The sequence below is a fragment of the Rousettus aegyptiacus genome, unplaced genomic scaffold (assembly GCF_014176215.1).
Source record: "Rousettus aegyptiacus isolate mRouAeg1 unplaced genomic scaffold, mRouAeg1.p scaffold_m13_p_3, whole genome shotgun sequence".
NCBI classification, from domain to species: Eukaryota; Metazoa; Chordata; class Mammalia; order Chiroptera; family Pteropodidae; genus Rousettus; species Rousettus aegyptiacus.
Genome location: NW_023416306.1, coordinates 152277972 through 152566329, shown reverse-complemented (window position 1 = coordinate 152566329; position 288358 = coordinate 152277972). Strand labels below are relative to the sequence as shown.

At 39.7% G+C, this 288358-nt stretch overlaps 10 protein-coding genes, 2 non-coding genes and 5 pseudogenes across 46 annotated transcripts in view; 6 read left to right on the top strand and 11 right to left on the bottom strand.

Moving 5' to 3' along the window:
* The window catches only part of ABCD4 (ATP binding cassette subfamily D member 4), a 14745-nt gene extending 13359 nt beyond the window's left edge, over positions 1-1386 (top strand). For all 3 annotated transcript variants that reach the window (XM_016138947.2, XM_016138938.2, XM_036217604.1), the window contains one exon: positions 122-1386. In XM_016138947.2, the coding sequence (XP_015994433.2) occupies positions 122-190 (69 nt within the window). In that variant the 3' untranslated portion in view covers positions 191-1386. The remainder of the gene's footprint in view (positions 1-121) is intronic.
* A 10243-nt stretch (positions 1387-11629) lies between these two features.
* On the bottom strand, positions 11630-29653 carry VSX2 (visual system homeobox 2). Its single transcript, XM_016139034.2, has 5 exons — positions 29244-29653; positions 27856-27940; positions 23839-23962; positions 13186-13366; positions 11630-12392 (listed from the first exon to the last, which is right to left on the bottom strand). The coding sequence occupies exons 1-5, from the start codon at positions 29611-29613 to the stop codon at positions 12067-12069; spliced, it is 1086 nt and encodes a 361-aa protein (XP_015994520.1). The 5' UTR covers positions 29614-29653; the 3' UTR covers positions 11630-12066.
* Positions 29654-49131: 19478 nt separating this feature from the next.
* On the bottom strand, positions 49132-49250 carry LOC118601256. Its single transcript, XR_004950276.1, has one exon. It is a non-coding gene; the product is annotated as a 5S ribosomal RNA (ribosomal RNA).
* A 7621-nt stretch (positions 49251-56871) lies between these two features.
* LIN52 (lin-52 DREAM MuvB core complex component) lies at positions 56872-130868 on the bottom strand. 7 transcript variants are annotated; one of them, XM_016138904.2, is made up of 6 exons: positions 130657-130863; positions 126467-126535; positions 125254-125291; positions 122563-122629; positions 120718-120801; positions 56872-58886 (listed from the first exon to the last, which is right to left on the bottom strand). In XM_016138904.2, the coding sequence occupies exons 1-6, from the start codon at positions 130685-130687 to the stop codon at positions 58831-58833; spliced, it is 345 nt and encodes a 114-aa protein (XP_015994390.2). In that variant the 5' UTR covers positions 130688-130863; the 3' UTR covers positions 56872-58830. The 7 variants fall into 7 exon arrangements, with proteins under 7 accessions (XP_015994390.2, XP_015994400.1, XP_036094888.1 ...); XM_016138914.2 differs by having other exon boundaries at positions 126467-126541; positions 130657-130859; XM_036238995.1 differs by lacking the exon at positions 56872-58886 and adding an exon at positions 78564-82325 and having other exon boundaries at positions 126467-126541.
* On the bottom strand, positions 63996-76248 carry LOC107507713 (annotated as a pseudogene).
* LOC118600931 lies at positions 76242-76360 on the top strand (annotated as a pseudogene).
* Positions 130869-131157: 289 nt separating the features above from the next.
* ALDH6A1 (aldehyde dehydrogenase 6 family member A1) lies at positions 131158-149115 on the top strand. The gene is made up of 12 exons (XM_016138871.2): positions 131158-131316; positions 137655-137714; positions 138754-138828; positions 138991-139152; positions 139377-139455; positions 139870-140172; positions 142025-142146; positions 143482-143671; positions 144385-144566; positions 146028-146207; positions 146455-146553; positions 148743-149115. Exons 1-12 carry the CDS (start codon positions 131269-131271, stop codon positions 148845-148847), a joined length of 1605 nt encoding a protein of 534 aa, XP_015994357.1. The 5' UTR covers positions 131158-131268; the 3' UTR covers positions 148848-149115.
* LOC118601040 lies at positions 144974-145095 on the top strand (annotated as a pseudogene).
* On the bottom strand, positions 145294-176659 carry BBOF1 (basal body orientation factor 1). Of its 3 annotated transcripts, XM_016138881.2 has the most exons (12): positions 176492-176659; positions 173307-173535; positions 168328-168393; positions 166301-166444; positions 159769-159849; positions 158905-158975; positions 158323-158467; positions 156761-157254; positions 154717-154818; positions 151440-151514; positions 151155-151269; positions 145294-146693 (listed from the first exon to the last, which is right to left on the bottom strand). In XM_016138881.2, the coding sequence occupies exons 1-12, from the start codon at positions 176548-176550 to the stop codon at positions 146682-146684; spliced, it is 1593 nt and encodes a 530-aa protein (XP_015994367.2). In that variant the 5' UTR covers positions 176551-176659; the 3' UTR covers positions 145294-146681. The 3 variants fall into 3 exon arrangements, with proteins under 3 accessions (XP_015994367.2, XP_036094452.1, XP_036094451.1); XM_036238559.1 differs by lacking the exon at positions 154717-154818; XM_036238558.1 differs by lacking the exon at positions 159769-159849.
* A 43-nt stretch (positions 176660-176702) lies between these two features.
* Positions 176703-214838, top strand: ENTPD5 (ectonucleoside triphosphate diphosphohydrolase 5 (inactive)). 20 transcript variants are annotated; one of them, XM_036238563.1, is made up of 17 exons: positions 176753-176804; positions 178719-178825; positions 187427-187488; positions 193357-193455; positions 197028-197304; positions 197949-198028; positions 199481-199624; positions 202239-202314; positions 202587-202622; positions 202964-203052; positions 203350-203429; positions 204033-204094; positions 205080-205181; positions 205907-206047; positions 207157-207213; positions 207907-208022; positions 211282-214838. In XM_036238563.1, the coding sequence occupies exons 5-17, from the start codon at positions 197088-197090 to the stop codon at positions 211366-211368; spliced, it is 1287 nt and encodes a 428-aa protein (XP_036094456.1). In that variant the 5' UTR covers positions 176753-176804; positions 178719-178825; positions 187427-187488; positions 193357-193455; positions 197028-197087; the 3' UTR covers positions 211369-214838. The 20 variants fall into 20 exon arrangements, with proteins under 20 accessions (XP_036094459.1, XP_036094456.1, XP_015994226.1 ...); XM_016138740.2 differs by having other exon boundaries at positions 197019-197304; XM_036238562.1 differs by having other exon boundaries at positions 196968-197304.
* Positions 196534-196652, bottom strand: LOC118600891 (annotated as a pseudogene).
* On the bottom strand, positions 200019-200137 carry LOC118600479 (annotated as a pseudogene).
* Positions 214839-214963: 125 nt separating the features above from the next.
* Positions 214964-226408, bottom strand: COQ6 (coenzyme Q6, monooxygenase). Its single transcript, XM_016134825.2, has 12 exons — positions 226224-226408; positions 222672-222806; positions 221585-221643; positions 221166-221289; positions 219117-219247; positions 218345-218452; positions 218194-218256; positions 217889-217996; positions 216051-216253; positions 215856-215971; positions 215527-215693; positions 214964-215091 (listed from the first exon to the last, which is right to left on the bottom strand). Exons 1-12 carry the CDS (start codon positions 226387-226389, stop codon positions 215062-215064), a joined length of 1410 nt encoding a protein of 469 aa, XP_015990311.2. The 5' UTR covers positions 226390-226408; the 3' UTR covers positions 214964-215061.
* Positions 220636-220822, bottom strand: LOC118601024. The gene has a single exon (XR_004950144.1). It is a non-coding gene; the product is annotated as a U2 spliceosomal RNA (small nuclear RNA).
* A 218-nt stretch (positions 226409-226626) lies between the features above and the next one.
* FAM161B (FAM161 centrosomal protein B) lies at positions 226627-239194 on the top strand. The gene is made up of 9 exons (XM_016134818.2): positions 226627-226750; positions 229587-229909; positions 230685-231235; positions 232764-233110; positions 233572-233699; positions 235519-235683; positions 235922-236021; positions 237424-237566; positions 238152-239194. Exons 1-9 carry the CDS (start codon positions 226700-226702, stop codon positions 238288-238290), a joined length of 1947 nt encoding a protein of 648 aa, XP_015990304.2. The 5' UTR covers positions 226627-226699; the 3' UTR covers positions 238291-239194.
* Positions 238089-271618, bottom strand: ZNF410 (zinc finger protein 410). 6 transcript variants are annotated; one of them, XM_016134819.2, is made up of 13 exons: positions 271205-271614; positions 262055-262136; positions 261028-261209; positions 259919-260054; positions 256935-257153; positions 255486-255677; positions 251607-251757; positions 250918-251099; positions 246744-246833; positions 244177-244302; positions 243305-243445; positions 241738-241865; positions 238089-240372 (listed from the first exon to the last, which is right to left on the bottom strand). In XM_016134819.2, the coding sequence occupies exons 3-13, from the start codon at positions 261058-261060 to the stop codon at positions 240334-240336; spliced, it is 1437 nt and encodes a 478-aa protein (XP_015990305.1). In that variant the 5' UTR covers positions 261061-261209; positions 262055-262136; positions 271205-271614; the 3' UTR covers positions 238089-240333. The 6 variants fall into 6 exon arrangements, 5 of the variants coding, with proteins under 5 accessions (XP_015990305.1, XP_015990309.1, XP_015990308.1 ...); XR_001595600.2 differs by lacking the exon at positions 238089-240372 and adding an exon at positions 242811-243020 and having other exon boundaries at positions 241764-241865; positions 271205-271618; XM_016134823.2 differs by lacking the exon at positions 241738-241865 and having other exon boundaries at positions 271205-271618.
* On the bottom strand, positions 270651-287136 carry PTGR2 (prostaglandin reductase 2). Its single transcript, XM_036239551.1, is given in 10 exon segments — positions 270651-270669; positions 271205-271276; positions 274346-274432; positions 275236-275302; positions 275305-275350; positions 276126-276321; positions 282022-282130; positions 282133-282217; positions 285890-286005; positions 287097-287136. Coding segments are annotated over 10 exon segments (837 nt in total).
* Positions 287137-288358: the final 1222 nt, after the last annotated feature.

Below are 288358 nucleotides of genomic sequence, written 5' to 3'. Positions count from 1 at the left end.
GGGTTGGGCCTGGCCAGGGCCAGAGGCCCCTCACAGTGGAGAGTAGGGGTGGCAGAGGGGTCGATGACTTCTCGCTGTGGCCAAGGCAGCCTAGTCTTTGTGTGTTGGCGGTCTCTTACAGTTTCACTCCTGGAGTCTAAAACTCTGTGAAGAAGGAAGATGGGAACTGACCAGAATCAAAATGGAATGAAGCCAAGGATGTGGCTGACACCAGGAGAGCTAGGCTTTGGGCAGGTCAGCAGTCCCCAGAGGAGACCAGGAGGACGGACAGGGCAACGAGTGAGCCCCACGTTTGCCTCACGGGTCCCGTGTGGAGCACTGGCAGCAGTGGGCTCTCCCAGGTGTGGCCTTCGTGGGGCACGCAGCCCTGCCAGGCCTTCTGCTACCTCAGCCAGAACTCCTTCATCTCGAAGCACTGATTCCTTACAAATTACCTCAGATCATGTTTTCTAATGAGAAACCTAAAAGTGTGGGATCTATAAGAAATGGAGGGTCAGAGTAGAGAGAATTGGACTGGAGTCAAGAGATCCAGAAATCTTTTAAATTGGTTAAATTTTGCAACAGTAGATTTTTAACTGAGTCAACTATTTACATTTTATACCTTTTTTAAAAGAAAAGATAAACATTAAAAAAAAATTGCAGCTTTCCCCCTTTCTCTTTCTTCTCCATTATAAGATCATCTTAGTCACTGAATTTCCAGACTCGTATTTGAGAGCCTGGAGGGCAAGCAGCAGCTCTTTCCACCACACTGGAATGTTCTGTCCCTGGTTTTTCACTTACTCCGTATCACCCCTTTTCCATTCGCCAGTTGTAGCCAAGCCACTAACCTCTAGAGCCCTTCTGTTTTTCTTGTCTTAACTCAAATGAAAATAAATCCCTTTCCTCCTCAGCTAAAATAAAGTTGAAATTTTTTTCAAAATTTATATATATTAGAGAACAACAACCAGTTGAACAGACAAACGCCAGGAATCATAAAAGCGTGAGATAGAACGTTCTTGAGCTCAAAGTCCTTATTCTAGAACAATATTCCCCAAAGTTCAATTGCCAGCATATCACCTTCGTGATTTTTGCCAGATCTCTGTATTTCTTGTACTGTTAACTACTTAATATTTTTTAAGTCGACTCACTTTTTCAATTTAATGTGTTTAAAAAAGAATATTTACATTGGATATAAATAGAAAGTAACTCTAAAAATGAAACAGTGTTATGAAATTGCAGCTCAATACTGTGGCCTGCAGAGACAGCCCGAGGCTCTCTCTGTACACAGGGAGGTTAAGGGATATTACAGGAATTGGATGTACTAACAACCAACTGAGATTTTTCTCCTTCATAAAATGAGAAAGTTGGAATGGGAACTACAAGGGAAATAAATTTCTCACTAAAAGACTGGAAGTTATTTAATGCTTTGTTGTTATCACAGAAAATGATCCCAGATGTGGGGCGGCAATCCTAGACTTGGGGAGATGCTACCCCGGGTAACAAATCTCACGCCACCTGGGTTGGCTGGCATGTAGGCCTCGGGCCTATTCTTACTCAGCTCCAACCTGTAGGGTTGCTAAAGCAGTGTGTTTAGGAGCTAAGCTGAGGGTGGATGCCTCACCAAGTGTGATGGCATGACAGTGTTACTAGGGAATCTAGAAAGCCACATGTATGGCCAGGACAGGATGCATGCTCAGAAAAGATCTGATAAGACCCTTGGCTTTCATTCACTTCTGCCTGGTCTCTGGGCTCAGTCCAAGCAGAAAGTAACGGCTAAGGCAGAGTTATAAACTCTAGCCAATTGTTGAAGGAGTGCCAAAGCACAGAGCCAGTCTGGGAGAGATGGAGTTGGCGGAGGGAGTTCGGTTGTTTGTTTTTAGCTCCTGTTATCCAAGAAAGTCTCTATCAAAATACTAACTCAGTAGAGACTTCAGGTGACCACACATGACAGGGATCATGGTCTTTGCACACACGGACCAATGTGGAACAGAATCAAGAGTCCAGAAGTAAACCATATGTATATGGAAAAATAATTTTCAACAAAAAAGCCAAAAACAGTGGAGAAAGGAAAGCCTCTTCAGTAAATGGTGCTGGGAAAAAGGGAAGGCCACCTGCAAAAGAATGAAATCAGACTGTTGTCTATAACCACACACCAAAATTAACTCAAAATGGATTAAGGACCTGAAAATAAGACCAGAATCAATATAATGCATAGAAGAAAAACATAGGAACTAAACTCAAGGACCTTGGACCTAAAGAGGATTTTATAAATTTGACCTCAAAGGCAAGGAAAGTAAAAGCAAAATGAACGTGTCTATCAAACTAAAAAGCTGCTGCTCAGCAAAAGAAATCATCAACAAAGTAAAGAGACAACCATCTGAATGGGAAAATATATTTGCAAGCAATGCCTCCGATAAGGGCCTAATATCCAAAATATACAAAGGTCTCATATGACTCAATAACAAAAAAAACTATCCAATCAAAAAATGAGCAGAGGACCTGAACAGACACTTTTCCCTAGAGGACATACAAATATATGAAAAGATGCTCAATATTGCTAGCTATTAGGGAAATGCAAATCAAAACCACAATGAGATACCATCTCACACCTGTTAGAATAACTATAATCAACAGAACAAGTAATAACAAGTGTTGGAGAGGATGCAGAGAAAAAGGAATCCTCACACGCTGCTGGTGGGACTGCAAATTGGTACAGCCACTATGGAAAACAGTATGGAGGTGCCTCAAAAAACTAAGGATTGATCTACCATATGATCCAGCAATCCCTCTACTGAGTATTTACCCCAAAATCTTGAAAGCCTGTATCTGAAAAGATATTTGCACACCGACGTTCATAGCAACACTATTCACAGTGGCCAGGACATGGAAGCAAGCGAAGTGTCGTATGATAGATGATCGACTAAAGAAGTTATGGTACATATACGCAATGGAATATTACTCAGTCATAAGAAGAGATGAAATACTGCCATTTGTAACAACATGTATGGACCTTGAGATAATCATGCTAAGTGAAATAAGCCAGACAAAAAAATTGAAAATCACATAATATCATTTATCTGTGGGATAGAAACCTAAAAGCAACAAATGAACAGGACAAACAAAGACACAAGGACATGGACAATGGACTAGTGGTTACCAGAGGGTAGGGGATAGGGAAGGAGGAAAGAGGTAGGGTAAAGGGGGTCAAATATATGGTAGGTGAAGGAAACTGGACTCTAGGTGGTAAACACAATAGAATATATAGATGTCATTATTATGTGCAGCTGAAAATTATATAATTGTATTAACCAATGTTACCCCAATAAACTTTAAAAATATATATATATAATTTGTATTTGGGTTAGATTCTGTTTTTGAAATAATCTACCTCACACACAAAAAAGTAATGGGACGTCATGTCTTCAACCTACTCTCAAATGGTTTACCTGTATTTAAAGACAATAATAAGGCAGTGTGGTAAACTGTTCATTTTGAAATTTTAAAATCACAATTAACAATTCAAAATTAACAGTTAAAAAAGAATAAGTACTAAAAAAAAATACGTCCTTCCCTACTGCCACCTGACTGACTGACATACCGGATATCCAGCCTGCATGCCCGTGGGAGAACTTGCATTCTTCCTGCCATAATTGCCACCAGCTGGAACAAAAGGCTGGAAGAAAATACACTTAATGTTTTCGTGGATTCTCTGCCTGACCCAACACATAATCACGTATCACTCGCTCCTCCGCTGTCGCTTGACGTTTCCGAATAAAGAGGATGGAAACGGAGAGGAAGGTGCCAGGAGTAGGAGGGAGTTGACGAGAACCACATGAAACGAATCTGAGCAGAGAAGCCCCATGTCGGGATTGCGGGGAGTATTCCGGCAGAGAACTGGGCAGGGCCGTGACCACTGGCTGTGAGGGAGGCTTGAGAGGTAATTACACTATTCACATTTTATAGTCTTTACAGTCAACGGAGAGCCTTGGAACATCTGGGAAATTGGTGGACTGGGCTGGTAAAAAAAAAAAAAAAATCTGATTAAGATCACCTAGAGATTCCAACAGTGCCAGGGACATTCAGGGAGGATCTGATTGCCGACTTCAGGGTCAGGGCTGCAGGCGCAACTTTCTCCCAGAGAGAAATGCTGGCAGGCGGCATTGTCGTTTGTTGAGCCCTCCCCCAACCCAGCCTGCAGGCACAGGCAGGAGCCAAGCCTCAGTCTCCATCGACCTGGCTAGCACGGGTCGCCCCACCCCTGGTGATTCCCTGAGACCATGCCCCACCCAACTTTCAGCCCACTTATGCCACTTCCAGTGGCTTTTCTATACAAATAGCCTGTCTTGGCTCGTGACTTAGACTTTCCTAAAATCTCTCAAAGGTTCATAAATACCAAACAAGCAGCATCCGGCCTTGGCATATGGGGAGCTATACCTCTTGTCAAGCAGCCTCAAGCCTTGCACTGGTGACAGCCAGCCTCAGTTCACAGCTTAGCCTCTCCCAGGCAACTCCAAGCCTAGAACATGTGGTAAACATCTGCAGACCACTTTTTGGTTCATACCAGGCAGCCCTGAGCCACGCACAGGCAGTGGCTGATCTTGGCTTGCACCAGAGCCCCTCCCAAGAGATCCCAGAACCAACACACCTGATGGCCAGTTTCAGACCAGAGTGCCACCCAAACACCTCCCCAAAAGAGATGCCCAAAGGGTGAACTTGGTAGGCACCACAGCCCTGCTGAAGCTAATCCTGAGCCCTTGGGTCAGCCCCTGCACAACAGCTCTTCTGCTATAGTCACAGCCATTTCTCATAGCCAATCAGCTTAAGGGGCAATTCTTCCCATTGATATGTAAATAACAATCACAGTTCAATTATGACAGGAGGGCATATACAACCCACACAAGGAACTGGGGTGACTAAGGAGAATGTACCATTGGGTACCACAGGACACCTACTACATAAGGCCACTCTATGAAAAACGGGAGACATAAGCAGATCTACCTAATACATAGAAACAAACACAGGGAGTCAGCTAAAATGAGGAGACAAAGAAACATGTTCCAAATAAAAGAACAAAACTACAGAAAAAGAACTAAAAATCAACACAACCGATATACCAGATACAGAGTTCAAAACACTGGTTATAAGGTTGTTCAATGAACTTAGGGAAAAAGCAGATGAACTCAGGGAGAACTCTAACAAAGAGATAGAAAACATAAAAAAGAACCAGTCAGAAATGAAGAATACAATAACTGAAATGAGAATGCATCAGAGAGAATCAACAGTCAATTAGATGAAGCAGAGGATTGAACCATTTAGAAGATAAGGTAGTGGAAAATACCCAATCAGAACAGCAAACAAGAAAAAGGAATCCAAAAAAAGAGAATAGCTTAAGGGGCTTCTGAGACAACATCAAGTGTACCAACATTTGCATCATAGGGGTACCAGAAATAGAAGAGAGAGAGCAAGGAATTGAAAACATATTTGAAGATGTAATAACAGGAAATTTCCCTAACCTGGTGAAGGAAATAGGCAAATAAGTCTAGGAAGTGCAGAGTCCAAACAAGATGAATCCAAAGAGGCCCATGACAAGACACAATAATTAAAATGTCAAAGCTTAAAACCAAAGAATATTAAAAGCACCAAGAGAAAAGCAGTTAGTTATCTACAAGAGAGTTCCCATAAGACTGTCAGCTGATTTCTCAAAAGAAACTTTGCAGGCCAGAAAGGCTTGGCACAAAATATTCACAGTGATGAAAAACAAGAGTCTACAGCCAAGATTACTCTAGTCAGCAAGGCTATCATATAGAATTGAAGGACATATAAAGAACTTCCCAGACAAGAAAAAGCTAAAGGAATTCATCACCACCAAACCAATATTATAAGAAATGTTAAAGGTACTTCTTTAAGAATAAGAAGGGGGAGAGTGGTAAACAATATGAATAATAAAATGCCAATAACTACATATCTAGCAAAAATTACTTTAAATGTAAATGGATTAAGTGCTCCAATCAAAAGATACAGGGTGGCTGAGTGGATAAGAAAACAAGACCCATATATATGCTGCCTACAGGAGACCCACTTCAAATCAAAAGATACAGAGACTGAAAGTAAAGGGATGGAAAAAGATATTTCATACAAATGCAAATGAAAAAAATCTGGGGTAGCGATACTTATAAAAGGCAAAATAGACTTTATAACAAGAAACAAAGAAGGACCCAGAAATTCTACTTCTAGGTATTTATCCAAAGAAACCCCAAATACTAATTTGAAAAGGCATATGCATCCGTGTGTTTTTGACAGCATTATTACAAGAGCCGTGATATAAAAGCAAACTAAGTATCAGTTAATGAATGGACAAGGAAGATGTGGTACATATATACAATGGAATATTACTCATCCATAAAAAAGAATAAAATCTTACTATTTGCAACAACATGGATGGACCTAGAGGGTATTATGCTAAGTGAAACAGGTGAGGCAGAGAACGACAAGTACCATGTAATTTCACTGATACGTGGAATCGAAAAAATGAATGAAAAAACAAAATAGAAACAAACTTATAAATACAGAGAACAAACTGACAGTTATGGGAGGGGGATTGGGAGATAAATGAAAAAGTATAAATTGCCAGTTATAAAATTAGTCATGGAGATATAAAGTACATCGTAGGGAATATAGTCAATAATATTACAATAACTATTTTTGGTGTCAGATGGGCACTAGACCTATCCAGGTAATCACTTTGTATGGTATATAAATGTCTAATCACTGTGTTGTACATCTGGAACCAATATATGTCAACTCTAATTGAAAAAAATTTTTTTAAAGATGTATTGGAAACACACACACAAAGATCACCTAGATGTTAATAAAATACAGTAAAAAAAAAAAAAAAAAAAAAAAAAAGCAAGTAATATGCATGACTGAACTAGGAAGCCAGAAGAAAAATCCCAAGTTTGAGAGCCAGAGCATCGATAGGGGTGCAGGGTCAGCAGGTGACTGCAGACGAGGAACTTTCATTTTCAGTGCCCAGGCAGGGATGGAAGACCAGGCCCAAGGTGAGGACTGCAAAGAACACTTAAGTAATGCAAGTATTCTCCCAGGAGAAAAAAAAAAGAGAGAGAGAAAAGCTGTCACAATAACTTACAAAACACAGAAGCAGACAACATACCATGAGTCAACAAATGCAACAAACGAGGTAGAATTACAAGGAGATATTGGCAAATCCACAATCAGAAGACCACCTCATCACTTCCTAACCCCTTCCTGCGACAGGCTCCCTGAAGTCCATACCGGGAGCAGAGCGATGGAGATAAATCAGAGGGAGTCCTTGGCTTAAGAGGTGAGGAGTCAGGGAGAGGAGGAAGCCAAGAGCCACTGAGATGAGTTAGCACTGGGAGGGGTTGAACTGAGTGAGAAATTGATGGAGCAGATCATTGCTGGACCCACTCAGAAAACACCAGAAGACAGAACCAGTTGAGGCCAGTGGCTCTTGACCCAGTCTCAGCTTCCCAGAGGTGGGTCTTGGGTGCTGGGTGATCTTGTGGAGTCTTGAACTGGGGCGCTCAATAAGCAGAAGGGGTAAGAGATGGAGAAAGGAGCAACCAAAAGTTTTAGCCCAAAGAAGTTATCCGTTGTTTTTCCTCTAGAAAACAAATTAGTTTACTTTTTAAAATAAACTTTATTTTTACAATAATTTTAGATTTACAGAACAATGGTGAAGATAGTACAGAGAGTTCTGATAAACCCTTCTGCCAGTTTCCCCTATGAATAACTTTTTACATTAGCATGGTACCTTGGAGGTGGGGTGCCACACCTCCACACCTTGAGGGGAGAGGGCACTACAGCTCTGGTAGGAGCAGGAAGAAGACTCCGAGGCTCCAGTGAGCTGGGGGTGCAGAAGTCAGGAGGCTGGATGGACCAGGTTTCAGAGTTCTCCTAGATCAAGATCCCCACCCCACCCCCTCAGGCCGCGGACCTGTACTAGTCCACACAGCCTGTTAGGAACCAGGCCACACAGCAGGAAGAGAGTGGCAGGTGAGCGAGCAAAGCTTCATCTGTATCTGCAGCGCTCCCAAGCACTAGCATCACCGCCTCAGCTCCACCTCAGATCATCAGGCATTAAATTCTCATAGGAGCACTGGTCCCCAGTGCCAAAAAGGTTGGGGACTGCTGCCCTAGATCATGGCCCCACTTTTCTTGCAGGCTGCAGGACTGGGCCTCAAGGGCTCCCCCACCCTCATCGCTGCTTCCACTTCCCAGACTTTTTCCTTCTCATCTATCCCTGCCAGGCCTGCTCAGCAGCTTCAAGCAGCCTCATAAATCAGTCCCTCCTGCCCTTTTATATGCTCTTAGTACACACAGCCATCTATCGGCAGCCTGTTGAGCCTGTGGAGCCTCAAATAAAATCTCCCTTCCAGGGCTGGGGTCTCAGGAAGAAGCCCCCAGTGGGATGTTGTCGGCACCAAACGAGATTTCTCTTTGTTCTGCCTCAACAGGTGCTGCCGTCCTTCCTTCCTTTCCTGCCCAGCTTCTTCCCTTTGCCGTACCCCAGTCTATTCCCTCCATGATTATCTGTAGGCCTGTTTGCATGCGCCTCTGCAGAGAGCCGTGTGCCTCTTCCCAGGGTAAATCCCCTAAGGTGAGTGTCCAGGAGGATTTCTGGCAGCCCTCACGCCTCTGAGTGTCCCAATTGTCTCCCAGATCTGAGGGTGGAGCAGCTGCCAAGGACCGCCCAACCCCCAGCTTAAGGAGACTGCCTTGGTGTAGCCACCCTTCCCTTGTGTTCATTGTCGTACCTTGCAACACTGTGAGACGGTTGAGCAGATGTTATCATTCTGATTTAGAACACAGGAGAGGCTCAGAAGTTAAACACCTTGGCCCAGGTCCCATGGTTATACTTTCATGGTCCCTTATCTCACACCTCCAATAACTTCGAACATTTGTAGTTTTATATTTTATCTATGTGATTACTTGAATTCTGTCTTTCCCTCCCAACAGGACAGCTTTGCTCACCACTCTGTTGCCAGTGCCTCGCCCACTAGCTGGTACACAGATGCTCCATAAACGTTTTTAAATTATTAAATGAATGAATGAGTTAGAGGAAGAAGATTCATTTATTCGTTCATTCCACAATTGATTGAGTGTCAGGCCATTCGATGGGTCATGGGGATAAAAAGATGGATAAGATATAATCCCCACCTTCGAAGAAAACAGTCTTATGGGGAAGATAGACTTGTAAATAAAAAATTACAACATAAAATGCCATGACGGAAATGTCCCACGTTCGATGAGAAAACGGGTACTAAGCTTTTTCTGGCGGAGGCGCCTTGAAGGATGAGTGGTACTGCTGTTTCCTGCAGTGTTGGGGGTGGGCTGAGTGAGGGAAGGGCATTCCTACCCCGGGGGGCGAAAGTGAGTCCTGCAGGGGCCTGATATGCTCTGGGAAGGCTTGGAGGAACCCCAGCGCAGGTGGGACTTGAAGCCAGGCTCCTGGATCTTTCCCTTCACCACATAGAAGTCACAGATTTCCCACGTGTGCCCCCCAGGCTCCGGGTCTGGGTGGATTTTACATGGTCCTAGTCCAGGGTCTGAAGACCGTCAACCACCTGTCATTCTCCTTCAATGACAGGCTGCCAGAAAAACCTTTTCTGTGAGGGAGTTCCACATCTGAGCCAATTTGAAACCATCTTATGAGATTTCTTGAGCCAACAGCTTATATATAACCTCTCTATTCTGCTCCCTGCACTCTCTCATCTATAATTCCATCCAACACATCATCAAGCCGGTGGGCCCCAGCTGTCTGCAGAAAATGTCATGCAGTCTTTCTATGCTGTTTCTCCTGTTGACCCCCTTCTCTTCGGCAGGGATTTGGCAGAGGTTTGTCTGACTTTCAGTTCCAGATACCGTCCCCTTTTCCATTTGTTGTGTCATGTAACATTGTGATTAAGGTATTCAAGTGCACGTGTGCACACAAGAGAGAATCGCTACTCTTGAGGGCCAAGTTGGGCTGTGGATGTCGCCTGAAGTGTGAAGGAAATAGAGATGTTTGGAAGGAGCATCAGAGGGAAAAGTCAGTGCAATCTATTGTATGGGGAGAAGTTGGGAGTCATAGGTAATACCTTAGGGGCTCAATGGCTGGGATATTTTAGCTGTGCTTGCAATAGGGGAGGGTCTTGTATCACAGTGATAAATATCATTGAAAAGGGACAAATGTCAGCTCAGTGGAGAAAGCCCTGCCACGATGCTTCTATAGTTGGAGTAATTTTAAAAGAAGAATCTAGTTATTTTGAGCTAAAAATGACTTCGTGGATTTGCTTTTGATGCAACTGATACACACATGTACACACCCTCCTCACCCAAGGAGGACTCCTGGATCATTCCCCTGCTGTTTTTACATCAATTTTATTCTTACTTGTATCTTTACAGAAAATGGCACAGAAATCACAGGTTTAGAATACCTAGAAGTTATTACAGTTCCATATTTCAAACACCTCGATATCAAGATTCTTTCTTCTCACTCTATGTACAGTATTTACACACAAGGGGCTACGGCCTAACACTTCAAAACAACAGGGGACAAAGACAAGAAGAACTGAGGGGAAGTTCCATGAACGGAATGAAGAAGAAATCAACTTCTGATGAGGAATTAAAATCTCAACTCACTGTCTCAGGCCTTCCTCTCTCGAGGTATTCTCTGCGAAGGTAGGATGGTAAAGAAATGTCATGAGGATGAGGAGGACGTGTTCATGGCCTGGGGGTCGAGGGGCAGTTCCAGAGAGGCCATTAGTATGGACAGGTCCTCTCAGCAGCAGACAGGAAGAAGCCCCTGGCTCCCTATGCCAACACGGTCACTGTCTCTGCCTCACTCTAGTGGACATGCGCCATGACATACACCTGGCATGAAGGTGTGTCTGCCTGTTGCTTCGTTGAGGTCTAAAACTGGGTCCCCCCTTACTCTCCTTGTAGCCACTTCTCAAATCCTTCTGTGACCAACCCCTGATGACTGCGTATAGCCCCAGGCCCATTCTAGGCTTGGCCTCCCAAGGACAGCTCAGATGAACTTGGGTCAAGGTCTGTGGCTTCCTAGGTGTTCTTTTAACAACTGGATTGGGTTGCACCAAGGCAGGGCACATGTGAACCAGTAATTTGCACGAAGCTCTAGATGAAGGGTGATTTGCACAACAAGTCAGGGTCACAGGCAGCATATCAGGGGTGTCAGGATGCTTCAGAATACAGCCGCAAGGGGCTGGGGTAGAGGGTCTGGCCTCCCCAACAGTGCAGAGAGCCATAGCATTTGTGAGAGGCACCCTCTGGCTGCAGGGCACAGGTCCTGGAGTCACTACAGGTATTGTACATTGTCACATGCAGGGCTGGCACCTGTGCTCGGAGGAATCATGGGGCAGCTTGGGGTATGGAAAGGGCAGGTTCCTGAGGGTGGCCTGGAGGGCATGAGATGAAGGGTGGCCAAGAGGCCCAGGCTGAGACTTCTCAAGTTTAATCTGGACTCTGGGCGCCACTGATGGGGTAGAGCAGAGGTCGTGCTTGGGCCTGCAGGGTGGTACATTCACACGGTGGAACAGGATAAGGGGAGCAGAGTGTGGCGAGGCCTGGGGCGCTCAGGACATCAGCCCTGGAGCATGGGTCCTCAATCCCTGACAGGGTGTTTGCAGCATGGGCTTTGGGCGTGCGGGGAGCAGAACGCACCGGGGGTCAGAGCTGGGAAGGAGGGCTCTTAGAGCAAGATATCGGTGTGAGGGCGGATTCAGACAGTGAGAGTTGCCAAGGGATTGGGTGAAAGCAGCTTGAGGGGGTGGATTGGGGCAGCAAGAAGGTTTCTGAGGCAGGGCCGTTGGGATGAGGAGGATGCCGAAGAGGTCAGGACTATGTAGGGGATGTCTCAGCACGGCCCAGAGCCTTGGCCAGAACTGAGTTGTGCCTGAAGTCACCTGGAGGTCATGGAGAGCCTGTGGGGCTAGGGGAGGGTGGCAAAGACCAGGCTGGGCTCTGCCTCAGAGGACACCTCCCAGCACCACAGGCCCCGAGCAGAGCAGAGTCCTGATGCTCCAGCGGCAGCGCACCCTTGATCTAAGCCATGTCTTCAAGCTGCGGCGGACTCAGCTTCTCCGCCGGCCTGTCTTCGTCCATGGCCTCCTCCTCCTCCGGCTCCTGGGCATTCCGGGCAAGGCTGTTGGGCCCAGACACAGTCCCCAGCACTTTGGTGCTGTGCTCCTGAGCTCTGGCTCGGAGCGCAGCGATGCTGTTTTCCCTCAGTTCTTCCTGGGACATGGCCGCTGGCGGGTCGGGGGCCCGCTCCTCCTGCTCCGTCTTGTCCAGCTTGGGCAGGGCCTGGCGCTCCACCTCCGGCTTCCTCCCCGACTCAGCTGCTGCCTCCAGCGATTTTTTGTGCATCCCTAAAAAGAATTGTTGGTATTCGGGTTTAGAAAAGCGCCTGGGAAAGCCATCTTGAACTGAAAACGGCAAAGATAGAGAGAGGCCAGAATTAAGGACAAGCAGAAAGCCTTACTTCACACACCGCAGTCACGCGAGTCCCGGGGCTGGGGCCAGGGCAGCAGGAGGTGGCCGGGGGGCTGCAGCCGAGCAACTGGCACCAGGCCTGCAGAGGGCTTCCCCAAGCCAAGCCCCTAAGCACCTTGCCCCCAGACAGCCTGTTCTGTCCCTTCCCCGAGCACGGCGTTTGCTCCCCATCCCTCCCTTCTGGGATCCCAGATCTTAGAACCCTAAGACAAGCTGGTATTGCTCTCAGACATAGGCCCAGATGGCAGGCAGGGGACGATGGCAGGTGGAGAGACTTAGAGGGAAGAAGGCCTTTGGGCAAAGCCAGATGGTGGCCAAAGGTACCCAGGGAGTCCCCTCGACCCCCGAGAGGGCAGTCTCATCACAAGCCCACCTCCTACAGGGAAGAGCAGGGTACAGATCCTGGAGCAATAGTCACGCCTTCTTCACAGGACAAAAGAAGCCCCTGTCAGGGGACTGCCCAGTGGGCACCCATAGGTGGAAGCAAGGGATAGATGCCAAGTCCCATGCCCAGCCTGCCCTCAGAGACCCCCAGGGGAGACCGGAGGGCCTCCCTCCAGATGGGCTGCTGTGGCCACGTCCCTTTGCTCCAGGGCTCTGTCTCCTCCTCCAGGGAGCCCACTCTCGTCGACGCAAGGGCAGGGCCGCAGGGAGGGTGCGGGCTCTTACCTAGCAGCCATGGGGCACAGGAGTCCATGATGCCATCCTTGGCCGACTTGAGGATGGACTCGGGCAGGGGGATGGAGTGCCGCACCATGGCCCCGTACAGCCCGTACTCCGCCATGACGCTGCTCCGGCCCCAGCACTTCTCCCGCTTTCTCCATTTGGCTCTGCGATTCTGGAACCAGACCTGCAAGTGTAGACAAACAGGTCAGGGGTGGGCTCTAAGAGGCAGTGGGGCCAAGCCCTTACCCCCAAGTCTATCTTTTTAGGTCCCCACCTCTTCTATGCCAGTGGCCCCATCTCCTTGTGACTGCTGATTTCTCCAGCCAGGTGCCCTCACCGACCCCACAGTACCCTGGGGGGTTCCCCCAGGCTCAGAGTTATCTAGAACAGAGGCCCAAGTCCAATGAAAATACAGTGGGTGAAAAGGGTCCTTCTTTTGCATTTCTTTTTTAAAATCAAAACAGTTCCAGGGCAATGGGATAGGGATGCCTCTGGGACAGGATCTTGCAGGTGGGTAGTTCCCAATGTGGTCCTCAGTTTGCAGCTGAGAAGCTGGACCCTGGTAGCTCTCTTGCGAGTGTGCACACTTCCACCATACAAACAGAACCTCTTTTCTGACTTGCAAAGGGACAAATTCCTTTCAAGGGCAGAACTAACGTGTTCAGGGTTCCCGCTCCACCAGAACTCCAGAGGCCAGAGCAGCCAGTCCCAGGAAGCCTTCCAGGTGAGTGTGGACTCAGGGAGCAAAGGACATTTCATCCAGGGATTCTGAGGCATGGCAACTGCCCCGCCCCAAAATGGAGTTGGGGATGCTCCCAGGACGCCTGAGTCAGCTCCTGTCTCTGCCCTGCCTGGGCTCGCCCTGCCATGCCACAGCGCCTGCCACTCACCGGCTCTCTACAGTTTTGGATCTAACTTTGAATGATATTTTGGGGAGTTGGGCAGCCATCTCTCAGTCAGGGAAGGAAGACAAAATTATCAGTGGCATGAGGAGCAAATGAGATAGGGGCCCAGGAAGGAGTGGTGGTGACACTCTAGGGAATGTTTCTCTGGCCCCCAAATTGACTGGTGCAGGGTCTGAGCTGGGGTGCCTTGGGGATGTCTGGAGCACTCCAGTGCTGTGTGGAGGAGCTCCCAGGGCCCTGCCATGCTTGGAGAAGGAGAGATTTCTTGGTCTCCCAAAGCAGCTTTCTGAGACTTCCAGCAGCTGACAGGAGCCGGAGCCAGAACCAGGGACAGCTGCACTACCTCTCAAGCAGGTGAGGCCGGCGAGAAACTGGTGGGCTCTGTAAGGACCGCAGGCCCTGCCGGCCCCCTCATGTCCCCTCATAGCCCCTCAAAGCCCTGCCCCCCAGGGTGGGAAGATGCCCAAGGCAACCTGGGAAGTGGGGGGAAGAAGGGGAAGGCAGAGGCGGGTTCCTGAAAATCTATTAGTTTCCTCTGCGATTTCCATTCCCTCTCCTCGGCTGGGTCCCCCGCCCTTCCCTCCAGGCCCCCTCCCCCCCCGCCCTAGGCAGCAGAGGTTTCAGCTTTTGATGAAAAATTGCTCCAGCTCTATTCAAGAGGCGGCAAAAGAAGAGTCACCCCCAGGGGCAGCCCTGGGCTGATTGAAAAATAAGTTAATTTCAGTTTGAATCGATGGGCCTCAGGCACTGAAATATCACGGGAAATTAAAGCGGCTGCTCTCCCGGGAGTCGTGGCATTGACCCGCACTAATTAATGCTGGGGAGGCAGCGTGAGCCGCGCCGAGAGCCGCTCCCCCTACCCGGGGGACCCCAAACACTTCTCATTTAACTAATTAGACGGGGAAAATTGGGTGTTAATTTGTTTAGGATTTTTTCCCTTCTTCTCCCCCCCCCCACCCCCCACCCCCCGCCAGCTCCCTTCCCAGCCCCCGCCCAGTGCGGGGGCGCAGGAAATGAATGCGGGACTCGCCGGCAGATGGCTGCCCCGGTCACTCTGCAATCTTCTCCGACTTGATTGCTTGATTAGGTCGTTAGCACATTAAAAAAAAAAATTGCTTGCCGTCTGGCGCTGGCGTGATGAGTGGGACGCGCGGCAGCGCCTGGGTAATTTATCTTTTTATACGGCAAAGAATTTGATTTCAATCTGCAGATATATGAGGCGCCTTTGACACCTGTTTAACATCGCGCCGCTGACAGCTTAACCCTTTGCTGCTGGGCCGCTGGGAGGCCAGGGCTGCGGCCGCAGGGGCTCCGAGTTGGCGCGCCCCCCGTGGTTCCCACCGCCGCCGCTAGGTGGCGGAGTGAGCGCCTCGGCAGCCCGCGGCAGCTTCGAGTCTGCGGCTGAGCACGGCCAGCCGCATCCGGCAGGGGGCGCCCCAAACGCCCCGCCTCACCTCCACCGTCCCCAAAGAACCCGGCGGTCACAGACACACTCTGCAGGACTGCGGAAAGACTGCGCCATCCATGCACAACTTTAAGTTGACCCAAATATGTGCAACCTTGTTTTGGCATTTCTTCATTTGTAAATAACCAGAACGTCTAAAAATGGAAGAAACGCGGCCTCAGAGGCCCGGTCTCTCCACCCCGACATTGACTAGGGTCATTAGAAAACGATCGCTGGTCACACTCTGGGTGGGAAACACCTGTGCTACCACCGGGTTTGGCACCCGCCATTCCTAATCGGGCCCTCCTGGGGGAGCTGTGAATCCAATATGCAAGGCCTCCCCCTGGTTCAGACTCAGACTGTCCTAAGTGACCCCAGCCAAGGAAAGGGTTTCTGTAATTTTGAATCCACTAAATGGCTGCGCTCCATCCTCTAATGTGAGCAATGTGAGCCCCGGGCCAACTCAGCCATGGTCCTGGCCTGGTTCTATGCTGTGCTTAGATCTCTCCCCCGGGCCACCTGCCCGTCCTGTAGGCTTTCCGTCTGACTACCTATCCTACCCAGGGCCTGCAGTTCGTCTGAGACCTCGGTCCTGTCTCATCTTCCCTCCCAATAGCATTTGATCGCCCTATCCAAGTACCCACTTGTCCCAAGCCGCTTTCTCTCACAGAGGAAAAATCTAAAAGGATTGATCCACATACAGGTGTGCGTGACTTCTGATTTCATCCATTTCTCAGAGAAGAAAGCAAAGAATGAACCCCTGGTGATAGAATTCTAGACTCTGAGTCTGACCATGGAGGGATGGGAAGGTTCTCTTTATGAATCTAAGTAAGCCATCTGCTTTCTGGTCAGGAGATGACCTTCCTGCTTGAACACAGTACATTATAAAACAATAAGGCCACAGCCCCTTAACTGGAGCGTGTGGGCCCAGACTCCAGAATGTTTTGGATTTTAGAAGGAAGAGGTGATGCATATGCCACATGTTACATAACACCCTGCAGCAGCAGCAGCAGCAGCAGCAGCAGCAGCAGCAGCAGCAGCACCATAATCAAAACCCATCTGTTTTGATTTTTGCAGCAAAACCTATACAATTCACACTAACAGGGATGGATATAGAGCATAAGGTCCAGTCTGGTTTATGTCACTAATGAGTTTCGATGGCAAACTTAAGACAGAACTGTCCATTTCCAGCATGGTTTGGATTTAGGGATTCTGGAGAAGGGACTGTGGAGTATAGGAAGGCGGGGATTCCATCCCCTGCTCCCAGAGTGGCTGCCTGGGAAGGCACATTACCCTGGCTTCTCCAGGATTCCATGAGCATTGGTGCTTGAGATGGGGGCGAGGCTCTCAAATGGAAACAGCATTATTACTGGGACACTAAAGAAGAGGATCCAGACTTGGGATTCAGGTCCTATCTGGGGCCTGTAAACAGAACCATTTTCCTGGGTCTCCTAATTTGGGCATGTGAATAACTGGTCTGTAGATCAGATTTTACCCATAGACACTCCCAGGGCAGTTGGTACCAGCTGGTCACTCAATCCAGGAGTCATTCGGACCCTCGGATATGGGCTCCTGGAATGCCTGGCTCTCTGAGAAGACCAGATGCTGCTCCAATTTATGGAAGAAACCTGGACAGCCAAAACAATTTCCTTTTAGGACAGTTGGCAGGGAAGCTGCAGTAATGGTGCCTTGGAGGGAAGTGGACAACGAATTAGAATTAACCCTACCCCGTCTTCATATTTGCCCTGCTCTTCCCTTTCTGGAAGCAACCAGCATGTGTTAACAGAACTTAAAAGTTTACAAGAAGCATCGAAGTCAGCCAGTCCTGAACTGGAATTCTCAGTTCCAACAAAAATTGCTGTGTGATCTTGGGCAAGTTACTTGCCTTCTCTCGGTCATAAAATAAGATTTGCTTTTCAGGGTTGTTTTGAAGAGTAATGAAATAAATGAAAGTACCTAAAAGCAGTGCTTGTCACACAGAAGGTGCTCAAGAAATGCTACTTCTTTTTTTCCATGGAGGCACATAAAATCAGTGGGCGTGCGCTCAAGGGGCAGGTTAATCAATGGTATTACCTGCCCCTCTGGGCTCTTCCACATGGCCCATTAGCAAGGCAGGACTGACAAATGACAAAACCAACTGATGGTAGGGGTGGGGACAGAACTAACCTACAGGCTGTGAGATTTTAGTAGCTTCTAGTTTCCCCTCGAGGCATTGGGAGGGCTAAACAGATGCCCCTGCAACTCTCCCCACATTTCTAGTGTACCGCAGGCCCTTGAGGCACGAATACAGGAGAGCACCGTGCATTGCCCGACACTCCCTGTACACTGTGATCAGGGTCTAGAAGGCCAAAGCTGGGGATCCCTGCTCTGCCTACATCTTCCTTTGTGACCTTGTTGTATTTCTTAATCTTTCTGAGCTTCCAGTCCCTCATCTGCCCTGTGACATCACTTCCTTGCAGGTTTCTTAGAAAAATTAAGCAAAATAGTGCATGGGAAATGCCTGGCACATAGTAAGAACTAAAAAACATTAGGCTGATGCTGGATGAATTCCGTGGGTAAATGTGCAATGAGATGAGGCTTTGCTGTCCAGCAAATGCTCAATGACACTTTTCACGTAAAGCCAGTTGCTTCCATCTGTCACCTTTGTGATTCCTTCTCAGCATTTGGGCCCTTTTTCCTACTTGGTCTCTTGGTTCTGGCAGGCCTCAAATATTCAATCAATCCCTCTCTCGCTCACTTCCCTGACTGCCCATTTTCTAGACGAGACTGCTCCTCTCACATGGGAGTCGGGTCCCGAACTCTTCAAGAAAACCTGCATCAAGGCCTCAGCAAGGACCAGAGCCCTGCCTTACACTGCAGGGCTCTGAGCTCCTGAGAAAGGACCCAAAAGTGACACCAAGAGTCACCAGGTTTAGAGCCCCAGGCAAAGGAGAGTTGAGATCTTTTAGCTCTGGAAAGAGCCTGGGTTTCCTAGTGCATTTCCCCTCAAAGGTGATGCCCTAGCAGCTCTGAGGAAGCTCAGCTAGGATGCCCCCTGGCTGTCGACATCTGGTGTGGCAGGTGCCTCCACAATCAGGCTGAGAGGGTCCTAACAGCTTGTGCCTCTAAAGACGGAATGGACCCGGGAAAGGGCTTCTTGCCAAATGGGTGCTCTTTTGCTACAAGGGCCCATGTACAACAGGCCAGGCAACTCTATCGACTCTTACTTTCATAGGTGGGGAACCAGCGTGAGCAGCTGTGGCTGTGGCCATGGCTTCCATTGTCAGCACACAGCTCCAGTCTGGCAAAGCTCCCATCCCTGCATGCCCACAGGACAACATGCTCAGGGCAACTTTCCTCAAAGATCTCCAGGAAAGCCTCTTTAGTCCTTCCAGGATTGCCCCCCTTAAGGAGATAGCTTACATAATAGGATGGTCTTTGTACATGCCGGTCACTTGGCTAACCTAGACCTTGTCCTCCATTCTTGCCCCATACCAGAAGGCTTGTCTGCCACGTGGCAATCTCCATCACTCTCAGCCAGCTTCTTTCCTCTCCTCTAGCTGGAAGCTGATTAATTTGGGCGCATTGCTGGTGTGATTTAATGACTTCGCACTCCACACCCACTCAGCATTTCTGACACCGTATTTCAGCACACCCCTTCCAGTCTCAGCTTCAGGCTCAGAGAAGCCTGGCCTTGCTTGCAGCCTCTGATGTCCACTAGGGGGCAGCTCTGCCCACGTTTCCTGGCAGGAGAGGCAGGTTCCTTCTCTGCGCACCTGATCCCACCTTGTCACCCAAAACTCCACTTCTTACACTCATACTAACCCGCTCAAAACAAAGAAACTCCTTCCCTGAGCCTGACCCAGTAGTTTTTATACTGGCTGCACACAATCACCTACAGAGTTTTAAAAACATACAGATGCCAGGCTCCATGTCAAACCAATTAAATCAGAATTGCGGGCCATGGGAGCCTAACACGGGTATTTTAAAAAGCTGCCATGTGATTCTAACAAATGTCCCAGGCTGAGGGACACTGCAATCCTTTTCCATCTGGATACGTGTCTTCTAACCTCTGGAAGATAAGCCCCTAAAACTTCATTCCCGACCTTTGGGCAGGGATCATTATATAAGAGACAGAATCAAACAGCAGTGCAGCGCTAGTCAGAGAATTCACACTCTGACCATCGACACGTACCAAGCTGTGAAGAGTGGGGGTCAGATGTGGCCTCCGTCGACTTTGCACGTTCATATCTCTGTCACGAAGGCAGTTTTAATAAGTACTACTTTTATCAGAAAAGAATACAGTAAAAAAAAAAATTCAAGTAAACATGTGTTTATATCCTGATCTTATAATTCTAGGAACAAGGACCTCACAGAGGAAATGAAATCAGTCCAGAAACCCATTTCCTCTTCCCCAGGGGCTGACAAATGACGGGGCTTCCAGAATGCCATGTCCCAGCATCTTTTTTTTTTTTTTTTGAGACACAAAGAGGACTGCGTATCTGTCTGATATGGAGACTTGGAATCTCTTCTTTTTCCAACAATACACGGCGTCCCTTCACCCCAACCCGGAGAGCTGTAAGCGAGGACGTGCTTGCCCTCCAAGCCCCAAGGCACAGGGGGCTGGCCCGCCATCACTGCCATTGGCGTTGATTATGCCAGTTGATGTACACAGGAGTTCACGCTTCCCTCGTGAGCGAGCGCGCACGTGATAGTAACTGAGTACTGGGTTCGAATCCAGTCTACCACTCACTTCGTCTCTCAGCCCCTCATTCTCTACATCTACAAAATGGGAATAAAAAGAGCATCTAACTAACTCATCTAGCTGTTGTGAGGACTCAATGAATCAAGGCATAGAAAGCACTTAAAATCAAAATCTGGGGCAAGGGTAAGTACTTAATAATGCTAGCAATGACAATACTTTTATTAAATTAGCATTTGGGGAAAATATTATTATTTTACAAATGAGTAATTTCAGGCTTCGAGTTTAGTTTACTGGATGGGAAACAAAGATTAGAAGTAGATGTGTTTGACTTTTCACTTCCATACTGGGTTCTCATTAGACATTAAACAGTAGACCTTAGACACATCCAGGGGTTTACTTGGGTTGGTCCAGCCAGGGCATGTGTCCCAGCTGTCCACCTGGGGCTGTCCAACTCCACCTGTCCTGCTCCCGCATTCTGCCAATGGCAGCCTAGGGGCCTGATGAGGAAGATGATCCAGAGAAGCCCCCTCCTTGGGAGGGATCCCCCCTCTTCTTTTTACAGATGAGGAAAATGAGGAATGGGAAGTGACCTGGCCTCTACTATACCTGGTGGGTCTCAGAGCCAGAACTAAGACTCGGGTCCTTGACACCCAGTCCAATAACCTTTCCATTCCACCTTGAGAATGTCTAACTTCCTGCCCTCCCCCCTCCAACAGAGACACAAAAGCCTCTGGCTGAAAGCTGGGGGAGGGGAGAGGACAGGCTGGGGTGGTAGAATTCTGTCTTTAGTTAGATGCATTGTTCCCGCCTAAATCTACACATTAAGAGGAAATGATCGGAGAGGTGGCGGTGTGTGTAGTGAAGGAAGTGTCCTGGAGGCTAAAGGGACTTGGGTCTGAATTCTGGCCTCTGTGCCTCAGGTCCCGTCTGTAAAATGACACTAGTATCAGTGCCTGGCTCATTGCATATCCGGAGGATTCCTTGGGAACAAAACTGGTCACCCCTGGAGCGGCTGCTGGTGGGCAGTGAGGAGGGAGACTGGCGTTTCGCCCTTTTGGACTCATGTCATGTACCTGAATTTACCCATTTGAGAAACAATTTTTTTGAGTAAGTTTTTTTCTTTTTTAAGAACACTACCTGGTGCTCAATAAATATTGGTTATTTTTATAAAGAAGGTTTGACACAGGCCCGCCTCTCAACCTCAGACCATCTCTTTTCCCCCAGCTTCAAGTCAAAGCCCAGGCTTCAAACTCAAGATGCAGTCCCAGGTCCCTGTGTCCCCCACATTTTAGCTGTGTGACCTTGGGAAGTCCTTATGCCTCAGATTCCTCAGTTTTAAAAAGAAATGAATGGTCTCTACTCTACCAGTTGTCACAAGGATTTAATGAGATCAGAGCTGAAACCGAGTGAGCACTGGGCATGTGCCAGGCTCGCAACACAAACTCCCCAACTGCTCGCAACACATTACACACGTGGCTCATCACATCTGCCGGCGCCACTGTCATCCCCATTCTACGGATGAGAAGCCCGAGTAGCTTGTCCACAGTCAGTCAGCTGGTAACCCGTGAAGCAAGGACGTGCACCCAGGCAGTCTGGTTCCAGGGTCAGTGCCCCTACCTACCACGCCTCCCTGCCTCTCCCGTGAGTGTCGTGTATTTAGAACACCTGGTACACAGAAACTGTGGTTACGGTTGACACATGCTAAGACCTTTCCTGAGCCACTTGGCAAAAAACATTTGGGGGCAGGACTATTTGACAGCTCGCAAACACCTATTGGGAGCAGCATTTAGCCAAAGAACCATGAGGTGCTCAAAGAGTTGGAGAGGTTCTCACCTCTGGTCCCGCATGCACGCATTCCTTAGCCAGTCCCAGGGTAATTAACTCACTCCTCACCCCGGCTCCATCTTGCTGGTCCTGGTGGCTTCAGACACCACCCCAAGGACACCCACTAGGGAACTTACAGAAGCCCAGCATCCACCCGCTGAGGCATTCGTAGCAATGCACTTACGAACACTCCCACCCACCCCCTCCACAGCCAGACAGGTTTTAGGACAACTCACTGCAAGAGACAAGCTGTTCCTTCCTTCTGGTCAAGGGGGACTTTGTCAGCCCTCCGCCCCACCCAGACACTTGTAATAGCCAATTTTGTCCTAATGAAGGTCAGGTGCAGGTGACCCCCTGTATCGGGCCTTGGCTTACTCACAAACAAAACATACACACACAGTCACAAGATTCAGAATCAACACCCAGCCTTACCCCTCTGGAACCCGACTGGGTGCGTGGGGCGATAGATCCAGGCCACCAAGGATAATACACCAAATGGATAATCTGCTTATGAATAATTGAGCTTATTGTTAGTGTCAATGTCCAAAGCCATTGACTGAAATTCCGAATAGATTTTCAAGGGAGAGAAAGTGTCTTCTGGAAAAGCAGCTCATGCACCCTCTCCCATTCTCTGGTTCTCCGGTGAGAAAGCACCTTAGTCAGCCACACACCTTATGTGGTTCTTTCTCTAGCCCCAACCCCTAAACCCCAACACACGTTGCACCTGGAGACACAAAGGACCTTGACCAGGAGGAGATGTGAGCAGAAAAGGTTTCAAGGAGTCAGAACACCCATTCAGTAGTAAACTTCTCTGGACTGCCCAGGTGCTGGGAACAGCTTTGACTTAAGGTTGCGATCCAGCTAAGGTGAACCCAGATCTTTGGGAAATGTTCCTCCCACCCAGTCACGTCTTCCTCCTCATGGAGGCCTGTTTTAGAACACATCAGATTTCATCTTCTCCCAGAAAAATGATTAAGCAACGGTACTCCCGCCCAGGTAGGGGGCCTCTGGACTCGAAAAGGTCCTGCTGCTAAGGAAAGGAGGCCTTGTGCCCAGCGCAAGTGAGGACATCCCGGTCCAGATCAGTGGCTGGTTATGACAAAACTCCTCAGGAGAGAAGGAGGGCTTCAGGAGCCACACCTGCAGGCACAGGTCACCAGCCACATCCTGGGCCAGAGCCAGGAGAAGTAAAGGAGCAAGAGCTCAGGGCAGTTGTGAGAGAAGGAAGGAGCCTCAGGCAGATGGCGGTGGTGGGGAGTAGGAAGGGAGGGGGCGTCCTCTTCTCCCTAAGGAGGGGAGTGGAGGGAAGGGAAACAGACTGAGGTCAGGGCTAGAAGCCTGGCTTGGAAGGTCCTGCTACCCTCCCACCCTCAGGCACCCAGGGAGGCCTGGGGCCACTGCTGGCCTTGAAGCAGATGTTTAGCTGGACCTAGGAGACATCTGCCACGATAGAGACCCTGCTCAGAACCCAGGACCCACCCAGAACTCCTTCTCCCACCACAGGCCCCCTCAGGGTCCGTCTGATGCGCTCCTTGGAAAGCCTACAGTCTAGAACAGCAAGCCAGGCCACATGTAAGTTTCTTGTCCCCTAACAGTGCCCACCTCACTGGTGGGTGTTCAGCAAATGCCTGTCAGTTTAAACAAGCTGTTCTTCATGAGAACACAATCACAGGCAAGCAGGTGCTCATAGGAGGGACTGGGGGTGTGGGGAGGTGAGAGATGGGTGTCTGGGAACCTGGGCTGCTGATGTCCCCAAGAGGCGGGAACATGGAAGAGAAAGGGACTCGAGGCTCTGTTACCTGTATCCTGTCTTCTGGCAGCTCCGTTTTCATGGCCAGCATCTCCCGGGCATAGACATCTGGGTAGTGCGCCTCGTTGAATGCCTTCTCCAGCTCCTCTAGCTGGTAGGAGGTAAAGATTGTCCTGAAGGGAGCAAAGCCAGACACTCAGAACCCTGGAAACAGAACGAGCCTGTCCCAGAGAGGATAGACTGGCCCTCCCCTACGCCTCCTGGACAGACCCCGTACCCAGGCTGTCTCAGCACAATCGGACACAAACTCCCTCGCATGCTCTCATACACACACATGCACGCACATGTGTGCATTTATGTTGACACACACACACACACACCCCCATAGTTTAACCTCCTGGACTCTTCTTCATTGAAGGCTGAGGGCTCACACTACCTTTCTGGTGGTGCTGGAGGATTATTTCAGCCCTCAGTGTCATTTCATACTGGGAGTCTTTCTAGAAGTGCTTTGGGGAAAGGAATTTTAGAAAACTGCAGAAAGCCCCTCATCCTCCTCCCAGGCACAGGTGAGGGGCGTACCAGGTAAGTAAATGCCTCAGCCCTGCTGGGCCCTGTTTCCTGGGCTCCTTTCTCAGACAGTAGAGTTAATCTTTTAAATTGCACTCAATGTTGAAGACTCACCAGAAGGTCAAATGCAACCTCAACTCCAGTGTTTATACAACTGAGAACTGAATTTCCTACCCCCTCCACCCACTCTAACACTCCTCCACCTTCCTCACCTGCCCAAATCCATCAGCTCCTCAGCTTCCTCAGAGATGCAGGGGTGAGGAAGATGAGGGGAAGGGCACCCTGTCCCCTCCTCCTGTGCTCAGAGGCAAGGGCCAGCGTGTGCACACGCACACACACGCGCGCGCACACACACACACACACACCCCACTCTCAGACTTTCAGCCACACACCCAGTGGGTGGGGCCACAGTCAGGGGAGGGAGAATTCTACTCAGGTCACCCTGAGAGAACCTACCCACACAACCCTCCCACCCCAACAGAACAGTTCACATTTACTTGTTTTGGGTCAAACTGCTTTAAGAATCTGATACAATCTATGTTCTCTCATCCCAAGAAAATGTGCAAATGAATGTGCTCCAATACATAAAATTTTGCCTCCAATATTAAAAAATTCATAAGCCCCCTTTCTTAAATAAGCAAACTACATGCCCACCTACAAACACAAATTCTTCACTTTTTAGACCTTAATTTCACTAAGTTTTAGGTGACCTTTTCCCTACATCCTATCAATAAGCCAACAGACAATAGAGCTCAGATTCTGCAAACTCAGACTTGTAAAAGTGGTGCCTTCCTTGCGTGAAGCTCTGAGATTTGGACCCTGGGACCAGCGCAAGGTTTTAGAATCCCTCACTGCTGCCCTCACGCTCACCCAACGCAAGGAACAAGCACGAAGTCAAGCCCCATAACCCCCCGTACATCCCTTGTGTTGGAGTTGTCATTAGTGTCTTGGGAGACGATGCAGGGGATGTGTGAGGAAGAAAGATTCTTTCTGCTCTTTATAGAAAATGACTTGTTTAATTCTAAATCGTTTCCCCTATTCTCTTGGAGGGGGGATGAAAATGCTTATGTAAACAAAGAATTTTGAAGATCTGCTGCTCTCTATTTCTCTCCTGCCGCTTACTGAAGGGCCCCTGCACGGATCATCAAAAATAAACAATCAAAATACGCAAGACCTTTTCAAAACTAGGGAAACTGAGGCACATAGGTGTTGTGGCCAAAGCCAAAGAGGAGAGCTGACAAAGGTAGGTCATTTCAGATCATTCAAGTGCCAGGCTCTGCTTTGGAGAGCTCCATTCAAAAGCGAAACAAAACAAAGCCCCAAATCCCCCAAACATCCCCTCATTTCTTCCAAGAGCCAATCCATGTGTGATGTTGACAGCTCTCCAGGGAACCTTCCTGCGCTCCCACAGTGTTACCCAGAAAAGCCTGCTCCTGACTTTCTGCAGAACCCCAGATCCTCCAGATTCCTATTGTATCCTGTCTGAGCTTTCTAGGTAAAGAGTAGAGCAAAATCTGAGTATCCCGAGGCTGCTGACCCGTCCGCTCTCCCCTCCCAACTCCTGCTAAGCCCAGTCTGTTTGGGGGAAATAAAGAGATGCCCGTCTCTCATTCATTTCCAGATTCCAGAATCTCTTACCTGAAATCCCCAAATGAGAGAAGCTCATGAAAACACATTTTTTTACTAATTAAAAATTGTGCCGGCAATTAGTTACCATTCTCCTCTCTCCAATAATCTGCTCTCTCTAGGCATCAGAAATAGCCAGAAACCCAGAGCAGGTGGCAAGTTGTTGTCCTGTCTCCCTGGGAACCTCTAAAGCTCCCAAAATTTCTCTGGCGGCCAGGCAATCAGGTGAGGACAGAGGGTCAAGAGCCTTAGGCTTGGACTTAGGACTATGGGTCAGTCAGCTCCAAGTGCCAGACAGGGAGATAGATGTTCCTGATGCAGAAACACTGTTGAGGCACTCAGGGTTTGGGGGATGCTTTTTCCAGCCCTCTCCCCTCCCCTAATTCCTGCACAGAAACAGTTCAGTGGGACTTCCACCTGCCTCCTCTCCAAGGTCTGGTCCCTGTCCGGGTGTAGGAAGCTACAGATTACCTGCCCTGGGACCAGACTGAGATGGGTGCACTTAATACGTATTTGTTGGATGAATGAATGTAAAAAAAAAATAACCCCAGATCAGGACTAAAGAAAAAAAAATATTCGGTTTCTAATAAAACAAAACAAACTAAACAAAGCCAAACGGCTGCCTGAAGGGATCACACCAAGGTCACTGAGAAACCAAGTCGAAGACCACTCTCATTCAAGGCCGACCCTGTGAGTTCAGGAAGAGCCCTTGTCAAAGGTGAGGGTTAATAGTGGGATTTCAAAGGGCTAAGAGGAAAACGGCACCAAAAGAGAAGGTGCAAGGAGGCTGAGAACAAACAGGGAGGTGTGGTGAGGTGGGTCGGGGTGGGGAGGTGGAGAGCTCCCCAGGGGGGGAAATTTCCAGAGAGCCAGCGGAACCCTGCGGGCGGCCCACCCATCCCCGGAGCGGAGAGGTTTGGGGAGACAGACCGTGGTGAGCGCAGGGACAGCTCCTAGAAGCAGCACTCGCAGAAAGTCAAACAGATTGTTGGTTCTCGCTTCTTTATTTCCTTAAAAACTCCTCGTAAATGCACTCAAGGAACTAACTGGTGGCGCTGGTGCGGGTGTCCAAGGGCATGTGGGTCTGGGGCGGGGGTGTATCTTTTCAGGATACACCTTTCCGCATCTATTGAATTTTAACTTTGTGTAAGCAATGTCTGTTTAAAGACGTGTGTTTTTAAAAACTCTCTCTTTAGTCTGTACCCCAGTGGAGCCCGCTCCGCTCCAGCTAGAGCTAGTGGGATCATCCAGTCCACACTCTACCCTCTCTCTCTCCATTTTACAGACAAGGAAACTGAGGCTCACGGAAGGAAAGAGACACTATCAGGATCATAAAAGAGCAGAAGCCTAACGAAAAATTTCCATCGATGCAGATATCACGTTCGAGTTTGGGGGAACAGTGCGAGCGCAAAGCTACCGGATTGGCAAAGTGGACAGGGGGCAGCCGGAGAGGAACGGCGGCCGGGGGCCAAGGGCAGAGGGCCTGGCTTGGGAGGCAGGTGGGAGCCGAGCTGCCGGCCGCCAAGTGTGAGTGGCTCTCGGACGCGCTGATGCCGGGGTTGCATCTGGGAGCCGTCAGCCCTTTTCTGGCTCCGACCTGGCCCTGATTGGGGCCTCTGCTTTTTCCCGAAGAAGGAAAAAGCCTAAAACGGTGCCGCTTCCCCGGCGGCCGCTTCTCATCCTCACCCGGAGCAGCCGGACTCCAGGGCCGGGCGCAGGACCCCAAACAACGCCCGCTCTCCCCGCCCTGGCGCGGTCGCGGACCTCACATCTGGAGGCAGCGAAAATAGGGTCCTAGGGACCCGACCTCCCAAACGGGTCGGGGAAGGTGAGTGAGCAGGAGCGGCGACAGAAAGCGCCGCGAGGGCCTTACCTGTGCCGCCGCTTCTTCCGTTTCTTGGTCTGATTTAAAGCCGACTTGGACATTTTTCGGTCGCTGGAGGAAATATCTTCGGAATCTGAAAAGCAGGCGGAGGCACATGCGGCAGAATGGGGGGAGCGCCGGGCTTCGCCGAGGAACATCAGGCGCCCCAAACCTTCCAAGGCCCCACCCGGGCCGCCTCCAGGAGCGGTGGGGGCCTGCTCTGTCTCCCCGAGAAGACCTCCACGAGGTCGACCCCATCCCTAAGCCCAGGCTTGCCCTACACACGCGGGCGCCCAAACCCGGGGGTCTTGAGCAGATTTCGTTGTAAGAGAGGCGAAGGCCCTGGCGCGCTTGGGGCAGGGACGGCGGGGGAGCGAGGCCGCCTCGGGGGCTGCAGCGGGGACCCCCAGTCGCGCTCCGGGCTCCGCGCCCTGCTCTGCACTTGCAGCTCCGGCTCCCCTGGCCCGAAAGTTGGCCCCAAGGGGCAGAACCGGGGGGCAGGTAGTTTGGCGCCGGTAAGGCCTGGGGGCTCCCTCGGCACAGCCCTTTTTACGGTGCCTGCAAAATGCGCCTCCGCTCGAGACTGGAGAGGCCGCGATTCAGCATTTTTCGTTGCCCCTCCAAATAAGAATAAATAATTAAAACGGAAACGAAAAATCGGGGGAATTGCCGAGCGCCCATGAGCGCCGGCGGGCGGAGCGGGCGGGGGCGCGAGGCCGGGCGAGCGGCCCGGGAGGGCGCGGCGGGGTCACCCGGGGCCCTCGAACGCGCGCGGCGCGCGGGTCGGATGCGCGGTGGCGCTGAGGTGCGATCAGATGGTGGCCGCTTCGGCCGCCGTGGTGGCCGGGTTGTCCAAGCTCTCGGGGTGAAAAACAAACCCCCTCTGACTAAACGCGAGGAGTTTGGAACGGGGAAAAGGAGGAGAGAAAAGACAACTTTGGGCACCAGGGCTGGGGGCGAGCCGGCACCCGCTTCCTGGGCCGCCGGCGCGCGGAACCGAATCGGGCTCCAGGAGCGCGGGGCCTCGGGGAGGCGGGGGCCGGGGCCGCGGTGGGGCAGCGGGGCTGCGGGGGCCCAGTCCGCCGCACAGGTCCCGACACCTCGAGGCGGGTTTCCAGTGGGTCCCCAACCGAGCGCCGTGGCAAAGCCGGGCCCGACGCGGGGACGAGAGGGCAGCGCCGCGGCCAGAAGCGCGGGGGATGCACGCCGGCGGGCGCGGGGGGCGGCGTCCCGGCCCTCGTCCCCAGCGCGCGCGACCCGGCCCAGGGCTGCGACCTCTCGGCCTGGCACGAACTTTCGCGCCCGGAGGAGGCCTTGCGGGGCAAGCGAGAGCCGGCGGCGTGGGGTCCCGGCTCTCGCCCCGAGCCGGGTAGCTACGCAGCCTCTCCCTCACCTACCCGAGCTAGCCGTCTGGCTGGTGTCCAGCGGCCCCGACGCTCTGCCCAGCGGCTGTAAGTGGACGCTCTGCGGGTCGGACAGCACTTCCAGGAAGGTGGGCTGCGCGTAGAAACCAGGGAGCCCCCCGGACCCCAGCAGCCCCATGCTGCCCACTCCTGCGGGACTGAGCACGGAGCGCGCCGCCAGCAAGTGCCCGGGGGCCAGGCCGTCGAGGGCAGCGCGAGGATGAGAGCTGGGGGGCTCCTTGTTCAAGCCCAGGATCTCCTGGATGCCGAACCCGGTGCACCTGGCCGGGGCGCCCCCCGAGGTACTCTTGGCCACTGTCTCGGATTTGGGCTTGCTCAGCGCTTCCCCCGCTTTCCCCGTCATCTCCCGGCTCTTTGGAGAGGCCGAGGCCGCAGGTCTTCTGCTCCCCCCACCCCCCCGCCGGGCTCCCCGCTTCGCGAAGTTGGTCCCAGGTGCCCCCTCCGGTGTCTAATGCTCTGGAGCCCCAAGGAGATTCCCCTTTTATCCAACCAGGCGGCAGCCCAAGTGGGGTCAGAGCTGAGCAGCCAATCACCGGGGCCAGAAGCGATTAGGAATTCCAAAAAGCTGGTAGCTCCCGCCGCAGGCAGCACCAGGGGCCAGGGCGCTGGGGGCCAGGCACCCGGTGGGCTCTGCAGGACGCCCATGGGCAGGGATCCCAGGGGCTGAGCTGAGACAAGTTCAGGGCTGTTCCAAGAGGCAGGGTGGCTTGGGATTCTGGCCAGAGCCTGGCTGGGACATGTTCCTGGGGTGGGGTGGGAGGATGGGCTGAGGACAGATGCTAGAGACTGGGAGTCCACCTTTCTCCTTCAACTGCTTTGCAGGTTGGCCGAGTCAAAGAACGGCCAAATATGGGGCTTTCTGTGCAAAAGGCAGAACAAGGGAGGAGCAAGTGCTCTGGGCAGCGTGTGTGGTGGCAACAGGGAGAAAAGAAGGGGACAGGGTGTGAAGAAAGCTCAAGGTTTGTTTCCCAGCACAGGATACAGCGCCTAGCTGGGAAGAGCTGCTACTCAAGAAATATTGGCCTAATGAATGAATGAATGAATGATAAAACCGTCAGGAATAGGTTCCCTAGTGGGAAAGAAGAGCTGTGGTGACTTCTTTTGGAAAACCATGGGCGTCCAAACATCTCCCTAGAGTGAGCATGAAGCGTGTCCAACGTACATGGAAGGATTTCATTTATTCTTCCATCCACTCATTCCACTAATATGTATTGAGCTCCTTACTAGGTCTTGGAGCTAGGGGTTCTGCAGTAAATCGGATAGACAAGGCAAGGGGACTGCTGTATCTCAGAGTTCACTGACCAAACAGAATAAAGATGGACTTGCTGATGCGGAGGAGAAGGGAGGTGGGAGGGTGTGAGAGGCAATTAGAAGGTAAGCTTCTATCCCCAGTTGTTGGGGATCTCTTGACTAACTCCGTGTTGGAAGCTGCAGAGCTGCAACCCACTGGGCCAGCTGAGTGGCAGTGAGAGGCAGCAAGAAACTGCTTTCGGCAGGGCGGAGCCCTCACCTGGAGAGAAGAGTAAGCCTGACTCCAAAGGTGGCCAGTGGAGCTCCTGGTTTCCTGCTTGAGGGCTCTGCAGGCCACATGGCCCCCTTGGGCTCAAGTGTCAGGTAAAGGTGATTCTACACAGACACACACACATACACACACATCTCAGTCCCTGAACTCCACCACCTCAGCTAACTCAGCTAACTTTTCTGTGACCTTCTTGAGGCTGGGGACTGTTTTATCTCCCTTGTTCCTCTCCTTTTCACTGTGCCAAGCATGCAGCAGGTTTTGAATAAATGTTTTTTCACTTCAAAGCATCCAATGAGGGGAGATAAAGACAGGGTAAGTTGCTTCAGGCAGAGCCTGGAAAACCAGGTGGGGAAGAGATTCCATTCAGGATTTCTTGGCCAGTCAGCTGCAAAACCCAATAGAGTGAAACCCCTAACTCTCCCTGGCGAACTGCCGAAGAGTCTAATACTCTTTGTGGTCACCATGCGGCCAGACTGAGAGGTAAGAGGAGACCCTACAGAACATGGAAACTGAGCTCTTGCTAACAAGGTTATGGTGAGGTGGGTCCCTACTCATTCTGGCCTGGTCCACGCAAGAGCTGGAATGAGGTAGGGGCATCTCAGTGCAGGAGGCATCTGGGGAAACTGTACAGTTCGCTCCAGGGGCTGCCTCTTTATGCTAGAATAATGCCATACCTACTGTGCACCTACATGGCCTTAGTCCCTTTACATGGCATAGTCACTGGTCCTTGCAAGAACCCTATTAGCACCTTGATCCCACATCTGAATGTTGGCATAGCTGTTCTTACTTACAAGGTGCAGACTCAGGGATGTGCAATCTCGAGACATCCTTTACCTTGTCATCTGTAGAACAGGGTTCCATGTGGCATCACTCACATATACGACAATGTGAATGGTGCCCCCTGGAGTTGTGCAAAGCAGTGGTTCTGCTTCCAGATAAGAATTTCTGTTCCTATTTTATGAATACAGAAACTTAGGTTCTCAGGTTAGGTAACTTGTCCCAAGCTACCGAGCTAGTAAGCAGCAGAGGTCATACTCAACTTCAAATGAGTCAGATGTCATTTGACTCCACCCCTCTCTCGGCCTCCCCTTCATGCCACCTACCCTGGAAGGATGAATAGGGATGTTATGTTAATGGCATCCGTCCTGTCCCTGACTTATCGCAGGACATCCACGATGAGCCAGATGAAGCCGATGGGCAAGGACGTGAGTGATGGAAAACAAGCGTGTGAGTGATGGAAGCTTGGCTCTTGCCAGGAGATAAGAATGAAAAATATCTTGACCAAATCTCATGTCTGAAGCTGCCAGTTCCTTCTCCCAGAAAGACAGTCACCATCCTGCCCTTGGAGGTTGGGGAGGGGATGATCCTGGGCCCTCTGAGAGGCCCCCTTGCCCAGGTGGAAGGAGGGGCCAGCATTAGCCCGCAGCCATTCCCACCCTTGGAAATGGACTCCTGACAGACTGCTGGCCTGGGGCTGTCTCTGAGATTTGGGGCGTCATTGTTACTGCTCCACAACTGCCCAAACTTAGTCCAGACCCAGACTCAGGACATTTGTGGACTCTGAGAGGGAGCCCTACAGGGAAAGGCTGGCCCTAGAGCTTGGGCTCAGGGTGGGGGGAGTAAAGTGTACCCTTTCAGAGGCTTTTAGCTTGGTCACACTCCATCCAAATCCTGGGTCACCACCTATCAGCTTTGTAAATTTGACTCAATCATTTGACTTTTCTCTTAGCTTTGATTGCTCTACCTATAATACATCTTGACACTGCACTTATGATACATTCCCTAACCCCACCTCCACCCCCCGAGTTAGCATAGGGGTCAAGGGCATGGACTCCAGAATTAAACTACCTGAGTTCAGACTCTTGCACTATCACTTGCTTAGTGACCTTGGGAAAGTAACCCAGCTTTTCTCTGCCTTCTGTGCCTCAATTTCCTCATCCATAAAATGGGGATAATGGCAGTACCCACCCCTTAAAATTATCATGAAGATTAGAAATGTACAATGATAAAAATAAGGAATAAGGCTATACCACAAGTATACAAAATAAGGTTGCTGTGAGCGTTGGTTATTATCACCATCATGCAGGAGGATTCCGTACCTGGGAATGGCGGTATGGTAGGGAACAAGACAGATCTAGTCCCAGCCTTCGTGGAGTTTGGGCCAGTGATTAAGGGAGATGATGTTTGTAAAGCACTTCGCATGGTGCCTGGCTTCGGGGACTCAATACATCATGGCTTTTACTACCTTTATGAATGGGTGCCAGACCCCTTATCATATTTAATCCACTCAATTTCTCTAATAGGTCAGGAGTTCTATCTCCCTTGTTACCAAAAAAAAAAAAAAAAAAAAAAGCCTCAGGGAGGGAGAGCAGGGCTGAGGGAAGATACCACCTCCCTCCTTTGCCTTGGTGCAGGTCATTTTTAGCACCGGCTGCAGCCAAGTCCCTCTCCCCTGCTAGCTGGCTCCCTGAGTCACTACCCAGCCATCATCGACAATTTTTGGAGGGAGTGGGGTGGAAAATGCAAGGAGGAGAAAGGATCTGTGTTTGAATCCATAATTGCATTCTGAATCTGTCGCCCATGGCTGTGTTTTGCTTTTTATTTTTATTTTTGAATGCTCCTGTATATTTGGGGCTTACCCCTTGAGAGTAAACCTTATTTTTTGTTGTCTTGGACAGTTCTCCTGAGAGTCCCTGAGGGAGTCCCAGAGGTCCTGCTCTCTCTTCCTCTCGTTATCAGACATGGGACCAGATAGTCTGTTCTGCCCCCTTAGAGCTGATGCCGGGAGAAAAAAAACAAGAGGGATTTTGAGTCGCAGTTAACTTACATGCAACGAACATTTATTAACTTGTGGACTTTTTGGCATTGTGTCAATAAACCCTCCCAACTACCCTGAAAGATGTGTGCCATTTTTCAAATGAGAAAGCAACATCAGAGAGGCCAGGTGACTTCTATAGGAACATGCGGCTGCTTACGGCCAAGCGGAGTTCAAATTCACTGACTTCTTGTTTTCTTGAAGATAGAATCAGAGCCTCAAGCAGAGGAAGGGACCTTGAGTATAGGGAGGCAAATGATGCCCCACAACACCTGAGCTACCCTCCTGCCCATGGAGAATGGGGAAGAGGAAAGGAAGGGGCAGGAGGGGTGTTGGGAAGGGCTGCTGAGGGCAGGGCTGCTGAACGCCCAGAAACCAGGGCTGCTAAGAACATCTGACCCCAAACACCTGGGTCTGTTTTCTCTGTGACAAAGTTGGAGAGGGAGGGAAATTTGAACAAGCACATATACTAACTGGCCAGCCACGTGGCACCAAAGCCTACGCCTGGGCTCGTTTGCCATAAGTGGCTAGTACAGCACCTGAGACGAGGTACGACATCACGGTGCAGTGGCTATGAGCACAGCTCCGGAGTCTGATGGCTGGGGTGAGACCCTGGCTCCAACACTTACCAGCTGTGCCGTCTCAGGCATTTACTCCACCTTTGGGATCCTCGATTTCCTTTTCTGTAAAATGGGGATGATTAAAGAATTCATATGATAGGGTTGTGAGGATTAAATGAGAGAATGTATGTAAAACACTTACCATGGTGTCTGGTACATGGTAAGCATTCACAAATGTTATATTTACTTTTATAATCTTTACAGCAACCCTGTGTAATGGTGCCGTACTGTTTGCTAACCCAGAACTCTATGTTATTCTGGGAACCCACCCCCTTGCCCATGTCCTAAGATAGCTTACAGCAATGGGCCCCTCAGTTTCCTTACATGTAACTCTCTCTTCTCAATGGTTCCCCATCAAACCTTGGGTTTAGGATGCCCCTCCGGAAAGGTCTCACCCCACCCAACACCTCCTCACGTTTCCTTTCAGTCATCCTGGGGAGAAGGTTACCTGCTCCCATACAGCCAGGAATATCCTCCAACTCTCCCCTATTTCTTCTTGCATAGTCCAAGGGTCGGAGAGTGGGGAGGTGTTCGAAGGAGGTGGGAGGTGAGAACCCCCTCCCAGCACTCCCTGGAGGGAGGAGGGACTGTGGTGGGCACAGCGGGGAAGAGGCCAACTGAGCACAGAAAGCCAGCCAGGGAAAGGTTTAGCCCCGCAATCCAATTCCACTTAATATCCCATAATAAAATGCTGTCAACATGAGTTTCCTGTTCAAGTGGATTTGTTAAGAAGGCCGGGGGAGGTCAGAGGTGTATTCAGGCCCTCCTGGGGTGGAGGGAGAGACCAGTGGGGCAGGGGTGGGGGAGGCCCGGGGTATGAGGGCCCTCTCCTCACCCTTTCCCTACTGCAGTCCAAACACACTCTCAGGAAGGGGTTTGTCACACTTGTCTGTCCCAGTCAACCTGTGATGGCTCACAGAGGGGCCCTCAACCCTGCTGGGTATGTGTATGTCTCTTTTGATAAGCTTCCAGGCACTGAGGCAGAGAGTGCGATTTTAATGCGGAGGGTTCAGACCAGTACCTGAAGGCGGGGAGGTGTTCCTAGGTAGGGGGAGAGCATATGTCAAGCCCCTGAAATCCCACCATGAAGGGGGAGCCACAAGGCCAACCCTGGGGCAACCTTAGCGACAGGGGGCTGCTTAAGAGAAGCCTAAAGACCCGGGTGGCCTTAGCTCTCTTGAATGACAGCTTGGGGTGACCCCACCTTGTTACTCAAAATGGCTGCTGTCTGTCCATCTTTATTTCCCCTGCCGACCTATTGCTAAGCTTTCATTCCTCTCAGGGGAAGAGGTCGGACTTCTGCAGGGTCCAGCTGCCATGAGGGGAAGCTAGACCAGAACTTACCATCGAGCAGTCATCATGGATCAGGCACAGAGCTGGGAGCTGTCCTGTTGTCATCCCATTGAATCTGGTGGAGCTAGGGCAGGGAGCAGCTACGAGGTCAAGGCCGGGGAGAGGGGGTATGGGAGGATGTAGGCTACCATTATCCCCATTTTCCCATGAAGTTAACAGGGTACCAGAGAGTTTAAAAAACTAAACCAAGACCTCACTGTAGTGCGAAATAGCACTAGGACAGGAATCCAGTTCTGCTTGAGCTGGGGACCCACACGGGGGGTGCAGGGAGATGCCTATGGGTTTAGTTAGTGCCTTGAGGAACCCAGCTCGGGCTTGAAGGGGGACTTTGGGAGTCTGCAGAAAGGTGTGAGGCACAAGTTGAAAAAATAAGGTGAGGCCATGGGTCCTCTCCTGGGGCCTGTGGGAGGGGGTGACAGCTAGGTGGGTGAGACCAGGGGAGGGGGCCTGGGGACTGAGGAGGGTAGGGCTGGGCTTCTAGCCCTTTTGTGAGCCCTTTTAATTCGTGTAAATGAGGGTTTTTAATTTGTTATTCTGGGTTTTATTTCTATTACCATCTCATTTGCCTCTAAACCCTATTTCGCCCCAGCCTGGACTGAATTCCATTTGATGCATTAGGACTAATTCTCCTCCCAATGGGTTAGATGTTTTCTCCTCACACAAAAGTCGCTTATTTTGGATAAAGAGACGATTAGATTTATCTTTAATATTTTAATGGCAGCTGGGATTAGCGGGCAAACAGCCCCGACTGAGGCTGTTCACCGTGGATTAGGTTCTGATAAACTCTCAGATGGGGAACCCCCCCCACCCCACTCCACTTTCTGTTTTCCACAAAGTGCTTTTTATTATTTTTGTTGAAAAAAAATTCCCTTGTCTTTGGAGCATCATAAATTCCATTTGCTGTTTTCTATTAAATCAAGTTGATTAAATTTGTTGTGACTCTTTGCACATAGATCTTTTTAATTTTAACGTCTCTAGCATAAAATCTTTAATGGTGCAATCCGAAATGTCTGCAATATACGGTACAGGTCTTGATACAACAGATGGAAATGAGGTTCTGCCAGGAGAGGAAGAGTGGGGAGTAGGCACGCACCTCTGGGAGAAGGCAGGGAACTGCTCTCCCTGGGGCCCAGAGAGGCCCAGGTTCCAATCCCACTCTGTCACCTCCTACCTTTGGGGCTTGGGTAGTAACCTTGACAGATACTTATGGAGAGCTGGCTATGTGGGTAGTAACCTTGGCCAATGTTTAACGGAATGCTTGCCATGCCACATGCCTGGCACTGTACATCCGATTTCAATCATTTTTACCAGGAGGCTCGGAGAGGCCCCTTGCTCAGTCGAGGTCACACAGCAAGTTGGTCGCTGTGGTTAAGTTCAGGTCGTCTTTGCTGGAGGCTTACCTCACCTCTCATAGCCTCCATTTCCTCATCAGTGAAATGGGGGTGATCAACGCTGCCCTGGCTTACAGGTGTTAGAAGACTAGATGAGGTCCACAAAGGGCTCTGGGAATGGAGCAGGGCTAGGTGGTCTTGGGGAAGTGGAGGGTGAGGCATTTGGGGACCAGAGGCTCTGCAGAGGTTCTGCAATCACTGGAAAGAGCTGATTTTTGAGACCCCGGGAAGCGTCCCTCCCTGCAGGGTGGGTGAGAGGCAGGGTCTGGGCTCCTCCTCCCACCAGCCCTCCAGCCTCCCGCCTTAGGCTTTTCTCCCTGTCCCTCCGCTCTAATCCCAACCTCATCAAGTCCCTGGAAGGGTTGATCCACAGGAGCAAATCTCTCATTCGGAGGGACAAAATCAGCTTAATTTGCAGCAATTTGAAGCAGGTCTTTGCCAGGATTTGAATATCAAATTATCCCACAGCCCAGGCTGGCCTGGGAGGCCTCCCCCTGCAGCAACATGGACAGATATGCTCTGGGCTCCACCGGGAAGATTGTTCTGGGAGTGACTGAGGCTTTGGCTGGACTGGGTGTGCGCAGAGTGGGAGTCAGAGGGAGGCCGGAGTGTGCTGGGGAAGGTGAGGGCCTGGGGGATGGGGAGGGGCTTGGAAACCTCCTGTCCATGAGACTTAACTAGGGTCTTGTCAACTATACAGATTCCCAGGCCCCTCCTCAAACATGGAGAATCAAGATTTTTGCGACTAGGAAAGTTTGAAAACTTCTGAAGCAGCTCAGTTAGCCAATCAGCAAATCTCACTCTGCACACACATGTACTTCCCCAGACTTTGAGGACATCGGCCTTCACTGGCATCCACCCCATTCATCCCCAGCCTCGGGCGCCTTGGGCCACGTTCCCTTTGCTGTCTGCTCGGCGATGGCCACAGCCGCCTGAGTCAGCTGCTGACCAGGGCTCTTGCACCTTCCTTCCTGGTGTCAACCACACAGCACACACTGGTTGGACTCAAGCCACGGGGGCCGGACCCCTTTCATGGGCATGTCAGTTCCCCTCGAAGCTGTGAGCCTCTTTGAGAAGGGTCGGGACACCAGGTCTGGCCCCGGGTAAGCCCTCCATCAACTTTTGGTGAAACATGCTGGTCCTGTCACAGCGAATGTCCTTGTGGGAGCGTCAGTGTGAAAGCAGGTACAGAATCGCTGAGATAGCCCCATGCGGGCCTGTCTGTCTACCCAACACCATCAACGCAGAGGAGCCCAGTCCCTGCTCCCAGAGAGCTTGCAGCTGGGGAGAAAACCACACACAGAGTGTGACAAGCGCTACGATGGGCACAGTATGCACACGTGCTGATTATGTGCTAGGCACAGTTCTAAGTGTTTTTCTTCTCTTCGCCCACTTCCTCCTCATAAAAACCTGACAAGGAAATCGAGGCACAGAGAGATCAGTAATGTGCCCCAGGCCACACAGTCATAAGTAGTAGATATGGGATTCATACCCATTCATACCTGGGCAGTCCGACTCCCAGTTTTCCTCCAAACCACTTCGCACTGTGTCTATCCAACCATCTTTACCCATAACTATTTCTCTATGTATGTCACTTCTCTGTAAGAGACTTGCCTTATGTTTCAAGGCATAATTACAGTGTTTCGGAAGCACAGAAAAGAGCACTAAACCCGCACTAGGGCAATCACGGAAGGCTTTTGGGAGGAGGCATCTTTATTTATTCAATATTGTCGAGCAACTTGTGTGCCTGGCACTGGTCGTGGAGTGATGGAAAAGCCATGGTCCCTGCCCTCGAGGAGCTCACAAACTGGGGGACAAACACCTGGAAATGGATGTGCTAAGGGCAAGGATGGAGAAAGCATAGGGCATATGGAGCACTGGGGAGACCCCAAAGCTGGGGGGATCAGGGCAGGCTTCCTGGAGGACATGCATGTGAGCTGAGACAGAAAACAGGAATGGGAATCTCAGAGACACATCCTCTCCACTAGATCCAGTCATCCAGCTGAAGGTAAGGGGGCCCTGAGCTCCTGCTGAGCACTCTTCTCCGCCAGTCTCTCCTCGGCGGAGTCTTCCTGGAACAACCAACCCCACTTCCTTCTCTTTCCATCTGTCCCAGACAGGCGGATCCCCTCCTTGTGTGGTCCGTGTCCCCAGCTCTTGCATGTTCCTGGGTAGCAGGGCCTGAGCATGAGGATCCTGAACCCCCAGGTCCTATGCCTCGGAGGGGCTGGGCTAGGCTGTTGCGGGGGCGGTGACTGCTTTGGGCAAGTCCAGTAGTTTGATCTGAGGGTACCCAGAATTTAGAGCAAGAAGGTTGCCCCAGAAACCACTCATGTCCACTTAGAAGGAAGGAGCAAGTTCCAGGGAAGTAAGAGGAGCTGCTTGGGTCTCCAACTCCTGGCTCTTAACGCCCTCATCTTCTCTGCAGGTTGGTTTGCCTGCCCCCCACCTCCACTGGACTCTCCCCTAACCCTTGTCTCTGCCTTGTCTGATGGTGGCCAGGGTAGTCTTTCCTGAATAACGATGGTATTGGCTCAGATTAAGGGCAACTAGCTGGCTCTTGGCTTTTCCTTTTTATATAATAACTAATCTCCTTCTAATCAGCCATTATTAAATTATATTCCATTTTTAATTCATTCACAGATCACCGTTGGGACAGCTGGATGGATAATTGGAGAGAGATAATTTATGTAAATGAGGAATAGCAGAAGGTAGGGAGAGGGAGGCTAAGGGCCAAAGGGGGCCCCTCCTGTGCCCAGGCTGGGGAGCGGGCAGTGACCTGGACCTGATTAGAAATGGGTGGCTGGGGATGCTAAGGGGATTGGGGCCTGTCACGGGACCTCAGGGTTTCTGACTGGTTGTCCCTCAGCATTGCTTTGAATGCTTCTGGCAAATGGGGAGCCCACTACTTTTGGGGGACAAAAATGTACTTCTCAGACATCAGCCCTTTTTGTTAGAAGTGGATCTTGAGAGGCAGTAGAATGCCCCGGAGAATTCCAGAGTCAGCGCTGTGTTTGATTCCGGCTCCGCCACTCCGCAGCTGTCTCTTAGCCTTAATTTCGAATCTGCAAAATGGGATGTTGCTGGTATCTACCTCGCGAGGGGTTGGGGAGGCTTCAGAACCTGGTGCAGCGGAAGAAGCCACTACCTAGCGTACTCAGCAGCTCCTGTCACTAGCTGAGGACTCTGTATGTCACCCCAATCTGCCCCATCTAACTCCTGTCTCCAGGCCATGGGGCTGTGTTCTTGGTAACAGAGAATAAATCCACTCCTCTTGCATAGCTAACATGTCTGTCCCACTGATGACAATCACATCAGTAACTGACACCTTGGAGCGTTCCCTCTGTGCCAGGCTGAACGATTGCTATATGGCATTTCATTGTATCATCGGAACAAGGTGCGAAGTGGGCACTATTGTCTCCATTTGACAAATGAAAACACTGTGGATCCGAGCTCTCTCCTGATGATTCCTGCAACAAAAACTGCTACAGAAAGCCTGCTTAGAAAGGGACCGGAGGCTCATAAAACCTGGACAGGAGGCCATTTTGGGAAAGTGACTTGGGCACTGGCAAACAGGGACAGGGCTGGCAAGGGAGGTGGGTGAGGGAGTTGGCCCTCCAGCCCTCCTGGGAGTCCCTTTGAGACCCCGGGAGTGGGGCATGGGTGGACACAGGTGGCCGATAGGGGTGGGGAAGGGGTGAGGTCTGCATGTGACGGGCTGGCAGGGGTGGGTGAGGAGGGCCTTGTACCATTCCCAGAGGGAGGCAAGGGATTAGGGAGTGCTATGGAGGGTGGTCCCAGAGGGTCCATGCGGAGTAATGGGATTAGCTCTTGGGCAGTGAGTGAAAGTTATTTGTGTGTGGAGCCTCTGGCCTCCCACCAGAGGCTGCAGCTGTCACCCATCTCTAGGAGAGTCAGCAGCAGCTCCCCCACTCAGCAGGCTGGCACCCTCTAGCCCTCTGCAGGCTCTCCCGCTGTGATCATCTGTCAAGGGGCTGGCCTCCCAGCCTTAGCCTCCTGCCTAAGCTTGGTGGTCGGGGCCACCCACATACAGTATACCCTAGCATTTCCCTGTGCCTCGGTTTCCCCTTCCGAATAGAAGGCTACAGTGAGACCCTCTGAGGGAGAACCCCTGAGGCCTGGAGGCCCAGACCATGCCCCCCTCCCCCACTCCCCTGCATTTCTGGTCTGCACTAGCTGTGCGACACAGCTCACAGCTGTTAGTTTCTCTGTGTCCTAATTTGTACAATGGCACAGCACGGCAGGGTTTTCACAGGGGAGAGCTGGGCAAGGGGCTGCAACGTCGGCGCCTGGGTGGAGTTCAGGGTGCCAGGCTCCTCCTCTGATTCGAGGGCATATAGGGACCGGGGCTGGGGCCTAAACCTGGAGGGGACCTGTTTTGCAGGAACCTCTGAGGGCCGGCGTGCAGGAGGAGCCGCGGAGAGCCGCTCCCCGCGCCCTCTAGTGGTGCAGGCGCGGATCGCCCACCTGCGGGACGCGCGCGGCAGTCCGCGCCGTCTGCCAGGCAGCAAGGAGAGGGATGCCTGTGCTAGAAGGTTTCCCTCCTAACACATGCCTGACCCCATCCTCAGAGCGGCTTTTCCTTTAGGTTGTACGTCAGTCTGTTAGACTGAAAATACCTGCCAGGAGGGGAGCCCGTCGCGGGACGTCCTGAACCCACTGCGGACCCAGCTGGAGCCCAGGAGTATTTGCCCTGGGTGGGCAGCGAATGCCGACCAGCCAATGTTAAGGGGGGTTTGGAAGACCCCGAGGTGAGAGTCTGTGACCAGGCACGAGTCACTCCCTTTTCTAGCCTCAGTTTTCTCCTGGTAAACCGACAGGTGGGACTAGGTCAGTGGTTCCAACTTTTCAATAGGAACAATCCTTAAACATGTAAAACAATTCACAGATTTCCCAGGGAAGTACCTGCACTTCTCCCATTGGACTGAGGAACCTGTGTAATGATCCAAACTAGTAGGCGCTCAGCAATATTTTCACATGAAGTGATACTGTATTGATCTCCACATTATGTTTTTAAAAAATATTTTAAAATAAACATTATTTTAGAACAGTTTTAAATGTACAAAAAAAAATTGTGAAGATTGCACAGATTTCTCATATACCCCCTCCCTAAATTTCCCTATTATCAACATCTGATATTAGTATGGTATATTTGTTGCAATTAATGAATCAAGATTGATACGTTATTACTAACTAAAGTCTGTGCTTTATTCAGATTTCCTTAGTTTTTACTCAGTGTCCTATGTTCTGTTCCAGGATCCCACCCAGGATCTCACATGACATTTAGCCATGTCATGTCTGCTTAGGCTCCTCTTGCCTGTAATGATTTTACATAATTTGTAAACGGAAACAGTACGCATTCATGCAATGGAATACTGTGTCTCTGTTATCACACATTCTGACCTGGGACAACCTCCAAGACTGTAACATGAAAAGGAAGATTTCACAACAGTATGTTTTATTTCTACTTGTGAAAAATAAAAGATATGTATATAAAGTATTTTTTAATCTCTGGAAGGGCATCTGAAAAACTGGTTAATGGTTGGTTGCTGGAAAGGGAATCAGATGGCCGTAAAGTAGGGGTAAGTAAGAAGGAAGCCTACATTTTCCTCTATGCTCTTTCATGCTAGTTTAGTTCTAAAAACTGTGTGTAGGCATGCTCTATCTTAATACATAATTCATTCAACATAACAGTATGTACAAGCGTAATATATTCATTGAATCCCTCCGTGATTGGGCCCCTGCACTGATTGTGTAATAAAATCACCCACCAGTGCCAGCGCTGTGAGGGTGGCCCTGGAGCTGGGTGCTCCTCCAGCTCCGCGGGAACCACCGGCCTGGCTGGCCTGTAAGAGGCCTTCCTGCCCCGGGGGCTGGGGCTCCTCTGGCTGTTGTAGACCAGTGTGTGTCAGGGTGCTTTGGGGTGGGGTTGGGGGTGGTTCTAGGTAGGATGCAGGCACAGTAAGAAAGGAATGCAGGACCACAGGATGTGGGGGCCTTGTGGGAACTGGAACAGGATGGGCCCCAGGAAAATGGAAATCACGGCTTCTCTCCCCGTTGGACTGAGTACTGCTTCCTCCTCCTCCCCGCAGCCTGGCTGTCTGAGCTCCGGCATCCCAAGGCTGCCTCTCACCTCCCAGACTCATGTTTCCTCCATTCGAGCCCAGATGAAACTCTTCGTCTCAACTCCAAACTTTCCAGAGGGATAAACATGTCTGGGCTTAAAGCAGGTGCGTGCATCCATGTACATGTCGGTATGTAATAAGGAGAAACTACCTTCTGCAGGTATTTCCCAAGCCTTGCTCTGTACTTGGCACCAGTCTAAGTGCTTTGGGTACAAAAGAGAGAGAAGGCAGACCTGTCTCCCGGGAGGCAGACCACAGAATGGTGTGATTTCACAGTTTTAGGAAGGCCTCACTCCCCATCCCCCTTACCCTCTTCCGAATCCACCCCAGCAGCTTTGGGTTAAATTATAGATTCAATCCTTATAGAATTCAACTCCCCTAGGAGAGGTCAGAGCTTAGGCAAGTCTTCCAAAGTTCCCCAAATCCCTACCGGAAAAGTGTGTTTCTTGTCATAATGTTGAAAGTCCTCTCAGATCCCACCCTGCTCACTGAGCAGCAAGCACCATCTTCTGCTGTGGTTCTGATAGTGTAGTCAGAGAATATTCTGTATTTATTAAACTTTCCATGTCCTCTGCATGTCTCTGAGCCTTCACCCATCCTGTTCCCTCGGCCTGGAATGCATGAAAGCTTCCTTTTCCCTGAGAGGCCTCACCTGCCCAAGCCCCAAGTGGAGGCAGCATTCACCTGCACCTCCCTCCACATGCCCACCTTCCCAACCCCAGGCAAAGACCTGATCTCTCGTGGTGGACAGGAGTCAGAAGGTCCAGTGTCCGCATCCGACTCTGCCACTTCTGCCAGCTTGCAGTAGGTACTTAGCGAGTCCTAGCTCCCTTCTGTTCCCACACCTCCAGGGCATGCTTTAATGATTGGTAATGTTTGCCCGACCATCTCCCTTTTACACTGTGAGCTGTAGGCACAATATCTGTTTGCTAAACGACTGAGCGATTTAACTAGGGAGGGGTAAGATGTTTCCAAGCTTTCAGAGGTGAGGCTGAGAACCTCCGCCGCCCCAGGAGGCAGGGAGAGGATATCCTGTGCCAGGGTCAAGGTTAGGGCTATGAAAGAGGAATTTGGCAGGTTGATTGCAAGGGGTGGCTGGGGTGGGGAGAAGGGATAAAAACTAGCATGGGTGTGGTGGCATTTGACCGTCGGTGGGGGCATAGATCTACCTAGCTGGTCCCCAGCCTCATCCTGGCTTGTGCCAAGAGAGTGGGCACCCTGTTCAGCCTCCAGGACCATGATTTGGGGGCATGAACTCTTGTTTAGACTCTGCATCCCCAAGGGTGAGGAGCCCTCATTTGCCTTCTTCTTCCTGGTGGCTAGAGACATTTGGTTGCCTCATCTGGCACCTCCATATGGCACCAAGGACCCTTTGGATGGGTGGAGAGGGATACACAAGCCCTGCGCCCTCGAAGGTGCTGGAGATGGGAGGGGTCGAGAGGAGGTTGTAGCCAGGACTTTGTAGCACCCAGTACCTGTCATGTCCTAGACAGCCGCTCACGTTTTCCAGGGGTGCACTGCAGCCTGGAGGCTGCCGGGGACTCAGAGTTTGGGGACACATTTCATAGCTTAAGTGGTGCTTAGGTGAGGCACCCCCGAGTATCCATCCACTGTCACTACTAGTAAATCCACTGAACGCTTAAGACGTGGCAGGTGCTTCACAGGCATGATCTCATTTAATCTCCACAAAGACCCAATAAGGTCTCTTTAAAAAATTATTCTCATTTATTTCAGAGATGGAAACTGTGACTCAAAGAAGTGCAGTCACTTCCCGGGGTCACAGAACTCACAAATGGCAGGGCCAGGAAAGGAAGCCAGCTCTGCCTGTCCACACAGGCCTGACCTCCCAGGCGCGACCTGGCCTCTTCTCTGCCCATGGAGCTCCCACCTGGCTCCAGCTAGTGCCAGGAGCTGGTGTCCCCAACTCGAAGTCCTCCCCTTCTCCATGGCCTTCTCCTGCCTGGCCGCATGGTTCCCACCGCCCACTTCCCCACAGTTGTCCCACTTGCCTCCAAGCTCCGCACTTCCCTCCCGAGAGGTGAAGTCCACCCAGCTGCCCAGGAGGTTTACAGGGTCCTGTGTCGAAGGACAGAGGTGGGCGGAAGGCCTCAGGGCCCCTCGGCCAGGCTGGAAGCTGAGCACGGTGGGGAAGCGGGTGAGGTGCACAGCGCTGATCCTAACCGAGTTTGCCAGCCCAGCTTTTCTCATGGCTCCCACACAATGGTCTGCTTTGTGCCCACCTGCCGATAATGCTTAATTAGGCGAGGAGTTGATTAATTTGAGGTAATTGACAGCTAATTAGAGGCCCACAGGCTCATTAACTTGACATCTTGTCTTCGTGAATTGGCTGAGTAGGGTCAGGTGACGGAAGCCGTTGTTTCTTCCTCCCCAGCCCAGGAGGCTGAGATGATCACCTGGGCCGACCCAGCAGGTGGGGCAGTCCGAGGCCAAGAATAGAGAAAACCAAGGGAGCGAAGGAGGAGGGTCAGGGATGGAGGTGTGCGCCCTCACCCGAGGAAGGAGGGAGTGAGCAGGAATGGAGGGCTTCTGGCATGGAGGCAAAGGCTGAAGAGAGGTGGGGGCGATTAGCATGGAGGGGGAACGCTTGGTGTCCATGGAAGGGGGAGGGGCAAGGGGAGGGCGGTGTGTGGGGAAGCCTGTTGGTAAAGAGCAAAGGCTTTGGAGTCAGATAGACCTGGGGTTGAACCCCAGCTCCACTACTAACCAGCTAGGTGACCATGAATGAGTTAGTTCATCTTTAAGCCTCCGGCTTCTCATCTATAAAATGGAAATAATAGTCCCTACCTCATGAGACATTGAAGTAAAGGATTTAGATCAGTACCTGGGGGCCTGGCGAACGCTCAGGTAAATGTGAACCACTCTTGGCAGCAGGAAGGAGTGACAGGAGGGAAGGTCAGTGGGCAGGAGGAGTGGTGGGGAGACAAGAGGAGCCAGCGTTACTCCCCCAGGAAACGCGCAGCCCGATAGCACTGTTGACGGTGTAGGGAAAAGACGTCACTGTCACAACCACTTTAGGGGGCAATTAACAGATGTATTAAATGATACATTAAACATTATATATTAAAATAAAATATGCACATGGCCTTTGCTCAGCAATTCCCTCACTAGTAATCTGTTCTACGGATGTATTTGCATACATGCAAAGACTTAAATATGAGTATATTTGTTCATCATAACATAGTTTGTGGTAGCAAAGGCCTGGAAACAACCTAAACGTCCATCACATGGACTGGCCACATAGACTATGGCACATCCATTCAGTGGGAGACTCTGTAGCTGTCCAGTCTGTATCTACCAATGTGAACAAGATCCGAGCTAAATTAAATGGGAAAAAAAAGCAAGATGTAGGACAGGATGTAGCTCCCACAAGCGGGTATGTAGTGGCTTGAGGGCCAGGGGATGGAAAGATATATTTTTCACAATCTGCTCATTTTAAATATGGTTTGTATTTATTGTCTTTCTAAAAAGTATTTTAAAATTAAAAAGCAACAGAACTATATACGTGTGTGTGTGTGTGTGTGTGTGTGTGTGTGTGTATAGATACACACACATATATGTGAAATCTAACTTGAAATCTGAGTTCATAGGCGGAACAACTCTGGTTGAACTGCAGGCAGGGAGAGGAGCATGTTAGAGATGCCCGTAGCTCGTCTGGAATGCCAATTCTTTCAGGCAGGCGCACCCGAATGACCCATCGGTCAAAAAGCACATCTTTGGCTTTGAGATCAGGTGCCAGCTCCGGCTGAGGAAGAACTTAATGTCTTAGATGACTGGCATCCATTCGACAACTGTGTACTGACTGAGTGCCTATGAGGTGTTGGGTTCTGGAGAAACAGGGAAGCACAGGCCACGTCCTGGCCCTGGAACAGCCCAGTCTCAGGGCCGAGTTCACAGGGAGGTGGATAGAGAATGCTGCTGCCTCACAAGAGAGCCCAAGCAGGGTCTGGGGCCCCAGAAGTTTGGCTGAGAGCCCTTCCCCATAAGGTCTCACAGTGAGGGTCACACAGTTGCTGGTGGAGCATGGAAGGTAGCTACCAAGGAACATGTTGAACCTCCTCTATCCTTCCTTCTGACTCCACAGCTGGAAGCTAGGGTGAGTCTAGGAGCCTCTAATTCTGTTATTGCCCTAAATTGCTTCCATGGGGCTGTGATAGCTTTCGTCAGTCTCTCCTAAGTTCTTTTATTCTAATTGAGGTGTAACGGAAACGCAGGAAGTTGCACAACTATTTATCACACAGCTGGATGAACAGTTAGACCTGCACTCACACACATCTACTCCCGTGTAATCACCACTCAGGTCGCGATAGTTTCCTATACCCCGGGAGGCTCCTTGTGCCCCTCCCCAGTCAATACCCCAAGATAACCACTATTCTGACGTCCATCACCCTAGATTAGTGTCCCCTGTTCTAGATTTTCATACCAATGCAACCACTCAGGGGGCACTTCTGGGCCGACCTCAACTCTCTCTTCATTCTTTTTTGTGAGATTCATCCATGTTGTTGTGTGAAGCAGTACAGTAGTTTCTTCTTTATTTCTGACTGGCATTTCCTTGAATGGCTATACAAACACTGATATATCCCTTCTTCTGTGGATGGATATCTGAGTTTTTGCCAGTTTTTGACTCGCATGAATAAAGTTGCTATCGACATTCTTGCGCGTGTCTTTTGGTGGACGTCGGCACTCATTTCTCTCGGGTATATACTTAGAAGTGGAATGAACAAAGACTATGTATCCCGGAAGGTCACAAAGACTTGCGACTCCACCTTCCCAAAGGTAAAGCTTTGAGGTAGGGGAGGGGAGTCAGCTTTGAAAGTCCCCCTGGGGAACTGTGTGCCCCACAGTGGGCTGTGGAGAGGAGAGTAGCTCATACAAGAAGAGAGAGAGGCAGGGAGAGAGCCAAGAGAGGAACCACAACATGGCTCTCAAATCAAGGCCATGATGACAATGAACTTCAAAGTGTACCTACATGGATGAAGCCTGGGAGGACACGTGAATATAGGGTTTTTAGGGTGGAGTATATATAAGGAAGAAACAAGTACAGCTAAAAGTCTCGGTGGATTTTTATTATAATTCGTCTTATGGAAAATAAATTATTTTACATTTCTCCTTTCTCCTTCTGCCTTTATTTACATAACAACAGGGCTAAGGAAAGCGCTTTTAGTATAACCCAAATATCATATGTGTTTCAAATAGACTATAAAACTCAGTATTTGCACACGAGAACATTCCCAGTTCTGAAGAAGGCCCCCTCTAGTTCCTTCCCAGTCAGTCCCTCTAAAAGGTAACCACTATTTTGACTTCTATCATCATAGATTAGTTTGTGCTTGTTTTTGAACTTTACTTTCATGGTTTCTGACAGTTTATGTCAACATTTATCGAGCATTTATTACGTGTCAAGTACATTGCAAAATACGATCAAATGATACCTCGTCTGATCCTTCCAACAACCTGGTGAAGCTGGTATTTTCCCCCGTCCTGAAGAGAAAACCAAGTTCAACAAGGCTAAGAATCCTACCTGAGGCCACAAGGCTATGAAGTCGCAGAGCCTGGATTCAAAGGAGAGTGACCAACCATCCCATTAGCAGGACTGTCCTTTGTCCTGGGACCTTCCTAAGTCCTGAGCAAACTGGATGGTTAGTCACCCTAATTCAAACTTGATTGGACTGGAAAGCTGGGTTTTCAAATCATCAGGCTGACTTCCTTTCCTTAGACCTAAGATTTCATCAGACAGCGTGTTTCTCGTTAGCACAACCTCGCAGAGAATGTCGTGTCTCAAAAAAACTGCGATATCAGGATTCCACCTGGTTCTGTTTGGTTGGTTGGTTTTGTTTCATGTTAAAGAGATTTCATTGAAAGTAGATCTGAGCTGGGTGAGAACAAAATTTATTTATATTAACAGAAAATACTAGCTTATCAATCCATCAAACAAGGATTTTTTTTTCAGCTTTTGTGTACTGAAAAAGAATTTTATTTTATTTTTTTAAAATTTTTAACACCTACAGCACCTGGTCTTCCTAGGTGGTCTCCCATCCCAGTACTAACCAGGCCCAACCCTGCTTAGCTTCCGAGATCAGATGAGACTGGGCACATTCAGGGTGGTATGGCTGTAGACTCTGAAAAAGAATTTTAACACAGTCCCTGATTTCAAGAAGTTTACAATTTACTTGAGGAGTTAAGAGTAAAGCTTAGGGAATAAATTAGAGGGTAATAAACAGTAATAATAATTACCTCATCTGGGCCCTACATCCTAGGGGCCTTACATATTCTCATTTATTCTGTACCATACAGTTTTGAGATACGTCCTGCTGCTATGCCCGTTTTAGACAAGAAAACCGAGGCTTAGTGAGGTCAAGTGATTTACTCGAGGAAAAAATATCATTAAAAAAAGCATTTAGTTGTATGGACACTTAAGATTTGTGCACTTAATGTAAATGAGTTATACTTACGAGCAATGTTTATTGAACAGGAAACCACTGAAAATGGGAAAAAATTTTTATCTTTCCCCTGCTCTTGAATAGCCTTCAATAATTTGGGGCAAAGTTTTACAAATGTGTTTTGGCTTTTATCATGTTAGTAATTCTGGTCAAAATGGCATTTTTAGTCCCAGTGACAAATGCAAATACACACAGCCTATGGCTGTGAAGGCAGAGGCCAGCCAGGCGCTACCAGGCCAATCCGCCGGAGAAACCTGCTTGGCACCCGGGCCGCACACTGTTGGCCCCATAGCTCAGCTCCAGTCTTTCGGCTGCAGTCAGTCCTGCCAGAAATACACTGGGCATTTGTACCCCGGGTCCTCAAGGCCAGCTTCTCTGACTCCCCCAAAACACCTCAAACCTTATCCCCTCACTCAACCTCCTGATTCTGCCACCCATCTCTGCTTTCCAGGTTTGCAGGCCCCCACCAAGAGGCACCTTCATCATTCCTTCCTGACATGTCGACTTTCATTTTCCTAGGACGAATCTCATTTGACAATCTCCTGCCCATATTTCTAAGTGATCTGGGTCTCGCTGTGCTATTTCTCTGTCCTCTCTGGGGTTTGTAACACCAATCATCTGCAGGTTTCATTAGCATGCTGTTTACCCGTCTTTCAGATCATTAATGAAGATGCAAAGTGAGACACTAGTCTTCACACTGCAACCCCCCACCCACCCCCCGTGCCCGGCGCTGCTGGAATCATTATCCTTCCTGGTGTGACAGGGTCAGAACCAAACCAATTTGCATCAATCTTTGGTGATGTTGTAAAGTGTCGCTTGCCCTGCAATGCTCATGTTGTAACAACGGCTTCGGCTGTCTGTTCTGGAGTGTTCCTCTCTCCTTTGGAAGGCTGATCAGATCTGGCCGCCCCAGCTCATCTGGCTAAAGCACCACAGCTAAGGTAATGGTCAGGCAGGATTCAGGGCTGCGTGTGGCCGACATTTTCCCTTTGTTTTGCTATCCCGAGCTGGGCAGAAAGTAGCGCCTCTTTGGGAAACAGGGTGGACAAGAGCACATACCAGCGAAGTAGAAGAGGGAGTAGGGTGTGGTAGGCACTGAATTTTTCTTACTCCTCATGACATCTATTTCTGCTGAAGGGAAATGTGGAGCAAGCCTCCTCAGGACCCTCCAAGGCCTAGTCAGATGCCTGGGCTTGCATGTTCCAGGCACTGGGAGCTGGGGTGGACAAGTCATTTTCTTAGGGACAGAGTCCCTTCTTCTCCATGATTTTCATATGTTATCTGGCCTTGATGCTTTCACCTCATCTCATCTCGCACGGAAACTGACTTTATGTATACACTTGTCTCTCAATAAAGGTGAGAACCACCTCCTACGTCCGTCAGATCCCAACTTGCACGGCAGGCACTTCTCTCCCTTTCCTGGTGGTGCAGTGCCTCTGTCTGGCTCTCTGTGATGACAAAATGAGCATCACTCCAGACTCTGTCCTGACCCGTAATAACTCATCTCTTCTTCCTTCTCTCCAACTGGGAAGGGGAAGGTGAGCAGGAAGCAAGCAGTGAGGGAAACTCTCGCAGATACAACATCTGAAATAATGTCTGAGCTGGGGAAGTTCAGCCTTGAGTCTACCACAAAATTAGGTGAGGTTATTTTTCTCAGTGTAGGGACGGACAGAGGAAAAAGAGCTCTTTTGTAACGCTGATTGAACATCCATTGAGCAAACAGTTTTCTGTTCTAGAGCAAAGGCTCTGTAGAGTGGTAGCTCATGGGATTAGGTGTGGTTAGGGCACAAGTCATTTCATCCACATTACATGTGATGGGGACTAGGGCAGGGCTGGATGCTTAATAGGGGCTAAGTAAATCCTCACAGATATAGACAGACATTTTCATACACAAGAACAAATATCATTGTAATAAACAAATGTCATCAACTGTGTGTGTGTGTGTGTGTGTGCGTGCGCATGTTTCTAGGCTGGGCTGATAGGCAGGGCATCTTAAACTCTGTGCACCTGAACCAGGGTCCAGAGGCTTTTTTTCTCCCTATATTATAGAAGCAATACATGATTCTGTAGAATTTGGAAAAAGGAGAGGAAAACAAAAATTACCTATAATTCTCCAACCCGGCGGCAAGACAATTACCACCTTGGTCCATTTCCTTCTCATTTACTTCCTCCACACATTTAAAATCTTACATCTTGCTATTTTTACTTACCCTTATGACAAACTTTTTTTCTGTGCCATTGTAACTGCAAACATACTACGTGGCAGTAGAATAGTCCACTATGTGAATGTACCATAATTTACACGATAGTTATGTGTTCGAGGAACCTCTGCACCAGCCGGTTTTGGGTAAGTGGGACCGTGCGTGAAGCAAGGGGTGAGGGTGAGCGGTAAGAAGGTGGAAGCAACAGCAGCAGAGACGGATGGAAGGGAGCAGGAGGCCAAGGAAGAAGCCCTTGGGAGCTCTCTTTCCCAGGAGCCACCCTACTTCTAGTTCCGACCCCCGCGCATCCCTGCCGGCCCTGCCCAAGACTTCCGCAGCAGCCGCGGCCGGTGCTTCTCACTTCCCCTCAGCCTCAAGTCACTGACTTTTCCAATTTGACTCTTCTCAGCTGCTCCTTTGTGCGGAGCCGCTGGCTCCTGGGGCTTCGCTGCGTTTGGGAAGGCCCTGGGATGTGACCTTCAGCCCTGCTTGACCCCGAGGCCCCGGGCTGCAGAGTCAGATCAGGCTGCTGTCCATGGGCTCCCAGAGAGGGCAAAGCCAAGAGGACGCTGCTGGGGGGGCCCAGGCGCCGGGGACCCTGCCCTGGAAGGGGCGCATCTGGAAGATGAGGGGGTGGGAGTTGGGAGGGAGGGGAGGAGGGAAGGACAGAGCAAAACAGGGAAGAATATTCCTGTGCAATGAATGACTGGAATAGCTCGGATGCTCAGAAAATATTAGCACTACCGAGGCTAGCGAAGCACAACAACGTGAGGCTTCTGCCAGGCTCGGAATCAGCTCAGAAATCTGCCAGTGCCACAAAGAACGCCTTTCTCTCCCTTGCTTATTAGCAACAAATGGTCTTCAGTGCCATTGACAGTGGATTTTGCTGAGTGTCCATGTTGGCAAGGGCTGCCTCAGAGGGTGGAGGGACAGAGGTGGGGGGGGGGGGCGGTGTTCAGTAAACTGTCAGCTCTCCTGAAGGGTTAGAGAAATGAGTGCTCTGTTTAACCGACTATTCAAGGCAACCAGAAGTTATCATACATTCCCTGTAAGGATTATCAATTTTTAACAAGTGTGAGTATAATAAAAAATACTACATTGCATTCAATTTTAAAGATATATACATCAAGTAGTTATATAATGGGTAAGATATGTTATGTACTGTTCTAGACATTTGCAAGTACTAATTTAATCTCTACAGCTACCCTAGAAGATAGGTGCTATTATTGGACTCACTCCATAGATGAGTAAACTAAGGCACAGAGGGATTAAGCAACTTACCCAAAGTCGCATAGCTAGTAAATGGCAGAAACAAGATTTGGACCCAGGCAGCCTGACATCAGGGTCTATGTCCTTATCCATAAATCAGCTGCCTCTTTAAAGCAGAAGATGTCCCGAGGACACTGGGGCTCAGACAGAAGTGACTTGCATGAACCTATCCCTGCCTCTCTCTCAAAATCCAAGCTCTTACTATACCTTAGACTAGGAACAACGGCTATGGACACTAAGGATCATGCATGGTTCATTCATCTTTTCAACAAATTCTTATTAAGCACCTATTGTGTGCCAGGTACCGTTCTAAGTTCTGTTTATAATTAATAATAATAATAATGATAATGATAAGCTGTAGGAAACTGAATAAATTTGGATCAATTCTTTGACATCTCCCAAAAGCTATTTAAAAAGTTGTATCTTATCATTACCTCTCCGTGTCTCGGATACACCTCAGGAAGATGAAGAAACAACAAAGCAACTGATTACTTGAGTTATCTGGCTCCTAGGATTCTAGATAATTGAGTGTTTTCTGGAATTGAAGGTGACTTTCAGAAGCATCAAGTGTAGATTAAAACAGAAAGCAGAGGACAGGATAAAGAAGAAAACATGTGAGTCTAACTTGGCCTGAGCTTGAGTTTAATTGAGATTCCAGCTGCCACTCTCCCCTGCATTCCTTTGTCCCTGGCTATGACCAAGTTCATGGCTGTATCACCCCCCAGTAATCCCTGTAATGGGCTGCAATCCTGGGGGAGCTATTTCTATTTACTAATGGTCAACCTCTGAATCACATGGAGCGTGGCCAGTTGTGGCTTCTTGCTCTGGCCCACGTTTGTATTTTAACAAACAGGGATCTTCCAGAAGAGAGAACCAGGATAGTAGGCAGGTGCTGGGGAAAAGAGAGAGACACAAAGGTGCTGGGTGCTGGAAGTGAGGGCCCCTTCCAGGTCATGAGCTCCTTGAGAGTAGAATTTATGTGTGTGCCGTCCTTGAGACTGCAACTACAGTTACATAGGGCTTTGGTGTAGTTACCAAATGGTGCTAGTTACAGGTGCCCACGATGCCACCATTGTGGACAGGTAGAAGGGATGAAGAGACCAAAAGGGAACAACGGGCAGAAGGTAGGGAATGCATAGGGTGAGGCAAGTAGCAGAGAGTGGGATGCTTCCTGAGGGTCAGGAATTCTCAGCGCTGCAGACCCCAGCTCAGGAGCTGAGCCCAGAGCAATTCTCTAGAGCCAACAGCCTCTTTCCTCACTTCCCACAGCCACAGTGTCTGCTACTTAAAAGTTGGGGAAACTTCGCAGCAGCTGCTTGTTTAGAGACCCTGTCCCCTTGCTGTGCCCCACCCCTCCCAATCTATCCTCTGGTTAGAGTTGTATGAAGCGGAAGACAATTTGGGGCTTATTAGTGTCCCAGGGAGACATGTAACTTGTGTTGCCGGGACCCAAACAGCAAGAGTCTTAGCAGCAAACTCCAGCCGAGAAAAGACTGAGGAATTGTCTCACCTAATTACAGGGAATGGCCCTCTTTGTGTTTGTGATTCGGTACGGTTGTCTGATCGCTTTTGATCGCTTTTCTCCATTTGCTGGCTCAGGCCATGCTGGAATTGTGCTAATTAGAAGAGAAATGGACGGAGTGATCCTGTCAGCCCTGGTTACTGGTGGGGACAAAGCAGAATATTATTCTGAGGCAGTGTTTTGTAGGGCACTTCTTCCAGCTCTCATTAGGAGGAAGGGGCCCACAGGAGGGGAAGGTTCCGAAGGCCTGGCCTGGCTAATGGAGCATAGGGGTGTTCATGTGCTAATTAACAGGCTCTGCCAGCACTCGCGACAACCAGGAGCCTCACGGTTGCACCTGGTGCCACCTAAAACCCCCCAAACCCCCTGCTCATGAAGAAACAGTGCTGGGCAAAGGGTGGGAAGGCCAGTGGCCTCTTTAGGCATAGTCAGGGACACATCCCCAATGTGCCCCAAAACCTAAACAGACAGGAAAAGTCAGTTATGGTCAGAACTTAGGAACTCGCAGAGACCACTGTTTGCCCCCTCTCTGGGGGGGGGGGGGGGGGGGGGTGGGGGTTTTAAGGCCTGCTGGTAAAGTAAAGCCCATGTAAGGGTTAGGTAGGTCTCGCAGCTCTCAAAGGATGATGAAAACAGAAACTGGAGAACATAACCAAAGGCTTGGAGATGGCGTTTGTGCAGAAGTTGAGAGCTGGTAAGAAACCATGTTATCTGACTGCTGGGACCATCCACCATGACCCATCTGCCCATCTCCTCCTTTCCTGTTGACCTTCTTGTGATGCCTTAATCCTGGAGGAAACAGAAAGGACCAGAGCATCCCATCAGAAATGATCCAGGCTTTTACAAAGCTCCTGTGGAAGTCTGAACACCCTTAGGAAGCCACAGTGGCAGTGGAATGACTTTCACCAGCTTCGTTTTCCTTGTCTAGAAGACAGGAGAGCTACAATAAGCTATAACTGGAGAACCAATAACAAGGAGCAGTTAACAAGTGTCCATTAAAGAGTATGATACGTGGGTAACAAAAAAGTAAAGAAAAATTAATGATGGCACTGTGATATCAGTGCAATTGATACCCCGTGAACTTTTAGTGCTTAAACAATGGAAGGAAAGCCGAAAAATTAGCAGAGGCCTAAAACTGAGGGACTGAAGTGAGCAAGAAGTAATGAGACTGTTGGTGAGAGACGATCTTGAGGAAGAACTTGAAAATGTGCCTCCAAGCACCGGTGCTCTGCTTCTCAGGTCAGTGCAGCCGACGGATGCGTTACATGGATGGTATTCAGAATGGCAAATGGAAAGGGAAGACAAACCTGTGGGCGAATAATAATTATTTATGGGAAAAGTAGCCTCTAAAGATTTAGAACAGAATATCCACATACTGTCCCCTTTTAGTCAGGCAGCCAGCCAGCCACGCTTTGCTTTGCTAGATCACAGAAACCTACTGTCCGCTCGAGTGTTTTCTTGGAAATCAGGGATGAGCCCATGATGCTTAGCAATTTGCTTTCCTTAAAATGGAACTTTTTTCCTAAAAAGGCATTGACAGTTTTGTCAATGGGTGACAGTAGTAGTACCAACCTATACTTCCTCTTCTCTAGTTCTTGAACAGAGTCGAAAAGGAACTCGTAAGAGTTTTGGAAGGTGGCAGACCCATATTTCTTTTCAATCCATTATGTTTAACTGGAAGTCTGCAAGTAGATAGGTTTTGAGCCCCCAGTTTGAAGAAGACGCTAAAAAAGAACTAGCTGTATAAGAGATAGCCATAACCTTGAGGAGCTTATAATTTAATAGGGTGATAAGATCAAGACTCGGATCACTTCAGTATAAGGTGGAGTGTGGTAAGGAGGCTGTACGTAAAGGCTATAGGAATGTAGGGAGCAGGATTATTTCCAGCTCATCAGGGCTTTATAGAAAGGGTAAGTTTGATATGTGTAAAAGCGATGTGAGACTCTCTAGGAACTCAAAAGCATGCTCAAAGGCACTCAAATGAGGAACTGCGGGGTCGATTAGGTTGCATGTAGAGAGTTTAGATGCCAGCATAAGACACCCAGACTTGAGCAGTACACACGGAAAGGTATTAAAGTTTTTAAATGCGATATTAGGGAATTGAGTAGTGATGAGCTGGATGGCAGACAGGATGGCCTGAGAGCTGGGAGATCACGTAGTAGATGACCAGAACGCCCACACCACCCACACCACTGTGATACAGAGGGGAAGACAGTGGATTATTTGTTATTATTTGTCAAGTTGTCTTCCTGATGAGGTCTATGCTTTAAACATGCAACTTAGCACTTTGAGGAAAAAAACTCACTCTCCTGTAAAAGGGACATATTTATTATGATGACACAGAAACCATCACATACAAAGTACAATCCTCTAACACTCTGAAATACATACATGCACACGTTGTACATAAATTTATATTATCAATATAAAAACACATTATTAACATTTCTGAGACGACAAATATAAAACCAATAAATATTGCAATTCTAAAACATCTACTTACATTAAGTGCTGGTGAAGAAGATGACAGTAAATGCAAGAGGCCAAAACAGACCAAAATCCAACTACATTGCTTCAGGTTACAGACCTGAGCTGGTTTTGGGGAGGTATCCCAATAGCCTCCATATATTTCTCAATTTCCCCTTTTGAGTCATCAACTCTCAAAAACAGAGCAAAGGAAGAATTTGATATTATGGCACTATTTTTGTGCACACACACACACACTCTTCAACCATATTTAAGATAATGGAATGTCGATAATAAACTTATCCTTAAAATCAAAGCCTCTATAGCCTAACCTTCTATATAACATCCAAGTAGAACATTTTCCTCCTCAAATTCATTCTTTGTGTCTTATGTTCAATTTCTTCCCTCTTGTCAATAAGTAAAATTGCATGGGTGGTCAAATGGCACAGATGAGGGAAAAATCCAACATTACCTCTAGCATGGTCAACAAGGCACAAGTGTCAGAAAATGGTTAATGGACCAGTTCCTAAATGCAGGAGTGCTGCACCCTAGCACAGACGCTCAGGACCAAAAAACTGACCACAACTTTCCTTGTGTCCAAACACCATCTGCCTGCTGCTACATGGATGTTCTTTTCCTAAAGTTTAGGAAAGCCCGTGTGCCCTCCAAAACATCAGAGTCTGGGGACTAGCTTATAAGACAAAATATGGAAAACAAGTGTAATCAATACTACCCACAGGCTAGATTTTCAGGTTTTAACACAGAGACAGATAATTGGCAAAGAGCTCCATAAAAGTTATATTTATGTCAGGAAATTCTCTTTCCCTTTCATGTGTGTGTTTCTGTCATATGGGTGAAATACCTGATATGTGCTGTGAGAGGGGACAAGGGGGGCCAAACATTGCCACCATTCCATAGCACATTCTTTTAAGGTCAATCAGAGTTTCTAGTTTTTAATCAAACGGGAACTCACGCAATCAATCATCTTTTCCTATCTTTCAGGCCATACTAACATTCTCACTTAAATCTGTAACAGATTAGCTAGAATTTAAAAGTCCTTTCTGTCACCTTAAATTGGTCTCAAGGTCTAGAAACCAGTGCGACCTGGGCCATTCACTATAGAAGCTAATCCCAGGAGGGACTTGACACACAGGGACCGTCTTCCCTGGAGTCAGAACAGATGGTAGGGGCAGGGAGGTTGGAACGGAGGGCACGGGCGTATGAGACTATCATGAGACGTGTAGAATTTTAAAAGCAGGTAAACATTTCTAGGAGATTCTGGTTTCTCCAGCCAGGGATTCTTGGAACCTGGTATACATTGGAGAGTTCAGAGGTTAAGCTGCATGGTGCAGGGTCTGATCCAGAATCTAATTGGTCTCTGGTCTCCTCACATCATAAATACTTCCTAAGAGATCAAGTACAACTAAAAATAACCCATCCAATCACCATCACAATGAACTATGCCATTACTGAATCAAACCACCTTAAGATCCTGAGTCACTTCTGGAAATGAGAAAGCAGGTCTTTGACCTTTAAGAATGATATCCCCTCTGGGGTTACCAACATCCGCGGCAGAGACAGCCAAAGTCCGGAAGCTGATTGAATAATTGCACTGATCCTTGAGTAGAACAGATTCTTCTCTTGCTGCCAAATGTCCTTAGAGGCGCAGAGTGCCAGGAGCAGGGGAGAGGGCCAGTCCTGGAGGTGCACCCTCCAGCCTCTTGCCAGGAAGCGGTGAGGTGCACTGGGAGAGGAGCATGGTTCCAGCACCCAGGACATCCTGTTCATGGGCTGCTGCTGCTACTTCTTGGGCTTCTCTAGAATATTGAGAAATTTCCCCCGTGTCATCTCTCTGGCTGGAATCATAAAGCAAATGAAAGATCAATGAAGACCTAAGATCTGAAAAAGGCATCATAGGAAGATTTAATTTAAAGATAAAGTAATTAAATTGTATGGAGTTGTGACCGTAACAGATTCAATCACCACTAACCTCCAATAAAGGGGAAAAACAAAACTGTACAAAGCTGTTTTGAGGTTGGTAATTGTGACAAGGTGCACACAGGTGAACTAGGGAAGCCTTTATCATCCACTCTTAAGAAAATCACCAGGGGAACCCCCGCCCCCACCCTCTCTCTCTCAAGAACGCAACCTAATACTCGCATTCACTATTGCCGGGGGTTTGCTCTTGGAGGCTGAAAACCAAGCAAGATTATAGTTTTTTTCTGGGTTGCTGGTCTCTGGACATTATAATCTCAGGTAAAAAATTAGAGCTCATTTACCCCATCCCTCAGCAGCAGTATTCCCTGAATACTCAAATTTAACAGGGTTTATATTCCCTCAGTGCGGTTCATCTATAGATGGAGTAATAAAGTAAGGTTTATAGAGCTTTGGTTTTCTCTCTCTTGGCATTGTCAGTCCTTAGATAGTTAATATAACCAGGCAAGGTTTATGTGTCTTTCTCCGACGTTCAGCACCATCAATCTTTGAATGCTGTAGTTACAAGAGGGTTTACACAGCTACTTTCCTACACATGAGGCTCTGAAATGAAAGTAAAACATTTCTCAATTACAAAAAGCCTCTCATTTTAGCTTTGTCAAGCAAATCCTCAAAAATCATATGTAGCCTAATATACCCTTCATCCTCATCCCCACAAGATCATCTTTTCAGATCTCTCAAATGGATTTAACAGTGCTGAAAGTTTCCCATGGCTTGCCCTGGAGGCCAGAAGTCTTCTAGACCCATGCAATGGACCCACAGCAGGCTATGCCCCAAGAACATGTCTTCGTCTTGGCCAAAGAAGTGAGATGTCTCCTGCAGGGATGAAAAGGAATTTGGCCCTGGCCACCTTGCTGCCCTTCCTTAGTCCAGAGCAAATGGACTATAATTCTTATAGTTCCTGACTTATCTGTACAACAAAGAAATAAAACAATATGAATGCTGCAACCACAGGAAGGCTTTTGGTAACTGTACTCTAAATACATCCCTCATCTTTTACAAGTTCTGAGGTCTAACAAAGGGAAAGAAAACCTCATTAACTAGAAATGGAAGCCCCGGTGTTGGCTCTTGCCTCATGTGACCACAATCTCACCCTGGCCCAAATCAAACGGACGGTTCCTTGCCTGGTGGATTTATGCCAATCCCTATACATACAAAGTTCCTTTAAGACTTGCAATTACTTGTGTATATATTTGTCTTCCTCTGCTGTAGGGTAAAAATAGAGGGCAGAAACTGTGTTTTATGATTCCTTATATCACCAGCCCTAGCATAGTGCTAGACTTAGTACCTGCTAAAATACTGTTGGCTGTATGAATGATAATATACAAAAGAACTAGAACAAAGTATAATCACAACAAAGTTAGTTTCCTTCCTGTCCACAAACATTAAGATTTGTTAGTGGTCCTTGGTGCTCCATTCTCTATATTGTGGGGTTCTTTTTAAATTTACCTTGCTTATTTAGAAAGAAAAAGCATTTTCTTTGATGGAAATGATGCCAGATTAATGGAGAGACTGGGGTGGGGGCAAGGATTAACTGCCCTAGAGGAAATCCAAGCAAGAGTTTTCTTGTCTATGGGAGGCAGCATGACATCTTTCAGAGAATACAGGACTTGAACTCAGTCTAAGTTCCAGCTCTATCAGATAGCAGCTCAGTGATGCCATGAGCTGGGTAAGATCTTTGTGCCTCAGTTTCTTCATCTGCAAAATGCCACCTATCCTGCTGCCCTCTTGGATATTCAGCAATGAACACGCTTGGTATATTGGTACCATTAATGAAACACCTTTCAGAGAAGGGTAAGTAGCCTACTGCTTCTCTTGCACTGAGTAGTTCCTGAGTGAATAAACTGTGCTAAGGGAGGCCAGCAATTTAAAAACTCCCGTGCCTTGGAATCTTTTCCCTCAGCCTGATGCTGTAGATAATGAATGATACTTCTGGCCAGAGTGGGTCTCATCACTTATTTCTACTGGATGGGTTTTCTGCCTACTCTCTTTGCTTATGAAGGCCCATAAGCACAACATCAAATGATCCTGCGACGTGGCTAGAAGCAGGTGCTTCTGGAAACCAGATATGGGTAACACAAACCTCTGCTGGGCAGAACACAGCCTTGTTCCAAAAATCCTGGGCCAGGAGCACTCTACTGATCTTACTAATTATTTCTGCCTGTGGCCCTTCAGATTCCCTAATTCTTTATTGTTTTTCCCCAAATGGGAGAGTGATCAATATTTTAAGACTTAAATTTTAAAAGGAGCCAATCTATTCAAGGGATCAAAAGGATTTAAAAGGAAAAATAAGTGGCTATCCCAAAGTCTCTCAGTGGCAAGTTCTCCTTGAATTTAACCAATCCTTTTTAACAACCCCGTTTCCACTCAATCATTCCTCCCCCTTCAACCTAATCTAGGTACACAGAACTGCAGGAAACCACCATAAAAGTAGAAGTAATTCAAAAGACATCATCTTCTACATGGGAGGGGAGAAAGTTTTCCTACTCGCCAGTCCTATATAGGAGATATACGAATTTGTGACATAGCTGCTCCCTAAAAGAGGGTTGTGCCCCATAAATCACATCCTAAGCACCAACCCCTTTTTGTGCACAGGGAAATTGCTGTGGGTCAGGGGCTGTTCCAGAGCACGTGCCCTCCTATTCGCTTGTCATCAGAGATGTTAACATCTCTGATTAATTCACATACCCCTGATTTTATTCCTCATTTCTTATCCTTGCTCTCCTGCTCTGCTGCAGTGTGAAGATTCTTACCGACCTGCTACAGTAATCACCGCCCGCGAACCGCACCCCCCTAAACATAGTGAAATTGTTTAGTGATGCCAACCGCGCTTTTAATTTGCAAGACATCAGACACAGAGGTAATTTATACCAACATCTGTTCATTTTTGACTTCTGAAACAAACTCGCACATGATGCTACAAAATCCCATTAGGAGTAGGGAGACAGCCTTCTGCTGCTACTCTGCATTCCTCTTCACACACACACACACACACACACACACACACACGCACACACACACTACCTTTCTGTAGGGTTTTATATGTAAATGCATTTTACTAAAAACTCCCACCAAGGATTTCAAATCTCTTTGGGGAAAGATTATGGAGGAGAAGATATTTCCATTCCCCATTGCCTTGTTCCATCCCTTCTTCTTCCCAATAGTTACAGCCTGGTATAATTCTAGAAATAATGGCCAGGATGAGATTACATGCTCCTCAGTTTGGCACTTCCAGTTCTTTACTTTCCTCCTGGTTCTTTTTCCCACGATGTGCTAGAAAACAATCCTAGAGAAAAGATTGCTAGATAGAGTTCTACCTAGAGTCAATACAATTTCTTAACTATGTTCTAATTCCGGATTAATTTTCTAACACTACAGGTTCAACAGGAAGATAACACTGCTACCACATTCTAATAACTATGCCAACAGGGATCCACTGGTCAGTGGGCACCACAGCGAATGCTGTACAGAAGAGAAGCGTGACCTCCATGTCGCCATGACTTACAGTTTCTCCTATGCAGTGCAAGACCATAACTTGAGAAAGCTATGACAGAGACTGTCACCCAGGGTGAACATGTGAACTGCTGCAGAGTGTGGGAGAGGGGACCACCTGTACACATTTAAAGACAGCAAACAGATAAAAGACAATCAACTTCCAGGTTTATGCTGTTTCTATTACCCCCTTAGTAGTCTCCCTAGGGCTGTCACTTTCATGGCAGCTATAAATACCTGGGTATGCTTAGAGAGGTCAGGGCTGAAGGGAGGACTCCATCTTGCTTGCTGTGAAGCTGGTGTGTGGTTTAATATAATCTCTTCTTTAGACTCTCCAATTCCTCCATCCTACATTTAGCCTTGCCTCTGGCTCCCTTTCCACAATGACTATCCCCAAACTGCCTTCTCTGCAGTAAATTTTCTGGTGGCTGGTTGAAAAAGATTCAGTGGTACAGATTGATTTCTCACCAGTGAGGGTATGAGAGATTGCCAGAGGCACCCTGGTTAACAGAATCTCCATGAGACCAGCCCTCTCTGCCAGGGCTTTGCACCTTTTGCTCATGACATATGGGCTTCATTACAGAAAGAGTTTCTATATTATAACTTTGAGGCAATTGCCTGAAAACTTCTGGTTGGCTTTACTATAGGGAACAATGTAAAGGTTAAATAACTTTTAATGAAATAGGAGAAACTCATGTTTGGTTTTCAAATTTCAGTGCAAACTACTTTAAATATTTCTGTGCCTCAATATGATTAAAAACATTAGTGAGGTGGAATAGAGTTGCTTTCCGCTGGTTCTCTCACATCCAGAAGAGCAACAACAGGCTGCCTTTAGGAGACGCTCATATGAGTGGCCGGGAAACAAAGGAGACAACACAACTGTGAAAAGAGCCGACTTTTAGCATTAGACAGACTTGGATTTGAACCCCAGCTCCTACACTTAACTACCACTGTGGGCAAGACACCCAAGTCGTATTTCTAAGCTCCAGTTTCCTCATCTGTTCAAGATGGGATTAATACAAAGGTCATGCAGTCAATGTTAGCTACTGTACAACCATCTCTTTCATTTCAAACAAGAAGTTTATTTTAAAAACAAGATGCTCGATGGGAAAATTATCTAGGTTTCGTTTCTTTTACAGAAATTTATCCCTATCTAAAGACATATTGCCTTGTATGTAACGGCTATGTACAAAAAAGTTATAAAGTTGTCCTTGCTTTCACAATGATAAACGAAGAATGTTAAAAATTCTCCAGCTGAACAGGCATGCAAGGCATTTTTGTTGCTTTTGTTAAATGGTGAAATCAAAATAACTTACTGGAATATGCAAGGTAAGAGCTGAGTGAGCATGCCACTAATGGAGGAAGGGGTACTTCACAGAACCAGTATTTTCTCCCATCCCATATCCATTTGACGTCACTCAAAATATACCATCAGCTATTTAGTTAAAAAAAAAAAACAAGGCAATATGCTTGTGCACATATAATAGTTACTTTATGTACAATAAAGGAATGAGGAAGGGGAAAGATGAAAGAAGAGAGAAACCCACACAATAGTAATTGGGATGTGGTGGAACCAAATTGTGGTTTTCTAACTGAGAATGTCGTCTTGGTCTGTGAAGACTGTGACACCTCCTGTCTGTGCTGAAGCACACTGACTGTGTCTTCAAATTTTATTTCCAACTGTGCAGGTATGTCCATTTCATTGGTTCAACTGGCTGCCCATGAAAATGGAATCTTATCTGCCTCACTGATAAACCTGTTGTTCACAATAGGCCTTCGTTAGTTTATTAAGTGGCATATGCCCCTTAATCTCAAACCACAAACCACAGAACAATCCTGCTCCACCATCTTCAAATTAACATGACCACTGTTCTTAGTCTTAACTCCTTCCTTGGGTTTTATATTGGCCATGGTGAGCCATGGGGTCTCCTGAGCTGCTGCTTCACCGGAGGTGCCGGGTCCTCATTGAATGAGCACACGAGCGGCAGGACTTGCAAAAGGAAGCCAAACTACTTACTTTAAAAAAGAGCTCAAATGCAAAACACATGGAAACATGAATGATCTGCATCTGTGTAACATACATACTTTGGAGGATCAAACCTGCTGGAGTAAGGTTGGGTATTAGTTGGAGACAGCTACCTTCCTTACTTACATCGGCAGCTACTTCCAGCAAAAAGGAACATACAGAATCCTAGTTACTTTATCACCAGTCTGCTAAAAGGCTATTTATTTAATTAGCTTCATAGAAGATGTTTTATAGAAATGATGCCATTTGTTATAATTATGGTTTTGACTCTTTAAAAATTATTTTTTCCCTTGAAACCTTGAACGTATTCCAATAACCATGACTTGAGGGATCTCCTCGTCGTCGGTTGTGCAGTGCAGAAGAGAAGCATGAAGGGGGTGGGTGAAGAGTTTAGTCACAGAGTTACTACTATGTATTAGATATTAGGGAAGATTCAAATAAGTTAGAAGTGGACTTTGAGATGAGGGTAGTTCTTCACAGGTCTTTTGGTGGATTAGAGGCGAAAACAACGAAACCAATGTGATTTACAATGCTGACTTCTCTCTCACAGGAATGTGGAAAGTTTCTCTGTCGCTCTGGCACAGAGCCAGTGTACAGCAGAGCAGTTCCAGGGCTGTCTGCCAGACTGAGATTCTTCACCACGCTCCAGTTCAGACCTCTGCACAAAACGTACTACCAAGTGATCGATATTTCAAGTCAAGGATTAAGCACTTTTTAATGCCTCTAATATGAGAGCAGCTGGCGCTGGTGTCATTGTCAAGAGCAGTAGGTGCTGTGAACTGAGTATGAGGAGGGGTCCCTTGGAGCCTCGTTAGGCTTGGTGGCCCTCAGAAGGTGGTGTGATAATGTCTGCTAACCACTCTTAATCAACAAGTGAGAGTCTTTTGTAGAAATCTCGCTTTTCTCTTATATAAAAGCAGCATTCGAAGGTAAGCCAGAAAAGCCTTGAGGCTTTTGACTAAAGTTCTCTGGCATAAGCATTTCAAAAAGGAGCCTGAAATATATATCTGAGAAAAGAACAGTCCGGATGCTACATCTGTGACCAAACTATCACAGACTATCAAAATCTTCATCCTCGGAATTTTCGAAAAAGCCTTTTTGGGGCACACTTTCCAGATTCCCTTTCTATTGGGTGTCTTTTTTTAACAGGTCTTTTGCTTCCAAAAGAATGGGGTGGCTAAGAACAGTGTTCCCTCCAGTAAATTCAGAGAAGGATAATTTTGAAAAATTTTATTAAATTTATTGTGGTGACATTGGTTAATAAGAGAAAGATAATTTTACATCGAACTTTTTTTTCTTCAATTCACAGTAACGACTATTACCAAAGAATGTTTAATACAAGAAGTAATATAAAAAAGAAAAGCTAGGACTCACCGTACAGGTAAACAAATTTGGACAGTTCCAATATGGAAAATAATTTTAATGGCTTTTCACAACAGAAAAAAAAAAGGGCAGAAATATCCAGCTAACACATTTATTCTCAGAATATAAAACATCAAGCAGGAACATAAAATATGGGAAGTGTCAGCCATGATGCCTAAAGATTGAAAGCAGAAGTAGAAGAATCTTAATTGTCAGGCATTTGAAAAATGGTGTATTCGGGAGAAGCCTGTGTTTCTGCATCAGCTCTCCTTGCCCTGCCTCTTTTAAGAGCAAAACAAGAGTAGATTTCAAATACCCAGTCCCTCTTATCATCCTTCTGCATACTAAAAACCCAAAACGACAACCCCAAAGATTTGTGTTCAAGAAATGAGAGCTAACAACTTATTTGTATTTCGTTTCCTTTACACAGGACCTCACAGGCCTACTTGTAGTTTCACTTAGTTTCCCTTTCAAGGGTAAACTCAACTGAATGAAAGGCAATGAGATGAAAGCAATGGATTATTAGTACTCTTGGGGCAGGAACTTTTATTAAATACTCATAAATTTCTGTAGAACATTTATGCTTCAGGGCCTTTACAGAGTAGTAATACATCGTGGTGAGACACTTATTATGACCAAAGGCTAGTAGTTTCACACAGTCTTAATTTCCTCATTCATAAAGTGAGAACAAATAATAATCTATCAGGTAAGGTTAAGATAGAACAACTAGTCAAAAATATTTTGCCCAAAATTAAATAATTTATCCATAGGCTAGATACAACTCTCATAAAAATCAGACCAAGATCGCAGTATAGATCATTTCAAATGACTCGGATGTTAAGAAGTTTCCTGCTTAGAACACCCCCACTTCAGGGTGCTAGCAGTAGCTAAAGTCTATGGAGGAGGACAGCCAGTCTTTCTGACCCCCAGGGCAGGCGAAGAGTTATATCTTCTCACTGAGAAGCCAATAAAAACCTCTCTTGATTATAATTTAGATAAGAACCACTGGATTGAATAATAATGTCTGGAACTCCCCTGGCTGTTTCACCTTGAGACGTCCATCACTGGGTTAAACATGATGCTAATTGCATTTGGATTGATTAATTTCTCTCACTCCTGTCTATTCGAATAACGCTTAACAAAATAATCATAGCACCCAGAGCCAAATCTTTTCCGTCAAAGGAATGAAGCCATCAGAACAGGCAGAGATGAAAGAAATGAAGATGACCCGTAATTACTGCTACGGTGATATCATTACCATATTATACAAAATGAGCGTGGGGGGAGGGGGAGTAGAGGAAGGAGGGGCTGAGATTATTTATTTTTTTAATGGAACCCTACAATCTAAGAATACAGATTTGACATCAAGTGGAACATATAGAAATATAGAACTTTAAAAAAATACAAATCTTGCACATGAAATTGCAAAATCCAACAAACACTGAGGCCCAAGATACATCAAGTGTCTTAGGCTGTGAGCAGGTATTATTCACGCCGCTATTTTTTCATTGCAATAACACTTTGTGTATGACTTGCATAGAGATTTAAGATGCTATCCTCGTACTGCCAGGATTCCCATAGTTACTGAAGAATTTTTCTTTCAGTCAAGAAATATCATTTTATTTTAATATTGTTAAAGGTGGCCTTGTTTGTAAAATTAAAATCTGGGTTTTAACTGCAGCTAGTTCTAGTTCGAGACACCAAAGACAATGTCTATGAATCTTCACACATGGGTCATTGGACTACAGTATGGATTTAACTCACCATTCAGTAATATCTACGATCAATGCTTTAAAAGAAAGAACAAAACACTGTGTTTCTGCCAGGTAAAATCAAGAATCTAAACCATTTACTCCACGAATTCACTTTCTCTGCTTTCTTTCTGGTTAGGAGAGATAATGTAATACAGTGAAATAGGTTTTTTTTTAAATCTGGATTTGGAATTAGATATAGATTTGATGCAAATCTCAGCCCCCATTTCCAAGCTTTAAGACCCTGAGTAAATAATTTACTTTTCTGAGCATCAGTTTTCTCACCTGTAAAATGGGAATTATAAAATACACTTCGCGGTGTCTCATGGATTAAATAAAGTAACGCATGAAAATCCTGCCTGGCATATAGTCAGGAAAGTCAATAAATGACAGTGTTAATCATTTTTATCCTTCATGTCTCAGCTCAAGTGTCACTTTTTCAGAGTGGCCCTCTGTGACCACTTTATCTAAAGTGATTCCTCTTCAGTGACTCTCTGTCATATAAACCCATTTATTTCCTTCATAACACTCAACCAAATCTAAAATTACTGTGTCTATTTACCTTCATGTTCCATGAAGTTCTGTAGAACCTCCTGTTGTACCCCTAGCAAATAGAACAATAAGTTCCAGGTACATAGTAGGTGATCGACTATATACCTATTGGAATAATTTATTTCTATGTGAGGAAAGAGAAATGTTCCTTCCTTTTCAATTCTTATTGGAACACTGTGCATTAGACATCGTTGTTCTAGTAAAATTACATATGTATTTTACCCAGCATTTCCACTTCTAGGAAGTTTTCCCAAAGAGATACCAGCAAAAATATCAAACAGGGTATTCACATACCTATTCATTTCAGCACTATTTGTAATATGTGAAGACTGGAAAATAACTCAAATATCCATCAATAGAGAGGGAACTGGTATAACATTATGGAGTACTATTCAGCTATAAAGAGAATGAAGATGCTTATAATTGCTATGGAGAGATCTCCAAAAAGTACTAAGTTGCAGAAGATTATGTATGGTATATTACCTTATATGGAAAATGAGGACAAGGGGGAAATACACACGTATATTTACTCACATTTTTAAAAGAAACAATGGAAGGATAAAGTTTAGCATTAGTTTTTACTAACAAAGATGGTGACCTAGGGGAAGGAAAAGAGGGAGAAGGAATAGAGGTGGAGGGTAGACACTTTGAATGTACCTTACTTTATATGTTTTACTTTAGGACACTATATCAATATTTTATGTACTAAAACCCAAAATTCATTAAATAGAAAAAAGTAATCTCTAAAAATGGAAATAAACTGCAAATAACGCAAATCTATAAAATCTGGCATAACCACACAGTACAAAGTGTAAATAATTTTAAAAGACATATTCTGACTATATATCCCTACAAGTATTAATCTTAAGAATATAAAAGAAGCACAGAGAAACCCTGAACTGCATCCAGCAGTCTTGTAGTTACATGTAATTAGTTTTTTGATGCTAGTTTTATTGTGGGTTAAAGCAAATAAATAATGTTAGTTATTAGGAACCAAGACTTTCAGCATAAGAGAAAAGAGGTATTATAAAATCAAATACATTAAACAGAAATGCTTTAAGATTTTTAATTTGAAATGGGCATATTGGTAGGAACACAATTTCTTCCTTTCTTTGAAAAACAAACACACACACAAACAAACTTATTTACCACCCCTTTCCATGGAAAAGGCCTAGAAGCAATGACAGTCCAGTAATAATCACCACTATTAGTACTTAGATTTCTACAAAGAGGAACTAGGGTTCCTTAGAGAAATGGATGAGGTTTTGAGTCTGAAGGAGTAAATGAACCAAGGACCTCCTGACATGCTGAAAGCAAGGAAGTTACCAAAGATGACTAGGGTAATGTCAAATGACACAGCAGTCAACCTGAAGGGGCATCCGATAACTAAAGGTGGGGTAGTTTTGAGTGTCAAAAAAGAATAACGATTATAGTAGATTGAAACACATCATATATAAACTTCTCTAACATTTTTAAAGCCTTCAGTCACTTCAACTCATTTCATGTTCTGAAAATTGACAAATAAAGGGGGGGGGCAGAATCTAGCATTTTTCCTGCCTTTCCTCTTTGGACTCTGTATTTCAGGGAAACCAAACAGTTGCTGATTTATTTAAAAAATAAATATCATTACTGTTATGAAAAGGATAGACAGATGCCACCTAAACCCACTGATCTTCACTGAAATTGACAGAGGTCAGCCATTTGCTTCTTAATGTGAAGCAAGACCAAATACATAGGACTACTTAAAAGACATTTTTACCGAAAGGCTGAATTCTAACCCAATTTATTCTCTAACTCTATCACATTACAAGAATTTTTTGGGAAAGAGGAAAATATGGACTGTTACCACTGGGATAAAATCCTGCAAATCTAAAATGTGGAAATGCTACAGGACAAACACGTGAGCTTCTTCAATGATTAAAATGGCAAGGAGAAAATAATTTGGAAGAAGTAGGGAGTGTGGTTATAGAAAAGATAAAGAGACTGAAAATTCATATCAACCAAATGTAATGTGTAGACCTTGTCTGGATTCTGATCCATGCAAACGAATTGCGAAAAAACGCAATATTGAGCCAAATTGGACATGGACTGTTAGATGTTATTAACAAATTTTATTTTATTTTATTTTGTGTAATAACGTTTTTTATTTTTTAGGGCCTTCTTGGTTAGAGATACACTCAAATATTTATGAATGAAATGGTACTGATTTGTTTTAAAATACTCACGCCAATAATGCAATTACAACAAAAAGTATGATATAAGAAGATGGACATAAAACAAGAATGGCAGAAAACGGACAATTATTGAAGTTGGGGCTGGGTATGTGGTGTTCATTAGAGCACTCTCTCTAGTTTATGTTTGAAAAATCTCCATAATAAAAAGAAAATTCACCAAATGTTTCTCTGGAAATATAGCTATTTCTCATTATCACTACATATCATAATACAATGAAGAGTAGGCCAGGGAACAGAGATGTGGATAATTTCACAGAGGCTGTGGAAATAGATGGACAGAAAAAGCCTTAGAAAGGGGGTGACTTTTCATGTCACGAATGTTTATGTCCATCGTTAAATTCTTTGGATGAGAAAATTACACATGAACAATCAAAAGCAGATTATATATATATTTTAAGTCTACCAAATCTAACCCAAGTTAAACCTAATAATCAGGAGCTGCTGCCTTCCAGCCTCTCTCTCTTAATTATTTAAGAAACCGTACTGACAAATCATCTTTCAATTTATCCATAAAACAGCTTATAAGGGAAGCTCCCTTGCTCAACATTTTGCTTTTAGAAAATTTTCTGGGAGGTGGAGAGAATGAGTTCTTCGCTACTCATTTACTGAATCTCAAAAAGCTTTAGAGGTTGGTAGCAAAACTAACTTTAAGGTCCAGGATAATCCAATAGCTAACAAGGTACAAAAAGGAATAGCTTAATCTATACTTTCACTAGTCCAGCTAAATTTCAACTAGTTTGCCCCCACACTATCAACGACTGTGTATATAAATAATGACCTCAATAATCCTACTTCACTGTGGTCACTCTTTTACTTCATAGGTACTGATTTACCCAATTTAAAACAAATAACTTGTTCTAGCTGATAATTTGGTTTTTAATTGTTTGCACTGTGGTTTCACATATGGTTTATGTTTTCAACCTGACCAGACTAAAAATTAATCAATGGAAGAGACTTTTAATAAAAATTTCCTTTATGAACCTGTAAAAAATGTACAATATATAGTAGCTATCCAGCAAACCTTAATTTTAAGAATCATTTTTCTCTTAAATCATGCAATAGTACAAAGGTACAACAATTACTGTCTTTACTTGATTATGAATTTCTTTTAAAAGCACATTACCATCAGGGAAGAACTAGATTGTATGACGTGTCTACTTAGAAAGTCATGTGGTAGTGATTATTTTCCTTGTCATTAGAAATAACAGCTAATCTTCTGTTTTTTTTCTTCAGAATATCTAGTTTTGATGTTTCTGAAAATCTTATTTATAACATTCATAAATCAGTAATTTAAAATAATTGGAACACAAAAAAAATCCTCCAGAAAATTGTTATAATATTGTGTATAATATTCTGCTTCATTGAAATTCCAGAGCTTATCCTGTGCATAGTTAACATACAATAAACATGAACTGAATGAAAAAAACACTCTTTAATTGACAGTGCAAACCATAATTAAGGATCTTAAAAACAATTTATGGGTAATCGATATGGCTAAATATAATATAGAGGGGGAAATCTGGTTAATTAGATACTATATAAACATTTACTCTAATGCTTAATAATTTCCTATCTTTAAAAAATTTTTATTTGCATTCAAACCAATACAGAAGTAAAAGTGAAAGAAATATTTTATAGATGCCACACCACTGGCCTCAAAATCAGAAAGTTAGAGCTCTAATCTGGTTTCATCAGCTAGTCAACAAGTTTTTACTACGTGATGATTATATACACCTATTTCAGATGATGAGACACCAAAAGAGATCAAACAATCTTCCTTAGAAAATCCCTCTCCCCTCTTTTGGACACTAAAGTTTGTCATCAACAGCTTAATTTTGCTCTGTGTAGATACCTATAGAGAGCTTGGCAATTATGGAGTACTTTTCCCCACAAAATCTTAAAGAGAGGGCCAGGTGAGGAGATCACTAATACATCCTATTTCAATATACTGGAGGTCTTTCAGGTGGGTTAGTTAGAATTAAAAAAATTTAAAACCTGTATCAGTAGTTCTCAAAATGTGGTCCTGGATCAACCTCATCAGATCACTTTGGGAACATGTTAGACATATACATTCATAAGCCCCTATCCCAGATCCACTGAATCAGAAACTCAAGAGGTTTGGCCCAAGAATCCACGTTTTAACAAGACCTTTAGGTGATTCTAATGCATGCTAAAGTTTGCTATCCAGGCTCTTCGATTTTTGTTTCTAGTTCTCTGCAGTTCTAATTCACTGCTACAAGAGGAGGCAGGATTTTATTTTATTAAAATTATGATCATAAAGTATATTTCTTACTATAAAGCTAAATGTAGAGGAAAGACTTTTAGAAAATATTGAGTAACAAAGAGAGAAATTAAAACATTCAGCCAAAGGATTAGAATTTTTGCCATGCATTGTGTTTAATATTAGGTTACAATACAATCCTTAACCTTGAGAATCTTGGCAGAAGGCAGACTGGAAAACAAATAATAATCAAACAATGTCATCAAAACTATAAGTATACTACACATTATGTGGACAGAAATGGGGATAATTAATTCTGAAGGTCTGGGTTGGATCTATTAGAAAAGTTTTGGAAAAGGGGTGATATTTAAACTAAGCCTTTAGGAATGTACTAAACAGGAATACCCAGACAAGCTAAGGATGGCTCCTTTTTAAAGCTTTCCACTAGGCCACTAGTGTAAAATGCAAGTGAACATTATGAAACATATCTTTAAATAAGCCTTAAGTACCCACTTAATTCCCAGCATGGTTTGGGATTTCTTGTGGATACCAAAGTAGTACTATAAGACATAGCCCTGCTTTTAAGAAATTAAATCACGAATAATGAATTTGGCTTATACAAAATTTGGCAAAAGCTAAGCCAATTATAACTACTTGTCATCATATTTGGTTAAGCAAAAAGCTGTGATACAACAACAAAACCACAGTTAAGTCAAGTGACTTGCTCCTAAATTTAGTTTCTTCTCAAGAAAGTTTTTACAAGACATAAAAATATGGAGACATCTACTATGCTTTTATTTAAAAAGCTTTATTTAAACACTTTTATTTTTTTTTATTTGAAATAAATAAATGATGTCTAAAGTCCTGACTGGAGGATGTTATCTTAATGAGTCAAAAAAATCCTTGTGCTTGTAAGATCAACCTGACCTAATTCCATGAAAAAGCCAAATCTTGAATCAGTTTTTCCTCTATATTCATGTTAATTCCAAAAAACTAGTATTCCTGTAACCAAACACACCTTGACAAAAGTGCATTTTTTTGAAGGTAGAGAAACCATAAAAGCTTGTTCTCATAATTTGCTAAAAAGTTTATTTTAATAAAGACTACTTATTATGTTCCTAGTAATTTAGGTCTGATTTGATTAAGGGGTCCTATTTCTAATAAACAAACCCCCCAAATCCAGAGTTGAGTCTTAGAGCAGAAGACAACGTGAGTAACACACTTAAATATCCCCATCATTAATCATATTCCTTGAACTACTTCCTTAATGATTGCCCAAGTTCAGTCTGAGTTACTGGGTACACTCACTTCATTTGTACAATCAATGATGTGTCTTTGAGGTTAATGTCAATACAGAAATTAATTTCTGTATGCTGGAAGCTGTTCAGCATTCCAAGTGTATAGATTTTTTCTTTCAAAGTTTCACTCTAAGCAAAAACAAAACAAGAATATATGACTGAGATTAAAAATAACAGAACAGAGGATATGACCTACTATTGTCATTCAGCTTTTCATGCCCCAAGATAGCCAACCAACTGTAAATAGAGCCACAATAAGCCATTCTTCTCCATTCTTGCTCCTAATATGAAATATTAAACTTCAGAGTCTTTTGAAATAGAATCTGACACTGAGAGTGATGAAAGCAAAAATGGCTGTGTTTGTGCTTACCTGGTCAGTTTCTAAGTGACTCAGAAAGACAAAAGAGAGACTAATAATTGGTTGAGTTACCTATTAGTTAGCATAATGTATTAGACCATTGGATGGTATACGTTATACTCAAAATAAGTTAAAACTACATCCAGGGGATTCTAATGCAAATCTTATAATACAGAAACACATCCTCACATCAAAACAAAGCATAAAATAGTGATGACACCAAAACTTGTACACAAATGTTCATAGTAGCCTTTTCATATCAACTAAAGAGTGGAAATACCCAAATGTCCATCAACTGATGAAAAACGTGGTATAGCCATAAAATGAAATATTATTTGGCAATAAAAAGGAATGAAATCCATAAAGGCAGAAAGTAGGTTAGTGATTACTTAGGGCTGGCTACCCTAAGTGGAATCGGGGAAATGGGAGTGACAGCTAATGGGTAGGGGGTTTCTTCTTGGAGAGATGGAAATATTCCAAAATTAAATTGTCATTATGGCTGCACAGTTATACGAATATACTAACAACTCATTGATCTGAATACTTTAAACAGGTGAATTTTGTGGTATGTGAAAAATATCTCAATACAAGTGCTTTTATAAAAATGGGTGATGCATAGAACTGTGTAAAGATTACATGTGGAAACGTTGACAAGTCCCTTGGGCTCAGTGAAAGCTTTGATAAAGAGACTTCACACACGCAAGAAAGATCCAAGGCAAAAGAACCTGGTTTCTCCACTGAAACCACAGGTGTCCAGTTCTTCACCTCTATCCCTTTTAGCCCTTTCCTTTTAGCTTTGATCTTGCTAAAGAACTGTCTGAAAAAATCTGGGCACTGGTACATTATTTCCATATACTTCAAGAGAAAATATACTTCATAAATTCAATTTGTTTAAATTCAGATATCGTTAGAATTTGTATTTATGACGCACTTTTAGAAAGCAAAGATACTATATTTCGAATTAAAATAAGTACAGTACTTAGACACTATGAATAATTATTTGAAAATGCTCCTTTTGTTTAATGACTAAATGTTCATCTCGGGAAGTCAGAATGCAATTAGATTTCATATAAGTAGATTAGATTAATGCAAATGCGTTAAATGCAAAAACACTTAATATCTATATATTTAAACATATCAAAATCCATAAACTGAAAGATTAAGGTTGCTATGAAAGTACATGTAAATAATTAATTAGCTGTAATAACTGAATTAGCAATCCTAACTCAGATCATGAGCAATGTGGATAACCTCATTTACACAAAAGCATTTAATTGTAGACTTTCCACGTGCTCATTATTGTGCAATGCTCTGAAGATACTAAGAATAAAACTGAGTTTCTTTTTTTTAATTGGTTCATTCAATATATATTCATTAAATATAACTTCATATAGGGTTGGCAATGTTCACCTTTTGGCATTCACATTTTGAAGAGATTAAGAGATTCAGAAAATCACTACACAAGTTAACACAGTTATTCCTATGATATAATTCCTCAGATTCCATAAGAGCCTCCATAATCGAGCTATTTGCTGGCCCTTTAGTCCTGTGTGGTTGAGTAGAATCATTTTCTGATGTGAATACATTCTTACATTCTTAATATATTTGTGAGGCAAAGTTCTCAGTTATTCTAATAAGTACCATCTTTCCTGGTGCTAACTTGACATTATGCTTCTTAAACCTTACTCAGAACAAACTGTACCCTGCTCTACACATCAAACAAAAACCTGTTTAGTCTTAGATTCCACCAGACTGGCATCATGTAATGTTAACATGTTTATAACACATTGTTCAAAACTTAGAGCACAACCAGTGGAGAGTTTGTGCTGCTCAAAGGCTAAAACCACTATTACTAACATTTCTGAGTAGTATGTTGGGTACTATTCAAGGCATTTAACACGTGTTATTATTTAAAATCCTCAGTCTACAGCCATGCCACCCTGAACATGCCCAATCTCATCTGATCTTGGAAGCTAAGCAGGGTCAGGCCTGGTTAGTACTTGGATGGGAGACCACCTAGGAATATCAGGTGCTATAGGATTTAAAAATAAATAAAATAAAATAAAATAAAATAAAATAAAATAAAATAAAATCCTCACAACCCTATAAATTGGTACCATTTATCACTCCCATTTACAAATGAGGTGCACAGAGGTTATATAACTTGCTCAAGTTTACACAGCTAATAAGTGGTAGAGGCAGGATTAGAACCTAGGTGGCCTTAATTTAAGAGCCTGTCGTCTTAACCACTTTGCTATGGTTATCTCTCCATGGTCCCTGACCTCAAGGAGTTCAAAGACTAGAGATATAAACATCACTTATTCCATACTGACTATAACAGAGGAATGTACACAGGAGTGCAGAAAAAGGGTTAGGGAAATGAACACAGTTTTCCAGGGAGAGGAAACAGCATTCAGTAGTCCAGACATTCCGGGCATAAATTTCCCAAGAGATTTAAGTTTGTTTTAAGAATTAAAATGAAAGACATATGAGAATATTGGCTTAAATTCACTTTCCAATTTCTATGCCTATTGTAAATATAGTCTTTACTCACATAATGACTGTTTGCTACTTTACAAAATTTTGGTAGATAAAACCCTTAAGAATCTTAAATTCTTGTTACAATTGGGAAAATTAACTTTTTAAAACATGTCATATTGTAATTGTTTCTGGTGCATAAAATACAGTAGATTTTTGTTTTTATATAATGGTTTCATAAAAAGTGCTATTCAAACACTGGCATATTCTATTTAACACTATCATTCTCCAGTTAGAGAACATCACGTGGACCAAACTGGTATTGTGTGCTGTGTTTGAAGAAACCCCAAACATTTGCTTTGTGTAGTTATGCCAAGCAAGAGGGATGAAGGGATAACATCATCTATAATTCTTTAATCATTTTGAGCTTGCACTATGTCCAGGTGATTTAAAGTGTTCTTTTGCTTATACCATGACTTTAAGTGCAATTTGAATGTGGGATAATTTAAGCCCCCAAAGGACTGCAAAATTAATGGAGAAAAATACCACAGCAAGAAGAATGCACCTTTCAAAGAATGACTCTCACACTGCATCTCCACAACTACCACCCACTTTCAAATCTTCTCTTCTTCCTTTGGTAAACATAATAAAGCTTCATGACATTATATTTGTTATACAATTTGTATTATTTACTTCTGAATTCTTATTTATTACTTAAACTTGTTTTCATTGTTCTGTTGATATACTTTTCTACCTAGGAAATTTGTTCCGGTATCTTAGGTTGGGGTAGAATAAAAATATTTAATAAAAATATTTTTCATTTAATGGCAGAATTTTTCAGAAACACGTTAAAGATAACAGAAAGATATGTGTATTCAAGTACTGTTTCTATGACATGTGTCCCTTCAGGACATGTGTGGTACCTCCCCACAAAACTCCAAATCTTCCTGCTAAAATCTAAACTAAACCTCAATTCATTCTTTGAAAGCAACTTTCTTGATATATAACTTACATACAATAAATTGGACCTATTTTTAATCACAGTTTGATGAGTTTTCACAAATGTTTAAAATTGTATAACTGCCATCACAATCAAGATATAGAATATTTCTATCAACTGCCAAGTTGTTCCCTCGTGCCCTTTTGTAATCAATACCAATTATCACCGTAGTCCTAGGCAACCACTGATCTTTCTGTCGCTATACAATGAATTTGCCTTTTTCAGACTTTCATATGAATAAAATCATATGGTATGTAGTCTTAGTACATCATTGTTTATATCCATCCGTATTGCTGCATGTATCAGCAGTTTGTTTCTTTTTAATGCTGAGTAGTATTTTATTGTATGGATATACCAAAAATTGTTTATTCATTTACTGGTTGACAGACCTTTGGGATTTTTCCACCTGATGGTTATTATGAATAAAACTATCATGAATACTTTGTACAGTCTATGTGCAGACACGTCTTTTCACTTGTCTTGAGTGAAAAATAAATTAGGAGTGGAATTGCTAGGCTCTATGGTAAATCTACTTAACATTATAATAAATTGCCAAACTCCCAAAGTGGCTGGACCATTTTACATTCCCATCGGGAATGTATAAATTCCAACTGTTCCATATCCTCCCCAACACTTGTTAGTATCCGTCTTTAATTTTAGCCATTACAACAGAGAGAACTATAAGGTTAGGAATAAACAGAAAAAAAAATGGAGTAATTCAACATGGTGGCTAACTGTTTATTTTGTAGATTTTCTGTTCAAAGCAAAAAAAAAAAAAAAAAAAAAAAGAATCCTTAATTCTTATAGTTGAAAAGAATATTTGAGAATACTTAATCTAATCTCTCACCTAATTCCAAACAGTATCTGGTAACATTCCAGAGCTAGTGAAAGATGGGAAACCTGGTACTTTTCAAGAGTCCTTTAAATTTCTGGACATTTGGAAAGTTCTTCCTTCATACTGTAGCAAAAATAAAACAAAAACAAAACAAATCTCTAACTTCTTCCCATTGTTCCCAACTGTCTCCCAGAACAGGAGATTAGCCCATGGTTAGTCAATGTAGATCAAATGGAATGTAACGAGTCTAATCAAAAGTAAGGAAAAATATGAAATATTAGGGACAACTAAGTCAATAACAGAACAGCTGTCCCTGAATATTTTAAGAGCAATAAAACTAACCCATTATCATCTTCCTTGACACTAGGATTCTGTTCAGACACAAGGGGTTTATAGAAACTGCAAAATTTTTTTTGCACTTGTAGATATTCTGTATTTCCTCAGATGAAACACACGATAAGGAGAAATAGCATGTGATTCTAGAGCCAAACATGGACGATCCATTAAAAAGACAAGTGACAGCTCAACCCTCTCTCCAGAAACATTTGTCACCTGTGCCTTTATCCTTCAGGGATTTAAGCTGAGTGACATTTGCTATAGGTTGATAATTAGTTTTCCTTTCTTTCTTTTTTTTTTCTTAAAAAAAAAAAAAAGCATAGGGGGCCAATGTTGGCTCCTTCCCCATGAGAGACACTAGCCTGAGTGGTTTTGGGAATATACGCCTTGATCAGATTTGCACTATGACTCCTGAATGCATGAGCCATCCCAGCAACACCTGCTCTTCTGACAGGTCACTTGGGACTGGCAGAAAAAGGATCCATTAATTCTACTCTCCTGGTGTTAAATGTATAGTTCAATGTCATGTTAAAAAGTAAAATTCCATGGACCAAAACCTACCAGTTACCAGAAGTCAATATTTAGAAGTCCTCAATAATGAAAATTAACACAGAATCTAATCCCCCCCCCCCCACTGAATTGCATTCCAACTGAGTACTCAGAAAAGTATCACTTATATCAAGGGAAGAAAGATAGATGAGAAGGAGTGAAATTCCTTAATCAAATCATGTCACCAAGATATTGCTAAGGGCTTGAGTTTTGGGTTCTATTTCCTCATCATGGGGTGGAAATATAGCTGCTTCCCATCCAAAAAATGTGAATTACTTAAGTTTGGGAATGTAGATTTAATAACACAAAAACTGACAATATGTAAGCAATCACATTTTAATTCAATGTAATTAGCTTCCTTTTCATAAACATAGGAAGGCAGACATCTTTTATTTTTGGCCTAGTCGTATATATTTCCTGTTTTGGTTTCCATTTATTTTCCTATTAAAAATCATTTAGCTTTGTCTAAATGTTATAACATCAAGTCTCTGTCCTTCCTATCACCCATTTTTTAACCATTATTTTTTTTCTAAAGTTATACATGATTCAAAAATCAAATAAGGTTCATTATGAAAAACTACAGTTTATCTTTAACTCCTCAATGGTAACCATTTTCACTCTATTCAGCTGATTATTTTATATTACCTCTATATCTCTAAATGACTAAATGATATGCTTGTATGACTACATCTCAATTTTTCAACTTGAGGCATTATCTATCGACTTCCCCCAGTACAGAAAGGATCTCCTTTCTCCAACACTCCATCTTAATTCCTCACAATACATGTGCAAGCAGCCTATCTCCTCCCCTCTCGGCTATATATTGTAACTTTATTTAGACCATTATTCATTTTCTACATTAGGATTATATAAACACTATTTATAGCTAAGCTGTGTGATAAACTATGATTACCCTCCTTTCTTGCACATTTTTTATTTTTCCCAGGATTTTTTCCTGGGTCTGCCTGTTTACATCTTAAGATATTGAGATGTATCATGCATTTACCAATTCCATCTTCCTGAAGAAGTCTCCAATATGGTCTGGCTGTCCTCTCTGCCTGGTACACGACAATCACCCTGAGGAGCTTCTGTTTTCTGTATCCTATACCACCTTCTTTCTTGGCTTATTTCCTCATTAGAGTGGTGCATGACTTCCTATAGTTCCTTAGTTTATGCAAGATCAATTTTCTGAGATTTTTCATGTCTAAAAATGTCTTTATTTCATCTTTTCACTTGATTTGGCATTCTAGGTTGAAAAAAATTCAGAATTTTGAAGGCATTGCTCTAATAGTCTCCAATGTTAAAGATGTGATTCCTATCCTTCGTATAAAACCTCTTTTCTGTCTGTTTCCTTTGGAAGCTTCCAGGATCTTCTTTTTTCCCCAGAGTTCTGAAATTTCATAATGATATGCCATTTTTTATCTATTTTGCTGGCACCTGGTAAGACCTTTCAGTCTGGAAATCTATGTCCTTCAATTTTGGAAAGTTTTCTTGAAGTATTTTGTTAATGATTTCTTTACCTTTTTTGCTTTTTCTGGAACTCCCATTATTCAGAGTTTTGGCTTTCATAGACTGTTTCTCTTTTCTCTTTTGTTCATATTTTTTTGCTCTATATTTGGGGAGATTTCCTTAACTTCAACTCTGAAAGCTTTCACTGCGTTTTTTGTTCTATCATATTGTTAATTTCCATGAGCCTTCTCCTGTTCTGTGTGCAGTCTGTTTTCATATAGCATCCTGTTCTTAGTACATTTCTAATATCTTATCTCTCTGAGGATACGAATGAGAGTTTTGCATAGTCTGTTTTCTGAGTTGATTTTTTTCCATTTATCTTTCATGTTAGTGACCTTTCTTAAGCACTGATAATCGTTCAGTTTTCTTTTTATATATACAAACAGGGAACTAAAAACTGCTTGAAAAGTCTGAGTGTAGGAGTTGGGCTCTTGCGAATTGTAAGCTTCACTGCAGTATGACCAGGCCGGTTAGTTGTAGAACTTCCTTTATTCTGCAATGCCTTCATTCTTCTTGGGCTGGTCGGATTCCCCCAGAGAAGTCTCTTCCACACTCCTGACTGGAGGGTGAAGGCCTGGCTGTGCAGGGAGATGTGGTCTCAGCATGGTATGCATTATTTTACTATATTTTCAGTACTGCATCTCCATCATAGGCTGGTCCTGTACTCACCAGTTGAGGAATCACTTTGTTTTACCCTCTCTAGAGAAAAAAGTTCTATTCTTTTGTGGGGTATAATAGAGCAGGTGATCTAGGCATCTGGCTCCTTCTGAAACAAACTTCAATTAATCTTCCTTGATTAAACCATCTCCATGTACTTCCTGGTAGCCATCTTCAGCCTTTGGAGTATTGCCGAGGTGTGAACTGGCTTGGTTCTCGGCTTTCCTCACTTTAAGACTAATTTTCTTAGGTTTGTTAAGTTTATATGCTTTCTAGTGTCCAAAATTTTGCTGTTGTCCTCTTTCCTGCTCTCTCTTTGAAATGAAGACGTATATCTTTTTTAAAAACTTGTTTTAATAGGGTTTGGGAAAGCAAACATGCATTTAAACTATCATTAACCTGCAAGCACTCTCTCCCCATATTTGTTTTTCACTATAGATGCTTCTAGCTTTCTCCACAATTCTGTCTTGTCACCCTCCCCACTCACACCTTGGTTTTGTCTTTACATTCCTAATGTTAATTATACAGTTTCTAGATATCAAGACACAGTGGACAGCTTCTGAAAAAACAGCAATGGAAAAAATAATGGGTGAGTATCCATCTGTTCTCTGAGTGCCCAGGAGGCTGTTTCCATTTTTTATTCTGTAAATATACAAAGACACAACAGGCATTTGCACAATACTGTTTTATAAAACACAAAAGTAATATGGTCCCTGACAACAAGGGCCTTAAAATTTTTAATTTAGTTGAGAAGACAAGTATAAATAACATTTGGGTGCTAAAGGAAGTCAGGAAGAGGAGGACTCAATGTGGCTAAAAAATTGGGAAAGAATAATAACAGTTCAAGAAAAACAAAATGGTTAGAAGAGAGGACTAGTTGTAAAGCAAATCAGGAGAATTTAATGTGGTTAAGAGGTTAGAAAAGCCATCTTCTAATCACATTCATGCTTTGTCTTCCAATTACTATCAGAATTTTTTTTTTAATTTTGAAAATTTGTTAAACCTATTGATTAATATTTATCATACCCTTTTGTGAAAAGTGGCCAATTTTGAGGGACATTTACAGCTAAATAAATCACTGGCTCAGATGGCATTGACTAGGTAGTGAATGCTACACAGCCAATTGTAAATTTTACAGGTGTACCTGCTTTGAGAGCAATAAATGTTTATTAAAAAGTGAAACAAAACAAAAAATATTCATGATGCAAAACAAAATAGTTTAAATTGTGAGATTTAACATTACACAAAGCTTTTATTCACTGTGTCAGTTATTCATTTATTGCCTCTCAGCTCTTAAACTCACCCTTCTCTGCCCTGCTTTGTGGCACTAGAGCTGGACCTTGCAGGAGGCTACATTTCTCCTCTGTCAGCCTGCTCAGTGTTAAGTTTGCCAAGAGAGGGGGCACCGGTGGGACACTGCAAGGCTGAAGCAGGAAGAAGAAATGTCCTTCTTACAGTGTGTGGTTTTCCTGCACAGCGACATGCACGTTGGCATGCAGGGGTCTCGGCAACGTTCGCCTTGGGAAAGGCGGTGGCCCTGAGTTCAGTGGAAGGACTCTCTCTGGCTAAGATTCTTCCCTCCAGACACGTGGCTGCTCCTGCAATTCACCAGCAGAGTACTCTCTGGCACGGGGTAGCATGATCCTGTGACAGTCCCGTCCTCTCTTCAGAGGTCTGAATCTCAGCCTTGTGGGACTGCTTCTAAGTTTCTGGGTTCCTTTGTGATGTACTTTCCTTCAGCCCTGGGGGTAGCAGCTTTCTGTAATTGCTACCTTGGCACACTTTAGAGTCTTCTTTTACACTTTTAGAAGTTATCCAGCTTTCACTTAGTTAACAATTCTTTATTTAAAAATTTCCCTGATAATATTACTCTTGACTCGACTCTGGTAGATACAATCACACAAAAAGACCAAATAAATGTAAAGCCCATCCCCAAATCTTATTGTTGAAAATGAATTCTGGCAATTACTATTATAAATCTAGAGACATTCCCCCAAAATGTCAATTCTGATTAAGACCACCATAAATATAAGGTTATCCAAACCATGAGTACTAAATGATGAAGAACAAGAATAAAGAACAAACTATATCAAAGAAACTTCTGGATTTTGTTGTGATAAAATTACAAGATTAGTGGCTGACAAGAACCCAATAGATGAAAGAACTTGATTATAAGAAAGCATTTAATTCTGCTTCTCCTGGCATCTTCCTTGCAAAATTAATTAAAACTAGCCAGGATATATGAGTCTCATGAATTGAAAACTAGCCTCAAGACCACAAGTAGTGATTATAAACTGCCCTAAATCACATTGAGAAAAGTATCTGTTAGGACGTCCACGGAGTATTAGACTGGTTATAATCCAGATTTCAATTAGTGATTGGAAAAATAAAGAGTAAGTTAATGTTTAGTAGACATTAACTAGAAGGGTTTTGTGAAAACTAGTATTGCCTAAAGTATAAAAGATTTAGAAAAATGAGAAAGAAGTACAAAAGGTAAACAAACCCTCCTTAATATGAATAATTAATATAAAAAGTAATTTTCATCTAGTGATCTTAAAACCTCCATATGCATGTAGAACCACATAAAGTTGACAGGGAACAATCAAAGGTTTTTATTTGGGCTAACTAAAGACAGCAGCCACCTCAGGGGGCCTAATTCTTTTTAGTCTATGAACTAATTCCTTTCAGATTATAAATCCGTAGAGAGAAGAGTATTTGGGTCTATAAATAACCTTTTGCACAGCTACCTCATATAGCAGCTTAAGTTAATGCCAGAATTTCCTTTCCATGTAGATTTGTACATTGACAAATAAACAGAGGCAGAAACAAAACAGAAGAAGCAAAAGCAGCAGTAACATCAACGGCCAAACTGAACTTTTAAAGCTATCATGAGGCCTTAAAGAAGAGACCGCCTACATCCAGAAGTTGTCTGGCCTTGCCCATCCTCACCTGTACCTCCAGGCACCTGCGTGTATGAACAAAGCAGATGCCATAACAAGTAACCACAATGCCAGGTGAGGGAAGGAGGAATTGTTACAGAGCCCTGTCTTTGTCCAGTGACAGTGATCCTGTACCTGGTGGAGGACGGGGCCCCTTCCTGGACCCAGAGCGCGAATCATTACTGGTCCATCTAAACCAATGACGGCGTCTCATTTCTCTGGACAGGGACTTGGTATAGACACAGGAATGAGACCAACACTGTCCAACAGCATGTGAGGGGAAACCTGCTTCAGAGCTTCTGGGTTTTCTTCTCACTGATAAGACGCACAGGGGGAAAACAATTGCCTTTTCTATCTCAGGATATTGTTGTCAGCATATAATGTTAAAAGCTGCAGCAGCCATCTTGCAAACAGAATGGAAGCCAACTGAAACAGGAAACCTACGCACTGAAGGTGGCACAGCAGAAAGACAGGACTAATAGGGGTCTCTGATGATAATGTCGAGTCACTGACTTAACCGACCCTGAAACTGAAGTGCTTCTGGACTTCCTGTTATATGGAACATCCCTACCTTTTAAGCAACTTTAGATGGGTTTTCCATCATTTGCAGACGAAAGCATTCTAACTGATAGAGATTATATTGGTTGGCTGGAGCTGCCATAACAAAATACTACAAACTGAATGTCTTAAACATCAGAAATTTATTGCCTCACAGTTCTAGAGGCTGGAAGTCTGAGATCAAGGTGTTGGCAAGGTGTTTCCTTCTCAGGGTCATCTGTTTCAGGTCTTCCTCTTTGACTTTTAGATGGCTGTCTTCTCCCTGTATCTTTTCACACTGTCTTTCTTCTATGTATGTCTCTGTGTCTAGATATTCTCTTTTTCTAAGGACACCAGTTATATTGGATTAGACCTACCCTAATGACATCATTTTAACTCAATTATTACCTCTGTAAATACCCTATCTCCAAATAAGGTCACATCCTGAGGTACCAGGGGTTAGGACTCTACTGTAATTTTTTTAGAGAGACACAATTCAACTCATAATAGAGACCTTTTAAAAATATCTAATAAAAGCCATGGATACTCTCTGCAGAAAAATATACATGTATATGCACACACATACAATTTTGTTTATAATTTCGGAAGATTCATGGATTTTTAGGTTAAGAACCACAGCTACAAAATCTTCCTAAACAACACAAACACTTGAGCATTACCCCCATGCATAGAGAAGCTTACACCAGTAACTACCTCAGGAGTAACATGGATTGACTCCATGAAAGCAGCCCTAGGCCTGAGTCTACAGGAGTTGAGTAGGGCTGTTGAGGACAGGATATTTTGTGCTATTTGGCTCTGAGAAATAGCATTCAAAATCATCACGGGCCATTTGTGAACTGTGGCAATCAGGTTAAATAAGTGATTTCTGCTCTGTAGAGATAAATAACTTAAGGTAGCAGTAATGATAGGGACAGCAAACAGACTCTTTCCTTAACATTAAAAATTACTACGAAAAAAGTTAAATTATAAATAAAGCAAGTGTCCTAAGGACAAATCAACGAAAAATTTGATCAAGATACCTCTTAAGTTGAAATAAAGAATTAGGAATATTTGCAAAAACATGTGGCAAATGATACACAAAATCCTTTATTAATGAGACTAAGAAGTTGTACATTTTTTCTTCCTCAGAGCCACAAGTGTAGAATCCACACTAAGTGATAAAATTTAACTCTGCCTAAAGGAATAGGTAGACACTACCTGGAGAATGTGGGATTTGAAATGGCCTTCAAGGATAATGCAGAATTTTTCCAGATAAAACTGAAGAGACAGGCTAGGTCAATTTTAGGAAAGTCCTTTTGTGAAAGCCTGAGGAATGTGAATTTTATCATGAGGACTCAGGGAACCAAACAACTTTTATATGTAGAAATATGACATGATTAGCTTTGTTTTTAAATATCTGTGGTAGCAGCGGATAGACTTTTTCACCATTGAACACAGCAACTAACAATGCCACACAACTAACAGATGCTCAATTAATACTTGATTGACTGGCTGAAGCTTTAGGAAAGAGTCATCAGAAATGCAGATTGACATAAGCAAGGGCTAGTTCAAAAAGCTAATACTGGGTATTGACATAAAGATAAGAAAAGTATTTAAGGCTTGATGCTTTTTTTTGTTAGTTATTGCTCAAAAAGGGGTGACTTTTATGATCTATAACCAAATGAAGCCAATTCTTCTTTTTCTACATTAATATGACTTTATCTGGCTTAAAATAGGAGGACAAAGCAAATCAATAACCTTATCTAGAGGAAATAAAGCCATGTAAAATTGCATCTAAAACATCAATGTTTATTTCAGTCTGTAAGCCCTCCTCGTGCTCGGCTGTACAGTCTCCAATCATCCCTGAAATACAAGTGATTGGGCTCTTCTGGACCCACCAGTTCAGGGGAGGGAACATTTATCTACCGTCAATTCATGGGACACTAATCTCCTTCCCACTCCTCTGATTACAAGCAAGCAGGATGCTAGAGGAAAGGCCTCAACAGATGCTTTAAAAATAAATAAATAAACCCAGCCCCTTCTGCTCCAGGAACACAGAAAAGATTGGCATTAATACAAGAGAAAGTGATCTGTCCACACAAAAGCCCATCTGAAAGAGGAGCAAACCCCACAAGCTAGCCTGGCATTATTGCTAGGAAGACAGCACACTTGTTAAAAATGTATATTTTAATTTTCTGTATTGCAAAAGGCCCCAATTTGCCCAGGGATCTAGTTAAGCTGCCATTTTCTACTACGACAGAGTCTAATCTTTATTTAATGGATTTAGCATCTATCTTTACTAGAGTGGTCTCTAAGGAAAAGGGGAGGGGAGAATGAAGGGGCAGAGAAGAGATGATCAGATCCCCCCTCCCCCTTTCATCCATTCGGTGCTCATGTTTGTGTTCAAAATTCAATTACCTCCTTATTGATACTTCACAGAGATATTTAAGCTGCAAACATGAAGCCCTGATTTCCCAAGGGGCCATGCCCCTCTCTATTTCACTGCTCTGCTTCCCCCTGGGTGAATTCCTGAGGCGTCCATATTAATAGGTAATCAGTCACAATTCATTTATTAAACAGCTAGCAAGGTTTATCAGCCTGCCCTGATTAGCCCGAAGAAACCACTGAATTCCTAATTTATTTATGGAAATGTAAGTGTCTTTTTGAATTCCATTCAGGAGCTGCAGGAGTGTTGTGGTCTTAGCATACTGCAATCTAACAGGCAGCACAAGCAGCAAGAGAGCTTTCCAGGAAGAAGAGCTGCTTGCCATCAGAAGGCAAAGAGCCAGGGACATACACTGCAGAGATTCTTCTCCTGGCCATGGGATTTGGGTCCACATAATCCTTGGATTAGTACTTATTTGATTGCTTTCTGTTTACATAAAAGAGTTTGAAATGTTGTCACTAGGCAGCCATTACTATCCACTGTAACAAAAATCAATCTCAGGGATGCTGCTTTTGATTGGCAGAAAAGTGGCCCTTAATGGAGTAGAATTGAGGACCTCAGTGAGTTAAAAGACAATAATTCTTAGCAGAGTTAAAACCAACATCAGACTGGAATACAAACCAAAACTACTAAAATAATACTTTTCATGTATTTGTCTTAGAATAGTAACTAAACCAGGTTCTGTTTTAATCTTATACTGTTCTAGGCTGCAGTGACAAAAGAGCTTTGCATATAATTTCTACAATTTTAATCAATTAACAATTCACCCCAAATTGCCCATTACTAATTAAGAGGCCAATACAGATTAAATAAAGCTCTTAGGAGTAACATTAAAACCCATGCTAACTGCCCCAATAGATGCAATTAGAAAAGAAACTTTTAAGGGACATGAGCAGATCATTTAACCTAGACTCTTCTTTTTTCAGCCAGAATTAGGACTGGCTTCTTCTGTAAAATGATAAAATATAAAGAATATATAAAGACTACAGCCAATGTTTCAATGCCAACAAAGAATGCTGTTAATGTTTATCTTTGTGTGGGTTATCCATGGCCAATATTTTCAAATCCTAATCTGCCTCCCTCATATACTATGATTATGGCCAATTTCCCCATATAACCTAGTGTGTGCAGTAAAAGGCAAACCACATTCATGAGAAAAACATCAAATCTCAGGCGAGGGATATTCTACAATGTACCTGACCAGTACTCCTTAAAACTGTCAAGGTCATCAAAAAACAAAGGAAGTCTAAGAAACTGTCATACCCAAGAAGAGCCTAAAGGTAGAGATGACTATTAAATGTAATTTAATTTTGATATCCTGGCTGGGACCTGGAACAGAAAAAGGATATTAGGGTAAAACTAAGGAAATCTGAATAAAGTATGGGAAAAAGTGAAAAAAAAAAATGAAGTTCATTCATTTTAACAAATGTACCATAATAACAGGGAAAGCTGTGTGTTATATGGACATCCTCCACAATTTTCCTGTAAGTATCTAAAACTATTCTAAAATTTAAAATTTATTTAAAAAACAAAGTGACAATTAGAATCTGGGCAAATTAGAATATGGCCAAAACATGAATAAGTAATTTTTATATTTTTATAAGGGAAGCTTGAAGATATACTTTCAAAAAGAAATATTTCACTGAAAACAATAATTTTAGAATATTGAAAGAGAATATATTTATCAAAGAAAATTTCAGGTATATTTGTTTCTACCTAATAGAAACAGCAAAAATATCTTTAGTTCTTAGTATATTATCAGTTTTAAATGTATTTTCCAGAAAATGTCATCTCTATGCAAAATGTCAATGACTATCGTAATTACAATAAATGGAAAACCTCCTGAAGTTCATATGAACACATGCGTGGACACATGCACATGCACACACACACAAATATACAAAAATGAAAAAGGCAAACCAGTTGTAATATTAAAATAAAATATAATTGGGAGACGTGTCTACAAAGAAAATCAATACATCCTCAAACCTAATATTACCACTCTTTAGATCGGGTTAGTGTTATGTTCCCCTCCTTGAGTTTGAATAATCAATAAACGATTTGTATGTACTTAAGCTGAAGATGAAACAGAGGCTCAAGATTTCAAACACAGGAGCACCAACTCTACCTACTCCCAAATTAATAACTGCATGCATTAGGATTCTCTTAATAACTCCAAAGCAAAACATCATGAATTTTCTTATAAGCCCTAATGTCCTAATATGAACTATCCAATACATAAAAACAGTTTAGTGGTCCTGGCTTCTATAAAACCAGCTGGGACAAGTCAAAAAGAAAGCATTTCATGGCAGGCAAAATATCCTATAAGCAACTGCTGTGGAGTCAGACAACCTGAATTAGATTCACAGCTCTTCGGCTAGCCTAGACCTTTGTGAAGAAGAAAATGGGGTCAGTGGTCCAACTTTGTGCAGTTGTGAAGCTCTGGGGACTATGCACTTAAAGCACTTAGCACAGTACCTATTAGTAGGTGTACTCATTAATAATGGCTGTTAAAGATGTGCTTATCAATGTTTCTCAGGCACACGGTGCCTACAGGTAGAAAACAAAAAGTAAATTGAAGAGTATAGAAACAACTAGAGTCCATCAGTCAAGTCCATTAACATCAACACGCTACTCTTAAAGACAATGCACCCACTTGATGCACTTAACAACCTACACGGAAGGGGAAGGCAAAGCAGTTATTTGTCACCTATATTTAACAGATGAGAAAAAGAAAACTTGGGCAGGTTAAGTGATTTGCCTACAATCAATAGTTAATAATGAGAAAAGTCAGGATTTGAATGTAGTTCTTTTGACGTCAACTGACTGACTAGTTTGATCATTGGCTTCCCATTCTGCATGACGGGCATTTTTAAAGCTCTTTGGTTGAAAACTCTTGACTTCTCCGAAATATTGCTCTAATCCATGTCAAATTCCTTACAACTAAAACTACTTTATGCTACAAGATTTCTTAAACCCCAGTGTTTTCATCAAGCACTACTGTTTTAAGAAAATATCAATTTGAAGAAAGAGAAACTATTCAAATATTATTTCATTTGTATTAAAATAACCAATAAAAATAGACTGGTCAATCACTTTAATTTTTCTTTTAATTTTTGCTCAAGCACATCCTAACCTCATCAATAAATCTTGGTAACATCTTTGTCCAAAGCAATTAGCCATTATCTCAATCTTGCTTTATATATATTCCTAAATTCAAAGTAGAAAAGAAAAAAAAGACATAGCCAAAACCTTTCTGAATATTCTGTCCATTAATAGCCACTTAAAGCAATACCACATTAAACACACTTCCTCTTCAAGGCTATCGTTCTAGGGTTTTATGTGGAAAAATATGTCCTTTAGATTTGTGACTCTAAATGTACAGCAATACATGAAACAACAAATGGGCAAAAACATGAAAATGTTCTTTCTGGTCCACTTGTCCCAGTACATGGCCCTTTATCACTTCTACTGAAAAAAGTTACTAAGAATTACCCCTGTGTACCCACATTTTAACAAAAAACTTCAAAGGGAATACTGCCATCTACTGAATCACAGCCACTACCATTCTTTCTTTATTACAGTGATAACTCATTTAATGACTCTGGGTACAAAATTTTTAATACTAAAGATATTTACATTACAAGCAAACTTTTAAGGCACAAAAAATTATACACATTCACAACTACTCATGACAAAAATACCAGAAAACAATTCTTATTATTTTTATCCATTTTTAATAGGTTTGCTCTAAGCAATTTTTTGAAATCTGGGGGGTTCCTTCTCTTCCTCTGCAACATCCTCTTTCCAGACTGGCTGGAAAACTACTAATGCTTGATAACCTTCTTTCATGAGCTTTCCATATCAAACCAGAAAGGACACACTGACTATTTGACTTCAGAGTGAATTAGTCTCAATATCTATCTCAGCCACTATTTGCCTTTAAAAATATTTTATCTAGTTAAGTTCTTAAAGTATAACATACACACAGAAAAATGTATAGAACATAAGTATGCACATGAGGAATTTCACAAAACGAACACATCTGTGTAACAACCAACATATATCTATATAACCATTATCAGTACCCCAGAAGCCTCCCCCTTCATGCTCCCACCCAGGCACCACCATACCCTCCAATGCAACCACTATTTTTATTTATATCACTATAGATAAGCTTTGCTTGTTTTGAACTTTATATATATGATACTGTATCTTATGTACTACTCTTTTGTGTCTTGCTTCATTTACTTAGGTTATGTTTCTGAGACTCAGTCACATATTGTTGCACATAGCAATAGTTGTTCATTTTCATGGTTATATATTATTATATTGTATGAATACATCATAATTTATTTATTCATTCTACCATCATTGAACTTTTGGATTGTTTCTAATTTAGGTCTGTTATAAATAGTGCTGCTCTGGATATGTTTGCATGCATCTTTTGGTATACAAATTTTGCATTTCTGTTTCTAGGGCATATATCTAGCACTGAAATTATGGGGTCACAGGATATACTTATGATCAGCCTTAGTAGATGTTGCTTGTTTTCCAAAATGGTTTTACCAATAATCACTTGCCATTGAAATTTTCATATTTCTCAGCAAAAACAAAAACAAAAACAATCTTTTAACTGTAAATTGTTTCCAGTTAAAAGACTCTGAGATACTTGGAAGGACACAGGAAGTACTTAGAGGAAAAGAGGTCAGAGAGTTGTTGAGATCATAACATGAGAACCTTCCAGACCCTCGGTTCCACCTTGAGGACTACGACCTAGAGTCTAGGGGTTGCTAGACATCTATTTTGAGAACAAATGAGCCTGTACCCTAATAGCAATTTACCAGTAAGTTTCTTCTACCCAGATTCTCTCCTACACACTCTTTAAACTCTACGATACCTCAAACTTCCAGATAAAAATATTATTTTTGAGCACAAACTAAGTTGTTTCAGCTAGAACTCAGAGGCATTTTTATACCATAACTTCCTATTTGATTACATAGAATATGTTTCATAGTAAGGAGGTTTCTGAAAAACAAGATTACAGAATTGAATTGGAATTACTATGAGAACCTCTCCTCCAAGATTTCTCCTTTTTATAACGACAAAAACTCTTGTCAATAACAAGAGTATACCATGCCTCACTTCATTCACGTACTGATCAGGCCTAGTGTGAAGTCTTATCTCATCATGATAGTACAACTTAAAGGCAAAAAGGAGACAGCTGCCAGAATATTTTAATACCTATGAATTTAGAGAATTGCTCTATATCAGTCTAATCATTTTGTAGAGTTATAAAAATATCTGCTACAAAAGTGGTGCTATAAGTATGTGTCCTTACGTGTCTGGGGGTAATAAAATACCGCACAGCCTTGGGTCAAAGTCTGCCAAGCCAGAACTGATATATATCAGTGCTGCTGTGAATTTTAAAAACTGCTCTGGCTAATCATTTTTTAAAGTTCTCGTTTGTTTATTTAAATAGGAATTAGTTGTAATAGGAATCAACTGCTTCAGTGCTTCAACAATGAGCTGTGCCTAATGAAAATTCAGAAATCATCACTGCATGTCATAAGTTAACACTTAGCATGTACGAGACTAAAAGAAATTAATATATTTTAAAAATTAAGGGTGTTTGAGACTCTCATTAGTAGTAAATCCATTCAGCATAGAAAGCAGAAATAATAAACATCATTGTAAAGGTGCAGGTCAAATTCACCTTAGGTTTGCCGGTGGCTACTGTCTTATCTTTTTGTTGCCACTTATAGGCTTAACAAGGTAACACCCAGAGAGGCTGCTACATGGCCAGGTGGCCAAATTACCACATAAGGTTACTGTGCCTTCCTAACAACTTGATTACTGGTCCATATGTGGATGAATATACAATCGAACAATGCCTTTTACTGTACTAGCAAACTAGGCTGTCAGCACAGAAAATAGGTATGAGAAAAAAAGGATTTGTGTAAGTTAATCAAATAGTAATTACTACATGGACTCTTACCATGAGGAGGAAACTAATTTGCCAAAGATGATATGTTAGATTTCTTTCTTTCATTCTGGGTTAAATACCACCTTTTTAGACTCTACCCATCCACTCTCAGCCCCCTATGATCTCTCATTTCTGAACTCCTATGGTACTCAAGTGGCATTTAGTATACAGGCTCTCTTGCACTGTAATCTTTTTACACATTTGCCTTGTCATCCTAATCAGATTGTAAGTACCTTGAAAGGAGTTTATGTATTTTTGACAGCCAGGGTTTAGCACATTGCTTTTTGCAGTAGGCCATAAAAAATGTTTATTTATTATGATAAATATCTAAACCCTAAGATATAGATGTGAACCCTTGGTAGGGTCAGGTGTTAAAATAAGAACCAAGGATGATGAGGAGATTATTTTAAATCTACTTTGGGAAAGAATAAATGGAATAGAAGAGGTAGAAGGGACTCATTCATGAATTGAAGGAAGTAGAATAGAAAATCAGGAGACAGACAAAAAAGGCCTTGAATCGGAGCAGGTCTATAATGGATTTCAAATTTTGGGGGGCCCTAGGCCAGAGATGTTTGATGGTGGCTACTTTCTTATCTTTCTGTTGCCACATACGGGCTTAACAGGGTAAACCCTGGGAGGCTGCTACACCGCCAGGTGGCCAAATTATGATGTGAGGTTACTGTGCCTCCCTTACAACTTAATTACAGGTCCATATGTGCATGAATGTACAATCTTCTGATGGCTTAGGGAAACCCCTAACTTAGTGCTGTCCTAAGGGAATGTTTTATGTCTGTGCTGTCCAATAGAGTAGCTAGTAGCCACATGTAATTGTACTATTTGCTAGTACAATTAAGGAATTTTAATTTTAATTTAACTTTAAATAGCCACATGCATCTAGTGACTACTGTTTTGAACAGCACAGGTGTGGAGGACCTCCAATAGCCCACAAGAGTCCCTGAAATCTCTATACACAAATCTACTGAAGGCTTAGACAAAAAGCAAATCAGGTATAAACAATAATTATTATTAATAATAACCTCCAATTATTAAACATTGTGCAGCAATTCAAATGACCAACAAGGAGAGAAAAAACATCATATAAGAAACTTGAAACAAAACTAGTTGGCATTTCACAATTTATTAGTATGACCTCTCTTCAATAATATTTAGGCAAACCAGAACTTTGAAGGGTTGAGAAAATGCGTCTAAAGAGCCTCGAGTTTAAAAAGACATACAACGTTCCTATTTTTGATAGCAGTGAAAATTTCTACCACTCAATTTACATAGATTCTATTGAAGACAGATGCAACTAAAATTAGGTTTCTGTTTGCCTGAGAAGACAACTGATTTCTCCCATCACTGACCTGAAATGCTCCTGGAAAATTGCTTTGCTTCATTCATCACACTGCCACTCGTAGCAAGGCCCATAAAGTTCATGAGACACAAACTTGCTTTGTTAGCCAAGCTGTTACACAAGAAACCTAAGTCCTCATTTCCACGTGCTGACAAATCATTTCCCACGACCATTAATGCTTTCATAACTTGATTCCTGGAGCTTCTGAAGAAGAAAATTAGGGGAGAAAACACTCATTCAACTTTGGAGGAAGCCTCCAGTCAATGCCTTTGACATCCGTTAGAGGCTATTTGTTTTTCCTCACACCTATCTGGGACAGAACACTCCTTATTTAACTAAGCAAAAAATTTAAAACACACAGCAGGGTGCATGTCACTACACATATGTACAGCTGATGGTCTATGACAAAACTCATACCATCCCCTCCAAAGTTTCACCTTCAGTACTTTCTATTTTAAAACAGTCCTGGGATGAAAAGAAAATCACTTCACATCAAATCATAGGTTGAACCATGGAACACAGATCAGTGAGTGGAACCAATTGGTATAATAAGGATTCACTCAAAAGGTTTAAGTCAAACCATCTACTGTAAGTCTAGAATTAGGTACATCCAGGGGAATTCTGCATAGCAACTGGGAAATGAGGCAAATCTACATGTACTGCTGTGGAAAGACTCCAAGATACACTGAGGGGTGGAAAAACGAGTCACAAAACAGTACGTATATTATGATTTCATCTGTATGTGGTAACAGATATGAACTTGATTATACATAGAAAATGTCTACAAGTGTTCATAGAGTAAGCGCTGGTGGTGGGTACCTCTAATAAGTTCAGCAGGTGAGGTTTTTACTTTTCATGTTATAGCCTTCTATACTATTTAAAATTTTTTTAAAGCAAGAGCTTATAATACTTGTATTACATTTACAATGTTTCTTGAAAAACCTAGAGAGATCTCTGCACTGGTATCCGAAGAGACTAAGAAGATGTGGTGGTGGCTCTTCTTACAGTTGCAGTGTTGATAATTTAAAAGAAAAAGTCAAAGCCATTCCTTTTCTGATTAAAGCTACTATAATGTTTCCAAAACTGCTTCTCTTAATGAATATCTGTAGTGGGGAGGAGAGAGAAAAAGTCACACGACAGAAACTGAGAAAAATAAAAAGGCACACTTCAAACAGGGCCTTGGGAGGACAGGACAATCCACAAGTGCCGCCAGCTCTAAGGCTGTAAATATCCCAGGAGAGCCATCACATTTCAATTACCATCACTAACATTACTTATTATTTGGCCTGCTCCAGTCCCTAAGGCAGGCGGCTTGTGATGACAATACCCAGCCTCTTCTTGTAAAACAATTCATTAGGCAAAGCAGAACAGCTGGGGCAGCCACGTGCAGGTTCTTAAAGCAACGCCCCACTGAGACCTCTGGCCCAGATTTCCCTTTTGGTGAGGGACAGTCACCACCTCTCTGACAGCTGTAGAGTCCTCCAGGGACACTTCAGGATTAATCAGTACTTCCTGTGCTGGAGAGGGCCATTTGATTTCTAACATAAACTAATGGCACTCCTGCTTTCAGCAGGTTACACCAGACATCAGATAAGAGGCTTTAAGGGCATTTTTATCTTGTTCTAATGCTCCAGAGTTAATGAGGCAGCAAAAGATATTGTCATAGAGCTCCGGTGTAGCTATATTATCCAATAAACAGACTCTTTCCAAGACAGGTTTAATATGGATCGAGGAGGTAAAGAATGCTGGCTTAATATTGATCCTATTGAGGGGATGAGAATTCAGTCACCATAGAGTAGGGCAAAATCATGCATATTCTACAGTAGACAAAGTGCTATTTTGTAGGGGTTCATCTTTATATATCAGGAGTAAAATGCTGGTCTTTACCATTTTAAACACTATAAACTTGATAGATTTATTTGGCATTTTGAGCTAAGTTTTCAAAAAATGCTTCTATATGAATCTATTTCCATGTATTTTGCAGAAAAGTATCCTTAGGAGTTAGATTTCCAAAAACTAGCAGTATAGCCATTATAAAAATAGTTTATTAATTATATAATATATAGTTATATTAATATTATAATAAAGAACATTATAGTTTTTAAACTATTTTTTAACTAGCAAATTTTATTATGCTAAGCAGTAGAGTTCACACGAGATAATCAAATTATAAGAATGAAGTCCAATTCACAGATTAATATCCATACATGAACTTCTAAAACCACTAATCTGCGCTTTCTCAACGTAACTATCACCTCACATTCTTCTACTTCTACTGACCAATCAATGTTCTTGCACAGGGCTCTTGTTCCTGTGGCAGAAAATGTTGGTTACTTATCCCAATACCCATTTTTCCTTTTGTCCTTATCAACAGAACCCCAATTTTTAGCAAGCAAAATTACAGTCCAGAATAAAAGATTATTCTTTTGCAGCTAGGTTGGTCCTGATGTCTACTATGCAAATCCTAAAGGCTGCTTAAGGGAAAAGGAGTCAGCTTTGTGGGACTCCCTTTTTGCCCTTCTCCCTTCCCACCTTCTTCTGGCCCTTAACTCAGGCTTGATGGCTAGAGCTCTAGCAGTCATCTTGGAGAATGAGGGATCCGTTAGGATGGAAGCCATACACTAAGAGAGTAAAATAAAAAGAAGGAGGGCTTAGTCCTTGATGACAGTATGGAGCTGCCCTACCAGCCTGGGCCTGTCTATCTCCAGCCTTCCTTTTTATGGGGAAAAACAAAAATTCTATCTTGTGTAAGCCATAATTATTTTGAATTTTTTATATGTAGTTAAACTCATTCTAACTAATAGATCTGATATCAACAATCTTTTAGCCTAAAACCCTGATAATAGTTTAAAGTTATTCATTTCAAAGATGCCTTAACAATACTTTAGCAAACAGAACTGAGGTTTTATAATGCATAACCCACCTCTATACTAAACTGTATTCTCCTAGTTACAGGGGCTTAAAATCTTGAAATCGTTTGACTCTTGTATGTTTCTAATCTGTTACAATTTATATTTTCCTCCCAAAGTATCTCTCAACTGTCCCTTACTTTACATTTACACTGTCCTACCCAGTATAGGCAGTCACTACGTTCTTGGACTGCAACAGCTCCCTAGGTAGTCTCTCTAACCCATCACTTCGCCCTTCAATTCTCTCTGGGGACTGCTAGCAGACTTTTGAAAATGATTTCTCAGCCTGTCCTTCAGGCTCTGCATCATCTAGCTCCTCCCTTTTCCAATGCACACAAAAACTGCTTCCTAGTCTGAAGTGTCTTCCTCCCATATGCCAATATTAGCCATCGGGTCCTACTTCAAGTTTCAACCCTTTCAAGAGGTGTTCCCCCAGTTCTTTACCTCACTTTTTCCTCTTTAGGGATCTGTAGGACCCACACTCAAGAGGAATGCATGGTGTGAGAAAGGCCAGATCATGCAGAACTGGAAGTCCAAGTTAAAGGTTTTTTATTTTATCTTAAAAGCAATTGGAAGCCATTGATGGGTTTTAAGTAGGGAATGAGGTCATGTGCCAATCTGCATTTCAAAAATATTACTTTGATTGCAGAGTGGAGTAGTTATTAGAGAAAAGATCGATTCTGCAGCTAATTTGGTTAGAAGGAGAGAATACCAGAAACAGATTAAAGAAGCTTGATAAAGTAGGTTTGTTGCAGAGAGAGAATTTAAAACTCAATATTCTTGAGGAAAATGACAGTCATTTGAGTAAATATATATTTACCATGAGAAAAACCTGGTAAATAGTTTATTAAAAGAACTGGTGTACAGAATTTAGTACTAAATGTTTTCCTATTAATGTCTCGACATTTACAATGCCTGCCTGAACATTGATAGGATCCTGGTTTTTAAAAAAGCCTACATAAGATTTTTAGAATCAGTTGAGAAATTTTGAATGTAGATGAATATTAGCTATTTTGCAATTATTGCTAATTTTTCTTAGATGTAATAATAGCATTATTATTATGTAGGAAACCTTCCCTATATTATACCTAGGAGATGACCTCTGAAGTATTCAGGGATAAAGTGCCTGATGTCTGAAATTTACTTCCAAATAATTCAAGGAAGCAAAAAAAAGTGTGTGTGTGTGGAGAGAGAGAAAGAGCACTTGTGCCAGTGCAGGGATTGGGGAGTGGCAGGCTCACTGGGCGTTTAAAATGTTTTCATAACTAACTATTGAAAGAAAAGAAGACTTAACTCTTCTCAAATTAGTGGAGAGGCTTTTTTCCTGACTTATTTTTTATATTAATATTCATTTACTTGATAACTTGAAATAAAATTATTTTTAATCTACAGCTCCAAATAAGTCTGGGATCTTAAAAAGTCAAGTACCACATGAGGATTTTCACCCAAGAATTTTCCCTTCTTCAAGTAGTTAAGAGATCAATACTCCAGCCCTCCCTTTAGTTTCCAGCCTGGCTACTCTTAGATTCCATTCTCAGTCTGATTAAGGAGAGTGAGAAAAAGAAACTGCTTGTCTTTTTTCAATCTGTAGAGATGCTACTGAATCATTCTTCTACTGCACCTATGTTAATCCTTTAATAGGAAGTTATGAATTCCTGCTGTGGAGCCATTTCAGAGAATAGCAGGTACACAAATTTATGTTCAAATAATTTTTACTGTGTTGCTCTTTTCTTTGTTAATGCCACTATTCTCCAACACTGAGATCGTTGGCTAAGCAAACCCTTGTTTTTACTAAACTTGAGTTGACAGCAGCAAAAACAGAAGCAAACAACCACAAACTATTTTCCCTCCAACCAGGAGAAAAAATGCTTCCCCTGCAAAGCTAGAATACTATATTTTCCCTACTGATAAAACTATTTTCTGGGAGGAGACAGATAGTCTTAGTAACAGCAAGCCTTTCAACCTGAACAGTCAGACTTGCTAGATACCTCACTCATTTCTGACTAATTGAGTGGACAGAAAGGTAAAACTCCTTAACTTAGTCCAAATTGACTGTTCACAATCAGACTGCATAAAATAGATAAAAGACGAAAGAAAAAAAATGACGTTGACCACTTGCAAAATGGTATTAAAGAAAACAATTTTTAAGTTCATAAAACAAAATAGGGAATTAAAGCACCAAGTTAAGAGGATGACTTGGGATTTTATTTGGTTGATTTTTTAAGGTTACTGTGTATGTTTGTTAAATTGGACCCAGTAAGCCATACAGAAGTTTTCCCAAATTAGAATTAGGCAACTGTAACTTCACAAGCTACTTACCATGAAGAACACTGCTTGGCATGATGGGAAAGAAGAAAATGAGTGAAAAAGTGTTTTTCTAATTTAGTACTAAATGTTCTCCTATGAATGCCTTGACATTTGCAATGCCTGCCTGAACCTTGATAGGATGGATCTTGGTTTAAAAAAACATCTACGCAAGATTTTTAGAAACATTTTGAATGCAAAAGGATATTAGATATTTTGTAATTATTGTTAATTTTTCATAGATGTAAGAATAGCATTATGATTATGTAGGAAACTTTCCTTATTCTTACATGGTAAGTTCTGAAGTATTCAGGGGTATGGTGCCTGATGTCTGAAACATTAGGAGGACAAGGACTGCCTGACAAATGAAGAGGCCTGTGTAGCTTATTCCTCTCAAAGTAAGTAGTTTATCCCGTGTTAGGAAGAAATCCTATTATGGCAATATGAGAGATAAAGAATTAAAACCTCAGGTCATTTTAAATTTCATTTTAGCCATAATTTTCTCTAACTCTACTGTTCATCGCAGCTTCTGGAAAGGAGCCAAATAATTTTGTATCATATCATCTCCTTTAATCTTCCCTCTCCCATCTAATGGTAGAATGACGGCAAAAAAAATGCAAGCAGAAGAGAAGTTAAAAGTACGGAGAGATCAACTGGATAACTCTCCATATTATATGGACTTGTATGCCGACTAAAGATTGAGATTTATCGTGCATCTATCCTCTCTTTGTTATACTGTACTGCCACCTACTACGCTTTTAAACTACCTAGCAGAAGGTTCAGGGCAAGGAAGGACAGTTTTGGTTCTTCAGGGATCTGTTTATATATCAAATGTACTAGAAGAAAAGTATGTGTGTTTGCTTCTCCATCTATTTTAAAAGGGCATCTCTTAACTTCAGTTTCTTTCAATTATGAAAGATCCTGAAGGATCTTTAAAGACAGAAATATTAAGAATTTCTCTGTTTTAAAGACTTCCTTTCTAATGGCGCACCACTTCTAGCAGTCAGGCAAGAGCCATTAATAGTTGATGTAGTCATCACCAAAACGAGCTGGTCCCACTCTTGAGGAGGAAAGAATGATCTGAAAGAGAAATCCTGTTTCAATTCTAAGAAAATGGAAAGATGAAAAAAAAAAACAAAAACAACCAAATTTAATGATCAACAATGACAGAAAAGAAAGTCATTTTAAAGGCATTGTATAAAATGAAGTTAGAAAAGATTTTTCACATCTACCATTTCAATATAAGTTGCATTTTCACTTAGGAAATGAACATTGTCCATATTTTATTTTCAATAGTTATCCAAAACAAAGTCATTTGACCTTAAACGAACAAACAAGAGAAGCCAAGGTCCAGTATCAAATTCCTATTCCACCATTCCTACCTAATCTCCCAGCAAGCTAATGCAAATCAAAGCAAGCACTTCAGTGCTGCTAGTGGTGAAGCCTGTTCCTCTCCCAAGAGGGACCTGTAAAACAGGACAGTCACTGACAGCAGTACAATTACTGACACAGATACAGACTTTATGGACATGTTTATCTCTGCTGTAAATCCACACTCTCTCTCCACTCCGATTCACGAGTCATAAAGAAATTGCAGATAATGAAAAAGTTGGGGAAATTTACAGCATGTCGGAAACCTCAGACAGCCAGAAGAAATTAAAGAGCTGACTAGGGATAAATCACACAGGTACAATTAAAACTTCCCGCATATCTCCTTCATTTCCAAACTGAGGCACAATCCAATGGAGCTGATGAAAAGTTGAGGTCATGACTCCTCAAACTGCAATCATTTCTTAACTAACTGCATGTTAAAATTAGCCAATTCACAGGTCACGTGTAAATGCTGATTTCTTGCTGTTACTTTATTTCCTTTGCTCTCCACTAGAAGCACCCACAGAGCAATTCTGTCTGAAAACAGGCCAAACTGCAATAAGCAATAAATGGAAAGGTGATGTCCCCTCTCACACTGCCATCGCAGTAGGTGTAGGACATCTTTACCACCGCCACTGTGGATGGAGCATTAAAATGAGGAAGTGGAGCTACAACGGATGAATGAAATTGGAGGTTTCTTCTTCCCCAATAAATAACCATTCTGAAGGTTTCATTTGATCTCTTTTCAGCATTCCAAAGGATATTTTAAAGGACTGTTATGTTTGATTCTAGAATAAGAATTACTTCTGGTGATACCTGTTTTTCGATGGCAGTCTGAGTTAATGGTTCACACTCTTATGGACCATCTCCGCATGTGCTTAAAAGTGGTATGGCTTTAGCAATGCCACTGCTCTCAACTACTCCACTCTTGTTTTTTACATTCATTCAATCACAAAAGCTACAGGAGAGGAGAAAAAACAAAAAGGCAAACCAAAACAAAAATCCCAGCCTTTATCAGAATCTATAAGTGCTAATTAATGTGCAACTCTTGTTCCAAAATAGCAAATCAAAACAATACCAAAGATAAGAAATAACATCTATTAAACTATAAGGATTAAGAGATCACCACCATCGAAGACTAGAATGTGAGTTAATTGTTGGCCCCTTATTCAATATGCTTCTAAGTCCTCTGTGAAGTAAAAAAAGGAAGATTCTATCAACATGTTAAATTCTCCCATTTTCCCCAATTCTTCAGATGAAACTAGCAGGTTTAAAAAAACATAAATCCATACACTTATAAGATCTCTCTGGAAAGTAGAAATGCCAAAGACTTCATCACCTAATTTCTACATAACTGAACCAAGAGTGTCAACAAAGTTATATATTAGTCAACACGAATCTTTGTTGACCTCTATAAGATGAAACTGCAACCAAATTAGCTCTAATATAATTTTGAAATTCTGAGCTCTGTGGAGAAATGAAGATTAACAGGATTTTTTAGAGACGGAGGATGTAATTGACATGGTTTCGATTTTGTTCCTATTTGAGCCCTTGATGATTTGAGGTCCATTTTACACTTCAGAGAACCCAAATGTCATTTTACTTTTATATATTAAGATTTTATTCTCTATAGAATAAAAATAGTTCTAAGGAAATACTGAGAGTTTCAACCCAGACATTGCTACCTTAAAAAACTTAGGTCATTTCTAGCTCATGGATTTCAATTCTATTCCCCCATAAGTATAAGACATGATCCCTGATCTGCTTTTGCTTATAATGAAAAGTTCCTTAAGTTCATAACTGTCAGATCGGTGTCAGTATTAAACAAGAGCTTTTAAACAGAGGCAGAGTTTTACCTACAAGTTCCCAAGAGAAAAATTTATATTTTATCAAATGAATATTTGAGTGAAGCCAAGAAACATATCTACTGCTATTATTCTCAGAAGCAATGATACCCTCCCTCCTCCTTGGATTAAGAATCAGAAGACTTGGATTCTAGTCCCAGTTTTGCAAGTGTATGATGCTGGGTAAATCACCGAAGCTCTGAGAACCTCAGTTGCCTCATCTATTCGAATGGGAATAGTAGGACAGTAGTGAGAATTAAATGAGAAAATACATGTAAGAAACATAGCAGGCTTTAAAATGTTACTTGCCTTTCCCTCTTCATGAGACATGATTCCTGGTTTTGTCACTAATGAACTGTGTAGCTGTCCTTAGGCAAGTCTCCTAATATCTATAGGCCTCTGTTTCTGCTTCTATAACATGAGAGGGTTGGGACTCAATAATCTCTAAAGATTCCCCTCCAGCTCAAACACACTATGACGACCAATTCTGTCACTAATTGCTGGGTGACCGTGGGAAAGTCATTTTATTTATTTAGACCTCAGTTTCCTCACCTTTAACTACTGGAAGATAAACCAATAGAAAAGTAATCAAGGAGTATAACAGGAGATTCACAAAAAGGAGACAAACAAGTGGCCAGTAAACATAACTTTATTAGCAATCAAAGAAATAAAATATAAATATAAAATATTAAAACAAATTTTTGCCTATAAAATGGGCAAGTATTAAAAAGTTTAACATTATTTTGGGTTGGCTAAGATGTAGGGATACAAGTACTTCCATTTACTGTTCTCAGAAATATAATTTGGACAAGTTTTCTGAAGGTCACAACAGCAGTATGTATAAAAAACTTTTAATGTGCCATTCACTTTGATCTAGAACAAAGGATACAAGTGGCAGCATGATTTACTTTAGCGAAACACTGGAAACAACCTAAATGTCCACTTAGAGATCATTAAAAAGTGCACTATACATAATCATATAATAGTATTCTGCACAGTCATAACATTGATGATTTTCTTATGTTTTTTTTTCATGGAAATGGAAAGATGTTCAAAACACATTAAGTCAAAAAAAGTATATAACATGTATGTGCATATATTTTATTTTATATATACATATGTATATATAATATCCAGATACTTGTTCTTGGATCTGATGTTTTTAAGGATCTCTTTTTAAAAAACAAACCTCCAAGATGTCCACAGTGATACCAACAATTATACTAATCTCTCAGTGGACATGTTTTGGACACATGAAATAGGTACTTAAAGTGACTGCTCCCATGTTTTTACATTAGTCACATTGTATTCATTTCTACAAAGGGTCTATGAACTGAAAAAAGAGAAAAACTATGCTAGCTAGTACGCCACTAAAGATTGTGTATAGTGTTACAGTGATTTCCTAAACCTTCACAACAAAGATGCCCAAACAAGCTCTTTTCCCTCAGGTACCTTCACATTTCCTTCTTTGTGCTGGCTTTTCTTTTATGTTGGCTACAGCTTTGGACACAGATTCATTTTTGCAAGATGTAGCTCCAATTCTTATGAAGTTACTTTTTTTTTGATATTTAAGACTATTCTTCAAAAGAAACATTTTTTAAAAAAGAAACTTATCTAGTAGGCTTGTTCCTAAAAATAATCCACTGTACAAGGTTTAACTGTAAATCTATAAGCACAGCACTTATCTAAGTCACTAATAATCCAACTGAAATCAATGGTCCTAGTATAATTGCCTGTGGTTTCTCCATCCCATCCAACTTTTCTCTACTCCAACAATTCTCCAGTGCTTAGATCTGCTGTTTCCATTCTGTATTACCAAATCCACTCTACAGTTCTTACCACACTAGTCAAAATGGTTTTCACACACAAACACAAAAAGATCTGTCTTGTTTTTATAATTGATACAAGTTTTAATTACTAATGTGAGACTAAAATCTTCCTTATTCTTTCTTTTCTAATTCTAAAATAATTTTAAGAACCAATTGGGTTGTTAGCTCATTATGCAAGTTCTTTTATCATGTAGTATGCAAATTAGCCAACAGTTAAAGATGTTTTGGTTTTTCAAGCAAAGCGGTTTTCCAAGGATTTTCAAGTGACAAATGGTAACACATTTAAAAAGACATCACTCAGCAAGGTTGTCAGAAAACTTATACATCAAATCGGAAAATTAGTGACTTAAGGAAAATATACCTTCACTTTCTCCACTTCAATTTTTTCTATTATGTAACTAAAAATGATATTCTGATATTCTCATGGTGTACAAAAGTGGAAAAGAAAAGAATTTAGTCAGCTCGAGTCACACTGGTAGTTTAGTATGTGTTTCTAAGTTACTGCAGCTTTGACATTATCATAACTCAAATTAAAATAACAGGGGGGGCATTAACTAAAAAAGAAAATATTGCTAAAATGAACTATACTAAAATTTAAAACTTCTATTCATATTGGAGAAATCCAAATATGGAACAGATAATTGTATTAGGTTGAATTTCTTGAGTTAGTTCACTGTATTGTAGCTACATAGAATGTCCTTGTTCTTAAATAATGCTGATGTATTTATGAAGCATCATGGTTTCTGCAGCTAGCTCTCAAATAGATCAAGAATAAAATGATAAAATTAAAATTTTATATATACATATCTTATATATAGTAAATGTTATATTATCATTTGGTGAACTGGGGAAGAGTATATGTACATTTATCATTCTATTCTTGAAACTTTTTAACAAAAATTTGAAATTTGACAAAAATGTAGTTTGAGAGAAAAAACAAACCTTGGTTCATTAAAACATACCCATTAAGAAAATGAAAAGGCAAGCCACAAAGTGAGATATTTCCAATTTATGTAATTGACAAATGCTGCATAACCAGAATATATAAACAATATTGCCAATCAATTTAAAAAAGACTAATAATCCTATTTTTAAACAAGGGTGAGACATAAAATAAATAAGCTCTTCACAAAGAGGCCAAACAAATGGCTAATAAACATATGAAAAGGTGCTCGATTTCATTTATCATTAGGGAAATGCAAATTAAAACTATACAGAGATTCCACTCTACCTATTAGAATTTAAAAGACTTAGAATACACCTTTTGTAGGGACTTGAAGCAAATGAAATTGCTGATCGACCTGTAAATTGGCACAACACTGATTTATAAAACTGGAAGTATTTACTAAAGCTAAACGTACATTTACCCCTCCATGACCAAGCAATTCTATTCTTATATATCCAACAAAAATGCATATACCAAAAAAAGACATATACCAAGAATGTTCATAGTATATATTTTAACTAAAAGCTAGAAACAGTCCAAATGTCTGTCATTAGTAGAATAAAAAAATAAAATGTGTTATATTCTTACAATGGAATATACTATACAGCAATGAAAACAAATAAATGACTACTAAAGACAACGACATGGAAAATGTCATAATCAAAATGTTGAGCAAAAGAAGCCAGAAACAAGAATACATAATTTGTGATCCATTTACATAAATTTCAAAAACAAGCAAAATTCTTTTAGGATATTGTAAGTCACAATAGTGCTAGCCTTTGGGGAAAGGACAGGTAGTGTCTGGAAAGGCCATCAAGGAGGCTTTGTATATTGGAAAGGTTCTATTTCTTGATCTGTTCTGGCCCATGCTTACTATATGTGTGTTCATTTTATAAAAATTCATTGAACTGTACTTTATAATCTGTGTACTTTTCTTTATATATGTTATACTTCAATTTTTAAGGTTTATTAAAGAACAAAAAATGAAGGAATAATGCAATATTTTTATATCCTGAATCTGAAGTCTCATTTTAGCTTTTTTTCTTTGCATTTGGTATCCAAAATTTCAACGTGTCAGATTCGACTATCCTCTCAAAGAATTTCTTCACTATTATTCAATCAGTCAATTTTTAAATGCATCTTCCTACATGAGTCAATCACATGTAACAGTTCTTCCTTTAAAAAGATCATTCCTTTTTTTCTACTATATTTCTCAAATCTTTTTCAATTATATCAAAATTTAGTAGCTTTAACAAAGCTTTTAGTTTAGACTTAATGGTTACAGCTACTTCTACATATCAAAAGTCATTAGTTTTCTATATTTCCTACAGCAAAGTGCTTTGTTTGTTATCACCTATAAATTCCCATGCAACATCACTGCCCTCCCAGATCATATTTCCAACACAAACCAGTGGAAAGAACTAAAAAACAGCAAAAAGCAAAAAAACAAAAGGAACTTACATTACATTTAAAACAAAAAGCAGTCTTCATTTTGTTGAAATCTTCTGAGTATCAAAAACTAAACTAATAAATAACAAACAAAAAAATCAGAAGATGCCAATTTATTTCCCCAGGAGCAGAAAGTCATTCTTATACCCAAAGCATAGAAAGGAACTCAACTCCTATGCACACCTATTGCTATTATTTGGTTCTCCTCTTTGTCATAGGCAAACTATATTTCAAGCCAAAGGAAAAAATGTTATTAGGTTCATTTTACTTCTCAAACAAATAGCTTCAGTTTCATTTCAGTCAGGCACATATTCTAAATGGTTCTTTGCTCTTACTGAGCAATAAAGACTGAGTAAGTTCTCTAACTATGGGAAGAAAGGCTGAAAACATAAAACTTGACAAACTCTTGACCAACATTTGCTTACCAAAAGATGCCTCTTTTTCCAACTAAATCTTTTGCCCTTGACCCAACAGCTTATTACTCCTTTTGTTCCCAAATTTCTACTTCTGGAAGGACAAGCTACGGATGGAAAATGAAGTATCAACTTTCACCTTGCTATTCATCACTTACTTAAAATGATCAATTGTTATTAATGGATCTAGTTAGTTTTATTTAGAAATAATCCATAAAAGAATTTAACATTTTAACTGCACAGGAAATTAGGAGATAGCTCTCTCAAGTAACTAACTTTGTTTCTAGAATAGTATACAATTTTCTTTACTTTTAAAAGTTTTTTTCCTACTCAACAGAGTAGAATGTATTCATTGTTGAAAATTAGACAATTCAGAAATTTAAAAAACAATCACTTAGGATAGTCATTGAAACCTATTAGTGTATCTCCTTTCAGTTATTTGTCTATGCCCATGCTCTTAAAACAGAACAAAAAGAAAAAAAAAGGAACTGCTGATTTTGTATTCTGAATTTTTTCACTTGTAATTATCCTTGTATATAATGGACATTTTTGTTATTAAATGCTCTTTAATGCTTTAACATGATTTTTAATGGCTACATTATCTTCTACTGTATAAATATACTATAATTCACTTGGTTATTCCCCTAATGTCAAACTTTAAATTGTTTCACTATGTATATCTTTTTACCTATCATACATTTCATAGAATTATGCAGAATGCTACACTGAACCCAACCCCATCCAAATTAATTTATGCCCTGCCAGCTTTCCTCTATCCTTCCCCTCCTCTCCAAAACTCAGAAGAGACTAAAACACTGCAAGCATTTATGGTAAAATCCTCTTTGTGTGTAAAGCCATTTCAGAAGCAATGTTGGGTTTATGAAATAACCTGACTAATGGATAAAAGATATAAATGCTTATAAGCCTTAAAGGTAATTTGAGGCTTTGTGTATCCTAATTTGTTAACCACAAAAAAAAAAAAAAAAAAAAAAGAGAGAAATAATGGCATGCTTTATTTCCCATTAGCATAATACATTTTTAAAAACAAAATATTTAAGGCTAAATTGACAATTTCTAAGAATGCAGAATAATCTCGATACCTTCAAAGTGAGATTTCTAGATTTTATACTGCAGTACTACATAAATTTGATCCCATGCTAAGAACTATGGTGAGATGGCATAGCAGAAAACAAAGATAAGTTTCATTTGATATTTGAGAAGTGCAGGGTATAACACTCCTTTAAGGTGCTTTTGAATCATTACCTAGCTAAGTTTTTCAGGATAAAATAATTAAATTATGTTTTTCTTAAAATTCTAGCCTGTGTCAACAAATATGATCGAGAAACATGAAAAGAGTTCATTTTCACATAAGAAGAAACAAACATAAAAACAAGATAGTAATACTTTGTCTATCAAGTTGGTAATGACTTTAAAAAATGATAATACTTGGTGTTAGCAAGGATGTAGGAGTAGATAGTGCCTTTCTGGAAGTATATTTCACTCTCCATCAGAGATCCTACAAATCTCCAACTATATATAAAATGCAGTCTTCACTCCTAGAAAGAGTTTACCCTGATGCTGATATAATTAAAATATAGCTGCTAATTAACAGGTACATCAACATCAAATATTTTGGGCCAATTACTGTTACTTTAAATTTAAACTTCTGAAATTTTTTTCCAGCAATTAACAAAGATTTGGTCATCTATTACACACACAGGCCACAACTTCCTGAATAAGCTACAGGCAGCTAACTGAATGAAAAAATGCTATGAAAGAAAACTTTGCAAAAGTAATTTATTCAACTCAGAGGCTTAACAACCTGCTAAACAGTATAGGGACTCTATGAATCCATTGTGGATATCCTTCTTGACACATTCATGTCCCTGAGAAAAAAATACCCAAAACATCACCTGTAGCCTAGGTGATGTGACAAGAGCATTGTTTTCATTCTATTAATAACATCAACTTATACTAACGGCTTTTACTTACGTGAAAGAGTTAGGTGACTTTTTCTTTAAGCAGATCTCTCTCCTGGCTTCCTTGTCACGACCCAGGTTCAAAACATCATGCTAAACTCTTAATTTCAGTTTATTCCCTAAGATCTATCCAGACAGTTACCTAGTCTTGAAAATGTTATACCTGAAACACCTAATGTCAATACACTTCTTTCCGTTCTCACTGCCACCATTCATTCAAGCCCTCAATTCTTCTTGCTAGACTCCCACAATAGCTCCTAGCCTCCAGCCTCTACCATTCCATAACATCCTATGCACTAATACCTCCTAAAGATGTGTGACTTCCCCACTCAGAAATCTTTAGTGGTAGAATTTTTAATGACAGAAAAATGCTTATGATAGAATAAATGAAAAAGAAAAAGTATGTATAGGATGAAACTATATACACAGACTATAGTCTCAGTTATAATAAAAAGCATGACTGTGTATATGTATGGACACATGTAGAAATGTTACGCACACATTCATGCATTAAGGGAAAAGGGAGGGCCAGGAAACACATCAAATGTTAACAGTAGTAAGGCTAGGTTATTTTTTACTTGTATTTTTATAATAAACAGATTTGTGATAAAGTCTATTTTAGTAAAAGCATCTCAGAAGCCATCTATCATGAACATATAATGTTACAGTCATTAAAACATTTTAAAAAGACATTTTACATGTTCCCCATTACCTATGAGTCTAACTCCTCACCCTCTACAACTCAAGGCCCTTTTCAATCCAGCGCCTATCTCCCTCCTAAATCTTAGTCCTTATGATCCCTAATATAACCTGGGATCCTTAAGGACCAGGTTAGATCACTCGCACGATTTCTTGAGCATAGCAGTTCTTTCAAACTCTGCTTTGCGTTTTTTTCCACCTGGAATATGGTCCCTTCTCATTACCACCATACAAGATCCTATATATTCTTTAAGGCCTATTTTCAATGATCCACAAATAGCAAACGCTATACCACATCCCTTTTTCTTGTCCATAGCAGACAACACTAATTGGTTTCTCTGAATCCTGACTCCTTCTCAAAATCCTTTTCAAGTAAAGAGACCTAGGCAATCCTTATTCATCAATCCATTTTGACATACAAAATTAAATTTAGCTGCCATTCCTGTAGCAACCTAATGTAATTGCCCTCTTCTCCCCTATCCCCATAGTTCTTTGTACTCCTATGGAGCTTATCTCCTCTACCTTCTAAGAATCATTTACTTAATTGTCTTATCTCCCTTTCTTACTAGATTTTAATCTGCACAAGGGCAGTAATTATGTCTTATTCATCTTCATAGACCTTACAGAGCCTTGCAGGAAGTAGGAACTCAAAACAGTTGCTGAAATGACACTTCATCTTCTGCTATTATTTCATCACTCAAAATGGCTAAATATTTGGAAACTTTATTTTAAAACAATTAAATTCTTCTTGAGGGACTTAGTCCAAGTTTATTTCATCAATTTTAGCTAACATTCCGGCTTTAATTTAATAAGGCATTGTCTGATATCACACAATAACCAGTAGAGTCAAAGAACAGAACAAGATAAGCTTGAGATGAGAGAGCTGAACCCATTTCGAGGGTCTTACATCCAGGTAGAGAAGCTATGAAATTAAATTACCGCACTTTGAAAATGTTTATCTACTGCTCTCCTTAATCAAAAGCAAAATGTTATTTCTGACAATAAAGAAATTAAAGGAGTCAGAGCAACAAAAATATTCATTGCCTAATAAAGGAATTGTTTGAAAGTAAGATAGAGAGATGAAAAGGAAAACAAAAAGCTAAAAATAAAGCAGGCAAGTAGCCTGGTAAGGTCACAAGAATTTTTTACCTAAATCAGAAACCCAGTTCAAAAGACTTAAGGAGAAAAATCTAGTAGTACAGTAAGACTCATGCTGCCATCTAGAGGTTAAAGACTAGATGACTTTTCTCTTCAATCAGTCAACTGCAGTTAATTTAACTTATAACTACTATAGAGGTAGAACTGAACAGACCTTATAAAGTAAGCCAGACAGATAACTCTGATGTCAAGCCACAATGATGAATATTCAAGGTATAAGACTTATTCTCTCCTTGCCCTCGTTCATAGATTAAAATAAAAATTTAACAGAGCTAACTGTTCTTTAGAATTTTATCTAGATGAGAAACCATTTCTAAATATAAATGGATATTTTTTCAAAAATCACATGCTTAGAGGGAAGAGAAGTCTATTATATCACAGGTTAGCTTGAAGCATAGGTTTTTCTTTGTTATCACTACCAAAGAATGTCGTTTCTGGTGCAGGCAACCTCGTCAATGTATATTACTGGGATGAAATATCAAGTTTAAATGAAGAAGTCACAATCTGTTTACAATAAAATGTTTCTTTTAAAAAGTATGGTAAGTAATTAAATTTAGCCAAGTAACAGTCCTACTGAAACTGCTAAATAAACATACAGGATTAGACTATAAATTAGCAGAAGCAATTGCTTATATCAAAATAAGCCAAATTTTGTAAAGATTTTATAGATGGTAATATACTCAGTGTGACCTTATTTACTTAATAACTTCTTAGCTAATCCTTTCTTTATAGTACTAAAGTAAATTCAAACCAGTCCAAGTAAATGAATAAAAATTAAATTGAGATTTCTATTTTATAGTATATGGTGAATGTAATGAAGAACAAATATGTCAAATTCAACATCTCATGATAAGAGTACCCAACAAACTAAGGATAAAAGATAACTTCGTCAACATGACAAAGGGCATCTAAAAAAAAAATCCACAGCTAACACCACACTTAATACTTTCCCCTTAAGGTCAGGAAGAAGACAAGGATGTCAACTCTTGCCATTTCTATTCAACACTGTACAGGACTTATTAGCCAGGGCATTTGGCAAGAAAATAAAATATCCAGATTGGAAATGAAGAAGTAAGACTATCTCTATTTGCAGATGACATGATTCTGTGTACTGAAAATCTTCAGTAATCTACTGAAACACAATCAGAACTAATAAATGAGTTAAGTTGCAAGATGTAAAATGCATATACAAAAATTAACTGTATTTCTCTATGGTAGCAATGAGCAAACTGAAAATGAAATTAAGAAAATAATTTCATTTTAATAACATCAAAAAATAAAATACTTATGAATAAATTTTAACAAATGAAGTATAAAATTTAGACTTTGAACACTACAAAACATCATTGAAAGAAATTAAAGATATAAATAGAAAGACATACCACATTCATGAGTCAGCTTATTATTAAGATGGCAATACTCCCCAAACTGATCTAGAGCACCAATGCAATCTCTATCAAAATTCCAGCTGACTTCTTTGCAATAACTGACAAATCAAAATTCCTACAGAAGTTCAAGAAACCCAGAATAGCCAAAACAATCTTGAAAAAATACAAAGCTGGAAAACTCACACATTCCCATTTCAAAACTTAGCACAAAGTTATAGTAATCAAGATAGTGATGTACAAGCATAAGACAAAAAATAAAGATCAATATTATAGAATTGAAGAGTCCAGAAAAAACCTTCACATTTTTTGATTAATTGATATTTTATAAGAATCCAAACTATTCAATAAAAAAAGAATAGTCTTTTCAACATATGGTGTGGGAACAACCAGATATCCACATGCAAAAGAATAAATTTGGATCATTATCTCACACCATATACAAAATTAAGGTAAAAGGATCAAAGGCCAAAATGTAAGAGCTAAACTACCAAACTTTCAGAAGAAAGTATAGGACCTTGAATTAGGTAATGGTTTCTTAGGTATGATACCAAAATACAATCAACGAAAGAAATAACTGATAAATTCAACTTCATCAAGATTAAAAGCTTTTGTGCTTCAAAGGACACCAACAAGATAGTAAAAAAGACAACCCACAGATATGTGAAAACTTCTGAAAATCAAGTATCTAATAAGTGAACCGTTTCTAAAATATGTAAAGAACTCTTACAAATCTATAATTAAAAAAAAACCAAATAATCCAAATTAAAAGTGGGCAAAGGATCTAAATAGACAGTTCTCCAGGAAGACACACAACTGGCCAATAAGCACATGAAAACACTTCATATCCACTAGGATGGCTATGATAATTTTTTTAAATGAATAAGAACAAATATTGACAAGGATGTGGAGAAATAAGAACCCTCATACACTGACGGTAGGGATGTAAAGTTATATCAGTTTGTAAAGAGTCTAACAGTTCCTCAAAAGGTCAGATGTAGAGTTACCATATGACCCAGAAATTCCATTCCTACTTATAAACTCAAGAAAATGAAAACATATGACCACACAAAAACTCGTATATAAATGTTCATGACAACATTATTCATACTAGTCAAATAGTGGAAACAATCCAAGTGTCCATCAACTGGTGAATAAATATAATCTGGATAACTGGTGAATAAACATATCTATACAATGGAATATTATTTGGCCATAAAAAGAAATGAAGTACTGACAAATACTACAACATCAAACATTAAAAAACATTATGTTAAATGAAAGAAACCAGTCATAAAAGCCACATATGGTATGACTCCATTTATATGAAATGTCCAGACTAGGCAAATTCAGAGAGATAGAAAGCAGATTAGCTACTGTAGGAAAATACAATTAATTTTTATATATGCATCTTATATCCTACAACTTTACTCAATTCATTTATTAGGCCTACTCTTATGCTTATAGAGTTTGGGGGCCAGGGGGGAATGGGGAGTAACTGGTATATACTCTGGTATATGATAAAATGGTTCTAAAATTGATTGTGTAATGGTCACACAACTGAATGCTGTAAAAATCACTGAATTGCACATTATAAATAAGTGAATTGTAAGGTATATAAATTACATATCAAAAAAGTGGTTATTAAAAAAAAAGAAAAGAAAAAAGAACAATGCATCAGAGCTCCAAGCTTTAGGCCTAGTTTCAAATGGCATAATCTGCTGCTTTTTCAATTTTCACATCCTATTTTAAAACATTTTGAATAGCCATAAGTAAGTCATGCATGACTACTAAAGCCTTACGAGACAGTGGGATAATTTTTTTTAAAGGGTAAAAACTGTTGAGAATCAGTAGTACTTAATAAGATTCACGACAGTTCAACGGGTCTTGGTAAAGCAAGCTATCTGCTGTTGCAAATTATAAGACAAAATCAGAATTATGCCCACATCATAATACAGATAAAGTAGGGTTCAGGTAGAAGAAAACCAAACCCTTAACAACCAGTTCACACTATCTTTACTACATGTGATCATCCACTGTCATAAGCAGAAAAATTCCAGATATTACAAGACCTTCTCATCACTAAAACAAAAAACTGTCCAGAAAAAGAACAATTTCCAGAAGTTTCCATTTTTTCAGTTTTACATCAATGAATTTCATTAGAAAAATTCTGTCATTTCATTTGAAGGCATCTGCAGTTGATCATTCATTCAGTCAAAAAATACATATGGCACATTTACTATGTACCAGATACTTTATGGGCTACAAAGACAGCCCAAAAATATGATTCTTACTTATAGTTACAATCAATCCAAAAGATAAGACATGTACCAAAAATCTCCCAGAGTAGTAAAAGTGCCATACAAATGAAACAAATGAACTGCTCTAGAATAATTTGGGAGGCCAAAAAAGAGAGTTCACTTTCCTGATCAGGTATGAAAAGAAAAGGCTGATAAGAGTGGTAAATATTGTATAGAATAATGAAGGATGAATAAAAATTCTAATATTATAAATAGGTCAAAGAGAATTTTCTGAGAAAAAGAAATAGCATGAACAGAATTAAGATGAGAAAGTGTTCCAGGAAGAGTATTTCAAATGGGAACAGAACATGGTGTTTTGGAAGGGGAGAAGTAAGAAAGAAGGCTAGAGACTAGGCTAGGGTCAGAGTGCAGAGGATTTTGAATGCCATGCTAAGGAATCTGAATTTTATTATATGGGTACTAAAGTACTATTAATGACTTATGAGCAAAGGACAAACAGAAGAAATAGTACGTTAGAAAAATTAGTCTGCTAGTGGCAAACAAGATGGATTGGGATGAGGTAGTTAAGAGGCAGGGAGACCAGACAGAAGATGACTGCAACAGTTCTAGTACAATAGGAAGGATACTGAACCAGAATGAAGTAACAAATGAAATTCTTTATGTGGTAAGGCAGTTTACAATTTTTGTATTTCTATATATTTCATGAGAATTTCATATAAATTAACTGCCCAACTCAAGCCAAAAGGCCCCAATCATGAGAGGCTATAAATGCCTATACAAAAAAATTATTGCATTCCCAAATTGTACCCCAAAAGGGTTATCTGGGACATAATCATGTAACAAATCAAAGGGCAGGGTTCATCTTTCAAAAGACACAATCTAGTTACTATCAGCCCTAGAAGGTTCCCATTATTTCTATACTAACATTTAACAATGCTCTAGGGAAGTGACAAACAATCATGTTTTGAGGACAAATATTTTTTGCATTTTTTTTCTTTCCATCATCTTTATCAGTGCAGATATTTGCATGAAAACAGGATCATTGGTCCTCGGGGATTCATCAGTTCCTCTTGCTTATTTTTCATCCATGTCATCCTCTCAATTAATGCAGGAAAGAGGATTGAGACATTGAAACACCAGATTAGGGTGTCAAGTAAATGTCAACCCCTAGAGTACATGAATAATCTATAAGGACAAAAAAAGATCTTGTTTTTATGCAAATACACTGTGCACAATAAAACAAAGAAAGACTGTGTCCAAGAGGTCCAACACATATCAATGTAATTCTTTCTGATTCTAAATTTAAAACTATATTCTATGTTAGGTAATCCGTTATGATCAAGGAAAACGAGTATCAGTTGCAAAGCAATGCTACAGAAGTTTAAGGCTGAATTTTGAACTAGAAAATAATTTTTAAAAAGCTCAGCTGTGCTCATGTGACTTATCTGGCAGATTTTGGTTCAGTGCTTACTAACAGTGGCTGATTAGGTGACTTCGAATTCTCCCACTTCCAAAGCCATAAATTTTAGAAATACACTTAACAGTAATAATGGTTTTAACTGTGTGGATTAAACACTAAAACAAACCATACCAAATTTCTGATTCAATGGAAAACTATTAAAATAGACTTTATTGATGCTTAGGGAACTGACTGACTTTTCTAAAACCTGATAAAGAGATTTATCCAGTCATAACAGTTTTCAGGGTAATAATTATTAATAAAATAAAGACCATCGCAGAAAAAAATCTAGCTAATAAAAAGGAATGACAGAATTAGAATATTACCATTTTGCAACTTATAATAAAATAGTGGATCTCGCCTGCCAAAAAAATGAGGATAGTTTAAGGAGTCTCTGGGACAATATCAAGTGTACCAACATTTGCATCATATGGATACCAGAAGGAGAAGAGAGAGAACAAGGAATTGAAAACCTATTTCAAAAAATAATGTCTGAAAACTACCTAACCTGGTGAAGGAAATAGACACACAAGCCCAGGAAATGTAGCGAGTCCCAAACAAGATGAAACCAAAAAGGCTCACACCAAAACACAACATAATTAAAATGCCAAAGGTTAAAGACAAAGACAATCTTAATAGAAGCAAGAGAAAAGCAGTTAAGCAGAAAAGCTCCTGCAAGGGAGCTTCCATAAGACTGATTTCTCAACAGAAACTTTGTGGGCCAGAAGGATTGAGCAGAAAATATTCAAAGTGATGAAAAGCAAGAACCTACAACCAAGATTACTCTATCCAGAAAAGTATCATTTAGATTCAAAGGAGAGATAAAGAGCTTCCTAGGCAAGAAAAAGCTAAAGAAATTCATCACCACTGAAGCCATATTTTAAGAAATGTTAAAGGGACTTCTTTAGGAAGAAAAAGAAAAAATATATGTAAAAATTGTGAATTATAAAATGGCGATAACTACATATCTAGCAACAACTACTTTAAGTGTATATGGATTAAATGCTCCAATCAAAAGATACAACGGCTGAACGGATAAGAAATCAAGACCCTTACATATGCTGCCTACAATAGACTCACTTCAGATCTAAAGACACAGACTGAAAGTAAAGGGACAAAAAAGTATGTTTCATGAAAATGGAAACAAACAAACAAAAAGGCTGGGGTACCAATGTTAATACAAGACAAAATAGACTTTAAAACAAAGGCTATAACAAGAGACAAAGAAAGACCCAGAAATCCCACTTCTGGGTATTGAAGAAACCAAAAACACTACTTTGAAAGGACATGTGAACCCATATGTTCATTGCAGCATTATTTACAATAGCCAAGATATGGAGGCCACCTGGGTATCCATAAATTGATGAATGTATAAAGAGGATGTGGTACATGTATACAATGGAATATTATTCAGCCATAAAAAAGAATGAAATCTTGTCACCTGCAATGACATGGATGGACCCAGAGAGTATTGTAAGTCAGACAGAGAAAGATAAATGTCATATGTGGAATCTAGAGAACAGGGTAAATGAACAACAGAAATGAGCTCATAGAGAGAGAGTATTTTGATGATTGTCGGAATGGGAGATGGGAGTACGGGTGAAGAGAGGACGGGATTAAGAGGTGCAAATTGGTAGTTACAAAATAGTCATCGGGATATAGAGTATAGCATGGTGAGTACAGTCAGTAGCATTATAATAACTATGTATGGATGGTATCAGATGGGTACTGGATTTATCAGGGTGATCACTTCATAAGTTATATAAATGTCTAACCACTGTGTTGTACACCTGAAATTAATATAATATTTATGTCAACTATAATTGAAAAAGATTAAAATATAAAAATTAAAAAAAAATTATGAGGAGTTGGTATAAGTAAAACAGATTGGCCATGTTAACTACTGAAGCTGGGTCATGACATGAGTACAAGAGGTTATTATTTTATTCTCTCTACTTTGGTATACATTTAAAATTTTCCATAACGAAAAGTAAGAAAAAAAGACACTTTATTATCTTTCTCAGTAGGAAAACAGAAAAACTATTCAAAGAAAATATAGCAATTTCAACTATAACTAAATAGAGATAATACTGTTGATAAATACATTTGGTAATAGCCTCTTCTTGATATACTGAGCATAAAATTTCATTAAAAAAAAAAAACTGATAGAGATACAGCATTGATTATTATGATCATTACAGCATTTTTTATCCAGAGCTAGAAAATGAATCAATTTCTATACTACACAGCCTTGCATTCATGAATTTAATAATCACAGATTTATCTTTTCATTATAAACTCTGGAGGTCCATGACATACCGGGTAATTAGTAATTTTGCCAAGACATAAAGTTTAATCATAAGAAATAAACAACCCAGTATAATTATCAGAATTAGGTCATAATGAGTGAACCTAGCAGACCACCTAGCAACCACATCTCAAAGCGTTTTGTTGTTCTCTGCTCCTTGATTCATGAAGTGATTAAAAAATGTTTCCTTGGTCAAAGAAAGCCAGTACTAACGACAGTAATGGAAATAAAAGAAAAAAATAAAAAGGGCTAAAGTGATAACTATTAGTCAAAAATAAGAAGTTTCTAAATTAAATTTTAAAGTGAAACATTGAATTTGGAAGTAACTTAAATCAATGATGTGAACCAATCCACTACATGTTCTATAAAAAAAATAATTTATTAAACTGTTTTTAGGATTGTTCTAATCAATCCCATAATCAGTATAAAACTTAAGATTTTGAAGAAAATTATAAGCTATAGTAGCCTCTCGAAATCGTGGTTTTATGAAGGTCTCAGGAGATACCCAATGAGAACAAAGTTCTAAGCACTGTATTTATGTTATCTCTTTCAATTACGAAGTGATAATTTTCTACAATTCCTTTTCCAGTTTTATAATAAATATAGTATAGGAAGAGATTCAATGTATAAAGAAGTAATTTTAAACTAAGAATGAAGAACGCAGAGTAATAAGTGCAAACTTTTAAAACATTATTCACAGTAGCAGACTGTGTTCTTGGTCTGCTATCTACCCCTTCCTTTGAAGAACCAATTATTCCCTCTGATTTTGTGTGATCTGATTTAGACTAACCCTTCCAATCTGTATATGCACCCAGGACCTAGGCCTGATCCATCAGAGTGCTCCAGGCCACTTGACTAAAGGACTGGTTCCAGGATAGGTATGTCAGCCAAGATGGAACAGTCAAGAGTCCTCCCAGGCCTTTCTTTCTGAATGTTCAGAAAAGATGTTCATTCTTTGGGGATTATGAGATTTAAAGACATTTCTGGCTACCTTTCCCAGTTCTAGGAAAAAGCTATCTGCAGCAGCAAAGAATAAGACTAATTAATAACGTATGAGTGAAACAGAGCCTTGAGATACAAAACAAAAGCAGAAACAAAAGCAAAACCCAATGACATCATTAAGATTTGCACATCTGGATATCCTCAAAGCTACTTCTATTCTTGGAATTTTGATTTGTATGAACTAATAAAGTCCCTTTTTTGCTTAAACTAGTATGATTGAACATTCTATTGCTTAAAACTAAAAGGATTTTCAATATACTTTTACTGTGCAGAGAAAAATAACTTGTTACCTAGTAAACTTAATTATTCCAGCATACTCTTATCATAAAAGGCACACTTTAGATTACAGTGACTTACCTTCATAAAACCTAACAAAGATATCTTCTTAAGAATAGCTAGAACTCATCATAAAATACACAACATGCAATCCTAAATAAATGTGATCTGGGTACTCACACTCATCCAGCCCCAGCTGATAGGCCAGATTCTGTAGGCCTCGTACCTTCTCCATCAAGTTAGCTGTGGTGAGGCTCCCCAGTTCTGAAACAGAATCATTTATTTCAATACCACTTCTTTCCACTGTTCTCTAGTAACAACTTATTGGGTTGGAAACCCTTGTTATAAAAGTTTTCAAACTTAATTCCTATTGAATAAATAGAAAACAAATCCTTATCTCTTCTCATCAAATAAATCATTCTCCTTATCCACAGACACACATACAACACACACCCCCAATGAATTTTTTCCCACTACTGCAAAATGCCTCAGATGAGCTTACCTACTTAATGAGAAGAGAGTTAGCATAAATACAATGGCAAATTACATAAAGACCATTTTCGTAATACTTATTTGGCCTATCATATGAAATGAATACACCATTAAAGTATGAAACCTTGTGATTTGACATAGCATTAAGAAGAGTCTACAGACAGATCAGTCTTGCAAAATGGACAATATCTCCACTGTAACTTATTAAGTTCTCATTATTTCAATTAACAATAAAATAACAACAAAAAAAACACGCACTATTTCCCATTTCACTAAATTTCGAAAACAAAAATGAAATATTAATCCACATTTGTCCTTCAAATCAAATACCTATAAAAAAATTTAAGTTTACCAGATAAAAAGACAGTATACTTAAAACGAAAACTTACTTTCCCAGATTTTCATTTAAATAGCACCTAATTCCTTTTAGGTTTAAGACACAGGTCAATTTGTATGGATTATAATGCTAATGCTATGATTCCTTATTAAAATTTTAAAGTTTCCTTAGAAAATACATACTGATAATGTATTATATAAATGTCTGTTTGGAACATTAGAGCAATGAACCTGAAATGCCCTTGAGACTTCATGTTTCTATGGTTGGAAGAGGGGGTCTGCATTTAAGCATTTCATGCAGAACAATGAATTACTTCTGAAATCAAATAAAGGTGTTATTTTCTCCCACTTATCATGCCACGCTCATTATCAATATCTGGCATAAGTAGCAGACTTTCCTTTTTGATCTGTTCAGCTGCTTAAATAGCTCGAGTCCAAGAATCTTACCTTAATTTTAGTCTATTACTTTACAACCACCATGAATCTTATCGCCAGAAACATGATTAAAAAATAAATAAGTACATTAGAGCAAAATTGAGGAAAATTAATGTTTTTTAATTTAAATTTCCACTTGTGGTTGAGTTCCAAGTAATTTATCAAACAACAATATTTACCACTTATCGTTTTCTTTATGGGAGAAATTGATGGGATAGAATTAAATAAAAGACAGGTCTTAATCCACTTAGGGGTTGTCGATTAATAGTACTGATGACAATATATGGCAGTAAATCCTAAATAAGGCACTTGTTAATAGTGGTAAGAGACTAGACTAAAAATAAAAAATAAGAATTTAAAATTTTTAACTCTTTCTAACAAATCTTGGTTAAGTTAAACCTCTGAACCTTAGATATCATCATACCTAACTCACAAGACCTTTAAGAGAATAAGAAAATTTATGTGAGAGGTTTTTGTTAACTGTAAGCACTACACAAAATAAAAGTATTAAAGGAATTTAGCAGCAAAAGAAATCATTATGACCAGATCTTGAATTAGGAGGATTTCTACACATAGAAAAATAAAGAAAGGCATTTAGACATGAAGAACTATCAATAAAGATAGGTAAGTAGGCAGTTTGACTGAAGCTAAGAATACTTTCAAGGGAATAGAAAAACTGAAAGGGAGAGAAAAACTGGAAAGGTGATTTATGAAGGAGCATAAATGTCAGGTTAAAAGTAAGAGGTCACCAGCATTGCTTACCTTTCAACATGTCGATGTCATCACGTTCTATTTCGGCCATCCATTTGGGCGGAGAGCTAGTAATAGGCTGTCAAAAAACAACAATATATCCATTCAGATACATAAAAAATGTGAAAAGACCCTACTCTTTCTTTTTATAAGTAGCCTATCACATAGCATTCAGTTTGTTTGAATATACTGGCAAATTATAACTTCTAAAACACGAATTTCTCCATGTTCAGATATGGCCTACAAATAGTCATCCTACAAAATGACACTGCTCATCATTAAAGTTGGTCTCAAAGAAAGGATCTTAGAAGAATTTGGTGTGACTACTGTTACTGTTTCATGTATGACAAGTTAGTATAGCAATAAAGAAATTATTTGAAATTCAGATTTAGTGAATGCCTCCAATTGAACTGTTTGAATCAATAATCAGTTAAGTGACATTCTCTAGCAGAGAAGGTTCAAAGCATCAAAAATGAGAAAATCTTCAATTTGCAAGAGGTCTGTAAAAATCTTCCCATTTCTGAAAGTGAACTTACACACTTTAAAAGAGACCTTATTCTTGGAATGATTTTGGGCAACAGTTTTCAATCCTAGTTGCACAACAGAATCATCTATTTAACAACAACAACAAAATACAAATAACCTGCCACACCCCAGATGTATTTAGTTATCAAAGGTTGGGCGAGCATCCAGTGGAGAGCAAAAGACACTACATACATGTTTTTTAAAAGCTCCACAGCTGCACCCTGATGGTTGAGAAACATTACTTAAGCTTTCGGCTCTTTTCCTTTTTTTTTTTAAATCAATATTTATTTAGTACTATGCAATGAGTAAAACACTGTGTACTATGTCATTTAATTAAAAATCAACCTTATAAAGTGGTATTAATGTCCTTGTTTTACAAATGAAAAAAATCATGTACAGGAAGATTATAAATCACTTGCCTCAGGTCACACAGCTAGTGAAGCCAGGTTTCAAAAGCCATGTAGTCTGAGTTCAGAAACTACTACTCATACTGCCTACCCTAGAAGGCTCCTGGTCAAATTCACCATTTTTACACCTAGTAGGGAACAGACTATACCAGGGGATCTTAACCTGGGGTTCTGGGATGACCCTGAACCCCCAGAAACAAAACTCAACATGTATGTGCATACTTCTAGACAAAAAGGTATAGATTCTTAATCAGATTTTTAAAAAACACTATATTCTAATAATTTATTTAAAAACTACTTCCTTACATTTACAGCTCAAAATACTTAGTTGTTATCAAATATAATTAACTAAATTGAAGTCAGTATGAATGAGAATGTAAGAAAATTAAAAGAAGTACTTTCTACTTAATCTACTAGACAAAAGCTGATCTAATAATACCCACCATGTGTTGTTTATTATGCAAAGTGTTTTACATGCATTATGACATTTTCTACTAAGAAGCCTATGGGGTAGTTTCAGATGAGAAAACTAAGGCTCAAAACTGTTAGGAAACTTGCTCAGGTCACAGATAGCTAAGAAGTAGTTTCAGGATTCAAATCCAAGTGTGTCAGACTCTAAAGCCCTATGCAGCCTTGAACTCCTCATGCTTAGGCATTACTGAATGCTAAAGGGGCATAAGCCAGCTTACATACAACCTAGTTCTTGAAAAAAATGAAAGTCAGAATCCCTCTGTACAAATATTCTCATGGGACCTGAAAGCCACAGGCCCAAAGCAGCCTTAATATTTAACTCAGCACCTTTAACTCTAATAATGAATAGAGAATGCTATGCATGTAGTAAGGTGCTGTGAAAACTATATTACAAATCCCCAATGGTATAATTTAATAGAAAGAGCATGGGCTTTGCAATCAGACAGACCTGCATTCAAATCCTGGCAAGTCACTCACTGCAACTTGGGCGAGCAACTTCCAAGTGTCTCTATCAGTCAGTGCTTTTTAACACTGGGCTGAAATTTTTCTAAGTATGGTTTTAAGAATATGAATGCTAGTAATCATTCTGGTGGGTTCACAACTTGATTCTGCCACCTTCAGCCTATAACCTTGGGAAACCTACTTAACCTCTCTGTGTCTATCTCCTTACCTATAAAATAGGAATAATAATAATAGTGAAGACTAAATAATATATGTAAAGTACTTAGAACAGTGCTCAGGACACGGTAAACACTATGTAAGTCCTAGCTAATGTTATAATCGTCATATTCTCTTGGTTGTGGGAATATATAAGAGAATACATGTAAAGTATCTAGCACAGTGCCTGACACCTGGAAGAAGAAAAATTGTGGCTCTAATGGATGTCTTCCTTCAGTTTCTGATGAGCCACTGAGAAATTTCAAAAATCCTCTGAGGAGGTATAAACTAAGGTCATAATATATCATATAAACAAAAGAGAAAAGCTTCAAATTCATAGTTTGGATAAAAAGAATAATGGTATTACAATAAATATTTCAACTGCCTTGCCTTAAAAGCTTTAAAGCTAATAAAAGAAGCTAAGGGACAAAGGTCAAAATGCCAAAATAGAGCATATGAAGAAACAAAGACATTATCATCAATTAACACAATGATAATATATAAACAGGTTTCCAGGGCTGGAGTTATAAAATGATTTGAAGATTATGACATTATTCTTGAAAATGAAATAAGAGATAGTTGAGCTTTCACCAAGGAGCAAAATGTTGGATAAACTTCATTAGGTAAGTAAAATATTACCTACACTTTTGAAAGACGCTGCAAATTCAGCAACACCTGGTACTAAAAAGGAAAAAATACAACATTATTTATTCAATAAATAATTTGGTATCCCAGACATAGAGAATTCAAATAATAAGAAGAAAATAGCCTTGTCTTCAAGGAGCTTACAGTCTGGAAAAGGAAAGAGACTAAACCATTAACTATAATATTGTTTAAGTGCTCCAAGAAAGATACTAGGTGGTATGGGAGGACCCTACCCTCCTCCCTTACCCCCGCCCCCAAAAAAGACATCTAAATCAGACTGAGAGAACAGGAAAAGCTTCTCAAAGAAAATAATGCCTCAACTGAACTTTGAAGTATCAGGAATTAACTGGATGGAAGAGTGGCAAGATATAATATTTCTTACCAAAAGTTTAAATTTTCTTTTTAGGTATGCTAGTCTGTTAATATAATTGTTTATTTAAATGTCTAACAGGAAGAATCACATTTAAAAAAAAAACAGAAAAATTAAAACCAGATATTTAAAAATAAAATGTTCAATCTCACTAATAAGTAAATATAAACTAAAATTAATAAAGGTCAATCACATTCAATATCAGCTAGTATGTGAATAAATGGACACTCTCATATACAGTCGTCCTCTTCCATGTGCACAAAAGTATTTGTGCAAAGATATTCATTATTATATTGTTTGTAATATCAAAAGTGTGATATAACTTAGGTTTCCAAATAGGGTATAAATACATAAATTATAGTGTGTCTATACAATGAAATACTTTAAAAGAATGAAGTAAATCTACACCCACTAAAATGGAAAGATCCATTAATAAATTACTACTAGGCAGAATAAATTAAGCTGTAGACCATGTACACATGGCCCTAACATTATACCAAAAAACAAACAAACAAAACCCGAACCCCTCTATATACTTAAAAATACATCTTTATTTGCTTATCTGAATAAGCATAAAAAAGGTCAAAAAAATTTGAACCAAACTATTAATGGTTCTTTTATAAGATTGATTGAAGGAGGTGAAGAAATATGTTACATATCTCATATTGTCTGAACTTATTACAAATGTAGTTCTCAAAAATAATTATTTTTTAAGGCTCCCTATCATTTCTTGAGTCACATCATGCCCCCCTAAAATTAACACTGGATCACAGAATCCAGTGGTTCTCAGTGGCACTGGTTGTCCTGCATTGATTGTGATATAAAGAAACCAAAAACTTACATTGTTCTGGCCAAAGGTCTGGTGAGGCACGGTCAAGTTTTTCAAAACTTAACAAAGATGCTTCCAAATCTGTTCCTAGAACAAAATACCCAGATGAGCCAACAAGACACAAAATATGTTAATTTATATAACATTTCAATCTCAAAGAACATAAATCATTCTTTGGAACACTCATCTGGAAGTTTAGAGATCTAAATTCTATAATCACAAATAAATTCTAAAATTATACAAATGAATTATTCTCCTTCATCAAATCTAATTTTTTCTGATCTCTAAAATAGGAGCAATATTTTAGTGGGGTATTAAGAAAAATGAGTATCGACAAACCTAAACGCACCTTCACTCATACGTCAAGACTTTCCTCCAATTACAATTATTTAATTATTTCTGCTTTCAAGAAAAACAAACTCTCTATACTAGGGTTCTAAATTCCATCTTCTTTTGCTTTGTCAAAGACATTATGAAAAACATCTTTCTTGCACGATCAATTTTTACCTTCTCTATTGGCTCATACTCAACAGAGCGAGCAAACCTGCTCTAGAATTTCACTTCTCTGAAAAAACTCTTCCTTGACGCCTTTACCTCCTCACTCCTTCACTGCAAGTTCTTCAGTTGTCCATCCTGCTGTCTCCACTTCCTCACCTCACATTCTCTCCTTAACCCACAGCAATCAGGTTTGTGCTCCTATATACATGGAAACTGCTGTTTCAAGGTCATCTATGACCTATGTTGCTATAAATAGTGGTCACTTCTCTGTTCTCTTTTATGTGACTTTTTGCAGCATTCACATGCTGACCACCTTCCTTGAAACACTCACTTCCAGCTTCTATCAAACCACTATACTGGCTTTTCTCCTTCCTCACTGACTCTTTCCTTGGTCTCCTCTTCCACTCAGGCACAACCTAGGCTGTCCTCACTCCCTGCCTAGTCTTCTAAGGAGATCTCATCTAGTCCCATAGCCTTTACGATCGTTTATACATCAATGCCTCCGTATTTATATTTCCAGTACCAATCCTTCCCTAAACTTCTGAGTTATATATCTAAGTGGCTACTTGACATTTCTCTACATTCACGTGTAAAACATCCCTTAAGTCTAATGTGTTCAAAACCACACTCTCCCAGTCCTCTCCATCTTAAGAAATAGCACTACCATGAACCCTAGTTCTCAAAAACCCAGATATCATTCAGTGTTCAGTGCCTCACTTTCCTTATCCTTCCATAACCAACTATTAGTAAATCCACTAGTTCCTATCTCCAAACCACATCTTGAAACCAAATTAATTAACCAAGGAACCATCGCTTCTCTCCCGGACTAACTTCAGTAACCTCATAACAGGCATATCTTCTCCCAATCTTATCCCTCCCCCTCCCTACTACCTCCAAATCTATTCTTGACAAAGTAGCCAGAACTGATTTTTTTTTAAAAAAAAACGTCAATCAGTTCATGTCACTCTCCAGTTTACAGGCCCTCTTCCCAGCTAAATTCGTGAATGTATATCTACCATGCCCTAAAAAATCCTACATGATTCTGCCTAATTCTTTGACACTATTTCCTCTCAATTCTTGCTTGGGCACACAGTAATACTGGATATTAACAACAGTTAACATTTATTGCTGGCATACTGTATGCTCAGTATGCTAACTAGTTGCATAAATTAGTTCATTTAATGATATAAACAGTAATTAAAAATTTCTGTGTAAGCCACACCTTTTAAATATGGGGGAAAAAAAAGCTGCAAACTCACTCCCCAGAAGATGTACATATATAAAAATTTTTCAACATGTGCTTTTCTCTCAACTGAACTTTTCTCTGCAAATATTCTAAGAGAATTTCTAATGGCATTCTAACTGGTAAAGAACTCACTTCAATAAATTCCCTTAACTAAAGCTCCAAAAATGGTAACAAAGAAAAGCTGTGTGTAACACAAAATTTCAATTTTCAAATTCCAAGGAATGTTACCAATGGGAAGCTCAACTGTAACAAAAATAAACTTATTAGGGCTAGGATCCAATAACCAACAAGGGTGGCCTTATGATACCACAGTCTGGGGCATAACTCAGATTATGCTGTGAGTCTTACTCTCACAAATTCATTAGATGGCTTTACTTGATTTCTATATTCTCCTTTTCAAATAAGTCTCAGCAAATTTTGCATTAAAAAGATAAATGAGTGAATTACCTAAACTTTTTCAAATCATTATTATTTAAAGTAAATTTTAAAGACAGAGAAGGTGGAACATTAAAAATAGAAGTGAGAGAGCTAGGCAGTAGAATATTTTGGGATGAGATACTTATTTAGAAGCTGAATTTAAGTTCAAAGTGCTCGACTTGATTTTGTCAGATTGAAAAAAAAAGGTTACATGGAGAAGGGTAAAACTCTGTAAAAGATGAGACTGAAAACTTTTAAAAAGTGTTTTTAAGAGTACAAACAAAGTGACCATGGAGATGGCTATATCAAAAGAAAATATATGTTTACAATACTATTTCTGGCCAATGAAAGGACATTTATAGACAACAGGGATAAATCAAACAAAGAACATAGCTCTAAAATCTCCACGATTTATAAATCTAAAAATAACCTCATAATAAACTAAAATTTTTAATAGCAATTACTTTTGTCACCCGGCTGAATTTTTAAAATTCTGGTAAAATATACATAACATAAAATTTACGTTAACCATCTTTAAGTGTAAAGTTCAGTGGCATTTATGTACATTCACAATGTTGTGTAACCATCATTACCATTCACATTCAGAACTTTTTCACCTTCCCAGACTGAAACCCTACCCATTAAACAAGCTGACTTTTTAAATGCTCCTTTTTTTTTTTTTTTTTTTTTTTTTCTGGCAAGAGGTCATTTTAAAAAGAAAGCACCCAGCCAGGAGACTCTTTTGACTCTCAACATCCATAATTTCTTATATAACCTGTACCTGCATTCAAAAAACTTGACTCATTAAACTTGATACTTAAGATTAAGTAACATTATTTATGTATATATCTAATCATTCTTAGAATAAATGTTCAGTGAAAGCCTACTGTTTACCCTGAGATCCAACTATGAACAAGACAGACTTGGAGTTTATACTCTAGTGTGAAAGGGGCAAAGTTAATAGAATGTTTACAAAAGTACAGAGATAGTGAACAATTGGGAAGAGGAGCAAATCCAGATACTGTGATCTAGGAAAGCCTCTCTGGGAGGCGACATCTAAAACGAGACCTGAAACTGCAAGTGTTTACATGCTTGATTAATCTTTTCCCCTCCCAAAGCACCTAGTGTCATGCCTTTCATATGGTAGGTAGTCAGTATAGCTTTCTTGGCCTCGATTTCCTCATTCCTGAAATAAACTTCCAAGATTTCTTCCAAAGACAAAATATGTTGATTTGGGAGGGGAAACTACATATCAATGAAATGGACGTGGGGATGAGGACAGCTGAAGTAAAAATTAAGTTCAGAAATAACTGCAAGACCCTAACTCTCTGAAGCAGAATCCAGCGTAAAAGCATACGGATATACCAAAATCACTTAGTTGCTAGATGACTTGCATCTTAGACAATATATAAGCAGAAACCGTTCCGTCACTCAGCCTGAGGAAACAACACATATAGCTGGAGCACGAGAGGTTGAGTGTGTGCTAGACTACATTAAAGAGCTCAATCCTCATGTTCCTTGGGACTCTCATGGCGAGAGGACGAAAAAGTCCCCCGCTTCTCTTGCTGTCAGAGCAACGGTACCAATCTGAGACAGGAGAGAATCATGTTTCTCTTGCTCTTCAGTCGAAAGATTGAAGTCAGCCACCAATTGCAGCTAGGGTTTGAGAGAACAGTTCCAGATGATCAAAGATAAGTCTTCAATGGGGCGCCCCAGGAGAAAGCTACAGTAAGAGACTTCCTTTTTCCCATCAGTATCTCCTCTTTGGCCTCAGCTTAGCCCAAATGGGGCTAAGGGAGGGGCAGGGCCCGGGATGAGACCTTCGTGGGTGCCCTCCTCCCCACCCACTTGGTACACAGGAGAAACTGGGCACGTCCAGAGCCGCTGTGAAAAATCGGCGAGCTGAAGACACATCTGCATCTCAAGGAAGAGAAGTGGAAGGGAAAGGAGAGGAGCTAAAGAAAGAAGTGTAAGTTCGAGAGGCAGATGGAGAGTGGAGCGAAGGACGTTGCAGGTGAAAGATCTCTAAATCGGTTCTTACCGTCTGTGGGAGACGCCATCTTCCAACCCATGTCACGTGACGTCGTCAACCGTCGGCGGGAAAGCTAGGACCCATAAGCCACTCCTCCAAAGAGAAACCCTATCCCCAACTCGCAGCCTTCTCGTTTCCCCGCCTCATAGGCGATCCTTGCCTAGCCCCGCCTCCAATGCTAGCCACACACACCCCCCACCCTGGTGGAGATGGAGCAACGGCAAAATTCTCGGAGGGTTTTTATTTTCTTTCCCCAGTAAGGGGGTGTGGCTGCGGTCATCTTTGTGGCCAATCGGAGTTCCCAGTCAGGGGGCGTCTTCCCCGTGTGCTGAATATAGAGTACCCAAGTCAGGGGCGTCTTCCCTACCTCCGCCAACAGAATTTAGCGAGATGGGAGAGGGGCGAGAGCACTTTCACTTCTGACCAATCGCATATCCCCAAAGCTGTGAATGAGGGGGGTGGGGTAAGAAGTTCTGGCGCGTGATTGGTTAGTGGAAATGGTCCTCTCCACCAATGAGGAGGTGCAGCAGAACAGAGGGGCGAGGTCTGGCAGCCGTAGTGCCTTTGGGGAATCACGGGCTGTAGAGGCACCGGGAGGCGGAGACTAGGGGGTCGAGAACCATGGCGGCGGTAGTGTTGGCGGCGGCAGTGCGGGCTCGGATCCTGCAGGCGAGTGAAAGTGGCGCCGAGGGGTCGCGAAGCTAGAAATTGGGTCCCTTCCGTCCACTCTCTGAGCCAACCCCTTCTTGGCAGACCCTCCTGTTCCCACTCGACCTGTGCGGCCCTGTCTCAGCCCCCTCACTCCGTATACGTCGTCGCTGGGTGCGGTCCTGGACCATCACCCCTGGCCTCCTACCCCCGTCCCTTTACTCTTGAACCTCCCCTTATCCTGCTGTGGCCCACTCTCCTCCTCAAGCCCTACCCCATTACTGCTGTCACAACTCTCGCCCTCACCAATCCTGGTCCGCTCACATTCTTTCTTTTTCACCTTTGCACCTGCTACCCCTCTCACCAGAAACTCCCTCCTGGTCACGTTTTTTTTAGAGCTCTTTCCCCTGCCTCCAGCGTCCAGATTGTTCCTCTCCCCTACCCTTTTTCACTATCTATAATCCAAAGTAAAGGGAAGAGGAGGAAACACATGAGAAGCGAGGGTCAGTGAATGGATTTTGAATCTCTTAGGAGTGTACACTAGGTTTTCTCCCCAAAATACTTATTTGCTGAGCTATCTTCCTCAGCTATGGCTATTTGTATTTTCCACAGGCCATGGGGCTGTCCGCTTGCTTGCTGAGACTTTCAGTTAAACTTTCTCTTAGCAAAGTTACAGTATTCATATTGGCAGTAAATAAGGACACAAATTATGCTACCAATCTGTTCCAAGCACATACAAGGGGCTATCATCTCTAAAACAGGTGATAAAAAATAGGAGCCAAGAAGAAGTGCAAGGTCCAAGTTCCTATCCCAAAGTCAGCTCTTTGTGGACCAGCACATCCTCAACAGTGCCCATCAGGGGATTGGGTCTTCTCTGAACCCAGTCTAAGGAGAGGTGGTAGAGCTACAAGAGCTCATGCCTGAGGCCTGTGATGTCTAATTCTGTTCATAGCTTTTCTCCTGTTGTTCACAGCTTAGCGAGGACTTAGAATATGAGGCAAGATTTACTGCAGGCAACATTGCTCAACCTGCAAGAAATATTGCCCTTTTACTCATTATGTCCACCCTGGGAACTTCTTCCTCTATGTTGCTGAACTTTTAGATAATATTAGTATTTACCAGGTTTCAGTGAGTTCTACTGCAGAAACATATGCATTTTTAAGATTCTTAGCAAAGTCAGAAAGGTTCATGATTAAATACGCTGTTTACTGGGACAGTGTGGAGAGTGGATCGGAAGGGTTTGTTAGATTATCTGGCTTCACTCATATTTCTTGCTGTGATCCTACTTCAGTTTTTCTAGTATCTTTTTTCTTTAAAAAAGTTTCCAGCCTATACTTTCCATTAGTGACTTCACTTGGAAATCTTTTACTGAAATTGACTTTTTTCCTTTGCCTCCTCTCCCTCCCTTCAATCACAATGAGTCATTGAGAGCCTTAGGAAGGTATTTTTTCTTTTGCATCAAGGAAAAGACTCTGCTTCCCATGTACTTTATTTGGGAAACATACTTTCTGATTCTTTTGAAGAAACTGCTGAGTTGAACTGGGAAAGAACCGAAATGGTAATCCTTAGCCCACCAATAGGTACTGTAATATGAAACTTCAATAGAGGATAGTCTAGATTCTGACAGTCATGAATTTTAGTAGACTATCAAAACAGTGTGTTTTCAGTTATTTAAAGTACATCGTTAGCATATCTTCTCTGTTATGGTAGCTAATAAAAGTTAGAACTTCTGTTCCTCATATCATTGCTGCCGTTCAGAAAACCAGTCTTAGAGAGTCTCAGTGTCTTGTATCATCGATGTGCTAGAAAGAGCACAGGCTTCACAATCATACTTGGATTCTATCCCAGCTCCATCATTTTATGGTTTCAAGAATATTTGTAAAGATTGGAATTAATGAATATAATGAAGTAAGTTACCAAACACTATGGCTAAGGTCATTTAAGATCTCCCAACTCAGAACTGAATTCCATCTTGGCATCCATCTCTGTCAATGTTGGGCTCTCTCCCCGGGCTTTGGGAAAGGAGAAGTAAATAAAATACTCATTGAAAGCTCCCCTATTATAAAGCAATGATAAGTGCTAAACAATAGTAGTACACAGGGTACTGCAGGAACAAAGTAGACCTGTGCAGTGCAGGAAAAGTTTCTAAAAGGGCTTGGTCCTGGGCTTAAGTCTTGCAAGATTAGCAGGCCTTTAGCCAAGGGGAGAAGGGAGTTCCTGGTAAACAGCAAGTACAAAATAAGCATCTAGAGAGTCAGCATCTAGTGACCGAATGTGGGATAGTTTCTTCAGCAACAGTGCTTGGGAAATGAGGAAAAGATAGGAGATCTAACCTGTCAAAAACTGTGTGATAATATTTCATTATACCAGATGCAATGCCTTTTATGCCCTCTTGACAGCAGAGGCTGTGTGCAAGTGAAAAAATAAAACTAAGTGGCTAGAATGCTCAAGTTGGCTGATCCATGCTTTTTTTTTTTTTGCCTTGTAAGACAGTATATATGAAACAATATCAAATGATTGCTTGGTGAGTTCTCATTATTTCAGTCTACAAAATATTACTGAGTGCTTACTCTATTCCAGGAAGGGTGCTAGGGGCTGAGAACACAACCATCTAGTGATCTAAGGGGAGTGAGACTTAATAATTAAACAAGCTATTATTCCATAATATGATATGAGAAATAGAGGAATTCAGGTGTTTTTATGAACTCCACAATCAGGTACTTAGCACAGACCCTGAGATTGAGACTTAAGAACTTCCAAGTCTGCTACTTCTCTCATTCTGAGTTAACTTTGTTTCTCCTACTTCAGAGGAAACAGAAACAATCAAATACTCCTTTTTCTACTAGCAAACCTAGAAAACCTGTACCCAAAACGATGGCTAAGTAGGGAGAAAAGGAGTAGGACTGAGCCAAGCAAATGGGATGAAACAATTCCTGGCAAGAGGGAGCAGTATGTGCAGGGGCAAAGAGAACCAAAACATGTTCCGAATGGCTGGAGTATAGAGAGCAAGGAGGAAAATATTGACCTATGAAACTAGAGAAGTAAAGATACTATGTAGAGTCTTCTAAGCAACATCAGACTAGTCTTTATCCCAAGGGCAGTGGAAAGCCAGTTGAAGGATTTTAAACAAGAAAGTGATCTGACCATATTTGTGTTTTAGGAAGACCTCCTGGCTATGGTATGGAAACTAGATTCAGAAGGGTTAAGGTTGAAATCCAGATGAGAGACAATGACGGTATAGTGTGTGTGTGTGTGTGTGTGTGTGTGTGTGGTGATGGGAGGAGGAGAAGAGAAAAAGGGATGTAGTCAAAGACTTCTGAGGGAACAGATTGCCAGGACTTGTTTGATTCTCCTTAAAGAGAAAGGGAGGAGTTAGGGTAACATTCAGGTTTCTGGTTGCGCAACTAGGTGAATAGCAGTCCCATTCACTGAAAGGTGGGCTTTTGAAAGCAGCACAGGTTGGTGGGGAGAAGATGAGGAGTTTGGCTTTTTCAGTGTATACCTAAACATGTCCAAGTAGAGGTAAAGTGAAGACACTTAAAAAAGGAAGATTCTGGCTGAGGACACAGATTTGAGCATCATCAGGATCTAGGTAATTAAGCCACAGAATAGATGAAATTACCCAAGGAGAGTACGCAGAGTGAGAAGAAGGCCTAGGACCAACCCTCAAGGAACTAACTCGACGCCAGGTAGAGGAGAATGAACCAGCAAAGAAGGTAGAGAAGTGACTCGAGAAATAGAAGATTCCAGGGTATCACAGAAGACAAGTGAAAAGGGGGTTCGGGAAGGAGGACATGATTAATCATGTGTTATGTAAAACTTCCCAGGGCCAAGAGACCAAAGAAAGAGGCTGACAACTCCATATTTACATAAAGAGTTTATTAAGGGAATTTATATACAAGGCTTGTCTTGCCATGGATAACTTTCATGCCATGTGGCAGGCACTAAGGTGTAATATAGGACAGGGAAGGATGAATGGGGCTACTGGTGTTTGAGTTCCCCCAGAGAAGGGGAAAATGCCTTGCATGCTTGTCTGGACAGGGCTCCAAGAACTAGCATATCTGGGGCATGGGGGAGGGTTCAGACAGTCTCTGAAGGGATTTTTGGGAAGCATTCTCTGTTCTGGCCAGGATCTAGCTGGCAGGTCTGGCAGGTCTGGTAGGTCTCACAGGTCATGGAATAGTCTCTCCTCTATAACATGTCACCTCTGTTGAGAGGTCAGGTACTACAAGAAGTCCATGGGGTGTTGGAAGTCACTGGTGTTCAGTCTCGAAGGTTAGAGTAGATTGAAGAGTTAGTGGGAGATGAGGAAATAAAGATAATTAGTATAGAGAACCCTCGCTTTTGCATGGAGAGAGGTTCAAGGTACAGAAAAGAAAGGATAATTGATGGAAGTGTCAGAGGCAGCAGGAAAGGTTGACTTCAGAGCACAGGTGCAGAGATTAGCCTTAGATAGGAGGACAGACACCTCTTCAGTCAGTCCACGGATATTGATTATGTACCTCTGTCTCCCAGTCACTTTGTCCTCACAGTTTGCTAGCTCCTTTCTCCATTATAGGAGGGAAGAAGGAAAAAAGGTATAATTGCAGGTCAGTTTTGTAGGTGTGCTCATAGGAAGTTGAGGACATTCTCATCTGATGGTTTCTGTTTCCCCTGAAGTAGGAAAAATAAGGTCAGCTCCTAAGAGTAAGAGAGAAAGTAGCAAAGTAAGAAGTTTTAAAAGAATTGATAAGTTTTGAAATAGCAAGGAGTGAAAGCAAACAAGTATTTATAATAATAACAATAATATTTAATGAGCATCAACTATTTGCTAGCTGTTTTTCGTATCTGCAGTCTTGATCACAATAACTCTGTAAAGTAGGTAAACAAGATAGATAGAGTGCCTACCTTCAAGAAACTTAGTCTTTTGGGTAACAGACAAATACCCAGGCAATTACAAAAGGGACGAAGGGACAAAAAGGACAAAGAAACCTGATAGGGGAAGTATTGGCTGCTATGGGAGTACAAAAAAGGGAGTAATAATCTCGTCTGGGGCGGGAGCAGGGGCAGGGGGCAGTCAGGCAATATAGCTGCCCAGTGGACCTTTCTTTTGTTTAGTAGATATTTATTAAACACCTACTATGTACCATATTGGTATTGGGAGCATAGCTGTAAGTAAGACATGATGGGCTCCTGGAGGGTTTTGGTAGTTTAAAATAGCTTTTGTGGGGCATGGACGAAGAAGCAGACTAGGCGTTTGAAAGTTTTGTCTGCTGGTCCTTTGGACAGTGCCACAAGTGTAGGTCTTGCATTTTGTGCTGCTCTAAATTTTTGGTTAATATGGCCTCTCTTCAAACAAGATAATAGATTATTAGATTCCAGTCCCAAGTATTTCTGTTGGCTTGCTTTGATTAGAATATTTCTTAAATCAGCTTCCATAGTACATATACAAACTAATTTTTAGAGAGTTATTTTATTACAACTGATCCCCCTCCCAATTTTCCAATTATATCCTATTAAATATTACCTACACAACACAGTTTTTTCCTATAAGGTACATGAGGCATTTAAAAAATAGCTTATTGAAATAAAATGGGCATATACTGTATATAATTAAAATATACAATTTGGTAAGTTTTAATATTTGTATACACCTGTGAAATCATCACAATCAAGATATGAATAGATTCATACTTACTTTTCTCTACCTCCTCTATCATCTTTAGGCAAACACTGATCTCCTTTCTGATACTACAGATTAGTTTACATTTTTTAGTTTTATATAAATGGAATCATACAGTATGTACTCTTTTTGTCTTACTCAATATAATTATTATATTGTATCTATAAATAATACATTCTTTTTTGTTGCTGAGTAGTTTTCCAGTGTATGGATATACCACTAAGTTTCCCTATTTACCTATCCAGTGGTGGCCTTTTGGGTTTTTTCTAAATTTTGGGTTATTACAAAATATATCTGTGTTTGTATGGAAGTATTAAACTTAACATTTGATACTTGGTTATATACTACCTTATATTCAACACCTATTGTGTTAAATACCATGCTGAATGTTTTCATATTGTCAGATTTATGGTGATTACATTTTCCAGACCAAAGATTAGGAAAATACGGACTAATGACTAAAAAAATATTTTATATCAGGACTGCCCTGGAAATTGAGAACATGATGATTATGGTTTATAGTCTCATGTCTTTTCTCTTTAGACTATGATCCTTCAGGAAAACATCAAGTCCTTTTTCATATACCCACAGTAATATCAAGCATATACTCTAATGTTAAGCATATATTAGCCATTCACCAAGTTTTTAATAATTTTCTGCTTTTGTTTATCAAAATAATAATTCTCTTACCTCACAGGTTTCTTCCAAGGTAAACTCCATTTGGTATTCAGCATCTTCCTTCTCTTCGTCTTCAGTGGTGAGTTTGTTTGGCACTAACGATCAACTTTTAAGAAGAAATCTAGTGTAATTTTTGGGTATTCCCATTTATCTTCTTTATGTAATTGTGATCAGAGTGCACGTGAAACTTTGTATCTTGGTTTTCTTAATTTAATATCATGTCTATTGTATTGTAAGCATTTTCAGTATTACAAGATGGTCTTTATGTGTGGTTATGATTTTAACGGCTGCATAGTATTTCATCAGGTAGATATAACCTGAGTTAACTAATAATTTCCCATATAACATTTAGATTGCTTCAGTTTTTCAATATTATTAAACAAGCATTTATTTTTAGTTTTTTTCTTCTTTAAGATTATTTCTCTTCTGAAATAAGATTACTGTATCAAAAGATAGAAACATTTTTTGGCATCTGGAAATTTAGTTGACCCTGCCAGATAGTTTATTCTTGACAACTTTAGAGGTGTTTTTACAGGCCTTCTGTCTTGTCAGCCATTTGCAGTACCTAAAATCTAATAAATAAGGACTGGTGCTCAAAATCCTTTATGTATAGAAGCATGAACACACTGTAACACAGTAGCTCTTTATCTTTTTGTTCCATAGACCCCTTTGAAAATTTAATGAAAATAAGCTGCTTCTGAAAAAAATTTACATAGATAAAAACATTAAAAACTTTTTTTGACCATAAGGGTAAGACTTTATCATGGTAATGTGACAGAAAGTCAGTTGGGCTGACAAGTTACAGTAGCTAATATTTGTTAACACAAAGTCTGCAACATTTTTTAGTATAAGCTTTACAAGTGACATGTGTTTACTCATGAAGTTTCACTGTGTAATTAGCTGGCAATTTCCCATTTTCAAAGAGGTCATAGTATTTGAGAGGTTCTGCCACATATTAACAAACAGTATAAACAAGTATATTGTATATCTTTTATCTAATGGTAACATTTCTAGAGAGCAGTAGATTCAGTTATGGAATGGAATTCCTTCTTTGTGAAAGGAAAAGAAAATTAAGGCAATGAACTAATAAAAAGTCTTGTGTTATTTTTTCTCCCCAGCCAACTGTAAAGCTCTTCATTGATGGGAAATTTGTCGAATCCAAAAGTGACAAGTGGATTGACATCCACAACCCAGTAAGCAAAGCTGCTTAAACTGACTAGCCTAGAATTCTGGGCACATGGTGGGAAAGTGGGGACCTGGTTGACTATTGTGAAGCACACAGTGCTGTCTTCGTGACTAGCTGAAAACAGAGGTGGGGCAGGGGCAAAGAATGATGTGCTGCTTTTTCCCATCAGGCCACCAATGAGGTTATTGGTCGGGTCCCTCAGGCCACCAAAGCTGAAATGGATGCAGCTGTTGCTTCCTGCAAACGTGCTTTTCCCGCATGGGCAGACACTTCAGTATTAAGCCGTCAGCAGGTCCTGCTCCGCTATCAACAACTTATTAAAGAAAATTTGGTAAGAAATCTGAATGGTATCATTTTCCAAACTGTTGCTTAGGGATACTTGTTACGTTCACAGAGGCCCTTTCAGCTGCATTCCCTCACTCTACAATCCGGAGAGATATAGATCATGACTCTCTGCCTTCTACTGCTTCGCCCCGATTTTGTTCTTCTTTGGCTGCCTGAGAACTAAAAGGAGGCATACCCTTGCATTGGTTTCTATTTGTGTTTTCTTTCTAGAAAGAAATTGCCAGGTTAATCACGCTGGAACAAGGGAAGACCCTAGCTGATGCTGAAGGAGATGTGTTTCGAGGCCTTCGTAAGCTGGGAGTCCCTCATGCGGAGTTTTAGGGACTTTTGGGAAGGAGCAAAGGAAGATGGGAGGCAAAGATCTCAGAAAGAGGGATTGCTTCTTTTACGTAGATTTTGTTATCCCATGATATCTTTTTTAATGTTTGTGGAAGATGGCAATACTTCTCAGTGATCTATGAAATTGGTTTACTTTATTGTTTTACTCAAATAATCTCCCAGTAGGTATGCGCATTTCACTGTCCTTTTCCCATTTAGAGAATCTCATCTTGCATACCTCCTTCACATGGAAGGGCAAGTCAGTGTCTCTTTCCTCTGTCATTGGCCTGAGCTATTCCCCATCCTCAGGGCTGATTAGAGCATGACAAAGCTAAGTAGTGCACAATGTGGGCAGCTGGTGGCCTGACTACTTCTTCTCTTGCAGAGGTGGTTGAGCATGCATGTAGTGTGACATCCCTCATGCTGGGAGAGACCATGCCATCCATCACCAAAGACATGGACCTTTATTCCTACCGTCTGCCTCTGGGGGTGTGTGCAGGCATTGCTCCATTCAATTTTCCTGCTATGATCCCCCTTTGGATGTTTCCCATGGCCATGGTGTGTGGAAATACCTTCTTAATGAAACCGTCAGAGCGAGTCCCTGGAGCAACTATGCTTCTTGCTAAGTTGCTCCAGGACTCTGGTGCCCCTGTTGGAACACTGAACATCATCCACGGACAACATGAAGGTAACTGCCCTTCAGTACATGGCACTTAATCTGGCTTCCAAAAAATCAAGGTGTTGAGTGACAATGGAGTGTTTTAGAATGAAGAACCTAGGAAGGAAAGGGCTTACTAACGATAACCACCATATTGAAGGAAATGTTTGTTGACTGTTTTGCCATCTCTGTGTGCTATGATGAATAACTAGTGAGTAGCAGTCTTTGCCTTACAGAATATATGGGGACAAAGAAATATGGATTAGGGCAAGACACAGATAAGATTAAAAAGAAAGTTTTTACTTCAATATTGAGAGAATTTATGAGGATATTTACCTCAGGATTTATAGACTTCAGAAAGGGTGAAGGCCTTCTAATCTATATAACAATAGCTAGTACTTAAAAAGTCCTTGTGTTTCAGGCATTGTTCCTATGCTTTTCATGTTATCTTATTTAATCTTTACAACAGCCCTTTGATGTAGGTACTATTATTTTTCCTTTTTACAGATGAGAAAATTGAGGCATAATGAATCTAAGTACTTTGCCCAAAGTCACACTGCTAGGAATGATTGAAGCCAAGCTATGTGTACCTGGGAAGTGTGACTCTAGAGTTTACTTTTGTATACAGTCATGAGCCACATAATGATGTTTCAGTCAATAGCAGACCACATATATGACAGTGATCTCAAAAGATTATAATGGAGCTGAAAAATTCCTATTGCCTAGTTGCATCATAGCCATTGTAACGTTATAGTATAACACAATACTCATGCATTTGTAGTGATGCTGGTATAAACGAACCTACTGTACTGCCAGTTGTATAAAAGTATAGCACATAAAATTATGTACAGTATGTAATACTTGATAATCATAATAAATGACTAACTGGCTTATGTATTTACCATACTATACTTTGTATTGTTATTTTAGATTGTATTCTTCCTTCTTAACAAAGAAGTTTGCTGTAAAACAGTATACTATGTTATGCTAACAGCAGCCTCATGCATCTTGTGTTTACTGCACCTCTCGATTGCATCATTTTGCCTTGTGTTTAATATTGTGTTGTTTTGTACAGAAACATACTGTATAGGCTTGTAGCCTAGAAGCAATTGACTATACCAGGGATCCCCATCCCTCAGACCACGGACCAGTACTAACTGGTCCATGACCTGTTAGGAAGGAATCAGGCCACACAGCAGGAAGTGAGCAGTGGGCCAGTGAGAGAAGCTTCATCTGTATTTGCAGCCTCTCCCCAGCACTAGCATCACTGCCTCAGCTCCACCTCAGATCATCAGGCATTAGATTCTCGTAGGAGCACCTGTCCCCGCTGCCAAAAAGGTTGGGGACCACTAGGCTATAGCACATAGCATCAGCATGTGGTAGGCTATACCATCTAGGTTTGTGTAAGTGCACTCTATGATGTTTGCCCAACGACAAGATTGCCTATTGATAAATTTCTCAGAATGTGTCTCTGTTTTAAGTATCATATGACTGTACTATGCTATGTTATCTCTCACATGAGGATACAGTAGTATCCGAGAGTCCTGGTATATAAATATAGTTGAGGAAATATCATATTCTTAAAGGACAAAAGAAGTGCTGAGTATTGAAGGGCTGTTATTTTGGAGGAAAATAGGAATTGTAACCTTTGGAATTAGAAGTACAAATTGTGGAATACCAAATGGGAAAAATAACAAAAGAGGCTAAATAGAATTTGTAGTTTAAAGAATTAAAAGAACAAGGAAAGAGAGAACTTCTTCTAGGGTAAAAACACAAAAATATGAAAACTTCTTCATAGCAGTGGGAAAGGGGAAATTTGCCATGTTGAGAAGGCCATAGCCATTTGTTCCTTTGTGGTGATCATTTATTTTTCTTCTTAAAGCTGTTAACTTTATTTGCGATCATCCGGATATCAAAGCAATCAGCTTTGTGGGATCCAACCAGGCAGGAGAGTACATCTTTGAGAGGGGGTCAAGACATGGCAAGAGAGTTCAAGCCAATATGGTGACTTTTTATTTTCTTTTTTCTCCCTCAAACTCTGTTATATGTAGTTAAATTACCTAAAACAGCCTTCAGCAGAGAGGCAACTCATCCCACTCTAATGCCAGTGTTCCTTTATTCCCATTTCATCTGAAATATCTTTTCCTTTAACAATGAACCTTATGATGAGTTTGATTCTGTCACTTTAATTGCCTTTATCTTATACAATGAAACTTGTTATCAAAGGGCACATTTCTCCCTGAGAATGTCATTCAGATTCTTTGGGCTTTAGCAGTAACAAATTCTGGTTCTGGCCCTGCTTCCTTCATACCATGCTTTTCTAGCCCTTATCCTTCTTTCTTTTGAGGGGTATCCTAACTATTAATGTCGAAATATGATCTTCCCTAAGAGTCCAAAGCTATTTAAGGCACTGGAAACAGCCTAATATCCCTGTATGAGATGTATAGTTTACTTGATTGGATAGTTTTGCTCTTCTCTTACTTGCTCCTTGATACTAAATTCTTTTATTCTAAAATCCTATTGCTACTTTCTCATCCTTCAGCTCATGTTACATAAAGGATAACCACCTATGCACAAGTGGAGACTTTATGATATGTTCACTTATTTCTTGTCATGGCTGAATGTGTTTTGGCCAGTTTGACTTAAGTCCTTACCAGCTCATCATGAATTTATTGAGTGAATTCTGTGTCTAACAGTATACTGTGTGTAATGGGATAAAATTAAGTTAGCTGACATGGTACTTATTTATCCATGCACTCAACTATAGTTGTATCTGGAAATATGTATGGAAATGACCATATGTTATACATAGAATTTCATAAGGCTATGTATCTAGAAGCAAGTTAGTCTGGGGAAGCTCTTTCCAGAAATTGTTTATCAGGAGAGGTCTACCTCTTATTTTGCCTTTTCACTGGCCACTGGCATTATTACTGGCAGCTCTTTATTTATACTGCTCTTCATGTAACTGGAAACCCCAGCAGATAACAAATTCTTTCCTATATAACCTAGGAAAGAGAAGGGAGTTCTCCTTAGTTACTGGATGCAGTGTTTAGCTTGTCAGTTTGAGGTAATGTTATGATTGGGGCTCTTTGTTTTGATCTAAATAAATATATATCAGCTTATTAGCTGAGCAACTGAAAAAAAGTAACCTGGACACTGGCCCAACGTTACCAAGACTTTAGCAGTATCAGGATAATAAATTTATCCTCAAAGTAACAAAGGATAAATTCTCTAATCCTTTCCTTAAATTCTCATTTGAAATTTCAGATTCTTTCCCTGATTTCTCAGCCTAAGCGTATTTTGCCAAGGAAGATTCATGTACTTTCTGTATTTCCTCAGGGAGCCAAAAACCATGGGGTAGTCATGCCAGATGCCAATAAGGAAAATACCCTGAACCAGCTGGTTGGGGCAGCGTTTGGAGCTGCTGGTCAGCGCTGCATGGCTCTTTCAACAGCCATCCTTGTGGGGGAAGCTAAGAAGTGGTTGCCAGAGCTGGTGGAGCGTGCCAAAACCCTGAGAGTCAATGCAGGTAATTGGTTATCTGCTTCACTCCTTCAGACTTTGCATCTGTGGCATTAAGCTCTTGGTTTTAGTATTGGTGTTGGCCAATGGAAGCAATCATGTCTGCCCTTATTGAAGAAGGGCCTAGTTGGAACCCCCTTACGAGAGGCCTCAAGCATCCCCAGCCTCACCTTTCCTTCCCCTATAGCTTAACAATAGATTATCCCCTGTGGCTTGATCCAGAGCTTGGAACATCCCCTGACTTGCCCTGAAACTTATTGTTAATGCCTTTATGCTTACTGATCACAATCCTCTAGCATTCTTTCCAGACTACTCCTATCTTTGTCCCTGGGTTGCTAATACCACCAGAGGACCACATTGCTGGAGGAACAGCTCTGTGAAGCATAACTGACCCCCTAGAATCATCACGTAGCCACTGGATTAATGACCAGATTATCCTTTAAATACCCTAAGCCAGACTGAGAAGGCAAGGCAGTTTTCAAAGGTGTTAACCTGCTGCCTTCTCAGATCACTGGTGCTCCGACAGTAAATGCTTATTCTAAAAAGCCCAACTCCTATGTCGATCTATTGAGGTCTATTGGCTGAGCCCCAGACTCAGTCGCCCTCTATTTATATTACTGTTGCCTCTTTATACTATAGTTGTCATTTGGATTCATCTTTAGTTGAATCCGATCATAATTTATGTTAATGAGTCATAAACACTTCTGTGTTATTTTACAGGAGACCAGCCTGGAGCTGATTTTGGCCCTCTGATCACCCCCCAGGCTAAAGAGCGAGTCTGTAATCTAATTGATAGTGGAACAAAGGAGGGAGCCTCCATTCTTCTTGATGGTCGAAAAATTAAAGTCAAAGGCTATGAAAATGGCAACTTTGTTGGACCAACCATCATTTCAAATGTCAAGGTGAACAACTCTGGATTATTTTGTTCCCAAATATGAGAGCTGAAGGCCCTTTGGAGGCTATGGAATCTCATCCCTCCAATTTATAAATAAAAGAGCGTTTAATAACTGAGGACCTCATTTCTTGCCAGGATTACTCAGTTATTTTATCTAGAATCTGAATGAACCTCTCTCTCATCCCCAATCTCTTTCCACTCTACTAGCAGCCAGAAAACTTTCCATAAAGGGATAGATAGTAAATTTTTTTGGCTTTGCAGGGATATATCTTCTCTGTCACTACTACTCAACTCTTGACATCTTAGTGTGAAAGTAGCCATTAACATTGTGTGGCTATGTTCCAATAAAACTTTATGGACAGTGAAATTTTAATTTTACATTCCATGATTGATTTTTTTTCAGCCATTATGTAGAGCTTTGCATAGTGGCAGTATGACAGCCAATGAGGTTTATCTGAGGCACAATTATTGCTAATTGAAAAAATTATCCCTAACTTGTTGGCTATACAAAAATAAGCACATTTGGCCCACAGGCCATATTTTGCCAACCCCTCTCTTACATTATACTTGTTACTTATTTCTTTAATTTTTTTCTTCCCATTCCTCCTTGCTGCCTAGCTCATAGTTATTGCAGTGTCTCCATCAACATATCAGCCACCCAGTATTTATTAAGTATCTACTCTCTGTCCTAAATTTATCCGCATCTTCGCCAGAAAGTGATGAAAGAAAAAGAATTGATCTGTCAATTTTTATTATCAAAACTCTACAAGTTTCTCAACTAAAATTAATGACTAAATTGAAGTTGAGGCTTTCTTTGAAATACATATGTCCCCACCAATCCTACTATAATCCTGAATAATTGTTAAATGTAAATGTAGCAGAAATTGTGGAATCTCTTGCTACAAAACCATAGAGGAAAAATCCACCTATCAGCAGTAAGCACAGCTGACTAGCTGCAGTGGTGAAGGGTGTTTTGAATGTTTAATGTGACCTGATATCAAAATATAAAGTACAGACTCATTGGAAGGCAAAGGAGTGAATGAGAATGGATTGTTTATGTTACAGAAAACTTAGCACAGGGTTTCTTTAAACAAAAATTCTCCTGTGGTGTTTTTAATATATATCTGATTTATAATAAAATGAATTTTCATGTAACTTTTCAGTAACATAACAATTGTATAAACAAATTATATAAGTATAAAAGAGGAAGCTAGTGATGGTTCATGAGACCTAAAAATACAGTGCTTAAAGGAAAGGAATGTAGTTGTACTTAACAGGAATTTCAAGTTGTTTATATGATTGGTAACTTGGAAGATGGAATACCGCAAGAAAGCACTTTTTTAAAAATAGGTGGTTTAAAATGAAGAGAGATTACTAACATGAAAGCCATCCTTGTAAACAGTGGGTAATACAGTAACAAATAAGCATAAAATACCGACTTCTTTTCTGGATGCATCACTCCTGGCAGCCAAACATGACCTGTTACAAAGAAGAGATTTTTGGTCCAGTCCTTGTGGTTCTGGAGACAGACACTTTGGATGAAGCCATCAAGATTGTAAATGACAACCCATATGGAAATGGAACTGCCATCTTTACCACCAATGGAGCCACTGCTCGGAAATATTCCCACTTGGTGGATGTTGGACAGGTTTGTGAACAAAGTTTTAGAAGGTTCTTCTAGTCATTTTCTGTAAACTATCTAGGGGAGATGGTAAAGAGTGATCAGTCGCTGCCCCTCCGCTCTTCCACAGGAATAAAAGTTAATGGGTGGAGATGGGGTAGAAGGTGGGTATTTGAAATCAGTCTCTCTGGCGCAAAGCATTTGTGCTTCCAAATGGAGAGTTCTTTGTTTGTGTCCCTTTCTTAGCATTTGACGTGGGTTTGTTCTGCTTCAGGTGGGTGTGAATGTCTCTATCCCAGTGCCTTTACCAATGTTCTCATTCACCGGCTCTCGATCTTCCTTCAGAGGAGACACCAATTTCTATGGCAAACAGGTAACTATAAGTTTTAAAAAATGTTTTTTCCTCTAAGAAACTTTCTTGTACATATTCAGGAATAAGGATTCTGCAAGGAAGGGCCTGCAGCAGCTTCTGTGGGGTCATATGTTGTTGAGCAGTGCTTGTCAGTAAGTCCCCTAGAAAAGATTTAAAAGTTAACAAAATTTTGCCAAAGCTGCTTCTTGTTGAATAACTCAAGGCAACAAAGTTTTGGGGAAAGAGCATGAGAAAGCGCAAGCCTTTGTATAAGCCCTTTCCTCTGCCTCTTGCCTTTCATCTGACTAACTCTTAATCATCTGTCATGTCTCAGTGTCTTTCCTCCAGAAAATCACCTCTGACCACCACCAGCCCCTTCCTCAGTGCTGGGTTGAGTGTGCCCTCGGGCTCTCATTGCACATACTTCTGTAACAGTTATTCATTTACAAAATGTATTGAGCACCTTTGTACCAAACAGTATTCTAGGCACTATAAATACAGTACTGAACAAGAAAAATAAAGCATACGTGAAACCAAATTGTCAGGTTCAAACCCCAACTCAGCCAATTATTAACTGTGTGACCTTGGAGGATACACTCTCTGTGCCTTAGGCTTCTTCATCTATAAAATGAGAGTAACACCAGTACCTGTATTTCATAAAGTTATGAGGGTTAGTACTGTTACCATCCTTCAGCAGGAACACATGTTCTAAGGCAGGAATAGGCATGACATGTTCAAACAGCAAAAGTGGCTGGAACACAATCAGTGGATGAGTAAGAGTGGTAAGAGATGAGGCCAGAGAGATAGGCAGGGGTGAGGCATGTAGGACTCTTTAAGCCATGTTAAAAAGCCCTCTGTCATCATGCTATAATTATTTTTACTTATCTGCAGCCCCTGGCACAGAGCTTGTGACCAAATGTGTCAGACTAATGGGCTAGTGGAAGTTCTTTGTAGTCTCAGAAATACGGCCATTTTGGAACCTTTAGTAATAAATTACATTTTTTCTATATCAGTCTCTCTTATAGGTTAAAAAATTAACAACGAAATTGCATAACAGTGCAGCCAATTGGTTAACAAAAATTTTGGTTATCTGGAGGCTGATTGTACAGTTTGTGCATTAGTCACAGCTTTTGCAAAATTAACTAGTTTGATACTATTAAAAATTTCTTTTTAAGTTACTCTGGTAAGTAAGGCTTCTTGGAAAAAAACTGACTTCATACAGAGTTGAAGTCTTAAATCCTTAGGTAATTAAATTGCTATTTTGCATGGAAAGGAGACTTGAAAGTATTCTTACATAATAAAATGTAAACTTTAGTTGTATCTTGTACTGGAAGTATGTAATAATCTCTAACGTTGTTTTCAGTATATTAACATGGCCCAGATTTTGTCAAAAAAATCTAGAAGTCTTTTATCGAACTAGTATGTTTTTTCCTAATATCTTTCTAGCTTGCTAGTAATTAGGTAAATGTTAGATCTGTATGGTCTATTCTCTTCTGCTCAAGCCTATTGTTACAATATAAACTATGTATATATAAAGCCTCACATGTGATAGGTGATTTAGAAGTAAATGTGTATAACATCAGACATTTTACTTTAGATTTGTAAGCTATTGTGTATTTTACTACTTCAATATTAGCTGTTTATTCTGACAATTGTTAGAAATGGCCTAATATATATTTCATTCATTCATTCTTTTCTATTCTTCATGGGAAGGAAAGAAAAACATTACTGAACAGCAGTTATTATGCTAGGATATTTGTATGTCATTTCATTTTCCCCTCACACATTGCTAAGAGTTGGGCACTATATCACAGAGAATGCCCAAAGTTACACAGCAAGGAGTAGAGGCAAGATTTGAACCCTGTGTCAAGACCTCAGAGCACATGATATTCAGCCCTAGGAACAGAATATCTTGCAAGTTTAACAGATTACATTGTTCCGTTTTTCCATTTAGATGCTAATGCTCTTGGCTAGTTTCAGCATAATGACAGTTAAGGTTTGACAGTTTACTATGTGCCAGGTATTATGCTAAATGTTTTAGATAAACTTTGATGAACAATATGTTGGATTTTAGTTGCACCTGTTCCTCAAGTAGGAGTGTGAGTAGCACTTTGCAACACTCCCTTCAAAATTTGATTACAAGAGGAATCATGAAACCCCCAGAAATATATGCTAACTCCCTCTCACTCTCTTTCTTTTGTTCTCTTTAGGGCATCCAATTCTATACTCAGCTAAAGACCATCACTTCTCAGTGGAAAGAAGAAGATGCTACTCTTTCCTCACCTACTGTAGTCATGCCTACTATGGGCCATTAGAAACAAGTTTGTTCCAGCTCAGTCCATCCTGAGTAATCTCTATTTTGACTGACTTCATTTGCCAACTTTGCTCAGACCAGATCCCTGGGAATGGACTACCTTGTAACTAATACCTTTCTCAGGACAATTAGCCCCTGCAGAGTTGCTATAGGAAGATTCCTAGTGTAACTCTGAAACCAGATTTTCATTTATACTTCATACATCTGTTTTTGAGGTAACTGTTGTTAACTGTTAAATGTTTATCTGGAATGATTGCTTAGGATTGCTATTTTCTAAAAGTTCTCCCCTTTTCTGTAACTTGAAGGAAGGGAAGGTTATGTAAAGAGGATCTTTCATAATTGGAAAGAGGACCTCTTGGATGGGGAAACAGGACAGGAATAATTCACCCTTTGGTTGATCCTCAAACACAGCTCTACATAAATGCCTGTGGGAGAGACCCCTCTGCCAGGATTTCCTGAGCCTCTCATTTATCCACACAACACAAAATAGAGTCCATTCTACTTATCCCAGTGTGACAACTGCTTTTTTCTTTTTGCTGAATGCCACTTTGTCCTAGTGAATTATGAACACTAAATTCTACCATTGTCACTTTTCCTGCTTAAAATCATTCCTCAAAGATACCTCAGTATGCACTGGATAAATCAACTTTTTGTTGTGTGTGTCAAGTGTTAGATTTCAAGATTTGCTTCAGCAGTTTAATGCTTCAGTAATTAATTCAGGTGCCCATAGGTTGCTTTGGTTTTTTTTTTTTAGAAAACCATTTCAAAAGTTATTTTACACCCAGAAATCAAAGGCTGTTCCAGCCACAAAAGTGGGCAAGACTCTTGCCTTAAGCAAATTGAACCTGATAGTCCTTGACAAAATTTTTATGTTGTTCTTTCCTCTCGCCTACATTTCTCATTAGTGATACTTTTTAATAAAAGAACCCTTTATACAGAGTGATTGACTGGGCCCAAGAAATTTTAAAGCTTTGTATGACATAAAACAATAAAAAAGAAATATTTTGACAGATTCTTTTGCTACCATTAATTTAACTGTCTTTATGCTTCTTGTTTCTTTGATGTAGCTCAACTTTAAGTCAGAACAGAAATTGATGTGCTAAACAAAATAGCTTCTGTCTTTTTGCTCTGCATCCCAGTTGAATCTTATCTTTCTGATACGGTTTTCACCCACCTAACTCAGAGAGGGCTTCAGGCTCTGATAGAGTAGTCTCTCATCCTCAATGAGATGACATAGGTCATTATTTTTCCACCTCCCTATTAGTCATATGGGTAATGCTAACTTATGGGATTATTCCATGAATTAAATATAGTGAAAACTTTGAAAATGTACACTCTACAGATTTTAGGCTTATTATTACCATGAACTAGATAGAATGCCAAATACATTTAGTATTTGTAAATGTATTAGTAAAATACATTTATGACCCTACTGGGCCTTTTTTTTTTTTTTTTTTTTTTTAGATTTACCTTCCAAAAGAGATGAGGCAATAAAAATTTATAAAATGCCCCTTGTTTTATTGCTTATCACATCTGGCCAGCGGTAGTGATATTTAATTCAATCCAACAACTACAGGCTAGGTTGGATAAAAGGTCATATTGCCTAAGTTCCAAATGGAATTAAATATAATCACAGAGACTTCTAAATTTTTCTTACATTTAATGGAAATCACTTTTTTAAAAAAATACTAATTAATGAGAAGTGTTATCCTTATTGGAAACATTTCATTTGGCTAGCTTCTTGTTTCTGAGATAGAAAAAAAATCTATAGTTATGTTTATGTTAGTAGCAGCTAAAAAATTCAGTATTTTATTTTCTTTTTGCTCTGACATGACTTCATTTGAAATTTCTCTGATTTTATATTGTACTGATTATAAATAACAAACTTTTAATAAAAAGCTCTTAAAAAGAAAATCTGGCTTTCTTTTTTTAATGGTGCCATAATTCCTTGTAATCTTGTTGCCCCCAAGCTTTTATTGACTCAGACTTCCAACCTCTGTCCAAAGCCAAGAGTTACATGGTCATCATGTTTATTCTTACATAAAAGATAGTACATATTCTGGCTAGGCTGTATATTGCCAAAGGCAATTTGTAGGTTGTCCACACTAAAAGAGGCACAAATATGCATTAAGTTAAGTATATGCCTTCCTCAGTGTGGATATTGTGATTTCAACTAAAGATATTACTCATTTCACTGACCCCTGAGAACTCCTGGCTAGTAAAGCTAAAGAACTGTGACTTAGCAAGAAGCTGCATGGGGAAAGGTAACAGTTAAATGTATTGTTTGCTTAGATTACAGACTCCTTACCATGTCAGACTCTTGTGATCCTTTCTGAGTTTTGGATATTATCAGTTCACTAGGAGAGTCTGAGATTGGTACTTGCTGTGTGATAAAGGTTTGATCTTGAAGCTTACTTTCATCCCTGCAATAATGAAAAAATAACAGATCTGTCAATAACCAGACACACATGGAACCTGGTTCAGAACAACAGATTTCTCATGTTACTCTCACTCAGGTTTAGCACACATAAGATGTCCACAAGAACCACTATAATCAGGCACACATTCATGGCTTTGTCAAGAGAGACCTTACCCAAATTCCTTTGTTTCTCCATTGTCCAATACAACATAGTCTGGAACTGAAGGCCTAGAACTGTGGCCGTATTTCCTGTGGTGGGGAAAAGTTAACAGTGAGGCAGTGTCTTCTTGTGCCAGGTATTTCAGCTACGCTTTAAACGTGCTAAATAAATGAATGTTTCAGTTGAATGGGCTTCTCATTTTTAAAAATGAGCTTTTACACACACACAGACAGTATGTTAGGCAAGTTAATATAAACTTATATTCTCTTGAAGTTGAGACATGTTGAACTTAAGAAATGGAAATATTTATTGAGATGATCATGATGATGGTACATAACAGCTATTAGTGGTGACGGACAAGTTTGAACCAGAGCAGAGTACTGACCAAAACAGCCAGGAAAATTCCCTTGCCATGAAAAGAACCACAAAACACAAAAAGGTTAACTAATGGAGACAGACACAGTACAAAAATTTCTCCTTATATACTGGAAAGTCTGGTTTAAAGACAGGAAATAAACATATTACTAATTAAATGTTCTAATTTGAAAGCAAACTTAACAGTTATAAATAGTATAGTAGGTTGATTTGCCCGCAGATAAAAGACACACATCTCACTCCTAAAATTTGTCAACTAGGTACACATGAAAGCAGTATAAACTCATTCAAAATCTATTAAAAATGCACTTTAGCTACTACTAGCGCCAAAGTCGTTGCTGATGCACTGAAGAGTACAGTTTATTGGTTATACTCCTTTGACTTAGTTCCATCTCTCTCTCTCTCTCTCTCTCTCTCACACACACACACACACACACACACACACACAATATTGTACTATTGCAGTCACAATCATACACAATCATTTTGAACTCCTACCAACTTCCTTATTTTTTGCCTTGGTAGATCTCTTATCATTTAATTCCTCTCCAATCTGAGCTTTCTCATTTAATCCTGTCTTCATCTCAGCATTTCACCATTCTAGTCCTATCTTCTTTTCCTTCATCCAACCCTGGCATGAAATTCTGACAGGCTTAGACATGGTTCCATTGTGGCCAGGTTCAAGTTCGTTGTTTTGGCGTGAAAGATTTCACTCAAGTTCCTTTGTTCCTCCAGTGCTGAAAACAACACAGTATGGAACTTGAGGCCTGGAACTCTGGGGTACAGAAAAGTCAACTCAAAATGAGACATTAAATTCATTACTTACAACCTGGATCCTACCACCACTTCTTTGTAGGGCTACCAGAGACACAAAAGCCATTTCAAAGTCTTTAATCTTCCATTTAGCCTATACTTCTTTAAACTACTCTTTTGTTTGTACTCTTCTTTGTTTTCCTGTTCATTAATTGTGCTTATTCCTAAAGGTTCTAGCTTCGGCTCTCTACTCTTCTACCTTTACCCACTCTCCTGAACTCAACTACCAGTTTTCACTAAACATGCTCAAATCTTTCTCCCCAAACTATTATCTTTACTCAATCACTATTTACAATGCCTTAAGTGTTTTTCACCACAATATATTTGTCACCTCCAATTTGACGCTGAAAATACTTTCTATTTCTTCTACCTAGAATTTTTTTCCTCCCTTTTTGTTCCTATTTACCTTTTAGAGGTCAGCTCAAGCTTCTACTTCCTCAAAAATGTTCCTGACCTCCTCAATTAATACAGATTCTCCTAGTCTAGGCTCTTATACTACTCCTTTCATTCAATATCAGTTATACTTTTGTATTTATTTGTGTAATTTGAATGTTTTTCTTCCCCGTGTAGACCACAAACTCCCTAAGATTAGGTATGTCTTTATTAGCTCAACACTGTATCCTTAATAATAGCAGATATTCAGTATGTATATGTTAAATGAGTTGGTAGATGGATTAAACAAAATTTAAATGTTTCCCTCACACTGGCTTTCCAGATTTTTCATTTGCCTTTCCAAAAAACTTAAACATTTACACTTTGTTTTCTTTATGCCTTTTGTCCTTTATCACCACATCCTGTTTTTCCTTCCTGAGTGTCTTTCAGTTTCTCCCCTTTTTTTCTGACTGCTCCCACTCTTGCCACATATCCAGAGCAGTACTGTAGTTTCTGCTGGTCCCCACCTCTATTTTTGTCCTCCAATCCATCATACTTGTCACTATTAGATTCAGGGTAGCTCTGAGAACAATGACCTGTGACCCCTTCCAGTGAGAGTATGAGAGTGTGGCTTACTGCTCTTTGTAGTGCTTCAAGGCAGAAAAGAAAAGTGTTAACACTGCTTTAGAATCTACAATGGCATAAGTTCAGGCTTTTCTGCATGGTTTTTAAGCCTCAACATAATTTAATCTATAGATTAAGCCTTATTTCTAATTATTAATTACTCTTGCATTACCAAATTTCCTCAAGCTAGGAAGTTTTTCCTCAGTGTTACCTAAATACCCAATACCCATTCCTTCCTCTGGGTTTTTGATTAAGCTGCCTACTAAGCCCCTTGCCTGATGTGCCCCCCGCCACTCTCTCTTATCCCACTATCTTATAAGGCACTCCACAGAGTCATATGCTTTCAGCCTGACTGGAGTCTTCCCTGACTATTCTAGCCCACTGACATATTATTTGAACTCAGTTATATTTTACTGTGCCACTTTATTTTTTTTCCTTGTTATGTTTGGTTTTGCTTGGGCCACCAGATTCTAAGCTTTGAGATTAAGGGCAATCTCTCTCAATTCTTTTGAATCCCCACAGTACCTAACACAGTGCTAAGCACGTAATAAGCAATCAATAAGTGGGTGATTTATTTTACTACTTTATAGTTCATTACTAGGATTGTAGTTACTGACAAAACATAGTGGAGAGAATAAAAACGAATTAAAAAGAATTATTTGGCATATCTGTGATTTTTTGTTTTTTTAATTTCTAAGTCTTCTTCTCGGTATTAGAGATTCTCTGAATTAATAATTGGCTTTAAAAAAATCATTTACTTATCTTTGCAAACCAATAAAATCTTAACAATTATGATGCTTCTCTTCAGTTACCACTCATTCAGAGGAACGATGTTGTACCTTCTTAGCAAGCAGTACTTTAAACACCTAAGATTAATCTCTTTTCTCACCTCCCCCCCTTTAATTCTAATTCATCTTTCATTTTTGTGCTCATTCATTTATCTCCCATGCTTTACCTCTGAGAGATGCAGTATATAAGCAATATGACTCTTATATTTTCTGGTCTCTTCCTATCCTTTTAATTCTAAGTGAAAATTAATTCATTGTTCCTATACAGTTTCTAGGGTCGATAACAACTTGGTGGTCCACCACAGAAATAGGGAGTTACCTAGGAACAAAACCGTTCATTTTTGCAAAGAGCAATCGTAAGACTTTCTCCTTCTGCTCCCAGGTCAAATCTCCAATATCCACATTTCCTTGAATATCTGTCCTAACAAATTTCAAAAAAAAAAAAAGTGAAAGGAAAATTATGGTCAATGTAAGCATCTCTCCTTTTTTAAAAATATAAAATATGTAAACAGGAGAAGAAAAATTTCCAAACCATAACCGAATATTATGAGGTTTCCAAATGTAATGACTACAAAGCAAGCTGTCGATTACAACTTTATAAAGTTGAAAAGCATATCAGTACGCTAGCCAAATCAAAATGTTATAAATCATTAAAATGAAAATAAGAAAAACTATAACATGAAAAAAGTGTGCTCAAACATCAAGCAAATAAACAAAACAGAAAGTTGTAATATGACATAATATACCCAGATACAGATAAAAAGAAACAAGAAACGAAACAGTTGTTTAGTGATATTATTGATAAATTCCCTTTAACATTTCTTTTTGTATTAGATATTTTGCTATGAAGATAGAGTAACAAAGGTAAATTTAGAAAATAGCATGTAACTCATCTAGTCTATTTTCTTATTTCCTAATCAGGCTGCAGCTAAGCTTTCTAGGTAGGTCTTTACCTATACTATTTAACTTTCTCAGAAGATTCAGTCCACTTGCAATTTTAAAAAGTTGGCTGACATGTAGATAGAGTATTGATGTTGAAATTTTGGCATATAGGGCACTTGGGATAATTTTCTTTAAGTTTAGGCTTTGCCTTAGGATCACCACATCCTTCAACTGTCCTCCAATCTGCCTTTTAAACAGATGATGTAATATTTTAACCACCATTCCTGCCTTGCTGGTACAAGCAATAGGAAACTAAGGTTAAGGTGACAAATTGCTCAGTAGAAAAATGTCACACAGAAGGCAGAACAGAAAAATTCCAGTTTCTGCAATAACAATGTGGAGAATCATTTCATGTACCTTCCTCTGAAAACCTATATACCACTTAATATACAGTAGACAAAAAAAAAAAAAGTAAAAGAAACTGTATATTTGATAGGGACTCAAAACTTGCTTGACTTATTCAATAAATAAAAGGAATTTACAGTGAATCTCTAGGTAATAGAAGTGTCATTACAGATTTCTGACTAAGGCGAGAGGGTAAAAAAATTATACATAGTATGGGCATTTTTGAAGAAGAGTCTTGGCCACTAACCATGTCCAACCTTCCTAGCAGCTACATAATTTAAAAGAACCTACAAATTAGTCCATTAAAAAATAATTTAAAGCAGAAGACACATTTGAAATCACTTTTAATAAAATGTTAAGTATACAGTAGTACGGAATCTTTTTAAGTTTCTTGAGTTAAAAGAATTTAATTGCATGGGGATATAAAACATAATTTTAAGAATAATCTTTAAAATGTATCATAACTCAATCCATGATTTATAGGGGGAAGAGTGCTCTAACAGATAAAAGTGCTAACAGGAAGCGATTAATCATTTATAGAAGCGACAACTGTCTCAAGAATTTTGCTACCTTTATCATAGCGGCAGTAGCTCTCCAGAGTGCATTTTGGAAACCTGTGGGGATTGTGATGGGGAGTACTACTGGGAGAGTTCTGTACAACAAATAATTGGTATACTAATTTTTTAAATTACATGTTTAGTTAGATATTATTACCTATGAATTTTATCTCAGTAAAGGGAACTTAGAAAATATTTATGAAAGTATGTTTATCAAAAATGTTTAACCTCAATCCAATCAAAACTTTATAATCCGTTTACAGGATGTAAAATAAAGGAACATGTTAAAAGATACTACAATGACATTCTAAAGAACAAATAAGAATATCCATTAGGTCCCACAAACTATGCTAAGCATATGGGTTACAGAGATGAGTAAGTCAGTTCCTGTCCTCAAGTAACTTACTGAGCAATCTAGTCAATACCTAGATATTATCAAACTGAACTTTTCAGGGTTATTTCTCTAAAGGGCACAAAAATAGCAGAACAAAAGATAAAATATCAAAGCATGGTTAGTACCATTTTTCAGCCTCCATAAGATCCTGATCCACACTATTGGTGCTGTGCTCTCTGCCATCAAATGTTCGAATTTTGGGATATTCTGTTCTTCTTGCACATGCCTCCCGCATTTTAAAATTGAAAGCAGTTTGTGCTACTTGCTTATAATGCTTCCTGCTCAATAAGATCTGTTGCTTCACTTGGTGTAGAGCATCTAAAAAGAACTTTTCCACTTCTGTCCTCTCATCCAGTATATTCTTGGCAAGCTTCTTCACTCGATTCATCTCCCTGTCCTTCATTTGAAGAAGGTACTGTAGGTTGTAAATTTCAAACTGACCCTCTTGGTTATGTACCATTGCCTGTTGCTGTAGTTTTAAAACTTCCGTTTCAAACTCTCTGGTCATACAACTCAGGGCAGTCTCCAAGCTTACGACCTTCTTCTGAAGAATTTGGATTTGTGATCTTTGCTGGGTAAGTTGCATAATCTTTTCCTTAACCAACAAATCATTGATCTCCTAAAAATAGAAAGATGAGAGAGGTGATTTTTTTTTTCTTTAATTAATTTGAGAACTTAAAAGTTCCTCACCAATTTCCACTACTTCATGAGATTTGAGTTTGAAGCCTAGTGAGATGGTGATACTTTGCTATTCCGATAATAGAGAGTAAAAAACATTGTAGGGTCCTTGTCTGGACCTTGTCTGACGATCACTGATTTTGCTAATTAAGAAATGTCCCTTCCTCTAAAATTCTGAAAGTTTAAATATTTTATATTATAAAAAGGGTAGTTCTAAAATCAGTAAGACTATACAATAAAATATTCATTTAACAACTAAGTACTGAAAACTCCGGCAATCCACTATTTGTCTATTCCAATGTCCATTTTCCCTTTTCTCCTTAGTAATAAAACCCCAGCTTTACTCAGGATGTCAGCAAGACCAGTTGAAAGTTCCCAGTCTCCCTTGTCGTTCAGCATAGCCACCTAAGTTCTGGTCAACGAGATGGTAAGTGGAAATGTGTGTAGAACTTCTAGAAAGACCACTAAAGGGAAGAGTATACATTTTCCCTCTTGTCTTTCTTCCTTCCTGCTGTTTGAGTAATGGTTAGAGCTCCAGTAGCTGCCGTAGGCCATGAGGTGACTTGAAGGATGTAAACCACATGTTGTAGAGCAGAGTTAAGGAACTGGAGTTTCTGTTATCTTTGTGGCACTACCATTCCAGCTCTGAATTGCTTACCTCCAGACTTCCTTTAGGTGAGAGAATAAACTCTTATTTGGTGATGCCATTGTTGTCAGGGCTGTAACTCATAGCTGAACCTATTCCCAAGCGATTCAGGGACCAACTCCAAGCAAAGCAAAACAAATATTCTCAGGTAGTAGATGATAGGGGTTATATATATATTTTTCTGACATATTCTTTATAAAGCCAAGTCTAATGCTTCTTAGTTATTAAGTAATTAATCATTTCAAATAGGAAAGGTGCATCAACCAGACAGAAGAAAAATGGTCCCATCGTTGACTTTACCAACCCAATCCTTCAAAAAAAAAAAAAAAAGATAGAAAACAAAGTCTGAATGAGAGTGGGAACCTTTTGATGTAGAAGGAAAGTCTGAGTCTCTTGCAACTTCTCAGAGTTTTTTTGTAGAGCATCGGCTTCCTGCAGGTGGTATGCCAGAGCTTTCTGGAGATAAACATTCTCTTTAAAAACAGCTCTTCCAGCAGTGTTCAGTTGCCTGAAATAAACAGATATAAGATCTCAAAACAGAGGCCTAAGTTTTAGATATTACCAAACTAAACAATGATTGCTTTAACATTAATAATAAAGACAATACTGCAAGGTTGCTATTATTAACCCCATTATTAGATAAAGAAATTTAATTTTAAAAAAAGTTAAGAAATCTTCCTACACTCAGTTGATATATATGTTAAGAACCAGTCTAACTTCAAAGCCTAGGTTCTTAGCCTCACACCATGCTACTACAAAGTGGGTAAAGGGGTGAGGAGCGGGGACACAAAGTTCTCTTTCTAGAAACAGTGAGGGGAAGTAAGCCAGATAATTTCAAAAATGCGAACCTGGACAGAAGTGGTAAGACAAAAGGATAAGAACAAAAGAGACCTGTGAAGAGGTAAGAGAGGCTATGAGAAAGGGAAAAAGGCAGCAGTCTCTTACACGACGGCTTCATGGTGGGCTCTCTCTGCCAGCATTATTATCTTTTTTTCAGCCTCCTGTTCTAGTCGGTGCTAAAAAAGAAAATAGGCTGTTTTAATACAGTTATATTTCTAACAACAGAATTTACATATCAAAATGTTAAGTATCTATTTTATAATATCAAATAAAATGCTCCTATCCACATGACCTGATGTGAAATACTCCAAGTAGTAATGGAGGAGCCAGCAAAGAGGGCAACATGAACACAGGAATCTTAGGGTACCTCCCAATTTCCACATGAAAAAGCAACATGACAGAGAAATAGGAAAAACAATTCCACGTCAGTATGGAAAAGCAGAGCTGGGAAAAATTTCTGCTAAATATAATGAAGAGAGTCATAACTTATTCATTCAACAAATTTGTATCAAGTGCTTTTGTGTAGCCGATTTTTCAGATACTGGAGATTCTGTAGTGAATAAAACAGATAAGGTCCCTGTTCTCACAGAGACTATATTCAATAATAATTAACATGTACTTCATGCATATCACAGTGACCTCTTCGGTCCCAACTCCCCTATATAACAGGGTACATGCAGCTTTAGTTCTACCAGGGGAATACCACGCTGAGAGGGATGTGTCCTAAAGCCTTGGTAAGATGACAATCTCTCTTGAGGATTTCAAGAATCTCTTCACTGGACGTGGGGAAGAGACTAGACATTGAGATATCTAGAATAGATTTATTTCCCTGTTTTTTATTCTATTATGATTTAATAACAATTGTCTAAGATACCAAATGGAAGGTTGACATATCTCAGAAGGTATATAAATACAATTATGTTGTTCTAATAATCAAAAGATTTTTTAATTAACCCTAATATGTCATACCTTTTCTTCAAAAAACCTGTTTTCCAATCTTCTAAGAGTCTCCTGATATTTATGCTCTGTGTTCCTTAAATTCTCCTTCAGCTAAAATTAACAAATAAAAAAAAAATCCTAGTCAATAGGAAATGGGGTTGATTGGGGCATATTTCTAGAAAATTCTCAATAAACACTTTCTGTTACATATTACCTCTTAATCCTGAACACACAGAAAAACTGTCCCTACCTATGAGTACCCTATTTCCCTTAAGCTTCTATAGACTTACAAGATCAGTAATAAGTTCCTAAAAAGCCTTTCATGAATAACAGTTCTCAGAATATTCAGACAAGATATTCTCATAATCGTATTTTTGAAATATCCTCATTTTAAATGTGTGGAATCACGGAATCATATTTTAGAATTGGAAGGGACCTTACAAATCAGACAACATAATCTCTCACTTAATATAGAAATCCCTTCTATGAGAAAAACATCTAGAGATAGAAGTATCACTAATTCAAATCTCATTAATTCACTAAGCCATCCTTTAATAGTTCCCATTTTTAAAAATTCTTCTTAGTATTAATCTAAAAAGAAAAACCTTCTTTTGATTCCCCTGGATGGATCCTTCTGTCCTCTAAAACTACATATAATATAAAGGACAAAATTCTAGGCAGAGAAAGTTGAGCTAAATTAAAGTTATGATCCTGGCAAGAATCAAACAGCTCAAAACAGGCATACCCAATCTAATATTCATTCCATAAAAAAGGCTATGAGAAGATCAGAGTTCAGGTGCTACCTCACTCTTTTACCAGCTGTTTGACTCTAGGCAAGTCACTTAACTTCTCAAAGTCTCAGATCTCTAGGAATAAAAAGAGGATAATAAAAGCAGCTATCTCATAGGAGTGTGGCAAGGATTAAATAACAAATAATACATGTACTTAGAATAGTAACCATTTAGTATAATGCCTAATTGTTATTGTCATTATATCTAATATTGTCCCCTCTTATACTTAAGTTTTCCTTACTGTAATCTCTGTCCTAAGTGCATTAAATCTCTATTTTATATAATCTCTGTTAGATGTTCTTCTTCCACCTTGTCTTTTGTACGTAATTTTTTGTAAATGGCTTCTTACGTTGTCAAATACTTTTAAAGTAACATGAATATATAAGTTTATGGAAATGTCTACCATCCCAGTGTGCCATTGGACTCCCTCAAAAATCTATAAATTAATAAATGAATCTTTTGAAAGATAATTGGACAATACATATCAAAAACCTTTAAAAGTTTATATTATTTAACCCAAAATTCCACTTCTAAGTTACCTTAAAAACTAATTAAAGATATAGAAAAATATTTTTACTTAGATGTTCATCACAGTATGTGATAGTGAAAAATTAGGAAAAAGTCCAAATATCTGGCATCAAAGGACTGATTAATAAATCATGATAGATCTACCCAATGGAATTTCACACATCTACTCAAAAGATTTTATAGAAAAACATGTAATGGCATTGAAAAATGTTCACAATACAGAGTGAAAAAATCAGGCTAACAATTTATGCATCATGACCTCATTTTCGTAAAAATAACATATAAATATTTTTAACATACCAAAATATCAACAATGGTTATCTCTACATAGTGTCATTGAGGGTGCGTGTGTATGATTTTCTTCTTTTTGTATCAGTTAAATTTGCTGAAATGGGTATTATCACTTTGTCCAAAAAAGAAAGACTAAAATAATTTATTAAAAAGTAATAACTGAAACCTACCAATTTTTGCTTCTTCTGTTAATCAAATAGATAGAAATAATATTTTCTTTAAAATTTATGCGTTGACTACCTTTTGATACTCTAAATTTAATTAGTCTCTTTTAAATTTTATAATGTAGTCTATACATGTAGTATAATTGATTTCCTTCGGTTCTGTATATTCCCCAATTTTAAGTTCACGGGCCCCCACACTTGCCTTAATTATCTTGTAATTATCTTGGGATTCCTTAGAACTACATTATTTTCTCTCATAAACCAGTATCCTTTTTGCCTTTGAATTTTAAGTCTTCCTGGCCCAACAGCCCTCTTTGAAATGTTTGAAATCTATTTCTCCCCTAGGTGGCAACGTTGTTCTTTAAAAAAATTAAAAAATAAATAAAATCACACTGTGGCCCACTAGAATATGCGCAGCTAGTTCCTAATTCACTTTTGATTCAGAATGTATACCTACCCTTAGGGTGACTATTTTGAGAGTCCCCGAATATTTAAGAAACTTAACTTGATTCAATCTGCAGCATTTTAATATGAAACAAAATTTGATATTCCTTCTAAACCTTTTTCATCTTTATTGAAGTATAATTGACAAAATTATAAAGTACTTCAAATCTCCATCATGATTTGATATACATTTACATTGTCAAAGGGTTCCTCCCATTTAGTTAGAAAACTTGATATCTCTTCAATTACATTTTTAATGAAAAGACCCACTCAGAATTTAACAAATATTCATTGAGCATTACTGTGTATCTTATATGGTGATTAATACAAAGGACAATACTGTTTATACTTCAAATAATTTATAATCTAGTAGGAGAGATAAGACAAATGAAAAATAATATCGAGACAGAGTGGGCTAGGTAGTATAAAAGAGATACAAAATGCTATGGGAACACACATAAAAAAATTATTCCTTTTTCTCCTGCTAATAATCTTTTTGTGTATTTTCTTTTTTCCAGTTTATTGAGATATAATTGACATATAACATTGTGCAATTTTAAGGTGTACAATATGTTGACTTGATACACTTATATACTGCAAAATGATTACTACCATAGTATTGGCTAACACATCTATACTGTCACATAATTACCATTTTTTTGTGTGTGTGGTGAAAACATTTAAGATCTACTCTCTTAGCAACTTTTAAGTATATAATACAGTATTATTAGCTATAGTCACCAAGCTATACATTAGATTACCCAGAAGTTGTCAGTCTTATAACGAGAAGTTTATACCCTTAACCAATATCTCCCCATTTCCCCCTTCCCCCAGCCCAGGTAGCCACCATTCTAGTTTCTCTGAGTTTGGCTTTTTTTAGATTCCACATATAAGTGATATCAAACAGTATTTGTCATTCTCTGTCTAACTTATTTCACTTAGCACAATGCCCTCAAGTTTCATCCAAGTTGTCGCAAATGGCAGGAAGAAAATTAGTACTTTTAAAAAGGACTCTGAGGGAAGGTCTCATGGAAAGCATGCATTTGAGCGGAGCTTTTGAAGGACAGGTAAAATTTTAATGGACAGAGATCTATCAGAAGTATATTTCAGGTAGAAGAAACAGTATAAACAAAGTAACAAAGGTAGAAAGACTTCGGGGGTGAGTGCATGTCCAGTTTGGGTGGACTAAAGGGGATGTGCATGGGGAGGGGTAGTAAAAGGAGACAATAATGTTTCGAGGTAGATTAGGGTTTTGACACTCACACTAAGGTGTCTGGGAAATATTCTGCTGTCAATAGAGAAATACTAAAGAAGATACTTGCGGGAGGTGATCAGAACATCATTAGAACTGTGATATTTTAAGATCATTCCTATAGCAGTGCATATTTTGGACTGTGGTGGTGTGGTGGTTTTAAGATATGTGCAAACTTCTTTGATAATCCTCCTTTCAAATGATCGAACCTAATTCCCCACTCTTAGAATGTGGGCCAGACCTAGGAATTTACTTCTTTCTAACTAATAGGATAAGACAGAAGTCATGCTATGTGATTTCCAGCTAGGTCAAGAAAAGGATAGCTTCTGTCTGGCTTTCTCTTGAATTACTTGCTCTCAGTGAAGGCATTCTTCGAGTTGCACACTAAGGTAGCTTGTGAAGAGTCTCATGTGGAAGAGAAGTTGAGGCCTCCCAGTAATTACCAGCACAGATGTGACAGTCATGTGAGTTGGCACCTTGGACGCAGATCCTCAAGATTCAATCAAGCTCTCAGATAGCTGCAGCCCTGGCTGATATCTTGACTGCAACCGCACAAGAAACCCTGAGTCAGAACTGCTCAGCTAAACTGCTCCCGAATTCCTGATCCATAGAAATTGTGCTTTTAACAAATGTTTATTATTGTTTTAAACCATTGAAACAATAATTTGGGGGTGGTTTGCTCTACAATAATAAATAACTAATTCAGGTAAAGAAATAGAGGTATTGGACAGGATTTCAGGATGCTGCGATTCTGCTACCAGCTTTATAACTTACCACAAAAGTCACTTAACATCTTTGTGTCTGTTTTCCTCACCTGTAGAATGACTTAAACAGGCCCTAAAGTTCATTAAGACTCTATGAATTCTATGAAATGTTTTAGTTTTAGATGGTTCCTTATATCATTCATTTAGCAAGTTTTATAATTAGGTACTAGTCTAGAAATTAGTGAGCAGTGACAAGTATATACACAAGGAGATGATGTGGCTCTTATTCCCCTTAATTTACAAAGATTAAAAAACACAAACATAAAATAACTAGAGAAGACAGTTATGTAACTGCTATTTTAAGGACTTTAAAATGCTTGAAACTCATAGAAGAGATCCCCCAGAAAACACTGCAAAAGAGTTTGTATACTGGTGAGCTATGAAGACATAGCTCAGTACAATTTTAAAGCAACAGTTAAAACGACGGTTATAAAGCAACAAGTAATCAAGCTTATGAACAAAGTCAGCCTCATGGAAAGATTTTGGGATAATTACGCTGTGGTAACACACTCCTTTCAATCTAAGAAAATATGTTCCCATTCCCCAACTTGCCTAAAATGTACTGACTTGGTCCTTTAATTAAAGCTTCAAAGAGTCCTCTATTAAGATTTTTAAAGCTAGATAATCATAACAATAATCAAAAGATCAGTAATTGCTATGCTATTACTCGTACTAGGAATTAGTATGAGCTAATGAGCTAAGTACTTTACACATTACATTATTTAATCCACACAACATCTCTAAGAGGAGAGAGGTGATACAATAGCCACAGTTTACAAATGAGGAATCGGAGACTTGGAGAAATTAAGACTATCCACGGCTACACATCTTTCAGCTGCAGAGCCAGGAAATGAAGTCAATGATCTCAACTACTACATTATCTTATCTACCTTTTTCATTTCTCATATACCCTTTCAATTTAGCAGTTAGCTAAAAGGAACAGAAACAGGATAAACTTTGGTTTCCCATCGAAGCTTGTTCTCGCTAAGTAGCGCCCTTGGTAGCCAGAGGAGAACCTCAAACACACTGCATGCTTGAAGAACACACTGTGATTGAGAGTGAGAAGCACTAAAAGGGATAGAGAAAAAAACTTTAATATTACTAACCATAATAATCATAATTTTGAACAAAAGTAATAACAGCAGCAGAATAAGCAACATTTATCACACAGTGCTAAGCATATAACACAGATTATTTCATTTATTCTTCACAATGACCCTTTGAAGTTGGTACTATTACTATCATCTCCATATTACAGATAAAGAAATTTAGCAAGATATCCAAATAGTGAAGACAGTATTTATACTCTGGCACTCTGACTTCAGAACACCAACTTTTTACCCCTACAGTAAGATGCCATATAGTTATCTTTGGTGGCAATACTGCTTCTATTCTTACTACTTATATTAGTAGAGTATTCATGTATATTCAGTAGAGTGTTAGAGCAAGCTCCTATCAGGAATTTTGCTAGCAGCTTGTTAAAGCATTGGTAGCTTGAAATTGGCTGTAATGAAAGTATTGACTTCCAAGGAAATCAGCAAATGCTACAAATCAGGACTTTTTTTTTTTTTTGGAAAGAGCTATGCACCACTGTTAATATAATTCTCACTATGTGATATACATTATTTTAAACACTTTACATATATGAACTCACTTAATCCTTACAACAACAGTATGAGACAGTAACTCTTATTATCTGCCTTTTACAGATGAGGAACCCAAGGTATAGAAAGGTTAAGTAATTTGTCCAAAGTCACAAAACTGATTTCAGCTACCTGTGCCTGGCACACATCTGTGACATTCGTTGCATTATGATTAATGCAATAAAACTATCTTCTGAACTGAGGGAACGGAAAATAAGAGAAAGAACATAGTAAGGTCAGAGAAACTTTCCGAAAGTACTGCTTTCCTCACCCTACTCAACCCTACCCAGAGAGCCTTATAAAATTTTCTAAAATTATCATTCATCAGTATAAATATTATTCCTTATGGACTTTGCTGCTTTGTCCTTAATATTTTTAAAGAACTGTAGTTTCTTATTGAAGTCACTATGAAGGTTTAACTGCTGATAAGTGTGAGAGGGTGTGCTGGCTAAAATATGTTGAATTTTCAAAGAAATCAATGCTTAGAAAAAGAAAAGTCTAACCATCAAGACCTCTTGCATCCAGTCCTAAACTGATATATCCTGTCCTTTTATTCTCAAAAAATCTCTAAAATGTCAAAGGGAGTCTTTTACAATCTAATAGGAGTAAATGCCTATGAAGGCTTTTGCAGACATAGTAGTCAATTCTAATCGCCTTTTTTCAGAAAAGAAAGAAAGAAACTTACATCATCTAGTTCTTTCTCCACTTGGATTTTTCTCTTTTGGAATTGTTTTATTGTTTTCATCTCTGTTTGAATCATACTAATTTCTTTGGCTTTTTGATGGAATTGTCCCTCTAGCTCACTTATTTGCACAGTGTACTTTTGCTCCTGTATGCAAAAAACATAAACAAACAACAACAAAAAAAAACAAAGAAAAACAAAACAAAACAAAAAAAAACAGGTAAATGAGTTGGGAGAAAGAACAGAAGTCCCACAGAAACATGTTCCATCTGAAGCCTTAAGCCATTGGTCTATTTTCTTTAAAGAAATATCACTTTTCATTTTGCATTGTTTTAATTTTTGTTAAAAGATATCAAGTACCCTGAATAAGAAAAATTCTATTTTTCTGATATTTTATAGAAAATACAGCTATTTATTTAAAAAAGGCATGAGAAGAATAAACAAATTTTTACTCTAGAAAAAAGATAAATAACATCCCTGACCCTAAATTAAAATTAGTAAATTAAGAGACAAAGAGGACTAATATCTCTAATAAATAAATAAAAAGGAAGAAGATGGGGAAAAGAGGAAGGAAGGGGGAAGGAGGAGGAGGAGAAACAAGAGGGAGGAAGAATAAAGGGAAGAGGAGGAGAGAGAAAAGACAAAAATAAGGATGGAGGAGGAAAAAGAAAAAAGAATAACATCATAAGCACCATTAATACCAGTAAAAAAAAAATGAACAAGATCTATCTAAAGAAATGCAAATGACCTTCAAACATATGAAAAAATACTCAGCCTAGCTCATAAAAAGAGAAATGCAAATTGAAATACACTGAAATACCATGTGTCACCTAACAGGTTGACAAAAATCCATTTGACAATATACTCTGATATATTGTGAACACATGGATAGAAGTTAGATTTCTCAGAATGCACCATGTTTGACAGATTGGACTTTGGAACCACATAAATATTTTATAATTATATTTATAATTATAACGACATAATTACATAATTTTATATGTGCAATTTATTTTTCAAAAGCAACTCCTAAAAATTAAAAGCAAAATGTCTTGTTGAGTTGATGGCGTAACCTTCCAGAAAAGAATTATTTCAAATAATTTCTAAATCTTGTATTTTGACAGTAGATTCCAACTGGTATAATCTTAAGGGGAAAAATGCCACACAAAATCTTAAACTGTTTCTACTAGTCTATGTAGGTGGTAGTATTGGTATTAGTATTCTGTGACTGTTAATGTATTGGGGCTTAAAGCAACTACACAATTATATTGGTATTATTGGTATTATTTTTGATGAGAGAGAAAGGAGACAGATAAAGTTAAAACTCTGTATTCCTGCATCTGAATTGAAAATATTAGTATGGGCTCATAATATATTTCATGATATATTTTTAATCTTTAAAAAATATATATTGTTGGGAGGGGGGTTGGGAGGAATAGTGAAAAGGGTCAAAGGTCAAGAAGTATAAATGGATTGTTACAAAATAGACATGGAGATATAAAGTGAAGAGTAAGGAAAATAGTTAATAATTTTGTACTAAATATGTAAGGGTAAACGGGGGTACTAGATTTAATGAGGTGATCACTTTGTTGGTTTTATAGAACTCTAATCACTATGCTGTACAACTAAAACTAATACATTATTGTATGTCAACTATAATTGAAAAAAAAACCTCATTGAGTTGTGCAATGTAAATATGAGCAACTAATTGTCTTATTACATTTTGATAAAGCCTGAAAAAAACAAATAAATAAAAATAAACATATGTATTGTTTCATTTGGTCCTCTGAATTGCCCGAGAATGAATGTCAAACTCAGGATGGGTAAGCACTACTAATACAGGATGGTTTTCTAAGTTTTATACAATCACGTATTTTTATAGTATTTTTGAACTTCTGTACAAGTGTGTGAGCTTTAAGGTTGCTAAGATGCTCAGAGGACCTATTCATTTATTCTCATTGTCTTAAATATAACCTTGCCAGAAACCTGACCACCCAGTAAGTGAAGTATTAGTGTACTTAGATACTCACCAATTTTTCCTTTTCCTCTTGGGCTTTTTCCCTTGTTTCATTCAATTGTTGTTTCAGGTTTTCAATCTGTGTAAGATGAAAATACAGAGTAAGGAAGGTAGAAAATGAAAATGCAGAATCAGAAAGGTAAAGAAATTGCTCTGTGCCCTGTCTTTATTAAATAGCCTTGTTTTCACATAATATTAAAACCAGTAGGGTTGGAGAGGTTAAGTAAGGTGGAAAGACATATACCATACCCTCAAACTGCTATTGCCAATTTCCAAAACCTGGCCATCATCAGAATTACTGGAATAACTTTTTAATTGTGGTAAAGAATATAACATTAAATTTGACCATCTTAACCATTTTATTTATTTTTTTAGGCTGAGCAATCCTTGGTCGACCTCACAGATTGCAAGGACCTTGTCAGTTTACAATCCCTTACTTCCTATTTTTTAATCCTACAGCACTTGGTCTTCCTAGGTGGCCCTCCCATCCAGTACTAACCAGGCCCGACTCTGCTTAATTTCCAAGGTCAAACATCGGGCTTGTTCAGGGTGGCATCGCCGTGGACTCCATCTTAACCATTTTAAATGTACAGTTCAGTAGTACTGTTTATTCACATGGTTGTACAATAAATCTCTAAATTTTTCATCTTGCAAAACTGAAACTCAATACTCGTTAAACATTAATTCCTTCTGCAACATCTCCTCCCCCCAGCTTTTGGTAACCACCTTTTTAATTTGTTTGTGGATTTTGACTACTTTAGATACTTGATATAAATGGAATCATACAATATTTGTCCTTTCATGACTGGCTTATTTAGCTTAGCAGAATATTCTTAAAATTCAACCATGTTGTAGCATGTGACAGGATTTCCCTTCTTTTTTAAGGCTGCATAATTTTCTTCATCCATTCCATCATTGGACATTTAGGTTATTTCAGACTCTTGGCTGTGATTAATGTTTCAACAAACGTTGGTATGCAAATATCTCTCCAAGATCCTGCTTTAAATTTTTTTGAAAATATACCCAAAAGTGGGATTCCTGGATCATATGGTAATGCTATTTTAAATTTTTTGAGGAACTTCATAGTTTTCGATAAAGGCTGCACCATTTTACATTCCCACAAATATTCTAGTTTCTCTGGATCCTCCACAACACTTGTTATTTTCTGTTTTTCTGATAGTAGCCATGGTATAAAGTGGTATCTCATTGTAGTTTTTATTTGTATTTCTCTTATCTGGGTAACTTTTTAAAAGAAAAGTTTCAAGAAGAGTACAGAGTCCTCATACACTCTTCACTCAATTTTTCTATTTGATTTCCCTCTCTATGTATATATAGATAGATCTATCTAAACACATAATTATATAGATACATACAGACGATAAACTTTTTTACATCGTTTTTTCTGGACCATATGAGAATAACTTTAAGACATCATGATCCTTTATGCCCAAATAATTATGTCTTTCCTAAGAAAAAGGACATTCTTTTTTAGAAACACAGTATAATTATCAAAATCAAGAAATTTAAAATCGACATAATCTATACTCTATATTGAAATTTTACTACTCTTGTCTTAATAATGTCTGTCCTTAATTGCAACTTTTCTTCTTCTGGTCCAAACTATAATTCTTGGTTACGTATTACATTTAGTTGTCACGTAACCTAGTCTCCTTCGATCTGGAACAATTTCTCAGTCATTGTCATTTATGATATCAACCTTTTTGAAGAATACTGGCCAAAGTTAGGGCTGTCTGATGTTTCTTCATGAGTAGATTCAGGTTATGCATTTTTGGCAGGCATACACTGCCAAAGAGATGATGCATTCTTTCCAGTGATTCACATCATGAGGTGATTGATGTCAATTTTAATCAATTGGTTAAGATTATGTCTGCCAGTTTTCTCCACTTAAAAGTTACTATTTTTCCTTTTGTAATTATTAAGTAATTTGTGGGAAGATATTTTGAGACTACACCAATATCCTTCTGCTCATCAAACTATCATCCACTAGTTTTAGCATCCACTAATGATTCTTGACTGATGCCAAAAGGTGCCTGTTCTAACTCCATCACCGTTCCTTGAAAATTTAATAATTTATTGAATTCTATTGTAAGGAAAAGCTTTCCCTTCTCCTTCATTTATTAACATATGTATTTATTTATTAGTGTATGCACTCATGGGCTTAAATTTATTCAATGGGTTACAATCTATTAGTGTCATTATTTATTTTGATTATCTCAGATTTAGCCTGTGGGAGCTGCTTCCAGCTAGCCCCTGTGTTCCTTAATATTTTTTACTTACTTTCTCGCACATAAAGACATCCCAATCTTATCTTTTACTTTCCATGCCCTAGTCTTGGAATCAATCGTTTTTCCAAGGATGCTGGTTTGTTTTAATAGAGAACCCGGGTAGCTTTTTAAACTAAAAACTCCTTGACGTGGTTATAAAATCAGAGGATACAGAAGTGAAACACTGTGGTAAATGATATCTTAGACTAGTTTAAAGAAAATCTTAAAATTCTAAAAGAGAAATTAAGACAGTTTTAAATCATGCAGGACAGATGTGAAATATAATGATATTTATTTTGTGATTGAACAGAGCATTAAATACAAAAACTCACTCTTAAGAAAAATCTCCTACTTTTGTTCAAGATATAATAGTTTTAAAAACATTTCATTTCTATATTTCTATAATTAACATGAAATAAGATTATAAACAGTTTAAAGTTTAAGAAAACAGAAGAATGAGTAACAAAACTATAGGAGAGTTAATTAACCAGGATATATTGAATCCACTTTACTTTTTCTCACAAAGTAGTTTCTTTGGTTTTAATGGGCATCCATGACTGTGAAAAATTATGCATTTGCTACAGCCAGTTGTGGGCCTTGATATATTGAGGCATTTCTTAATGAAAATCAAGAAATACAAGTGATACTGATAAATGCAGACCAATATCAATTAGCTAATAGAGGCCACAAAACTTCTATGTAATGAATTATGAAAATTATTTGTATGGCTGGCCTAAAATTTACTTAAGAATAATACTTTATAGAAGACAACTTTGATAATGCCCACTCTTCAAAAAGTAATTCTGAAAACATGTTGCCTAGAAAATAAGGTAAAAAATGACAATAATGCACAAAATTATATTTTATTTAATAAAATCTACACAAATATTCCATTGTCTGATTTCCCTAAAATACTTTCAATATCATCTTGAACTTGATTTAATGAGTGCCTACTTTGTGCCAGGCTGACACTAGGTGCTGGAGACACAGCACTGAACAACAATTTTAAAAAGTCTCCAAAATTCTTTACTTCTGAGAGGCTTCATTCTAATCATAAAAAGACAATAAACAAATAACGTAACATGCACATAGCATGACAGAAAAGAATAAATATAACAAAGAAAGTAAAACAAAGTAATGGTCTTAATTTTAAAGAGGATAGTGAGGAAGGGTCTCACCGAAAAAGTGGCATTTGAAAAAATTAAGGAATGATTCATGCATTTGCACATCACCCTTATGTAGGAGCCATGCGTTGTATCACTCCAACATTAGTTCATATATGTACTGAAGCAAACGCATAAATAAACAAACAATGGGTGAAGGAATATATAGATGTTCAAGCAACAAATAATCAGGAAAATACAAATTAAAATACCAAGATATCAATTTACACCCATAAAATTAAGCAAAAATGATTAAGCATAATATTAAGTATTAACAAAAATTTGGCAAACAGGAACTTACTCTAATACATTGCTTGTGACAGTATGAATTGGTATAACCTCTTTGTAGATAAATTTAAACTCCTATGAAATTGAAACTAGGCATATCCCATAATGTAATTTAACTGTCTACTCTAGAGAAACACTCACAAAAGGGCACATGCAGACATACACAAGAATGTTCACTGAATGTAATAATGAAAAAAATGGAGTCTAAATGACCCACAGGGGGTATAGATAAAATTTGGTTTATTTATTTGATGGAATATTACAAAGCAGTTATGAATAAATGAAAAAAAAATAAAGCATACTCATTACAAATTTCTTAAATGAATTGAATCATGTAATTTTTGTGAATACACCACAAAAACATTATGTTGAGTAAAAAAACAAGTCATAAAAGGCATGTACAATATACTACTAATGTAAAATTGAAAACGAGACTATAGTGTGTATTGTTTGTGGATATATAATACAGAAATAGTAAAAGTACAAAAACACGCTTGGGACTGAAGTACCTCAGCATGGTGAAAATTTCCTTGAGTTTCCATGGGGTTCATAGAGGCAGATGGAAAAGAGAAGAATGTGGAGTTCCACCTAAATTCCACTTTCAAACCCACTAGCTTTGTGACTTTGGGCATGTTACCTGTCCTTTCTGAGAGTCAATTTCTTCATCCGTAAAATGAGAATGACAATATTGTCGCTACATGGGGTAATTAAAAAGACTAAGTGAGATAACGAAGGTAAAGTACCTAACATAGAGCCTGGCACAAAATATGGCCTCCACAGTGTTAGCTCCCATTCCTTTTTCTTCCAGATCTAAAATAATAGCTTTGCTTTCAAACACTTAAATAAGGTATGATAAGATAAATTCAAGGTTCAGCTTAAGTTCATATTCATGTGATCATGGATTATTAGTGACTTTACAGATTATTAAAACTAAATATTTATCAATATCAAGAAATATATAGATCATATACCATGCTCTTATCCTTAAAATAAAATGGATTATTATATTCACTTATGATCATCAATCTGTTTTAGACAAGAAAACATGGAACAAGAACCGAAAATGAGAAAGACTCAGCTATGACAGTAAAGCCATTCTGAAATAGCATCCTGCTTCAAGGAGAGTTAAAGTCAACTGAAATGTCTTAAGTATGTGGTAAGTTTCAAGGAATTAAAATCCTTGAAATATATAACCGCGCAAGTATAACACAGAGGTAGCTACTAAGACTCAGGAGGGTTTCTACCTACCTACCTACCATATTATCTTTTTCCTGATCCTGCTTCTTCAAATAGCTTAATACAGACATTGTGTCTTTTTCCATTTTATACTGCTGTTTCTTTAATTCCTCATTAGTTTTTGCGAGTCTCCGGGAAGTATCACGATACTCAATCCTAGAGAGTTCTGTGACTTCCATCCTGGCCTCCCAAAGGGAGGCATTGGCCTTGGCTCTTTCCACTACAGATTCATCAGTTTTTGTTATCTTCCTACATGGAAAGAGGATATTGACAGTAAAGAACTATTCTCTACTATAGTAGTATTACAACTATAATAATTTGTTTTGCTTGGCATTGCCTGGCACATATGAGCAAATATTATTGGATAAATTAGTTAATAAGAATACATATTTACTTGATAATGGATAACTATCATAGTAGGTGCCTCTTCCTGGAAGAGGGGAACTTTGGAGCATAACTCTAAAGAACTAGGAAAACAAAGAGAAAAAGCATGATAAGTCAAATTCATTTCATAAAGCCTTCACATCTTTTCATCTGCTTCTTCTTTCTCTAATATTTGAACTGTCTTCTATTTCTACTTACTCAGTCTTAGACCTTAGCTTTCTCCACTGCAAATCCATAACCTTAGTTCCTCTTCTGCATGACAATACATTCATAGTGTAACTGTAACACTAAGTCCATATTTCTGTAATCTTCTATCTATCTGAACCCCAGTTTTGTTTTTGTTCTAGATTGTTTTTTTTTTTTTGTTCACTGTGTTTTTTAGGGTTTTTTTTTTTTTTTTTTTTGGCTAGGCCTTAGACAAAACATCAAGTCACTAGGATAAGTATGTTAAATACTTTATATGCTGTGCCACAGTGCACCAGGTTTCAAGGATGGCTGACAAACCATAATCATTTATACAGAGGTGGAGAGGATATTTAAAAATAATAATGGCTTCAAAGATTAAGGTGATAAAAGGGGAGCTTTTTCAAAATAAAGATCTATTATATGAGCATTAAGAAAACACTATCCTATATGTGATAGGCATTGGATATATATTTAGATAACAACTAAGAAGACTTCACCTGTATTTGAATTCTAAATATTTTCACACATAAGTATGTATGAATTTTCTATACTGTCATCCTTTATTCCTACCCTTCAACTCCTGATTACTGATCCCTTTCCAGTCCTACTCTCATCTTTTGTTCTCTACAAATTAAGGCCAGCCCCATCTCAACCCCCAGCCTTTTCTAGCTGTTGACCTCCCTTTCCAGCATTCATTAGGTAGTAGTGATAGACTGCCTTGCTACAGTCACCCAATTGCTCCCTGAAGGTATCAAGTCTAAGCTGCTCAGAGTAGTTGATACATGAAATCTGATAGGATTTCTCAAAGGAGGACCACTAATACTGACTGTAGACACAAAGCAGGGTTTCTCAAACTACGCATCACAGAAAATCCCAGGAATAAGAGGTCTGTTGTCCTCAATGTTCTCCATTGTTGATGTGTGTACTGTAGATGCAGGGTCAAAAACGGAAAAGATATGCTAGTGAGTTCCAGGAATGTGATAAGTCCTTGCCACTTTTAAAAAGTGCTAAACAATGTAGTTATATTTTTAAAAATACAATGTAGAATACTTATATTAACACATGGAGGGAAAGTAAAAATAAGTATGTACATTGGGCTATAATTTTACAAAAATGAAAAAGAATGTCCCCAAATGATAATAGTGGTTATCTTTGCATGATGTTTTCTCCTTTGACTTTCCATATTTCCTAAACTTTTTTGTACTGAGCATGTATTACTCTCTTAAACAAGTTACCTCACAAACTTTACAAGTTTGGATGATTCACTTGTGGTTCCATGAATAGTGTTGTTGGATACCACGTATGACTCCAATGTGTCTAGGAACAATCAGGGTCATCCAATAGGTCTAGTGGCAATCCAGCAGCAACTCCAAGTCTGCAAAGGGTTAGTACTATAGCAATCAACATCCACTTCAGAGGTTCCAACCAGTTTGGAGAATCCTGAACAATTATCCAATGTGGTCAAATCCTTTAGGCTCCCTTTGAACCAAAAGGAATCCCTAAAAGGCCCAAGGAACTACTTCAATCATCCAGAGATCCTTTAGATTTTCAAGATCATCTCAACCACATAGCAGACTAGGGGCAAGAAAGAATGAACCCAGAGCACAGTTCTTGTGGAAAAAACATCCAAGCTGAAGCACACACAAGCAGACACCTTAATTTGTTATTGAACAAATATTAAGCACCTGCTATGTTCCAGGCTCTCTGATAGGTCCTGATGATATGGTGAATAATGCTTAGTGCCTACTCTACAGAAGCTTATAGTCTCGAGCAGGACTTCCCCATCCTGGCACTACTGACACTGAGCCAAATAATTTTTTCCTTGGGGTGAGGGTAGGGGGGTTGTCCTGTGCATTGCAGAGTGTTAAACAGCATCTTTAGTATCTACCCGCTAGATGCCAGCAACACACAACCCCAGATGTAATAACCAAAAGTCTCCAGATATTGCAAAATGTCCCTTGGGAGGCAAAACGGCCCTGGGTTAAGAACAACTAGTCTAGAGCAGTGCTGTCCAATAAAACTTTCTGTGATGTTCTTTACCTAGGCTGTCCAGTATAGTCTCCACTAACCATATGTGCTTATTAAGCATATGAAATATGGCTAGTACAGTTGAGGGTCTGAATTTTTAATTTAATTTAAATTTGATAGCCACATATAGAGGGTGCCTACCCTATTGGACAGCACTTGTCTCCAGGACCTCCAATATCCCAAGAAATGTTATCCTGACCTTCGCATCTAGTGTCGGAACTCTTCCTCCTCATTCTCAGTCCTTTTCTTCTCAAGTAGCACCTATTTCATTTGGTCCTGTGTTACTTTTATTCTTAGGGAACTTATCTGCTTCCATCGTTAATGCATTACACATAGGCAGGGGCTGTGTCTAAATTACTTCGGGGTCCCAACTCTTACACTCTATATTGGCTCAGGTGAAGCAATGCGCTTTGGTATACATTTGGGGAAATTTCCAAACACTAGGAACTGTCTTCGGGACCGGAAAGAGCGAGAGGAGGGTCTAGGATGGTCGAGGAGAGCTGTTGGGTGGGTGCCAGTTAGTCAACCCCAGGCCGGATGGCTCCTAGACCCGAATTCCCGGAGGGTAGGTCCTAGGAGAGGGGATCCCAGGGTGGCTTCTCCTTACTTCATCTTGTCTTTTTCTTTGCTCTTGCCTTTCCTTTTGTCCTTTCCCTTCGACGGCATATTGTCTTCTTCAAGGGCCCCACTTTACTCGTAGTCTCTCGGCTACGGCCTAGGCCCGGCTCCGTCGCTAAGGAAACCTGCACGCCGAGCTGATTACGTTCTACCCGAGACGTTGCCAGCGCGCGGAGAGCGCATGCGCTGTTACGTCGTCCCCCGACGCCGCCGCGTGGGGCACAGTCCGCGGGCGGAGCGCGGAGGGAGGGGCGGAGATCGCTCCTAGGGCGGCGGGTCGCCGCGCCGGGGCGGCGCGTGCGGTGAGTGTGCGAGCGGGGGAGGCGCCAGAGCCTGCCATGGGGGTCGAGCGGGGAGGCCGGAGAGAGCCAGCCTGGGGCAGCAGCAGCACGGTGACCTGCGAGCCAGGGGTCTCCGGCGGCGCGAGGTCGGGGAGCCCTCGCCTCATAAAGCTTGTTGCCCTACCAGTCGGCCCACCCGCATATTTTGCAGCGTTCCTCGCCGGCGCGTCCTCCCCTTCACGCCCCAGTTTGCGTGGCCGCGGCCGCCTGGCTGGATCCCCTGCTCCGCCTTAGCTTTTTCTGAACCTGCCCCAACTCCTTTGGTTTCCTTCTCGGTCTCCTGGCTTCTAACTCTTGCTAATTTTTAAGGGATGGCGCATGTATCGGACTTCCCTGGCTACACATTGTTTGGTGAGACAGTTGACTTTTAGGAGGGTGGTGGTTGGGACGAGGCTGGCAGCCTCCGCGGGGCAGCGCACGCGGGAGTCATGTCATCCAGGAGCAGAGCGAGCAGACAAATCCTGCCACCTAAGGTGGGAGAGGCTACTACGGGGGCTGGAGGAGCGTCTCGGGGTCAGGTCCTCCGCCTCAGTCTGTTCTGTGTAGCGGACACTGCCCATCCAGAACTCCTGGGGTCTCCCACTTGCTAATATGTGTCCGCAGCTCCTTTTTCTGTAAGTTGCATAGTTGAAGGCCTTTGCCTTTTGTTTTTGTTTTTGTTTTTGTTTTTTTCCTTTAACCAGAGCACACTTATGAAAAGAAGTACTCGGAAGTTTGTTCTTTTTGAGAGGAGGAGCTCTGTAATTATGCCTTCATTCAATGATAGTGAGTCATTAAAACGGGGAATTATGGGTGCCAACACTATAGTCAGGAAACTTGTTGAAGCTCAGCTGTGTGTCAATCTCCATTTCAAATTAAATTTAAAATTTCTTTTAAAAACTTCGTTGTGCATCATCCCTCTCCATTTCCTTGGAGAGGACTTAATTCCTACACTCCTTCCAGAGGTCTTTGACCTCCGATGCTCTTTCCCATCCCCTCTTTTTCACTTACGTAATTTGTTTCTGGACTCTATAATTAGAATATGTTGATTTGTTAATGAGCAGTGAAAATCTTTTTAGACATACCATCTGCTAGCATGATTGTGGCTCTATTTCTGGTGCATTTTCCCCTCTTTTGCATGTCACACTCCAGTGGGTCCATGGTGGAATCACATACTACAGAGGCGGTTCCTCTGATATGGAATCTGTAAAGTTACAATTAATTTTGTATGCCTAAGGTTCTAAAAATTCACCGTGTTGGTAACTTGCTGAAAAGAGGGTAGAGCATCTTCTATAAAGGGCTGTATTAGGAATACATTCTAAAAATTGGTAACTACATAATATGAAGATCAGTTCAAGACTTTTGTTGTTTGAACATAGACCTACAGACTCATTTATAAACATAAAATTTTGTAACAAGATTATTTCTTAATATGAGCATAGTACTTTATATTTGTACTTTGTAGTATGTACCCTATTATTATACATTTTTGTTAACTATGAGTTTGATTTTGTAGTTAGAAGTGTTGCGATATAAATATGGTTAAAAGAAATGCCCAGATTCATAGTGTAGTTAGTAGAGGTGGTTCTAGAATTTAGGCTTTTGAACCTTACCATTTCCTGCCAAAGAAATGGTTGTTATTCAGTCATCTGTTAGTAAGAAACATCTAATGGTACATATACTAGAATAGGAAGCTACTATTTAGCAATCCATCCGGTAGCATTTCCTTCCATAATTTCTGGTAGGTAATTTTACTATGAAGTTTCAGGATTATTTTGCTGAATAAATTTGCTTTGTTTCATTGTTTAGAATGCTAATGATTTTAAAACTTGGAATAAGTCACTTAGTGTTTTGTTGACCTGGCTTTATAATTTTTTTTTTTTTTTTTTGGTCCAGTTTGGATAGTTCCTGGTCAGCATAGAAATGTGGAGTGTCTTGGCTGAAACCTCATGCAGACGAAATCATTATGGCCCTGGTAGGTAGGGCAACTATCCGGATGTAAGGTAACATCTCTGCTGTCTTAAAGCTGTAAATGTACTTTATGTGCTTCTCGGCTTTTTGTCTGTTTGTTTCTGAATTGGATTTTCTGTCTTTGCCAAATGATGTTAACTTTTCTCTTATCTCATTAATTATAATAGCATCAAGTGTGGAATTGATCAAAAAGCCATGTAAGAACTTAGGGCTCTTTATCAAAATATATAGTATATCTTATTTTTTTTTTCCTAATTTTAAATTTTGGTTTAATCTGTAAAGTCTTCTGTGGTTTTATTCTGGTTTAGCTTGAAGACCAAATTTCTATTCATAAATCATCCTTGAAATTACTCGATAGCAGGTGCTACTCTATAGCTGGAAGAGACTGGTAAATAGCTTTTGATTTTGTCACACAGCCTTTGGAATCCTGAATAAATATATTGTCATGCAACTGTATCTGAAGGGACTAATCAATACTTCTGGATATCATGTGGAATTACTTTTATACTACTTTCTAAAAAAATTTTAATTAGTTTCATATATACAGTACATTGGTTAGACATCTATATAGTTCATAAAACGATCCCCATAATTGCTCACTCCCTCCCCTGACCCTCCACCTAGCCAATGTATTAATGCTAACTGCATTCTTGATGCTGTGCTCCTCATCCCTGTGACCATTCCTCAGCTACTAATTTGTACTTCTTTAACTCTTTACTCCATTCTCCCAGCCATCCAGCTCCCCGTCCTCTCTGTCCGTCACCAAATTTTCCACTCTATTTGTGAGTCTGTTTTGATTAGTTTGTTCTTTTTATTCCTTAGATTCCACATATAAGTGAAATCATATAGTGTTTGTCTTTCTCTGTTTGACTGAAATACCTTCTAGGTTCATCAAAGCAGTATCTTTTTCCATCCTCTTCCTTATCATATGTAGGGGCCTTGTTTTCTTTCCTTTCAGTCACTTTATCTTTTGGTTGGAGCACTTAATTCTTTTCCATTTAAGGTACTTATTAATAAGAATGTAGTTGTTACCATTCTTTATTCCTGTTTTTGATACATATTTTTTCTTCTTAAAGAAGGCCCTCCAATATTTTCTGTAATATGGACTTAGTGGTAATAAATTCCTTCAGCTTATTTTTGTCTGGAAAGCTCTTTATCTGTCCTTCAACTCTAAATGATAGCTTTACTGGATAAATTATTCTTGGGTGCAGATCCTGGGTCTTCATCCTGTCGAATATTTTTTGCCAAGCCCTTCTGTCTGCATAGTTTCCTTTGAGAAATAGCTGCCAGTCTTATGGGTGTTCCCTTATAAGTAACTATCTGTTTTTCTCTTGCTGCTTTTAATATTCTTTCTTTGTATTTAAGCTTTGGCATTTTAATTATGATATGTCTTGGTATGGACCTCTTTGGATCCCTGATTGTCGTAATTCTCTGAGCTTCCTGGGGTTTTATGTCCAGGTTAGGGAAGTTTCTTCAAGCAGCTGTTCAACATCTTGATTTTCTTCAGTTACGCCAATCGGATGGATATTTGAACCCTTAATAGTGTCCCATATGCTTATTAAGTTATTTTTATAGTCTTGGCATCTTATTTCTTGCCATTCTGATTGAGTGTCCTTGGCTTTCCCATCCTCTAGATAGGGCATTTGATCCTTTTCTTTATTCACTCTGTTTATTCCTTTGTTGATTCCATTTAATATCCCTCTCATCTCAGATAATGCGTTCTTCATTTCAGACTGGTTCCCTTTTATAATTTCTATTTTCATTTTTATGTCTTTTATCTCTTTGTTGAAGTTCTCGCTGAATTTATCTACACTTCCCAAAAGTTCATTGAGCACCTTTATAACCAGTGTCTTGAACTCTGTATCTGTTAAACTACTTGACTCCAGTATATCTGGATCTCTGTTTTGTTCTCTCATATGGTTTCTGTTTCTTTGTCTTCCTATTTTGGCTGCCTTTCCGTATCTGTTTCTATATACTAAGCAAAGCTCCTAAGTGTCCTAGTCTTATTAGTGTGGGTTTGTGAAGCAGGTGTCCAGTGGCACAGTCTTGAGAGGGGCTCAGCTACAGGCCAAATTTAGCTCAAGCCTGTACCCCTCCCGGGCCACTTGTTAAGATTCAGCCAGCAATCCACAGATGCTGTGCTTATAGTTGCCTCAAAAGACCACAGCAGAAACCCAGGCCAACTGCCTCCAGTGTGAGTCTAGGCACTGCTCAGCAAGGAGCACCTGACTCACTGAGGATAAACCTGGATGTGGCTTGGGTGGGGCTACGAGGTGGGGGAGGTGGAGTTTCAGGGAATCCTCTGGGATGAGCAACCTCTGTTATCCAGTCTGATGACGTCACGACTATGGCAGCTCTGTTCATGCACTGGGAGTGGGGAGGGCTCAGTAGGGAACAATGGATACTGCCGGCATTCTGTATAAAGCAAGTCTCCCCTCAGCCCTCACTCCGACAGTGTCTCCCTGTAAGTCCCTGGTGCCCCCTTTGCCATAGCCCAATCGGCACTGGTGCTCAGAACGAGCGAGCAGGTTCGTCACTGCGAAAATCTTCTTGAGAATACAGCTCCTTTAAGAGGCATCTGCTGCTGCCGCAGCTTCCGTCTCAGCTGCCCAAGAGTGGGTTGCCCCATGTCCTTGCCCCGTCTTACCTTCTGCCGTTGCAGGGTGCTTTCTTGGATTTCTCTCTAGTCGTATGCCTTATTCATCAAGATCCCAGGCAATTTTTCCTTGCTTGCTGCTCCTTGTTTCCATCACAACTTTGATTTGATAGGAATGTATATAGTGGCCTTATACAGTAGGTGTTCTGTGGGACCCAATGACACAGTCTTCCTGGTCATGCCAGAGGGATGAACAAAGCCTCTATATCATCTACGCCATTTTGGTTCTTCTCCTATATTACTTTTTGTTGCATACATGCAAATATAGAATTCTATTAAATAGGTGTTATCTTGTGATATTATAACTAGTTTGAATTCTTGCAGGAATGAGAAATCCTGGAGATCAAGGATTTATTCTCATCAATTTTTAAATCAGTTTTTTAAACATTTACTGTTTTATTTATATACAAAATATTTTACCTGTTAATTATTACCTATTGGCATTTTATTTGTAAAATATCCAATTTTTATTAGTCGTCATTCTGACTAAGCCATTACGCAGGACTAAAAGTTCTCTAAAAGCATTACATACCCCCATTTCAGGCCAGTTTATCTGCACTTTCATGGATCTGTCATATGTTCATTTAAGAAATGTTTAGTGAGTACTCACTGAATACCAGGCTCTCTTAGAGCTTGAGGGGAACAATGGGGGACAAGATAGGACCCCTGCTTTACAGTGACTTATCAGGTGTTAAAGGTTTGAGTTTGTATCTTTCATTGTAGACAATGAGAAATAGGTGAAAGTTTTGAAGAGTGATGTGATTTATGTATTCATTAATTCATTCATCAAACATTAATTAAACATGTTATGTGCCAAGTTTAAAGATGAATGAATCCCTGCCATGATGTGGGTTACAATCTAGTGGGAAAATGATGAAAACAGCATTTTAGGATGACAGTAGTGTATGGATTTGAGAATTGATATATTGCTGATGAGAAGACCAGTTCAGAGTTTTATAACAGTCCAAGTCGAAAATAATAAAGGTTGGAATCTAGATTCAGGGAACTAGGGGAAAAAAGAGAAAGATACGGGAAAGACATTGCAAAGGAAAACTCACCAGTCCTTCATAACAGATTGAAATATAGATGGCAGGAGAGGGGAGAATTACAGATGATGAAGATTTTGAGTTGTTGATTAGGAACAGCAAATTAGAGGGGAATCCATTCAGCCCTCTCTGTGTATGGGGCAGGGATGCCGAGGAAGGGGGTGGTTTAGAGATGCCAGTTCGAAGTGTCTCCTGTTTGAAGTGTTTTTAAAAGGCAAATTTAATGGAAGTGTTGTCAAGATTGCAAGCCTTGGGGTAGGTACTGCTCATTCTATCCTAGGATTCCAAATAAATATCTGGAGAAGGGCTTTTTTTAAACTTTTTAAAAATATTTTTTAATTTTTCAATTATAGTTGATATATAGTATTGTAGTAGCTTAAAGTATACAACATAGTGACTAGATATATAACTTACGAAGTGATCACCCAAATAAGTACAGTACTAATCAGTGTTAGTGACTATATTCCCTAAGTTGTGCTTTACATTCCTGTGACTGTTTTATAATTAGCAATTTGCACCTCTTAATCTCTTCCACTTTTTCATTCATCTCCCAATATCCCTCCCATTTGGTAACCATCATAATGTTCTCTGTAGCTATGAGTTTGTTTCTGGTTTGTTTGTTTGTTTTGTTTTTTTGGATTCCACATATAGGTGAAATCTTATGGTATTTGTCTTATTTCACTTAGCCTAATACCCTCTAGGTCCATCCATGTGTCGAGATTTCATTTTTTTTTTTATGCCTGAATAATATTCCATCCTGTATATGTACCACCCTCTTTTTTATTCATCTATTAATGGACACTTAGGTTGCTTCCATATCTTGGCTATTGTAAATAATGCTGCAATGAACATGGGATGCATGTCTTTTCGAATTAGTGTTTTAGATTTCTTTAGATAAGTGCTAATAAGTGGAATCGCTAGGTTCTTCTTTGTCTCTTGTTTTAAAGTCTATTTTGCTTGATATAAGTATTGCTGCCCCAGCTTTTTGTTCATTTTTATTTACATGAAATATCTTTTTCCATCTTTTTACTTTCAGTCAGTGTGTCTTTTGATCTAAATTGAGTCCCTTGTAGACAGCATATGTGTGGGTCTTGTTTTCTTATCCATTTAGCCATACTATGTCTTTTCACTGGAGCATTTAATCTACTTACATTTAAAGAAATTATTGATAGGTATATAGTTATTGCCATTTTATTATTCACATTTTGGACCTTTTAAATTTTTTTCTTTCTTTTTAAAGAAGTCCTTTTAACATTTCTTGTAAAATGGATTCTGTGGCGATGAATTTTTTTAGCTTTTTCTTGTCTGAGAAGCTCTTGATCTCTCCTTTGATTCTAAATGATAGGTTTGGCTGGGTAGAGTAATCTTGGTTGTAGGTCCTTGCTTTTCATCATTTTGAATATTTCCTGCCAATCCCTTCTGGCCTGCAAAGTTACTATTGAGAAATCAGTCTTAAGAGAGCTCCCTTGTAGGCAACTAACTGCTTTTCTCTTGCTTTTAAGATTCTCTTTTTGTCTTTAACCTTTGACATTTTATTATGATATATCTTGGTGTGGGCCTCTTTAGGTTCATCTTTTTTGGGACTCTGTACTTCCTGGACTAGTATGTCTATTTCCTTCACCAAGTTAGGAAACTTTTCCATCATTATTTCTTCAAACAGGTTTTCAATTCCTTGTTTTCTTTCTTCTCCTTCTCGTGCCCCTATGATGTGAATGTTGGTATGCTTGAAGTTGTCCCACAGGCCCCTTAAACTATCCTCATATTTTTGGATTCTTATTCTTTTTGCTGTTCTGTTTGGGTGTTTTCTGCTACCTTTCTTACAAATTGCTGATTCTATCCTCTACTTCATCTAATCTACTGTTGATTCCTTCTAATGAATTCTTCATTTCAGTTATTGTATTCTTCATTTCTGACTGTTTTTTTTTTTTGTTCTATGTCTATTTTATGTTTCTTGTCTCTTCGTTAAAGTTCTCACTGAGTTCATGTACTCTTCCCCTTATTTCATTGAGCATCCTTACAGGTGTTTTGAACTCTGCATCTGATATATTGTTTGTCTCCATTTTATCTAGCTTTTTTTTTTTTTTTAGTATTGTTCTTTTATTTGGGACTTGTTTCTTTGTCTCCTCATTTTGGCTAACTCCCTGTGTTAGGTAGAGCCACTACATCTCCCGGTCTTGATATAGTGGCCTTATAGAGTAGGTGTTCTGTGGGCCCCAAAAACACAGTCTTCCTGGTCACCTGAGCAAAGTGCTCCAGGTATATCCCTTGTGTGGGTTGTATATGCCCTCGTTTTGCAGTTGAGCCTTGATTGCTATTGGCACATCAGTGGGAAGGACTGACCCTCAGACTGATTGGCTATGAGAACTGGCCATGACTACAGTTATGCAAGGGCAGAACTCACAAAGCAGGATTCGCTTTTGTGGGGCTCTTATGCCTGCCGAGTCCACCTTTTGGGTGTGTCATTTGTGGAGGTGCGCTGGTGTGGTCCAAAGCTGGCTACCAGGTGTGTTGGTTCTGGGGCCTCTTGGGGAGAGCTTTGGTGCAGGCCAAAGTCAGCCACGGCTTTTGCCCTGCCTGGGGCCGCGTGGTGTGAGCTGCAGAGTGATCTGCAGATGGTTACAGCTCGTGCTAGGCTGGGCAGTGCTTGGGAGAAGCTAAACTGCAAACCGAAACTGGCTGCTATTACTGCCAGGCTGTAGGCCACTTAGCAAGAGGTATAGGGCAGGCTGAGGCCAGATGCTTCTTACTTAGGGTTTGTGAACCTTTCAAAGAGTTTTAGGAAAGTCTGCAGCATAAGCCAAAACAGGCATTTTGTATGGAGAAACTACTAGAAGTGGCTTGGATGGACCCACAAGTTGGGTAGCACAGGGTCTCAGGGAATCACCAGGGTGGGGGCAAACAATTTGACCAGGTTGATAGGGACTCAGACTTGGCTCCCGCCTGTGCCTATAGGTGGGTAGAGGGAGGGCTCAACAAAAGAACGGTGGCTTCTGCCAGCACTTCTTTCAGGAAGAACGCTGCCCCTGCAGCCCTCGCCCTGAAGCCAGACAATTCACTTCCTCCCGTATGTTCCTGGCATTTATCTAGCTGCTGTCCCAGCACTGGAGCGCAGAGGGAGTGAGTCCAGCTGCAACTAAGTCTGTGCGTGGGGCCACTTAAGAGAAACACCTGGGTCTCCAGCAGCCCTCCTCTCACTCAGGGTACAATCCATGCTGTTTTTCACATTCAGAAGTTATGGGGATTCTCTACCCAGCACTGGAACCCTAGGGAGCCTGCTCTGGGGCTGTGACCCCTCACTCCCTGGGGGATCTCTGCAGCCCAAGATATCCCTCCACATTTTTAACTGCCTCACATGAATGTGGGACCAGCCTGTTCTGCATCTCTGCCCCTTCTGCCTTTCTCAACATGGCTTCTGCTTTATATCCTTAGTTATTGGACTTCTGTTCAGCTGGTCTTTAGGAGGTTATCAGCAATGGTTGTTTTATAGTTTAGTTGTAATTTTGATGTGATTATGGAAGGACACAAGCAGTGTTTACTTACTTCACCATCTTGACCTGAAATCCTCTGGAGAAGTGTTTAAGTTGAAGTCAATAAAATGTTAGAAAACCCTTCTCGAAAATATTTATACTATAGTTAGAATTTATAAAACTTCATATTCTCTCTTGAATGTATAATTTTCAGATTTAAGTTACATAGGTAAGTTTAACTTCCTGTGAGAACAGAAGATACTATATACACTCATGCTTAAAGACATTTTCTGAGTGTCAGTACTACCCTTCAGAATTTAATTCAGGAAGTAGCACAGGAATGGATTGTTGTCATACTGTTAACTCTGTTGAAATAGCCCTGATTTTCCTTTATGACCTTATGTTTAAAGTGCTTGGTTCCTTCTGTTTTCATTTTTTTTTTTACTGGTACAAGATGTATAACCTAAAAATTGCCATTTTAGCCATTCTAAGTGTATAATTCAGTGGTATGAGTTACATTCGCGATGTCGTACAACCATCATTACTGTTTCCAAAACTTCTTTATCACCTCAGACAGAAACTCTGGACCTGTTAAGTAATAGCTCCCATTCTCCATTGCCTCAACCCCTGATGACCTCTAATCTACTTTCTGTGAATTAATTTGCCTATTTGATATTTTAATATAAGTGAAATCATATAATATTTGTCTTTCTGTGTCTGGCTTCTTTCCCTTAGCATAACATTTTCAGGGTTCACCCATGTTGTATGTATTAGAACTTCATTCCTTTTTATAGCTAAATAATATTCAATTGTATATATGTGTATATTATTTTGTCTATCTCTACATTTGTTGGTGCACACTTGGGTTGTTTCCATCTATGGCTGCCATGAACATTGGCATAGAAATATCTGTTTGAGTCATGTTTTTTTTTTTCTTTTAGTTTTTATAAAAGTTGCCAAACTGGCAACATATGCCAGGGAGCAAGATCTCAAATGATCCAAGTCCCTGTTTTCAATTCTTTGGGTATGTACCTAGGACTGGAATCAGCGTGGTCTCTTTTAACCACATCCTCATAAATGTAATAGTAAGTGGTTGCTCTTTGTCACACTTGGAACACACAACCAGTACTTGAGTTCTTCACAGCCCTTCACCATACATTACACAAAAAGGTACACTAGCTTTCAGAGGGAGTGTGATTTGCCTCCTTTTGCCGTTGCTGATTTTATAAACAAGTGATTTTATAAGAGTGGCCGCAGTTGTAGTTTAAATAAAAAAGTGTGGAAGAGGTGAAAAAGCCCAAGAGTATGACTACCAGTCAGGAAATGAGCTTGGTGATCTGATTTCCAAAGCCTGAACAGATTCAAAACAGATGTGAAAGAGATAACTGCATCAAAAATAGGCATACTGACAGAGGAAGGAGAGAACATTGCTCTTATATGCGTATCCATGTCCATTTTCCACAGGTTGAGAAGTGACATATTAGTTGAAGGAAACGAGGAAAGCCCAGAAAGGAAAGGAAAAATTGGTAAGTAACATATAAAGTAATGCCCCACTTTTCCATAGGTCAGATTTCTGCAAATTCTGCTTTCTTATTCTAAGCCGAGAGCTTATAACACATGGAAAGGGATCTATGAGCCGCTAAAAGAGCTGTCACAAAGTCCACAACCCTTATTCTACTGGAGAGGTCTTCATTTGCATAAATTGACAAATACAGGTCTCCGATCCACCTCCCACAAAAGATTTTTAAAAATTATATGATGGGAGCTTATCAAAGGTGTCAAGCACATAACACTGAATAATAATAGCATGATAGCAAGTGAGACCAACTCAAAAATTATGGTAATGGGACCATTTAGTGGCAGAAGGGCAAATAGTCCTATAAACCTATAGCCCCTGTAGGCGTCCCAGGTTTACAGAAAAATATAACTGATGATCATAATCATAACCTTAAACCATATATGTTACTTTATAAACATTTTTACCAAACATTGCAAAAATAAAAATGTTAAGGTATTTAGAGGGGAAGCATCTTAAAGACATATCTGAGGAAATGTACTTACATAGAACCCCTATTCCTTGTCTTATACATGAAGTATTATAATATTTCAGTCTTTCTCATATAACTTGTTTGAAGCAGTAGCTATTTTTCAGTTGGTAACAAGAAAGGGAGAACATGTTTTCACTTCTCTTCCCACAAACTCCAATATAAACAATGACAAATGACATTGATCCTTGTAATTACTCTTCTTCAGTACGTGCCTCCCACAGTGGATATGGGTTTAGAGGCAGAGATCATTTATCACCTTAGATTTTCATTGTATTTGCTTATTGGGGCACTATTAACCCCCTCCTGATTGATAATATTTTCTTAATCTAGAGAACTTTCACACTTAATGAAAGGCCTTGTGACTTATGAAGAACAAAAGGCAACAATAGTTACAGCTTTCCTTAGGCCTTGATTATACAGCCAAGTCAAGCCTGAAACGAAGAACGAAGTCATATACTGTCTGATGTCATTTTGGTATAATACCCAAATGGTTTCATTATACAGAAGGAGCCTTGTCTAATGATGTTTTGATTAAAATGTAATAAAGTGCAGAAATAAGTGATCTATTTATCAGAAAAAAATTTTATATTTTTTGATAACTACCAATGCATCAATTCTGATTCCTTTATTGGGAATTAAAGTATTTGATCTCAGGGTTGGAATGACCTTAAAAAATATCAGCCAGCATTCTGATCTGTGAATCTACTTTGGATATTGTGGTCAAGATGTAGGCTGAGCCCCTGGGGTAAAAATCCTTCTCCACCAACATGAAACAACTCATACTATTGGGAAATTCTTCTTGTTCCATCTCTACCATTGTAGTTTCCACGCTTACAGGTCTTTATTACAGCTTCTTGGCAATACTCTAATAAAAGTTGATTTTTAAGTAAATCTCTTTTATTTAGTTGATATTTGAAAATTTCTTTTTATAAATTTTTTCAGCATTTTTCAAATCTGTGCTAGTAGACAGTCTTGTCTCTTTCTACCAAATATCTCTTCAGTACCTAAGTATTAATGCTACCATTGTATGATTAGAAACTTTTTTCTGTATGTAGCATAAAGGAAGTTGCCATTCTGTTAATATCAATATTTCCACTTTATATCTTCCTTGATTTAGTATTTAATTTCACTTAGTTTTATTCAGTATTAACTGATGTCTATATTTTTAAATAGAATGAATCATTAATTCTTACTCTTTCATAATATATCTGACTTTTATTTGAAGTATTTAAATTCACTTTCACCCTTAGGGACAAAGAGGACATTGTGTGAGTTGTAGTTGTCCTGATTTTAATTCTTTCTTTAAGTAAAATATTTAGACTCTAAGAAAAAATGGAAAGCTTCAAGTGGTTAAAAGAGAAGTTTAAAGTTCATATTGTTTTCAATTTTTAAGGGTTAATATTTTTGGAAAAATAAAAAGTATATAAGCTATATTAATAGAAGTATATATAAACTGGAAAAAACAAAGCCGAATATAAAATATTATGCAAATACTGTATATAACTTGTAGTAGCCAGCCTCCAAGATGGCCCCCAATGAACCCCACCTCCTAATATTCATGTCCTTGTATAGTCCCCTCACACATTTCATCAGGGTTGGTCTGTATGACCAATGGAATATAGAGAAAATGATAGTGTATGAACAATGCCAAGTCATAAAAAACATGGCTGCTTCTGCCTTGCTCTCTCTTGGATTGCCCACTCTGGAGGAAGCCGGCCATCATGTAGTGAAGATATTCAAGGCCCAGTGGAGAGTCCACATGAGAAGTAGCTGAAGCTTCCTTCCAACATCCAGCCATCAGCTTGCCAACCACTGAGTGAGCCATCCTGGAGGTGGGTCCTCAGCCTCAGTCAAGCCTTCAGATGACTGCAACCCAAGCTTACATCCTGACAACAGTATCATGAGAGACCCCGAGCAAGAATTGTCCAATTAATCCACTCCCAAATTCATGAACTACAGAAATTGGAGATAATAAATGTTTATTGTTTTAAGAAACTAAGTTTTGGGGTTATTTGTTGTGCAGCAATAGATAACTAATGTACAGCATTCTAAAATATTTATTGGTTTAATAGAAAAGAATTTAGACAGTGTAAACAGTGTTTAATATTTAGATTGTTTTTGAAAGTTAATCACAATATTAACAATTTGAAAGTAGTTAAAGAAATTCAGTTTAGCTTAATAGATTCAGAAAAGCAAAATTATAATTTCTCCTAAAACAATGACTAGATTAGGTATTCATTAATTAACTCTCTTAAAAATATAACTATGAAAGTATTATTTTTCCCTTTTTATGCCACTTTGCAGTTTATCCCTACTGTCAGTTTCTGCTGCGTACCTACTTGGACTCTTCTAGGTGCTTGAGCTATGTCAGTAAACAAAAAAGATTTCTGTTCTCTAAGAACTTACATCAGAGGAACATAGAGGATAAGCAGAATAAACAAGTCATCTAGAAAGTTAGAATGTCATAAGTGGTATGGAAAGAAGAAAAAGTAGATCAGAGTAAAGGGGATTGAGAAAGCAGGCAGGGGTAGAGAGCCCATGAGGGAGGGAGGTTATAATATTGAAGATGGACCTCAATAAGAGAGGGGCATTTGAACAATGATTTGAAAGAGTTGCAGGAATTTATCAAGTGGATGTATGGAAAAGATTGTTCCAGACAAAGGCCCTAAGGCAGGAGCATGTGTGATATATAAGCACAGAGGTCAGTATGAGGAGAATAAGATGAAAACTATTAGTAGATGAGGGGTAAGGGAAGGGAGGCAGAGTAGGTGGGTCCATGAAGGCTATTGTTGGGACCTTGCTACTCTGAGGGAAATGGGAAGCCATTGCCGTATTTTGCAGAGGAGAGATACTCTAACACATTTTTAAAAGATGGCTTTAGTTGCTTGTTAAAAATAGACTAGAGGAATGAGGGTAAAAGCAGCAATTTGTTAGACAACATTAGAGTAAATCACGTAAGGTGATGGTGGCTGGGGCCAAGGTGGTGGTGATGGAAGTGGTCAGAAATGTTCAGATTCTGGAAATAAAGGTCGAACCAGCAGAAAACATCAAAAACTCTTGATCATGTATAGGAAGGAGATCAAACTACTCTAAGACTTGCACAGTCTTATGCCAGTCTAACTTAACAGCTTCATCTCTGACCATTCTCTGCTCTACACGCCCATATCCATCTCTCACTAGAGCCATACTGGATGACCTTTCCAGGGTGACCTAGTCTGGGCTCTGGAAATAGACAATCTGGGTTTGATTTCTGGCTCTTTTCACTTACTATTGTGTGGTCTTAAATTAGTTTCCTTAGCCTCTGTTTTCTCACTTATTGACTGGGGGAATTCATAATAGAACCTACCTCACAGAGTGGTATTATGAGATTAAATGATGTAAAATACTTAACATAGTGCTTGGCAAGTATTAAGATCTCAGTAAATATTAGCTGCCATTTATTACCTCAGATTGTGTTCCTGTGGCCACAGTCTTTCCTCTGCATTGAATGCTAAACTTCCTTTTCTATACCTTCCTCCACTATAGTCTTCTACTTTTTTTCTGCTTTGTTTCTCAAATCCATATGACAGACATTCCTAAAGAAATTTAAAAATGAAGTCAGACTCTCTAATTTCCCTACTATCTGCCAAACTCAGCATCTCGAATAAAAAGGTCTGTTTATTCACCTTTAATTCTCTGGTAACTAGTGCTTAGTAGGCATCAGTAAATATATAGAATTAGACAATTGAGCGGAGCCTACGAAGCCTCTCCACCCCAATCCTTCTTACATGTAACTGCTGGATTCATATTTGTAATATTCACTTGCTCAAAATCCTTCATGGCTTTCATTGCCTACGAAGTCTAAACTCCCTAGCCGAGTATTTGATGCTCTACCATCTGACCTCAATTTGCCCTTCCAACTTTATTTCCTACTGCAGTTAGGCAAACTGATCTGTTCACCACCCCCCAGGACCTCTTCATCCATTTTCTATATCCATATTGTTTCTTTTTTTAGAAAAGCACTCCTCTCCTGTCCTAATTCCTCTTCTCAGGACCTTCCTCAAATGCCACCTCTTCCACAAAACCTCCTCTGATCATCCCAGCTGGAAGTAATCTCTCCTTGCTTTGAAATCTCAGCATCATAACTGTGCTACTTGTCACATTTTAACTTTACGGAGGTAATTAGTCAACATGTATTTTCCTGTTTACCGCAGCCTCTTAAAGAGCAGGTCTATGATGATTCCTCTTTTAATGCTGTACTTGTAAGTAGCATTAGGCAACTGATAAGTTCTCTAATGGCTAAATGAATAAATTAATATATGAGTAAACAGGCTTTCTTGAATAGTATTCCTATCCATAGGCTGGTTTGGAGGGTAATGGAGATTTGAGGATGCGATACATAACCATAGTGAGACACTGGGAAGCAGGATACTCCCCGCCCCAATGCTCCTGCAGGTACCATTAGCCCAACTGTACCAAGTCCATTCAGGGCACACTCACTCACTGATGTCTGATATGTTCCAGGTCAGTATTTGGCTTGGGAAATACAAAAGATATCATGCACCCTCACCTTAGATACCCTTCAGATAGATATCAAGGTGATACAGGGCTCTGCACCTTGGTACTAGAAATGTAGCTCCCCCCTTATATCCCCAAATGAGGCACCGCTCACTATGCCGAAATCTGTTCCAGGTTTACCTTATTAGACTTACTTAGGTTTTGTTTTTCTTGGTTAACTTAAGCTTTGGGTGTTTTGACTAATCCGTTTCCATTGTTCAGCTTATTGTTTAAAATTTTAATTCTAGTTACATTTTAAACTTGCTTAGTGTTTCATTTTTAACTTTGTTAAAGCCAGCTTTGCTGTGGAGTTCTAAATAATTGGCAGTGGTTGCTTTTACATTTCACTGTTTTCAAAATTTTGGGTGGATCTTTCTAGTCACCTGGCCTATTCCATTATTTTCCACAGTTAGGAAATACTGTGTCATTTTATTCAAGTCAATCAGTATTGATATTTGCTTAGGGAAGAAATAGAAACTTAAATAACAGCCGTCACCATGGAATTGTACATATAAGAAAAACAAGTCTACTCATTCTGAAATCTGTTTCATTGCCTCCAGAACCATCCTTTCTCATGCCTGCCCTCTATTCTAGTGCACCTTTATATTCCAGCCATTCTAAACATTTTTTTGTTTGTTTTTTCCCAGTGACAGCACCTAGTATTCCTAAGTGATCTCCCAAGCAAGTACTAACCAGGCCCAACCCTGCTTAGCTTCCGAGATCAAAGTCCAGGGTGTCATGGCCATAGACTCATACGGAACTCTTTTAATATTTGAACTTCTCAAAATGTTCTTTATTTCAGTTCACCAGGTTAATTTCTACCTGCTTCAAGACCCAGCTTGGGCCTCTCATCCCTCTTGAGAAGCCTACCACTCACTCCCTTCCCACCGCCATCCTTCCCCTTCTAAGGTGAGTTATTTGCCCTGTTAGTCTATTTGTCACACCCTGTGCCTATTTCAGTTAGAGAACTTACTGCAGTACATTATAGCTGTTGGTTTACTTGTGTATTTCTTCTAGTAAGCTGAAGTCTCACCAAGAAATGGGCCTATACCTTATTCCTCTTTTGTATCTAGAAGTTAGCACAGTATCAGTTATATATTAGACACTCAGTAAATGCTTATTAACTAGACAGCTCAATGCCCAGCTTTCTAAATTCATTTCAAGGATGGAAGCTATCAAGAAGTACTATTAAATTCTATACTATTGGGCTAATGTTGTAAAAAAATGAATTAGTAGGAAATTAATAGTATTATGTAATTGTAAACATAATACTATTAAGTGATCTTGTAAAACATTAATTGGTAGGTAATTAATCTCCTGTGTACAAAAATACAGAATTCAGTTCTTGAGCAACTTTTGCCCTATAAATTATATAATCTATTAGTTGGCACTTAACTGTCATAAAAATAAATAAACCAATCATATGTACCCAGAGAAAAGTTGGAAGGGAGGAGTAAAGGATAAAGAAGGGAGTGATTTGGCAAAATGCCACATGATTGCAAATTAGTTCAAAAGTAAATGTGATTCATGAAGCTAGCTTGATTCAGAAGGGCTGGAATAAGAGCAAAGAGCAAAAGGCAAGCAGCAGTGAAAGCAAGGATTCGCAGGGAACCAGCAGATACGAGCAGGTGAGCACCCAGGTGGGTCCCGGGTCCTGTGGAATGATGGTGTCTCAGGCTGTGGGTGACATAGAAGAAGGGAATTCAGAATGCGAAGCTCTAGAGAGGCTGAGTAGGAGGATTAGTGTTTACTACAGAAACAAAGATACACTGAAAAATACCGTAGAAGGAAATGGGCATAGAGACAAAACGTTAGCACCAAAGTCTCGAAGAAAAGAAGATGGAGGTTTGTCGGGGGTGAATAGGAGATCGTAAGATATTGAGAAGACCAGTTCTGAAAGTAGTAGATTTAAATATATTGATCTATACTCTCCAGTCTATAGAAAATAAACCTGACTGTATATTATTTTGAGTAGCATATCAAACTTTTTATAATTGACACATTTGGAGAAACAGTCTTTCTTTGGAAGTTTGAAATCTTGATCTTCCTTCCAATCGGTAGGTAATTTATTCTCCTTTTAGAAAGAAGTCAGCTATTTCTTGTTAAATGAGTGAGATCCAGTCCCTGAGCTATTGGATCACTATTTATCCTTTCAGAGTATTTATTCAGTACCTACTATGTGGTAGCACTGTTCCAGCACCAGGGACACATCAGTGAACAAAATTGACAAAAAGTCCTGCCTATGTCCACAGTGTCGGGGGGGCGGGGGGCGGGGGGCAGTGGTCACAGAGCAGGGAGTATGGGGGAAAAATATAGTAAATGATATAGTGTATTAGAAGGTGAGAAGTGCTATGGAGAAATAATGGGGAAGGAAGGTAGAAGACATGTATGTGAACAGGTGGGTTGCAGTTTTAAATAGAGTGGACAAGGAAGAGTTCATTGAGAATACAGTGACATTTAAGCAATGACTAACAGTGAATGAGCAAACTGTGCAAGCCGGCATCATGTAAATAGGACACTATTCTATATATTCTAATTGTAAGCCCTTCTACCATTCTTAAAGTAGCTAACCTTAAGAAAAATAAGATTGGAAGTGGTGTTAGAGGTGGGAGGCAAGAGAGGGAGCATTTTATGTGTTCATCTTTTGATTTCCCTAAAATCTGATTTTACACTGAACACCTGGCATGACTCTGCAGTTTTCATTTGATGAAAACAAATACCTAGTATGCTTCTCTGCCCCGCCTTGAAATCTCTTTTGGCAGAGAAACAAATGTTTGCTTAATGGAAATAGAAGCTGGAGAGATTTTTCAGAAACCACAATAATAGAGAAAATATGAGCTGCTATGCCGTCAGTCACAGAGATGGAAGACTGGTGACTAGAGAGCTTTTAAATATACTCCCTGAGGGAGAATAGGGACCAACCAAGTGGTAAATATGGTTCCAGCTCTGGACAAGGCAAGGGTCTATTAACACTCAGAGAAACTTAAGGGTGGTTTTTGTCTTGTTTTCAATTATTTTGATTGATCTGCATGACCAGCTCATTTGCTGTAAAATAGGGATCAGCCAAAGGGAGTGATTTAAGAGATGAGTATGAATCTGGCCTGGCAGCTGCCCTGCTTCAGTGGTCAGTTTCCTAGGATAAAGTTTATTTTGTATGAGATTGTGATGGTTTTCCTTTCCTAGTCAATAGCTTTAATTCTTCAGGATAAAAGTTTGGCCTTGAATAGTGTTCAAACTGATAAGTCTAACTCTACCTTCGTAGTACCTCAGAACAACTCTAGTTTTTAAAATTGTTTTAAATTCCAAATCCAATTAACTTTAATTTGCTTTATTTTATGTTCTATGTTACCTATTGGGAGGTACACATTTTGATAAACTGTAGGAGACCAACAAACTTGAGAATGATTCTGAGTATTGTTAGAGATAAAAGGACTGGGAATTGAGGACTTTGGAATTAGATCTTGATTAACCAGAATCTATGAACTGTACAAGGTGAAGTCCAGAGATGAAAGCTGGATCAGAAAACCCAAAGCTGTTTTGAGCAAAGTACATAAGGAACAATTAAGGAAGCCTTACATGTTCGAGTATAGATATGGTATTCTTTATAATACTGGTGAGAATGAAAACTGATTTCTGATTAGCATCTCATCACTGACCTGCTTTATAATATTCAGCAAGTCATTGAACCTCTCAGTCTTAATATGCCCATCCACCTTAATTTCTTAGGGAGATAAGACCTAAAACCTGTGAAGGATGTTTTAAAAACTATAATGTTTCTATATGTGTTTTAAATTAAGTTAATTTATTTTCTTAAAATGTGATCGTATGTTCAAGCCATTGGTAATGTCGTTGGTCACAGGTGACAGTCCAGTGCCCTGATTTTTGAAGGCTGTAAACACCCTGGTGCTAGGGACTTTATCATTTCTTTGGAACTTTATAACTTTAATTCAGAAATTGAAGCTTCTTGTTTGTTGGTTTGTTTGTTTACACCCACAGCACCTGGTCTTCCTAGGTGATCTCCTATTCAAGTACTAGCCAGGCCTGATCCTACTTAGCTTCTGAGATCAGACAAGATCAGGCACATTCAGGGTGGCATGCCCATAGGCAAAGTTTATATCAAAAAGAAGAGAGAGAAATTGGAGGGAGAAGTGTTAGTATATAGCTAAAAACAAAATTGTTAAAATGGAAAGAAGAAAATTAAACTCAGTGGCAGAGAGAGTCTTTGAGTATGTGAGATCTACCCTACAATTAAAAGCAGAGCATGGGAAAATATATTTTAAATCCTAATTTCCTTTGGCCACCAGATGGCCTTCAGAAAAGCTGCCAAGAGCCTATGTCTGGCTCGTTGTGCTGGTTATTAGACAAAGAGCATCTTGGGGAAAGGGGTAGAATTTCTGTAATTGGTGTTTCTTATATTGCAGGTATAAACAAAAAGGCCAGTTGGTCTAACCTGTGTATCTTTGTCCTGTAAGCCACTGCAGATATTTGAGCAGCACTGTTTCTGCAACAAAAACCTAGACTCACCACATCTTGGCAAGAGAATGGCCACTTCGTGGGGGGCAGCCTTTTTCATGCTGGTGGCATCCTGTGTTTGTAGCACTGCCTTCCATAGAGACCATCAGACTTGGTTTGAGGGTATCTTCCTGTCTTCCATGTGCCCCATCAATGTCAGTGCCAGCGTCTTGTATGGAATCATGTTCGATGCAGGGAGCACTGGAACGCGAATTCATGTTTACACCTTTGTGCAGAAAATACCAGGTAAGTGCAACAGGTACCCTCACCAGATTCAGTAAATCCATACTCCAGCATCTCCTACCAGAAACAAATGTGCTGAGGGTGCGTGGTATGAATTACAGAATCTTATGGCTACTGAGTGTCTTTAAAAGACTATTTTATATGTTTTAATTTGGTGTAAAATTAAGAGAGATCTGGGCTACCTGTAGTTTTAAACCTATGTGTTCAAGAAGTATGGCTGTAATTTGTCTTTTCTTTTCTCTGAAGGTAGTTACTACTCCAGGGTCCAGAATACTGAGAATATTGGAAGTAGTCTTAAGAGAAGGATCACTACTATCCTTGGAGAGGGAATAAGGGGACCTTGAATATTAACTTTTTCTGAATTTCCAGTGTTCGTCTTCAGGTTACATATAGAGCCTAGGGAAAGGAGTAGGAACTAGATGTCCAACAGAGAAATGACAGAAGGACTCTCAAAGACTGCCTATCATCCTCTGTCCCCCTCCCCAATACTCCTGCAAGCTGTTCCTCACAGGCGGGATTATCTGAAATAACTCAAGGGAATAGCAGGTTAATCTAGTAGGTCATATGATACAGAGCCCAGTATCAGAAGCAGCCTAACTTTTAGTAATCAGACATTTCTCTTCTGTCTTGTTCCATGGATGAAATAGGACAGCTTCCAGTTCTGGAAGGGGAAATTTTTGATTCCGTAAAGCCAGGACTTTCTGCTTTTGTAGATCAACCTAAGCAGGTGAGATTTTTTTTTTTTAATTAGATATTTAGATTCTCAGTGCCTTGATAACAATACCACACTGCTGCTGTTAAATATCTCATACTGTTCACTTCTGATATTGAGGTCATATGTGATATCAGTTTTCTGTTCTCTGCTAATATCCTGCATAACAGTAATTGTAGACCCCAAGCTTACTAGGGCTTTGATAGAACGAAGCTAAAATAGATTGTGACCATGCAGGGATGACACCATCTTTTAAGAGATTGCTCTCTTTGTATTTATTGTTTGAGATTTTGAGTTGAAGCCATCACCTGCATTGATTAATGTAGATGCAGAAGATGAACATGATGCTCTGTAGGGTTTGAAATATAAACATAACGACTGAGGGAATGTAGAACCAGTAAACTCCATTTCAGAGTGCCCTGATATAGGACAGAACTATGTCTATACTCAAAATTAGGCAAGAACCCATGATGACAAAAATCTTTGGTAGTAGAGAATGAATGAAGAGTTTTTTAGTGACTGTATTTCACATTTGAGCACCTGCAACATGAAACACCCAATTTGTCAGTGGCCATACTGAAATAAAATAGAATAAGGCAGGATGTTGAACTTTGGTTGCCAATATAAAAGTGTTATTCAGTGTCACAAGCATAATCATTAACCAAAGGAGAACATGATGTTTAAAATGGTTCAACCTTAAAGAAACTGGGTGGATGTTTATTTTCTTACCTCACTGCTATGAAATGGAAAATGTGCTAGAAAATGGAGCTGTCAAAAGCAACTATATTATCAGAAACCGATTTGACATTTAGAGAGAAAGATTGGTGATTGTTACTAATTATGATAATTAAGAGGCAGCATGTTGTCGAAATAGATGCTTTCTCAGGAAACAGTGGGTTTAGAATAATGGTTTTTAATTTATCATAAATTGAGCATCCACTGTGTACCATGCATGTAGGTACTGGTGATGCAAAAATAAACCTGACATTCTGTCCTGTGTGTAGCATAATAGCAGCTACAGCTAGCATTAGTATGGCAACATACAGTCTGCCTTATTTAATACACACAACAGTTTTGTGGTGGTATGAGGCATATTTCCCAATTCATAGCTGAGGAATCCAAGCCCCAGGAAGCCCCAATGTTAGGCCACAGGGCTAGCAAGCAAGTCTTCTAACTCCAAATTCTGCATTTCCTTTACTCAACTTTCTGGCCTGAAGCTAATTTATGTGAAACACAAAATGTCCGTTAAAATGACCACACTATGAAAGAATCATTTTTATTATAATTACCAAAACGAAGTGGATTCTCCTTCAAAGAAGCCCACTTCTCTAGGTTTCTACTTCTATGGAGCAGAGAGGTAGGCTTCTGCTACCTCACTCCTGTTGCTCTCCCAGAGCATGATGAGGGACTGCACGAGTGCCACTATATGGACTGTTAACTGGATGAGTGGCTCGTCTCTTATTGAAGGGTGCCGAGACTGTTCAAGGACTCTTAGAGGTGGCCAAGGACTCAATCCCACGAAGTCACTGGAAAAGGACCCCAGTGGTGTTGAAGGCAACAGCGGGACTCCGCTTACTGCCAGAACAGAAAGCCCAGGCTCTGCTCTTTGAGGTAATTTTTGAAGTCTTCTGCATCTTGAATAATTCTTTCCCCCTACATAAATATTTTCTTTATGGGTTGAAAGCCCTTTAGAATGTTACTGTTACCTTTAGTATTATATCATTGCTAAAGCACTGTGGTGACTCTGGGTTTTTTTGTAGCTATTTACATTTTAAATGTTACTCTTGAATTTATAGATCTTTTCCTAAAAAGTTTAAAGTACTTCCTGTCTATGATATTCTTAATTCTCCTAATTTGTTATAGCACAATCAGAAATTGTTTTTAGTCAGCTAATCAATTAATCATTAAGGAAGAATCACTTACAATTAAATGTATGCTTTTAAAGTGTACAGTTAAATAAGTGTTGACAAATATAGACATTTCCTTGTGGTCTTTTTTTTTTAAAAGCCTACAGTACCCAGTATTCCTAGATGGTCTCCCATCTAAGTACTAACCAGGCCTGACCCTGCTTAACTCCCGAGATCAGACGAAATAAGCCGCTTTCAGGGTAGCATGGCCATAGACTCCATGTGGCCTTTTGCAGTCAGGTTCTGCCTCCCATGACACCAGGCAACCACTGATCTGCTTTAGGTCATTATAGTTTAGTTTTGCTTGTTCATACATTTCATGTAAATGGAATCATACAGTTTATATTCTTTTGTGTGTGTGTCTGACTTTTTTCTCATAAAGTTTTTGAGAATTGTGGAACTATAAAATGTGAAAGGTTTTTAAAGATAATCTATTTCAGCTCTCATTTAGATCAAAACTAAGTACAGTTTTAAAAAACTCTTTTTAACATTGTACACTTTTATGCAAAAAAAAATGTAAATTAATGAGATTAATAAAATTTAAAATTATGAAGAATATAGGCAGAATTCCATTATAAAAAAATCACAGCAAGAAAAAGGTTCCATATTACAGGTATGCTAAATTCAGTCCTCTAAATCCATTCTCCTTTGACTGTCAGCACAAAGGGTTTAGGTTCCTTGCCCAAGGACAAACTGCCTGGAATATCTGCATGAGAATCTGAATCTCGGTTCCCCATTCATTCGTTGGTTCACTTGTTTATTCATCATATGAGTGCTTTACTATGTACTAGGCACTGGGAAAGTTGTTGGCGACATAGAACAGGGAACAAAAAAATGATACTGTTCCTGTCTTCATGGAGCTAATATTCTAGTTGCAAAGACAAAATAAACAAGTCAATACAAAGTATGTCAGGTACTTCAGAAGCTATGGAGAAAAAAGAAAACAGGATAAGGTAGATAGGAAAGGCTGGGAATAGTGTGCGGGAGATGCTATTTTAAATAGGGTGGCCAGGGAAGACCTCTTTGATAAGATGCATTCGATCATAGGTCTGAAGGGAATATAGAAACAAACTATATGACATTTGTGGGTAGAGTATTCCAAGCCAAAGAAACAGCAGGTGCAAAGGCCTAAAGCAGGAATGTGCTTAGTATGTTCAAGGAACAGCACAGAGGTTAGCGTATCTTAGAGAAGAGTGAGTGATGGAAGGAAGATAGGCGACGAGGTCAGAGAGGTGTGAGGGGTTTCTCACGTAAGACCTCAAAGGCCAGCATAAGGATTTTGGCCTTTTCTCTAAGAAGGAAGCCACTAGAGGGTTTTGAGTTAAGGAAAGACATGATCTGATGTCTATTTTTAAAGCACCCCTCCGGCTGCTATGTTGAGAGTAAACTGTGGGTCTAGAGGGGTGGCATAGAGACAGCAAGAGCAGAAACTCTGTTTATTCCTGTTTGCTTATCTATTTAAAAGCTTGTTTACAGATCACTTAACTCCCTTTTCCTAGTAGAAACAAAGTCCAGTGGTCACTGCATAAAGTGTTTTGTCCCATCAGAAATGAGAACAGCCAACAGACTAGAATTCCTCTTAATTCTATTTGGAAACTGCCCCCCCCCAATGAAAATCATATAAAAATAAGACATAACACCCATATCATTGACCTATATTTATGGGGAGACAAGAGCATTTGTGTGGGATCTTCATGTTCATCTCCTAAAATAGGATAAACAAATCTAGATCTGAGCTCTCTAGACTGTTTTGAGACCCCAGCCATGAGCCAGGATTTGACAAGTGCCTCAGCCTGCAGACATGAACTCCTTTACCAGGAAGGACAAAGACTGTAGAATTTGATAGAAAAGCAGCAGAAACTTTCCTGTAGTCTCAGGCGCCACTCAGACCCAATTCTTCTCTACTATCTGAGTTTATCTGTTCATCTAAGAAATAGAGTGGGAAAGGGCCTTCCTCACTTCTGCTGTATGTCCAGGTAGAATTAACCAGGTGTTTTTAAAAAAATTGCAGGATCCTGATTTGAGCTGGCAGGGTCAAATATATGTCTTCTCCTAGGTCCAGTTCACCTGTAAATGTGGGTGGTTTGGTTGTGATTTATTTTAAAGTCAAAGAAATCCCTGTGTTTTGTTTTTACAAAAAACCAATAATGGCTTGCCTGGTTCCTTCTCTAGTTTCTTCAGGGAAAAGGAATGAGTTTTACTAAAATTTTATTCAGGGAAAGAGAAGAGAGTAGTTTTCTAAGCATTTTAGGGCATACCCAAAAGTGGAAATCTGTTTTATTGCCTTAGGGAATCAGATTTTTTTCCTTTTTCTCTAGGTACAAGAGATCTTCAAGAAGTCACCTTTCCTGGTACCAAATGACAGTGTTAGCATCATGGATGGATCCTACGAAGGTGGAGAGGTGTTGATATATGTTCTGGGGGAGAGAGCCAGGGCTAATAACAGATCTGATTAAAGAAACTGAGAACAGTGATAGGGTACCGAAGAAAAAGGAACTAAATCAAGAGAAATAAATAAGCAAGGAGGAATGGAATAGCAGGAAATGAAAGGATGGGGAGAAGGAAAAGGTGTGCTTTAGACATGACATTTAGCAATAGGACAAAGATGGGACCAAGCAAGAGCGGGGAAAATGCTCTGGGATGTAATCCTTGTCTTTCTCTTTTAGGCATATTAGCTTGGATTACTGTGAATTTTCTGACAGGTAATACATTCCTAAGTGTATCCCTAAGACTTTGACTGAGTTTCACACATGGTCGAAGAGCAGAAATATCTTTTTTTTCCCCTGTACTGTTCTTTCCTTTTGTAAAAAAAAAGGGGGGGGGGGCGGGGAGAGGAAAGGAAAGACAGGAAGTTAGTGTTTATAACCTAACTTCAAGGTCTCAGCTGCAGCAAGAGTCCTTCTGAGTTAGCATTTGCCTGCAGCCTTTGTGGGTGAGGAGCAGTGGAATATATGGATTTCCTCCAGAGCAGGAAAAAAATTGTCGACCGAGGAATGTTGGGCTATCCAGGAAGCATATGTTCAGAACTGGCTCTCATGCACAGGTCAGCTGCATGGCCACAGCCAGGAGACTATGGGGACCCTGGACCTGGGCGGGGCTTCCACCCAAATCACATTCCTGCCCCAGTTGCAGGTGAGTCATTAACATGAAGGTTTGGTTAGCAACTCACTTGGCAGCCTTATCGTGGCAATAAGAAAGTGGTGTCCTACTTTCAGACAGCTCCACTACAAAGAGGCTGAGTAGAGGCAATTAATGACTGAGCAAACTCCCCTTTGTCACTGTTCCGAGTCCCTTTGATTCTTCAATCCTTGTGAGATTAGCAGTTTGTCTCCTTTATTTTTTTTTGGAGTTGGGGGCAGGGATGATGGTGATAACATCTTTAGATAATTGAATGTCCTTAATAGTCTTTTTGCTTTTTCTGATTTTCAGAAAACCCTGGAACAAACCCCTAGGGACTACCTCACTTCTTTTGAGATGTTTAACAGCACTTATAAGCTCTATACACATAGGTGAGAAAGGGGGACTGGGAGGAATACTAATATTTCACATGGTAAGATGGTTTTCCTAACTTTCCAAAATATTTTCACATCTATTATTGACGAGCTTTACGTAGTCTTTGCCAGTTCCCAAAGGCCTATCAACTGAAACCCAAGCCACTTACCAAAGGCCAAGGGACCCAAAAGATTTCTCCATTCGTGGCCTCAAAAGTATACGACTTAAAGAACCAAACATTTTCTCTAGAAAGAGGACACTCAGAAAAGGTTCAGCCAAAGCTCTGTGCCAGTTCCATTGAGCTCACCTTCAGATGTTCAAAATCCAGCCTAGAGTTTGATCACGGCGGGGCTGGGAGCTAGGGTAATGAGAACTTTTCTGGGGATGGTTCCCAGGGTAGGACCCTTGGAAGCATCACTATATCTGGCCTTTAAATCATAGTTGTGATAAGTTCTTACTGCACAGCCTTGATCTGAACCATACAGGATTACCACTTGTTGTCCACACTGATGACTAGGTCACAGAGAACGAGGTTTTCCTCCCTCTAGAGGGAGACAGGCGACTTTTGAAAGAGGAAACTTCCAGACCAGCGTGAAATGAGTCAATCTTGTATTTTACAGTTACTTGGGATTTGGATTGAAAGCTGCAAGGCTAGCAACCCTGGGAGCCCTGGCAACAGAAGGTTCGTCTGGGTGCCTGTGCTGGTTGGGGGATGGTGAGAATGAGACCACTACTCAGCTTGCCGCTTGCCTTCCTTCGTGATTCTGTGGAGGAAAGGGTTGGGCTGAATTAGGAAGCATATGTTGTATGATGGACATAACAATAGCAAATGCCTTTTCTCCTTTATGAGTTCAGATGTCTTGGTATATACATTATTAGCCACTTCTAGAGTGAGGTCTGTTTGTATAGGGGGAACAGTCAGTGGCCAGAAGTCTGAGATATGAGCAACTCAAGGCTCAAAGGGTGAATCTGGCAAGAGCTTGCTCAAGCCCTTAGCTTTACATGGGAGATACAGGAAGCAGCAGGGTCCACTTGCAAGGTGGAATAGCTGAGCAGCTCCATTCATCTCTTCACAAGTAGTAGAAGGGTTAGAGCTCAGCTTTTGGGGTCAGGCAGAATGGGGTTCAGTTTCAGTTTTGTGATTTGGGTCAAGTTAGCTAATCCTTCTTTGCCCCTTTGTTCACCTTAAATAAAATTTTGCATTTAATGCACTTCGTATGGTGCCTAGCTTACAGTAAGCTATTATTGTGATGATTGTTTAGCATTCAGAATTTATAAAACATCTTCAAGTGTATTTCATTTAACCCTTAGAACAACCAATGAGAAAAGTGTGATAGTATTTTTTCCCTTTTTTTAAAAAGGAGGGAACTTATTCCATTGTAGGAATTTGGATTTCTTTGAGATGTGATGAAAGCCATGGATCCCTCTGCCAAATGCACATATGCACAAAGGTTTACCTATCGTTTCAGAGGGTTCACCAATCCTGCAAAGCCCATCTATGGACCCTGATAAGAATTCTTGTCATAGGATGTAGTCATAGAACTAATTTTATATGATTATAAGGCCCAGCCACCTGGATGATTCCTTTCAAACTTACTGGCTTCTTGCTTGCCTTCCTCCCTCTCTCTCACATCTTTGTCTCTTACTTTGTGGTCTGTTTTTTTCAGGGATTGATCCACACACTTTTCGAAGTGCCTGTCTACCAAGATACTTAGAAGCAGAGTGGATTTTTGGGGGTGTGAAATACCAGTATGGTGGCAACCAAGAAGGCAAGTGATGTTTTTCCCTGGTTGAAATTATCTTTATAGTCCGGGAAAGTCCCATGGGAAACTTTTTCCAGAGCTCAAGAGAAGCTTGTCATGTTGCAGGGCCTCATTCCAGACAGATCTTGGTATGCCTTCAAAAAATAATGTGAAGCAACAGTGAACAAGGCAGCCATCACTCGGTATCCTGCTCTTCCCCTGGCTGTGTTGTGGATCCATTCTTACCCTGGGTCTAATGCATTAAGGGTCTCTGCCTTCAGCAGGGCAAAACTGTTTCAGGTGCAGTTAATGTTTAGCTATTTAAATTATAGTACAACTTAAACTGAGATGATGGGAAGAATAATTCATTTTAAGTATCATAAAAGGCACAAACCTTAAAATCAATAGAAAAAACTTGATTTTTCCTTTGAAGGTAGCAGGCAAGCCCTCTGACTAATTTTCATAAGCACCATGAAACACAATGCTAGACAGTAGCTCAAGGTTGCCTGTGGCTGTTTTTGGTGCACACAGATTAGAGAGGGGAGCTGCCACAGAGAAGCAGGTCCCTTTGCTACAGAGCCATGAAACTGTGGAAGTTTGCTCATTTTTATTTGTAAGCCCTTTGTCCTGAGCTTCAGCCTCTGCTGTCCTTGATCCTCCTGCTGTCTCCTCATTGGCCAGCTGCTTGTTGCCGTGTGGCCTCTTCCCCTATCATTTTCTCACCTTGCCCCTGTGCACCTTTGCTCTGGCAGGGGAGGTGGGCTTTGAGCCCTGTTACGCTGAAGTGCTGAGGGTGGTCCAAGGAAAACTTCACCAGCCAGATGAGATCCACAGAAGCTCCTTCTATGCTTTCTCTTACTATTATGATCGAGCTGTTGACACAGACATGATTGGTAAGTTCACTCTAGGTGTCAGGTCAAGGAGGAAACCTGGCAAGGCTGTGGTGGGAAAGGGAGAGGGAGTATCTGAAATGCTTCATCAGAGATGATCACCTGTCTCTTCAGTGTTGGTAGTCGAGTGACAGTAGTTACTGAAATAGAAGGATGAATATGACTGAGAATCTTTTAGGGCTAGAAAATAGCCTTAAAAAAATATACTTGAAGTCTTCTCTTATTGCGGTCTAATTGACAAAATGCACAAAATTTATTTTTTATTAAAATATAGTTAATATACAATATTGTATTACTTTCAAGTGTACAACATAGTGATTCAACGTTTTCATACCTTACAAAGTGATCTCTGCAATGAGTCTAGTAATCATCTGTCAACTCTACAAAATTATTGTTTTATTGTTTACTATATTCCCTATGTGTACATTACATCCCCTGACCTATTTATTTTATAACTGGACATTTATGCCTCTTTTTCCCCTTCACCTTTTTTGCCCGTTCTCCCACCCACCACCGCTCTGGCACCCATCACTTTGTTCCTTATATCCGTGAGTCTGTTTTTTGTGTGTTGTTTTTTGGATTCCACATAAAAGTGAGATCTTATGGTATTTGTCTTTCTTTGTCTTATTTCGCTTAGCATAAAAATGTACATGTTTAAAGTGTACAGTTTGCTAACTTTTGACATATATACACCCATGAAATCATCACCAAGTTCAATATAAAAAAAAAAAACACATATGCATCACCCCAAAGTTCCCTCCTCCTCCTCAATAACTTTTTATCACAATAGTAATGTTGTTTTTTTTTTTTTGCTATGAGAATGTATGTATATGATCTGTCATGGTCTGAGATATGAATTAATTTCCTATTTTCTAATGTGTTTTTTCAAATGGATCAAATTTCCTATTGTGGTTAAATATACACAACATAAAATAGATCATAAATCAAATAGACTGCATAAATTATATTGTATGAATCTGTCACGTTTATCCCATTTTCTGATGTTGGAAATGTTATTTCCCATTTTTATTACAAATAAAATATCACTAGGATGAATTTCTTTGTTTCCTTGAAGGCTTTTTGACATCAGCTACTGTTCTCTTTCATTTCAGATTATGAGAAGGGGGGTGTTTTAAAAGTTGAAGATTTTGAAAGAAAAGCAAGGGAAGGTAAGTGGCAGTGGCTGCCCTTGAAGGTGAGTCATGAGGCTGTGCCTGCCAACTCCAGTGACCTTAAAGTGACCTAAAGTGCCACAGCAGCAGATAGCCTCTCAGAAGCCTGGTTTTCTGTCTCTGCTAGGAGTTAAAAGCATTAAATGACAGAAAAATATGAGAATATAGGAGGCTTTGGGGGAAAGGGTGAAAACATTTTTCTTTCTATATTTCTTCTTTTTTTAAAAAAAAAATTCAAAATGGTGCTATCGGTGTTAATTAAACATCAAGTAACAAATATGTGGGAAATAGCCACAGGGGCTTCCTTGAGTGTCCATTGAAAATATAAATAAATAATCTCATCCACTGGCCTCAAAGTGGAGCTAACTGGTATTTCCCTATCTTCTGCGCCTCAGCATTAGTAATGTATAAGGACTTGGTTGAATTAAGCCCCAAACAATAGGTCATAGAAATTTAGCAAATAAACTAGGGCCCATGTAAATTTGAGTAGATAAGATGTAACATCAGAAATGAGCAAGTTCTTGAAGAGCTGTGGTCTTGTCAGCACACAGTTCTAGCCTCCAAGGCTCCTAGGCATCAACCCAATGGAAAATTCTGCTTTGCTATTCTTGGTCTATATTTAGAGAAAATTATACACCCCTCAGTTGGCTGTGAACCTGAATGCCACTCTTTACTCTCTCCCCCCTTCAGTGTGTGACAACTTGGAAAACTTCACCTCAGGCAGTCCTTTCCTCTGCATGGATCTCAGTTATATCACAGCCTTATTGAAGGATGGCTTTGGCTTTGCAGACGACACCATCTTAAAAGTAAGAGAGGGCAAAGGAGTCTCATAACATATTTCTTATTTGGGAGTTGGGAAGAAAGAATTAAGAATTTGTTTAGTAAACAGAGTGGCTATAGGTAGAATTATGAGGATTTTTATTTGGGCTATGGACAGGCACTGTGCAAGGCACTGTGAATGTGGAAATTGCCTTGATGCAATGGCAGTGTCTAAGTATATTATCTTAGACACTGGGACAGCAAACTGTCTCAGCAGTCACAGAGCAGAAGGGCTTACAACCCAGATTAAGATGCCCAAGTTACATGGTTTATTAAATCAATTTCAAAATGCAGGGCAAGAAGCAAGGGGAAAGAAATGGGTTCGGTGAACACACAGGAGAGGGTGCAAGCAGGTCGGAAGTGCCACGCTTCCTGGGTTTATATGTCCTGCCTCCTGTAGCTGCTGCTGAGAGTGTGCTTACTGGTACTAAAACTGAAGTTTAATCAAGGGGGCACAAGGTACCCAGGCGTTCACACAAACTTCCTTTATTTGGAGAAGCACAGGGGCAGGTACTTTGTACAGTAGCATTTGTTCACTCATTAGCCCATTAGATGGTTTTATTTGGCAGAGGACATGAACCAGAAAGGTGTCATCAGTGAGTGGCTTATTTAAGACCTGACGGATATTGAATGCCTTGTATATGTGTGATACGTCGTATATATTTTACATGTGCCTCGTATATTTAGTGCCTCTTGAATCTTGAGTTCCTCTTTGTCATTCTGTCTCTGTCCATCTGTTTCAGAACATGCAGGCTCAACTTTATCTGTAGTAACTTCTTTATCTATTCTAAACATATACGTTTCATCCATCCCACTTATTTTTTGTCTTCTATACCATAATTGAATAATTGCACATTATGGTTATGTCAACATAAGAATGTCCAGCCTAAGAAAAAGTCTTCTAAGAGTTTGAGCCAAACTGATGAAGATTGCAGGAAGCAAAACCTCAACTGATTGAGAAAATAAATGCTCCAGAGAATGGCAGTTTTGCAGCTTATTTTATACATAAGAATCAAAGGAGGAGACATAAGGAAGGTTACATGAAATTCACTGGTGGTAGATTAGGGATGTGGGAGAAAGCAAACTGGGGAAATCTGAGACTGGATAAAAAGCAAAATGGAGAGACGCATCTTTTACATTGGTGGGCACAGGAGAGTTAACATTCATAGTGCAAAGAGATGGTATGTGGGCAACAAGATAACAATGTGGTCTCATGCTCTGGTGCATGGTTGTGTCTTTGAGGGGTCTGGAAAAGAAAATTACTCTGGCATTTCAAAGGTATGTTATCTTAGATACACAAAGACAATAGACGATTTCAAAGGATAAGATTGACCTTTGTCTAGGAAGTTACAGGCCCAGGTCGTGACTACCTGCCATGACTCGCTTTTAGGTAGGAATTTTTACATTCAGACCACCAGTGTGGTTACTTTCAGTCTCTGGTTTGTAAGGCCCACAATGCAGGCCTCCCTTGAGCTTGTTAGGTTTAGTATGTGGCCCCTTTTTTGTCCACAGTTACAAAGGTAATTAAGATATAATTTTTGCTCTCAAATAATATGTAGTCTTTTAGAGGAAAAGGCACAGGCAACTTTGAACTTTGAGGAAAGTAGACTGTACTTTGTTTTTGGTTTCGAGTCTTCCCCCACCCCACCTTCCTTTGTGCCACTTCCCCTTCCTATTTCCTTAGTTCCAGATGAGTTTACATTACCCCATTTCGTGTGTTATACGGGTTTCATAAACTCATTGGTACTAAGGTATTTGGACTTAATGTGTTTTATCTGCCAAGAACATTAGATTTAAAGTGCTTAAGACCGAAGAGTGAGTTGCTAGTACATTAGTATAGCATAATATTTAAAGCACGGGCTTTGTTGTCCATCAGATTTGGATTTAAGATCAGATTCTGCAAGGATACTGGCTCTGTGACCTTAGATACTTCCACTTTTAGGTTCTTCATCTAAAACACAGGTATCCTATTTCATAGAGCTGTTATGAAAATTGAGATAATACATATAAAGCACAATACCTGACACATAGCAAGTTATTAATATTGGTTTTATTAGTAGTGTAGGCATTTCACACAAGTCGAGGATAGATTTGTGGATAAGAGAGGTCAACCTAAGCCCTCAGTATATAGTACTAAGTTAACAACTTTCTCTATGTAAGCATCGACTATAACCAAGTCATTTAAGGATAATTGTTCTGCCATTTACAATGCCGACATCCTTTTGCTCTTTATGATTTCAGTGGCAGAATTTAAATCAGGGGTGGACAGTCCCATCCCAGAGATAGCTTCACTTTGGCATCTATATCCTTAGGCTGTCAGCCCAGTCCTGAGAGCAGAGGAAGAGCATTTCGTGGAAGGGACACTCCCAGCTTGATTCAAGTGTCTCAGACTAAACCTCAAAATGATTCATGTGCCATTCCCTTGTTCTGGACACAGTGACTAGACTGGATTTCATCAGGTCAACAAAGTATTATATCATAAGAAGTTAGTACTAGAAAGACTAAAACCAATCCATTGGTTTCCAAACTTGTGTGTGTGTATGTGGTAGTGGTGGTGGCATCTTTATTCAACAAAAGCTTACGCAGAATGCCAGTAAAACTGATAAAAAGTGGAGCTACATGGTTGGAGTGGAGGTAGGGAGCCTAGAACTCCTTCACCATTTGGCCTCCCTTTCTCTTTGAAACTCTTCCAAGAAACCCTTAGGATTCAGAAAAAAGCAATTTGATAAAAAGTAATTGAATCTCCCTATTATGTAGTTGAGGAAATCGTGTCTAAACTTTTTCCCAAGGTCATTGAACTAATTGAGGCTCAACCTGGACTAGAATGCCTAAGTGCCTTGATTGGTTAATAATTAGTATTTAAGAAGATGCAGTTATTTACAAAGTATGAATTGAGAAGCTTAGTGTGTTCTTTCCTACCCCTAAATCTATTCCCAACTCCTGTTATATTTAGTTTTAGGATTAATGAAAGAGGCCAGAAGGTCCTGTCTAAAAGGCCTGTGTGAGACCACTTCCTAGGCCAGAAGAATCAGGATCAGAATGACAAGTGTAGGAGCAATAGGCCACTTTAGGAGGGGAACTGTTGCAGAGGCGGGAAATGGGGAAGCCTCCAAAGACTGGCTACTCTCAGTTTTGCCTTGGTTTGACCACGTGGATGGTCTTTGGAGATATTCTCTGCCTATGTCATGCTTGCTAAAGTTGAAAATTGAATGAAATGTGAAGACTTTTTTTTCTCCTCCCCAACAGCTCACAAAGAAAGTGAACAACATAGAGACAGGCTGGGCCTTGGGGGCCACCTTTCACCTTCTGCAGTCTCTGGGCCTCTCCCACTGAGGCCAAGCTCTTACTCTGAGGCCTGCATTTGCCAACAACCTTTTTAAAGGGAGGAGAGAAGACTCAGTCGTGTTCTGAGGTAGTCTGGGAACTGCCTGGATTGAAATCCAACGTCTGGCTTCATCAAGAGGAAGGAGCTTTTGTAGACAGGTCTTACCTTTAAGTCTAGTGATTTGGGCATAATTAATTTTACACATCTAATATGGACTGTAACCTAACCATTCTGTTTGCATAGCTGGTACCAGAGTCTAAATCTCTGAGATTGCTTGTGTGTCACAGAGAGTCAAGGAATAGCTTTGAAACTTAACCTTGGAGAACCCAGGGACAGGTCCCTAGGAACCAAAGAAAAATCTCGTTTCAGCTCTCCGAGTGCCTCATTCCTTTGAACAATTTAATTTTTCTCTTACAAGCTGAACTCAGCTGACTGATTGCAGTCCCATGACCTATCAACACCATTGCACATTGCCTTTCCCACCCTTATCTCCACCCCCCTAAAAAAGAGGGGGGAAAATTACCTGGTTTTGCTTTTCATGTGTAATTCAAAACGGAAAATGGTACCATTTCTGAAGTTGTGTAATCCCGCTTTGTGCTAGCTCCAATCAGCCAGCTGAGAGCCATTCTTTCAGCAGGATAGAGAACAAGTCCTACCTGCACAGATCTCAGCCTTAAGAAAGGAGGCCATCCAATCTCTGAGGACATGTTTTGGGCTGCCTTGTATAGATCACCTTCTTTTAATAACTTTTTATAAGTCAACTGTGGATTAATGAATATATCCAGTCTCATAGGAATATGTGTGTGTATTCACTGCCAGTACCTCCTTCCAGGCTAATGTTTGTCATCCTAAACTTATTTTCTTTGTATTTCTACGAAATATATCTGTAACCTAGTTTTGGTCTATGATGAGAGGCCTGTAGCTGTGCTGTTCAAGGATCTAGATTTTGGTCACAGCTCCTTTCAGTCTGCCCTTTTATTCTTTGTTTATAGCACTCTCTCTTCCTACCTTGGTCTCTGATCATTTTAGCTAACATTCTCTAAATTATTTGTCTAGTTCCAGGGTTTCTGACATTCTTCTCGATGATAATCTAACACTTGATTTGGTTGGCCAGTTTGGCCCATGTCAGTACTGTGGATTCTCTTTTTTGTGTTTGAGTGCTCCAAGTTCTTCTTTTTATTTTCCCTAAAATTCATTACCTTGTATTTTCCCATATGACTATCATTGGTTTCTGTCTACCCACTTGAGTGCTCTTGGACTTGAAAGATCTTGCTGTTTACTGGCTCATTTGCCTTGGCTCTTTACTTCCAGCTTTTTCCAGCAGTTTGTAACTCCCAAACTTGTATCTTTCACAGTAGATTTTCTTTCAGATCTCTCGCAAAAGATGTTAAATACCTGGCCTCACACTAGTTCCTAGGGAACTTTATTTTTTAAAGTTATTCCACTGAGTCAATAAATATTTAACATCTGGTGTGCAATTGGGAAAATTTCTATATCCTCATCCCCCAAATTTTAGTTTTTTTAATTCAATGTGGAATTTCTTCACATTATTTACACCGATGTTAATTATTCTGAGGTCACCTTTATACCTGTTGCCTTCCTCAAAAAATTCTAATACATAACGAAATAATAGAATCTTGAGTTGGAGACAGTCCAAAGAGTCCAGTCTTCTGATGCAGAATTTCCTAACATTTCTAACTGGTTATCACTTAACTTCTGATTTCAGGCAGCTCATTCCATTTGGGACTGCACTGATGTTAAAAAGTCCTCCTTATATTGAGCTGATATCTATCTCCTCAGTAGTCTTCTGTTCTAATCTCTCCTTCCATAGCCTTTCAGTCTTTTGAAGACAATTCCTCCCTAGTCCTTTGTGGTCTCTTATTTAACAGACTACATGGCTTCTAGACCCCTTACCATTTTTGTCAAAAAGGTAGGGTGGTAGAACCAGTCAAATGCTAAATGTTGTTCCACATGATTAGGGAAAAACTGTTTCTTCTAGTAGAAATGAAGTTTCTACTAGAAGGTAATGGAGGTAAGCTGTGTTCACTGAAGACAGCTCCAGGTTGATGGGTCCAGAAGTAAGATTCCCTGGTCTTTGTTACCACTTATCTCTGAAGCTTTTCTTATAAATGGGGGCTATGTGTTATTCGGACTCCTTTGGTCATCCCAAATACTTCCAGAATGCTTGAGTAGATGCATTAACTCCAGAAATGTATCTATATCTATTCTGATAATCTTGATTAGAACATCTGAGGAATTAACCAATTTATGCATTTGAGGAGCAATTTGGAATAATTTTTCTTAGAAAAAGTGACTCGTCTATAATGTCTTTTCTTCCCTTCAGTGTACCTTTTGGGCCTCTTATTAAGGAATGCCCTGGAGCCTAATATTGCTGGTTAAGTTTCTTTTCTATAAATGTGTTTATATATTTCAAATACTAGGACATGGTCTGGTACATAGTGGGTGTTATGTATTTATCATCATCATTATCATATGAAGAACACCCCGATAGGTTATGGAGGTCTTCGCAAAGTGTGCCTTAAAACTCTTCCTTTCTTGTCTGATTTTATTTACATAAATATGTAAATATTTTGGAGAATCCATGTCCTCCTTACCTGGGCGACCTTTCTCCCTACAGTGACTTTTCTAGACTCTGCTAGTAGTCACACAGCTTTTCACAGTAGTTGGCTTTCATTCTGGGCATTTTTCTGAGATTCCAGTAACGTTTGTGCTATTGTCACTTTTTTACTCTGTTATCTTATACATCTTCCACATTTGCCTGAAAAGCTTCCCTGTAGTAACATATTTCTCATTCTTTCAAAAACTTAGCTTAGCTTGGTTCAAAAGCAGATTATTTCTTCTTATTTCATCTTCAAATCAGACTTTTGGGCAAAATGTTCTTTACTGTATACAAATCTAATGGATCCAAAAATCTCTTCAAGAGGCACCTCTGGTACTGTGAATTGAGTTCTTCAAAACCCAACAGCAACACCCTGCCCCCAACAGCCACCAGTCTGCAACCAAATATGAACAAATTCTGCTGCTAATCAGATTTTCCCTTTTGATCTAGTTCCTGAGGTCTTCAAACCTGTGCAATGAAATTATTTATTGTTTTATTACTGAACAGATAATGGTATCTCAGAGACGAACCATAAATAAAATGGAGATCGGGTGCTATGATAAGTAATAACTAAGCATTGAAAAGATTTGGTTTTCTTTTCTGAAAGTCTGCTGCACCTATGACAAAGGTTAAAACAATTTCATTTGCTTTCTAATGTTATAAATTTTAAAACAGCAATTGTAACAAAAATGTATCAAATATTTCTAATTGTCTATCAAAAAAACAATTGTATAAATTTATGATCAATTAAAAAACAATTCTATAATCCTCTTTAGAAAGGACTGTTAACAAGTGAAAATGAATGAGATAGCACCTTAGCAATTTTTGTTTTAGTAACAAAAAGCTCTTTCAACAAAATCATAATAGTATTCCTTCGGGGTGTTTTTCTTGGCTTGGTTTATATCCACTCCTCACAGCAAATTATCATTCATTATTTGGGCTCCACAAGCCCTTTAAATAAAGAAGAAAAAGAGACTGGAGAATTCTAATATAAAGTAAATTTATTAAATCTTGAAAACATGTGATGGTCTTGGGGAGGGATGTTCATTTTTCATCAACATAATCTCCAGAATAGAAGTATTCATCTGCTTGCAAAGGCCATAATCTGTTCCTAAAGAAAAACAAACAAACTGTACTCTGACACTGTAAAGTGTGAGGGCAGGTGAAGAAAATATGTTAAAATATCCAAAGCGATTAAAGGAAAAACTTAGTCAAGTCCCAGATAGCTATTTCTCCTAAGAGGCCCTCTGAAGCATCTTTAAATGGAAGTTTCTCAGCAAAAAAGTTGGCAAACAGCAATAGGAGTTTAAGCATCTTTATCTTTAAAAGCCCTGATTCATTATTTTAGTCCTTCCTTATATTGTATAAAGTTACTGCTTAGATGGGCCCCAGCACCAACAAGCCCAGAGATTTTTTTGCTCTTAACCACTGGGGAAAATATTTAGATAATTTTACAGCCAAGAAAACTAATTCAAAGACATTAAAAGTCATTGCCAAAGTCATTCCTCAGTGAACAAGACTCTTGGAGAGCCGTGAGCCACCTTACTTTGAGTGGAGACACTGCATTTGTGACCTGCAAGCCCCACGTCCTTAGCAGCACAAGCGGAGTGGCACTGGTGGAATAGAGCCTTTTTAGTAGGTCAGTAGCAGCCAGAAGAGCAGTGTTGTGACGCTGTCGGTCTGTTTCATAACCTGTGAGGTGGCTCATAGAGCCTGGAGGAAAGAGGAAGGTTAAATCCTAATCCAACAGTGAAGTTTTCTTTCCTAGAAAACCACACTCTCCACCGCATCTGGCTACTGAGGGGAATCCTGAGGTCCCAATTTTCCCTCACTGTATGACCTCTTAATACTCCTCTAAGGTACCTGAATGCTTACCCAAGTCTTTCCCATTGAAGGCTGCAGTACTGAGGTGATAGACCAAGCTGGAGATATCCCCAAAGCCCATGTTGACACCTTGTCCTGCGAGTGGGTGGACTCTGTGGGCTGCATCCCTAAGGATAAAGCGGAGTTCAGGCGTGGCCTCCAGCAGCCAAGTGGGAGAGAAGCAGCCCTGCTCTGTTATCATCTTACCCAATAAGTGCTAGCCGAGGCCTGACGTACTCAGCAGCATGTCCCAGCCCAAGAGGAAACAGTACTCGGCTTTTGGTATCCACCCTGGCGACACTTGGGGGCAGCTGACGAGCTGAGCCCTTAGTGGGCTTCAGAAAGGCAATAGCATAGTGCAACATGGAGCTGGCCGAGTCAACGAAGTCTGTGTGGTTAGTGTCACTCCACTGAGTAGCATCAGCCACAAAACAAAAGGGAAATTTCATCAGTGACAAGCAGGGAGTTAAAAATTCGACAAGGAAACCCTTTTAATAACCAAAGCCAAGGGTAATTATACCTAATATGCCTAAAATGATCTAGACCCCAAGTGACAAGTCCCTCAAATAAATAAAAACACAGCTTCCCATCACTCCCCACGTTTTAGGATCGAGCCAAACTGCTACTGAGCTGCCCCTGCCTTTCACCTTCACCTTTCACTAGTCCTCACCCTCAATAACTGCACCAGCCACAACGTAGCTCATTCTACAGCATCCTCTGGCCTCAGACACTCCCCTCTGCTTAGAATGTCCTCCGACTTCTAGTTCACCAGGATCACACCTCAGAGCATCCAGAGGCTGTCACGTCTTTTTATAAACCTCCCTCCAAACTCTCCTGACGTTTTCTCCTCCTCTATGCTCCTACAGCATCTTTTGCATACTTCTACCACTGTACCCAAATTGTCATTCATGTACCTTTCTCTTCATGTAACTATGAGCTTCCTAAAAGCAGGGACTGTGTCTCATTTGTCTATCTCCAGCTCCTTCTATAGAGAAAGCACTTGTAATTGTTGCTAAATGAACGTACTACAAAGGCCTGTGCCAGGAACATATGCTAAATGACTCAGAGAGGGGTAGCATTTATCTTCAGAGCCACTTCAACATGTTCAGTTCCTTTTATTCTTGTTGCTATTACAGAGCAGTGAAGCTTAAGTTGATCAGTATAAACAGTGTGAAGTCATTAGTGAGGTAGTAGACTTTGGTGGTTAAACCACAGTTTTTTGAGGGCCAGCCTGATCTCAGAACCCAGTTTTGCCACTAACTGTATAATTTCAGGCAAGTTACCTATCTCTTAATAAGCATGATAATAATAATAGGACCTACCTCAAATGGTCACTGAATTAAATACGTAATACAAGTAAAACTCTTCACCTGTATCTAGCACAAAGTGCTCAATAAATGTTACCAATGATTACTACTTGTGACTCTAGATAAATGTGGCTTTTAATCTCCAGAAATACTGGTGCCATATTATCTAAAAGCTGTACTACTCCAGAATAATCATTACCATTTGTTGAGCACCTATAATGTACTAGGTATGTTACAAGCATTTTACAGTCTCTCATCTTAAAAGTCTTTAGACTTTATTCCTAATTACTAATCTCTGAGAGGATGGTGACAGTATTTCCATTTTTCAGGAGATTTACAGTTAGTACCAGTATTGAACTCGTGTCTGTCTACAAAGCTCACTCTTAAGCTCTCCATGGAAATGTGCTCAGCCAGAGCACATCTGATGAATCAGGCTTAAGGTTCAGGTACTTGGGGCCTATTTGAGCTGTTCAAGATTATCCAAGTAGCACAGCTTCAAATAAAGCCAGTGCTGACTACCACCAAGGCAGCTTTTTCATTCAGCATAACGGCAGTGCACAAGCCTCAAAAGAACATACAAGTTACTGATTTCCATTGTTTTGCATTTCCCTGAAAGCCCTCCATATAATCCTGATCAAGCATTACATTTACAAAGGGGCAGCTGGTTGGTTATTTCTTTTTCCCACTCAAAACTACCTTTCTGTACCTACCCCATCACGTGGTCAGGTCGATACTCACAAAGGCAGAGTTAATAGCATCCACAAAGTTTTCTTCATTCATGCTGACCAGCTCTGCTGCATGTTCATGGGACGTTGACCAAACCAATGAACTCATGGTGTCTGAGAGCTATGTCAGAAGAACAGCATCAATACTAAGAGCTAAAACTTCTGTTCCTGGGAGCTCTCAAGCATAAAAGAAGGTAAGAAGGGGAGACAAAGCTAGCCTGGGCATATTCATTTGAAACCTGAAAAAGGCTGAGAAGAAATGAATCCTAAAAAGAAAACTGGATGTGTTCAAGCAGACTAGCCAGGAGGACTTCTTACCGGAAGCATAGCAATGGGCCCAGAGGGAAGAAATCTCTGCCAAGCTACATCATTTTCTGTGGCCTAAAATGGAAAGAAGAGTTCTTGTGAAAAGTACACGTATTAAACACAAGCAGGGTCCCTAGATGGCGATGGTGGGCTCAAGATTTACCTCCGATAAATGCAGAGTAGCCACAACAGCAGACTGGTCGTAGTTCCAACTAACATTCTGGATCCCAGCCGCCTGCCGTACTCCTGAGTTATGACCGTCTGCAGCAATCTGCATGGAGACAAAAGACTGCTAAGCCTTATGACTTTTAGTAAATGAGACTGTTCCAGAAGTTTGTCTCTGCCTCCTAAAGTTTTCTCTAGTTCCAATTGCTGGCAAGCCTGTCTGTAGCAGGCAACTTTTTATCATGCCTGCCTCATCCATATCCCCTACATATGTGACCTCAGCCTCAGCTAACGGACCAAAACTGGACATACGATCCACAGGTTAAACTCAGCCAAATTCTTGATAGTTGAACTAGAAAACAATAAGGCAGGGACTAAAGCTAAATGGTCCTGATGTGAGGTGAGGGATGGCTGCCATGTAAGAAGGGAAGCTGATGAGCAGAGAGAAAACATGGCAGATGCAAGGAGATGAGTAACTTACAGGACTCTGGAGAGGGAAAGAATGGCCTCAATTTCTGACACTCTGGTTCCTGTCCCTGTGAGGCCAGCTGTCCTTTATTTCAAGACTTCAGATGATGCAGAATACTCCCTGTACAGGATTTATAAGACCATCTTAATTTGAGCTGTGTTAAGTGGGTACTGGTCCTTATACCAAGAGCTTTCCCTAAAATTAACATCAACTATAGCTTACATCTAAAACTAGAGGCCCTAGAATTGAGGATAAGATGTGGATATGCAAGACCCCTGGCAAAATAAGAATCTTCAACTACCAACAATTTGGTCTGGAGGGTGCTGCCATCACCTAGGGTAATATGAACCCAGGGGCTGGAGTCTGCCACGGGAAGCATATAAGGCCAGGTATAGCTCACTGCTTTGCTCCTGTAGAGAACCGTCACTTGGTCTAGGGAGGTGAGAAGAGAAAAAGAAAACTAAATTAGAAAGGCGGCCCATGCAGGCTGAGGATAAAACCATAATTAAATCTAAAGCAAGGTCCCAGGACAGATGTCTCTTGTTCTTTACGCCTCAACAAGAAAATATCTAAAAAATAAATAAATAACTCCTATGACTGATGCTATAGTCTGAGGGTAACAAAAACATAATGAATCAGTGCCAAAAAAAAAAAAAAAAAAAGAAGTTCTCAACGAATCGGCAGCCTATCCCAGGCACTCTTCCCCTCTTCATGTCCCTGCTCCTCTAGCTTCACTCTACGCCTGAACGAGCCCACGCATGCCTCAGAGTAAAGTGCGCAGGAATACCGTGGGCTCAAATGAGTTCTAGATTTCAAGATATTTCTTCCCACTGGGAATTATTTTACTTTTCTGATCATAAAAATTACATTCTCACTGTAAAAGTCTGAACAAAGAAAGGTTTAAAAGGGGGAATCACTCTTAATCATACCACTTATAGACAACTACAGCTAAGGCTTTGCCATATAGCTTTCCGAATAATTTCTTAAGCATGTGTGTGCACATACACATCCTCACACACACTCAGCACACACACACTTGCACAAATGGGACCAAATGACATACATTTTTTCACCAATATCTATGGGACATATTTCTAAGAAACTAAATAATAGATCTAAATTAGACTACATGGATGAACTACTATCCCATATCAAAAAGCATTTAAGTTGCTTCCAATTTTTTTCTCTCTAGAATGACCCTGAAATATCTGCAAATCATATATCAGATTAGGAATTTATATCCATAATATATAAAGAACTCATAACTGAAAAATATAAAAAGACAAATAATCCAGTTTTAAAACAAACAAGATTCTGACTAGATTATTCTCCAAAGATATACAAATGGCCAGTAGGCACATGAAAAGATGCTCATTATTAGCCATCAGGAAAATATAAACAAAACTACAAGGTATCATTCCAGTCACTAGGATGGCTATAATTTTTACAAAGAGGGGGAGTAAGTGTTGGTGAGTATGTGGAGAAATTGGAACCCAAATATAATTGGTAGTGGGAAAATGAAATGGTGCAGCTTCTTTGAAAGAATTTGACAGTTTATGAAAATGTTAAACACATAATTATTATATAACCAGCAATTCTACTATAGAAAAAATGAAAACATGTCCACACAAAAACTTATACACAAATGTCCACAGCATTATTCACAATCAAAAAGTAGAAACAACCCAAATGTCCATCAACTGTTGAATGGATAAACAAAATGTGGTATAGTCACACAATGGAATAGGTTTGGCCATAAAAAATAAAGGAGTACTGATATAGGCTACAACATGAATAAATCTAAAAATATCTTCAGTGAGAAAAGTTAGACACAAAAGAATATATATTGTATTATTCTATCTATGTGAAATGTCCCGAATAGGCAAATCCCAAAAGACAGAAAGGAGACTAGCGGTATTGGGCTGGGGACAGAAAAGGGGAATGATTATATTAAACCAATAAGGACAGACACTATACTTGATCTTAGCCAAAAGGCTGGGAAGTGATAGCGAATGATTATAAATGGTCATGAGGTTTCCTTCTGAGATGATGGAAATGTTCTAAAATAATACTGTGGTGATGGTGCCACAACTCTATAAATATAATAAAAATCACTGAACTGTACACTTAAAATGGGTGAATTTTATGGTATATAAGTTACACCTAAATAAAGATATAAAAAAAAAAAAAAAGAAAAAGAACCATCCTGAGATAACTAACGGAATGTTTCTTTATGGTAGACATTCAGTATCTGTAAAAGGGATCCTTTCTTCCAGTAAGTCCTCAAGTAATTCTAAAGCAGTTCATCTTCCAGAGAATGAAAGGAAGACAGAAGAGGTGGGTGCCTCACCTGACAGAGCCTCCAGCTGCTTAGTGAGAGCGTGCATGATGACATCATTCTCCACTATATAACCCATATCATCTAAGTTATCCTTATCGAACATGATCAGGGCCTCTGAGCAGGCATCCCACACCTGGAAACACAAAGGGAAAGTCAGTATTATAACCCGAGGAAAAGGAAACGTTACTCCAATCAGAACCTGAGTAGTGCTTTCCCAGGTGACAGAAGCAGAAAAATCACAATTTGTCAGTCTCTCTGACAGGATATAGGTGAAAAGAAAATTCTCTTGGGAATACTTCCCTCTACTTCCTTAGACTGAGTGTGACTTTATCTGATTCTTCCCACATTCACAGAAAACCTGGAGAATGTAGACCCCAATTAATACAAGACAGACCAAGGTATCCTGCCACAAGTGATAAAGCAAGCACCTGCATTCGCCGAAAGGCTCTGTATCTCATGTTGCAGATGTGGTCCCAGGCACCAAAACCTATAAAAGAAAGGATCTATGTAGAGACCAGAGCATCCTTCTTTTGTCCCTCCACCTTGCTATGTTAGAGGCTGTTTTCAGTATTCTTCACAACAGAGAAACATTCTCCACTTCCATCCTGTTTAATGCTAGGAGCTAAGCTACTCTGTTCCCCAGTTCAGATTATATAGCATGAAAAGAGACCCAGCTTTCATGATCAAAAGGTCAAATCACATTGGAGTAGAAGAAATTTCAAAAAAAATCCATCATCCTATTTTCTTCATCATCCTATTAAAGTTACAAACCCTCTGGACAACGACTATTTTTTGTTTTTTAACTCTATGGTACTAAAGAGATTCACTCATTGAGGAAATATTTATAGAGCAATCACAATCTGCCAGGTTCAATTCTAGGTACTGAGGATAAAGTGGGAAACTAAATAGACAAAATCTCCAGCCTTCTGCAGCTGACATTCTCATTTATTAAGTCTACTTTATTATTTGTAATAAAATATATATAATGTCAGGTAGTAACAACTGTTCTAAAGAAAAATAAAGCAGTATAAGGGGCTAGAGAATGATGCAAGAGTCTAATTTTAGATAGGGTGGTTCTATCTAGGATGACCCGAGGGAGTAACATTTGGCAGAGACCTAAAGAGAATTTGCTAACAACTGGTTCTGTGTGCACATATCCATCTACACCCCAAAGCAATTATCATGCAGGCTGCCTAGCTCCCTAGAGGGCCAACTCTGAGAATGAAGAGGGTGCTGCTACTGGAAGTGAATGGTCATAATTAGTTTATAGTTTCAGTTCCACCAATTCCTAATGACCCAACAAATGAAGTCTACACAATGGACCCACATGTCCCAAGGACACATTAACAATTTTGTTCAACTCCGCACCACACTACCAGCCCACAGCCCTTTGTCCACACCCACCTCAGTAAGCTCTCTCCTCGCAAGATGCTTTGGTGACTCTGCCCTACGGGACACAATGGAAAGCCAAGAGATAGAGGAGATTGGTTCTATGAGAGAGGATGTTCTACTCACTACTGAGAAGAGTTGCAGAGCCAGGGGAAATGGAGCTGACCCGGTTGCTATAAGTTTCTGGCAATTTCTCCAATACTTTCTTTGGACCTGCTTCTAGCAACAGAATTTTCTTATCATGAAAGTGAATATCATGCCCTTAAAAAAAAAAACAAAAAACAAAAAACAAAATTTTAGATCACTTTAGGAAAATCAAAATTTATTCTTTTTCATTTCCAAGAGAAGCAACAGATTAATTCCTTAGCCCTTAAAATACAAATTTCTTACCCAGCACACAAAAAGGAAACACCATGCACACTCCTAAGCGATAATATAGCCACTTCGGCCATGCGAGACACCCTGCCCACCACTGGAAGGCTTCTCTAGACTAGAGTCCAACCCACCAGGTACAAAGAAGCAAATAACAGCCGAACACATACCGAGCTAGTGGAATTCCCTAGAAAGGAAGAATAAAGTAAAAAAAGTAACTACAGTATTTAGATATCAGCTAGTTCCAATCTTCAAAGTATTGTCACTGAAAATAAGAAATCCTGTTCAACAAAAATGTAGTTAACAAGCAAAACTCATTGTGGCCCCAAGATTAAATCAAAGATAAAGCATTAGTCTGTAAAAGAAAAGCAGTACAAAAATACACCGATTGTGCCTACAAATCTGGTCCTAAAACATCTGTATAGGGAAATGAAAAGGGGACTTGGGGATTCTGTTACTGGGTGTCCACGGCACATTACAGTCAGCACCTCCACAGTGTCTCAGAGAAAGATACAAGGAGGGAAATAAGCAGTGAGTTGCTGCTGCCAAGAAAAAAGGAAAAACAGTTTAATAGGATTACCACCTCTGCGCCCCCACCTGAATGACAGAATCACAGCAATTAACATTGGAGGATGGGAGCAGGGACCACGCTCTGCAGAGAAGACTGCTTTCTGTTCCATCACATTCCTAAACTTTAATCTAGCAGTGGCCACCACCCGAATGCCCACCTGCCACCTCCACATTCAGATCCTACTCACTCAAGCCTCACTTCCCCCATGAAGTGTTCTTCATACCATAAACCTCCTCCTCAGGATAGTTCGGTTGCTTGTTCTAGAAGAGCTTTCATTTCATTTGATTATTTACAAATCTTAATCTTTTGCTAGATTCTAAATTCCTTGGGGACAGGAACCATTTTTTTTTTCTCATGGCTAATCTCTCCAGCAAGCAAATGCTGGACCTCTTTAATCCATAAAGTAGATACTCAATGTTTTCGCAAATATTTTTGTTCAACAAGAGACTAGGAAACTAACAGTAAAAGAATTAGATTTCCAAACACATTATAAAATATAGCCAGATTTAATATTTTATTTTTTAGCTACTTAATGTAACATTTTAAGAAACACATTTGGAGAAAAGATACTAGAGGAAATAATTTATGAATAACAATATAAGAGAGAAATACAGATATTTTAACCTAAAAGATAAAACTAATATGCGTTTGAAGAAGTATCAAGGAAAACATAATTGACTTATGGGGCAAATGAAGAGCCTACTGGAAATTTTTCGCTTTTAAAGCATCCATCTAAAATTAAGTGGATGTTGAAATATAAAGTCAACTGACATATAAACTATTGACAAAGAATAGTCTTTGGGATACATGCTATGATGATTGAGGGGACACATTAGCACACATAAAATCCCAAGCAGGTAGTTCACTTAACGCAACAGCAGAAAACCCCCACACCACACCCACCTAAGGGACAGGATTTGCCCAAGGTCAGTCTCTGTCTCACGTTGATGAGTCCCAAATGTTGTACAGGAAAAAAGCAGAGGCTTGCTCATTGAATAAATTGCATGAAAAATTTCCAAACTTCCCAGAGCCTCAACTTCCATGTTTTAACATTCAGTATTTTTTCTGTGCTTTTTAAGGAAATCGGCAAGTGTGTATTTCTTTTGTAAACCTGAGTTTGGCAATTTTGGCACTTACAGCAGTGATTCTCACAACCTGGTGTACTCAGTCCATAATCTTTCTTTTGTAAACTTATACAGATAATTCTGCATAGTAATTGTCTATTTAAAGTTATTCCTGACTTTCAGAATTTATATTTATGTTCAAGAGACAGAAAAATAAACAATACAGAATTCTCTGTTTCGATTTATTAAAGAATTGCTGCTTTCCCTCCTTGGGGCATGGGGGGAAAGAGTGAGAAAGAGAACAAGATAGGAAGAAAAAAAAAGTTAAGACTCCAAAACACTAAACATTAACACTAAAGTTTTAGTAAGATTGAAAATTTTTTCAGGTACATATCATGCAGAATTGCATAAAGTTAAGAGGTAAAGTCATTACAAGACAGTTAAGTTCTTCCCAGTGTTTCTCATTCTCAAAGTGTGGTCTTCTGATCCGCCACATCCATCTCTGGAGGTATTTGCTAGCAATAGGCCCCACCTTGACAAACTGAACCAGAGTCACTGGACATGGAACCTTGAATCCTCGTTTTTAAAATATACTCCACACACTGGTAACAACGACTGCCTTCAAGGAGAACTAGGTGGTTAACAATCAAAAATAGAAGTCTTTATATGCTTTATACTCTATACCCTATACCCTTTGTATTTCAAAATTCAAAATTCCAAAAAAAAAAAAAATCCTTTTGAATTTTGTATATGTGCCTGTCTTAGTCATTCAAAACGCCAAAACAAAACAACCCAGGTGATTCTTAAATGCACTCGAGCTTAAGAACCACTATTTTGGTCCATTTACCAATAGGTACAACCAAAATGGCTGTCAGGATTCAAGGGTGTATATACCTACCAGTGAGTTTTGTCTGTCTCAAAAAAGCTTTGTATCTCCTAGTTATCAACTTGAGTGCAAGTTACTTAACCTTTTATGAGTTTTAACTTCCTTATCTGCACAATCTACAATCAAGATTACGAAGATTAAATAAGTATGCAAAATACTTTAAAATATGCTTATCCATAGTAAGTGCTCAATTATTGATAATTATGTTTTAAAAAGTCATAGTTAACAGTTTAGTGGTTACCAGAGGAAAGGGGTGGAGGTAGAAAGGGTAAAGGGGTTCAAATATATGGTGCCTAGAGCTAAGATAGGGGGGAAAAGCACAGTGACTGCTAATGGGTTTGGGTTTCTTTTGGAAGAGGGTGAAAATGTCCTAAAACTTGTGGCTGCGCAAGTCTGTGAACTTATTAAAAACCATGAAATAGTATGCTTTAAGTAGGCGAACTTTGTGATATGCAAATATTTCAATGAAGCTGTTTTTTAAAAAACGGCTAGCCCAATTCAAGCATGTATGATTACTTCTAACTGTGCCCATAACTAAATAACCCTGAGCAGGTCTGTTTCCCTGCGTGTCATTGGAAGGACTCTTAAGGTCCCTCCCACTTTTGACCCTTTGGAACCCAGAAGAACCAAACACTTGCCCTGGGATACGGGGGCTCCTCTAGGCAGGGAACGAACCATAAGATCCACAAGGCTCAGACTTTGGGAAAACAGTGCCAGGCCTCCCACAGTCCTCACGCTCCTCCATGGACCAATCCCCACCACTACTAGCCTGGAGATGCGCTTACCCAAAGCACAGGCCATGGCGGCACCCACCAGGCCTCCACCCGACACCACCACATCGTACACGGTGTCTGCCGGGGCGCCAGCCCACCTCCGGCAGGAGACCAGCGGGCCTTTCCGGGCAGCTATACGTGCAGCCCCACACCTCCTCACGGCCAATAGAGCCGCCATGTTGCCGACTTACACCCGCTAGGGCCACCTTGGGTAGCACTTCCGGGTCAGAGCCCTATTATTGCCTGTCGCCTCAGCCACTCGGCCTCAGAACCGGAAATAAAACTTGCACAGAGACTACACCAATCAGAAAACGATCCTTGCTTCTATGGGCGGGATGGATTGGAAGCTCCCTGGTAAGGAGAATGGTTCACGCATCCGCCTGGGAGCCAATCAGAGCCCAAAGCTAGGAAGGGGCGAAACCTGATTGCATAGCTAGCGCAGCCACCGCTGCTGTCACTGCCCCTTCTGCCTCTGCCCAGGTGAGAAGATGACCGTGGGAAGTCCTGCCGGAGCCTCTGGCCACCCTCGGAACCTTCAGGTGAGGAGGGAAGGAGAAGGGGAGGAATCAAGGCTGCGCCTCGTAAAGGAATCCGTAAAAGAAGAAACTGTTTGACGTTGCCTTGGAAACAGACGGCAGGGGCGGGTCCGGCGTGGGATTAAAATTGATAGCATTTAGAGACTCTGGGCCTGAACCACTTCAGCCTTTTGTCAGTCTCTTCACAGAACCATAGGAATGGCCCTCAGTTTTTGCTTATCCTCTCAGCTACCCTAGCACGACTGTTGTCTCTACTTTGTGCAGAAAACTGTGGCACAGAGAGACTAAGAAATTTGCCCCAAAATTCATAGAGACAGAAAGTAAATTGATGGTTGCTTAGGGCTGGAGCCGAGGGAGTGTGAGGGGTGAGGAGGCAGGTGAGGTGGGGAAGGGTTGGGAGGGTTAAGGAAAATAGGGAGTGACTGCTAAATGGTATGGGGTTTCTTTTAGGGGTGAGTAAAATGTTCTAAAATTGATTGTGATAGTTACACAACTCTGGATATACTAAAACCCATTATACACTTTATAGTATGTTGAATTATTTTAACTGTGGTATGTGAATTATATATCAATAAAGGCATTTAACAAAAGAAGTCTTCCTAAGATTACATGCTCTTCCTTAGCAGAGTGAGGGGTAACGCACATACATACCTTTGACTCAGAATCCAGTGTTTTTTTTTTTTCAGTATTAGAGCTGGACCTTAGAGAACCCAGTAAAATCATCTCCAGGTGTCACCTGGAGGCCTACAGCAGCCTGCCCCCTATTGGTTTCCAGCTGCAGTCAGTCATCCTCTAGAGTCCCATCCTGGCACCGTGCCTGCCTTTCTAAGGACATCTCATGACACTGTCTTTCAGCCTCATTGGCCCTTTTTCTGCCTCTCTAAGAGTCAAGTTTATTCTAGCCCCTGATCCCTGCCTCAAGGCCTTTGCTGTTCCTTGAACCCAGAATCTCCTTATCCCAGATTTTAGCAAGGCTGGCTCCTTCTCATCAGTCAGATGTCAATCTGAAACTCCTCCACAGTGAGAAAGTAAAAGGACTCAGAAAATACAACTCAGACTGTAATAGACACAAGTAAGACCAGCAGCAAGTTTGGCAGAAAACAGTTTCCCACATGGCCACATCGTACCTATAAAATGACTAACACTTCTTTCTTCTAAATGATTATGCTTACTTACCAGTTACTTACCCAGCCCCCCTTTGCTCTTGTCACCTATTGAATAAAAATTGCTCCATCACCCACTTACTAAATTGTGCCCTCCTGATGACAACATCCATCCAGAGTTGATCCTTGCTTCTCCTAACTCTCATCAGAATTATTCAGGACAAGCTAACCCTACAAAAAAAAGCCCTTCACCTCCCCTCTTGCTGAAAGCTGCCCCCCTCCCAAGTTCCCCATGGTTTTCCATGGCTTATTGCAGCAAACTAATAAACCTAACTGATTATAGTACATGTATACACATGTACCATAATATATCTCTGTATAGCTACTTACAACTATATACATATAGTCTTTATCCAATGGGCTTTTATAGCCCATCATATAAGAAAAGCTTCCCATAGCCACTCCATCACTCTAGTCTCACAGTTTTATGACTTTCATAGAATTTGTTATCATATATCATCTTCCTTCACTAGAATGTAAGCTTCATGAGAGTAGAGACCTTGCTTGTCTTGTTCTCAGCTCAACACCTAGTGCACATGAGCCATCCAATAAATATTTTCTGTACGGAGTATTTAAATGCAACTGGGTTTCCCATATTGTAGGACATTGCTTGTTCAGCTAGACCACATTGTCTCTCCTGCTAATTATCCATTCCTAGTGAGAGTGGAAATGAGCTACAAAATGAGGAAAGTAGAGTTGTAGACAGGGGAAGATTGGCAACAAATAGGTAAAATCCAAGTAGGTGTAGGGCCCAGAGTGTAGCCAAGGTCATGGGTAGGATTCCTGGAATGCAGGGGGGCTGAATGCATGGTGCAGAGTAGGTACTCTGGCAATGCTGCCATATCACTGCATTAAATAGAGACCCAACGTTGGCTCTTTGCTTCTCTTTCCTGACCTTCGTCAATCAAAGGTCATGTCTGCCAATTCAGTGCCAACAAGAGTCCCTAATTTGGGGTGCAGTACAGGAGAGACTTTATTCAGTAAAACAGTTCAGCTGTGAAACAGCACCAATGTTGCAGCTCAGGTGTTACAGTTCAATTTGCAAACCTGGGAGAGGCATAGACAGGGTGCTCCACTGAGGCAGAGACAAGGCCGGCTTATATAGAGAAGAGTGCCTGCTCCGTGGTTCCTGACTGATCCATTTTCATGCAAATGAGGAATCCAAATTCACACAATTTGATTGGTCCAGAGACTCAACATATTCTGACTGGTCAGAAAATATGCAAATGGATATAGTCGCAGAGCTCCAGTTGGATAGGGTAACTCTTCAGTACATTTGTTGAATTATAGTCCTAGGAGCTCTATTATAAAAGTCAACTAACATGGCAGGAACACAGTGCAGGGGACTGGCAGCTCAGTTTGCAGCTTTTCCCTGATAGCAGTGTGCATGAGGGACCTCTGTAAGCAATGGCTGCTGTACCGTGTTTATGAATTTGAGCCAAATTAACCACAAATAGTCCTTCTTGGTAGGTATATTCTTTCTTGGGATTGATACCTTCAACCAAACATACCCCATATACCAATTTGTGAAATTACTTTAGAGCAAGGGACACATCTTAATTTTCTTTGTTCCTCCTCAGTCTCTAATATAGAAGCTTATTCGAAGTGAAATTGAAGTTATGTCTCAAATAAATCTGAGGTTATGTTTGACCTTAGTCTGTTCTATTTCATTTTAGGTATTTCCTCCCAAATCCTCCTCAGACACAGAGGCAGAAGAGGAGCTATCTGGGGATGTCCTGATTTTGCCCAGGGCTGGCAAACTTGATGAGTTCCTCAGCCCAGAGGAAACAGATTCTACTTCTTCTGACTCAACAGGGAGCATTTATGAGACCTTGCAAGTACTAAAGCAAAAAAGCATGTGGTGCCTGTTGGAATCCCTTTATAATTCTGACCCAGACAGTGATGATAACTTCTCCGAAGATGATGAGGACCTGAAGAATTGCTTCCAAGACGAAGGCATGGGGACGCCGCCGCAGGTCCAGTACACCCCATCTCCAAGGTAAGGCACTGCAGTTCGACAGCTGTTTCACTGCACAACTCTAACAAGTCATGTTCTTCTTCCTCAGTGAAGCAAAGACCACTTCTGCAAGTTGCCACTTATGCAGGCTCCAGCTCAGAATTTGCTCTCAGATCCAAACATTTGTTCTGATTCCTACCCAGCAGTCCTAAATCACTTTAGGGAACCATTAGTCATCTGAGTCATTGGCACTGATTAAACGGATGCCTTTCCCAAACACACTATCTCCCTGAGAATGGCAACAAAGTCATTTACCTTGGCCAATCCCTGTTATGTGTATGTGTATTTTATCTCATTTAATATTTATTTTCTCCTCCCAATAACTCTGTAAGTAGGTATTATTTTTGCCATTCTGTAGGTGAGATTAAGGTTCCAAGAGAAACTTGCTCAAGGTCACACAGCTGGTAATTGTTTGAAGCAAGGTTCGAACCTGGCTCTGTCTCACCCTAAAACTCTGCTCTGTTCCATTGTGCTGTTCTCTCCCTAGTATGAAAATATCAGAGTGGAAAGTGGCAATTCTTGAATCAGTTTGGAGAAGAGACTTCTTACTGAGACCACTAGATGGCCTGTGGCAAGGAGGGAAGCCCGGTTGAGAAAGGCAAAGGCTTAGAGGCCTGTGGGGCTTTGATGTTAGGCTGAGAAGCTAGATGCAACCTGCTGGAAGGGAGGACTGGGGAGGAGCGGGGAGGAGGATCTCGGAGGAGCCAGGCCTCCTGGCTTCCCTGTCTTCCACTCACAGCTGCTTTCTCCACCCCAGGTATGACTCCACAAGACGCTGCAGCTCCCTGAGCAGCCTTCCCACTGACATTCCCAAGGATCAGGCCCAGCCACCCTCAGCCTCCAGGCCTCCTTCCCAGCACAGAAGCATCAGCTCCTGGGCATCATCCATCACTGTCCCTCGGCCGTTCCGTATGACACTGCGCGAGGCCCGGAAAAAGGCCCAGTGGCTGGCCTCACCTGCCTCCTTTGAGCGTGAGAGGCAGCAGGCCCAGAAGCAAGGCCAGGAGGAGGCCGAGTGCCACCGGCAGTTCCGGGCACAGCCTGTGCCTGCGCATGTCTACCTGCCCCTCTACCAGGAGATCATGGAGCGCAATGAGGCCCGAAGGCGGGCAGGGATCCAGAAGAGAAAGGAACTGCTCCTCTCTTCCTTGAAACCCTTCAGCTTCCTGGAGAAGGAGGAGCAACGAAAGGAAGCTGCTCGACAAAGAGAATTAGTTGCCACTGCTAAGGCCGAGGTCTCCAAACAGAAGGCCACCAGAAGGATCCCAAAGTCCATTCTGGAGCCAGCCCTTGGGGACAAACTCCAAGGTAAAGATATCCTTGCCACCTTGCTGCCTCCTGCGTGGGGATACCAAGAGGTACCATGGGAATTTAGTCAGGTTCAGGGGTCAGCCTGGCTTGGAGATGAGCTGTTTAGGTGAACCTGCTAGAGGCCACACTCGATGCAGGGAGCCCTGTGAGGAGTGAGGAGTGAGAAGAGGTCCTGCAGCACCCCAGGTTTGTCCTGTTGACCTCTTTCTCAGTGAGTGGATATGAAGGCCTCTGCGACAGCACAGATATGAGAGCAGGGAACCAATGAGACATCCAAAGACCAGTTTAGGCCAGTGCCACCACTAGCCAGCTGCCCCTGAGGAAAGCCCCACCCCTCCCTCATTCTGGTGAGATACTCATTTCAAGAAGTGTGGCTCAGTGAAGGGACTCAGGCACTTTTCTAGGCGAACAAACAGACATTGAGTTTGTGGACAGAGGAGGGAGACAGATAATGGACAAATAATTGCAAATATGATGAGTTATTTGCAAAGATTAAAGGAGAAAGCCTGGAGTTCCTATTATATGCTCCTATGGAGCATATAATAGACCTAACTTAGGGTGTAGTGCGGGGTTGGAAGACTTAGGGAAGGTCTCCAGAGAAAGTGAGCACTGAAGTTGACCCTGAAGGATAAACTGTGGTTGACTTGATGAAGAGAGAGGAAGAGTGTACCAGGCAGAGATATAGCACGGTGGTAAGAGAAAGCTGAGCACATTCAAGGGATGGAAAGGTAGAGGGAAGAGAGAAGAGGAAGATTTGGGAGGGAGAGGCAGGCACAGGCCAGACCTGGGGCCTTATAGACCTTGGCATTGGGAAGCCACTGAAGCATTTTAAGCTCTTGATCAGATAGGCAGTTCAGAAAGATCACTCTGATTACTGTGGAAATAATTAAAGGAGGAGGGACAAGACTGGAGGATGTTGATCTAACAGGAGGCTGTTTCAACAATTCAGTTGAGAAATTATGAAATTAGTAGCAGGGACGATGAAAAGAGGCTGAACTGGAGTGAGGTGGAGGAGGAGGCGGCGGCAGTGGAACATGAGACTGATAAGATGAGAGGGAGGAGTCAGGACTGATGTGGGCAGTGGGCCTGGGCAGCTGGTGGAGGGTGGGGTCTCTCTCTGAGACAAGGAAACCTGGGAGAGGAGCAGCTGACTGGCCCGTTCCTCCTGCTTTGTCTCTGAAGAAGGAACCATAGAAAGTGCTCAGTAAATGTGAATGGCAGCTGCTTCTACAACCTGCTTGGCATATGGCACTGTCGTCCTAGCCAACATTTATTAAGGAGCTCTCAAAAAGGAAAAAAAGGCAAGCTGATTTGCAGTGTTTGCCATTTTCTAGAGTATAAATATGTCTATCATGGCCAATTTCAGGCTTCCCACATGATGTCAACTGGCTCACAAAATTCCTGAAAAGTTAACGATTGGCTCCAGCACACGACGACTAGTGTATAAAAGAGGGAAGTATTCCAGACTTTTCAGTATGAGTCTTAGTCCCTTCTCACCCACCACCACCCTTGTTTTTCTCCACAGAAGCTGAGCTCTTCAGGAAAATTCGCATCCAGATGAGAGCCCTGGACATGCTCCAGATGGCTTCCTCCCCCATCATCTCCTCCAGTCGCCGGGCTGACCCACAGCTTCGCACAGCCACCCGAACCTCGGAGGAAAAGCTCGGGTTTCTGCAGACTAACTTTGAATTCCAGCCTCGGGTGAATCCTGCCGTCCCTGACTATGAGGCCCTTTACAAGGCCTTTCAGAGAAGAGCTGCAAAGAGAAGGAACACCCGGGAGGTGACTCGTAACAAGCCCTTCTTGCTGAGAACCACCACCCTGCGTAGCACTCAGCGGCCCTGTGAAGCTGCTGCCGCTGGAGAAAAGAGGGTGAGAGCCCAGGCTGTTGGTGGAGGGTCAGAGCCTGAGGCCCAAAATCCAGGTATAGGTCAGGTCTCAATGGAAGGCACTTCTCATGACATTTTTATTGTAATTCTTTTAAAACACTGGTTCAGCTGTAATCAGATCTGCAGTACCACAATTCCTATAAACTTAAGATCACAAGAATCCTTCCTTTCCTTCCCTCTCTCAGTAAGGTCAAGCAGGTCTGGGAGGCAGGAAGTTGGGATCAATTGTTGTGTCCCTATACCAGTTCCAAAGAACTCTTCTCATTTGATTAAAATCTTTAGGACTGATAGTCTAAGTCTGTCCCTGTTACTAAATTTGAGATTTCTCCCTTAATCTCAGGATAGAAGATTCTCAGACTAGTCATTCACTGAAATTAATTCCTAATTAAGATAGAAATGAATCATACATGCAGTCACACCAATACCAGCCTTCATTTCTTCTAGGATTCTCCACAGTCACCTGCCACTCCCCGGCCAAGGAGTCATTCTCTAAGTGGCCTTGCTTCCCTCTCTGCCAACACCCTCCCTGTGCACATCACAGATGCCACCAGGAAGAGGGAATCTGCAGTCAGGTGAGTGGTCAGGCTGAAGGAGACTCATAATGCTTGGATCTTGGCCCAAATGACATTTCAAACTACCCTGCTGCTGGGCTTCCTTTCCTGTTATCAGAAAGACCTAAAGGGGTGGAAGGGAATTCTCTGATCAGAACAGGAATACATGTGGCCCTCCACACTTGTACTGGAGAACACCTAGCCATCATTTAGCAAATAGTCATGGGAGCTTACTCTGTGCCAGGTGTAATGTTAAGGTTGGAGGAACCTTATAGAATCTATAGTTTAATATCTAGTCTGAAACACAGAAAAACAAGCAATGACCATATTTTGTGAGTAGTGTGATGATGAGGGAATACAGAGGACTGGGGGTGGGGGGCACTGGGCGTCCTGGGGCAGGAGTCTCTTGTAATAGATGTCTAAGGTGAAACATGAAGAAAAGAGGAATGAGCCAAAGGCAGGAAAGAAGATTTTAGAACAATATGGGTGAAGATCCATAGATGAGAGTAAAAAGAGCCATTAGGGACAGGAATTCAGAGAAGCATGTTGACAGGTGGCTAACCCTGCCGCAGAGAAGATGAGGCATCCATTGCACATATTTGAGATTCTCTGAGATTGATCTTGGGCAACAATTAGAAGTCAGTCGGAAATCAGGAGCCTCCTTATTTTTCACTCTTTAACTGAACTGACCCTGTCATGGTATTGTTCTCATGGAGCCAGCAGGAGTTCTTCCACTAGGCCTCTGAGCTGAAGTGAGCAGAGATCTTAGTGCCTTCCTGTGGGGCTCCTAGAGGAATACAATGGAACCTATGTGGTCCTTAAAGACCTACAACAGGGACTGTAGAAATGTATTTAAAATCCAAGGGATGGTCCCTTTTTTTCTCAAATTTCATAGAGCTACTATATCAAGGCTAAATGCCTCAATATCCTGAGGTCTCAATAAAATAGGTCTCATGAACCAGGGGCTGGCCCACCTTTAGATGTCTATACCTACCTTCTAGCAACAGGACATTTGACCTACTGGCAGATTAAACTTTCATGTCCTTCTTCCTAATCTGTCCGTTTGAATGTAAATTTCTAAATGCAAGTCTTGATCGGTTTGGGGGGGGGGGGCAGGAACGTTTGGGGGGGTGGCAGGAACGGGGGAAATAGAACTCTCTAGAGTAACTTGTAGAATATTTACACAAACTAGGTGCTAAAAGTTGACCCCAAATCATCTGTACATTGAAGAAGGTCCATTTCTAGGTCTCTGTAGAAGTGCAGATTTCTTTTCCCAAATGACCATGAACCCAGGCACCTTCCAGCCCACTGTTTAGAGCACAGTTTATACACTAATCCTGGCTTTTCCATTGGCACGCTGGGTAGCTTTAGGCAAGTGCCTTACCCTCTCTGAGGCTCCATCTCCTTGCCTATAAAAAGGGGGCTTATAGCTCTTAGTTCACAGGGCAGTTGTGAGGATTACATAAAATAGTGGATATAAAGGACTTGTGGGCTTTTTGATTCAGAGTGGGTAGCTCAGCAAATGGTAACTACTAGTATTTTGTTTCCAGATAGGCAAGAAGCCTAAATGTTTGGCTATTTAAGTAAGAGTATATTAACTCACCTGTTTTTCAGTTCAATTAATGAACTTCTCCTGGGGTAGAATATCACGTATTCAGAGTGTTGGGAAGGCATCATGTGCCCATGCACTTAATGCCAGAATCTCAATCTGTCTGAACTGCTAGGGAGGTAAATTATCCACCCCATTCATAGAAACCACCAACTTTCCAGAGTTTACTAACATCGCTTTTAAACATACTCAAGTTGGTCATCTATAGTCTCTTTTGCCTCTTCCCTTTAGAAGTTCTCTTGAAAAAAGGGACAAAGCAGATGAGAGTACTCAGTGGTTGGAGATGCACAAAAAGAAGTGTCAAGCAATGTCTAAATCCGTGACCTTGCGTGCAAAAGCCATGGATCCCCATAAAAGCCTGGAGGAGGTGTTCAAAGCAAAGCTGAAAGAAAACCGGTCAGTGTCTTCCCTATGTCAAAGGGGTGACTGTCTTGGGATCCAACAGATCACTGGGCTTGAAAATGGCAAAATGGACTTACTAGGTAGGGGAGGCTCCTATAACTGCACGTGGTCATGGGTTTTGCCAGGCACAGTTAGGATTACAATGTCCATGGGAGTTACTCTGCCTAACTAGAATGAAGGGTTTTCTGGATTGGAAAAAGACAATTCATTTTTAAAATCTTGTTAATTCCAGGAACAATGACCGTAAAAGAGCAAAAGAGTATAAGAAAGAATTGGAGGAAATGAAGAAGAGACTACAAACAAGGCCCTATCTCTTTGAACAAGTTACCAAGGTAATACTAAACCATCATTTTCTTAGATGAAAAGGCTCTTAGAAATCATGAAACAGTACAATATCTGGGTATTAAACATTTCCTTGAGGCTCAGAAAGATTCTAAACTGGGCCTATCTTATTAGTACCATCTTTCCCCAAAACACGTCCAAGACTAGATTCCAGAGACATTTATAATGAGATATTTCACTTCAAGTTTTCACTATAGTCCAGCTTTCAGTTGAATTAGAGTGGGGTTAGATACCAGACACAGTAACAGTTTGGCTGTTAGTAAGAACATCTTTAGCTCACTAATGTGACTGAAAATCCAGTCTTTTCAGCTGTCTGGAGCCACTGTTCACAGTGCTGAGAAGACATCATGCCGTGCTGGTCCCTTGGGCAGCCGCAGCCTCTAGAGGTGTGGCACACTTATAGATCTCCACAGGGTGGGATGCTCACAAGCACCCCACAAGACCCCTTCCAGATTAAGTGCCCCTCAGGCTGGAAGAATCATTTTAAGATGTTCTCTGGACTTTTAGGGAGTTTGACTCAGTTGAGACCTCCCTAAGGAAGCTCTGGAGCTACTTGAGCAGCCTTAGAGAAGCCACCAGCCCAGGTAGCTTTGAGCTACATCAGATTCCGTGGGTCCCTCGCCTCTCCAGAGTTTCAAGACACAAGTTGGGGTTCCCTAGTGACTTGGTTCCAATGGCTGGGCATTACCTCCATCTTCTAGGCTAGTGCATTTTCTAGGCACTTCCTGCGTCCATGCCTGCTCGTCCATACACCTACCACACACCGGACTGTCTCAGATTTACTTTTCAACATTTATCAACATGCATGGTCCAAAATCTCTCATGTTGACCTTTCCTCTTCATGTTTTTTTCAAGCAAGCTCACACTCAAATCTCAACAGATCTTTCAGTATTCTATATGGTTTTGCTCTCAAACACTTAAAAAAATAACATTTTTCTGGTCCACAGGCAGGCCATCTGTCCTGTTAAAAGTCTTACTAGCGCAGCTTATTTTGTTTGTTATATTTTAGTGTTCCTGATGATGGTTTGGTTGCTTTTAAATCTTAAGTTTTTATTCCATCATTTTCATCTGGGTCTTACTTGAACTTCCAAAAATCTGATGAGTCCTTGATTCTGAAAGGTGTGGCTCCGTAATCAACAGCTGGCATCTCCTGGGACTCTTAGAAACACAAAATTGCAGGCCTCATCTGAGACCTACCAAATAAGAATCTGCATTTTAACAAAATCTCCAGGTAGTTCCTATGCACTTTAAGGCTTGAAAACAAAGCCCTAAGTAATTTTCATGCAAATCTCTGCCCACTAGTGGAGAGGTGGTACGGTGGGCAGCATTGGTAATTTAGAATTACCAAGTGAGTTACAAGACAGCTACAGGACATTAATTTCCATTCCACAGGACCTTGCCAGGAAAGGAGCCGAACAGCGATATCATGATACCCTGAAGCAAGCCGGGCTGGATGAAGACTTTGTGAGGAACAAGGGTCAGGGCACCAGGGCTACACAGTGGAAGGGACAGTCAGAAGGCCATGATTACCTCAGGTAATCTGAGATGCTGTCATCCTGCAGCTCCCTAAGGTGCTGTCCCTAATAATGCCACTGGGAGGAACCTTTAGAATAGCCACTCGTATTTTGAGATCACAATACTAATCCAGAGATGTCTAAGTATCACATTTGAATTTGGAGATTAGTACAGCTGTGAATAAAATATAACCATTGTATATTAGGTTCAGATTCCTCAAATTTGAAATATCATTTTTCCATTCCAGTTCCAATGCCATCAAAGTATTTCCACTCCACTTTTGAAGAAAAATCAAGTATATTTTCACTTCCTATAAAATGATAAAACTGCTTTTATAGCGCTCTTTTAAAGTACCTCATTAGCACCACCTCCTCCATTGAGAGCATATGTCAAAGGGAGAAAAGCATAGTAGCGCCATTATTTTCAATTTTGTTCTGCTTCTTAGGTCCTAATGGCCCCTTCCCCTAGTTGCTATCCCCATTTTGTGCCTAGAAATTTCCCTTTTCACCCCATATAAAATAATGAAAATGTTGAGACCATCCTTAAGCTTTACATAATGCTTTAATTAAAAATTTTATTTCATAATGCTTTAATTTATTCTGCAGCACTCATGAAACTACAAAACTCGGCACCAGAAATCCACATCAGGACTTAGAAGAATCTCTAGAACAGCCTACAAGCCCCAAGAAAGAACTGGAGGAGCTGTCTTATAAATTGCTAGATAATCTCAAATCACTTTCTTAATCAGTACACTTAAAATTACTGCTTTTCAATAATATTAAGCAGCGAACCTGGGGTTGAATCAAGGCAGGTAAAAACTTGCATTTTGAGTCACCGCTACTCTTGGAGAATGCAGAAAAGTAGCAGATAACAGGAAGCAGCTCAAGTTATTCAAAGTGGAGAGGCTGAGGGTGGAGGGATCAGAGTTAAATTAAGGATTCTTGCTTTGTGCCTCACACTTAAATTCCAGGTACAGAAAAAGGGCACAAGCCCAGATGCCTACAGGGGCTAGTCAGGAAACAAATCGGTCAAATGGGCTGAGTGTAAGATAGGAGATAGTAGGGACTGGAGTTTCTGCTGGAATACAGGCCCAGAATTGCCAAATCAACTGTGTTTTCAACAGAAGCCAACTAATTAAAAAATTACTTGAAAATATTATATGGGCGAAACAAAAACCAGGGGGATGACAAGGCTGCAGCTTCTAGTACAGGATTTCTCAACCTCAGCCCTATTGACATTTTGGACCAGATGAATCTTTGTTGGGTGTAGGGAGAGGGAGCTGCCCTGTACACTGTAGGATGTTTAGCAGCATCCCTGGCATCTACTCACTTAAGATGCAGTAACCCCCTTCTCCCCAGTTGTGACAACCAAAAACATCTCTAGATATCCCCAAATGTCCCAGGTAAAATGTCCTTGGTTGAGAACCCCACTCTAGTATAAAAGGCTACAAGAAGTAAAAGCTGGCATTAATACGGTTGACACGAACTCAATCTACATAGGACAGGATGATTATACATGTCATTAACAAATTAAGAACTATAATTACTTTATTAAAGCATCAGTTTTTTCCTGTTATCTGTTTAGAATATGCCACTGTTGAGTGTGTGTCAGCATAAGGTTCATTTTAAATAAATTGAAATTTCTCTAACAGCCATAATTTCTACTAGTAAGTGACCTTTGGAATACTTTTCTTCTCACCAATTAGACATTCTCTCTCAGTAGCTGCAGACAGGATGATAGCAAGAGTGCCTACTGTAACACGAGCACCTTTCTCATGTTTTTTGTTTTTCCTTTCTGGGAAAAGTATCTGTTGTTATTGCCAATTTTCCAGACTCAGACACAGTCCCTTCTGGCGATGACAGAGCGATACTGTGAAACTATCAGCTGGGTTTACTAGTTAGAGATGAAGATGTTTGTGTCATGTTCCCCAAGACTCCTGAGTTCAGTTTTACCTGCATGGAATCCTAAGGGTAAATCAGTTCCTTATCTTAAAGGGAAAGACTGAACTTTCTTAATCTCCTAAGAAAACAAATTTGTCCAAAACAAGGAGCCAAAGAACTGACTGGGCTGTTCATTTATTTAAAGGGAAAACAACTGAAGCTCTGAATAATGTGATTTTTAACTTAAAAAATTTTCTTTTAACATGCTACTGTATGTTCCATAAACAAATAAAGTGACCAAGTAGAGGTGTATGGGACAACATAGTACCTCAGCCTGGGCCAAGTAGGGATTCAAGTAATTAATTTTATTTATTTGCAGCCCAGTGGCAGAGTCTCTTACTCAGGTTGCTAAAGGGAGAATGTCACAACAGAACTGACATCACTCCCTTCTCCAAAACAACAAGGCATCTTGAAAGCTCAACTTCTTGGTGAAGTTTTATGGTTGGTGGCAGGACTTGGTTCATCCATGTGAAAAGATAGCTGAGTCTGTCATGAAAGCTTGTCAAAGGAAAACCTCCTCTCAATAGTCATACTGAGAAACTTCAGCCAACATATAATCAAATTCACTTTTGGGAGAAGTCCATCCCAAAATTTTGCAGTGGGAACCGAGGTAGGTATAGTTACCCAACTCACATTCACTGCTTCTTCCTTGCCTGGATCAGATGGTAGTCTGAAGAGATGCAATCCTGCATTCATCTTCTATGCCAGGGAAGATGAACAGAGGAAAAGTGGAGTCTTGTTCACAGATTTGTTTTGGTTCTGGCAGATCATCAGCCATAAGCAACCTGTTCCCACTACATGCACTCTGGGATCAGAGAGCTGCTCTTCCAGGAGTCAGCACCCATGCTCATGTCCGTCTTTCAGTTAAATCTCCTTGGTTTAGTAACTGTAAAAGAGTAAAATGAAATCTGGAATAAGCTACCACTAAATAAAAGGGAAAACAATTCAAACTAAGTAAAAGTCGGAGTAGGAGTGGGGAATGTGCTAGAGGGATGAGTCAAGGATATCTAGTTCCAAAGCAAGATACCTGCATAGATTGGTAGATCTCATTCACATACTGGCCTTGAGACAGCACTTTGGGCACTCCTTGATGCTGGCATTTTCACTATGGCAATAAAATATGTGGTTTCTTTAAATTTTGTTTGAATTTCTTTAAATTCCATATTATTAAATTCTATATAAATTACCTTCCTCCAAACTGAGATCACCAAGTAAATACATCTCCAGTTCAAGAATTAATCTGAGTAGTCTGGATTTCACTATATCATTCCTGCCATTTTCTTTTCATAATAAAATAGAACCCAATTTCATCAATTATTGTACAAATCCACCTTTCAATAGAAACCTTGAGGGTAGAAAGTCTTTAGTTGCCACCCTGTGGCACTCTCTCAGACTTGTCTCCCTTTATCACAGGAAAGGTATTCTGAGTGGTTCTAGCTCTCAGACAGAACACGTTGGGAATAGCTTTCCATTCCTTTAACTTCTACTTGAACCTGCACCCTGTACTTGGGCTAACACTAACTGACATAAGATTTTTGGTTCCACTATTTCTGATTTCCCTGTACGTATAGATTCCTCCTTCACTGGCTAGTGAGTACCTGACTACACAAACAATAGTTTGGCTTACGGACTCAGGATATTTTGTTGCCATAGTGACAGAAGGCCAATAAATATCCTAAGATTCTAGAACCCTGATGGTTTTCATTCTGTATTCTGGGTCAGAGTAAAGACTATGGAGTTGTGAGTACTCAGAAACAACCTAAAACCCCTTTTTCAGATGATGGTTCTCATCCAAAGAGCTAGTGAATACTTTCTATATGCTCAGTTGGTTCAGCCTGGTATCTTCCATACATAGAACCCCAGCAATATGAACAATAATTTTTTTTAATGATTTTGTTACTACCTTTTTTGTTCAAGGACTACTTTGTCCCAGGATGTTATTTTCTTTATAAAATAAAAGCTGCAAACTCATAGTGAGGCAGAGAACAGTAGGAACAGATATTCATTAAGGTATGTATACAAAAAATTAAAGCTGAGAGTATCAGCTGTAATTGACCAATTTCCCAATTTAGGAGACTAACACCCAGGCTCTTTTCAAAGCTGGACTCACATTTAGCTTGCAGGAAGATATTTTAGTCAAAGTTTCCAGGAAGTTTAAACTGGAGAATTTTTCAGAGCCTCTAAATTAGATTCCCAATCCTTCCCACGTCAGTCTCCACAGGAATAAAGTAAGGGCAAAAGACAGTTTTACCTCCTGTGGATTTACGGCAGTTAAGACAGAAACCTCAAATGACTGCCTCCCTGACTGCATGGTCACCAAGTGATGTGTCACATCAGGCACTGAAGACAGGGGACGTGGGGATTCTTCAGCAAGCACCTCTGTGAAACAGCAGGAAAATGTTTCACTGAAAAGGGAATCCACAGATACACCTACCTGCATTATCAAGCCTCTTATTAAGAACTCTAAAAACTGTTCCCCAAAAAACTAAATCCCACATTCCTATTTCTTCCAAATTAATTCCTATCTTATAATCATTACCAGTGAATTTGGAAAGTATTACAAAAGGGGGATGGGAAGAAAAGGCAAAAAATCTTGATATAGGAATCAACCATTTTTCAATACGCCAATTGAGAGGAATATGGTTTTAGCACTGTCAACTAGATTAAAACTGTATGAAACAAGGCGAAAGCCACTTAGGCAGGCAAATCAAAAAACCAGAGCCAACCATTAAAGCAGTCACCAAAGATATACATAGCACAACATGTGCGGGTCAAGAACTTAAACCTAGCTTCAAAGTTCCTACTTAGTGTCCCTTTCTACCTTGAGGCTTCTTCCTTAAGGCTGGCAAAGTAGCTCCATGCAATGTCTGTGCTCCATGCTTCAGTTAACCACTAGTACCATTCATGAAACAAAGGAGGCTTACTGTGGAGCACACTCTGGGCCTTGTTAATTCCATACGTGTTACATAAATATGGTCACTCATGCCCCAAACTGACTAAGATATAACTAAAACACAGATCTTAGACTTATTAAATGTTCATCAGTGGGATCACCATGAAGATCTCCTGAACACAGTTTGTACATAAACTACTTAGCCTTCAAATCAGAGTTTCTTCTAGGGGCTTTCTAGCTTATGCTATTCTTCTAGACTATACCATATAATTTTATGTTTGCTTATATACCATTTTCTATTCACTCAATGCTGTTTCCCATATGTAAGTTTTGACTTCTCAACTAGATTTTGACTTCCCTGTCTTCTACGTTTATCTTTCCCACGGTGCCAGGCACAGAGTAGGCACTGAATAAATGCATGCTGACCTCACCTGTTAAGTTTTTCAGAGAAGAGGGCCTGGCCTGTGTAACTTGGGTGAAATTTCTATACCAGAGAGGAGAGGAGCAACTGTTTCCTAGAGAGCCCTTTCTTTTCTCCAGAAGATATGGCTTTTGAAGGTATGGAGAAATTGCTTTATATCTCCTCTGTAAAACCTGGTTATGTTCTGTTTAAATGTTTTAAAAGTTAAGTTCTTCCATAACTGCAATAGGAAAGATAGAAATAGTTGGGCTAGAATGCTAGGATTATGGATTATTTTCCTCTTAAAAATTTTTCTCTTTATTCTTTTGTTATAGCATCGTTATAATAATTTTTTTTCCTAATTTATATATCAACCCCAGAGACAGAGCACAAATGCTATTCAATTATACCACAGCTACTCACAAGAAATAAAATTAATTAAAACTTCCATTTGGAGACAATCCCATTCCTTAGTCCCTAGTTACAGCCCATCTTCCCCAAATAAAGGCAAGTTGAAATTCTTACCATCATCAACTCCTAGGATAGAATTGGTATTTGGTAGGTTCAAGGACTCTCCACCAAGGTTGGGCTGGGAATTCAGAGACACCAGGTTTTTACTGGGTACTGAAGCCTCTTCAAGCAAACTACTGCCCATTAGTGGCTCAGCTGCACAGAGAACATGATGTGAGAGACATACAGCAGTGAGGGCTGTGCCTGGCCCCCATTCTCTTTCATAAAAAGCTAGCCTTTTCTTTCAGAACTAGAAGTTAACCTGTATGTTGGATACCACCTCCTATTTCACCTACTTTCGGAAAGCAAGAATAAGCATAGAAGGGAAGGGCTGAGCTGAGCCTCATGGATAAACATCTTGCTTGTGATCAGCATCTGGATAATTAGCATATGAAATAGGATGGATGGCTCCTTAGAAAGGAGAATTTGGAATGAAATAATTAAGGAAATGCAGGGGAAAGAAATAATAATAAAAAGAGTTATCAAATTTAAGGGTAAAGAGGGAAGTATGTTTAAACTCTTGTCACAAAAATCTTTCTCACAGTGATACTCAAATGCTGGTTCATGGATTGACACTAATTACCTGCAAACTCATTAGGGAAGCTTTTAAAACTACTGATTCTGGGATCTTACTCCCAAATAATCTCATTTATGAAGTTATGTTGTTTTGTTTGGGAGGGGAGGAATGGACAAGCAAAAGAATATATGTTTTAAAAAGCTTGCATGCTTTAACTATAGAGGTACATCTGGAAACCACTAAGCCCATCAAAAGAGACCAGATATCTACCCAAAACAGAATCAGAAAATTTCCAGATAACCAGCCAGGCCAGTTATTTGGCTTTTTGAACCCAGAAGATACAGCCCTCCACTACACCCCGTCTCCTCACCAGTTTGCTCCTGCTCTTGACTCCTAGTTGCTCCCATCTGCAAGTGATGCTTTCTCATGTGCACATTCCTGCTCCCACTTTGAGAGAAGGTCTTCCCACAGACTTGACACTGATGAGGTTTCTCTCCTGAAATGGGGACCAGATTAAGATGGGAGAGCCAAAAAGGCAAGTACATTTCTGATAGCAAGAGGCTAGACTCAAGGCCTAGATGATAAAGCCCAGAGAATGTTAAACTAAACATAAAAGGCTGCTCCTTCTCCTACTTCCCACCTCCCCCACCCCCAGCCTCTCAACCTTCAGTACACAGGGGGGAAAGCAGGAAAGATACACCAGGAAGGCTTAGCATGCTCACTGTTCCCAGCCCCTAATCCTTTCCAGACCCACTGTACTGCTGCTTTCACAAAACAATATCTTTGGTGTAAGATCAAGGCAACCACACAGAATATTTACTTCCCTTTTTAGATATATCCTTCCATGGACCCCTAGGATATGTACCATCCTCTAGGATTCCAACCCTAGGTTCACGATATTCCCTTATCCTATTTCCAGTCTTCAACATTCACATTGGTGGGCTCTACGCAATGATCTGAACAAGCCTCTATGTCCTCCCTCCCCTCAAGTCCAAAATGCTCAGTCTCCATCCCACCTACCCAGACAACTACAATTAGAGCAGGAGTCAAAACTCTACAGGAGACTAGTAGTAACTAACCAAAGTAAATGAAATAGCCAGAAATTACCCAGAAAAGGCAAATCTACAGAAACAGGAAACTGACCAGTGGTTGCCTAGGTCTAGGGGTGGGAGCAAAAACTGATGGCAGGATTGACACTCATTACCATCAAACTAGTTACCATCAAAAAGGGGTACAAAGGGTCTTTCTGGTGTGATAGAAGTGTTCTAAAATAGGATTGTGGTGATGATGGTACAATTCTCTATATTTCCTGCAAATCGTTGATTCGTATACTTATAATGGGTGACGTTTAAGATGTATGAATTATACATTAAAAAGGATATTAAAAAACAACTGCAATGGACTGAAATACAGTGATTATATAGAAACCCATGAATTCAAACGAATACTAACAAGAGGGAAAAAAAGCAATGAAAATGCCATTTATCTGACACTACGGGAAGTAACCAGAACACCAATTTCTTACTCTGAAAGAGCAATTAAAAGAATTACATATTAATCCTATCTTTCCTGTACAAATTACCAAATAACCCTAGTTTCTAAAGACAACTATTGTACAGAAGAATTGCAGCTAATAAATATGAATAGATTAACAGAATTAGAAAAAAAAACACTATTTTATAATGCTAAAGAAATAATGAATTCAGGCATCATTAAGAGATGAAACCATAAGGCAAAAGGATACTAGGGAACTTTACAATGTGACGATCAGGCTGTTACCACCTGAACCCACTGATTAATTCTGACAACCAAGCATTGTGTGACTCCTGATGCAAAACAAAACGAAGCACATAGAACCATCTATAACATATCCTTGCCAAAATCTTTGAAGCTTTACAGTGTTTAGGGCTTACTTCCATTTATAGGAAATATAGAGGAACAAGCTAAATGATGTAAAAGGAAGCAGATCAACAAATGCAGAATGTGGGACATTTTACAGGACCCGACTGACTCTGTTATGCCACAAGACTATGGCATGAAAAAAAAAAAGTGAGTGTAGATAGGTCTAGATTCAAGAAGACTTACTAGCCAAGTGTAGAAACAGACCTTGATGGATTCTGATTTAAATTAACCCATTTTAAAAGACATTTTTGAAAATATTGGAAAAAACTAAACATGGCCTGGGTATGAGATAAAACCAAAGAATTACTGTTAATTTTGTTTCGTTGTTGTTGTATCAAAAATGTCTTTATATTCTCTACTTTTATGTTTTAACATGATTTTATATAATGAAATAAAGTAAAATAAAATAAAAACACACTATAAGCCACATCTAATCTACAGGCTATCAGTTTGCCACCTCTGCTTAGAACTTGTCATCATATAAAAAACTGTTCCACCCTAAGATTTCAACTGTGAAATGCACATCCCTGATTGACTACACCTCTCTAACTCCCTCCACTGCTTTGCTGTCATAAATAACTTCTAGTTCCTTGTCTTCCACTCCTCTTCGTATGGCTTCCCTTTGTTTCCCAACAACTAGTCATTTTAACTTGACTCCTCTCTAAAATCTCTCTCCACTTTGACTTCATTTCTGTCTTGGCAATTCTCTGCTGAGTAACCCCCATCGCCCATATCTGATATAACTTATAAAGCACCCAACGCAGAGCCCAATAAATTTGCTGATCACCTCAAAACGGGGTCTGGATTAGAAAGCAGTTCAATGGCTGAGGTGAAAATAGAATTTTTTTCCCTTGATAGATGACCCCTGGAACGCAATATTCAAGGGCCTTAATTTCTGATTCTGTCATGATGAGGAAAAAGCTTTATGGTGAACAGTTTGTTTCTTTTTAGATTTCTTTATACCACTCCCTCACCCATGTACCCTTTTGGCTCACCACCTTCCCTGAAATCTGTAAATCGAACAGGTTCTAGTACCTGAGTGAACCACCAAATGTTTTCGGAGGCTAGAATACTCAGCAAAGCAACGGCCACATCCTTGTGCTTCACAAAGGAAAGGCTTCTCTCCTAGAAACAGAAAATGAGATAAAGACTAAGTCTTCTGATGAACTGATTATCATTCTCTTTTCTCATCAACCTTATTCTGTTTCCAGTGACTTACTACTCTGATTTCTTGAATTCATGCTACATAATTTCAACTGGGCTACCTAACAGATGTTACTTCTCAATCCTCTCCAAGCATATAGCCCACCAGACAGCCCTGCTCTTTTCTCTAAGAATGGCTACCTCTGAGCATACTCCCTTCTCTGCTCTGATCAAGAGCTAACCCTTAACTGCACTGACCTACCTTCTCTGGTGACCCCATCCCCTCTGAGGATACCAAGATTAACAGTGTATATGCTACCAGGATTTTTACCTTATATCAATTCTCTTTAAGAATCAGTTTCTAGATCCATTTAAAAATACAGATTTTTTAAAGCTTATAAAGCAGGTATTACATAGTCCCATTTTATAAAGCAAACAAATAAAAATATGTTTAGTCAGAGGTATACAGAAAAATCTGTAACAATATATTAAACATATATATCCTAATAGTTGTACTATGAAGCTTTTCAGTAATTATTTCTACAATATTAGTTATTTTAAAAATCAAAGACACATGGTAAAAACTGAATAAAGGCCTTTAGACGAACCGACAGTGCTGTTAACGTCCTGGTTTTGATATATGAGATGTCACCTTCTGGGAAAGCTGGGTGAAGCACGCACAGAACTCCTCGTACTACTTTTGCAACTTCCCTTAAGTCTATAATTATTTCAAAATAAAAAGTGAAAAAAACAGATACAGTCTCTATCCTGAAAGGGTCTCACACTGGATCAGTGAGATAAATTTATAACTTTAACATAAATTTTTGTACAAAAAAGGATTATAAGCATTTAAAAAGGGAAGGAATTCTGATTGTGATAATTTTTTTTAAAGAAGCTGCATTTAAGTTGGTCTTAAAAGATGACAAGGATGAAAGGGAATTTCAGGCACAAGGAATAGTATAAGCAGAGGCTTGAAACTGAGAGTACCCAGGGCAAGTTCAGAAAATGGCAAATGTGAAATAAGAAACACAGTTCTTGCTCCTAGTTTTTGACACAGAACTCCTAAATACTTTTAAATAGGGGTGTTAACCTTTTCTTCTTCTATTTAGTTCTTGATGCAGAGATCCTAAAACCCTTATAATTTCTTAAGTAATAAGAACACTAGGGGCATATTTTTTTTGGTCTAATAATTGGTCTTTGATGATAGTTCCTGGCACAAAGCTCCTAAATCCCTTGGAATTTCCTCAGCAGTAGCACTGTCTTTTGTTCAAAGGAGGTGACTCTTCTGTGGACTCCTAGATAAAGGCTGGTCACTAGAAAGACCAAGCAATGACTGGAAGCTTGGGATTTTCAGTCCCATCCCTCATTCTTCAGAGAGGGGAGAGGACCTAGAAATAGGGTTGATGATCAACTGTGCTTACATGATGAAGCCTCCACAAAATCCCAAAAGCACATGGTTCAGAGAGTTTCTGGGCTGGTGAACACATCTACATGCTGGGAGGGTGAAGCACTCAACTCCATAGGGTCCTGTGCTTGGGACTCTTCCAGGCCTTGCCCTATTTTTCTTTTTGTCTGGCTGACCATCTGTATCATTTATTGTATCCTTTGTTATATAATATACTGATAAACGTGTTTCCCTGAATGTTGTGAGCTGTTCTCACAAAAAATCAAATCCAAAGGGGAGGATCATGAAAACTTCTGATTTGTAGCCAAGCTGGACAGAAGTTGTGGGTAACCTGAGGACCTACTACTCGCGATTGGCATCTGAAGGAGGGTGGGAGCAGTCTTGTGAAAATGAGCCCCTTACCCTGTGGGATCTGACACTATCTCCATGTAGACAGTGTCTGAATTAAGTTAGATTCTAGCTGGTGTTGCAGAGAATTGCTTGGTGTGGGGGAAAAAACCCACACATTTTGTGTCAGAGTGTTGTGAGTGTAGTAGTAGTGCAAGAGTAAAGGCAAAACACAAGAGTGAATTTTTTTCTACTCAGCAAGGAAGGCTGGTGACAACACAGAAGTTGGGCCTTAAAGGAGGAAGCGGCGCCGCTCTAATTATACTGTTCTTCCTGACTGTTCCACACAGTTTAATGCCGATGACATTCCAGTGGTCTGTAACGTTTTTGAAAGTGTATTTGTATACTTGCGCCTAGCCCAGAATGCTAGGCACTCAAAGAGTTGCTGAATGAATGAACAATATACTCATATATATAATGGAATAAATGTGAGAAAAACTGAGGATTCTATTAATAAGGTAAATGTTTAACAAAATGAACTACGGAACCTTAGAAAAAGATTTAGAAAGCAATTCATTAGAATCTAGTAGTATGAATCTCTGCACCAAACTAGCCTCTGTGATATGATCTCCCTATTTGGAAACTGAGGGTGGTGATTTTGCTTAAAGGACACCAGGAGAAGATAATGCTGCATGATGGCTAAGAGCATGAGTCACTTAATCCTGAGGTCAAATCCTTGAACCACCACTTGTTAGTTTGGGGAAGATATTTAATCTCTCCAAAAATCAGTTTTTTATCTATAAAATGAACATAATACAAACGCAAGAGATTATTTTGAGGGTTAAATGAGATAATAAAGTTAAATATTCAGCATTCTGCCTGGCGCAAAGCCAGTCCTCACTGTAAGCCATGAAAATGGGCAGTTCTGCCGTTTCCTAGCTGCATAATGCTGGGCAAATTACTTAACTCTCTGTTTCTTCATCAATAAATATAGTATCATGCATAAAGTTATCTTGAAAATTAAATAAGAGACTATATAGGTGCTTGGTACATATTAAATTCCCTCAATAAATGCTAACTTCTAGTATTATATTAGTTACTGAGCCTCAGATCTGTGAGGCATCCAGGGAGAAATTAAGGCCCAAGACTATAATGAGAGAGCGCAATGAGTGAAATGGGAGAAGCCTGAAATTCTGAAATTGGTGAACAATTAGAAGATGAAGAAAAGCTAGTAAGAGTTAGAATAAAGAAAAAAAAAATCAAGTCATGCTCTGATGTAAAAGAAAGCATATTAAGAATATGTCAGTGTTATCAAATGTTACAAAGATGACCAGCAGCTCAAGGTCACTGAACTTAACAATAAGACATGGTGAACTCTACTTCTTTCCTTATGTATCTTGCTAGATGTTTTCCTTGTTCTCTTATTGAATTTTCTTTCCTGGAGCAAATATAGTATACTCCCTCAAGAAAGAGATGAGCACAGAGCTATTCTGCCCTAAAACATAGCCAGTGGTAATGTCAATCTACAGAACATCATGCCTGCAATAAATGTGGCTGGAGCTTGAATTTTACTTTTTAAATGCCCTTTAATTGTGTCGTTTTAGCAATGCAAGAATGAACAAAGAGACAACAAAAGTGGCAAGAAGGTAGGGGAGAACAGAGCACCCTAAGATAGTGGTCTGAATTCAGTGATTAAGGTTTGGCAAGAGGCTTAGTACATGCTGGGCCAAGTGGCTTAGAAAGTCATCCTTAGACTTTAGACTAAGAGTCATGGTATCTCTCTCTATTTTGCTCCTTTGATATTAACATACTGCTTGACCCAGAACAAGTCACTTCTCCATTCTGTTTCTCATGTTGTGAGGCTCTAACAAGAAAGCAGACTCCTCAAGGTAGGGATTATATGTTAGCTTTTGCATTTCCCCCTACCTTACCCCATTTAGTTCCTAGAACAGGCTCTGTGTGTGACTCAATAAATGTCACTGCCCCAAATTACAGCTGTATTATTTAAAAGATATTTGGAAACACTTATTTTGTCCACATCTCATGACATCATTGTTATCAGAGAAGGAAGTATATCTCTTCCTACATTTTCGGCTCCTAGAGGCAGAAGTCGACACTGTCTGTTCCTCACACACAGGTGAAAGATCAAGAAAATGTTACTGAATGAACTGAAGAGTGCCATCAGGCACTTAAAACAAAGAAATTCCACCTTCAGAGTTCTAGCAACAGCCCTAGATATTCATTTCTATTTTCACCTCAGAGCCTTTCCTAGGGATAGGCAAGCAAGCACTGGCACAAGCGGACTGCCCATAGGAATGCTGGGGTTGCACGCACCTGTGTGGATGCGCAGGTGATTCTTCAGATTTCCTGCTGTAGTGAACTGCTTACCACAGCTAGACTCGGGGCACACGAAGGGCTTCTCCCCATTGTGGGTCCTCATGTGCACCTTCAGCCTCTGCAGCACATAGAAACTTTTCCCACAACCTTCTGCGGGGCAGATGAATGAGCGGTCATTTCTGGGGTGGGAGCGGGAGGGAGGTGAGGGGGAAAAAAATCACATGAGCAACAATACCTGAAAATGCTCTCTGCTAGAGAGGACAAGTCAAGGCTCCTACTGACTCTTAAGGCAGACAGTAAATCCCAAACCTAGATATAGAAGAATCACCTGAAGTTTGTCAAAACTATAGATACTTAGGCCCTTCCAGAAATACTGATTTCATAGGTTTAGGGTGGGGCTCAAGCCTATTATTTTTTAAAAATTCTCCAAGAAATTATGTTTATAATGAGATAACAGAACTCTCCAAGGCATTTCAATGCTAAATGTCTTATTAAGTATCTGTCAAGAATGAGGTAAATGAAACAATGCAGATTAAAGAACAAAAGACATCTTAACCACAAATGAGTAGAGCCCCTGATTTCCTTTGTCACCTGAAGGAACAAGTTCTTTTGGGAACTCCAATGTTCCTTGGGGGTACATTATCAGTGTTCTTTAGCTCCAAGTATGGAATCTCATATTTGCTCACCGATGAGTTTTGAGATGATACTTGAAGTGAGCTGGCCACACAAATGTCCGGTCACAGCCTTCAACTGTACACTTGAGCTTCTTTTCCACTTGAGGAAGGGGCCCAGAATCTTTGGGTTGCCCATCACCAGAACCAAGGTGGACGTTTTCTCCTGTAACAGAGTCACATATTTGTAACCCAGGAAAGGACCCTGTTCAGATACTCTGGTTCAAACAATAAAGTTCTTATATTTTACTCCTAGTGGTCAATTATCAGATATCTTCACCTTCCCCAGCTCTCTCTGTACTCATTTAATAAAAGAAGTGAGAGTGCTCTATATCCCTATCCCCTTATTCCAGAGCCATAATGTTTTGTTTCACAAGACTGGGCCTCTTTGGCAAATGTAAGAAATGTCCAAAATGGTTTCATATCAAAAAGCAGAGTTAAATCTATTTTGCATTACAAAGATTGGTCGGGAGGCAGATATATCAACATCTAGAATAGAATGCTACAGAAGATGACATAAAGGTCTAGATAACAAAAACCTGTATTTTAAGGAGGAGCAACCATTCTGGCTTAATTGTGGGTTTACAGTAGTAATTCCTTTTGTAGATGGCCATTCTTAGATTTTTATCTTCTGAAGTCAATTTGGCTGTTTATAACATTCTAGAGAATATGAATCACCTTCCAATCTCCTGTACCACCCCTCTTCGGTTATAAAATATTTAAGAATATAAAAACTTAGCTGACCTTAAAATTTTTAACCACATTTTTGAAAGTGAGAGATAACATCTACTGAAGCTTTTGTTCAAAGGAATAAGAGGAGGGGAGGAGAGGAGCACACAGTGATGCTCCTTTTCTTTTAGACATACTTGAACCAAAGAGAAAAACATTCCCTTGATTCTGCTATAGGCATACAGAGTTTGTCTTTCCACTATATATACCTTAGGAATAATATTTATATTCCCAAATTTCCCTCTCAAAAGCCAAGGGTTGTATATGTATGCTGTACCCATTACAATCCCTGGAACCTGACCAATGATCAAAGGCAGTTTCTGTCCCATCTATTAATCTTATTCTCTTCCTGTCCTACATTCACCAAATGCTAGTCACAAAACTAACTGCTCTAAGGTCAAAGTAAAATCCAAGATGCTTTCTGCTAGCTAATATTAACTTTTGCTTTTTAAATATTGTCTCAGGATTTTTTTTTTGTCGTTTCATTGAAAAATACCTGTACATAGTTAAATAGCACATACTGTAATTTTCTAATTCCAAAGTTCTAGCTAATTAATTTCTATTGAAGGGTCTGTAGAAATCCTTCACGAATACAGATTTAAACTTGTGATACTTGGGGCTTTGTGCATTCAATTTTGTAGATATAGTAAGAACACTGATATCATCATAAAAAAGAAGAAACTCCCTCAGGAGAGAGTAAGCTATATTCCCTCAATTACTGTTTTCCAAAAAAAAGATAGATTAACTTAACTTAAAATGACTTCAACCAATGATAATTTTGAATATTTAGAGGTCACCTGATGAAATGGTTCAAAAAAAGAGAAAGACAAAGAAATTCAACAATTCGTATCACACAAGTTGGATAACGACTATAAATACTATAGTTATGTGAGCAGGTCTTTGCATTTGGGATAAAATTTGCAGTGAGGGTGTCATATACAGCAAAGATCAGTAAACTTTCTGTAAAGGTCCAGATAGCAAATATTTTTGGCTTTGAGGGCTATATGATCTCTGTCACAACTACTGGAACTTTGCTATGGTAGCTACCATAGACCATTTGTTACAAATAGGCATGCTTATGTTCCAATAAAGCTTAATTTACAAAAACAGGTGGGTATTTGGCCCATGGCTAACCCTAACATAAGCATCTATTAAAATATTTCTGTATCTCAATCAACTTAGATGGATGTGCTTGCTAGACAACTCACAAAGTGGCTTTGGTAATACAACAACAAAGTTATTTGTTTAAATGCATTAAAATATTGACTAAAATCATTCTATTACATGGTAGTGGGTAAAAAGCAACATTAAATTATTTCATATGATTTAAAATGTGTGTGTAACCAAAATAATAAAATTTTCAAATAGCAATTTACAATGCTTAATTTTACCTATATGCCTAAAGATTTATATAAGTTAGACCCAAAAAAAGGATTTAAGAAAATCATTTCATTGAGAACATGGAAAATTATCATATATTTAGATTCACCTTATATTCAAGCCTATCAGGTAGTTTTTAAGAAGCCAAGTAACATATTTTGAGAGTAATAAAAACATGTGCACAATGCTTTGCTGCCTATAAAGTATTTCCCAAACAGAATCATGTTTCAAACATGAGAAAACTGAAGCTAAGGGAGATTAAACTTCCCAGGCAGAGAACTAGCAAATAATGGCAACAGGTCTGGCTCTTGGGCCCCCAGAATCCAAATCCCAAGTTCCCTCTGTGCACTGCATCTCACTGGCAAATATAGCACTACTTCCTCAATGAAATGTGGAGCTGCTGAAGATTTCAGGATCCAGAGATTGGCAAAAGCATCTCAGGAAGAATTGGAACTTCAGAGGTACCCTCGAATGGTAAAACAAGCCATTCTAAAAAATACTATGGTAGTTACAAGTAGACTTATTTTGAAAACTAATAGAAGTTTGGAGTTCTCTGTGCAGAAAAGATTTAGGCTAATGTTCCTAAAACAGGAATATTCTGAAATTTTCTCAGGGATCCTTGAACTCTGTATGACAAATTTTTTAACTTTTCATTTGCATAGTAATCAAAAAATAATCATAAGCATATTACAGGTTGTCTGCATGAGCTCCAAAAAGCTATGTACTGACATAAGATTTCAGTGCTTAAGCTTGGTTTGTGATGACAGACTTCTACCTTACATTAATAACTCCTCATTATTTCCTTAATTGTCACAGGTTAATGAGAAAATACAAAGGCAAAAAGTATTATGGCAAGTATTAAGGCTACATAAGCAAAAGTTTTGCGGGGGTTTAGGAGTGGTTTGAATAGAGCCATGGTCTTCAAGTTGTAACAAGCATCAGAACCACCAAGAGGGCTTCCTTCCTAAAAGACTACAAGTTTCTGATTGAGGAGCATGGGGCCACTGAATCTGCATTTCTAAGTTCCCAGGTGATGTTGATGATCCAAAGATCACACTTTGAAATTACCAGATAGAGAAAAGTGGCAGAATAAGTAATACAGACATGCTGAACTCAAAAAAAAATAATATAAGTGCTCTCTCACAGCTAATCACTAAATTGCCATGAACAGTTTAGTGTCAAGAAAAAATCATCTGTCAAACTGACTTTTTTTTTAAAACTTTTTAGGCAAGACCACCTTTGGTTGACCTCACAGATTGCAAGGACCTTGTCATCTTACAATCCCCTAATTTTTATTTTTTTTATGCCTACAGCCCCTGGTCTTCCTAGGTGGTCTCCCATCCAAGTACTAACCAGGCTCGACCCTGCTTAGCTTCCGAGATCAGACGGGATTGAGCATGCTGTAGACTCAAACTGATCTTATTTTCACTGGTTTTGTAGTTTTATTTCTATTAATTGATACAACTGTTTTCATTAATGGTGTAAAAGCTCTAAGTGTAAGGAACATTACAATAAAAACAATTCAGGATGTGTGAAAATGTTTTTCTTTAAAAGGGACTCTGTATGTACATTATTAAAAGATGAGAATTGGGACTACTTGTTGAGTTGATGCTACACATGAATTTGCCATGGCTGAGTAATTTTATAAAAAATAAAATAATTTACATGTTTCTAGCCTTCTGCTCTCACCAATAAAATAATTTGGATCATATACAACTCAAAATATAGCCAGTGCATCATCAAAATCTCTGCATAGAATACTGGAAAACGTCGCAGGGGTCTCACCATTGCTGCTGGTTTTTGCATTCTTTGCCAGTTGTGCACGAGTAGCAGCAATCAAACTGTCATGGGCCAACTCCTGAACCCGGAGGAACCATGGAATGCTACTGTCCGTGCTCTCACTGGAGAGGAAATCATTCCCTGAATCCTCTGCTTCATCTTGTACAAATACTAAGTGTTCAGCTGAAGAGCCCAGACCTGGAAGAAATGATATAGAAAGTTAGCCATCAAATAATCCTTTTATTGGCCCTGGCTCAGGAACCCTGTGTGTCCTGAATCAGCCATTCCAGATCTTCATCTCTCATTAAGTCTGGTTCTCATTAGAGATCAGGTTATCTTTCCACTCCAGCCTACAGACTTGTCTTTATTTTACCTCCTCCAATTTCAAAGGCAAAGCTGTCCATCCTCGTAACCAGGCTAACCCTTACCTCTACTAGCCCAGTCTTATCTTTCAGTTATCCCCTCCTGTCTCCATCAGTTGTCTCCTCTCTCCCATCTGCAACTCAATCCTCTCTACTGGCCAGCTTACAGCCTCCCTTACAGCCTTTAAATCTATCCAAGCTCAAGTTTCCCCCATCTTTACTTTTTACAAAAAAAAAAAAAAAAAAAAAAATCAAAAGTACTTCCTCAGCTATCACCTTCTCACCTGTTCCTTCAAAGTCAATTTTCTTGAACAAGTGTAACTCCTAACTTGCATATTCACTTTCTCACCTGCCCCCACTCCCCATCTCTTTAATCCCTGCCTCCACCTCTACTTCCACAGTAACAATCGCTCTTGCTGAGGTCACCAGACATACACTTCCCAGTCCTCACCTCACTAGTCCATCCAGAAGTATTTGGCATGATTTAGTACCTTTTCTTCTTTAAAACATTTTCCTCCCTTGGCTTCCCCTGCATTCTCATTCTGTTTTCTTTGTCCTTCTCTAACAACTCCTTCCTATTCTTCTGTTACCATCAAATAAAATTTTTTTTCAGAGTCCGAGATTTGCCTACGTTTTTGTTTATGCTCCAGACTACTTCTGAATCAAAGAATTCATTCTCATCGTTTCATACATATCTGAATGCTGATAAGCACCAAAACTACTTATTTCGGACCAGCCATCTCTAGAACTCTAGACTTGTTTCTAACTCTAAAGGACACCTAAGTGTCCCTCCCATATCTCAACATCAACAGGCACAAACTAGAAGTAATCATTCCTCCCTCCAGCCCTGTTCTCCCTGTGTTCACTAGCTTGGTGAATGGCACCACCTAATTTCCCAAACAAGAAACTTTTGAGTCATCCTAGAGTCCACCTGCCTCCTCTCCACACTGAACTGATCACTAGACTATACCAATTCTCCAAAATAAAAAAAATGATAACGCTTATTTCCATTTTAATATGACTGAGTTAAATATGCTTACCCCCAATTTATATCTTAAGCATGAACAGAGTACAGAAAAGGATATAAAAATACCTGCTCTCGTTAGGTTAAGAAGAATAAAAGAAGTGCTATCACTTGGTTGTAGATCTTGCAACAAGCTAGGAGACTCTGAAGTGGACAAAAACTCCTGGGACTTCTGTACAGTCTGAGCTCTCGTCTCCTCTCCGTCTGGCCCCACATTCACCTGAAGGCTTCTCAACACGGCTGAGGAAGGGACTTCCTTGGAGGAGTTAGTATGATTTGGAGTATCATCTAGTAAAGGAAAAATATCACAGCTTTATGGAGCGTCCATCTCCAAGGAGCTCACTATTTTGATACATAGCACCTAATTCCTTTGTACTATCCCTTAGTCTCTCATACCATTATAGGCACAGACAACATTTTCATTTTACAAATAGAAAATCTGCCTCAGGAAATAACAGAGGGATGGCTTTAAGTTCTAAAGCCAGCCAAAAAGTGAGAGGCAGACTCCTTTGGCAGTACTAATAACCAATCGTCCATAACTGGATTTATATACTTGTCCTTTTGAGACCAGAAATCGGTGCTTTTGAGACCAGAAATCAGTGCTTTTAAGACCAGAAATCAGTGCTTTTCCCTTGAAACATATAGTTACACAATGAATACTAATTTAATTTTTACAACATGTATGTGACAGTTTTGGTGAGTAAGGGGAAAAAAACAAAGCCTGAGAAGTAATTGAAATTTTATAGAATCATCAATACGTTTCATTATCACTCTGGGTTTACAATGGATGTAAAGAAATAAGATTTTTCCCTCTAGAACGTTATTCTAAGGAAGAAGATGAATTTACAAAGGTTTTGGTTGCAATACAAAGAGGAACTGCACAAAGGTTGGCTGAAGGAGCCAACCTTTTCAGGGGTTTTGTTTATCTTTATCAAAGGCAACCTTTTTTTCCTGTTTTAAGAAGGTAACAGATAAGATTACAGGAATAAAAACGGAAGCCTGGGGTGGCGGGTGTAGGGAATGCAAGCCCAGGGACAGTATTGCCATTTCAGAGCCTACTGAAGGTGCACTACAATGTGAATGTACTTAATGCCGCAGAGCTGGTTAAATGGTAAATTTTATGTGTAGTTTACCACAAAAAAAGTGTTTAATGAAGTTCAGGGCAACACTGTTGTTCTATAGTAAGAGTGAAGTAGAAGATAACTATTCATCAACAATGGCATGTATAAAGAAGTTGTGGTACTCCTATAACAGAATACTATAGAGCAATGAAACCAAACAAAACACAGCTACACACAAGGATGAATCTCACAAATAAAGAATAAAAGTATATACATTCATATGATCCCATTCATTTAAAGTCCTAAAACAGCTCAAATTAAACTGCATTGCTTAGACTTTGGTGGTTACTTGGAAACTTGGAAACAAAGAAATAACTGTCACCAGAGTGAGGACAGTAGTGATCTATGGAAGAACAGAGCTGTCTTTATCAGGGCAGAGCCCATGGAGGGCTTAGGAGCTGGCAACTTCTTCTTGATTGGGTGGTAGTTATCTCCTTTACAGTAATCCTTCAAAATGTGTATTCATGTGGTTTTGTACTTTTCTGTATTTATCATATGTCCCAGGTAGAAAGAAAACATGCAAGCCATGCATGGAATGATACACAGATATTTAGGAGGGAGGGGAATGAGATTTGAAAGGTATGGAGAGAGACATTTGTGACTGTAATATTATGTTTCATGAGCTGAGAGGAGAGTACATAAGTTTTCCTTTATTATTATCTATTGCTGGTTCTTGAAAATATTTTAAAACAAAATTAAAACTAAAAAAGGTCATGTAGAAGATGTTTTGTTCCTAGTTTCATCTTCCTTATGGTTATTAAAATATTCTATAAGTTAAAATTGGGAGAGAAAAGTCAGGGGGAAAAAGCCTAATGAAAATCGAAATTTATTAGCAAATGGAAATTTTCACATATTGAATATCTGTAAGTATTTGGAAGAACTCCCAATATAATAGTAGAAAAATGGGAATTGAGAGGTGGAAAGTGTTTCAGAAAAGCTTGGAGCTAGGTAGGGAGGTCTTAAATCAACTTTGGTTGATTGAATGTATTTACCCTTCTTTAATCTTTAAACATAAAAAATGATTTTAAAGTCACTTCAAAATCAAAGAAAAAAGAACACCACTAAAAGATGGTAACCAGGAGACTTTATAACAATTAAGTTGTCACCAATAGGTTAATGTCAACATTAATATTCAGATTTTAAAACAAGGACAATAAAGAATTCACTGCATCAAAAAATAATGTTACCAAGTGACAGGATCACCCTCTACCCATCCAAAGTGAATCTCATTACACATGCTCAGCATTCTACTTCATTCTACCTCTCCTGAAACCTCCTCACCAATTACCCATTCTTTCTGCCTGCAGCTTCTCTAACTCGCTCTTTCCTCTTAGCATAAAACCACCCTTAATTATTTCAAATTTTAGAAAAGAATTATTCCATCTACCTTACACGCTTCTTTTCCCTTCCTAGAGCAAAACAGTCTTTAAAAAAAAGTATAGTTACTTCTTCAACTATACTTACCTTGCACTGATACCCTAACCTACTGTCGCCTTGTTTTCTACTCTCCTCTCCATGGAACAGGTCCTGCTAAGGTCAACAATGGCCTTGTTGACCCTATCTCATTGGGCCTCTTAGGAGCACTGACTATTCCCTTGACTTCCATGCCAATATTCCTCATATTACTCTAGCCTTTCCTTCTTCTCTCCCCTTCCCAGGCTCTCCTGCCTTACCCTGCACTTTGAATAAGGAGTCCCGCCTTCGCCTTCGCCTTCGCTTTCTTCTCACTCTCACACTCCATGGGCAATTGCATCTATTCCTATGGCTTAAACTACCAATGCACTTATGACTCCCATGCTGTTTTTTCTCCATTTTTTCTAATTTTTATAGTTTCTACCAGTTATAAAGTCAGTTATCCCATTCCACCAGTACCAAGAGTAGGCTAAACTCTTAGGGCTCATTTATCTTATCTGTGGTGATCGTAATTTTTACCTGGTAATATTAGCCGACTGCATTCTGAGGCCTCAGTCACCGGAAGGAGGGACAAGCAAGTAATGTCTTTAGCTTCTGATTCTACTAGCCCCTGTCCCAATGGGATGGACGTATTCTGAACAAACTGTACCAGGAGCTGAGGAGAGAGGGAGCAACATTGAGAAATACAGGTTGTCAGGAATGGATCTAAACCTCTGAATTTACCAAAAGGTGATGATGTAATTAAGTCTTGATTGCTCACTACTCTGCTATATTCATAGAAAAACTAGATTAATGATGAAACAATATTTAAAGTTATTTATATCAAGTCCTCTGTTCTAGAGAAAGGCTGAAATATATAATTAATTTAACCTGTCACCTTCCACCAGAGAAATGATAAAAATAATTACATTTTTAAATGATGGCTATTAAAAATTCAACCACATTGTGCTGATTACATTTTATAAAAAGCACTTTTTTTTTCTGTGTACTGGCTCTTTTAACTCTCACTATAACTCGGTAAAATTGAACATGTATTGTAAAGATAAAAAATCTAAAAGCTAAAGACACTAATTGGCTTTTCTAAGGTCACATGACTAGTGAGAAACAGCGTCTGGCTACAAACTTAAATAGCTGATTCGAAATTCAGTGACCTTTCTATTATGCAACAGACATACTAAAAGTAAAATGAGAAAAATGAATAAAAATTTTAAATGTTTAAGCCCTCTCATCACATTTAGAAAGAAAATACTCTCAAATATACACAAAATTAATTTTCAAAAATTGTATTAATAAATACTAACATATATCTATCTACACATATACACATACATGCCATATGTATAAGATAAAAATCTGTCACATAATTACCTAGGTGTATAATTTTACACTTATTTAAATAAATATAAAGTCATAGGAGATAAAAATGGAGTTTTTAAATCTTTGAGAAAATACTTAGTAACAGAAAAATAATGAACTAGTAATTATAACCCAAACCATATTGCCTGCAAAGCCTAAAATTTTACTATGTAGCCCATTACAGAAAAAGTTTGCTGACCCCTGAACTAAAAAAGGACACACTTTGGAATACAGCCCACCAAAAGGAAAGAAAACAAGCTGACCGGGCTCACCTCTGGTTTGGATTCTAACTCATCTGATAACATTGATTCAGTTTCCAAATCCTGCAGCTGTTTAGGGGACAGATTAAATTTTTAACTCAGAGTCAATGACACCTTCCTGTTATGCTCATATTCCTCTAGGAAATGCTATGTTTTTCCTGTTAAGATGCTGTGCTGAGTGTAATCAATTTAGCCTGAAATGGGGGAAAAAAGAGAGAGAATTAAGAGCAAAGGAAAATGTAGCTAAATAAATGAAACACTTTATATATCCAAAAATCACAACAAACAATAAAGAATTCACCCCCAACACTTGTTTTAAAATTGAACAACCTCAATAGACATCGAAACCCATAAAAAGTTATATTTTGATCTAGATTTCTATTTGTAATAATCTATTCTAAGAAAAGGTCTTAAATATGGGAAAAGCTACATGCCCAAAGAATTTCACCTTATCATCTGTGATAAACTACAAGCAACATATAAATATACATATATTCTCAACGATTAGGGAATGTTGATTACATTATGGCACTGTCACTTAAAATGTAGTTATGAAACAATGCAACAAAGAAAAATGCTCACAACACCTTAAATTACAAAAACAAAATACAAAGTGACACACTTGCTAATATTAAAACTAGTTCAGATATGCATAGGAAAAGTAAAAGGAAATTCACATAGCCATGATTGTTATACTGGGTGGTAGGCTGATATGATTTTTCTTTTCTTTTCTCGATTTCCCAATTTTTCTAAAAATAGTTTTATACTCAGTCAAAATTTGAACAATATTTCCCAAAGGTAGTACTCTTAGTACCCTGATACAGCTGTTTTCTCTCCATAATTTAAATCCTCACTTTCTTATATCTTAATTTTTTTTTTTTTAGGATTTTAGCAAGTGAGTCCACTTTATTTCATACTCTTGTTGCTAAAATTGGAAGCACTATTACATACAAAGTGATCACACAGTGTGAAATGTACCCAGGACGGCAGTTTTTAATTAATGCCAAGGTAAAGTGGAAAGTTAGAATATGATACTTACTCTACAAAAAGAACATTTAGAAGTACTTGAATGTTACTGTCCTGTTAGTTCCTCCCTCTCCCCTTAGTCAGCTGCCAGAAATCTGCATTTTTCATCAAAAAAAAAACATTTTACAAGATGTAAGTAGAAGTGCCCCTTTCGTTTTGTTTCCCACAAAAAAATAAAGTATCATAAATCCCCAACTCTTTCTTTCACATATTTTTACTTTATTCAAGCACAATAATAGCTCAATGTAGTTTATCCATCCCTCTTTTAACAGAGGAAGAAACCAAGGCTTAGTACCTCACTTGCTCAAGTACTAAGCTGCAGAGCCAGACTTCTACCCATTGAGCAGGTTGATTAAATAGTGATTACATCTCTCTAGGTCTGATCTTGAATCACTGGGGTTTAAGAATTCCTTATTCCCAATTCCATCCCATCTCAAGAAGCCAAGAAATCATTGAATGTTTGTTTAGGTTATCCTTAAGGTTCCCCTAATTTTGAGATTCCAGCATTGTAAAATCTCTGACTATTTACTGTCTTATACATGTTAGGTTATTTAAGAAACTAATGGTGTTGGCTTCAGGGGTAGGTTTCTGTTATCCTTACCTAATGAAAAATGGGGGGGGGGGGGAGGGGAAGGATATGACTCTATGCTCTGAACAAGAAAAAAAAATCAGATATAGTAGATCTTAGACATTTTTGCAAAGCTATAACAACTTAGAGAAGAAGGCTCCCACTTCTCTTGTCATTTAAGTCATCTCTAGATCACTATTTCTCAAGGGCCCATAGTTATCTATGACACCCTTTTATTTTAGTCTTTTCATTTCAATGATAATCTTTAAAAAAAAAACAGCACAAGCACTTTCTGGAACAAATTGGTATCCATATTATAACTGAGTACTGCCATACAATTTTGGTGCCCAAATTTGTGGTTTGTATGTGTGCTATATAAAAAAAAAAGAGAGAGAGAGAGAAAGAGAGAATAGTCAGATGTAGTAGAATAGACAAGCTGACCTCAAAAGAATCTGTAATGGGAATATTCTGTACCATACCAAATGCAGTGTGTGAATCTCATCTTTAACAAAGCAACTCGCTATATGTACATCAGTTGGAAGTAATTCAATTCAATTCTATTCCCAATTTCAGTTACACATTTAATAGATTTCAAAAACTGCAATGCAAATCTTTTTTTAAATAACAGCTTCACTGATATATAATTCACATACCACACATAACCACAATCAATTTCATAATATTTTCCTCACCCTAAAAAGGAAATCCTGTACCCATTAGTAGTCACTTCTCATTTTCTCCCAAACCTTCTCCTGACCAGGCCTAAGCAAAAACTAATCTACTTTCCATCTGTATGGACATTTCATGTAAATGACATATACATGATCTTTTGTGCCTGCCTGCTTTCATTTAGCATAACATTTCCAAGGTTTGTTATAGCATGTATCAGTAATTCATTTCTTTTTATTGCCAAAGAATATTCTATTGTATGGATATATATTTTACTTATCAACTTATCAGCTGATGGACCTTGGGGTTGTTTCTTCATTTGGGCTGTTAACACAATTTGGCTACTACACATAATGCTACCACGAACATTCACGTACAAGTTTTTGTGCGGACATAAGTTCTCATTCTATATATCTAGGAGTGGAAATGCTAGGTCATATGATAACTCTACGTATAATCTCTCGAGGAATTACCAGGCTGCTTTACAAAGCGGTTATACCATTTTACGATCCCACCAGAAGAATTCAAGGGTTCCACTTTCTCCACATCCTCAACAACATTTATTATCACAGATATCGTAGTGGGTATGAAGTGGTAATTAATTCACTGTAGTTTTGAGTTGCATAACCTAATGGCTAATGATATTGAGCATCTTTTCATGTGCTTATTGGACATTTGTACATATTTCTTTGAGAAATGCTTATTCAGGTTGGTGACCTATCTTTTAATTATTTGTCTTTTTATTATTGCATTGTAAGAGTTCTTTATATATTCTACATAAAAGCACCTTATCAGATACATGATTTCCACAAACTCCCATTCTGTGTGTTATCTTTTCACTTGCAAGGCGAATCTTATCTTCCATTGAACAAGGTAACTCTAACTCTACAAAGTTACCAATATCTCATAAAATTGGCATTTAACAACTTCTCAGTCAGCTCTGGTTAAATATGAGATCTGATTATCATAAACAGCTTAACAATGCCTTGACATTATAAATACTATCTTGTATGATACCCTCTGAATTAGTAGCACCAAAATTAAAATCAGAAACACATGAAATATATAAATAAATATAAGTCCAAGGCTAACTCTTTCCACGGTTACACTCAACATTACATATTTCATTTTAGCAAATGACATTTCTAACACAAAATATAAAAGTTAATTTGAATTTTGTTTTATAATGTTGTTTACATCTGTATTCTTACTCATAAAGATATAAGTCTATGGCAAGAACTGACATAATCCTGATGACCTAAATTTTACAATGTATATAGTTCCCTGTAGCCATCAAAACATATTAGACTGCTTACAGAAAACAACCTTCATTTAGCATATATTTCTTAGAAATCCACTGACCCTAACACTGTTATTATTGAATTATCTGTAAATTTGTTGTTTTTTTAAATCGTTGACTATGAGCTATAAGGTCTCAGCACAAGAGGGACAATTTTCCAGTATGGGGGTGCAAGTCTAATACAATGTTTTTCCTTTAAATACAATTTACATGACACTAGAGTGAAAGGCACTGCTCTTACTCAAGGGGAAGCTATTTTCCTGATAATTATGAGTCTCAGGAAATTTTTCTTTAAGGCTTCCTTAAACTATTAATTAAGGTAAGAGATTCGAAATGCAATGTACAGAGAAGTCATCTACATCACCCAAAGTTCTTTAATGTGAACAATAATATTTGTTCACTATTACCTTTAGCTGGTAAACAGGCAAAATTTATATCCTATTTCCCTTTAAATAGAAAAATTACTAATTTTGCTCCATATATAATAGATGACATTTTACTACCAGCAACCAAGGCCAGGCTCGTTGAATCATATTTTCCACAAGGCATAAATAAGGAATCTTGGCTCTAGATAGAGTTCAAATACTGATCTCAGAAACTCAGGAATTGGTCTAAGTAGTACTGTTCAACTGTTTAGACCCTATGGCAACGACTAAATTTTACTGTGTTGCATGGTCCCCTATGGCCATCCGAGCATATCAGGCTGCTTAAAACAAACAACAAACCAACCAAAAAAAACACAACACCTTGGTCCAGCATATATTATTTTTTTTAGAAATCTACTAACCCTGTCACTGCTATTATTAAATATGTTATCTCAGTCAGCCTAAAGGTTAAAATGAACGCAGGTAATAAAACCTTTGCAAGGAACCAAAGCAAAAAACAAGAAACACTCAAAAGTTTTGGGAATGAGTAATTAGAGAACTCAACAACAACAAAGCATATTGAGGACAAAAGGGATCTCTATGATCAGGACCATCCCGAGAACAACTCTCCTTCTGTTTTTAGCCAAATAAATCCTGGGAACTAAAGTTTTATAAGTTGCATCTTTTTCAACGGTACACTCAACATCATCCAGCAAATTATGCATTAATACTAAACAGCTAAACAAGTTAAATAAAGAAGCTGAGGTATGTTTTAAAAAACAAAAACAAACAACGAAAAAAAACACCAAAGTCTCTAGAGCAGGAATCTAAATTCTGCCCCTGAATTGTTGGTTGAGACCTAGGCAAGCTACTTATCTTCTTGGCCCTAAGAAACTCATCTGAACTACAGAAATGACCACGGATCTATCCTAGGATTATTTTTATATCGGTCAATAGAAATAATTATAAAATTCATCAGAGATAAAGTTCTGCATAAGTGCTTAAGAAACAAGTAAATCTATCAAATACTTAGTATACTATACAAGGTTAAGAACTCTACCTTTTAGTAGTGAATCCAAATTTCCTAAAGTGGTTTTCAAACTTTTTTGACTGCAACCCACAGTGATACATTTTCTATAACCCAGTAAATGAAACACACACAGAGACAAACACAAATAAAATTTTCATGAAACAATACTAACCTATACTACTCTAATGCACTCTGAATTTTTTAAAAATAAGACCCACTAAATTGATCTCACAAGCTACTAACACATTGTCTCCCAGACTGAAAAACACTATTAAAGTATCTTCAAAATATCTTCAAAATACATCTGTTAAACATAGAATCAGCCATAAAATGTAAAGCCATAGATATAAACCTGCTATTAACATATATTACAATCAGTAATTACCATTGATAGAAGTCTTAGTGAAATGATCATTACTGGAATCCTGTCCTCGGGCCTTCCCTGTGAGGTCTTCAGAGGAAAACACTATACTCTAGGCAATGACCAGCAAAGAAAGGAAGTTTTTGTTCCCAAAATCCAATGCAGAACTCTCACATACTAGACAGGAATTAATGTTAACACCATTTCCCTATGGTAGAGATGGCCTAAGACAAATACAGGCCACATGTGGAAATACGGAGAGGAAAAACCAATCCAAAGTAAACAAGCCACAGAGGAAGAGTTAATACAGAAGGCAGTGTAATCCAAAGGGAAAGATGACCAGCCGCTTTAACTACTCTGCCTCATAAAAGAAAGAGAACATCATTGTGTTAACCTCTAAAACACAGGCCCAGAATATCACTACTGCTCTAACTTAAGGGAGGTAGACAATACCTTGATCTTGACCCCCATTTCAGAAAAAAGTGGAAGGTGGGGAAGAAATGGAGAAACACTGTGCTCCCCCAACTGGTCACCATTCACGAAAGTTAAAATAAAGCACATAAGTGCAACCAAAAGGACTAGCCCTCCCACCATGGGCCAATCTGTTTCTCAGCTCCCTCCATCTCTACCTGTGGCTGACCACAGATATAGACCTAGCAAGTCAGTAATGGTTAAAAAGTGAAAACACAAATTGTATGAATAGTAGTGAATAACAAAGACTTAAATATTTAATTTTTAAAAAAGCAGTTTACATTTTAGTATAAATGGTAGTGCCAGGAGTAGAAAAACCAGGGAACTTTCTATATCATACCTAGCATATTATAGGGGTTGATTAAATTCCAGTGATAAAGTGATAACAGGCACTGATGAAAAAAAATTGGAATATACAACTGTGAAGCTAAATGAATCCAGGGCTTTCCCCCTTCTCTTCCCAGGATCTTCTGGGATGCTCCATTCCCACAGCCCTGATTTTTATTCCAGTCATCTCCCCATTTCTCTACAATCCTTCAGAGCCAAATTCATCAAAAGAGTTGTCTCCAAACACAATCCTGACTCATCGATTGAAAGGATTACCCATGATGTTCATGTTGCCAAATCCAATGGACACTTCGCTGTCCTCATCTTACTTGACCTCTGCAATGGGCAACTATCGTTTTTGACTGTCCCATATTAATTTCCCCTCCTTGAGTGAAAGCATCGACGTTTTGTTTGGGGACCTACCCCTCCCCCATTGATTATGTTCTTGGAGGGACTGCAGATTAAGGTGTTCTTTTCTACCTTGGTCAAACTGTTGGACACAAGACCCATGTTGAACAAATCAGACACTTTTTCTCAGAATACGAACCCTAAAAGAAGGAACTAAGGACTGAAAACTGCTGCAGCAAGCCATTCATTCCAGTAATACAGTTAGCAACCTCCCCTGGGGCTGCTCATATCCCTGTCTTTTATGAAGCCAGGGCCTTCCGCATTTCCTTTGGTCCTGTGAGCTGCCCACATCCTTGTTATAAATTCCTCTTCTTCTGAAGTAAACTAGTCACCTGCGACCAAAGAGCCATACTAGTATTCTCTCTAAGAAGCGCTGCCTCTTTCCTCAAAGACTATTCTTTGCTTCCAAGACGCATGTTCCTTATTTTGCTCTTACCTTACTGGTCATTTCTCCAGTCTCCTTTGATAACCCCTATATTCCTCCTGCACTCAGCCTCTAAATATTAAAGTTCCTCAGGATAGCACTAAGGACCTCTTTGCTTGCTACACTTTCTCCCTAGTGTGAATTCATCCATTCCTTGGCTTTAAAATGATACAGTCTTTAAAATTTTTATCTGTAGCTTAGATATCTCCCCCGGAGCTGAAGACTTGTATATATACAATTGCATACTCAACATTTCTACCTAACATTTTAACTTGGCGTCTTAATTTTAACATGTCCAAAATGAATTCTCTCCCAAGTCTGTTTACCATCATTCCCTGCTAGCCCCTCTCACGACAATGCTTTACTCAAGGACCACTATTTTAGTAATTACACCATTTAGGAGTAATTTTTATTACTTCTTTCCTTTGCTCCCAACATTTAACTCAGGTACAAGTCCTATTGATTCTATCTCCGAAAGAGGAAATATAGCAAATCCACCTATTTCTTTCTCTACTGCCACCTCTCTACTCCAGGCCACCATTAACTCTTGCCTTAAAGTACTGTTACTGCCTACTAACTGGCTCCCTGCTTCTACCATTGTCACTCTCCATTCTATTCTCTTCACAGCAGTAAATATCATCTTAAAATGTGAACCCTATTAAATCATTTCCCTGCTTTAAACTCTTCTTTAGGCTTTCCAATGCATCTAGAAAAAATCCAAACTCCTTATCCTGGCCTATAAGAACCTATGTGAGCTATTCCTACCTCTCCATCCACACTCCAGAGCCACCCTCCTTTATTTGCTCACCAAACTCCAGCCAGAAGAATCCTCCTTAATTCCCTGAACACATTAAACTCTTTCCTATATTAGGGATTTGCACATGACATTTCCTCTATATAGGAATGCCTTCATCCCTCTCTTCCATTGGTTAGCTTTTTTTCATTATTCTTCAGAGCTCAGTTTAACTATAAACTCATTTAGAAAGGCTTTCCCCGATTCCTTATCCAAAGAAAGCTCTCCATATACCCTCACCTTTATTTTCTATCTCTATTGTCTCGATTGTAGCACTTATCACAATTTCTAATCCTTTCATCTGTCTTGCCTCCCCCTAAATTGTAAGCTCCACAAACAAGGACAAGAACTAGTCTTATTCACTACTATATCTTATGTATGTAATACATAAGGAACTTAGGTCTCCAAGAGTCAATTCTGATACTGTGAAGCTCTAAGGTTGTCTTTTCTATGAGCTTAAAGGGCTTCTATTCAAGACTCCCTGTAAGCACCTCATGTGCACTGAATATCTGTATATGAATGAATGAATGACATCGTAAATGACACCCAAATTTTTGTCTCTAATCCTGACTTCTCTTCTGAATTCCAATCTTTCATTTCTAACTGCTTGCTTGTACATCTACATGGATATCCAACCGCCCCTCAAACCTAACAATATCCAAAATCTGGATATCATCTCCCCCACCAAACCTGTTCTTCTACCCATTTCAATTATTGCCGAATCTTCCTCTCCCTCAGTTGCAAATTCTAGGTCTTTAACAATCTCCTCCTCCATATTTAAATAATCCCAGAGATTCTGATTCCCCCAAATTTATTTTTATTGTAATATCCTATTTAGGTCTCTCACTCTCAATAACACTCTTCAAACAGGCTTCTAACTGGCCACCCTGCCATTAAAATTCCTCTTTCCAATCCATCTTTCCAAAATACAGAAATGCTTATATTACGCCCCTTACTCAAAGTTCACTGCCTCAGAACACCAGTGATATTCCTAAGCATGGCATTTCAAATATTCTACATGTCCTCAAATACCAGTCCAGTTGCAGCATCCACTAGATTCCTCAATGAACTCTCTACTCCAGCTCACACTTGACTGGCTATTAAGTGAACACACCAATCCATGTCAGTGCTCAAGGTCTTCGCTCTTCAATCAGTAACAAACACCCCCAAACCAGTTCTGATTTTGTGAAATCCTTTCCAGCCTTTAAAATCCAACTCAAATGCCAACTCCTCCATGAAGACTCTCTTCTGATCCTTTCCCTCCAGTTAGAATAAATCTGTCCTAACCTTGGTGTTGTCACAACACACAGTTTATTTCATCCCTCCTTCGGGTGTTCATTGTTTACAGACAAATTTTTCTCACTGGTTAGGTTTGTTGAATTTACTCACCCTTCTTCCATTAACCTAGCACAATGCTGTGCACAAAGTAAGCATTCAGGAGATATTGTTGAATAGGTAAACTCCTTAGTTTATAGAGAAAAAGCCAAAAGCTACAGATTAAGTAATTTGCCAAAAGTTAGACATCTGTTCAATGCAACTTTAAAAACTAGAACCTAAACCTTGACTGCTAGTTTAGTTGACTTTACTCTGCCCACACTAAGATAACATAAAGTTGATTTTCTTTCCTTCATAACAAAATGTCTGGCTTTATTTCAAAATGTTGCCTTTATTCTCTGCAAATATGCTGTGTTGACCCTTTGCCAAAGGGAGGAAAAAGTACAAACTCTTAGAACCTAAACTCTTAATAGTGTTTAACTTCCAAATAGTGCCTAAATGCATTTTAGAGCCTCATGAACAAGTGAGAAAAACTTTAATAAACTAATTGAATTCTTTTCTCTGAAGAAACTTCAGAGAAGAAATTCAACCTGCTAAATGCATACAAGCTGTAAACACTCACAGCCCAAACCCCGCCCTGAAATGACAGTCGAAGGAGAAACCGGCAGCCCAGCCTCTCCGAGCCCGCAGCCTTCCTTCTTCTAGACTCAGAAAGTAAGTGGATATGTGAAAGAAGAGGGCAGCTCCAGGATGTAATATCCAGGGCAGAATCCCCTTGGCATCCTCCTTCGCCCATTACAACGGCCTCAGTGTAAGGCCTCAAGGTCCGCAGGCAGGCCCCGGCTGCGGGTGCAGTCTGGAAGCCCCCGCCCAAGGGATTCGCTGACTCTGGCTTCCTCAGGACGTTCTTGTTCCCATGGTCCGCCCCCAAAACCAAGCAAAGGAGCCGAAACATCGGCCCCTAACCCAACGAGGGTAAGGATCGAAGCCGTGGGGCTCCGGCCCCACCGCTCCCGGGCCGGCCAGATCCCGGAGGGGTGTCCAAGGGGGGCGGTTTCCCTGCCCTCTCCAGGGGCGAACTCGACCCGAGCCCCTGAAGAGCCGATACTGGCCCCCACCCTCTCAGGGACCACCTAGCCTACCGGTACGGCCTGGCCCACCCCGGAGCTCACCTTCCCGTCCGGGGCAGCCGTCCGTCCGTCAGTCGGTCCCGAATTCCGTCCACACATAGCGTCTTCCGGCTCCTGCCGGAAGCAGCTCGAGCGCGGGACAGGAAGTTTGGCCGCCCCCCGACGCACACACCCACTTTCTCGCCTCCAGGCGGTTTGGGGCGGCCGCGAGCCGGGTTCTCACTGAAGGGCTGCAGATCGGACTGGGCCTGCGGCGCAGAGCTCTGCCCCGGGACGGAAGAAGCTGCGGTCTCCTGCCTCCCACTCATTCTCTCTCACCTTCGGGGCTCCGTGATCTGCGATGCCCGGAAAGACGGGGTCGGTGAATTCTAACCGTGACGTCACTGCTTCCTTGCAGCAGCGTATGGGTAGTTTTTCCTGTCAGCTGAGATCAATACTCGTTACAATGGAGGTAAGCGAAGAAGATCACTAAACATGTATCAGAGTTCTCAGTTATGAGGACCTTGAAGCTTCACTGCCCAAAAAAGGTACTTGCAGAATCTAATTCTGCATTGTATATGATACCATATGAGAAGTGAGACTTGTGTAGAACTTTTTTGGAATACGAAATCCCTAGAGTCTACGTTCCTTATCATTGGATGTAAAGAGCTCTCGTGCATCCTGACTAGGGACTAGAATATGAGTTCCAAGCTGGATGCCACCACTTGTTGAACTTTATGAATCTGACTGACTTCTTGAAATTACTAGTTTTTTTTTTTAATACTGCTGCTTGCTGAAGGATGAGGGACTCAACGAAAACAGCGCCAGAGGAGTTCTCTCAGAAAGGAGTTCTCTACGAAAGGCATTTTTGAGATCGAAGACCAGCCTTGATGACAGGTGTATTAACGGGTGAGAGAGTAGTTGGGTACACAAACAATGATGATTTAAAAAACAAAAGAGAAACACGGTTCACGGGGAAATAATTCCTCTTCAGGTAAAGCAAATTTATCTATCCCAGATTCAAAGGAGATATTTACTTAGAGGTAAAGGTCTGGAGCGCAAGTTAGAGGTCAAAAATAGAAATGTAGATTTGAGAGTTATCAATTTACAAACGTGAAGCCTTCTCTGGAAATGAAATGGTCCAGGAAAAGTAAAAGACAAGAAAAAAGAGAAGCCACTCAAGTCAACTGGAGTGATTGATTACTAACACAATTTGAATCTACTTTTTACAGATATTGCCAACAAAAATATATTGCATGAACATATATATATGCCTTGCCGTTGAATTGTACACTTGAAACTTACTGGATTTCGTTAACCAATTTCACCATAATAAAATTTTTTTAAGTATATTGCAGTGTGTAAACAGATGGTCACAAACCAGCACAACACTCAGCTTTATTGATATATAATAGACAGTTAGTTGCTCATATTTACATTGTATAATTCAGCGAGTTTTTTCCAACTATAGTTAGCAAACAATAATATACCAGTTTCAGTTGTACAACCTAGTAATCAAAGATCCACATAACTCGCAAAGTGATCACCCCACTAAATCTAGTACCCCTCTTCCCCCTTACATATTAATTACATTATTAACCCTCTTCTCTATGCTACACTCTACATCTCCGCGTCTATTCTATAACTATTTGTACATCTTAATCCCTTTGCCTTTTTCTCACTCCTCCAACCCCCTTCGCATCTAGTAGCCCTCAAAATATTCTCCGTATGAGTTTATTACTGTTTTTGTTGTTATTTGTTCTTTAGCTTCCACATGTACATGAAATCATGTAATATGTCTCTTATCCTTCCCATTTCATTCAGCACAATACCCTCTAGGTCCACATTTTATTGTTTTAAAGGGTTGATTACAATGAAAACAAACTCTTTAGAGGTGCATTAGTCAGTCTTGCACATTCATGTTTATAACCACTTGTTAATTTGTTCAGTCAGTCCTGTCATTTTCTGACACTGTCTTGTTTAAATCTTTTTAAGTACCTAAAACTCCAAGTGATATTTATATCTATTTGTCGTTGAAAATTTGACTCTGTGACAGTATGTCCCTGCTAACCTAAAATAAACATGCTTTTATCAATAAATATTAGAGCTTTTAGGCTATACAGTAAACTATTTGGCCGAACATGAACAGATCATCTCCTGTAGTAAATCTAGTCTCTCCATCATACTTTTTTCACTAGCTGTTTACAAAAACACTTTATGATTTTAAATGGTAAACAATATCTCTTAAATACCACTAAGTTTAACTTTCATGGAGTTTGATTAAGACATTTAAGGAAAACTATAAGACAGTTTTACAGGAAAGAAAGAATTTCAAAAGAAGAAACAAGTAGAATTAAAAGAAAACGGGGATTATTTGTGCTGAAGATATATATATATATCTCTACATTCATCTTACCTCCCATGTTTTCCAATCCATTTATCACAGTTTCTTTGATCTTTAAATCAAAATAACTATATTTAGTATCTTAGACTTCAAAGTTTTTCCTTAATAGTTTCCATTTTTTGTAAAAAAAAAAAAAACAGCAATATTTTTCAGCACTTTTAGTCTAAAAATATTCTTAATTTCAGAAAGGTTTTCTATCAATTGATTTTTAAAAATAAAATCCTATCTTCCCTTTATCTAATCTTCACTTGATAACAGCACAAGCTATACATTCTCCTTTCAAAAAACAAAATATATAAGCACACACACATACAACTTTGCCTATCATTTGTAGGTTTCAAGAACATGCTAGGTCAGAGGCTCTGAACTCCAGATTAATAACTCCTAATTTTCAACCAACAACCAAGAGATATATCAGAATGTCCAGGAGGGCAGGAAAGAAGTATGGTACTGTAGAGGTAGGGGTACTACTAGGAGGTATTTATAAGATTTTTGAGAAAGGACAGCTTCTAACACATAATAGTATTCCAATTTGGGGGACAATCCTATTGATCTTATAATCTAAAAAAGGTCAAGGTTAATAAAATTTTAGATAAAGAGAATAATAAGAGAGGGTTTCTCAGCTAGGAGGTTATACTTGCCTAGGAAGTAAAGTTAATTTACAATATTTAGTACACTTTTCTTTTGTAGAAATTTTTATTATGAAACTAGTACATTTGCTATAATAAATTCAAATAATACAAACGTTTATCAAATAGCAGAAAGAATAATACTGATAAAGAATAGAAACAAATTCTAACTTTAGCTTTCCTTCTTTAAACCTCTGACTCAGCTGTAGAGTACCAGACTCAAATTTGTCCTTATAATTTAACAACAGAAATCTTTCTCTGTAGTGGGAAAGAAAAGAATAATGATCAGAGACTAGTGAGGGAGTAAAAGCATCCAAAATCAAATCATTCCAGAACTCTTAATATCTGTTAATCTTTCAAATATTAGAACTTAATCACACAGAATCTGGTCAAATACAGTTTGTTTTGTCTGCCTAGCATCTAGGTAATAACACTGTGGTAATAACACTGTGATTTTACTTTGTGGGTAACATCCTTTCCCCATCCTCATGTGACCGAACCCAGGCCAGTCTGAGCCAGTAAGTATCAGCTTTGGGACTTGATAAAACCGCAAGAAGAGAGCTGTTCTCTTTTTGCTTGGATTGCTAACCTAGTAAAATACAATTTAAGAGATAACGAGTCATCCTCTCGCTGCTACTGCAAGAGGAGAACCTGCAAGGGAGCAGAGCCAACCCAGAAGGAAGCACACCCCAGAGGTGGAGAAAAACTGAGTCGCGACGCCACTATGCAAACTCTTTATCCAGCCAAATCTAAGCTAGTACTGTACTAATATTGTACTTCTCAAATACATGAGCCCATAAATTTCCTGTGCACTTAAGCCAATGTGATTGAGTTTCTATCATTTGCAAATAAAGGAGTTGCAAAAGACTGATAGAAAAGCTGCATTTTTAAAAAGTTTTCTGCTAGTTAACCCAACCAAAACCTAAATATTGAACTGACTTAAAATGGATATTTTCAAGTTTTATTTAATAATAAAGACTTATACATGAAGAACAATACATTTCAAATAATCTATGATCTTTAAACCTCCTGAATCTGGTAATAAGGAGAAAGGGCAGAACACACTTTGTGATGTTTCTTTCAGGATTGCTTCTACAGCAGGGGGTAGTGGAGGATAAGGCACATCTTGTACTGAGAAATTTGACCACACAGGATGAGGTGGCTATTCTGATTCATCTGTTCAGAGAAAACTGATGATTGTACCCTAAGATATATGCCTTCCCTGTATATATGATTTTATGGCTATCTCAAAGAAAGCCTCCATGACCACTGTATTTAATCCTTTACTGCCAATTAATTTTGTTTTAAATTTACCCATTATATGTTTAAGAGTTTTAATTTGCTGGAAAATAAGTCCACTCCAAAGGAACATAGCGGGAAATGAGAGTTTGGTAATCAGCAAAAGAATTACATTAGCTGTCGTCGTTGCTACTTTCATCAGCAATAGTAAAGTATTTCTTCGGATTTAAATAATTTAACTTCGACTGCAAATAATTTTACACATAGTAAAGGACAATGTGTTAATTGTTAATAGTTGATGTTGATATTTATAACATTGTCAATAAAAAGATGTTAAAACCTGCAATCTATGAAAATCTACTCCCTACCCAAAGTCAGGGGGCATGACTAGAGTCGGTTGATGGTGAGTTAGGAGTCTGAACTTCACCATTTGTACAACTTAATTTTTCACAAAAAATAAATTGCAAGTGATAAATATAATATTGCTAGCAAAGAACTGAAATTGATGCCCACGGTGCAAATCTGCAAACAAACGGAAGTAGATATATCAGCCAGCTCTTCTGTATCAATTACAATACTTACCATCAAGTTATTTTTCACAGGAAACCCTACAATTTTATAAAGTTTTTTTTCCTCTCTCAGTATCAGGTAAAGCAATATCACATCAAATAAAAGGGAGTATGCCTATTTATAACAAACATCAGCAAACAACCTGACTCATCACTGCATCACTGATGTCGCCATCAACATTGTCAAAGTAAGCATCCCCTGCAGCTGGGCATAATTCACGGAGCCGTTCTGCCACATTCCCATTGTTATAATTAATTGCATCATCAAAGACCAGTTCTGAGGTCAAAAGGAGGCACTTCTTACATGTTACACAAATTCCCACCACTCTGGAACAGGCCCATCAAATGGCCAATCGAGGGGGGAATTTTTTGAAAATTAAACAACTTCTATTGTTACATTTAAATTTTAAAATGTGAAAGCATAAAAGATATTACAAGTATATGAAAATATCCCAATTTAGGTTAGAATACAGGGCTTTCAGCTAAAAGTCATTTGAAACGGAACAAATACAATGTCATTTTTAAAAGCATTAAGACTGAATAAAATTAACTTAGTTTGAATGTTAAAATTTCACCATATGAGCTGATTTCGTAAAAGAAATAGTCAGACTCAAAACATCACTAACTTGCAATTCAACATATTTCCGTGGTTAGATCTCGAGACTATTATGTATGCTAAGTGAATAAGTCAGATGAAAAAAAAGAAGAACCATATGTTTTCATTCATATGTGGGCTACAAAATGAAAAGCAACAAATAAACAAATAAAATGAACAAACAAAAAATTCATAGATACAAACAAAAGAATGGTGGTTACTAGAAGGAAAGGGAAGAATGGGGGAGGACAAACAGAGTAAAGGGGGTCAAATACATGATGCTGGAAGGAGACTAGACCAGCTGGTGAGCACACAATAGATTATACAGATGTCATATTATAAAGTTGTACACTTGAAATTTATATAATGTTATTAACCAATGTCACCCCAATAAATTTCATTAAAAAGAGTTTTTTTTTAATATTTTTTCAGGCCTGTAACTAAAATCACTGCTAAGATAAAATGTTTTGTTTCAATGGTTTCATATTATACAGGCTATCGTTTTTTTAAAAAAAGAAAAAAGCACTTTATAAAATTCTTTCACAATATTTACTGTATTTCTAGAATCCAATAAGTGCTTCCTTATTTGAAATTTTTTTTATATATAAGATGAGTTTGTTTTTTAATGCATGGATTCCAGACAGGTACTCTGATTTTTCTTTCTCATATTGTTGAGTGGAGCAATGCTCCAGAATTTACCATGTCTATTTTTGATTAATAGGAAAAAGAAACAAAAATCTACAGCATTTTTCATGTCTTTATAAAGAGAGTCTAAGCAGGTAATAAACTCATTTCTACCAGAAATCTGTAGAATCATAAATTTGTTCAATTTTATATCTTAAATTATATACATGTATCCAGAGATTTGATTACAACTACTTTTTTAGAAAATCAAATAATTCTCAGAAAGTTTACCTGCCCAGCCAAGGATCCACAAGCACTAGCAGCCCCACTAACAACCATTGTCTGATTAGCTCCCGCAGTTATATGACCTTTTTCCTGTATCCCAATTAAGGATGTCAAACCAGACAAACCTATAGCTCCAAGAAAGTATGAAAGGTGTCCATGCACAAGTTGCGGGCCTACCTAAAATGAAATACACACCTTTTAAAAATAATAGTAGGAATTTCTGTTTTTATTTTTAATTTATTTATTTTAATCAGTTTCAAGTATATACTACATTGGTTAGACATCTATATAGTTCATAAAACAATCCCCCAATTGCTCCCTCCCTCCTCTGACCCTCCACCTAGCCAATGTGTTAATGCTAACTGCATTCTCTACGCTGTGCTCCCCATCCCTGTGACCATCCATCACCTACTAATTTGTACTTCTTTAACTCTTTACTCTATTCTCCCAGCCCCCCAGTACCCCCTCCCCTCTGTCACCAAATTGTCCACTCTATTTGCGAGTCTGTTTTTGATTAGTTTGTTCTTTTTATTCCTTAGATTCCACATGTAAGTGCAATCATATAGTGTTTATCTTTCTCTGTCCAATTTAAATACCTTGTAGGTCCATCAAAGCAATATCTTTTTCTATCCCCTTCATTTTCATATGTAGGGGTCTTGTTATCTTATCCTTTCAGCCACTCTATCTTTTGGTTGGAGCACTTAATTCTTTTTCATTAAAGGTAATTATTGATAGGAATGTAGTTGTTACCATTCTTTTTCCTGTTTTTGATACGTATTTTTTCTTCTTAAAGAAGTTTCTCTAACATTTCCTGTAATAGGGGCTTGGTGGTAATAAATTCTTTCAGCTTATTTTTGTCTGGAAAGCTCTTTATCTGTCCTTCAACTCTAAATGATAGCTTTGCTGGATAAAGTATTCTTGGTTGTAGATCATGGGTCTTTATCCTGTTGAATATTTTTTGCCAAGCTTTTCTGTCTTGCATAGTTTCTTTTGAGAAATCAACTGCCAGTCTTATGGGTGTTCCCTTATAAGTATTTTTCTCTTCCTGCTTTTAATGTTCTTTCTTTGTATTTAAGCTTTGGCATTTTTATTATGATGTGTGTTGGTGTGGGCCTCTTTGGAGCCCTGATTTTCGTAATTCTTTGAGCTTCCTGGGGTTTTATGTCCAGGTTAGGGAAGTTTTCCATCGTTATTTCTTCAAACACCTGTTCAACATCTTGATTTTCTTCAGTTACGCCAATCAGATGGATATTTGGACCCTTAATAGTGCCCCATATGTTTCTTAAATTATTTTTATAGCCTTGGCATCTTATCTCTTGCCATTCTGGTTATGTGTCCTTGGTTTTTCTGTTCTCTATGTAGGGAATTTGATCCTTTGCTTTATTCACTCTGTTTATTCCTTTGTTTATTCCATTTAATATACTTCTCATCTCAGATAATGTGTTCTTCATTTCAGACTGGTTCCCTTTTATAATTTCTATTTCCATTTTTATGTTTGTTATCTCTTCATTGAAGTTCTCACTGAATTTATCTACACTTCCCAAAAGTTCACTGAGCATCTTTTATAACCAGTGCTTCGAACTGTGTGTCTATTAGATTATTTGACTCCATTATATCTGGATCTCTGTTCTGTTCTCTCATATGGTTTCCACATCTTTGTCTTCCCATTTTGGCTGCCTTTCAGTCTATGTTTCTATGTACTGAGCAAATCTTCTAAGTGTCCCAGTCTTATTAGTGTGGATTTGTGAAGTAGGTTTCCAGTGGCAGAGTCCTGAGAGGGGTTCAGCCGTAGGCCAAATTTAGCTCAAGCCTCTGCCCCTCTGGGGCCACCTGTTAAGATTCAGCAAGCAATCCACAGATGCTGTGCTTATAGTTGCCTCAAAAGGCCACACCAGAAACTGAGGCCAGCTGCCTCCAGTGTGAGTCGAAGCGCTGCTCAGCAAGGAGCACTGAGACAAGCTGCTATAGACTGAATTGTGTCCTCCTATGGATGAAAAAGATGTTCTACAGAAAGTAACCTCACAAGTGATGTGATCATAAATTCCTTACTGGGAAGGTCATCGTGGGTAGTCAAACCCCTGGCTTGTAACTTCTTTAGTAAGAGGTTTATCTTTGTTTTAAGCAAGCCCTGTGCACTGTTCTTGTGCACTCAGGTTAACACACCTTTGAAATAAGAGTAACCACTCTCAAGAGAGCACATAATCTTGTTAACTATCCTGTAATCCAATCTTTGCTTTGCTTTCTCCCATCTCCATGTAATCTTCCTTACTTTCCCTCCTTAATTTCAAAATGCATAAAAGAAACTGCAAACTGAAATTCTTTGGAGCATTTGAGATCTTGCTTCCCAGCAATTATCATCAGTTTGACTCATATTCTTATAAAAATCTTCTACAGGTTTCAATATTTCCTACATGAACACTCTTAAAATTCGTATCTTGAAGACTAACTTTTAATGTCATTATATTTGAAGGCAGGGCCTTAAAGGAGATAATTAAGGTTAAATGAGGCCCTAAGGGTGGGGACCTAATCCAAAAGGATTATATGTATAAAGGATTATATTTTTTTATAAAAAGAGGAGGAGACAGCAGAGATCACTTGTACGGAGGAAAGGCTGAATGTCACATAAGGACACAGTGAGAAGGCAGCCATCTGCAAGCCAGGAAGAGAGGCTTCACCAGAAACCAAATTTTCCAGCACCTTGATCTCAGACTTCTAGCCACCAGAGTTGTGAGAAAATAAATTTCTGTTGTTTAAGCCGCCCAGAGGTACAAGCAGTAGTTTCTAGAACAGTCTTAGGTCTTGTTAAAATTCTATAATTCAGCTGTATAAAGTAAAAAACAACTGAATATCATTTCTCTTTATAGTTAAACAAAATAAAACTTTTAAAATAGAATTTCCACATAAAACACAAAATATTCTTTCTTGCCAATGCCCCAAGTATGTCAAAAGAGAGGAAAGACTTAAGAGAAAAACACTAGGCAAAGTTGGGAGGTTTTTAAATCTAAGCAGTTCCAAAGTAAACATTTATCTACATAAAAAAAAAAAAAATCAGCTACAACTCTAACAATTGTTGTTACTCATTCTTAAAATGTACCATAAAAATGTAAGGATGATACAATTTCTTCTAGTTTCATTAGAAAATAAAATGAAGTCTATCTTAACTTTTTAGCATTTTATGTTTATATGTTTACCAGGCCCTATTGGTAATTAATTATACTGCTCTAACATCTTCTGTGTCTGTTTTCTTATCTGTAAAGTTAGGGAGAATTGAAAAAAATATATATAGAAAGACTCCCTATCATATTGGTTTTATAATAACTTTTTAAGGAATTGAACAACTTCAGTAAAAATGTAATAAAGCACCAAAAGTAATCAAGATTCACTATCTTAGTTTGATTTGTAGTTAAAATGCCACAAAGAAATAAAATGGAATAAAAATAAATAAAAAGTTTGTATTCGGCAATTTTAAATGGCTATCAGTTAAATCTGGTGTGTAGATAAAAGTAATGAAGAATTAAGTCTACAATACACAGAAAAGTCTACAGTACACAGAAACATTTCATGTAGGTAATATTTATTAGGAAAGCCAGTATAAAAACAGTGTGAATTAAGTTTGTGTTCAGCAAATATCACATTTTCATCCCTTCTGATTTCCTTTTTCTCATTTCTAATACCTACTCCCAAATCCCTCGTAAGGTCTCCCAGTTGCTCAGTTTCCCATGATAGTACAATGATAGAAGACAGAAACTGCTGAATATTTCTTTTTCACTTCCTGCTAAGAAACTTCTAGTTAAATATATTTTACTAGTACTATTAAATATATTTTACTAGTACTACAAATGATTGCATAACATCTCCCATGTCATTTGTATCTTAACAGCCACCTTTAACTAATTATAAAAATGTGTAATAAAAAAATACTAACATTTTACAAATCCTTTTACAAAACCTTAGTCTCATTGGTCATAGCATTTAATTTTCATATTCATTGTAAGACAGATATTATTTTCATTTTGCACATGAGGAAACTGGGGTTCAGAGACATAATTTCCTTGATGACATACATTAGGCTGAATTACATGAAGCTACAAGTTTCTATAAGTCAAAACGGACGAATATTTGTCATCAACCTAAGAGAAACTGAACTCAGGATTCTGACGCAAGATAGAATTTCAAGCACAAACCAAAGGAATTACGTTAAGTGACAATTTCTCAGGAAACTTTAAAGCATACAACTGTAAGGGGACTTAGAGCTTTTAGTATAAAATATATTTCGGTGCTTATAGTTCAGGTTTTATTTTATACATATAAAATTTGGGAAATAAATTAACTATGAAAAATAACACCATTCACTGGTAATCTAAGAACTGTCAAATAAAGTTATAGCCAACAGTAGAAAAGAAACAAAGGCTTTATTTTCATTTTACAGCTATCTAAAATAAAATATATGCTTTAATTTTTTTCCCTGATAACAAACAGAAGTGAGTAGTAAATGCACAAAGTAAGAATTACAGGGGGAAAAAATCAGATACTCTATGTTATACATCACCTTTTCAAGGCTATTTCCATCCAGAATAAACTTGGTTCGCCAGGGCCAACAGAAAGAACTCACAAAATTGCCTTTAGTAAAATTTGTGTGTTTGCTTCTTCTATAATCCCAATACTTCTACTATCGACCACTTGCCAAGGTGTCATATAATCAGCTCCAGTGTCTTCCTTCATTCTACAATACTAAAAAAAAAGGACACATTGATTAGAATAATTCTGCCTGATACTACTGAACCAGTTTACTAATTTACCCAGTGACTAAAAGAAAGATATAGAATAAGTAATGTTAAGTAAAGTATTAATCAAATAAAAATTATCTTCCTTTCCCTCTTCCTTTCAGTTATTTTTTATCCTGAAAAAAAAAAATGTACCCTTCTAACAAGAAGTAATTTAAGAATGTTAAAATTAGATTGTGGTGCTAGTTCCACAATTTTGTGAATAGACAAAAACCACTGAATTGAACATTTAAATGGGTGAATGGTACGATATGTAAATAAGCTGTTAAAATTTTTTAAAAATTACTTAAAGAAATTTAAGTAATATTACATATATTATACTAGTAAAAATAATACAAAATACTATGCCAATAGTTTCAATGGATCATAGCAAATTAGATACACTTACATATTGCTGATAATATCACAGAAAACAAACTAGTAACATATAAGACCACAACAGCACTCATTTCTTTTGGCCTAGCACTTCTACTTCCCCAATAGAAATAAAACAAAAGGAAATGAAACTTTTAATACAGTTGTTTATCACAATCCCATCTAAACTCCTCTTCCTCATTTCTAATACCTATTCCCAAGGTATTTTTAAGCTCCCCAACTGTTCAAATTCCCACAATAGTGCGATGACAGGGAACAACACTTCGACTAAGCACTACATCACACCCCTAACCTCAGGTGGATGTTCTCTGTATTTCACAAAGACAAAATGCCACAATCATACCACACCCTTCCATGGGTCTAAGGCTGAAGACTTCCTGTGTAGTCAAGGCTTTCTTCCTGTGGTTCACTCTTGTTTCTCTCATGAAGCCAAGATGTAGAGGCCTACACCTAGTATGGTCCAGGAGATAGAAAGGAGATCGAAAAGATGGAAGGTTGTTTAATTAAGGGGCCCCATGAGGTTTAGTTCAGGTCACCAGAGGAAAAGACCAAAGAGGAAATTGAGGCAGAAGCTTCGGTGGGAATATGCTATGCTTCTGCTTGTGTGCCCTCCCATGTATTCTAGGAAGCAGCTGCAGCGGCCATGGATACTGGCCAGATCAAGCACCTGACTCTTAAACAAGGCTAAGAAGAAAAGTAGGACAAATAATTCCCTATAGGTAAGCAAATGATGTCAACAAAATAGAATGTTCTATAACTACCAAAATAATGATACTTGGACTAGTTTTTTGTATGAAGATATTTATATAAAATCACTTAAATATGAAATCAAAATAGTATATATACATTAAACATAATCATGTAAAACACTGGATATGCATGGTAATTAAAATTAGCTGTGAATTTGGAATGATATAAAATTTCGATGACTTAATGTTCATTAGATTCCTTTTTTTCCTTTTAAAGATATGATTTTTGTTGTTGTTGTTTTGTTTTTAGAACAATGTCTAGTGAAGGCAAGTGATTACTACAATTCCCAAGTGGACATGAAGATCACACCATACAGGGCCACATGAGGAAAGAAATGATTTTCTTTTTTTCTTAATACTTAATAAGCATCATGCTTGTCACTGGAGATACGGTGATTAATTAAGACCTTTGTCTTCATAAGTTTACTTTTCATCAGGGAAGACAGATCTCTAATAACTACACAAATATGTATTAATTACAATTAGGATAAATGCTGAAGGTCAAGGTACTGTTTTGAGAAAATGTAACAGAAAGTACTATCCTGAGGGTTCAGGGTGATTTAACCAGAGCAAATCTCTTTAAAGCAGCCTTCTAGGGAATAAGAGGGTTATTCCCAGGTAAAGAGAAAAAGGTGAGAGGAAGCTTTTAGATGGAGGAACAGCACGTATGAAGGCTCATTTTAATTTATACCTGGGATTTTGCTTTAATCAAGTATGGTAAGATGACAGACACAAAGACAATTTCCTTGAAGGAAGAGTTTATTATTTATAATTCCCAAACGAAGGGGCACATTGTATGTAGGTTCACATGGCGAAGTAACAGAGTTAGTCAAGAGGCAAGAGCAGCAAGAGGAAAGCATGGCAGGGTAGGCAAGCTTGAGTAAATTGAGGATTAAATAGTTTGTATAACTAGGGTGGGCTCTGGTTTACAGCAGTGGTTTCTAGTTGCCTCATACTGGCCCTGTGGTTTAGGGCAGGGCAAATATCGGGATGGTATGTGAGAGTTGGAGGAAGGAGGTGGTCGGAGTTATGGGTTTTAGACTGATTGATTTACATATGAAAGGTGTGTCCCAGGCAAGTTGTTTATCATCTCTAAAAATTATCTAGCCCTGAGAAAGGCCTTCTCTCCAGGATTAACGAAGCCCCTAAGGTATAAAAACATGATAAAATACAAAAAATAAGAAGCATGATTCATACAAGGCATGAGCAAAAAGGGCACTGGTGTGTTATAAAAGAAAGAGACCCAGAAGCAAGAAGGAGAATGCAAGTATGTGCTTAGCGACAGGAATCCAGAAAGAGATTATAACTTGTCTATTTGATACCAAAATCAGATAAACACATCACCAGAAAAGAATAGTAGCAAATCAAATTCAGCAACATGTTAAAGGAATTACATGCCAGGAATCTCATCAAGTGGAATTTATTCCAAGAATGTAAGATTGATTTACCATCTGAAAATCAATTAATATAATAAACCATATCGATGGATTAAAAAACAAAAACCACATGATCATATCAATAGGAGCAGAAAAAGGATATGACAAAATCCAAAACCCCTTCTTGGGGAAGGGAGTAATGGGAATTTTATTGTTTAACAGACACAGAATTTCTGTTCAGGCTGATGAAGAAGTTCTGGAAGAGGTAAGTGGTAATGTCTGTACAATACTGTGTGCTCCTTATGCAACTGAATTTTATACTTAAAAATAGTTAAAATGATATATTTTATGTTATATATTTTACTGGAATAAAATAGAAAATACTCCTCATGATAAAAGCAGTCAATAAACTAGGAATAGGAGGAAATTTCCTCAACCTTATAAAACTGACAAAATCTAAGCTACAAAAATCCCACAGCTAACATCATATGTAATGGTGAAAGACAGAATGCTTTCTCCCCTAGATCAGGAACAAGACAAAGATGTCCACTATAGTCACTTCTCTATAACACTGTACTGAATGGAGGTTCTACTGAGGGCAAGAAAATGAAATAAAAGGTATCCATATAGGAAAGGAAGAAGTAAAACTACCTCTGTTTATAAAATCTAAGTCCATGTGCCTGATGGCTTCTCAGCTGCAGTCCTAGGCTATATATACCTTTTCAATAAATATCTTTTAGCATAAGTGAGCCTGTTCCTTTCAAAAAGACACTAACAAGAACAAACATCTTGTACAGAGCCTGCCTTGTAAACTGGATCAGTCTGAGAGAATTTCCAATCATAATTTACTATCTTTAAGTTTTACTTACTATTGGGAAGTGATCTGGACATTTGGAAGAACCTGACTAATCACATGTACTACTATTACAAAAACCTTTCTACAGCATTCCTTAATAACACTAGTGAATAAAAACAAATTTAAATCTGTAATCCACAGGTATCAATATATAATTGCTCAACTATTTATTAATCACAAAAATTACACATAAAATGTAGATGCAACATAAATATACGAAAATAAAATTCATTTTCACCAAGTCACAAAATCCTGATTCTTACCATGTAAGGATCCACAGAAAGATATGGAGTTCTGACTTATACTTGCCCTTCATTGATATTATCTGGCAAATTTACTTCTACTTGGAAATTTTCTACCACTGGGTTACTATTTTTTCCTAAAATATTAGGTAAAAATACAAAATCAAAACCTCACTTTCCTATGTAATTATTTATTATTCTTTAAAAGGTCTCTCTCTTTTAATACAGGCATGAATATTCCTATATTATTTTGTAATTTCTCTGTAACTCAGCATAAATTTTTCAAATAAGTTTAATTACTCTTGATTTTCTCCAAGAAGATCCTTTAGAATATTGCTGTCGACTTCAAAATATCTTTTTAAATATAACTATAGGTAAATCACTCATCTGTTCTAAAATTTAGGAGGATTTTGGAAAACCAAAAATTATAGCTAATTTTTTTAAACTATGAAAATTAAAACTTACAAGCAGAAATATCACATCAGCCAAATAAAATAGGTAAACATTCCTTCCTCATTTTAAGAAAAAAAAACAAAAATTTAATGAATGCAACATTTTAACAAGTTTTGAAAATTAGAAAATTTGAAATACAAGAAGAAAAAGCTGTAAGCAACAACTGTCAGCACTAAAAGTATACTCTTATTCAGTTATGCTGAACATAAGCAAACTTCCTATTCATTAAATCATCCCATTTCTTAGGTGGGAATAAAATGTAAAGATTTTAATCTAACTGCCCGCTTTACTAAACGAAGGTCAGAAGAAGTTAAGTGACTTCCCCAGGCCACATACTAGGTAGGCAGCAAAACCAAAGCAGCATGGGCCCAAATCTCTCAGTTTGCTTCCATTCTTGTTTCTATGACTCGGGTTGGATGTCAGCAGACATAGGCCAGTGCTCTTCACTTAAAACAGAAAAGCAAATTTTAAGAATCAATGATACATACCATAAAGAAAATTCAAAAGCCACAAATGTTTACTTATTTATAATATAACCTTTCAAATATTGTAAGTCTAAAATACTTTATTTTTCCAACAAACGGCCTCAAGAAGTTATCACTTGAAAAACTCAGTATTACATTGTTTAAAGAATTTCTTCTAATATCTCTGCTAGTGTTAATATATTCCTACCTCAACTTACCACACTGACATCATATGAATACTTTTGTTCTTCCATTTGCATTAATAATGATCAAAGACCACAACTGTTCATTCACCACAGATAAATACATACCAGGTCGAGAATTCAATGTTATTCTTTATATAATCACCATCTTGTTTGCACAGAGATCTCACCAGATTTCTGTATAAATTCCTACAGATGGAAAATATTTTTAATCACAAAGTTTTGAGATAAACATTTTAGAAATTAAAAAAAGAAACACATTTGTGTTTCTGAACAAGGAGAAGAAAAATCATATTTGGGATCTAAAAAATATACAGTCTCCTGTCAGAGTTTGCCTCCTAAAACAAATAGATTAAGAAAAACTAAATTCATTGAAGACCGAGTAGGGCAAAATGTTTCTGGCCTCAGAATTTGAGCACATTCATCTTCATACCATTATTATTAAGCCTCCTACTGTGGCTCGATTAAAAAAAAATTTTGATACATTTTGCCAGAGCTTGCTAGATAATTTAGTAGCAAAATAAAAACACTGAGTAACCAAATTTTCAAAAATTGTTACTCATTTATCAAAATGGAAATTTCTTAATAGTTTTGCTTATTACAAAATATATCAAAAACATTTTCAAATCATCACTTTATAGGAAATTCTGTAATATAGAATGGCCAAGTAAGTAAGTAAAGGATCAGTTTATTCTGGGTTTACAATTTGAGTTACTGAAAGAAGCAAAATGAAGTTCTAGAGCTGGCACTGTCTGACTGGGGGGAAACAGCCTTGCTTACCTTATCCATCAGTAAAAATAGGAACAAGCCTTTAGTGTTACGATGTTACACTGCTGTGAGTGCTACAAAAAATATATATTCATTTGATATTTAATAATATTTAATATATTTTATATTATACATTATAGCATTTGACGTATATAAATATGTATTAATATTTAATAATCATTTAATCTCCTAACAATCCTATTATTATCCCCATTTAATAATAAGCTTTAACAGTTTTAAGCATTTTCCCAAAGTGACAGAACTGAGATACGAACCCGACCTGTCTGACATTCCAGAATCAATCTCGACTACCACATAAAGATTTCCATCCTACATGTTTAAGTATTTGATTTTTAGGATACTAAGCAAATATTCCCCTTTTTAAGAAATTAATATATTAACCACTCCTGTCTCCTCTCATTAGGTATTGTGTTTTCTAGCCTTCGTTACCTAGTAATATTGAGAAGCCCAAAGCGAAACAATTAGATTAATCTCTTTTTACAACAGTGCAACATACTTAGCTCCCAGCTTCATTTCTAAATGTAAGGTTTTATACAGCAGCATACTGATACGTTTGACAAGCATCTGTAAATCCATTCCAT

What these genes read in the sequence shown, in the direction of transcription:
- VSX2 (XM_016139034.2), bottom strand. Translation starts at nt 29,613, where the DNA reads ATGACGGGGAAAGCGGGGGAAGCGCTGAGCAAGCCCAAATCCGAGACA. An exon ending in CAGCCAGACGGCTAGCTCGG is followed by an intron (nt 27,941 to 29,243) that starts GTAGGTGAGGGA and finishes CCTGCTTTTCAG; the next exon opens with ATTCCGAAGATATTTCCTCC. An exon ending in TGCCAGAAGACAGGATACAG is followed by an intron (nt 13,367 to 23,838) that starts GTAACAGAGCCT and finishes CTACACTTGCAG; the next exon opens with GTCTGGTTCCAGAATCGCAG.
- LIN52 (XM_016138895.2), bottom strand. Translation starts at nt 130,687, where the DNA reads ATGGGTTGGAAGATGGCGTCTCCCACAGACG. An exon ending in AGACCTTTGGCCAGAACAAT is followed by an intron (nt 125,292 to 126,466) that starts GTAAGTTTTTGG and finishes TTTCCTTTTTAG; the next exon opens with TACCAGGTGTTGCTGAATTT. An exon ending in TTGCAGCGTCTTTCAAAAGT is followed by an intron (nt 122,630 to 125,253) that starts GTAGGTAATATT and finishes GTTTTTTGACAG; the next exon opens with CCTATTACTAGCTCTCCGCC.
- ALDH6A1 (XM_016138871.2), top strand. Translation starts at nt 131,269, where the DNA reads ATGGCGGCGGTAGTGTTGGCGGCGGCAGTGCGGGCTCGGATCCTGCAG. An exon ending in AGATGTGTTTCGAGGCCTTC is followed by an intron (nt 139,456 to 139,869) that starts GTAAGCTGGGAG and finishes CTTCTCTTGCAG; the next exon opens with AGGTGGTTGAGCATGCATGT. An exon ending in AGAGAGTTCAAGCCAATATG is followed by an intron (nt 142,147 to 143,481) that starts GTGACTTTTTAT and finishes GTATTTCCTCAG; the next exon opens with GGAGCCAAAAACCATGGGGT.
- BBOF1 (XM_016138881.2), bottom strand. Translation starts at nt 176,550, where the DNA reads ATGCCGTCGAAGGGAAAGGACAAAAGGAAAGGCAAGAGCAAAGAAAAA. An exon ending in TGGAGAAAGAACTAGATGAT is followed by an intron (nt 159,850 to 166,300) that starts GTAAGTTTCTTT and finishes TGTTAATTTTAG; the next exon opens with CTGAAGGAGAATTTAAGGAA. An exon ending in ATGAACGGTTTTGTTCCTAG is followed by an intron (nt 151,515 to 154,716) that starts GTAACTCCCTAT and finishes TCCCCACCACAG; the next exon opens with GAAATACGGCCACAGTTCTA.
- ENTPD5 (XM_036238564.1), top strand. Translation starts at nt 197,088, where the DNA reads ATGGCCACTTCGTGGGGGGCAGCCTTTTTCATGCTGGTGGCATCCTGT. An exon ending in TGTTGACACAGACATGATTG is followed by an intron (nt 206,048 to 207,156) that starts GTAAGTTCACTC and finishes CTTTCATTTCAG; the next exon opens with ATTATGAGAAGGGGGGTGTT. An exon ending in TGAAAGAAAAGCAAGGGAAG is followed by an intron (nt 207,214 to 207,906) that starts GTAAGTGGCAGT and finishes TCCCCCCTTCAG; the next exon opens with TGTGTGACAACTTGGAAAAC.
- COQ6 (XM_016134825.2), bottom strand. Translation starts at nt 226,389, where the DNA reads ATGGCGGCTCTATTGGCCGTGAGGAGGTGTGGGGCTGCACGTATAGCT. An exon ending in GAGCCTTTCGGCGAATGCAG is followed by an intron (nt 221,290 to 221,584) that starts GTGCTTGCTTTA and finishes TTGTGTTTCCAG; the next exon opens with GTGTGGGATGCCTGCTCAGA. An exon ending in CCCTCCAGACCAAATTGTTG is followed by an intron (nt 218,453 to 219,116) that starts GTAGTTGAAGAT and finishes GTCTCCATGCAG; the next exon opens with ATTGCTGCAGACGGTCATAA.
- FAM161B (XM_016134818.2), top strand. Translation starts at nt 226,700, where the DNA reads ATGACCGTGGGAAGTCCTGCCGGAGCCTCTGGCCACCCTCGGAACCTT. An exon ending in CTGCCGCTGGAGAAAAGAGG is followed by an intron (nt 233,111 to 233,571) that starts GTGAGAGCCCAG and finishes CATTTCTTCTAG; the next exon opens with GATTCTCCACAGTCACCTGC. An exon ending in TCTTTGAACAAGTTACCAAG is followed by an intron (nt 236,022 to 237,423) that starts GTAATACTAAAC and finishes TCCATTCCACAG; the next exon opens with GACCTTGCCAGGAAAGGAGC.
- ZNF410 (XM_016134819.2), bottom strand. Translation starts at nt 261,060, where the DNA reads ATGTTATCAGATGAGTTAGAATCCAAACCAGAG. An exon ending in CAGTCGGCTAATATTACCAG is followed by an intron (nt 257,154 to 259,918) that starts GTAAAAATTACG and finishes TTCCTTTACTAG; the next exon opens with ATGATACTCCAAATCATACT. An exon ending in CTGCCGTAAATCCACAGGAG is followed by an intron (nt 240,373 to 241,737) that starts GTAAAACTGTCT and finishes ACTCTTTTACAG; the next exon opens with TTACTAAACCAAGGAGATTT.